Source organism: Motacilla alba, chromosome 9 (genome assembly GCF_015832195.1).
Source record: "Motacilla alba alba isolate MOTALB_02 chromosome 9, Motacilla_alba_V1.0_pri, whole genome shotgun sequence".
In the NCBI taxonomy this organism is placed as follows: Eukaryota; Metazoa; Chordata; class Aves; order Passeriformes; family Motacillidae; genus Motacilla; species Motacilla alba.
The window spans coordinates 21,342,011-21,624,394 of NC_052024.1; the positions used below are offsets into that span (position 1 = coordinate 21,342,011).

The window sequence follows — 282,384 nt, forward strand, 5'->3', positions numbered from 1 at the left end:
CAGTAATTGACTGGGTAGAATTTGCCTTTGAGGGATTATTTCAGTGTCTCACTCCGGAGAGGACTTCACACATTACTGAGTTAAAACACTTAATAAACACTGATGAGAGTGTCACAGTATGCAAATGGGGGTGGGCTGTATTTTGGTGAATATATGTGAGAAAAAAAAAACATTTGCTGACCCATCCAAGATGCCTGAATGGGATCCTCCCAATTAAATCTCTGCCTCTTTCACTCATAAAACCAAAACACAGGTCCAAACTTTCACTGTGAAGCCAGTTCTGTGCCAAGTGACCGAAAAATCACTCCAGTGCATCAGTTTCCTAATTATTTACAGGCAGACTGGTGCTACCTTTCCTGTTAGATAGGGTTCCCATAGCAACATAACTTTTATCACATAAGAGGATTTACCAGATTAAAACAGACGCCTTCAGGTAATTAAAATACATGAAATTTCTTTGTTATTCACATTTCTGCTAGTGAAGAACCACAATACTCAATTCAAACCAGGATGTTGAGGATCTTTGGGGCCGAACAAACAAGAAATAAAGCTGTCAGTGTTTGTCTAGTACAAAATGGGGCCATGCCAGCTGCAGGAGGCATTGCACACAAAAAGCCTCCCAGTCTGGAGCATGCAATGCCGAGAAGAGCAGGCTGTGCAACCTGGTATTTGCATTTGGAGACAGTGCCAGAAGGTTGGGATGAATGGCCTGGTTTATTTTCTGGAGTCAGTTTTCAAGAGAAGACATAATGCTTTGGGTGTGTAAGAGCTTTAACTCTGGTCTCCTGAGCTGAATGATGGTGAGGGGTGGATTTGAAGGTGGTCACCTGTCTCCCGGGTGATTTTTTTTCCACTTCTGCCTTGCAAGGTGTCAGACCTCCAGTTTATAAGAGACTGTGCAAAACTCATTCTTCCCAAAGCTGCAAAATTTGAGTTCCAGATAAAAAGGCTCAAGAGTCAAAACCAATGCATCCAATCATTTCCATCTTTCTCCAAAGGGTTTGCATTTTGGGTTTTGCTAAAGGGGCAGCCCTTTAGCACTTCCAGAGGCTCTCTCCCACCTTTACACCTCTGATGCTCCTAGATGCCCCAGCCTGTAGCAGGTGAAGGCAGAGACAGGGTTCAATGTCTCCTGTGAGGTGGTGGGGATTGGAGCAGCTCTGGGAGCTCTACCACTAGAGTTGGAGCAAAAAAAAAGAAAAAGAAAAGAGCAGGGAAAGTCAGATCTGGAAAAAAACAGCCTTTCTTTGGGACATGAAGGGCATTTTGCACAGAGGAGTTGTTTCTGCTGATGCTGGCCATCAGGTAAATGCTGGGAGGTTGGAAGCAGGTGTTTGTCCTGAGGAACTGAGACTCCAGCCAGTGAAAGCACTTTGGTTGGAGGGCTGGAAGAACCTGCACATCAGTAACAGTGAAGACAGGTCATCCAGAAAGCTGAATCTCAAGCTGCTTCACTGTGCAACTACATCCCACAGCACAATATATTTGCATGGCTTCCAGTAAACTGAACTGCAGAAACTCCCTCTTGAGTTAAATCTGTCATCAGTGTATTTTAAGATCTTTGTTTCTCATTAATGTACAACGTGAGTGACTGCTGTGGAAAGTTTTCTTGTTTGAAAGTATTGGGAGTATTAAATTCAATGTTGTCCTTCACTGTGTGCTGAGCTACACCACTTATTTACTCCACAGCTGAAGTCTGGAGGAGTGAGGACTTAAATCACTCCGTGTAGGAGGCAACTTCAACTTTAACAGCAGAGGCACTTCAGACTTCCAGCCTTCTTCATGCCTACTGTGAGAGCTTCAGCAGGAATTTAGTGCATGTTGTCTAACCCTTGGCAAGCCTTGACTCCTCCCAGCAGCAACCTTTGCACAGACCAGAGGTGGATGAAAGCAAAAAGTCATTTAAATGCAGACAAGGGTGTCCCATCCTTATCTCTGAGTCTCATTACAGCTTCTCATGGGGATGAACAGAGCAGCTCACCCTCTCAGAAGTGAGATTTGCAGTCCCCACAATCCACACAGACCCACCACACTGAGTCACATTTCAAGCTTCTTTGCCAGACATTATAACCAGGAACTTTTTTTCTTAAGTTACAAAAGAAGAGCTAAGTTCCATTATTTGGTGCTACACACCGTGTCCAGCTTTGCATGACACAGAGCTGCAATTCAAACCTGGCTGCTCTGATGACAGGCAGGAGAGAGTAACCTGTAGCTGGAACTACATCAGGCCCTGGAAATGCAGTTTAGCCCCTGGAAATCCAGTTTAGCCTCTGGAAATCCAATCTAAAGCTGTCTCAGATATTTCCATTGCAAATGGCTCACGAAGCCCATATGTGACATCATTGTGGCCTTGTAGTGTTCTTTTAATTGTCCTGGCATGCCTTCAAAAAAATAGATTTGTTTTCAGGAAGATGCAATGGAAATAATTTTTAATGGAAAATGAGTACAGAAGGGATTACACAGAAGGAAATTAAACCAATACTGTTGTGTCTGGCAAGTCTCCTCCCATCTTTGAATAATCTGGTTAATTCTTGATTAAAAAACCACAAAGAACTGGAAGACAGGACAGGGCCCATAAAGTAAAGATGTAAGCCCAGCCAACACCCTTCACTCATCTGGGGAAAATGTTGATTTGGGGTTATTTGGAGCAGATTTAGGTGCTACCATGGAGAATTAATGATGCCAACACTGCAGAGTAACCCAGTGGGCTGCTCAGCAGCTCCTTGCAAGAACCTTGGGTTTGCACTGAGTGGACTCTTTGTGGTGAATCACCTGTTCCTGAGTGCTGCAGAATAAACCAAGCACCAAAGCAAATGGCTCACATGGCAAGATGGCAGCCCATGGGCTCAGATGACCACCTGGACTCACAAAAGATTTCTAAATGAACAGAAAGGGACATGTTGCTGTTTTTGGAGGAAAAGGAAGATGCCGGGCATGTTCCTCACTGCCCTAAGACCTGAGGGTCATACATAAATCCTCTAAGGAGGAGGATCTCACAACTTTTCACTCTTACAACAGTGTTACACGATTGCCCAGGAGCTCCAACCTGACGTTATCACAAAAATAAGATGACACATTCCTACAGTCTGAGTGCAGGATGCTCACAGACCCACTCACAGAAGCGAAGGTCTCTGCTCTGGATGGTAAATTAAACAGCCTCTGAATCTTTTCTCGCTGTCCCTAAAGCTTTCATCTACCTGAGGGCTCAGCCTTACCAACCCTTACAGCGCAAACATTACCTGCTTGCACTTATTTGGATTAAAATTGCAAACCACTTATTTTCTAGACATTAAATTTTAGTATAAAGTTTCAAAGCCCATTGTGAGCACTCTCCATTCCCTGCTGTAGCCAAGCAGCAGCCACTAATGCTGCTGGCACACACTCTTGCCAGGCTACACCTAATCACTGCCCACTGAGCCATGGCACAGATACGAGAGCAGGAATAAACAGAGCTGTTGTAGGTCACAAGTGTGATCAGCTGGGAACTAACTGGGAACAGCAGCTGTAAAATGTACCATTGTCAGAGAATTTGGAAGGGCAGGTGCCTGTACTCTGGTGGTCGTTCAGCAGTGCTTCACCACTGCCTAGGTGGTCTCTGGACTTCAGTACAGTTTGCCCCAAGGGCTGGTCCTAGCCCCGTCCCCTTATTTATCTCTGCTTGGGCAAAGAGTGATGTAGACCCATAGAATCCCCTAGGCTGGAATTCTAGGATCCACTGGGTCCAACCATAAATCTAACACTGCCAATTCCAGCAGCTTCAGGGTGGCTTCACATCAGAACAAGACAAGATGTGGCTGCCTGAAGGGTTCCTGCCTGGTCTGAGGTCTCATCCAGGTCCTCCACAGCCAGCAAGGGATGGAAGCACTTCACGAGGACAACGCACCTCACCTGCCCCAGACATCTGTTCAGGAACCCCAGGGATCTTCACAGAAATATCTTGGATTAGACATGACTCATGGAGTGATTCAAGTACCTGTGAGTCAGCTTTCAATTGATTGTTGTGGTCATAGCCCAGCTGGTAAAATCTAATGTGAAGGTCATTTGAATGAAACAGGCATCTTCCTAAGGATCATTTACTGGCTTTGACTCTTCCCTATGGATTTTCTAATTTCAGAAAACAGAGTGACAACATACAATCTCTTCCATCCAAAGCCTGATTCATTTATCCACACAAGCACAACAGAGGCAGGAGGGTTAAAACAGTGATTTCTTACTCTGCCTTGGCTTTTCCCTTGGGCACAGCCAGTCTGTTCCTGTGATCCTGCTTCTCATGGCCCTGGTTTTCGTGTGTTCTGCTTTCCACCAGACTGCCTGGATAACAACTGTCTTGTTTAAATGCAATTTTTCAAATCATACACCTTCTCATCTTCCCTCATAGGGGAAGCCATTCCCTACCTGGAAAGAATCATCCATTGTAAGTTAAGCAACAGTGGAAAGGAAACCCTGGGATGACTTGGTGATATCTTTCAGCAAGCAACATCACTTACAACAAACATTACACCACACTGTGGTCCTGAACATATGACAATTATTTTCCTTTTTTTTTTTAATTAAATCTGAACCAAAGCAATGAATGCCCCCATTCTGAAAGAAACCCCTGTAAACAACAATTCAACTGGGCCTTCCCCAAGACACAACTAATTTTATGCTTCATCAGAAAGAACACATTTTACTTCCAAGAATATTTTAATCCTTTTCCTAATTCGCATACGTTAACACTCAGAGGTGATTAGAGTTGCAAGACATGAAGTAATCAAGTTTAAGCACCGTACATAACAGTCAGCAGTTTCTGCACAAGGCAGAACATACCCTCAACAAAATTATTAGCAGAGTTGCCTTTTCGAGACTATCTGAGGATTCTCTGTTGACAAAAATATTTCCTTTATTCCCACGGTATTTGCCTAAAGAATTCCCTGGAACACCAAAAGAACAGGAGAAATTGCCTTCATAAGTCTTCATACACAACTTTTGGGTTGTATGGGGCTCTCTGAGCCTTTTTTTGGGTTTTGCTTGGCTTTTTGACTCATCTGAACTAATTTACTTTGGGTCAAATCCAGAAACCTTTATTGAGGTAAAGATTCATCACCTTCAAATGACCAAATCTTGAAAGAAGCTTCAGTCCCAGAAATAAAAACCATCAATTTTATCAGGCTACCTCTCTGCTAATAAATTAAATAGCTTTGGGAGCATTCTCTCAGATATTGGCCAGCTGGCACAGCATGATCTGTGTCCATAATGCTTAACTCTCCCAATCTGCAGAACAAAAAGTTTTGTGAAAATTTCCTGTGGGGAGCATTGGCCCATCCTGATGTGCCATGATCCCATCTCATCCCATCTGCACCATGCCTGGGGAGTGCCATGGACATCTCTAAAAACTGAATGGCATCAAGGACTGACCTCCTGCACCAGGAAATGAGACCCCAGAGTCCTTGAACACGAGCACAAATGTAGCCTCAAACTCCAGCTTGGCTCAGCACTTGTTGCTGGGTTTGTACAGTCCTCTTTCGCAGAAACTATCAGTGAATCCAACTATAAAACTGAGCCAAGGCTCCTGAACTTGGCAAAACATGTCACCCTTTGGGTTAATCTTGGAAGCTTGAACTTGGGGTTTTCCAGTTAAAATGCCTTCCTGATACAGCTGATAGGAAAACCTGGATAATCCTTGTACAATCCACTCCATTACTGTATTTCTCCACTTAATCCCTCATGGATAAGAGTGAGAGGAATTATCAAGGGAACAGGATGAATTGACTCTATTGACAGACCAATGTTGTGAAATATGCTCAGTACTGAACATATTGCTGCCCCTGAGCAGCAGTGAGGGAGCTCTGGGCTTTGGCTGCCTTGGCACTGCACAGAAACCGTGGTGTGATGCCTGACTCTGCTTTTTCCTCCTCCTCAGGCAGGGCTCTTGCCTAGGGAATGACTAATGCCATATTCAATTTCCTTAATATGGCTTTGTATTGCTTATACTGCAATGGAAATTTATACTGGAGTCTGAACAGAGAGAACCTGCTCTGAAGGGAGGGGAAGGACAGCCAGAGCCAGAGTCAGGGGGACGCTTGGGCTCACCCCCAGCTTAGCGCTCGTGGCTCAGGAGTCACCCTCCCTCAAGGGCACCACTGTCCTCTCTTCAAGGCAGCACTCTTCATTTAAGGTAATTATTTCAAAAGTTTTGCTGCTTGTTCCAGTGTCTGCTTTCTCCAGAGGCCTCAGAACAAAGCCAAGGGAAACCCTAAACATGCACCCTGAGCTGTGTTTTGCACTGTAACCTCCATTTAGTACCAATCCTCTGGTGCTCATCCCCTCTGTCCAGCCCTTCCCTTCTTCAGGCCAAGCTTTAGGCTAAAGGATGTCTCAAAAGCTCTGGGGATGTTTTTTCTTCTCTACTGCTTGAAATACATTTTTAAAAAAAGTTAAATACCTTTTATTGTCTGTGTCATACAGGCAGTACTGCACCATCTGTGTCTCACGTTCAGGGAGAGAGGGGCAGGAAGCCCTTGCATACCCGAGGAAAGGCTATCAAATTAACTGGAACAATGGAAAGAAAAAAGCCATCCTGTAACCTAGTTTGTGTTCCTACACTGTTTATGGTGATACAAAAGTGCTGCTTGATCAAAGAACAATTTCCAGGCTATTGTACAGTCAATTGGATTTTTCTTGGATACTGAGCTGTTTCCCAGCTCCTGAAGATGTTTAACCTGGAAACGCTGCAGCAGCCAGAGCAGAGGAGTTGGAAATTGTGTGCAGATGCACTAAATGCTTATCCATGGCTCACATGTGTTCACTGCCCTCCCACACAGCCCGTGGGACGTGCCCTGTGCGTGGCACTGCGCTGCACATCCCACAGGGACCGGGAAGGCTGACAAAGGAAAAGGTAAAAGAGGCAAACAGCACAAAAGATGGAGGCAGGGAAACATCCCTGGTAGTCTGGGATAAGGAGGGACCCAATACCCCAATTTACCAAAGCCAACATGCTGTTTCCCCACCCTCTCAGCAGCAAAGGCAGCTCCGTGGCATGAAGAGAAGCAGTTCAAACCCTCACCCCCAGACACCACCACAGGATCACACAGGGTGTGCTGCAGCTTCAGCATTAAAATGAGAATCTCATCTACACCCAGCTCTTTTCAAACTCAAAGGGAAAGAAAAAATAGACATTATAGAAGAGTGGGCTGGGCAAACCATGAGTAATAATTCCTGACCCCATGCCAAGGTTGTTAGTTATGAGGAAAAGGTTCATTCTCTCCTCCTTTACCTATTTTAAGGGCTTTAGAGCTCTTCATTCCTCTCACGAATCTCAGAGTTACTTTACCAACCTCCAGAACACTCCTAGCACAGCATGGTGTTGTTACAAGCACTCAACAACAGCTCTGTGTGTGCACCAGGTGGGCCAGGGGCTGGTGCAGGCTGGTCCTCCCAGGCATCAGCAGAGCTTGCAAGGCCTGGGATATTCTGAATTGACATCAGTCAGGTCTTTTACAATGTAAAATAGGAGAAGAAAAATAAAGAAAATAAATTACTGCACTGTCAGGGAAAAAAAAAAAACAACATAACTGCAGGGGAAAACAGCAAGGCAGTCAAATATTCCATCCTAAAAATATTCAAATACTCCATTCCAGCTCAAAAAGAAAATATTGGCTATTTCTGACAACACTATTACTATCACTAAATTTCTGTAATTATTTCAGAATATTAAGCCCATGCCCCAAAGGTGTCTCTGACCAGAGTCCAGTAGACTGCAAAGAGAGTGATTAGGACAGCAAAGTGTTCTGTAAAATGCCTTCTGCCATCTGCCAGTCCTATCCAGCACTCAGAAATCACTGATAGTTTCCCGTCTGCAAACCCGTTACTCCATAAACAGCCACTCCATAAACATGTCTTGGTTTCCACTGCCCTACAGTCCTTCTGCATTCAGTAACTCCTATGAGGATTATGAGAAGCACACAGACATTTTACTCAAAGTCACCCTGGAAAAGCATCACCCAGCCCTCCTGTTCCAAACCTGTGCTTATAGATGAGACTTCACCTCCAGTGCTACCCAGCAGGGCCCCTTTACCTGCAAGAGGGGACTCTGAGCCCAGCCCTGAGAGCCTGAGGGATTCCTTGAGCACAGGACTGAACAGGGATGGGAAGTAAAGCAATTGCATTAGACAAGAAAGACAGAAATTTTTCTTCCTTTTTTTATGTGCACTCAATAGAAGAAAAATAACTGCAGGGAGAGACTGATGGGTTCTCAGCTTAGCAATATCTCCAGAAGAAATTCTGTGTATTATATTTTGCTCTTGAGAGCAGTGATGGACAAGCTCTTCTCCTTCACATCTTCCACAGTTAAAGAGAGCAGAGTCTCACCAAGCTGGCTTTCTCTTGCCTTGACCTTTTGGGAAGGAACAGGGTAAATCCTCTCGGGGATTCACAGCAGGCTGTGCAGACTGGGAAATGCCAGTGTCTCCCCAGCTCCTCCAGTCAACCTCTGCCAGGGCCTCACTCCCTCTGAATAAGGAATTTTTTTCCTAATATTTAATCTCAATCTCTCCTCTTTTATTTTAAAACCATTCCCCCTTGTCCTATCACTATCTGCCAGTGCAAAATGAGAAATGTGCAGCTGAAAAACACAGAAATGAGAAATGTTCAGGTGGCAAAAATCACAGGGGAAGGTGAAGGCTAAATACCCAGACAAGAAAAACCAACAAAGTTGTTCTCCATAGTACAGAATCTGAAAATGGGGACAGAGCACATCCCACTGCTCTGCTATTACACAATGCAAATAAATTGTTTCTGCAAGAGAAATAGATCTTTTCTGAGCAAAGAAAAAGACAAAGCAGAGTGGGGACTAATCAAATTCCATGTTCCTCAGCAGTGTGAGACTAATGCCTCCCACTCCAATGCCATTTCAATAATCTGAAAAGAGAATAAAACCTTTACTGCCTAATTTGCTTTTCTTGTAGCTGTTTTAAGGACCAGAGGACCTCAGTGTTTCAGTATCCCTCCACAAGCACTCCTGAGTCCATCTCCAAATCCCCCTAATTAAAAAGTTCATCATGAAGGTGGGTCATTATGGGATGGTGGCACAGACCTGAAGGTCTGGGGTCAGGTCCAGAAACCAGAAGTGTTCTGCCATCCCCAGGGCAAAGTTTTGGCCAAACTCTTGTTCCTAGCTCGTGTCGATGGAATGAAAGCTCTGATTTCTTTGGCTACTGGAAAAGGCCTGGAACTCCCTGGCAGCTGCAGGCAGGGAACAGATATGTTCAGTTTGGGGGGAAAAGCAAGCACAGATGTCAAAATTCCACTTTATCAGATTCATCAATCAATGTGATAACTAAATAAACAATCCCAAACCCAGGGGTTTGTTTGTTTTGGTTTGGTTTTTTTTTTTCATTTCAATCTGTGCTTATTGCTTCTCTTTCCTTCATTTCTGCCCACTGTATGGTTGAAGTTTAATCCATCTGAATCACAGGACTTCCATGGATCAGCCTCCCACGAGACAGTGGAAAACATGCATCCAGATCCAGGTATTGAGTTTGCATGCCCAAAAAGCATTTAGCATATACATTTTAGCACATGCTAAAAAACATTTTTATCATATACCTCACCCTCACTGTTTAGAGCTTCCTTTTAGCTCATCCTCTAGGTACTCAGTTGGGAGACCAGGAACAACATTAGTTTTAAGAAAATAAAAGAAACTGTTCAATATCCTGGAAATGTTGAAGCTGGGAGAATTAAAACCGAAACAACACCACCCTTCTATACAGAAGAAATTACCACTGTCTAGCCATCTTTTATTTTTTAAATTTTATAAATTTCCCCTCACTATTAAGGGTTATTTGCACTGCCAAAAACTGATTTCTCTTTGCCAGGTCCTTCTTGTAGTCTGTATTCTCCTTTTTCCTATGGAGACAAAGCCATAGCGAATAATAGCACTGCAGATTTACCAGATGAATAACAAAAGAAATGTTGCTATATATTCTAGACTTTGCCATGAAAACATCAAGCAGATGCGTATTTCCAGCATTAAAAAAACAAAGTGAAATAAATAAAATGCACTTCTTGGACTAGACATGACTTTTAATTTTAAAATACAAGTTAACTCTTGCTTGTGATGGTGCTGGACTGGCATGGAGGGGGCTCTGCTCAGTTTTTCTCCTACATTTACAAATGAACCAAAGCTTTCTTAAAAGAAAACCCCCATGTCTAGAAAAAATGATTTAAAAAGTTGGTAAATCTTTGTGAGGTTCCTGAGTGCCAACAAAAGAGCAAACCGGAGCCATTCCTTCAGATGGATTTGATGATGGCAATGTCTGCCCCGAGAGCACAGCCGAGCTGGATCCCTTCCCCAGCACATTTCACACCGACCACAAAAGCCAACATTTGCTTACAAAGCAATTGTTATGGAGCCAGCTCCTGACTTTTTAATTTATTGAATATTTGTTCCTCTTGACCGAAACTCCAGCAATCTCTCTGCCAGAACTAATATTTTAAATCGTGTATTTTAACATAATTTGAATAACTTTTTCAAAACAAGTTATTGCTGTCTGTGTCCTCCTTATTTTACATCCTGCTTAATCCCAAGGTCAAGGAACTCAAGAGAGGCTGCTTGATTTTTCTGAGCTTTGGACAAGAATTTCCAGACCCAATAAGAGCACTCTGCCAGCAAAGGGCTGCATTTGCCATAGGCTCTCTCTGGTGTGCAATGGGCACTCTACAGCAGGACCACTCTTGGTTTGTTTTTATTCACTCTCTGCCATGTATTTTAAACTTTTGTACTCACTCAAAAAGCCAACGGTTGTGCTTGCAACATTCTTTTGTAAGGTCTTCTGTGGCTACCACTAAACTCTTCAATCAAAACCAGAGTGACAGCTGAAATTCATCTTTTCTAAAACATTCTTTTCCATCTTTAGTATTGTTATTATGAAAAAGTTTGGGTTGGTGCACATCTACTGTCCACACAGCCAAACGGAAATGTTTATCACGATGACAAATTGACCTACTTTGGTTTTAAGGGGTGCCCTTTTGCAGTGTGTTCTGCAATAACACAGTTTCTATATAAAGTCCTTGGGGTAGATAGGTGACAAGAGTTACCACTACTAGCAGATATCTACAAAGCTATTTTGAATCCCACATTATACAACGACTGCAACCTGTTGTATCCACACTGATATTTTTCAATGGTTCTACTCTGTCCCTGTAGTTCCTTCATGCAAGAATCTCTTGTTTTTCAGTTCAGGAGGGCAACAGGACTGAGACTGTTTCCCTTCAGCACCAAACAGCACATTTGACAACCAACCCGACACAAAGGCAAAGGAAATTCTGCTTCTTAATACCAAAAATACCATATTAATACCAAAAAAAAGCATTTCTAATTGGTGATAACTCATCTGAGAGCTGCCTTCTGAGTCACACCCCATCCCCTGTACAGGGAGGTGCTGTGAGCCCAGAGGAAAACACACCACCCTGTCAGTGGTCTTTAGTTCAGTCAGGTCTCCAGCCTGCCAGAAGCAATTTCTCCAGGAGAGGATTATTGACTCTGAGCTGCATCATCCGTGGGATGCAGCAAACTGATGAGATTTAGAGGATGGGGAGGAAAACACAGAACCCAGCTGAAAGAGCAAGGAAAATTGAGAAGTGCATGGACTAAACACATTGAAGGCATTGGAAAGCAACAGTGACAAACGGATAAAATAAATAAAAGTAGGAATCTTCTGCAAAACAGTTGCTGGAAATATTAATTTTTACTTGGTTTTCTCTGCATTCTGACTGCCATCCTCACCCTTAATCCTTATAAAGAAAATAAATTTTATAGATAGCATTTTCTTCCTTTAATGCAAGACATTTTGAACAAAAGAACAGAAGAAGCTTGCTGCAAGCTCTCCCAAGCCCACACTTACCACACTGCTGGACAAGGAGGACACCATTCATCCTACTGGGCTATACTGAGAACTATTAACAGAAAATTGTTTTTCCCAAATCTTTAAATGGAACAGGAAGACTTTTTTTCTTTTTCCCCCTCATTTATCTCCATCACAATTGTCTTGATCCGTGTCTCAGATCAGCAGCCCCACAGGGATGGCGTTTACCCAGCGCTGCTGGAGGGTGTGGGATGGCTGTGGGTAGGACCCTCCACCAGGGTGAATCAGCCCAGCTGAGCCGGCTTGTGAGGCCATCAGCTGATTCCTGCCGGCTGAGCCTCTGCCTCTGTGGCTCATCCTCCTCCCGAACACGGAGCCCCCGAACGCCAGGCTGAGTCACAGCTGCTTTGAAGGTGGCAGTGGGGTGGCTCTCGTGTCCCTCCCTGCCCCGCGAGGGGATGCTGGGGAGGAGGTTGTCGCTGGGGCAGCGAACCTCGAGTCAGAGCTCTGAAAATGACAGCAGGGGGGACAAGAAAGGCCTCTGAGGAGAACAAGACCCCCCTTCCAGCCGCCTCCTGTGACAGCTCTTCAATCTGCTTCTGCCGGAGCAGGGGGGACAGGGAGGATGGCTGATGCAGGGATGACCGAGTTCCCCGGGACTGTAATTACATGGGATTAAAATGCAGAGCTCTGCAGTTACATTTTGACAGAAATTACAACCTCAACGGGGGGAAAAGTCAGGGAAGGGCAGCAATAAAGCAGAACAAGCAGGCAAATCCAGCTCTGATTTAAGCACGTTGCCACATTTGGCCACTTGGCACCCACTGACAGCTGTGTATCACCCAGTGATCCTTCCTACCAGAGGCAAAATCACAACTTTCCTTAGGGATTGCTAAAATGGCTCTAGATTTCTGCTTCAGTGTTGGGTAGCATTTCTTTCCTTCCCCCGCTGCTTTTCCTGCAGAGAGGAGCCAGTGATGTGTTCCTCTCTCCTCTCCCTGGCCAGCAGCACCCTGGGCTGCCTATCCCCTGCTCCCCGCTGCCTTCCAGAATCATTAATTATCATAAGGGAGAGCATTTCCTTTAACTGCACAATGTCAAACCACTCTTCAATTTAAGAGCTCATCTGTTTTCATCAGTCCAGGGCCGAGCTGCCGTGCTGCTCTGTGGTGAGACCCACTGGTGGTATTCCACTTGTGAGTGTGCCCTGGCTGGGAAATACTCAGACAATCCTACTGCCAGCAGGAAATAATATCTTGTAAGTCATTAGAAAGCCAGGAAAATATTTTTTTTTTAAAGGAGGATAGGTTTAGATAAGTGTTACAGATAGGGAATTGTGAGGGTGGATAAGGGCTGACATTGGTCACCTTTGAGCCATTAGGCTGAACATCTGCATTTCCAAGCAGGACTAAACTCCATCAAGAGACTGGGTTTGCTCCGATGCTGTTTTAATGTTTAATTTATTCAGAATAATTTAGCTTCATTTGGGGAGTTGCAAATGAACTGTTACTTGTTCTGTGTCAACAAATCACTGGGGTTTCTTGCTTAGAAAAATAAAAAGGAAAACAGACATATTGGCAAAGCCAGTGCTGCTTGTTCATCATCCACCAATCTCTCTCCAGCTGGTGGAGGGAGACAAGGGATAAGTCACCCAGCAGTGGCAGTGATGCTCCACAGCAGCTCTCTTGAAGCACAGCACACCTCCAGACCAATGGCCAGCAGGAAAATGGAAGTTACACTGCTATTTCCAGAGTGGGCATTGGAGAGAATGGGATATCCAGCAAACTGCATCTTCCTGAGCTCCCTCCTGTATGCTTGAACACCAGAAACACCATAAAAGCCCCAGGATAAATTGACTTTCTGATTTGGTGTGAGCACAAGAGGATAAAAATTGCCTGCAGGTGTGTCCATCTGTAATGTGTCTGAGGGACTGGTGTGGCACAGGGCATCAGGCAGCTCATGCTCCCCAGTGAGTGGGAAATTGGGAATTCAAGCAGGGTGAAGCCTGTTGATACATGCATTAGTGTGGGGTGGTGGTGGTTAAATAACTGTTTCACACTACAATCTTTTTTGCTGTCCTACAGCAAAATTTCATTATGCACAACTTTTTTTTTTATTCCTATTTGTGTAATAAAAGCACCTCAGGAAATTCTGTAATGTTAAAATCAGTGGCCAGGTCTCCATTCAGATCTGAAACTAGAAATAATGCTGTATCAGCACAATAAAATTGTTAACAGAAGACCAATTTAAATTTCTCCTTAAAACATAGATCCTGGGTTTAATCCCTTCCTCTGCCATCAGTGCTCCTGCTCCTCCTGCTGTGGGGCTGTTCCTGTGCAGGCAGGTCCCCACTGTCCCCTGGGGTGACCAGTGCCACCACACAGAGCAGCTGCTGGGTCAGCAGCCACTGGTCACCATTCCCAAGAAGCACAGAGCAGCTTTGTCCCTGGTCCCTCAGCTTGATCCTTCCTGGTGGGAAAGACCCAGAGCCATGCTTTGCTCTCAGTGCTGCACCCATCAGCCCAGCACCAGCACAAGTGGAATGGCAATAAGAGATGGGGATTAAAACCAATTTTTTTTTTTTATTAGGCTGGTGGGAAAACACTGAAGCATTAGCATTTTTTAATTAGTTGTTATGCTGTGAATGTAAAAGATGACAATGATGAACTCTGCACAGAGGGTTTCTCCTCCTTGCCTTTGTGATTCCTCTGCTGCTTAGGTTTGTTTGCTGGTTTTCTCATGCTTTTGCTTGGTTTGCAGCTACCTCTCCTTGGCTTTGCCCACCGTGCCAAGCCCCCAGCATGTCTGGAGCACCTGGGGTCCCTGCTGTCCCCAGGGAGGCCACGGAGCTGTGGCACATCCCCTTGCCCAGCAGCACGGCAGAGAGCCCGCAGCCCTGGCTCCTGGCTCCTTGCAGCTCAAATGCTGTGTTTTTCACAGAGCAAGTCAAACACAAGACCCACATGAGACAATGGCGGACCCAGGATTGGATCCTGGACAAATAAATGCCATCTCTAGCCCTGGGTGGAGAGCACCACTGAGGATTCACATCCCTCTCAAGGAGCTGGAGTGGGGGTGGAAGGAGGGGGTTTTCCCTCATGTCCTCCCCTGACTGCAACAGGCAGCCTTTCCTAACCAGGAGTTGTATAAACCAGGAGAAACATGAGTGAATCATTTGCTTCAGAGTCCCTGCTGGTCTCTGTTCTCATAAATGAAGAAGGCGAATATAGATCAGTCACTGCCTGGGTTTATCAGGGCGTGTTTGAGCAGAAGCCGGGCTGAGGACACTTTATGTGGGCAGTGAGGACACACCCTGAGCATTAATCTGGTTTCTCTAACTGATGTGGTTGTTTCTCTTTTGCTGACTGGATACATTAAGAAATTGTTCATTCACTCCTCCTGTTTTCTTTTTTTTTTGGTTTTTTTTTTTTTTAATTGAAATCTGCTTTACTGTACCCAAAAGCATGAAACAAAGCAAACCATTTCATTGTCCCTTGTGCCCTGCACAGAAGAGATGGCACCAACTCCTGCTTCAGCTCTCATTTCCAGCTCTGCTCACTGCTGGTTTCATGAGACTGAAAACATCACCTCACATTAGGTAAACCTTTTCATAAAAGCCATTAACTCCTTTGTGGAAAAGCCCAGTGGATTTTTCCATGAGATGTAATTTCTAAAAGCCTGTCTTTATAAATGCACTACATCAAAGGCCAGGAAAATAACAATAAATTTTAAAAAGAGAAAGCAGCAGAACGGGTCAATGCAAGCAGCATTTTATTTATGTACATTCCACCTGATTTCAAGAGCTACCTCATGTCTATACCTGGCCCACTCCAGAACCAATTCATCAAAACATGTACTTTTAGCATCAAATCTCATGGAACCAGAAAAGAAAACAGTATTTGTTTTGCACTGATCGACTGGGTTGGGTTTTTTTTCTGTGAAAATCTTTTTTTACCTCAATTTTCCAGTCCTTTTCCTGCACTATGAGTCTTTTGCATGCTAGCTGGCACATCAGTGATGAAAAACACACTGTCCTAATATCCTCCTCCAGCTCTACAGAAGCTTGCTTGAAACCTATTTACTGCTGGGATGTGCATATTAATGTCTTGTCTCGTTTGCCTCAACAAACAGAAAGGAGCTATTTTAAGTTAGTAGAAGATACACAAACTATTGGAAGTGCAATCTTTGTTTTCTAGAGAAGCCATCTGGCGCCCGTTCCCTCTTTTGCATTGGTTTTAGAGCTTCTTTGGGGTGTGGACAGCACCTCCCTGTGTATCAACAAAAGGTCAGTAAGGGATGGTTGGCCAGGTCATGGGACCTGTGCCAGGGACCTGACACAGGGCAAGGCATTGCACCAAAGCCAGGGGATGGGGCAGCCACACGCTGACACACAGCTCTTAATCCAGCCAGGACCCTGATCGCTGACAGTGATATAATGAATACCAAACTAAAACCTAAAACTGTGCTACCCCAGGCTGTGATCTTATCAGCCTCCCCAGAAAGCTGAGCTGCACCAGCCCCTGCAGGCCTTGAATAGGAGATTTCAGCTAATGTGCTGCAGGTAATTCAATCCCTGCCGCTCTGCTCTCCCAGGCAGCGCCCGGCCAAGGCTGCATTACGATATTAAATCCACAGTGACTTCAGAGGTGTGGGCTTTGGCTCCTCCTGTCCTTCAGCTGACATGCAAAATCAGGTTGAACAGACCTGGAATGGCCCAGCTGAAATATCTTGGCTGAGCTTCAACTGAGAAGCTGTGTTTAGTCTGAGGCAAACTGCACCATGGTGCACATCTGGATAAGGCTTTTGCCTTCGGTGCTGACCCTTCCCAGCACTGGCCTTTGGCTTTAGCAGTAAGGAATCATCAGGGAAAAGTAAATCAACAGAAATGTCAATGACAACAAACTATCAGATCAATACCTTGCTCTTTTGTTCTGCAGTGCTGTGGGTTTCAGAGCAGATGTGCTGTGCTCTCCTGCTGAACAGCTGATGCTACTGAGCTTCAAACCCTGGGATGTTTCTAAACCTTCCCTTTCCTGCAAGGCCTGCTCCTGGGACAGCAGCAGTTATTCTGAACACGCAAAAAGCTGCACTTTTGGTGAAAAACAAACAACAGACAATAAACCCTGTTATTTGCATGCAAAGCAAATGCACTCAGGCAAACAGCAGCCTCTCATCAAACCCTGCGATGGGCAAAGCCCTGTCCATTTTTATTAGCAAGATGGATTAATCACACAGCCAGCTATGATGCCCAGGAAGCATTCACATATCTTTCTTTTTTCCTTCCCCAGAAAAAGATGGTTTTTTATTTTTTATCCAAGCAGAAACAGTTCAGTCTCTGGGTCAAACTTGGCAAGCAAATGCTAAAATACTCTGCAGACCACTGATTTAACCTGGCGTTCTCAGCAGTGGAGAGCAACCTCTTGTGTATGAGCCCAAAACAAATACTGTGGGTGACACTGCTGGTACTGAGGGCACCACAAACAGCTTCTCCTGTGTGTGGACAGCCCAGCAGAGACTAAGCTGGACCCATCACCATAGTGTGTCACACTCAGGACAAGCAGCTCATGTGTGTTCCCCAGTCCTTGATGCAGCACTGCCCACCCAGAGCCTGGCTCTCCCAGCCATCTAAAACAGGGTACAGGTCATGGGGAACTGAAATGAGTCCTAGGTAGGTGCCGTGAGAGGCAGCAAGGGGAAACTGTGATCAAAAACAGTCTGGTGTGTGCAGAGCACACCATAGCAGAGCAAGCCAGCCCTCAGCAGCCTCCCAGAGCTCCCTTGAATTGCTCAAGGCCAAGCTGGATGGGGCTCTAGGCAACCTGGTCTGGTGGAAGGTGTTCCTGCCCATGCAGGGGGCTGGAAGGAGAAGCTGTTTAAGGTCTCTTCCAAGCCAAACTATTCTGTGATTCTATGAATAAGCCCTGTGGCAACAAGTCTTCCCTGCCCCCTGCTCGTTGCAGGTGAACCAGGCTGGGTGTCCCCCTGCCAAAGCCTTGTCCTCAAAGCATTCCCACACTGATAACAAAACCATTTACAGCACCTGATCCTACAGCAAATTAAAAATAAGGTTTCCAAGCTCTTTACTGATAAAAGTGGGTTTCTACCTGAAAGTAGCCCAGTGTGGCTGCTGCTAGAACCACAGCTTTACTGAGATGAGCAACCAGCTAAGCCAAGCAACCTCCTCAGATTCAGAGGCACCTCGTTACAGGGCACATGATGGGTGGCAAACACCAGGACCCACCACTCTGAACTGAGCACTGAGCCACCAGACAAGTCAGTGTCAGCAGGTGCAGGCTCCATGCGGCACACCCCATCAAACCCAGCATGGCTGGTGGGCTTTGGGGGACTGAAAGACATCAAACAAGTGCTGCTTTTCTGGGAGCATCCGAGGGGAACCACACTCATGCCTAACACAGAGGTGTTGCCCTGTGACAACTCTATATCCAGACTCACAGCCTGTGTGTGATCTCCAAACAGATCCACTAATGTCCCTGCACTGGCATCATCTTTGTACTGTTACTTTGTCTGTTAGTCTCAGAACAGACAAATAAGACCAAATCCTGCCATCAGCTTCACCCTGTGACTTTAATCAAAATCTAGATGAGCTAAACCCACCTGCAGGACAGCAGGAATTGATCAAGTATCACTTGATTAATCCATAATCATCACAGCATACATGGTGAGACCTGGATGGATGGGTCCCACTGAGCAGCTACACAGTGGCCCAAAACATTCATATTAACCCATGAGCTGAAGAAGCTGAGAAGGCAACAAAAATAAGACTTCTCTCTGGTTTGGTTGTTAAAAGCAGACTCCTGTGCAAAAGAAAAAAAAAATAGTGTGTGGTCCTTTAAATAAGGCAGCAGCCTCCAAACACTGAATCATTTAATCCCCTCTCCTGGCAGCTGCTTTATCCCAGCCTCCCCCCAGGACACGTCTGCAGCCCCAGGGCAGCCCTGCTGGGGACTGCAGCTCCCAAAAGTGGGGTGTCCCCAAGGTGTCCCCCTCCACCTGCCCCCAGCCCCATCACACAGTTCTTCCTGTGTCTGTGGCTGAGGTTAAGGCTGCTCTTCCCCTTTGGGGGTGGTGGTGGCACAACCAAAAGGCATCACTTCTTCTGCATGCTCCAGTGACAGCCTCCAGCCAGGGGAGAGGCCACAGCTCGTGCTGGAGCTGGGCTTGGACTGTGTGTTTGCATGGGGATTTGAAAGAGATTTATTTAATGCTCCATCACCCTGTGTGTCTCTGAACAGCGAATGTGTCTGATGGATGCTTTACCCATCTTCTCTGCTCAGCCTGGCATGGATGACACAGAGCAAGAAGGAAAGGGGCTGGGAGAAATTTTAGCTGGATAACATCAAATGGCAAAGCACTGCCAGGGCTTGCTGTGCTGGGATTTTACCCATTTCTGTTTATGCCCACTGATGCAGAGGGAAGCACCTGATATGGGTTTATGAGAAACATCATGTGGATGTTTCCTTTCAACCTGGCCAAGATGCCTCTTAGCAATGCAGAATAACCCCAGAATAATCCTTTCCATTGCTCTAAGCATAAATTAAACCCATGGGCAGTTCCACTACACACAAGTGTTTTAAATAATGAAGAGGGTGCACGGTGAGTGCTGGGCTCATCCCCTGCCCCAGGGTCAGGGCTGCAGTCCCTCAGGGTAAGAGCTCATGGGGTCAGGGAGGAGGCAGACCCAGCTCACCACTCCAGGCACTTTCTTTCACCTGCCCAGCTAATTGCAAGTGAATTCCCCCAGCTGAGCTGCCCCACTGAGGTCCTGTAAAGAAAGCAGAGACAATCCCTCACCGAAAGAAATTCCAGCCTGTGCAGCCAGCTCACTCCCTGAGACTGGGCAGCACTTCCAATGTAATTTCATATGACTGGGATACAGAGAGCTCCAAGACTCACCCAGCACTCCTACTGCAGAGCCAGTAACTCCAGTGAGGTTTTATAAGTCTCAAGTCAGGGCTTTAATTACAAGGCTGGTTCCTCACACTGGTATTCATCATGGCACAAGTCATCAGATGAGACAGCAAGATTAATCCTTCTTCTTATCCCCCTAGATGGATGCCTCCATCACTCTGACCCCTACAGGTACTCACTGAGGTTCCAGCTAATGCAAAAGGAAGAAAAAGAGAGGCCAAGCATCCCGGCAATGTTTCTAAAAATACCAGCACTTCTGCAGGGCTCCACTGGGTCTCTGCTCAGAGACACTGTCAGCTGAACTTTGCAGTGGATATCTGGGAGCTACTGCTGTTCTGGGAGATGGCTTGGGATGCTACAGACCAAATCCAAGGGAGAACACTTGTCAGAGCCATGGACATGAGCCATTGGGCATGCAGAGTGAGCAGGTGGAGGGGTAACCAGCTCCCATCACTACACCCCTGTGGCTGCTCTCTGTGATGTCCCTGTGCAGCCTGGTGCCTGCAGACAGAAGTGCTTTTCTATGAACTATCAGTGGCTCCTAACAGGCAGCTGACACTCTCCAACCACCTTCACCAAACGACAGGAGGGTGATGTGCTGTGCCTTCAGCCCTGCTCGTCTTACAGAGGCTGCTGGAGGGAGGGCAGCCAGCACACACAGACACACAAATGGCACAGGAAAGGTGCTGCAGCTTCCCCCTCCTAGTTTCCGATAGTTTTTTTCCTTTGGAAACATAACCCAAATCAGTATGCTCTTGTAAGACCAATAGAAATGTTTTGGGGTGACCAAGCACCCACATTGGGACCCCGATGTACACCCAAGGGGAACCCAAACTGCTTGTCCTGAACATTCCATTAGTCAGTTCTGATGATGTCAAAACATTCTGAGAAACAGCACTGAAGAAAACTCATCAAACCAATGGAATTGGAGATAAGCCTTTCCTCTCTGAGGAGTTTCATGGAGGGAAAGAGGGCCCATAAGGTGAGCATGCTGGAAGCCCTAGAAGAATCTAGGGGTCAGCAGGCCCCTAGAGATACTTACTGATTTAATATGAAGCTGTGCAGATAAAGAGATAACCCAGAAAAGCAGGAACTGTGGTATTTAAATGGCATGATTAATTAGTCACGGATGAGACAAGTATGAGGGGATTATGAGAGGTAAACAAACATTTTAATAACAGTAAGAAAGAAAGTCAACAGGGCAGCTTTTGCTGACTTCTCTCTCTGCATTTAGAGTCACAAAAAAAAGAAAATTATGTCCCATGAAATTGGAATGGCCAAATTTGATGGTGAGAAGAAAAATAGCCAAGATAATGAGACAGCAACTGGTGGAGATCCCTGCTATAAGGTGTTATTGAGGCCAAAGCCTTGGTCAAATTCAAAATAGGATTAAGTATTTAAATGACCAGTCTGATGGCCACTTACTACAGAAAAGTGGGCAGAAATTAGTTTGGTCTAGAAATTGGACAGTGCCTGGGGACAGAGGAAATTCTGTTGCAAATGTACCATCATGTGCTTGGCTGCTGTGGAAAATTTCACCTTAATCTGAGGGTGACCTCACTGATGGGACTCGTTGAGGAAGTAACTCGTCCTCATTCAGTTCTTCATCTACATTTAATCAACCTGAACATTAGAGGGGTAGCTGTAAAATTCAAGATTCAATTCCTGCAAGATTGGAAGTTACAAAACTCATGAGAACAGAGTAAAGATTAAAGAGAAAGAGCTTAAGTGATCCTCTGACAAAACGTTTGTGACATTTATTACTCTAGGGGGAGGCGGGTTGTTGGGCACAGCTAACAGCAGGTGCGACTGGGTAAAACAGAAGATATCTTATAAAAAGGAGATAAAGGCTGGGATAAAACAGGGTCTAGAAAGCTACTAAACAGCAAAGTCCTCTGAAGAAAGCTCTCTGAGCAGTAGAGGGAAGGTGGAAGATGGGAGTGGTGTCATGGTACTGCACAATGATTTTTAAGAGGACAAAAAAGCTGCTACCAAACAAACTGCCCGTGCTCTGGTACACCAGCCCCAATTAATAAATACAAATCAAATTATTTTGAACCTACACACGTAAATAAATCCCCCCAAAACTTGCCCATACTGCCAATCCTTTCAGAAACACACCAGCCCATGCCCTTTACTCACACTACAGCACCAAGGTGGTGCTGTCAGCTGGAGCTCACCACAGTCTTAAAAGTGATGCAAAACAAGAGGGAATAACAAATGGAGAAGGTTTTCTCTTTTGCACAGATGTAGTCCAGGGGAAGCTCCTGTTATCAGCCATCCACAGCTCCATCCAGTGTCCAGGGACTGAGTGAAGCCAGTGGATGTGAAGAGAAACAACAACCAAGTGGAAAGCAGGGGGCCCTAGATAAGGACAGGAGAGCAGCTGCAGCTCTGAGTGTTGCTTTCAGGCAATCAAAGAATAAGGAAAAGAATAAAAAACAGGGTTTCAAAACTGCTGGTTGTGAGGAAGGTAATCAGCTGACTGTGCTTTGTCTCTGTGCTGTGTGATGTGATGTGTGCTGGCCGGAGTGGCAGGAAGGGAGCAGAGCATCCTGTCATCCTGTGATGACACCTTCTGCTGGCCAGCAGTAACCTGGGAGAGGTCTTTTCTGGGCCTGTTGAAGAAGAGAGAGCCTGCAAGGAGACTTCCATGAGGGAGGGAAGAGAACAAGGTAAAGCTGGAGAGAGGAAGGAGTCTGGTAATAAATTGGGAAGATTATGGCACTCATTTGGAAAGACACAAAAACTGCCACAGAAGTCAGGGCTGGAAAGGACATTGGAGATGACATGTGGTCTGCTCTCCTGGCCAAAGACAAGATCATGGATATGGAATCATAGAATAATTTGTGTTGGAAGGGTAAAGGTCACCTAGACCCACCAACCCCCACCCTGTCTGTGTTTATCTGTGCAATGTCACTGTCTGTACATCCCCAGAAGGTCACTGCCATTGATGCAGCTCCTGTCAGGGTCACTCACGTTAGGGAAACATTGGCTCCTGAGCTGAACTGGTTGCACTGAAGGATCCCAACTTTAACTTTTATCAGAAGAGATTAATTTCAGTTTTTGGAGGATGAAAGGTCTCTCTCCACTGGAGACACAGCTCTCACAGGGAATATGTCCTGTTAGAAGCTATAGAATGAAACTGTAACAGATACTGAAACCAGATCCTCCCCAGGCATCACTGGAGATGAACCCAGTTTGGATTTGATGTCAAAATACAGATACAGACAGGGAGTATTTCTAGAGCAAACCCAGCAGCAGAAACTGAGAAACAAAACTGCAAAAAGGAATAATCTTGATCATAAATTTCAGCTATCCTCTAAAGTAGCTACGGGTATAAAATATTAAATGTATCCTGCACCTGATACCTAATTCCTCCCAGCTGGGCTGTGCAGAGGGCTGGACAGCACAGCATGCTGCAATGCATGAGGCATTATTTGAGTCCTAATTCTGCCTGTTCCGGGATTACAGCACTAACACCCGAATCTCACAGTGCAGCTCAAGGAGAAAACAAAAACGGATTCCCCACGCTCTGTCCGCGGGGCGAGGAAAGCCCTGCGCTGGAGGAGGCAGCCGGCAGAGTTATTTTTCACCAGCCAGACAGTTTGGCGGAGGCCACCCACAGCCCTCAGGACACTCGGACAGGCAGGGGGGACTCGCAGGGAGGGGAGGCGGCCATGGGGGTGGCAGCCCCGCGCAGGGAGCTCTCCCGGGGCCGGCACGGCCCGTGGCTATTGCCGGCGGTCACATGCGGCAGGCGGGGAGGGGAAGCGCTGAATAATTGAGGAGCTGCAGCGCCCTCCTCCCTTCCTCCATCCCTCCCTCCATCCCTCCTCCCTCCGTCCCTCTCTCCCCCTCCCTCCGCCCTGCGTGCGCGGCCGGGAGCCGGGGCCGGCGGTGCCGGCGCAGCCCCCCCGCAGCCCCGCCGGCCGCAGCAGCGCAGCCGCCCCCGCGGGGAGCGCGCCCGCGGCGGCCCCGCAGCACCGCCCGCCGCCCGGGGTGAGTGCCCGCTCCGCGGCCGGGGGAGGGAACGGCGTGCGGGGGGCGCCTCGGAGCCCCTCGGGGTGCGGGGGACGAGCGGAGAGCCCGGGGAGGGGCTGTCCGGAGCCCCGCCGGGGAGCGCGGCCGCGGCCCCCCCGCCTCGCAGACGGAGCCGGGTTCGTGCCCCGCTCGGCAGAGGCGGCGCGGCGGCTCCTCCGGCCCTGGGCACCGGCCCCGGGGGACCCCAGCCCGCCGCAGCATCCCCCTGCCCGGCCCCGTGGTGACGGAGTGTCGGGGCGCTCCGCGGCGGGGAGGAGGCGGGGGCGCCGGAGCTGACGGCGCGGGATTGATTGGAAACGGGGAAAAAACCGGAGTGACGGGAGGGACACCGGGTGGCCTGAGCGAAGCGACGGCTCTTGCTACAGGTGACCGCGCGGAACACGGCGCGGGAAGGTCGGGACGCTGCGGGAGGGGGGCAGTGAGGGGAACAGAAGCCGAGCAGAAGGGAACCGGCGAGGGAGGCGGGCGCGACCCGCGGCGCCGGCGATGCTCGGGGGTCGGTCTCGCGTGTGGCCGCGGCTCCGGGCGGGCGCTGTCCGCGGTGCTGAAGCCCCGACGGGGCGGCCCCGGCCCCGCCGCGACCCCGCAGAGGAGCCCCGGTTACAGCTCCGTGCTCCCCCCTTTTTTTGCGCCTGCAAAACTCCCTGCGACTCGGAGGCCGGTGGTGGAGTTGGCTTCCTCTTTACGTCACCCCGGCTCGGTGCTGTTTGTTGATTCCGCTCGGGTATTTCGGAGCTGCCGGGCACCGGCCGCGGGCCCGGCGAGGTGTGCTCCAGCAGCGCCGCTGGAGAGCCTGGTCTCTGCTCTCACAGCTGCTCCGCAGCCCGGCTGTTGGGGCCTGTTCGATGGCACTTTGTACAGATGGACTCGGTGCCCTCCTGGCACGGGCTGTGCCGAGTGCTCGGCTTCTGGAAGCAGCCCCGGCTCTGGGGAGGAGGGGGAAGCCCTGCCTGGCCGAACCCAGAGAAGATTTTTGTCTCAAAAGAGCCACGTCTGATTTAATCTAACGTATTAAGTGATTAATTCTCCCGGTGTCCCTGAGTAGCAGGCAAATAGATTTTTAGCATGCCAAGGCGTTTGTTTAACTGCCCAAAAACTGTCATGAGACTGAAAGTATGATTGCTAAAGATATTTACGTGTGTTTGTTTTCTTGGTACACATTGCTGAGGCATGTGACTTAGCAGGGTTGAAACACATATTGTAAATAAACAAAAACCCTCAAACAAGCCAAAAACAACACTAGAGAGAAAAGTTACCTGGATTAAACTCAGCATCTGTTCTTAAAATGTACTGCTCCATGGGGAATCTCTGTTGCACGAAAACAGAGAATTTGGGGGTCTTGCAGAGGTCCAAGGTCTGACTTCCCAATTTCATCTGCGAAAGGGGGTAAAATTTTCCAACAAAACAGTTACTGATGAGTAGTAAATAGTGTCAGCAAGGAATCTTGGGTCCTCTTGACATGAACTCAAATGTGCAGTACGTCTCTGAGAAGACAGCACAGATGAAATAGCTGTGATAAGACAAGTCATTGAACAAGAACAAGGGAAAAAAAGGCTTGTTTAGTTGATCTTCAGTAAGTGGAGATGTAGGAAGGAAATTTTACCTCAGCCCTTGAAAACAGACTGCTAGAGCACAGCAGACATCAACAAAAATGACAACAAAATTGGAAGTAAGGGGAAAAAAAAAGAAAGAAAAGCTAAAACCTGTCAAGGACTGGAGAAAAGCCCTTACAGAGGAGGAATTACAGCACCTGAGAATTCACTTCATTAAAAAGCAGGTAGGGAAGTGATGTGAATCCTTGAATCTAAGAGCTTCTACAGATAGAAATTACCAGGCACTGAGTTATTCCTCTGTCTGCCCAAGAGAGGCACAACAGAGCCAGTGCTCAGATGCTAAAGCCAAAATATTCCAATTTAAGGGAGGAATCACATTTTTGAACAGAGGAGTGCTGATGACCTGATGAAGGAGCGATCAGAAAATGTGCTGGCTGGGTTCTCCATCTGTTTGTGTCAAGGTTTGATGTGCTCCCAAAATATGCAACTTGGTCAAAGCAAAGCGTTGGGCTCCCTGCAGCAGCAATTGCCTGGAAACTAATGACCTGAGACTCAGACAGAATTAACTCCGAGGACTTTATGGTACCTTTGATCCTTAATTCCCCAAATTAGGCACAGAGATGTTACAACTTTAATTCCAGGTGCCCCAGCTACCCCTCTAGATGTACTACCCACCCCCCGCCGTGGGTGGGATTTTTAACCACATGCCAAGAGCAGAGCTAATAAGTGACCAAATTCCATTTTGAATCTTCCAATTTTCTAACTGGTTTCATTAATTAACTCTCCCCCAAAAGAATATCTTTCTTTGTGCATGTTGCAGTAAAGGGAAGCATTTTAAGACATAAATTCTCCTCAGGGAGTTATTCATGACTCTCAAGTCAAGACATATTTTATCCTTCTCTAATTTTTTTTGGATTATACAAAAATGTTGAAAATTTATTCTTTGTGTAACTTCAGAGTCTCAGATGGGATCATATCAGGAAGGATTCAAGCCAAAATCATTTTAAAGGATATATTTGTAGGCTGATTTGACACTACTTCCTTCTGAAGACAGTCTGTTTTCTCAGTTCTGAAATCACGCACATGTAATGAAATTTATTCCATGTTCCCTTAAAGGCAACAAGGAGATTTTCTAGAAAATTCAATGAGAACAGGAAAACCTCCTAATAGCTAAATTAATGTTTTTTCTCTGAAGCCCTGCAACATTCAAGCAAACAGGATGGCAAGAACTCACACAAACGTAAACACAGTCCTGGGCTCTTCATGAAGACAAGCAAAAAAAGGGGATAACAGAGTAGTCTGTAACTCATTTCTTAGTCCCCAAATAATCAAAACTTTGCTTTCAGAGCACCTGAGCTATTAAAATCATCATAATGTTTAAGCAACATATTGTTGTTTGGGTTATTTAGGCTTTTTAAAAACAAGAATGTAAAAACAAAGCAAATACTTCTTCAGCTGTGTGCAGCAGTGGGATCTGTATGTCACAAAAAAACAACACTAGCAGGGGGACAGCACATGTGACTCTCACGTTAATAAAAAAAAAATTAAACCCCCAAATCACTCCTAGGTTTTTGCTCTCTATAATACATAAAGCCGTGGTTGGGTCTGAGCTTGTCAGTCTGTCAGAGACAGATCTAGGCATGCAAAGTATCCAGAGCCCAGAAATACAGCAGGCATTTTTCAGCTATTTCCTACGGATGTGAAAACCTGGCCAGAGTCTCACCTCAGTCCAGGGTGAGTCTGCTGAACTCATTAAACCACCCACGTGTGAATGGGAGCAGACTCAGATCCACAGAGAGTCCTAAGACATTTTTCATTTACAGGGAATTAGACATAGCTAAGCTGTGGTTGTCAACGGGAAAATGCCAAAATTGAAAGAACTGGAAACTGTAATTTTTCTCTTGTATATTGAGCAAAATTCTCTTGAGTTTCCTTGGCTTATTGAATAGCAGCCCTGCTTCCAGACTATGCAGTCATCTCCAGGGCACTGGGTGCTCTGGCCAGCAATAATGCTCCCACCACAGCCCATCCCCTTCTGTCACCAGGCTGGAACATCTCTAAGAGAAAACTATTTTTTCCCACAATAAAACTGTCAGAGCAAAGCCCAGGCACTTATGAAACAAAGCCAGCGAGGTGGAGCCACACAGCACATGACTCCATTGTTTCTGTTCCTCTGCACAGTCACTGTATCCATAATTCATTGAAAGTCATGATACCATAAATTAAATCCACCTGGCAGGTGAACAGAAGAGGAGCTTTTGCAGCACGTGTGTTTCCAGCACCACATCCTCATTCTGAGAGGACAGGATCAAAGTGGCTTGCTGCCTACAGGGAAATGGGTTTGTGTTGCCATGCTACAACTGTCTATGAGTGCATCTGTGTCAAAACTTCAGTAAAAATCTATAAAACCACACATGGGCTCAGGGCAGCCCCTCTCAGCAGCCATTGGCTCCTGTTTATTGGTGACCATGACCTCAGTTAGTAGTTTGAGCCATTCCTCCTGCACATCCTCAGCTCCCTGAGTGTGGGCCAAGTCTTCCTCAGCAAAGTTTTTAAAGGTGAGGGTAGAAACACCCCAGCACAATTAAAACTTAGCTTTAAACGTGTGCCTGAGCATTACTGAACCAGGCTTTAATGATGGACCTGTTGAGCTGTGCTAGATGAGCCACTGCCCTGTGGTGCTCAGCAATGCCAGGGTGGCTCCAGGTAGGATTTGGGCACTCTGGTCTAGTGGGGAAGGAAACATCTGCCTCTCCTGGCTGTCCTTCCCTCCCAGGTGGGACCAGGCAGGAAGCACTGGGCACAGGTCTCACGCCACTCCAGCCCCGGAGTGACGCGCTCGGGAAGCATCTGGAATCTCCAGAGCCTTGTCTAAGACACCTGGGCACCAGCAGGTGTGTTCCACTCATTAAACAACTGGCTGGGAAGCAACAGGGACTGGGAGATGTGCAATTAATAACCAGCTCTGCTCGAAGGAAATTAAGACAGAAAGAAGCAATATGTCCTTTGGCTGGGAGCTCTGGCACAAATAGGAACTACAGCAAAGATATTCCAGCAGCTCTTCTCTCACTCGTGGGCAGGCACAGCAGTGGAATTGTGCTTGCCAGGCAGGGCAGCACACCGTGGGGACACTCTACTGACTGTAGCTGGGAGACAAAAGTCTCAGGGAAAGAGGTTGGGCTTTGGGATCTTGCTGCTAAGGGAGCTAAGAGCAAGGTGGCAATTAGCTACTTTAGGTTATGCTAATCATGTTGGCCCACACTGATTCCCTTGCTGCTAAAGGACATTTCCAGGCAGTGCGTGTGCATTGCTCAGGAGTATTATCATACTCTAACTTTTATGCTATTATCACTTTTAAGAACACATTCTTCTTCATTGAATTCTGTTTCTCTAGCACCATCCTAGAGACTGATTTAGTGTTAGTCTGCAGTAAGTTTGTAACTCACTGGGAAAAAAGCCCTCCTGCTACAGCACCAGGTATTACTCACATTATACATCACTTAGGTGGTGCAGTGCCTTTGCCTGACTGATGGTGATAAATGACTAAACACATGAACTCCATTCTAAACCATCATCTTTGATCCACTTGTGATCACATTACTCATATAATCGGTTGTGCTGAAATGGAGCAGAATTACTCATGTAAGGCAAGGGGTTTTTGTCCTAGTGAATAAGAAGAATAAGCAGCAAAATGTAATAAAATCAGCAGGAGCTGCTATTCACTTCCTTGGAAGTGCATTGAACCTACCTCAGGCTTCTGTGGAGGAATTTAGAGACACAGGTTACAACCAGCCAAATTCCCCCCAGCTCAAGGCTCCTATTTGCATATGCAAAAAGCTCCCGTTGATTTGCATATGCTACTACTGCTGCTTCTGGAACCTTTAGTAGGCTTGGGATTGAAGAATGCATTTTTCCAGCTTCTTCTGAGGAAAGCAGTTGTTCGAGATCCTCTCCTGCATTAATTAGCTGATAGCCAGAATAGTGGAAGTGGGGCAGTGAGGCATAATCAATTACATTTGTATAACTGCTGATGGAACACGATAAGTAATTAATGAGACCATGTGCACAAACAAAAGATAAATGCATTTGAAACTCGGCGAGAGCGAGTAATGGTGTTTGTAAGTTTGATGTGCTTACTGTGTAAAAGGCCAGTTCAGTCAGACTCCTACTGAATTATTACAGAAAGGTGGAAAGACTGCTGGTGAGTGAGAGTCAGCACTGAGAGGAAAAAGCCCAGCAGTTTCATAGTGGGGAATAAAGGAATCTCTACAAAACCAGCAATCTTCAAAATAAAACTAGAGGTTTAAAAACAGTGGATTTTCAGATCCTGTATTTGATATACAGGGGATTTTTTCCTTGTTTGGATGACAAAGCCTTAGTGTTAAATCAGTTCTTTACTGAAAGATTTGTGTTTTCGTCACTGGGTTCAAAATGCTACCCCAAAATGAAATAAGTTGTCATAATGATGTATCAGCCAGACTCTCGCAAGAGTAAAAATCCATTTTGTTTAGAGAGCCTCACACATTAATAAAAAACCCATTCTGTGAATCATGTCAAGTGAAAAAAGCTCTCCTGTCTGGCCTGCAGCAAACCATAATGACTTTCATTCTGAGATGTAAAAGTATGGATCCACTGAGGAAAGAAAAAGAAAACACAGCCCAGTAATTACAGAGTTTTCCTCTTGTGTGTTGTTAAAGCAAAGACAGTTTTTAAAGGAGTATAATTCTAGAAGAAACTGTCTAGCACAGGTCTGGAGTTTCAGTGATACGAAGGCAGCTGTCGTCCATTCTCACTGCAAGATTTGGTGCAGAAAATGTGTTATCTCATCAAAGAGGTAATTACTGGAAGCACAACCTACTACCTAAAACCTGAGAAAAGCTCAGAGTCACAAACCCCAGGCTGCAACCATCGCACTGATGCTGCTGGCAACCGTACTGTCAGAGCCCAGCATTGCAAATGGGCAACTCACTACCTTCCAGAAAATCAGATGATGCTTCTCCTCCTGTGACAGCTCAGGGTCTGGAACTGCTACTCCCAAAAAACGAGGTTGCAGAAGGATGTGCCAGCATATTTGCAGGGCCAGCCTGGATGGAGCCCTGGGCAATCTGGTCTAGTGGAAGGTGGCCCTGCACATGGCAGGTTGGGTTGGAATGAGGTGATCTTTAGGATTCTGTCCAACCCAAACCATTCTATGAATCTACGAGTCTGTGTGAGACAAATCTGCATTCCTGGGCACCCCTCCCGTGGTGTTTAAAATGCCTGAGCCTCAGTACATTGGTCGTTGAAACCCTGAGCACCCAGACCTGTGAACCCAAATTTCCTTTAGGAGTTTCATGTGTTTGACATCACTGCAGTTTGTGGCTGCAGAAAGGGGGAAGCTGTGCTCAAAGAATTGGTATCAATATCTGCACTTGGAATGCAAAATCACACAGCACCACAAATGAGCATTTGAAAGTGCACAGAGCCTCTAGGGTCCTTCTGCAGACGAGCACGTGCAGGTACAAAACCAATATTGACTTCAACAAGGCACGTCTAAGGGACCTTTAATAATTTTTAGCATTGTTTCTCATCTGCTTCTGTAGAAAACCCAGACAGATTAACCACCACACACTTCTTTGAGACAGTGAATTCCTCCATTTTACTGGTGGGGCAACAAATTTTACTCATTTCATGTGGTTTCACTACTCTCCTGGAGGGAACCTGTCAGAACAGCTCCAAGATGTTCCTGGTTCCCCACCTCCTGCTCAGCTCACCCATCTATTGATTTGCCATTTCCCTGCCTTGTTGCAGTTTTTAAGGTTTTTACCTTTTACCACCTCGAGACAACAGCAACAAACGAGACCTTTTTGCAAATGTGCAAATTGATTATACCTCTTTCTCTGTAGTTTTCCTTTTTTTTTTTTTTTTTTTTCCCCTTCGGGTGGTTAAATAGCCTTGTTGCAAACCCAGATAGAGCACTTCATGCATATTGCATTATTTTGGCTCGGCACGCACAGACTCCTGTATCTGTCATACCCTGCATCCATTCCTGCACTGTTCTGCACCATGGGAGTGATTGGTAGCCATGCAAAAAGGGCAGAAAACAAGTGGAAAACCAAAATGCCAGACATTGGACTGGGACAGGTGGATTTTCCAAGGGGAGGGATGTGCCTGCAAGGGTGTGCATGAGCCTCTCCAAAAGGAATATTTCAGTTTCCATCCCGTTCAGGCTGTAGGAACTGTAGGTGTTCCACATGCATCCAGCCCCTAGGAAGGAGGGAAATACTGCTCCTTTCAGTCCCAGAGCTGTTTCTCACTAGCCTGCTCCTTCAGAGGATCCCAAGGGAACCTGGACCAGCTGCTTGTGAAGTGGGCATGTAATTAATCCTGGCAAAGTTTAGAACAGCTCAATATCAAGGGATCTGCTGGCCTTCCCTGTGGCACGCTCCAATTTCACCTCTGAATGCATCACCTCATCTCCCACCTCATCCAGGCAGGAAGATGAGCCCTCAGCTACCAAAACCTTCTCATTGCTCACCTGCATGGGCGCAGACCAGTGCTCAAATATTGATTTGCTGTTTACTTAGGAAAAGGGAAACACCAGCTGCAACACAGAAAGAAGCTTTAACGTCATTCCGATCCTTCCCTCTGCCTTTTCCCTGATTATCCAGGCAGTCCAGTCTCTCCCCAGCAAGGACAGCAGCTAAACCATCACACTGTATCCCCCCTGAAGGCTGGAAAGAGGGAGAAAGGGTGATCTCTAGGTACATGCTAATTATATCACTGGATTACATATTTATGCACTTTTGATACTAGCACTATAGACTAGAATACAAAGTTTAGGAATTCCTGGGGGCTGCCTGTGGGTGCATGGCACTCTTGTCTTATATCTTTGGTCAAAAATAAACATTTTCTCATTTATTTTGCTTGTTTGTCAAAAGAAGATAATGATGTTTAGCAGTGCTAACACTGCCAAAACAATCAGTATAACCTTGATGGAAGCACCATAGAGAAGTGCTGTTCAACCTCTCCACTTCCATTTTGCCATGAAGACACACAGAAAATATCCCATTTTTTTCAGCTGATGCTCAGAGAAAGCTGGTCTTAAACCCGAAGTGTTATCAGTGGTTTAATTTAGCAACTACTGTAGTTTAAATTAACCACAGCTCCACTTGAACTGCTCGAGCAGATGTAAAAATGGAAAGATTAAAAATAAGAAAAGCCCAAAAATTACCAGCAAAGGCACAAGGCCAGATTACTGAAGCTGGACCCACGTGAGCGGCGCCGGGACCGGCAGGGACCAGCCCTCACTCTCGGCTCTGTGCCTGCCTTTTAAATCGCTTTTAGGAGGGCTGGTGATGGAGACAGAGCCAGCTTTTACAGTGGCAGCCCAGCTGGGGATCAACACTGTAAAAACAAGCACACGAAGCTCCAAATCAAGTCGTACTCGTAATGCAAACATTTCGGGGACGCGCAGCCCGGCAGAAAGCATCCCTGGCTGGGAGCTGCTCGCCTGACGTCAGCCTGTCCCTGCTGGAGGAGCTGGGATGAAATTCAGCCCCTGAGAAATCGCTCCAGACAAACCCTCCCCACCGTTACCGAGCTCACAATTAAAGGGAGAAGGGAAGAGGCAGCAGGGAGGTCAGCCTAGCACATTTATTCCTTTTTTTCTTGTTCTTTTTCTGGGATTGCAGCGGGGTTTGCTGCCAGGAGATGCCTTTTCCATCATCTTGAGCTACCTCGAGCATCCCTATGAGCCTTTGGGGCTCTGTTTGTCCGGGGGTGATGTTGGCACACAGTCCCTACTGGAGCACAGAGCAGGTCTGAGGGCTGATGCTCCTGCACCATAAACACCAGAATTAATATCCTGGGGTCCATAGCAGGCACTGCCTTGGGGGTTCACAGGAACCCACTTCGATCCCAGATTTCTGAAGCACAGCTCCCCTGGGCAAGGAGAAAGGGACTTTCCCCCTAAAAACCTCTGCAGCAAACAGGCACTGGTGTCCTTCATGGCAGGGCCAGATCCATGCTGATCCAGCTGCTGGAGGCATCAGCAATCTCTGCTCTGCAGTAATTACTCTGTGAGCCATGGAAAACCAGGGAAAACCCAACCTTTTTCTCTTAATGAGTGCCCCTGCCTGGCTTTCCATCGATACAACAACAGGAGCTCTCTTTGTTCCATTTACCACCATCGATATTCTGTTCCTTGGTGCATTCCCAGCAGATTTTAACAGAGATCTTTGCTCATGGATACCCCTACAGACTTGTGGACAGAGGGGAGTCGTTGACAGAAAATCAAAAGCCATCCCAAGGCACAGGTGTGGTTCAGGGACAATTTTCTAGAGAAGCTGGAGCTATGGGGGGTGATGAAGATAGGAGATGCTGGGGGGGGCACTGTGCTGCATCTCCCCAGCTGAACGAGTTTCATATGAGGAATAATTCAGCATCAACCCAGACACTAAGGAAGATCCATGCCTGTAAACACCTATGTCTCTCCTTCTGGCTTGACTGCAGTTTTAGTCAATTTACCCCGATGAAGAGGAGTGTTTTGGTACAAACAGTGGTGCTGACAAGCACATGGTGGCAGCAGCAAGTGCCAGCCAGTGAGGAAAACCAACCCCAACAGCCTGATGGTGGAAAGCTGAGCAGCTCCAAAACCCAGCTGCAGCTTGTCCCCTCTGAGCCACAGCTCCCTTCATCTTCCTGGGTTTATGGTGAGGACAGAAGATTAAAACAAAACAAGTAAAAATTCCTTTTGCTTCCCACTGTCTGCTTCTAGGCAGGCAGGGTTAGTGGAGCAGAGCAGAAGTGAGCTGCCCCTGCTCCATGGAGGTGGTTGCCATCCATGACATCCTTGTGGTTTCAAATGGAGAGAAAGGATGTTTTCCAAGCTACATAGCAGCAATATGCTGGTCTTGCTTAAACATCTGGAATAGTTTTGAATGACTGCTTTAATTGAGCATAGCAGCAATTATAGAGTTACTTAACTTCAGAGGTTTTGAAAGGCTTTTTTTTTTTCCTTGATGACTTATAGGAGAAGACTAAACTCCATGAATTGCAGGGCTCTGTTGGGCTGCCATGCAGGAGGACCTGGTCACAGCCCAGCCCCAGGCAGCTGGAACAGCTCAGCAGCCTAAATCTGGGTGCATCACTAATCCACCAGCCAGTTCCTGCTTTAAATTTAAACCATTTAAAATATTTAAGGGTTTTTTTCCCATCATTTTAGCAGTTAAGATTATTCCAGGACAAGACTGCCCTGTCTTCTCTTAGGGTTCTTTGCGATGCAGATGAAAAAGTAATTTCTGTACCATCACGTGGCTTGAGAGTGAACTGGGCTGTCCAAATCAGTCATCTCTCTTCAGGTTGAGGAATTCACTAATTTTTCCAGTGTGGATGTGAATTCCTCCATTAAGGAGCATATGCCACCCTTCCCAAAGCCTCCGTCAGACACCCAGAGACACGATGATGAAAAACTGGGCTCCCAATCCCCCTTAAAACACAGGACAGGTCTTCCCATGTCAGAGCACGGGGGATGGCACCAAGGACCATGCTGGAGCTTTGGTGCCTTCATCCCACACCATCCTACATCTCCTGAAGACCTAGCTACTTCACTAGTTTAAGTCAATTCAGTGCAAACCCTAGCACAGAAACCCAAGTATTTCAAACCCAACTAAGAGAAGCCACAAAGTTTAAGGAAAATAATTAAATAAAGGATGGAAAGTGGGAAGCACAATAAGACTTTTTCCAGCCCACCTCTTTTCCAGCCCACACTCCAGAGGTGCCATGCTTTGAATAAAAGGATGAATTTTGAGTGGTTTTCCTTAGAGTTGTTGTTTTCCACATGGCTAAAACACAATCCTGGCAAAGCAGAGCCACTGTGGAGAGGCCAGGACAGGAGCATGCTGCCCTGAGGAGAAAAGGAGGCTCAGAGGGGACCTTATTGATCTCTGCAACTGAAAGGATGCTGGAACCAGGTGGGAGTCAGTCTTTTCTCCCAAGTAACAAATGACAGGATGAGAGGAAATGACTCTCGGTTGTGCCAGGGGAGGTTTAGATGGGATATTATGAAAAATTTCTTCCTGGAAAGGGATGTCAAGCAGTGGAACACGCTGCCCAGGGAATTGGTGGAGTTGCCACCCTTGGGGGGATTTAGCAGATGCGGAGATTTGGCACTTGGGAACGTGGGTTAATGATGGGAGTTGATAATCTCAGAGTCCTTTTCAAAGCTAAACAATTCCATATTTATTCCATGAGAACAGGTCTGTCTCATCCTGGCTGGTACAGACCTGCTGAGCTCTGGCTCAGCTGCCCTCTCCCAACACAAACCTTCCTTTAAGCCAGAAAGTAAAACCTCACCTGTGAGCCAGCCCATCCCACAGCCTGACTCCCTGAGCAGCCCAAAAACCAAACCCAGGTTTTATTCTCAACCCAAAGATCCACACCTGCTCAGTAACAATTTCTCATTATTATTCCTAGCTAGAGCATGCAGCCTTTCAGCCCGTGGTTCCTTGAGGTAAAAAAAATCAGCTCAATTTGAACAGTGATCAACCAAAACATGGAATGAATGCTGTGTTTCATTTAATAAACTTCAGCAACACAAGGCTGCCTTGTGGACACAATGTAATTTGTTTTGGAGGTAAAGATGGAAAAAAAATAAGTGTTTTGTCTTCAAGGCAATTAAAATAAAAGAATGTTTCTGTATTGACAGGGAAGAAGCTGCCAGGTAAAAATTCATATTTAATAAACTATTTTTCCCGTTCCCTTGTATTAGCTTGCAGCTTGTCAATTCTTCTTGGTTTGCTCAAAGTCAGAAGTCATCACATATCACCTGGAAGTCGCTGCTGCTGGTACTATGAGAACCACACAGTTTGCTGAAGAACAGCAGAAAGAGAGGGAAGGAGGAAGGAGGGAATGGCAGTTGCTGAATTGTCCGTGAAAATATGACTGGGGATTAAAAAAGCACAGAGAAAAAGGAGACCAAGATAAGGCCATGATTTTTGAGACAATCCTGGGCCACATGGGTTCAGGCAAGATAATTTAAAAGTATTTAAAATGGCTGCAGCTGGCCATGCTGTCGGTCACTCACTCTCCAGGGGCCAGTGGAGCCCACACTGATCCTGCTGAGCTTCTCTCCCAGTTTGCCTTAACTACAGGCTTGGAGTCACACTCTGTCCCCACCAGGCCCCAGTGTGCCTCAGTGGCTACCAGCGCCTCGCAGTTACATGTAGCCATCATCACTTTGGTAGCAATTAAGCCATGGAATGAGAGTGTGGAGGAGATCAGGTTCCCGCTGTTTGTAGCGCTGCAGTAATGACTGATGCTGAACCCGTGTGAACACAAAGGAGGGCAGCGCATCACTGTTGTACAAAACAACTGAGGGTGGAGAAAGGAGATTTCTCCACATCAGCAGTCAAGGCAAAGCTCTGCCAGCACCAGAGCCCAGCAAAAACCAACTTAGGAGACCCTTTTGACTCTTTTTTTTTTTTTGCTGTTTCAGTCAAAAACTCTGTTCCTCTCTCTTGCAGGGCTGCCCGTGCGGGATGGAGACACGGCCACAGCCCTGAGTGGGTGCTGCTGACCCTGCCCGTGGCCCAGCTTTGCCCAGCCCAGCACCATGAGTGGCTTCCTCTCCCGGCTGGACCCACGGCGGGTGCCCTGGGGGGCGGCGGGCCATGCCCTGCGCACCCGCGTCCTGCGCACCAAGCCCGTGGAGTCCATGCTGGAGGGCACCGGCGCCGCGGCCACGCAGGGCGCCCGGCTGGCCAAGGTCCTCACCACCCTCGACCTCATCTCCCTGGGCGTGGGGAGCTGCGTGGGCACTGGAATGTACGTGGTGTCCGGCCTGGTGGCCAAGGAGATGGCGGGGCCCGGGGTCATCGTGTCCTTCATCATCGCTGCCGTCGCATCCATCTTGTCTGGTGAGTTTTTGGGAGTTGTGCCATGTCCTGCATCTTATCCCTTCGTGGGTGGACACCTACTCAGTGCCACCAGCTACAAGGAGGTAGCGCCCTCCCCATCAACTCAAAACCATTTCCCACAGCTCGCACACAGCTCATGGGGTGTGCTGTCCCTCATTGCCCAAAGGTCAGACCAAACCTTGTACTGGGAGCCAGCAGCCAAGCATGATTATCCTGATCAGCTGCCAGTGGCTTCTACAAGGAGGGAGCCTGTGGACAATAATTTTGAGATATTTGAGAATTTTGCAGAGTGTATCCTAAGCCAAGAGTGTGGCCAAGCCACAGGGCTGGAGTGAGAGCTCGTTGGAAACTCAGTTCCAACAGGAAGGATGTCAGTGGCTTGGGCACTACTATGGCCAGCTTCTTTTGTTGACATGGCTAACAGTTAAAAAATTCCTCAATTAGTTCTGGAGTTGATTTCATTGGCTCCCATTCATGCAGGGTCAGTCTTTGAATTTCCAAACAACAACAAAAAAACCCAACAAAAACCAACAAACAAAAGTGCAGGGAGAGAGAAATGATGTATTTTAGTGAAAACACGGTGAATTCTGTCTCCTCCGTAGGAACCCAGCTGAGCATATGGCTTGAGCTGCAGTTTCTCCATGAAGCCAGTACTGCTGGCATTTGTCCTTTCCAGATCAGTGCTAACACGATGATGTGATGTTTCTGCTCTCTCTGCTCAGAGGACTTTGCATGCTGTGTCAGTCTGGTATCCAGCTTTTGTCTGTGGGTTGGATAAAGAAACCTGAGCAAATGGCAAAGGGCTCTGATAGAAGACAGGAAGAGCCAGCATAGCAAAGTGACCCAGATCAGCTTTTCAAAACTCTGGATTTTTGTCATGAGAGGTGGAAGCTCATTATGGTCTTTCTCAGGAGTTTGCAGTGCTGCTCAGTGGAGACCCCACCAAAGTGAGCAGGAGTTTGAACCCCTGACATCCCTGCCAAGGCACAACCCTGGCGCAGCCCAGGGACAATCCTCAGGCTCTCTCCAAAGCCCACAACAAGAGCTGGGAGCTTGCAATGAGATCCAATGCTTATTTGGATGCCCAACACAACAAATGAACCAAAATGCTTGTTTTTTATCCAAGGCAGTAGATAGCATCAGTGTCTCTCCTTCCCCACTGCCTGCTTTCTCTCTCCTCTGCAAAGGTTTTGTTGGCAGTGATGCAAACCAAGAGCAAACGGAGTTTGGGTGGGTCTCTGCTAACAAAAACACACTGTTCTCCAAAAGGGTTTTTTTTCACCCCAGACATGAGCCTTGCCCCGCAGCAGGAGCTCCTCCCGCCTTCACCCACAGGAGCCTGCGCCGCTTCCCGCTCCGCTTTCATCTCCCCTTGCTTTTGTAGCCCTGGGAAAGTGTTTTGTGAGGGATGCAGTGTTTTGATAGTCTCCTTGGCTGCTTCCTCACTTCATCGTTAACGCTGCTGTTGTTTGTAACAGCAACACTTTTTTGGCAAGTGAAACCAAGCAAGAATTCAGGAGCTGGACGGGCTGTTAGACTCCTTGGGGATGTGATTTCAGCTCTCCCATCGCGGTCACGCCTGGTGTGCCAGGCACTGAGTTTGGGCAAGTGTGCATGAACAGATTTTAAGGAACTTTTGCTTTGTCCATCACAGATCACTAAGTCAAACCCCACTGCTTGCAAAAGTGAGCCCAGAAGGGGTTTGGATTTTAAAAAACTCAAAAAACAGACAAACCAAAACCATCTAGGTCATATGGCTTCTCAGGGAGACAGCCATAGGGAAGCCCTGCCATTGGGAAACCTCTTTGCACTACTAAGTCAGGTTTCAGAAAGGTACTTTTTCAATTTCATCTACTCAAAAAATTCCACTTATGCCTTCCATAGTTTTTAAGTAACACGTGCCCCATCAGGGTACTTACAAACACAAACTATATTTGATTAAACAGATAAATTAAATCAATCTCTTTTATTCTCTCCCTAGAAGGTCTTTCCTTCATCTCTCAAGTAGAAGTGCTTGCCAGCTTCCCTCCACAAAGCCTCCAGTGCACTTCAGGCTCCTGCCATCAGCTGTGACCGCCAGCATTCCTCACTTTCACCCCTGTTTATCCAAAATTCCTCCTTAGCAAAAATCAGCCATTGGCATCTCACCCAACCCCATCACCCTCTCCACAGCCTTTCCCACCAGTCATTTTTGTCCCTTTAGGGATCTTCTCTCCTAAAGCAATAACCTAATTTGGAGCACAGTGCCACACTCTTACCTGGTAGTGGTACAGGAACAGGATCAGCAGCAGGCAGGATGCACGATGGAACAGGGCAGAGCTGAGCCTGTGCCTCAGGTGCTGCTTGCTGCAGGATGAGGGCTGGGCTGAGGGGCTGCACCTGCAGCTGCCTGGGTGGAGCTGGAGAGATGGGAGTCCTTGCTCTGTGGAAGCTTTCCTTATGGAGCTTCCTTTTATGTATCAGCACATGGTGATCATGAAATGTAACGGACAGGCTCAGTGGCTTGATGAAAACAGTATGCCTTCCTTAATAAGTGGGCTGCTCTTGGTTGATAAAAGATGGTCCCTCTGGATTTCTTGTGTGGTAGCATTAATTATTTGGAGTTACCTCCAGAGCAGCTGAAAGGCCCCTCTCAGAAGTTATTTTTCCCCTGAATCATCACTGCCATCATGCCACTGCCCTGTGGTTCTCGTGGTTCCTGTGTAGCCTTGTGCCAAGTATCAGTGGCAGGGTCAGCACCCACATCACGGCCACCACCATGCCAGAGCACCAAAAGCACCAGTTCTCGTGCCACTGGTTGTGCTGGCCAGTGGCTGCTCTGTGTGTAGGATCTTGGAAGGACCAAGAGCATTCAGCTGTGTTTATGTCCTGCTGAACAATGTCAGTGACTGTATAATTATACAAGTGTAATGACTGTCACACCAATTGCACAAGGGTAGCAGATATTCAAGGAAATGATCCTCTGTAGAATGCTTGCTCTTTCAAAAAACCACTGTGTTGTCTTGCTTTATTCAGAAATTGCAAACATTCTTGATTGGGGGGAAGAAGATAAATCTGTCTCCAAATTAAACAGTTGTGATGGGGAGGATGTATCCAACCTCTCTCTGCAGTCCCAGAGCTGGCCTGGCTGTGCAGGAGCCCTGGGAGAGCTGCATTCCTCTGGATGAAAGGGAACAAGGTGCTGAATAGCTTGAACTGCCAAGGAGTAACTGAGTAGCACAGTTTTATTGTGCAGTTAGATTGTAAAAATAATAATGATAATAAAAATATTAATAACAACAACAACAATAGTAATAATACAGTGTGAATGCAGGAGATATTAATATATTATATATATATATATGTTTGTGTAATCCATGCTGACACCTAATGCTGATATTCTCAACCTATTGCTGTACCCAACCCATAGTGAAAAACTGCTCTTCTATTTTGGGATCCAAGTAGAATAATCAAAAACTCCAACATTTTATACATATTCATTTCTTTGCTTTAGCATCATCGTTGTGTATCGATAACCATCCTCTTTAATTATTATCTTGTTGGCTAAAATGAGAGCTGCCTACACAAAAGAGGGTATATATTGTTTTTTTTTTTTGAGGCCGTCAAAGAGAGAAACTAGATACTTGTCTTCGTCAGAGCACCAGTTTCATAAATCATTCAGGCCTGTAGTTATCTGTGAACGCCGTACCTTTGCCGAGTGCATGCATTTTTCATCAGCTTTGAATAATGACTGTCGGTAGGGCTGGATGGATGATGGAAACCTCTTGTGGCTCCTGTTGGGCTGCTTTACAGAAATCAAATTTTGAAGAGTCCCATTGCAAAGCAACGCACATTCAAGTTAAGCAGTGAATGGAATATAAAAATCCTCCAAAAGCAAGAAAACAAGCACCACCAAATTCAGCTTAAGAGATTCAACAACTCTGTGTTTGTACAGTGTAAAAACAGCACTTAAGGAAGAGCAGCCACCTCATAACATTTTTATAAATTATTCATTCCCCTCTCTGTACTAAACTGATTGCAAATTTGAAGCAATTATTATCTTCTAAATGGAGAATATTGGTTGATAGAGAGCTCAATAATTACTACATGTTTACTCAATGGTAGTAACAGCCTTAACCAATTCACCCATATGAACTTTACTGGGGTCTTTGGGGCAGGGGCTTACTCAGTGTTCAACATGCAGGACCCTTCCAGCATTTGTCCTGAATAATATTTGGGGAATTTGAGATTAAGTACATCCATTCATTTTTTTAAAAAAGCTAATGGTTGTTTTAATACATCAACGTGTCAGGGTCAGGTTTTTATTAAAAATTATCCTGACACAGTAAGTGCACAAGGAGTTCAAAAAGTATTGAAGTCTGATGAATTCTCCTCCCAAACATTTACAGTTAAATACTTCTTTTTGCTTTTCTTCTCTTCTTCTGCACAGTTAGTTTTGCAAATATTCTTTAGAAGACTTAAATATAATATTATTTAAGTGTTAAAATAAGTTATGTTCCCTATGTAAGACATGTTCAAGCTCCTCTTGCCTGGGTATGAACAAAAGCAGGGATGATCAGGACAGTGCTTGTGCCTGGATCTGCAGAGAAATAATGCAGGATGAGTGTTTGGAGATTGGAAGCTTGGGACAGAGAGAGGTGTAGCCTTCTGTGAGCCCTCCTGTGGCATCTTCTTCTGGGATGAGACTGTGCAGCACTGGTCCAGGATCCCATGTAAACATCTGGCTGGTTTGAAGTGTGTCTTCTCAAAAAGAAAAGCCCAGATGTATTTCCTAGTGGAAATATTTCCTAGTGGAAATATTTCTGGTTTTTAAGCCAAGGAACAGGGGAAGCAGGGTCACCATGCGATGTCTCTGTTCCTGATGTTGTCTGCAGTCCTGACACCTCCTAGCACCTCTGGGAAGGTGACAACCAGGCACTTTTACTTCCTTACACCTCTTCCTCTTTTTCCAAACAGGCGTTTGCTACGCTGAGTTCGGCGTGCGGGTCCCCAAGACCACGGGCTCTGCCTACACCTACAGCTACGTGACCGTGGGGGAGTTTGTGGCGTTCTTCATCGGCTGGAACCTCATCCTGGAGTACCTGATCGGGACAGCCGCGGGTGCCAGCGCCCTCAGCAGCATGTTTGACTCGCTGGCCAACCACACCATCAGCCGCTGGATGATCAACAGCGTCGGCACGCTCAACGGCCTGGGTGCGTCCTGCTGGGCACAGACACCTCCAGTAATTCGGGCCTGAGAAGTAATTGGAAGCTCGTCAGGAGTCAGACATGGATATTAGGCTTCATTCATTATTTACTGTCTGGCTGGGTCTGGTGTTTTTCCTCAGCAGCCTGGCACACAGGCGGGATTGAGGGGATGGGATACGGGATATTTTGGGCCCCTTTGGGATGAGCTGGCATTTAGAATACATGCACAGAAATAGTCGAATGTCAGAGGGTAGGGGCAGCACAGAAACCCTTCACCCAGTGCAAACACTTGGTCCCCTTGAGGCACACACAGAATTTTGTTAGAGAGCACAAGCTGGTGTCTGCTGTACTGCCAGGGACTGGGGGCTGTGGTGGTCCTGTATGACCAGCAGTTCCAGCAACAGTCCATGAATCCTGTCAGTAAGAAAACCAGCCAGCTGTCCTGTACCTGTGTCATGAAAACTTCATGGCTGATTGATTTTTAATGAGTACTTGGCAAATACAGGTTATGCAAATTGGGATACAGTCACTGGTTTGCTGCTCTCCCAAAAGTCTGAACAGTGTCTTGAGACATCAAGATTTATCACCTTAATTAAACAACTTTAGCTGGTGGAGACACGGGCCTCTGGAGACCACTTTTGCAATGAGACCAAAGAGTTCTGCAAAACTTCAAGGTCTGAAAAGTGTTTAAAACTCCCCCACAGAGTTCCTGGATATTCTGTGGATGGAGAGTAGCACATCTCTTTTCTCTCACCTAGGGAAAGGAGAGGAGTCGTACCCCGACCTTCTTGCTCTGGTCATTGCTGTCATTGTCACCATCATTGTGGCTATGGGGGTGAAGAACTCAGTGGGACTGAACAATGTGCTCAATGTCATCAACTTGGCAGTTTGGGTCTTCATCATGATTGCTGGTCTGTTCTACATCAAAAGTGACAACTGGGCTGAAGGGCAGTTCCTGCCGTTCGGATGGCCAGGGGTAAGTCCTGGGAGCATGGAGGGACACACAGCACCTAAGTGCTGCCCCACGCTCAGCCTTGCTCATGATTTACACACCCCAATGCTGCTGCACCCTCCAGATCCCAACCCTGCTAAATCTACCTGTGCTTTGGCCAGGGACCTCCAAATCCCAGGAGTGCAGGCTTGGATCCAGACCTGCTCTTTCCACCAAACCCAAAGAGTGTGGCGATGCTTTATCTCCTAACTCCTCTTAGCATAAACCCAGAACTTTTCCAAAATGTCCTTCTGCAGTGCCAAACTCCACACAGAGGTATCCCCAAGGAAATGCCACTAATTGCCAGGCAATGGAGCAAAATGCTGTGGCTGTCTGAGACAAGGTGGCTGGAGAGCTCTGGAGCTCTGGAGAGCTGGCTCAGCCTCTGCAGAGCGGGGAGATACTTTCGTTGGCTGGTTTTCAATAACAATGTTCTCAAGCATTTGTTTTGAGCACTTCATAATGCCACCTGCCAGCACTTATTTTATGGATGTTCCCTCAAAGCTTACTGAGAATTTGGACATATTTGGCTTTTTTAGCTTGCTTGCACTGGTTTTTATCCAAGGATGAACAGAGACTGAAAATATCTCAGCTGGCCTAAACCCAAGATAATTTCTCAGATTTACACTGCTCAACTCCATTGGGGTTTTGTGCAGAAAAATAAGCAAGAAAGTAAAGTAAACCACGAATCTTGATTATTGAAAGGGTCCCAAACTGCCATATAGTCCCTGCACCTTCATCCAGTAAATCAATGCCTCTTTGCCAGAGAACAACATTGAGGAGAAGAGCTCTGAGGCTCACTTGAAGATAGGAGTGAAAAAGAGAAAATAGAAAATATCTGTTTTGCTCCAATCCAATGCACCAAATATCTCATGGGAAAAAAAAGTTTTAAAAGGTAGATGCATACCCAAAACTCAGTAGGGTGGTCTCATCCTTTTCAGCTGGTGCATTGTCTCACAAGTTGTTTGTAAAAGTAAATCCACCACCAAGCACAAGTGTGAGATCCCCAGCAGCGTAGGGCATATTTTAAAAGGATAATTACAGACAGTCCCTGAAAGAGGTGAGTTTTACTGTGTGCAGTATCACTAGACAGCTGAGATGGCAGAGGTGTGATGGACAGGTGGTACCCAGCAAGCTGCAAGGGTTTCACAGCTCCAGAGCAGCCAGGCAGTCTTCCCCCTGCTCCAGCCTTCCTTTCCTATAAATGTCCTCACTAATATTGTATATTTTTAAAAATCACATTTAAAAAAATAATAACCAAACAGTACAAATAATTCCTCATCCAAGTGCTCCAGTGTGTGCTCCTAACCTGTCTGCAGCTTCCAAGCAAAACAGAGCTTGTTTGGGAAGCGGCTCACATCTGACGGCTGCTGCTCTCTCCTGCTTCCTCTGCAAGCGGATCCTGCTGCCACATGAGACATCTTGCTAAGGCAGAACATGTAAACATGTTCCAGATCCCGACTCATAAAAATGGATTTGGGGTGGAGGATTGTTAAAGCAAACCTGAAACTGGTTGATTGTCTCCTGTGACACTGGCAGGATCTCCCAGCGTATTCAGGCACTGCAGGTTTGTGGGGTGAGCTGCAGATACCTCCATGGCTCAGGGCACAGGTTGAAATCTTTTCCCCAGTTCAGATCAGTGGGTTAGAGGTGCTCCCAGGGTCAGTCCCCAGAGCTACATGTACACCCCCTCACCTGTGGCCACTCACCTTTAGCTCAGAAAAGGCACAATGGCTCTGCTCCATTTTTGCTCAGCTCCCTCTCCCTGGCTGGGTGCCAGCCTCCCTCCTGGCACCCAGATGTTTGATCCTCCCCACAGGTGCTCAAGGGGGCTGCAACCTGTTTCTATGCCTTCATTGGCTTCGACATCATTGCTACCACGGGAGAGGAGGCGAAGAACCCCAACACCTCCATCCCCTATGCCATCACGGCCTCGCTCGTCACATGCCTGACAGCTTATGTGTCTGTAAGTAGTCCCTGCTCAGGTGTGAATGTGCATAAATATGTATGTATGCATGTAAATATATATATATATATATATATATGTACCATATGAGTCCTTCTGGGCACCTGCACAGCGCCTGCCGAGGGCTCCTCTCCATTTGTCCCCAGGCTCCTGTCACCTGACCAGACCCCTCTGCCAGCTGCAGGGAAGTGGTGGCAGGCAGTTTTTTTCTTGTCCCCATCCACAGCTATTTTTGCACCCAGGAGAGAAGCAAAGAAGGAGCAGCAGCATTGCAGCATCCTTTCTCTGTGTTTCTGGGAAAAGCAGCACTGCCTCTGGTGGAGATACGGGAGAGGATCCAAGTGAGGGGAAGGATAGACAGGGATGGCTGTGTGAGATTGCACTGCTCTGCACCCCAATAAAAGCATGCCTGTGCTCAGAGGTTTTCCTTGCAAAAGAGCAAAAATTAGTTATGACGAAGAAAAAACACTGTTCTGATAATTTCAAAGAAACTCACCCACTACCTCTCCTGCATCAGAGTGGGCTTCTCATGAAAACAAATTCTTTGACTCAAATAGGGCCAGAGTGTTGCTCCAAGCAATGCAATCTGGACTGGCGGTCTCCCTCAGCATTATTTCCCACACAGCAATGCAGCCAAAGTGAGTGTTACTAACCCTGCCAGTCCCACCAGCCTCACCAGTCCCACTTGACTCCTGCATCACCCCTGAAGCAAGCTTCAAGCACCCCCTTCTTGCCTTTGGGTAGCAGAGACTAAGACCCCACAGTTTTCTGGATTAACCACCCTACAGCAAAGTGCAAACAGACCTAATTCCAGCATTTTACATCCCCTCCACTCTGAGGATCCCCAGCAGCGATGATGAATCCCCCCGGGCTTATTCTGACACCCCTGTCCTTCTCCTCTTGCCTTGCCCAGGTGAGCATGATCCTCACGCTGATGGTGCCCTACGATGCCATCGACACCGAGTCCCCACTGATGGAAATGTTCGTGGTCCATGGCTTCTATGCAGCCAAATTCATCGTTGCCATCGGGTCCGTGGCTGGCCTCACTGTCAGCTTGCTGGGCTCCCTCTTCCCAATGCCCAGAGTCATTTACGCCATGGCTGGTGATGGGCTGCTCTTCAGGTCAGTCATACCCTTGCTGGCATTTATTCCTGGCCTCTTGGGATCTGAGGGGAAATTGTTCTGGGGGGTTTGGGAGTCCCAACACCCCGACAGTGTTGTCACTGCAGGGAGCAATGGGCATGCACAGACACAGTGGGTGCAGAATGGGGCACAAGCCAAAGCAATATCCTGGGGGGAAAATACCAGGAGCAGTCTACCCTACAGTTTCTCATTTGGTGCTGTTACCGAGAGATTCTGATTATGTGGGGATGAGTGTTTAATTCAAGAGCTACTTGCAAAGGAGAGCAGTTTATATGGATATAATCTGGAAAGTTTCCGAGTGCTCATTGCAGAGCTGGTCAGACCCAGATCTAACTCCAAATTCAACTTTAGCACTGTTGCCAGTCCCCACCTGGAATCAAAGTTCCAAAAAGCAGCAAGACTTGAAGGGATCCCTGAGACCATCCCCTGCAACCAGGGAAGGGTTATTGCAACAGGGAACCTCTGTGATTTTAACTTTCTGTGACTGTTCTGTGCTCCAGGTTTTTGTCCCACGTCAGCTCTTACACAGAAACCCCTGTCGTGGCTTGTATCGTGTCTGGGTTCCTGGCAGCTCTGCTCTCCTTGCTGGTCAGCCTGAGGGACCTGATTGAGATGATGTCCATTGGCACCCTGCTGGCCTACACGCTGGTGTCCGTCTGCGTCCTGCTCCTCCGGTACCAGCCCGAGAGCGACATCGACGGCTTCGTCAAATTCCTCTCCGAGGAGCACACCAAGAAGAAGGAGGGCATCCTGGCCGACTGTGAGAAGGAAGCTTACTCCCCTGGGAGTGAAGGAGAGGAGTTCTCTGGCCCACCAACCAACACGTGCGGGGCAAAAAATCTGCCGTCGCTAGGAGATAACGAGATGCTAATTGGGAAATCCGATAAATCCGCCTACAACGTGAATCACCCCAATTATGGCACCGTCGACATGACCTCGGGGATAGAGGCAGACGAGTCTGAGAACATCTATCTCATCAAGCTGAAGAAGCTGATTGGCCCTCGGTACTACACCATGCGGATCCACCTCGGGCTGCCGGGTAAAATGGATCGCCCGACGGCGGCCACCGGCCACACGGTCACCACCTGTGTGCTCCTGCTCTTTGTCCTCATGTTCGTCTTCTGCTCCTTCATCATTTTTGGGTCAGACTACATCTCTGAGCAGAGCTGGTGGGCTGTCCTCCTGGTGGTGCTGATGATCCTGCTCATCGCTGTGCTGGTGTTCGTGATCTTGCAGCAGCCAGAAAACCCCAAGAAGCTGCCCTACATGGCCCCGTGTCTGCCCTTCGTCCCTGCCTTCGCCATGCTGGTGAATATCTATCTCATGCTGAAGCTCTCCACAGTCACGTGGATCCGATTTGCCGTCTGGTGTTTTGTGGGTGAGTCCCAGGTTCATTTATTTTAATTTTTTCACTGACACTCTTTTGGAAGGGTGTTAATAATAACAACTTCCCTAATTAGCGTGCACAGGCTGATGCCTGGGAAGTACCCAGTCCTTCTCATCTGCCCCTTGCCATCCTGAAGTATTTAGAAATCTCATTTTATCCAGCCTCTGAACCACAGCTAAATGGAAAATTACACTTCCAGAAAACATCAGTTTCATGGAAGAGAATGACTTCATGAAAAGGTGACTATTTTGATGGCTTTTTTGATGCAAAGTAGGCGGGTTCTGCAAATTGCCTCACAGGCAGGTTTTGTATAGAAATCAGCCTGATTTCTTGCTCTGTCACCCACTTGAGCTTTTCAGCAGCCCACACCAGTACTTCAGTACTGCTTTTCCAAAGTCCAGAGCTGCCCAATCCTAGAAAGGGGAAAGTCAGATCTGCAGACTGTATCTCCTTTTAGCCCAAGTTCTTAATTTCAGGGTAGGGGCATCTTAGGACTCACAGACTCTGCTGTGGATCCTTTTTTTCCCAAATTTAGGCTTTCTGACACATAACCAGGATATCCATCGTGCTTTACTTTGCAACCCACTTAGTCCACAAACCCAAGAGAATAAAGCAGATCTCAAAGCTCCTCCAAGCTGAGCCATTGGGCAGAGGCTGTCATCTGCATTTTTGGGCCAAAGACATACTCAGTGCTTTTTTGGCCCTTGAGGTCAACACAGGAAGCTGCAAATCCAGGAAAAACCCTTCTACCTGGAAGAAAAGATCACTCCAAAGCATCCATTTAATCTGCTGTGATTAAACACTTTCCTCCATGGGTACAACTAATACCTCTTGCGCTGCCAACAATGGCAACAAGTCAATTAAACTGCTGCATCAGGTGTGATGAGCTCCACCAGCCCATCCATGGCTGTTGTGGGTGGGAATTCCCATTGTTTTTTCTGGCAGAGATGTGAGGTCCTGATATGACCTCACATCAGTCCCCTGTGGCTAGTCCATAGCATGTGGAGTCTGGATTTCTCTGTGCAGATGTCTGAGGTAGGTTAATCCTATGATCCACTGGAAATCAGATCTCTGGATACATTTGAAAGCATTTGTGCAGGAAGGTGACATCAGGTGGGGCTAGTAGGACTAGCAGGTAATTCGGATCCAACCCTCTCCCTCTTGCCCACCCCAGGTCTGCTCATCTACTTTGGCTATGGGATGTGGAACAGCACGCTGGAGATCAGTGCCCGGGAGGAGGCCCTGCACCAGAGCACCTACCAGCGCTACGACGTGGACGTCGACCCCTTCTCCGTGGACGACGGCTTCTCCTTCGCCCCCGAGGGCGAGAGCTACCCGGCCTGGGGTCCTTCTGAGGACAAGAGCTTCTCGTACCAGCAAATGGCGGGCGCCAAGGAGAGCCATCGGACAAGTAGCAGGTCGAAAAGCAAAGGCCGGCACAAACCGCCGTCGGATGCTCTGATCGCCAACGACGAGTTGGACTACTCGCCCGAGTAGCGGGATGAGCAGCGAGGCGCCGCGCTGCCCAGGCGATGAGGAAGGGTCCCCATGGCTCCCCCATCCTGCCCCATCCTCCCCGGGTCCTCCACCACCGCCCTGCTCACCTCCGGTACTCGGGACACGCTCTGCGATTGCCGTTGACCCCGAACCAAAACCAAACGACCCGTGGCCCGTCCCAGCTCCACCAGTGGGGTCTCACTCTGGTGAATGCTGGCTGATCCCTGAGCACCGGCTGATCTCCCAGCACCAGCTGCACCAGTGAGGCAGCAGAGTGGGAGATGTGCCAAACCAGGAGGGTGTTGAGAGGTGGAAGGAGCCGCATGAGGGGACAAGTCAAATTGTCCCTGGGGAATGTCCACCCGATGGCCGCAGCGGTGGGATGCCAATCTAAAATTTTTGGCACTTTCTTGGCATGTGTGGTTTTTTCATTTGGTCCACCTAGAAATGATAGCTGAGCCAGAGGCATGGAGAGGTGGGTAGGTACAGAGTGGAGATGGACACACTCTTCCCTGGGAGTAGCTCAGAGGGGGATAGTTGGTGCCCTCACAGTTTTTCCATGGCCCGTTCTGGCGCGCTGCACAGAGCAGTGCTTCCCCCATGTCCATCCCCACACCCCAAACCCAAATAATGTTATTCGAAATTAGTACATGTCTCAGTCCAACCTTTAAGTCCCAGCACGGCCCAACATCCCAAATCTGTAGCTGGGAGCCTGATCCCATTCCTGGTCACAGTGAGGGCTGTGACCCACTCTTGGCTCAGCCCTCTTTGTACAAATGGTCAACGAGGACCACACATTCCTCTGAGCATCACCAGTCTGAGGCTGGGCACTGCTTCCACCACCTTGTGTCTTTTACAAAAATGACTGTGCTGTCATTCCCTCACCGTGCTGGGCGCCTTCCAGTGCTCAGTCTGCCCTTAGTGCTCCAGACACCCATCCATGCCCTCACAAAACAGCAGCATCCGTGGGTCAGCCACGTCTTGGCAGGGCTGGGCCACGGGTAGCAAGCAGAGAGGACTTGGCGACTGAAATCTGACTCCCTGCTGCCGTCTCCACCTTGTACAATATTCTCTGGTTTTGACCTTGGCTTGGTGGGTGCTCTATGAAAAACACTGAAATGCTGCTCATTCCGTAAGTGTTCATGTTTCAGTCTGAAACCAAACAGAGCTGGTGGCTCGCGGGGCAGAGGTGGTCAGAAGGTGGATGTTAAACCCCCTGAACATGGCCATGGCCCCCAGAAGTGCCATCAGACTCCCTGCTGCCAGTGTCCCCACTGAAACATTGGTCAGTAGTGATGGGGTTTGGTCAGTGATTATCATGAGGTCCACTTGTGGAGCCCGTCATGCTTCATGTTAAACACTGTGGTGGAGGAATATTTTTCAAATAAACAATAACCAAAACCCATCAGACAGCAACTCCCATCCTCCCCCCAGCTGCCAAAGGCTGCAGATGAATCCATCCCAGGGGCTCCAGTGCAGACCACACCAACCCCCACTACCATGGGCTGCTGCTGGCATCCCAGGGGACAATAGAACATCAACAGGGGCAGGATTTCCAATATGGAAATATCCTCGTGGATATTGAGAATCATTAATGCTTTGGTACAATGGATGAGGCTCAGGCTCCCAAAACTCCTGCCTTGCACCTTCTGTGGGCAAGCAGGTGCAAAGGGTGCCTGGACCTGTGCCTATCCCCATCACTGCCCATCTCACACACGTGAGATGCAAGAGCTTGATGGAGATGCTCTGCCTGAGGTTGCAAAAGTGTCTATCCAGCTCCTGTCCCAAACAGTGGCAAACTACAGTCCTTTTCCAAGTGGAGAAGAACATCCAATTCTGCAGATCTTAACCTGGAGTGCTCTGGGCAAGTCAAGGGAAGTTTGGCCTCTGCAGCAGCTTCAGGGTGGGAGTGAGGATTTGGCTAAAGGACCTGTAAGCTTTGCTCTGGCATTGACTCCTGCTGCCCACCCCTACCACGCTTCTACAAGGAGAAATCCTGAGTGTGTCCCACTGAAAAGCTGTTGCAATGTGCACCGCTCACGGGCCAGCTCGAAACCTCTGCAGCAGCACTGAGCTCCTTTTGTGATGGTCACCACCCACCCATGCTTGGCTGCTCTCATCCTTGATGCCTTAGAAGTACCCAGGAGAGATGGCACCTCGCAGGTCTGGCTGTGTTTTCAGGGAGAAAGATTGATGCTATTTTCCTACCAGCTCTTGTACTATACCGTATCCAAGGTAGTCGTTTTCGTCCTGCTTCCACACGGTATTTGGGCATCTGCCGAGCCACAAACTCATGCCCAAGCACCCTGTTGGGTCAAAGCCCTTTCTTCTTGCAGCCTTAATCTCTTGCTATGGAGCAGTTACCAGTACCAGTGTCTGTCGTCACGTCCGCTCTAGTCACGCCGTGTAATTTGACAAGGGCTTGACCCCTTGCTCTTTGGTGTCTGTAGGGACTTCTCCATTGGATCTGAGCGGCCTTTTGGCTGCCCCTATTCCCAGTCACCTGTCCTCCTTCTCCTTCCGGGGGAAGTGCTGGGGCAAGATGGCTGTGCCCCATCCTGGGACCCCCAGGGAGCAGCGTTTGATGCCACGGCACTGTCGGATGTGGACGGGCTGCTCTCAACCCTCACTGTGCTGGGTGTGGGAGCTGTACCACATCCCACCCCACAGAGGTGTTCAAGGAGAAGGTGACCAAGCCACAGATCTTAGGGGTTTGCCAGTGGCCTAAGGCTGGGTTTACAGGATCCCTGCTCCCTGTTCTGGGTGGCAGCTCCTGGGAGATATGAGGGTTCAGCCTGTGGGAACTCACCTGCTGTCTCTTGTAGCAGCATTGGGCTCTTCAGTGGGCACGAGCAAAGGCTGAGAAGGCAAAATGTCCAGGTGTGCCCATCACCTCTGGGCACTGCTGGCCAGGGGGCTGGGAAGAGGCACAGGTGCTTGTTTTGCTGTAACCCAAACTCCAGCCTTTCCCCGGGGTGCCCTGAGGGAGGTTCTCACATCCCTGAGCCGTCAGGAGGACGTGGCAGAGCGGGACGATCCTGCTCCCTCCTCTGGTGAGAGGCACAAAGCCCCTCCGTGCCTGCCTGTCCTCCACGGGGCCCATGCCCTGAGGGGCCAAATGCATGGTACAGATGGAGCATAAATACCTCAGACCTTCCAGGCCGACTCTGTGAGGTCTCAGCCCCTCCACAAATTCACTCCACGCGGTCACAGCCCCTTGGTCTGACGCCCAGCTCTCTGGCATCCTCCACATGGCAGCGAAATCACACCCCAGCAACATGGGATGTTGTAAATCCAGCTTGTAAATGACCTTCACTTTGTTTTGTTCAGTCGTTCTGATGTATATCTTGCCTTTTTTTTTTTTTTTTTTTTTTTCCAGGTGGTACTTTCTGGTGTAACAATTCTCTGCAGTTCTGGTATGAAGTTGGTGTATTTGTTAAAAACAGTTTGTTCTATCCATTTTTTTTTTGTGGTTTCCAGAAGCCCATTGGTGCATTGTACAATGGGGTCTTGTAGTGTGTCATGAGAAAGAAAAAAAATATGCAGATATGTTATGGAGTGATTTTTATTTTCAAATGACTGTGTTGTTGACAACTATACATATAATACATATATATAATCAAGATACTAAGGAAAAAAAATCTAAATTTACCAAAATCTGTATATTTTAATAAATGCATAAAGCTTTATTGTGTGCCTTTACATTTAAAAATCAAAGAGGAACTAAGGGATTTGTAAAGAAAGCCAGAGACATATGTGTCTTAGAATTAGTTTCCACAGTAATGTAAATTGTTTAAATGAAAGACTAAACCAAAAAGTAATAATAAAAAAAAATTTCCCATGTAAATTTTGTTTAGCCAGTCAGTACCTGAAATTCTGATATTTTTTCAGTGCTAAATTGAAGCCAGAAATTAACAAAATTCTTGCTTTAAGTGATTCAAAAAATCCATTTTACAAGATCCATTTCAGCCGGCTGACTTTGTTATTTACTTGCAGTGTTGTGAGAGAAAATGGTTATCTGTTTACACAATAAAAAAAGAAAAAAAAAAGAGAAGGAAAAACCTAAAGCAAATGACCACAGGTTGACTATTGCAATGCAAAGGCCTGGGGTGCACCAATGTCTTCCCAGCTGCTGGCACTCACCTTTCCTCGGGCAGCCAGGGTGTCACAGCACTGTCCCCTCCCCACATGGCCAGCAGGGCTGTGGAGAGGCAAACACAGCTGCCTGTCCCCTTTGGGGTGCTCAGGGCCACCAGTGTGCCACCCAAGGGCTCCTTCCTGCTGTCCCTGTTATTTGGGGAGTGGGGAGCCTGCCAGGTGCTCTCCCCATCATGGGCATGGGGTAAAGAGCTCCAGCTGGTCCTGGTGGAGCTGGGGAGAGCTCTGCTGGGCATCAGGGACCTCCACAACTGGGGTGACCACCACGGCTCGCGGCCACCACTCCACACTTGGTGTTAGGAATGGTGTGAAGCAGATTTTTGATTCAGGAGAATTGTATTTGATCCTATCCTGAGGCTTTGGGTCAGCAAAGAGCATTAAAGCCTTAATGAGCCAACAGTGCTGTGGCCAGTCCAGACCAAGAGAGCCCCACAGGGGAGCAGGGTGTTTTGGGGGGCACAAAGCAGGTGTTTCAGCTTTGATCCTTGAAAAACTGGAAAAGTTTAATGTCCTTTGTGCTTCCTCAGAACCTTTCCCCTCTGTGGTGCCAGCACTAATACCCCGACACATTCTTGGCTCCATCTCCTCGCACCCCATGGTTGCAGATGTGGGTTTTCCCTGCAGCTGCTGTGGGCTTGCTTTGCTTTGTTTGGTTTTTAATTATTTTCCCTGAAATAAAACTTCTTCCTTCCTCTGAGCAGCACTCCCTTTCGAGAGTTGGATTTGGGGTTGGATGCTGGTAATCTGTGGCTGTGGGCAGAGCACACAGAGCCCCGGCACCATCTCCTGCCAATGTTCCCTAGCACCACGAGCATGAGCAGCCCGGAATGGGTGAGATTGGAAGGGACCAGGTGTGGGGTTTCACCCCCGGATTGGGGTGACCCCAAAAGATGGAAAAGTCCTTCTTCCAACCCGTGCCTTCGAAGAAACACTCAGTAGTCTTCTGTTGTCTGTTCTCAAGATAGTTTATTGTAGGTTATCTAAAAGATTCTTCTCCTGAACTGCTGTGGCCTGTTCAGCAGCTCAGACAAAGGCACACTGCCCTCCCAGGGGCTGCTGCCATCTTTTATATCATATATTACGTACTACATGTTTATACCTTTTCCCCAATGCCTGCTATCTATACTGAATAGTGACTCTCTACTCTAAACCAATCTGTGAGTGCCAACATCACCAAAGACATGGAGGCTAGGAAGGAGAAAGAAAGAGGACAGGGCACACCCAAATCCCTCCATCTTAGAATCCCCTGACCCCCATGTACAAAACTTGGACCCCTGCGTACAAGGCTTAAAACCCCCCTGTACAGCACTCAGAAATCCTTCCTTTCACTTTGTGACTACTTCTACTACAATATCTAAACTTTTGTGACTTCTTGTTCTTCCTGCAAAGTTGGTAAACTGTTCCGTGGGTCAGATTCAAAGCCACAGGGGTCTCTGGCTGCATGCCAGGGTCTCAGATGCTTTTGACCTGGGTCTGGAACATCCGAGAATGTCTGAGGGACATTCTGAGTTCCGACAACCAGGTGCATCCTAACGGGGTGGGCAGGAAAAAAATTCCCCCGGCGCTGCCTGGCAGGCAATTCTCAATCACGTCCTGCACCTCCCTCAGCACCAAAACCCTCCCCCGGGCATCTGGCACAGGTGTCCCTGTGCTTTTCCCTCCCAGTTCGCTCCAGGGCTGTTAGCAGGCAGCATTCCATCGGATTTCTGCTCCGAGGTGCGGCACGCCGCAGCCGGTCCCGGGGCTAAGAGGGTGAACCCGCGGGCACAATCCACAATCCCCGGGCAGCCTGCACAAGCTGGCACGTCTGTGCCCCCCTCCGCCCGGGGCACCCGCACATCAATGGCAGCACTGACAGCGGCCTCGGGCTGTACAACAACCGCCTGTGCCCTGCCCGTGATGTCATGGGCACAAGTGTCCTGCCACCGCCCGCCGCCCGCCCTGGGGACATTGCACAGCGGTGCGCAGCTCGCACAGCAGAGCCGCGTTCGAGGCTGCTCGGTGGGAAAAGCAGATGCTCGGGCTGCCGCCCATCCCCGGGCCAGGCAGGCAAAGGGTCCTCGTGGAGCCTCTGGCTCCTTTTAAATGCCCCGGCTTCCCGCGTGGAGGAGGGGAGGTGGGAGCTGCAGCATCCTTGCCTGTGGCTGCCTTGCTCGGTTTGGTTTCTCCAGCTGAAGCAGACCAAGGACAGACCAGAATGCTCGAGACTTGACTGACAGCCCTGTTTTCCCATTATTCAGCATCCCAAAAAACTTGGTTGCTCAGACCCTTCTGCTCCTCCTGCTGCCTCCCCACTGGGGCTTCTCCTCTTGCCCATGTCTGAACAGCAGCTACTCCTCTTTTCTTTCTCTTTCTTTTCTCTCTTTGTTGGAACTAAGTTAACATCTCTGGGAACAGATGGGATTTTGTATCAGTGTAATTAAATTGCTGCAGCCTCTGATAAGGACAGAGTTAGATCTTGATCTTACACAGTTTTGATCAGAGCAATGACCCCAGATCAGACTCCTACTTTAGTTGAGAGCCCTTTCAGCAACATGAGGTCTCAACTTCATGGTGCTCGGGGTCACCTCCACCACTTCAGGGGCTTTCTAATTCTTCCCAATATAAAGAAACCCACTAGTGGGTACAACTGGTACAAGCAGCTACTGGGAGCATGAAAGAACCAAAGGGTAAGATAACAGACAGTCCCATGCAGGAAGATTACTCATATTTTAAATATTCTTAATTTAATGCCACAGCAGAGAGGGTTTTCATCCTAAACTGCTATTAAAAAAGAAAATCTTCAAAATCATTGGCAATCGCTGTCATGGGAAAACTGGCTATGGAAACACACAGGAAGGAAGGGAAAAAAAAGTAGTCGGGGGTTGCAGGTACTCTGTTATTTATTGTACAGTATTTCACTGAAAGTACAAAGGCATCATCAGTACTCACCAGAATTGTATTGTAACAGGTACATTATACTGCATGTTAAAATGTGCTGCTTTAACAAGGCAAGATGGAACACAAACTTAGAGGAAGAAAGAAAGGAGTTTAAAAAATGTAAAAATACATTTTTTAGTAACTGATCTGTACAAAAGAAAGAAAAAAAAATAAACTGAACCAGAGGGCAGGGATTAGAGCCCCCAAAGTCATTTATAACTATTTAAAAAGGCACTGTTATCTACCATGTCATTAGGACCTTTGGGTTCTGTTTCCTTCATACTGATGACTGTGGGGGTGAGGGAAACACTGTTACTAAAATGATCAGACTCATACAAAAGTATTTACAGAGAAAGGCAGAAAAATCCCCTCCTCTTGTTCCAAAAGAGAAACATTTGCCCGGTGGGAGAGGACAGCATTTTTCCCTATCCTCTCTCCCCAGCCGTGCCAGACCCGTGACCTTGAGTGGGGGAAATCAAACAGTGAGGATGGGGGAGAAGCTGTCAGAGTCCTCCTAACAATGGGAAAGTGTCTCTCTCATTTCTGTTTTATTGCTTTGAGCTCTCCTACAATCAGGGGAGCTAGAAGATAAACTAAAATCCCTAAACCCCAAACCATCCTGGCTACAAGAAGATGGGGCAGGTGGTCGGGACAAAAGGGTGAGGACCAAGAGGTAGGGCTGGCTGGAGCTGTCTTTCTAGAGAAAGGGGGGAAGAGACGGGGAGAATAATGCTTCAAACTACCAGACATTTGTGCTGCTTTTCTAAATCTCCCCCGGGAGCCTGACAACGTGTCAGCAGAAGCAAACCCAGGGCACAGGAACCCACCAGCCAAAGCATCCGACGGCAGCCGTGGGGCGTCCCCGGGGCGTCTACACGTGAGCGCTCTTGGCGTGGGTGGGCGAGCTGGATCCCGAGCCGTAGTAGAAGCGGTTCTCGCCGAAGGTCTGCGCGTCTCCCGAGCAGCACACGATGACACAGCCGCCGAAGAGGCAGAGGGCAGAGCCGATCCAGCCCGTGTACAGCGAGTAGCCGAAGCTCATGATGGTGGTCTCGCGGTGGGCGCACACCGGGAACCAGATGGTCGCCACCACGCCGCACATGGCTGGGGACAGGGGGGGAAGGACAGCGTTAGGGTTGTGAACTGGAGGGTGTGACAGCAGAGTGTCACGTGCATCTGGGGACAGAGTGGAAACCCATCCCTCGTCCCTTCCAGTCCCACGGTGGGATCCAGAAGCAGCGGCATCAGGGCTGGGTCCAGGAGATGTCCAAGCAGGAGGCAACATGGGAGCCTCAGGAGTGAGAGATGGAGAGAGAACAGCCATCGCTCTCAGGCACCAGCAAGAAGGAAAAACAACTGCTGCCTGACACAATATAATGTATTTATTAGAAGGGAAAGAGATTTGTTCCCTGGAAATATCTTTAAGAGGGAAAAATGAGAGTTATACCTGAAACGATGTGCTGGAGAACTGCAGAATTAGGAATAGATTAGATATGAAGAGGCCATGAAAACCATATGGACCAGCAAGAAAATAAAATCTGTGGACCAGTGTGAACTGGTTTAAATCCCTATTTCCACATGGACTCACGTGCTGTGTCCTCAGCCCATGTCCCTCCTCATCATTGCAGTGGCTCTACTGAGTGGTCACATAAACATCACCAAAATCTCCCAGCACCCTAACACAGAGTAGGGTTTATAAAATACGAGCAGAAAATGAGCAGGGACAAAATAAGCAGAAGTTAGGCATTGCTGGGGTTTTTTTCAGTGGAAAGGGAAATGCCTCACAGCTCTGGAAAACAGGTTCAACTTCCCTGTGGAAAATTTCTATCAAGCGATGGGGACAAACCCAGCAAGGCTCTCCAGACATTTGCGGAATTGAATAAAAATGGGACCTGAAGAGTTTGCAGAAGTGAAAATGGGATCCTACCTAGGGACGACAGTGGGTCAAAAAATGACTGCAGGCTTCACATTTCACTTGATATTCCATGGGGGGTTTTTCCACAAAAAGCCAGGAGGCAGCTGCAGTGGTGCTGAGAGGTGACATGTGAGGGAGACAGTGCCCACAGAGTCCCCACATGCACAAAGGGCAACGGGAGTTGATGGTGTTAATCACCTCCCAGGAGCAGATCCTAAAACAATACTCCTTGATGGCCTGTACATCTGAGAAGAATTAATCTGTCAATATTTACTTGCCTCCGGGACAAGCTGTGCAGGACTCCATCCTTGTGGCTATCAGAGAATCAGAGCAAAACAATAACAGGACCATGGCAGCGTTACAGATTTCCACCGACCGTGTTAAAAGGTATCTGGAGGCAGTGTCAGAAAGTTAAGGTTGCAAGAGGGAAAAAGAAAGGGGTGAGAGTAAAAATAAAATTGTTTAGTTAAAGCAGAGAACAAACCGTAGCTCCTGGCCGGTACAGCAAAAAACCCATCCCCAAAGCTGCAGTTATTGTGAGAGAAAATATTTTCTTATGGAAAAGAGAAGAACATTTGAAGGATGCTTATAAAGCCAGAAATAATTTGGGGCCTCCTCAAAGGAAGGGCCCCGCAGCTTTGGAAGGAATTTTGGAGAAGGCAGGGAGGGGAGAAGAGCGTTTCTCCTGCGTGTGGAGTGGTCCTGCAAACAGCTCATGAACCTCCAACGCTTTAAAACAAAAATGTATCAGTTGGGAATCCACAAAGCATTCTAATGGGCTCTGGGAACAAAGGCGCTTTGTTGTCCGAAAAAACACAATCATCTTTTCTTTCTCTGTCAGCAGTAAATATATATATATATTTGTCTATAGACTATAAGAGCCTTATCTCTCCAGACCCTCCCCCACAAGACAGGACCGAAGCAAACACTTGCACTGGGGTGAGGAGAGCTCTCAGGGATGCTCACACAATGGCATCTCTTGTGCGTGTGGCCCCACTACATGTAAAACCACCTTATTTTAATGCTGACAATACCAGAAAGCCGTGAAACACAAGCCAAGGACTTTGCATGGGTTCACTTGACCTCTCTGTCCTCAGAGGCCGCCAGCTGCTGTCAGTCACCAGTGACCCTGCTGCTGAGCAAGAGGAATGCCCTGGAACAGGACTGGCTTTCATCGCCCTGCATAGATTAGGTTGGGCTGTAAATCCTCCGAGGAGATGGGAAAAGGACAGTCAGCAATTGCAATGTCTCTCTGCGGGCTCAGATTGTATTCTGGTTGTACCACAGGGAAAGGCTGAGAAAAATAGGTGATTTGACAAGAAACCCAAAGAGACTGGAAAAGGAATTTTAGGGCAAGTTTCAAGTTCTAAAATGGCTGCCCACGTGGAAAAGACAGAAGATGTTATCCTTTCTCTTGTGCTAATGTTGGGACATCCTTTGCCTCTCTCCAAACAAGAAATCCCCAGACTATAGAGCTGCTGTAGCCAATATAGTCCAGCAGAAAAAAAAAAGAAGGTCTGAAAAGAGAAGGAGTATTTTCTATTAGAGCAACCAATTTAGTTGGAAAACAGGCCTGTTTTGGGACCCATGCGTGGAAATCCTGCCTGCTTTTTGCAGCTGCAGTAGGCAATCTTGTAAAAGCCACTGCCTCTCAGCGCTGCGTGGCATGAATGTCCTTGCTCCATCAGATTGCTGTGAATTCACAGGGATACATCCCAGCTCCCAGTGTTTCCAAGTCTTTTTAAACTGTGGATCTGCAGCAGCTCAGCCTGCTGAGCTGAAGCCCTCAGTACTCAACATTAGAGATGTGTTGGAGTCAGAAGGACGAGCTCAGAGACAAGAAGCACAGAAGGTGCTCAGGGAGCTGGGAGAGAGGGAACAGGATTGTTCTAACTCAAGGGACAGTGAGTCCCTGCCAAATTCTTAACAGTAAGTTAAAGGCTTTTTGCAGAAGAAAGAATACTTTTCTTTCACATCTAAATTTAACTATTCCAAATTGCTGACTCAAAGTCACAGTGGTTTCTCTTTCAAAGCATTTCGTTGAAAAAAAATAGATACTATATTTTTTTCTGTGTTCAAGGCAATCTTTTTATCTGTGGTTTTACAAGTAAACCTCATGCAGTCTTCAGAAAAACTCATTGACATCCTTTATTTAGTACACAATGGCTTGTTTTGTAGCAGCAATTCCCACTAACAAATATTTAATCTATTTTCCAGTGTCTGACTCCTTCTCCTCCATTGGGAAAATGCCCCCTTGGTTACCAGCAAGGGGTCCTCCAAATTAGTATCAACAACACGGGCTGGGCCAGGGTTTTTCCATCAACACCAAAGTGTGAAATGTTTTCATACCAGCTCAGAGCAAACCTCTGCTGACGGTTGTTTTCAGCCATAAATCAATTCTCTCGTCAGATAGGATCAAACAAAGCCATAAACACATCAGCAGCAGGATAGCAGGGCGTGCACACAGGTTGCACTCCGGCAGCCTGTGATTATCAGTGGACAGAAAAATCAATGGAATATCTGAGCCCATTGTTTTCCTGGCAACTTTTCAGCCCCTTATATATTTTTTTTTTTTTTTGGCTCTGAGCTGTGTTTCAGTCCCTGTTTTCCCTTATACCAAATCTTAGTGACAAACTGCCATCCCTTCCCTGAGCAGCAAGTGAAGTTTGCTTTGCAGCCAGCCCCTCTGTTTGCAGCCCCACTCCCTATTTCTGCTGCATTAGGGAGTGTTTTGGGGGCCATTTTCTTTTAATCAGAGCTCTGGGTGTTGCTGTGTTGCTCTCCCCTAAGAGGAAAAGTCTGGAGTCTGTGAGGTTGTGGAAACCATGAGTGAGAGCTCAGGGCTGGAGGGTGAATAAAAACAGTCTAGGGCATGTCACCTCTAGAATATAATGGATTTTAACTCAGCATTGTATCTTTCAGAGCCTGATCCATGCTTGTTAAATGCTCTGGAATGGTGACACCTCATCTTGCAGCTAACAGATCATTAATCAGCTTAAATAATGTCAAAGTCCTAAACTCTGTACATTATTCTTCTTCCAAAGGGACTGCCTTGCTGATGAGCCTGGAAAAAAAAGGGCTTTGTAGATATAAATGTGGGTTGGTTTGCTCTTTCTTTTTTAAAAAAAAGCAACCTAGGAGCAAAAGAAGTTTATTTATTCATTTGTGATCTGACAAAAAGAGCATTATTGTAATTGTGACTAAAACATTGTGACCAGGCTGCTGATCCCAGCCCAGACCATTCAGGGATACCAGTAAATCATTCACCTGTAGGTGCTTCAGAGCTCACAGGGGTGAAAATCAATAAGATGTGGTCCAAATCTGACCCAAAGATCATTTGTCTGCCAATGTCTCTGTGACACAAATGTGAGAGATGTGATCTCTCACACTTCCTTTCCTCACAGGATCTACCTAGTTGGAAAACAGTGCTCTGAGGCAAAGGGCAATCTGGTTTATGGAGCACCACAACTCTCCATCATCCCCTCACATCTGCTGTCCTCCTTGGTGTCCCACTGCAGCATGTCTGGGATGGGATAGTGGCACACCAGCCACCAAACCCTGGCGGGACACTGCAGCATAAAGGATTTCACTTGTTCTAACACAGTGATACCCAACACTGTCACTGCAGTTTGTCATCTGTGAGCTGGTCCTGTCATCCTCTTGCCCTTTGGGATTTTTAGGGACAGTCCTCCTGCCTCCACACCTGCAGCCATGCAAGCAGGGCTGACCTGCAGCATAGCTCTCCTTGACTGGAACCAAATTCTTGTGGGTTTTGTGGCAAAGTGCAGCTCTGCTGGGCAGGGCAAATCCACCAGAGCAGACTACTCCGGCACTAAAATTTCATTCACAGGCAGAAAACCTTCTCTTTCACTTCTCCAAGCCCAAATACATGACTCAAGGTTCCAGGGAAGGGATGAAGATCACATTCCAACATGGCTGTTCACGATTGGGATGTCCTAGACCAGCCCTATAAAGCTGATGTTAGGACTTCCAGCTGTGCTCTTAAACTCCACAGGCACCTATAGGGCCCCTTGGACCTAATCCCTCAGATTTGGGATGTATGGACTTGTGCTAACCCCAAGGTGATGGAGGAGGGCTGACTGGCATGGAAGGAGCATCCAGAGGACAGCCCTTCTAAGTGTGCAGCTATATTCAGTGCCCACTTGAAAAAAAAAGAAGAAGAAGAAAGAAGACGGGCATGATGTCAGTGCTGGCTGCCAGCGAGCAGCAGAGCCACACAAAGAGGTCACTTTGCCTCTCCCCTCCTCCTCTGCCACAGACGGGTGAAAACAAGGCCCCGCAGGCTGTTCTGAGATGACGAGGCCTCAAGAACATGCAGGTGTTGCATGGGGGACAATGAGCTCCACAGTCTGTGCTGCTCAAAACAATCTCCTCCACAAGCACCAAGGACGGGAAGAAATTCCCAGGGGAGTTTGGAGGCCAAGGGCGAGGCTGGCCAGAGGGGGTTGGGAGGCACAGAGGGCATGCCAGTCCTCTCCCCGTGCCAGTGCCATCCCTCTTCCCATGTCTGGGCCACCTCCACACTCCTTCCCTTGTGGATGCCACAGCACCTGCCCCACTCAGTCCGGTCTTCCCTTCCCACGTGCCTCAGCTTACTTTCCCTGGATGTCCAGGGAAGATTTGGAGGCTCTGCCTTCCCTTCTAAGTAGCTTGGAAGTTTAGACCCTTTCCCAGAATTCACTTCCACAGCGAAGCAGCATGATCCGTGCCTGCAGGCACTGCCCGTGTGCGATGGCCTTCCAAGAGAAGCGTGCCTGAGGACTCCACGAGGCAAAGACAGAGGGCTTCACAGCCCTCCCTCTAACCCTGCTTCATCCCTGCCTCCTGCCCTTGTCCTCCCACTCCTGTTTTTGCCTTTTGTCCAGCCACAGGCTGCAGCAATGCTGGAGAGCTCCAGGCCCGGCACAAACCCTAGGAGAACACACCCAGCCAGCCCGCAGGGTCCGGGAGCAGGGTCCGGGCTGCAGCCCCCAGCTGTGGCAGGGCCTTACCCAGGAGGATGATGAGGATCCCTCCGAGCTGGGAGCGCCGGTACTTGGCCGCCCCGGGCTCGTGGCCCATGCGGATGCAGGGCAGCACGGTGATCAGCAGGAAGATGGCGGGAAGGCCCAGGACGGAGGCGGCGATCATCAGCGCTCGACACGCTTGGACATACCCTGTGGCAAGGCAAGGGAGGAGGGCTTTGTTATTTGGCACAAGCAAAGGAGACTTCGAGAAAAGTTTGGTTAGAGCCCAAGACATGCACGGAGTATGGGAAATGGGTTCATAGCTGTGTGAACACTGAATCTGCAGCAGGCACGGGGCAGGCAGGCTGCACTGCAGTGGGGAGTGTATGAACAGGGGCTGGGCAGGCTCACAGTTCCCCAACAAACAAACAGCACTGCCTGGAAAACACGAGCTCTTCCCAGAGAGACACTGAGAAATCGTGGAGCTGGATAATACGGGAAAGGAAAGTAGGAGAAATTTTCTCTAGGAAGGAGTTTCCCTATACCTTTTCATAGGAAGAGTTTGATTAAGGAACAAGATTTTAAAATCTCCAAAATAAAATAACAGTAATGTAAAGCCTCAAAGATTCTCCCATCATTCAGAGGGCTGAATAGTTGTAGACCCACTAATGGCACTGCAGGTCCATGGGATTCTGCCAGCAGCCGGCCCGAGGCAATAAGCACTGTTGACCTGGGAAGAAGAGGAGGAGGAGGAGGAGGAAGAGGAGGGACACTCCTTATCCACAGCCACACCTCAGCACCCCAGGATCTCCTATTCCTCTCTTACCTGTCCCTGTGCACCAGGCAACAGGAAACAACAAAGACCAGGGGCTGTTGGGGTGCTGGGCAGGAACATGACATTTCTGCCACTCTGGGAGGGTCTTTGTATCACAAAATATGATTTAAAAAATATTTATATACAATATGTATATCTAAATTTTATAGTAAGTATTTTATATGTCATGTATATATACTATACAAAAGTGACATGTAAGTAAATTGTACCAGGTCATTACTAGCATGCAAAAGGAAAAGGACAAAGGTCAGATTTGCCCCAGTGCCTAGTGACCTCCCCCAGTTTTCAGGACAGTCTCAGCACAGTGAATGTGCTGGCTCTCTGTGCCCTCTTATTAAAAAAAAGAAGCTGTCAGATGCAGGCATGGAATTCCAAGATGCTTCAACCAACACCAGCAAAGAGGGGCCTTGAGCACATCCCACTGACACTCAGGTACAACGCCAGGAATGAGGATTTTACTGTTTCTGGAAATGCAGACACTGCGTGTATTGAATATTTCCTTGATTTTTTTTTTCAAGAGGAAACTTTAAAAAATTGTTACCTGAGGAGTTCAGGGAATAAAGAAGACCCTAAACAAAGGAGATGGCTGTGCTCAGTGTGGATTCTGTGCAACCAATCCCAAGTAAATGAGAATACAAACAATTCATTTTAAAGACTTGACTCAGACAAAGAAAGGCTCTAAATACATTTCAATTATTGGGCACACCAGGATAAATTTCCCTCTCATGCCAAGCTGTGGATATCAAATAGGCTACAAGGAGAAATGTCTTGGTTTGTGATTTGCTTCTGCTCAAGGGCAGCTTTGCTCTCTGCTACTGCAAGACCCATTCACTTATTTATTAAGTTGCATTCACTAAAATTTCTTTGGGGCAAAACCTTCCTCTGTCTTCTCTGCTGGATCAGATTTAACAACAGTAGCAGTAAGGAAGGCAAACTTACTAAAATGTAAGTAAGCACACACAGAGAAAGGAGAATGAGAGACTCAACATTGCTAAGTGCTCAGTGCCCCAGACCAAGCTCCGTAACAGAGAGAAATTCAGGAATGATCTTTTTCACCTCTTGTAAAATTATCTTCACAGCAATTTAAACCAGTAAATAAGGCAACATGAAAGAAAATTACAGGGAAGGGTCATTTCTGCCCTGTGAGCTTTGAGAGAGGCACCTTTGACATGGTAGAGGAGCAGCAATCCAAAACACAGCAGAATGAAGTACTACAGACTGAACAGTGGCTGAAACTGGCAAGTTCACAAACTAAACTTACAGGGACCAGACCTCACAAGACTTTGGCAGGTTTAATTAGCCCAAACGATGTATTAGTGCTGATTAAACACCTTGCTTAACTTTTGCTTTCTAATAAACTATATGAAAGTTACTATATCATTAAAAATACCAAGTTAAATGTAGTTACATCAGTTTGCTGTGTAAAAGTTCTGTCTTGCCTCAGAATCTGTGGGAGGCACAAGACCATCAAGACTAATGATGATCTTCTGAAAGATTAAAAGCCATAGCAGCATTAATAATAGATGCTGAAATATTCATTATGCTCCAAATCACTTTAAGGAATCAAACCTTAACATTTGCAATAGTTCACCATCCCCTTGAAGTGCTCTGTTACACCTCAGTGTGCTCTGTATGTTTTGCAGTGCAATCCAGAGACAAGATGTGAGAGGAGCAGTGAGATTTTACCAAGAGCAATGATTAAACAGTAACTGGGTTTCAGCAGCCGCAGAAAACAGGAGACCTGGGTACGATTAAAACCAGGTGTCAGTCAATGAGAATCGTATTAAGAGCTATCATTCACCTTCTTTAGCATTTAATGGACCATCTCCTGTGCTGATGAAGCTGAAGGAGCTTCCCCACCACCTCCTGCGGCAGCAGCACTTGTGCTGCTCTGGGCGAGGCTTCAGCCTTCACTTGGGGTGGGGAGGGGAGGATGGGACGCACTCACCCGGCAGTATGAGGATGTCCACGAGGGGCTTGCAGTGATAGAGACCTGTTGCCATGACACAGTCTGCCCACAGCCCCTTGGATCCCAGCTCATCCATTTTCCTGCAGGTGGTAATGGTGTAGCCGCAAGTCACCACCCAGTCGTTGGTGGCAGTGGCCACAACCACCCCGATCCAGCCTACAAAGCTGCAGACAAATCCAGCCAGGTGCAGGCAGGTGGCCACCATCTCCGTCCTTTGGTGGGGACAGCTGGACAGGACAGTGCCCGCGGGGTCAGCGGAGCCGCCCGGCGAGGTGGCGGCTGCTGGAGCGGGAGGATGGGGATGGGCAGGAGCGGGTCCCTGGTCAGGCTCTGCCGCAAACACTCGGCTGCCTCTGCCCAGCTCCCTCCCTGGGAGGGGTCAGAGCTGCCTCCAGCCCCAGAGCGCGGGGGAGGAGCGAGTGGGGAGCCCCAGCTCCTGCCGGAGCATCATCCCGAGCGTCCGAGGGGAAGGAGGCTGTGCGGAGGAGGAGATGCACGATCGCACCCAGCCGTGCTTGGAAAACAAGCCGGAGGGGTTTAGTCAAATGCAAGCAGCCCGACTATTCGAAATTTAGCAGAGAGGGAGGAAACTTAAGGCAGTGTTTGCCAGCTGAACTTTAATGGTGCATCCTCATGGAAAGGTGAGGGGAGAAATGCGGTGGACAGAGTCACTCAAGAGGTGGAATTGATCACCCCATCAAAGCCATCAGCACAGCTGCAGTAAAGGGACAAAATGAGTCTTGAGTCTTTCCTGATGTTTTCAGTAATTGTAAAAATATAAAAGACCCACCACTGCTTTCTCTGCTGTGCCTGGGCTTTCAGAACTACTAGCTAACACTCGCTGAGTCTTAAATACGTTAACAGCACCATAGTTCCACTTTTGAATCCTCAAATTAAAATGAGCGGCTTTTAACTCAGACTTTTAGTCTGAGTAAATTTACTGTATGAATTTGAGTACATTTGATAAAATAGGAGCAGCCCACTTCAAAATGCCAGAGGTGGAGAAACTTCACATCTCCCCGTTCTGCATCATGAGAAGCAGGCAGGCGGGACATTTTCCTAGCTTCGCTCTGTCTTTTCACAGCACATATGCATGTTCCCGCTGCCAACACATCCCTGAGGATATTCCATGGCCGTGTCCTCCTCCAGCGCTGCTGCTTTTGGGAAGGGAAGGCTGGAAGCAGGCGGATGCTGCATGCCTGGAGAGACCACTAGTGGAGAGCTGTCTGCGGTGCACGGGCAGGGAACGGGGACAAGAAAGTGACACAACAATGAATTTCATTCACTCCTAGAGCTGTCAGTGAGAAAGAAATACGGGAAACGCCACTCCGAGTTTAAAGTGCTAGGAATTAAATATATCCTGCTCCTCATCCAAGGGTGTTTTTTTGCCATTCTTTAGCAACTAAGAAGAAAAACACGAGCAAGAGCATCCTAACTATCATTTGCTCCTTAGATCCAAAATTCAAGGACATGAGGTCACAGTTATCTGTCAAAGCTTCATCTGAACACTGGAGCACTAGCAGTATAGTTGAAGGTTCTTTTTCAAGAGAAGCTTTTCTAATAAAATATAACTTTAATAGTTGTCTTCACATTTGTTTTATGTTGTTGGTTACTCCTTGGGTTTTTTCTATACCTGGTTTATGGTGTTTCTGTGAAGCCAAGCTGCCAGCTGGCCTTCCATGAAATTTCCTGATGTGAAAGGAAAGGCCTATAGAAGGAGAAGAAAAAGAATAGAAGAATAGAAGGCCTATCTGTCGTAATACGACACGAAAAGACGACACGGACACTGCTGCTCTCCAGGTGAACAAAAAGAGGGACCTTTATTTTCTGACTCCAACATTTATAGTTTTCCAAAAGTGACAGTGGATTGGAGGGTGACAGTGCCACCTCTCCAATGACACTGGACAGACCAAGAGTCCATCAATTCTCTCCTCCTCCATGAAAGAATGCAAAACATAAGTTGTTTACAGAACTGTGTGTGAGAAAGTTCGTTACAAGAATGAAAACATCAGAAGGCTTAGCAAAGTCTTAGAAAATCAGGGTGACACCTATCCTTCTACTGCTCCCACCTCAGGTGGAGTGTGCTGTTACTGATATCCAAACACAAATTCATGTTGTCTAGGGTTCAATTCTAGATGCATTTAATCTTCCCCTAAAAAACACTCCTTCTTATTTATTATTTGGGATATAAATTTGTCACCTCTTGGGTGAAAGTGGTGTTGTTCCACTTCTTGGACTGAGCAATTGCATTGGACAGACCACGTGTCACCTCCTGAACTCAAGAGAGGAGAGATTTCACCCCAAAGTTGAGGTTTGGAATAATTTTACACAGTGATAGTGCAGACACATCCTAATGCACAATAGAAGTATTTTTAAAATGCTGCAAGGTATTCATTGGCATATACATCCTTCTGTAATTCAGTCTCCTACGTTTTTGGTTTCCTTAACCACAAAAGCTTCTTAACTCCATGTCTTCTTCACAAATGTATTTATCAAGCAGTGTGCAGGAGCAAGGAGTAAATTTGACACTTTGGTAACCAGCACTGTTCAACAGAACTCAAGCTGGTGCCCACAGGGCACAGTGCGAATTATTTCATTAATGTCAATAGAGACAGGAGACATTTACCATTTTGTCTGTGTTATAAATCACAGCACCAACAGTTCAGTGAATATAAGTTCATACAAGGCAAGTGGACGATGATTTACAAGATCAATAAGAGAAGGAACAAGAATGACTTGCCAGCTATTTGCCAAATAAACTGATAAGCCTCGGGCAGTAGTCTCAAAAGCTGCCTTTTAAAAAGCAAGTGTTACACAGGCATTTATTCCAGCAACAGTATGAGCTCCTCAAAAATCAGTCTTTTTACCCTTCACTCCCAGAGTTTTTCCTTGATCTGCATTGTTCTCTCTGACAAAAGACAGGCGTTGCAATTAGTCACAGCTACCCAAGCTATCGACACCCAGGGCTTTCTCATCCAAATGACTCACCTTGAGCTTTTTCTTTATATTTTCAGCCTCACTGTTTCTTCCCTGATTGGAAATACAGCAGCATACAAAAGCAAGATGGGATGCCAAAATAAATAAGTTTAAGTGGTACAGTCAGTTCTTAATTTTGTTCTATACTGAAGGCTGAGCTCATCACTGTAATTTTCATCTTTATCCTGGTTCATACTGCTCCTTTCTCTCCTTATCTGTAAAATACATGTTTGCAATTATCTGAAACATCATCAGGATTTCCTATACAGGAGAGCAGTTCCTTAATACAAGGACAAAGTATTTTTCCACTGATTTGAGGGAAAAAAAATACCAAAAGGTGTGTGAATATGCTTTCTTATGCATCAAGAGAATCTTCTCAGTATGAATACAATCCCCCAGAAAAACTCCAAAACATAATTTGTAGCAAAAGTTAAGGTAATATAATTACATGGTTTACAAAAACTAAGAACTCCTGAGAGTCACTCACCATCAGCAGTAACTATTTTTCAGCAAATAGAGTAAAATTCTCATTTCTGATTTTAACTTTGGATAACCTCAGCATTTGATCTGGCAATGTGTGTTTTTAATCTCATTTATTATTGAGCTATGGAAGAGAGTTGTGAACAACTCACATATTGCTTGAGCAGCCAAGCAGCAACAAAGCTGGGCACCAGAGAACTTGCCAAGCATGCAAGGACTTCTATTTTCAGGTATAAACACCAAATTTATGCCAAGATACATAGAAAGCTTGGTGCCAATACCTTTACAGATCTTAAGAGCTTTATAAAGTGGAGCCACGGGGAGGGACAGCTTTGATCTTGTAGATTTTGCTGAAAATACCTTTTAGAGAACTGGGGACCTGCTGCAGGCTGTGGGAGCTCTGCTAACAAGTTTTGGTGTAATCAGATTTTAATTTACTGTAATCAAAGCAAGGAAGGCTGTGTCCTTAGAAAAGCACTGAGTTAAACACCTTCAAAGAGCCAAATTTAGAAGTCAGTGTTCAAAAATATGACAGAGACAGGTGTTCTGACGTTACAGTTCTTTATTTGTTTTTGAGTCCACGATCTATACAGGTATTTACAAGGCATGGAAATGGATAACAGCACAAAATACAATTGAGGTATAAGCTAAGAGCACAGTATGTCATGTTTCAATAAATATAATTCAAAATTTGTAAACTAAGTGACCAGATAGATGCATCTTGTCTACTAAAACCATATAAAATATCTGTTAAATCTCACGTGAGGTAGAGGACAGTTTTGTGTGTCATGTGATGCAACCACAGCAACGCTGACAATAAGACTGTACATCATTGGCAAAGTATTAAAAATTGTTGAATGCACTGATCATTTTTCACAGGCTTTTCTATGGTTTCAGAATTGTCACTCAACCTGTTGCCTCGAGCTAACACGGACTCAGCTGTTTTTGCAGCTACTTTCTGTCATTTGAGAGAATTATACTGGCATGTCAACAGCAATAAATACTTTAGAGAGTGAGGATGAAAACACAAAAATGTTCTGTCAATCACAGAAAGCAACGTGATGGCAACGAAATATTTCAGACCAACTTTTTATTATTTCCTAGAATTCGTTTAAATACAGTACAGCTGTGCTTTCCTTTAAGTGAGGTATCTCTTAGAAGAAAAAAAATTCAATTGATATCGTTACACTTAATTAATTTTCAAATAGCAAAATTTTATACCGTGTTTGCTGTGCTTGATGAAGTGCTTAAAACTCGTTTTTCAAGCATTTTCCAACTGAACCACTAACCCTGAAAAAACCAATTTGTTAAGAAATGGAGACACACTATAAAATCATCGTGCAATTCATAAGCAATACCTGCTTTCACAAAAGCTAAAAAATGACTGCATTGTTTAAATAGATATATGCAGCAAATAGAAAATTCTACAAGCTTTCTGTAAAGAAAACCAACGCACACTCACACTACAAATGTAATGAGCAAAAAGAAAATTGAAATTTGCAGCTTTCTGCTGCTTACTATCAATGGCTTAAATAAAATTACCGAAATATTGCAAGCACAGATTAATAGGTAGGAGAAATTACATCTTTTGTAGACTTCACCATGTCATAGAAAACTCTGTTGTGTGGATTAATTACATGAATTAAGTGCAGAAAAAATACAAAGTTGTTATCTTTACTGACAATCAAAATATATACTCTACAAACAAGTGAATTCTAGGAAGCTGACCACGACAGCATTTCGAGGCCAACCTCCCAACTAATGCTAGGAAAGGTTTCCAAAAATTTCATAACACATTCTAGCTATCCCCTCCCCCAATACAAAACAAGGATGTATGAATAAAACATTGTGACTTCTAAAATACAGGCCAAGACTTATTTCTTTTCAGGCCACCAGTAGCTTTATGCTCCCACCCAACTTTTCCTACATCACTAACTGCATTATGCCTTTACTATGTACAGATGGTTTTACATCTAAGCTATCAATATATTAAATATAGAATAAAATTAAGTTTAAGAATGTGAAACATAACTACATTCATCTAAATACTCCAACTGAACGATATGCTTTACAAAAACTAAAACACAGACTTAACTAAGTTTGGAGATTTAGATAAAAATCTCTTTCGTTGAGGGACACCTGGTTACACCGTGAGGTGTTTCCAGACTGCCAAAATTTCAAGAGTTTTACCCTCTAAGCTCTCATATTTTATTGATTAAAGTATACAAAGCATGTTAAATTTCTCTTTTATAAAAGTATAGGAGCAAATTAGGTATTCACCTCCAATCCTACTTATTCCAAAAGGTGCACTAGGCAACTTCCATCTTGGTGTAGGTATTTAAGAAAGCAACTTTCAAATTATAGACAATTTTAGGGCTTTGTTCTACAGGCTTCATGTCACAACTACCTGGGAAAATTACTTCTTGCCTGAAAAGACCAGCAAGCAATGACTGAAGGCAAACCAAATAATACACAAAATGAGCATGCTGTGACTAAAAGCAAAGACCTAATGACTGATTTAGTCTCTACCATTAAGTGTGCACCTAAGAGAGGGCCCTCAAGTGTGCATTCCAAGTTCCTATGTCAGGCTGTAAAATGAACCATTCAACAGAATTAGGATAAGGTAGCAAAAAAAGGTGAACATATATTTTTTTCTAAAACTTAAGAGCATTATTTACAATGTACTAAAAAACTATCTTTCAGAGACTGTGAGCACACAAAGGTCTATGGCACATTTATGTATACATTATTACTTAAAATCAGTATAAAATTAAGTCTACACATATGAAAATTGTTTATGTTATGTCAAGAGCCTGAAAGTAGCATTTAAGAATTTTAAAGAGGATTACAATAATTTAAAATGCATTCTAACCTTAGATTAACTAAATGGAATATTTACAAAGCTACTTTTAAGGTCATTTTAATAAATGTTCCATTGGCTTTACCAGCCAGATGTTCAAAAATAATTAGGAGACCTTATCTGCAATTGGAATTGGTAAAACTTCCTGTAGCTGCTGGAGCTCTTGCAACAGTGAAAATTTTGGTACAAAGGATAGCCACCTTTTTTTGGTACCAAGGATGGCCACAGCATTTCCAGAGCCTCCAGCAGTGGCCCAGGTGCTGGCTGAGGCACAGGAACCTGGGCTACACCAGCCCTCCACGGCCACTGCTGAGCAAGTGCTGGCCAAGGGGAACATCTGAGCAGGACAAGAACACAGACAAGACCTGAATGGAAATGGAATATTCACTATCCTACTAATAGAATAATCCCAGCAGGGTTCCAAACATCCAATAGCTAAGCTATAAATACTGTGCATCAGCCACTGCAGCTGTGAGAACGAGCTGAGGCTTTACCCACACCCACAGCCCGAGCCTGCCCCACAACCCCAAACAGCAGCACCAAGGAACTCTCCCCATCCTTCAGCAGCACCCAGGTGGAACTCCCCCAATTCCCAGCTCATCCAACACAGATCTGCCAATCCCACTGGACAGGCTCAAGCTCTGCTCCCCAGCCATCACACCTCCAGCAAAGCTCTGCCTGCTCTCCCCGTGCCCACGGGTCTGGTGGCTGGACAACAAAACATTCGTGGTGCTTTTAAAGCAAGTGGTGCACACACAACCAGAACCATCGAGTCAGCTCCTCTCCCTCCAAACCAAGCTGCAAAGACAGGCCTTTTCCTTTTTAGTTTGTTTTTTTATTTTCTTTCTTTTTTTTTTTTTTTTTTTTTTCGGTTGGTTTTCTTTCCAAAGGAAAAATTTGGAGATGGGAGCTCAAGAAGAGAAAAATATAATCCTGGTATTCTTTTCCAGCAGGGGGTGGAACTAGATGATCTTTAAGACCCCTTCCAACCCAAACCATTCTATGATGCTCAACACTGACAAAAAAATATTTTTTTTCATCTAACTTGCTTTACTTGTCAGTGTAAATATGACACAGAGCTCATAAACAAAATTGTACAGTTATTTAAAAAAATCATCCTAATACTCCGTGTCATTTAATTTACCACCTCATTTCTCATTCAATTTAAAGATATGTGCAATTTTATCTTTCTCTGTGATATTCAGTCTTGTTACATCACTAACAGAGAAACAAAAAAGAACAGGAGTTTTCAGTTTTACTAGTTGAGGGGAAAAAAAGAAAAATCAGTGTAGGCTTTTACTAGTGGTTTCATCCAAAATTAACTGAATTGTTAAGAGAATATTAAACTTAAGTACCTCAAACCAGAAACTAAAAGCACAAGTTAAAATTATGTCGTGAAGCACTAGAATTACTAAAATACTCCTATCACTGACATGATCAGCTGACATCTGCCAGCTGTATCTAATTTTTTGGAGAGAAGTGCAAAAAAGTTTTTCTTCATCCAACTTTAGCCATGCATTTAACCCACTAGGAACCAGACTTCAGAAGTACTCAGACATTATATATATATACACAAAACAGTAATTCTGTACAATTACACATTTCCCAATGTTATAGCTTAACAAACATGCTGTATTTTCTTAATTCATGGTAACCCTACCATGCCATTCAAATACAGAGACTATCAAAATGATTTTTCAAAGTGCCATACCTCAGAATTTCATATTTTAAGCTATGATCACAATGTCAGTTAAGGCCTGTTCTATGTGATGAAAGAAAAATCCACAAGTTGGCAAGAAGCTCAAAGTGTGGAGGCTTAGGGTACTGAAGAAATTAATACATATTCCTTAATAAATATTCTTTTTCTTGAAAGCATTAATATCTGAAAAACAGTTAAGTCAAGCTTTCTCAGTTTCTAAAAGGAAAAGCCCCACCTTTAAGCCTTTTAATAATGTTTCTTTCATATGTACTAGACAGAAAAAAACAGAAGAAAACTTGTGAATTTTTAACTTCCCAAGATTCTGCTGTAATTGCAATTTTTTAAATTCACAAAATCAAACCAAAACAAAAAAAACCAACCCCTAATGTTTTCCAGCAGAGCAAGCAAGTGCTGGCTCTAACACTCCTTAGATTGATAATGAGTTGTTAAATAGACAATACTGAAAAGATCAGCTGACTTCACACAATGAAATTATGGGATAAACTCATGCTGGCAAATCACTTTTGATACTCAATCATCAATCAGTTGTGGCAATTTTGAGCTCTGCCTTACAGACAAAAAGCTGCCTTTACTTTCCTCAGTTCAAGAATATTTAATTCTCACTGAAACCCAAACTATTTAAGACCTTGAAGAATTGAGGATATTTTTAATGTACTTTTATAACTGGATGTGCAATTGATAGCAAAATAAAGATACCCACATATGTTTTAACAGACAATGTTAAAAGGTGTGGAGTCCTTAAGACTGCATTAGAAATAGACAGAAACTGGTCACTCTAAATCAAGAGTTTCGTATTTTTCATGGTTTGAGAAAAACACCAGTACAAATCAATGCAGATTTTCATTGGCTAGGAAAATCTAAAAATGTCTATCTCTATTTATTTATATCTATGTATATCTTCATCTGGATCTGTCTGGGAAATAGAAATCCATAGAGAACACTTTTTCTCAGCACACAAAAATTGTTCACAATCATTAAAACCAAAACACCCTGTTTGAAGGACACAGTCATGCTTCCTCTTCCAATTTCTATTTTCCTTTCCCATTTTTTGAAGATTTCAGGATCTGTAGCTTCAATTCCTTTATCATCATCTCCAACTTTTCCCGGGCCTCTCGTTCCTGTCTCAGTTCATCCTGGAGCTCTTGTCTATCTGCCTCTGCATGATCCAACCTCTGCCTCAACTCTGCCAGCTGTGAAACACAAGAGACACAGAGGCAGAGTACATTTTAGCAAACATCAAAGGGTCACAGATGGCCACTCTATGATCCAAGTATTTCAGTCCACCAGAATTCTGCAGTTATCAAGAATTGTGACTTACCTGCTACACCATTAGCAAACAGTATCAATGTGCAAAGTTGCATAAACGTCATACTATAATTTAAAAAATAAGAAAATCTAATTTTTAAATGCATGTAAGTTGTGGCTATATGAACTGTCACACCAGACTGCCAATAATACACAGAATCTGTTGGGAAAAACTGTGATGATGTTTGCATTGGATGTGTCCCAAATCCCAGAACAAACTGCATTTTTTCATTTCCCAGGTCCATTTCCCTTACCTGACAAAATATTTATTTCCTTATTTCAAAGCCTGAATGTATTTCTAGAAGAAACAAAATCACCAACACTGTTTTCTGATATTTCTTAGTATAAATGAAATATTCAGAAAATCTTGAACATAACCATCTATGTGTGTGTTCAAATATACACCTGAGTCCACACAAATGCTTCTGTGTTTAAACACAGAAATTAAGTATTTTTTTCCTCTTTAGAATACAGCAAGGCTCAAACTTGCTAGAATGTCATAAAAATTATTTACAGGGACATCTGGAAACATCTTTTCAAGTGTGGGAAAGTTCCTTATTGCTTATAGTATAATACCAGCAGTTAAAACAGGGAGGATACTGGAAACCAGCTATTCTCTCTCCCATTGATTCATGGGGTAATTTCTCACTAAAGACCATCCAATTTATTTATAATTTATAATAATTTAATTCCATCTAAAAAAAAAACCATCTGCCTTTATAATGATAAGTATCTACCTGATGTACATCATCACTAAGCACCCCTCTCAGTGAGAATTAGAGAGACAACTCAATTGAAGGAAAGAGCAGGAACGTGCAGGGCATTACTGCTGTTCACCAAGAATGTACTGGGTGAAGGGATGGCTGTGCTGAAATGTGAACACCACATTTCATCCCCACTTCTTCAATCAGAAGTACTTTGGCAGTTCTTAGCCAACAGCAGGCTGTTAATGCAGGTTCTGACTGCACAAGTGATGCAGGGAAGTGCTGCAGTGCAACAGTGCCCACTGCCTGCATGCTGCAGCACGCCTCTGGCTTTGATTTCCAGCTCCAAGGAAAGGCTCCAGGACTGGTTATTCTGCCTTACTGTGACTGACAGGGTGAAGCAAGTATTTCAGTAAAGAAGTCAAAAAAAGGGCCAAGACAGTGCATATTCAGACAGGTCTAGAAAGGAGAAGAGACTTTTAAGCATGCTGCAAATACCAAATTCTTAATTCTGTTTAATGCACTAGGACTCCTCCCAGTCTACAGTTCTCAGACAGAAGACAGCCTGGGCAACTGTTTCAAGAACACAAACTGTTTCAAGAACACATCAGATTGAGGCTTTTTTGAAATGCTGTATACACAGCTTGGGGAAGTTCTCTGTTCCCAAGACCTCTGTTTAACTCTGGTGCTTCTTGGAACCAGAATCTACTGCAAGATGTGATAAATGGGAAAAAAAAAGGTTTAAACTATACGTTGTGAATAAATCTACCAGAGAGGTAATAACAGTAAATTTTACACAAGGAATGTATGTAGTTTTCAAAGTCTAACTTCAAAAGGAACACACAACCAATCTCCTTGGGGAACAATCCACAGTTTTCACCCTCCAAAGGGAGTAAGCTGCACAAGCCCTATGAAACATGCTGTACATGATGATCTCCATAAATTGGAACACGTTGTTACTTGCACTAACAGGGCTTGTACCAGATGTTTAGTAAATCAGGCCTTAGTCAGAGAGGATTATTTCTGGCAGCAAAGGCCAGGAATCAGTGGAGTGGGATGTCATGAAATTAAATTCATGAGAAGGATTTACGATGCGAGTCTCTGCCCTACTCACCAAAAACACCAAAACCTGTCTCTCAAGTAGTGCTTGTTTCTCAGTTTGAGTCAGTCAGAACAGGAAATATACACAGTTGTGAACAAAGGACCACAGAGCTTCACTGAGCTCAAGTTTTAGATTTTGTTCACTTCAAAAATGAGCCTGTTTAGTTTTCTGTGATATGGTGCAAAATAAAAAAAAAATTAATCATAACTACAGCTGATTTTTAAAAGGGGCATTCCAAGGTTCCCTTTGTCATTAACTGTATTTTTTCCCATTGGAATAACCTCTGACATAAAGAAGCAATAGTAAAAGCTAAAAGGAAAGTGAGAGGATAAAACAACTCCTTAGGTTTTGACATATGAATCCAAGAGGCTAGAATCAGAGACACCAATATGATTTTCATTTCCAAGAAAACTCTTGGCCAAATGTTTTGGTAGAGCCCAGAAGGGGCTCATCAGATAGTGCAGAAGGTTCTACCACCAAGGAACATGAGGAGCAGCAAGGTGTGCTGCTAATCTGACAAAAAGAAGGTTCAGAGGTTTGGAATACTTTTTACATAAAATAATAATAATAATAATAATGTTTAAGTCTGTATCACGGGCAAGCCCATATCCATTAAAAACAGAATTTGTTTTAAATGAGAATGCAACAGACCTCATGTTTAAGTTTAATATTTCATCACTAATGTCACATGTTTCTGTAAGTTACATTCCGCCTCAGTTTCAGTCAAGGAACAGGAAAATAAATATTGCTGTCACTGACCTATTTTGGTATCTGTCTGTGGTGTCAGAACACACAGAGAAAACAAAACCTTAAGGTGGCTGAACAACACCTTCACAATTTCCTGATACACTAACCATGTTTTGTTTGAAATAAACCCTCCCTTCTCACCTGTGCTGCATATTCAGCTTCTTTATCTTTTTCCAAATTGGAGTCACAGCTACATTTTTGTTTCATCACTTGGTCCAGTTTCTTCTCCAAGTCTCTCTGCTCAAAATAAAATTCCTCCATTCTTTGTGCATGCTCTGCTTGCAAACATTCGAGTTCTTTTTGTAAATTCTGCTGCTCTTCAGTCAGTTCCTTCATAGCTTTAGAGTTGCTTAACATTTCCACTTCCTGTAAAGAAAGATCAAGATCACATACTCCTTTCTTCTAACACCAGAAAAGTAAAAAACCCCTCAATTTAAAAGTGTTTCTGGAACCAATAAGGCCAAAAAGGCCATTTGTAACTACCAATAACAACAGCCTGATAATGGTATTTATCTACTTACCAATGACAGCATGGAATTCTGTCACATGCATCTAATTTTTAAGAAATTACTTTTACTTCCAAGTACATGGAGCTTTCAGAAACAAATCTGCATTTCCAGCAGTGAACCTCAGGAAGCAGCAGCACTGATTCACTAAAATATACTTCGAAGATGCAAGAAGTGTAGCACCAGAAAACAAAATGAAGTGTTTGATTTCTTTGTCCACTGACATTTTGATATTTTTAAACTTCCAGTTTTTTAAACTTATCCACAGGCTTTACCTCTAACAGCAGAACAAGTTCAAAGTAGCAGCTCTAGGGCCCTATCTGAGGTCCTAGATTCTGAGATTAACACTTAAATTAAAATAAAATAAATTAAAATATTAGGTCTGTTCCATGGATGCAAGAAGCAAAGACAATATTTCACTGAATTCAGAAAACAGAAATGTCACAAATGAACACCAGCTTCTAAAATAATCCATTATTAAAGAAAATACTAAAAATAAAATCCCCAAAAGCACGGCTTAGCAAATGGAAATAGGAAAGTGGTGTTCTTTCTGATACAGGGCAGTGATAAGGCCATTCCTAGAATACTGCTATCGGCATCTTTAAAAACCTGAAAACTGAGAAATTTTAGAGCATACAGCAAAAGCAGGAGCTCCTTGGACCCAGCAGCTGCAAACTGAAGAAACACCACTCATTAGTGGGCTCAAAACTCATGAGCACAAGGGATATTGAAGATTTGGTCTCTGGATTTAACTGAGACCAAGATCTGCGTGCTCTGGTGTTTCTAAATGATGCAATCTGTGATGCTGACTGAGGAGCCAGCAAGCCCACAGCAGCTCCCTGCTGCCCAGGGGGAAATGCCCTCCGACTGCCACGGTACCATTTGGAGCTGCTGCTTCCTCCGCAGAATCGTGTTCAGCTTCTCCTGCTGCTTGATGTAGGTTTTCATAACTTCTTCCATGATCCTTCCCTTGTCATCCTCACAGCTGATGTCCTTCATGAGGGTGGGGGACAAGGTTCGTGCATCAGCACCTCCCTCAGCACGGCCAGAGTCTCTGGGGATTTTGGAAGAAACGCGCTCAGACTTCGCCCCTCTCGCAGAACGAGTTGGCACGGGAGGATCTGCACAGGAGAAAACAAGAGAACAAGCATCACAGAAAGTTCAAATTCCAGTTTAAAAAAAATGCAAAGAAAACCAAGATTACAAAAAGGTGGAGGGAATTTTTGGAAACCTGAAGTGACACCAGAAAATTCTAGGTCAGGGTAAAGCTCTCCAAAATTTTGTGGTATAAAAATCAAAGCCTTCAATATAATTCTTACTACTCACCTAAACGTTTATTTGGCTGCTCCACCCCAGTTTTCAAGTCAATTTTTTCCTGTTCTTCAAGAGAAAGCTCTGGATAGGAGGCAGCTTTTTTGTGCTTTCCACTACTGAGCTTCTTCTCTGACTGCCCAGGTGAGGATTTATTAACTTCTGAAGCTTTTATTGTTGTTTTTGCAACATCCTTATATTGAGATGCAAGAGACACATTCGGGGCAACCACTTTATCACACATATAAAGGTAGTAACTGAAAAAAACAGCAGAAGAGTAAAATTCAGAGGTAAGACATAATAAATGATGGCTGGTTGAGAGCATTAGGTTTAATTTAACATCAGTTCAAACTGAGAAAGCATCAATGAAAAATAATCACGTCCTTTTAAAATTTTTCCTATGCAAATGGAAAGCCTAACAACCCACTTAATCTTTACTGAGTAGATTAATGATAAGGTTTTGAGGCTATCAAACAAGTAGATTTTTCAAACATGGCTGATTTAAAAAAAAATTACAGTAAATTGTATGAAGACTTCATTTAAATGCAAAGTGTGAAATTAGAATGCCACTGAATCCAGACTCTCTAGCATTTTCATAATCCTTATATTATGAGGATGGGAGGTGATCAATGAAGTGGGAATGAGCACCTCACACCTCACTGAAGTGACAAAGCTGTGTTCTGACAGTCCTGGGGCACATCTGAGACCAATGCTGGACCTTCCTTCCCAGGTACACTGAGCTGCCCATTTGGATTTTCACAGCTCCTGGACTCCTGGGAGCATCCCTGTGTGCCAGCTCCACCTCAGCCTAGTGCAGAGGGAACAGAGCCCCAGGTGTGTTCAGGTCAGTGCCAAGATCACCAGTGTCACTGGAGTTCCAACTGAAGTCTTCAACACTTCCCTTTCTCCTGGTTCTGAAGGAAGGCACTGGCAGAAACAGCACATGAGGGCCCATCACAGCAGCTCCTCCACTCCCTTCTGTGCGTGGGAACCAGTGTGATGTGTGTGCACCAGAAAGGGTCTGCTCTGACCCAAATTCAGGACCTGAGCAACCACAGGGGGTGAGGGCAAGAGGAGTACCAAGAAAAACCATTTCCCTCACTGCTGCAGGTGACAAAGTGGGTAAGGAGTCAAGGAAATGCACTTGGTTTCTAAAACCAGGAAACCAGCCCACAGACAATTCAGCTGCAGCCCTTGTTCCACTGTGGGAGAAAGCCTTCAAACATCTCTTGGAAGTCTTTTCTGGAAGGAAATCAGGCGGTCCTCATGGTAAATAGGCCCTGTGCAGCTTTCAACATGTATGCATTGTACTACAATATGACAGATCAAAAGTTACTTCTGTCATTTCTACTAAGAAAGGGGAAATTTTAATTACATTTCAATTGTATTGCCTGCTGAAGAACACCCACAGGTCACAGCTCGAGTCCTGTACCAAAAACCACTCATAAGTAGTTCATTAGTATTTACACTAAGAAATGCATAAAAATTTAGGGTTAAATCATTCCTGTGTGATACTTTAAGAGTTTTCCAAACAGTTCAGGTTAGGGTTAGGGAAAAAATACATTTTTTTCAGTTTGAATTATCCCTAAATAGCCGAAAGTATTTGAATACCTGACAGTGCTTATAGTTCTACATAGGAAACTCAGTTACCTGGGGTGGAAAAAGGAAGGTGGTTGAGGATCAGTTTCTGCTTCTTGCTTTATAACTGGATACCACTGTGACAATTCCAGGTTCTGCTGTGGCTCTGCCTAAAGGAAAGAAAATAAACTGGTAATTGAAACATGGATACAGGTTATTCACATTTTCATAAACACTCCTCAGAGAAATGGCATTTACACCATTACTACAGGTACACCAGAGGAACTGGGGCACTGGGAAATGGGGTGTCTTTGGCAAAGATGCAGGGAGATGCAAGCCACAGAATTCTCTGATCTCAAATTTACCACTGTGGGCAAAAGAGCAATGAAATAAAGAAAAATGTCTTTACAGACCAATCTAAAAGCTCTGCTGACTTTCCAAAACTCTTCTAAACAAGCTTGGGAGAAACAGAAAGCAGAAATTAGGATTCCCAAAAGGTTGTAGGAGCCTTTTATAATAATGTGTCTATACAAACTAAGCACTTGCCAGATACTTTATTTCAAAATAAAATGGAACAGTGTGCTGGTGTTCCAGGGACAGAACTTTCTTCAGTCATCACAAATTTTTACTACACAAGTAGGCAAAGCTGCTCCCAGTAGCATGAAAATGCCATTCCTTTTGCAGTAGCAAACAAAATTTACTCAGATGCACCAGAATATATAATCTTAAAAACGTCTGTGTATTTTGCATTTGGAAAGCAATTCTTATTCTGTGTGTCTCAAAAAATGGTGTTGGAACTACTCTTTACCTAAAATTCCTGGTGATGCTTTGTGCTCCCCTGCTAAGTTGCTCTTAATTTCAAGTGAAAGGTGTCTCACCATATATTTACAATATTCTCAGAGCTAAGAAACTGATTGATAATTTCACTGTATTAGAACAGCCTTGGGACATGGGGCTTTGAGTGGGGTGTGGTTGGCTGACCCCAGGCAGCTGCCAAGCTCCCACAGAGCTGCTCCCTCAGCACCATCCCCTGGGCATGGAAGGGAAAAAGAGCAAGAGAGCTCCTGGATCAAGAAAAAGTTGATTTGAGAGGTGAAGGAAAGAGAAAAACACAAGTGAAGCAAAGGGCATGGCTCAGTCCCTCCTCAGGCAACTGCCCAGCCACCTTCCAACAACCTCTACCTTGGATGCCAAACCCTCTTTCTTCTCCTTCTATCCCAGGTTTTAGTAGCCACTGGTGTGTCAGCCACAGCTGTAGCCACAAATCCAAACCCCAGCATCGTACAGGCTGCTACAAAGCAAGTCAACACCATTCCAGCCAGAACCAGTACCTTCCACAAGCTGCTCAATTAACAGCCCACAAATCTAAAAAACTTAAATAATCCTGTGTTGAAACCTTCATGTAGTGTTCTAATATCTCCACAACTTCTTATGTGCAATATTATCAGAAAAGTTTGTATTTACACACCCTGGAATAGACCTTTAGAGAACTTCATCCCTGGCAGTGACACCAAAGTGACATGAGCCATGGTCTGCACAATCCAACACCCCCAACCCTGGCAGGGACCAAACCCCACCTGCCCCATCCTGCCCAGAACTCCCACGCCAGGAAACTCAGCTCTCACAATGAAACTGAAATTCAACCCCACTCCTGCAGTTCCTCAAATCCTTTCCAACACAGACAGAAAGGGAGGGAGGGCACAAGGAAGAGAGGCTCTGGAGTTGTAAATTCATAAAAAGGCTTTAAATAAAAAAGATTTGAATAATCTCTAGAAAAACGGCCTTATCCTGACACTTGCCAAGTTTTTTCTACTTACTGAGATCATTCTAATAATTTAAATAATCACATATAATCTACTTATACTGCAGCTAGTATGCAGTGATCTGATTTTAGCTTCAGATCACAGTTGTCCATATTTCAGGAGTCACATTTTAACATGCTTATATATTTACATATGAAATTATCAGGTCATCTCTATTTTCAAATTACTAGGTCACATTTTTGCCTTTTTTTTTTTTTTTACCTATTTCAAGTGGAAACTGAATTTACTGTCTACCCGTTAGTGTGAATCTTGCAAATGAATTTCATAGCACGCAATCAAATTTCTACTTAGGAAAGAATATGAAATGTTACCATAAATAAATGAAGTCTTTTTCCAACAGGATTTGTCCCTAACCATTGAGGTAAATGAAATAAGGCATCTATTTATAAATATATTAAATATAAATATATAAATATGTCTATTTCGTTACCCAACAATTTTAGATGCTCTTAAATAATTCTGTAAACCTAACAAGTTGAATTGAATTACTTCCACTGAAACTGTTTGAAAGGGTTACATGAAAAATTACTTCTTTTTCTTTAAGATTAGTTGGACAAAGCTGTTCTTTATGGAAAAAAAATATATAGGCAAGTAATGGTTTCAGTGTAATCATTAAGCCAGTAGTTTTAGCAGAGCCTGGATTTATAAAACCCCCACCCTGTGACCAGCTCAAGGGATCAGCCTGAGAAGCAAGGCAAAGTTGTAGTGCAGAGATGATGAGAAACTGTCGCAAAGTCAAAGGGAACAAGGATCTGTCAGAGCAGGAATCAGCAGAGACTCGGTGACAGCTGTTCCATGAAGAGCAGGTGGATGTGCACTGCAGCCTGGAACTCCACAGAAAACTGTGACACAGCTTACAGCTTTCTTGTTAGCACAAAGAACAGAAAGGAATTAATCTCAAGAGTACTTTGCTCTTAAAATATTGAAACAAAAGTGTATTTGCACTGTGAGGTGAATAAACTCAAAATGCAAAGCATGGCATCTAGGATGCTCCAAAGACTATGGGATTTAATTAATTCATAATTACTCGATGGGGAAAGAGGTAGCCAAGGACAACTGCTCTTCCTGGGTCCTCCAAGACAACCAGAAAGGATGTGTCAGCACTTCTGAGGACTGACTCAGCAAAGGTGGTGAGGAGGTGACAAAACAGCAAACAGAACATCCTGCAATACATTCCCCAGGAGTGTAAGGAAAGGGAATGTCTACGTGTTGTACCTGATACCTCTCCCTCAACACAGAGATGAGGCTGCTCCATCCCTAGAGCTGTTCAAGGTCAGGCTGGATGGAGCTGTGAGCAATCTGCTCTAGTGGAAGGTGTCCCTGTCCAGGACAGGGGGGTGGAATGAGATTATCTTTAAGGTCCCTTCTAACCCAACCATTCTGTGATTCTCTGAAGCAGCTGAAGCTCCCTCAGGACAAGGAAAGGGAAACTGTCCTTCAGCACTGCCCTCTTAAACTTTTTTACTCTTTTCTGCTTCCCAGATGAATATCCACAGGATGAAAAAAAACCCAAAACCTCCCTCGCCATTATACTTTGCTCAGGTTTTCACAGCTTCTGACTCTGTTTTCACACGTTGCTTTGTAAGAAAGAACTACACAGATCTGCAACAGAAGACTGCAGAAAGTTTGTTACAATTTCATTAGTCCAGTCCAAATTACTGCCACTGCTCACTTCAGCTGGGTTTTTTTCATCTTTGCAGATGAAACTGAAAGATCTCATTGTCTGAAATCTGCTGCTGTGGGAAGAAAAGCAGCATTTATAGGTGTGAACATGGAAGAATATTTCCACTGATGCATCCACCATGCTGTAGTTCATTTCTTACACTGGCATTGCAAGAATAAAGACATGTCTTTATCAGTTGAAAAGCAAAGTCTCTTTGCTAGGAGACTGCATCTTCAAATAATTCCGCATGTGGAAGCATGCCATACTGCAGACTTCCATGGGAATGTGCTGGTAAAATCTCTTCCTGCAGACTGGCACCACTGTAACAATACCTGTTACTACAGTCAGCCTTCCTGCAACACCAACTTTTCAGAGATTTGTGCTGAAAGGTGTCAGCTCACAGCACCCCTTTTTGGGCTCAACCATCTGCACTGCTCTTGCTGCTATTTTGAAATCCACCACAAAACATCCAACAGGCAACATGGATTTATCACCAAAGCAGCAGCCATCAAACAGACATAGAAACACTGGATACACTGAAAAAAGCCTGTCATGGGGCAGAAACCATTAAAAGGCTATTAAAGTTTATACCCTGAATTTGTGTTTGCCATGAATGGGAACATCTATGATATTCATGTTTCTCTGCTGCTTGTCCTATTAGTTAAAGTAGAAACTCTCCAAGGGACAAATAAGCTCTGTATTTTGGAACCACAGCACAGACTTGCAGCAGTATTTTAGGAAAAAAATAAGATGTCTATTATTAACTATTGTCAAGATACCGGCCCACAGCTCATTACTTGGGCTGCTTAAAACCCCCTCTTTTTGGCATATTTCACTGCACAAGTGGTTTAAACAGAAAGCTCTTGCTGAACAAGCAGACTTTGGGCTTCTAAATAGCCATTTAGCAAAGCACCGTCACCCTGCACACAAGTCATGAGATGGGTGGCCAGCAAGCCAGGTTGCCATCCAGCCCACGTGTGCAAGCTGGAGTACAAATAACAAATGAAGAATTCATTTGTAATACTTGATTTTCAAGCTCCTTTCTGCTTTGCTCAGCTGCTGCAGCACACACTGCATAAAACCTACTCAAAGGTCAAATGGGAGAACGGAAATTTTCACAATAGACTGAATTTTCCAGAGTCTGTATACCTAAGGACAGAACAAGAACCAACAAAGTCAAACCAGCTCAAATGGTTACTTGCAGCCCAAAGAGGAAAGAAATTACCACCCCTCTTAATGAGAAATGTTATTTCCATGGTGAAGCTCTCACAAATTTAACTTAGGCTTCATGTGACAAGTATTCCCACTTAGAAAAGCCAAGTAATGCGCTTCTAAAACAAGTATTTACATGTGAGCAGAAAGAGATCTGGGAGTTTTACACCCGGTGAACTTACTTTGGACCGAGTTCTCTTCTGATTTTTCTCGCTGAATTTCTCCTTCATTTCCTCCAAGAGATGCTTCAGCTCTCTCTCCTCTGACGTGCCCAGGTATTTTTGGTTAATGTGCAGGTAGCAGTGCCACTTGGCTGACTCAAACCCCCAGTGGCAGGTCCTCTTGTCCGGGGATCTGTGCGAATGCATGACGAAGGTCTGGGGTGAGAACATCCCGTAGCATTCCAAGCACTGGATGCACGGGTCATCCGGGGCAAGGTAGAACTGAGGTGCAAACAACCCCTGGCACTTGCCCAGGCATTCGTGCTCTACTTCGAAGGCACTGCCAGTCTCTTTCAGCTGGGCCAAGGTGTTCTTACCAGGGAGGAAACTGCCACTTTGGGGGAAAGTGCGAGGGCGCAGTAAAGCATTGCATAGTCTCTGAGCGTCCGTCAGCGTGATGAGCCCACAGGACGGAGCGTTGAACGGAAGAATTCCCAAAACTTTCAGAATGTGAAGCTGGTCAGAAGTGCACCTTGAGCAATAGATATAGAGCTCATCACACACCGTGTTGATCTGCTGCAAGGAAAAGTCTCGGAGAACCGAATTCAACACTTGAGGCAGGCAAAGTCTTTTTTCTCCTCCGACTTTAAAACAAGAGATGGATTCCCCCTCCAGCAGGGTCTGCGTGAGTTCCGTGGAGCTGTCTGGAGGGATGAGCAGCGGACCAGAGAGGACTTGTGGTGATGGGAGAGGCAGGAAGACAGAGGGTGACATACTTTCCTGGGAATACCGAGCTGAAAAAGCTGCAGGTCCTCCCAGTGAACTCTGGCTGCTCAGGTGGAACTGTGCCAATGTGTGTTTCAAACCTGGATTTAAACTCAAAGGCTCAGATAGTGAAGCACTGTTTGGCTTGGTGGTTTCCCCATCAGCTTCCACCGGAGTTTCATCATAGTCGTCCAGGTTTTCCTTTTTTATTGTTGGCAGTTTATTTACTACTACCTGTACTTTGTTATTTACATGCATTTCTGTCATTGCTTTTTTCAGTGGAGGACTCCCATCCTCTTGGATCCTGCTCCTTTTTTGGTCTGAAACCAGACCTAGAGGGAAGTTTATCTGTGGGCTTTCCATTGCTAAACACAGAGCTTTAATTAAGCCAGTCCTGAATGTGCATTTTCTTGCTTTTTCATATAAAAAATAGTTTCATGTGATCTTGGATTACATTAGGTACACCAAGCTGCATGCTCCTTTCATTACAACATTACTTCTTCAGCATCCAACAGTAGCAACTGTAATCCATTTTGCATGTAATACCATAAAATTACTAATAGAGAAGTTACACTGTTTTCTTAGTTATTTGTTCAATTTTATAATATAAAAACCCCAATGCAATACATAAAAAGGTTTTCTTCATACCCTAGCCCCTACTTTACATAGTAGTCTTGTCCAGCAATTTAGTAAAAAACGACGTGCTGATGCGTCTTCATCCTCAATTGTTTTTTTCTTTAAAAATATACTGTCTTTTCAAATAAGTCTCTATTTAAATATTAAAATAGAAAAATGGGTTCAGTTAGAAGAATGTCAATCTTAACGAAACTGATCCAAAACGTAGTTTAAGTCGTGTGAAAATTTTATTCAGCACTTTCAGCTCCCAGAGATCAAACACAATCTTAAGGGCTTGCTTTATTGTGCTGCCAGCTTTATGATTTCACCACCTCCACCTTGACAGCTACTATGGCAATTCACAAATAAATCCTGAAATTAAAGGCTGATCCAGAGAGACAGCAAAAGCTAAACATCCCTAGAGAGTCACCTTTCGCCCAGATGTCACTGGCATGTGTCAGAATTTTCCCAGCCCAACTTATTAGTAATAGAGGTGAGATCCAGGCCATGGGCTGAATGCATGCCGTGTGCTAGCACAGAGGTCTGCCCGTCCTTCCTGATAACCTGTGAAAGAGAGAGAGGCCATCACAAGCAATCTCAGAGTCTGCTCTGTACCTAAAGGGGCTTCAAGAGAGCTGGAGAGGGACTTCTGACAAGGGCAGAAGTGTGACAGGAGTCACAGAACAAGAGGGAATGGCTTTAAACTGAGAGGGAAGGTTTTGATTTGATATAAGGAAGAATTCATTCTCTGTGACAGCAGGGAGGTCCTGGCACAGGTTGCCCAGAGAAGCTGTGGCTGCCCCATCCCTGGAAGTGTCCAAGGCCAGGTTAGACAGGGCTTGGAGCAGCCTGGGATAGTGGAAGGCGTTCCTACCCATGGCGGGGGGGTCGGAAGAAGAGCTTTAAGGCCCCCTGCAACCCAAACCATCGGGGATTCCCTGCCAGAGGCAGGGTGCGTTTCCCAGTCACTCGCGGAACACCGGGACAAGCCCCGGACAGACGGGCGATACCGGCGGGGGAGGGGGCGGTCCGGAGCGGCTCTCCCGGCGTGCACGCCCGAAAGGACGGCGCTCCGGCGAGCCTCGGGCCGGGCACCGGCCCCCCCATGCCGGGCACCGACCCCTCGCCCCGCAGCCCCTCCCGGGACGCCGCACGCCGCCGCTCCCTCCCGCGCCGTGACTCACCCCGGCCCCGCCGGCACCGCTCCGGGCACGGCTCAGCCCTTCCCCCTCCCGCCGCCGGGCTCGCCCCTCCGCCCTGCCCGGCTCCCCGCTGTCCCCAGCCGTACCGCGCCGCTCCGCCGCCCCCGTGTCCCTGCTCCCCCTCCCACTGCCGGTACCCCGCTCCCCTTCTCCCCGCCGCCCCCGCGCCGCCTCTCCGCAGCCGCTCCCTCCCATCCCCCGGCGGGGCGCTCCCGCCCTTCCCCCGCGGCCCCGCCGCCCCGCTCCCCGCCGTTCGCAGTAAGTTCCCCGGCTGCTCACCCGGCGCCGCGGGGGCTCCGGCGGCCGCGGGGAGCGGAACAGGCGCCGCGCTCGCGCCGCCCACCCGTGACCTCACTGCGGAGACCGAGACGGCGGCGGCGGCGGCGGCGCGCGGGCACGAACCCGCCGGCGGCGCGCGCCGGCCCCGCCCACTGTCTGGGGCAGCGGCGGGAGCGCCCGCCCGCCCCTCCCCCGCCCGCCGCCGCCGCCGCCGCCGCCTCAGCGCCGGGAAACCCGGCCCGGCCTCCCCGCCGCTGCCCGCGGGGAAAGCGCAGGAAGATAAATAAAAAATAAAATAAATAAATATATAGATATGTATAATATACATTCAAAAGTGAATATGCGTGGAAAAGTGTTGTGTCTGCCCGGCTTCCCCTCAGCCCGCCCGGTCAGAGCCTGCCCCGCGCCGCCCTGTCGCCGTTCCCCCGTCGGCGGCCGAGAGGGGCCGGCTGAGGGATGGGGACGGAGCGGCAGCTGGGGCGGGGGAGGGAGAGCGGCCATGGCAGAAGGGGAAAAGCCGGGCGGGCGGAGGGCCAGGAGCTGTCGGGCGTGTCGCTCGCCTGAGGCGCGACGGCGGCGGCGGGCAGAGGCCGCCAGCGAGGGGCTCTCCGTGACTGTCCCTCAGTGACTGTCCCGCAGCGAGGCTCCCGCAAAGAGCATCCCTCACTGACTGTCCCTCAAAGAAGGTCCCTCAGTGAGAGTCCTTGAGTGACTGTCCCTCAAAGAGCGTCCCTCGGCAAGGGTCTCACAGTGACTGTCCCCCAGCGAGGGTCCTCACGAGGGTGGGCTGCGCTCTGGCACCCCACTGCTGGGGACAGCGAGACGCGGGACAGTGTGATGGTGCCTGTCCCCGAAGCAGTGTCACAGATCGCTCCCTCCAGCCACGGGCTCGCAGGGATGCGAAATGATCAGACCGCGGAGAGGCGGGCAAGATGCTCTTCAGGGACAGCTTAGTCGCTGTACAACTCGTTCATGTATTACAAGTTTCTTCTGCCTGCAAGAAGCCTAAAGCTTTTTAGTTTACATCTTTGTGAAGACAGCGCTTCAGCTGGGATTAGGCGCAATCCAATTTGCCGTTTGCTTTCATCCCGCACAGTTACATGTTTTGATGCGAGTACAAAAGCACAGCACATGAAAATGGGGCGGTTGTACAACCACCAGGCACCGCTTAGCACCGGCCAGCGCTGCCCGCGGCCGGCGAGATCCCTAATGCCGCCCCAGGAGGATTATGGCACAGCCACAGAACCTGCCTCGCTGCTGATCTGCTGAGAGAGGCGTTTGCGGCTCTTTAATCCTTGACTTTGCACCTTTGATATGTTCAGATTTCTTACGGGCTTCCTCGCTGATGGAGAGGCCCTTGAGCATCACTGCAAAGCTGCTTCACCTCTTAACTCACCACATCAGTTGCACCATCTACAACAATATCTACAATTTCTTTGGATCTGAGTGATCTTTAAGGCCTCTTCCAACTCAAATCATCAGGGTTTTATAGTAAAGCAAACATTTTCGCAAAGAATACTAACACCCACTACTTATTTATTAAGCAGATATAAGGGCTGCTTAAAAGCCACAACAATATGGCAGGACTAAACAAGATTTCTGAATCCACCAGCTTTTGGAGCTGATTCTGAAAGATACAAACCTATGAGAGAATTGTCTAGACATTATAGACATTCCTGTCTGCTTCACCCTCTTGGACTTTATGTTCTGATTTTTAAAAAAGTCTCTTCAAATACCAATCAATGAAATGCATTATGTCATAATCCCTTTCAAATTTACAGAAGAAAATGTAACATCTAACATTGGAGCTGGACTGATCAATGTCTGTGAGGAAGGCAACATATGTAGGCAGATATTCCATCTTTTATTAGACCTCCTGATGTCATGGAAGCTTAGGATTCAGTGGCATTGTTTAATTTGTTGGGGTTTTTTTTTTTCAGGTTCTGCTGCAGAAATGTTCCATTTCAGGTTACAAATCTTGGTAACTATTGTGCTGTAATGATAGTGTTGCTATAGAGCCACAATAATCAGGCGATGGAAGACAAAAGTTTGTAGGTAGAGAATTGTCTAAAAAAAGGTGTTAGCTCTGCCTACAATTTCCACTGTGGACTGTGAAAAGCAGTTCTAAAGACACTGCGCAACTAAAACCTGAGTTACAGACCTTTGCAAGCAGCAATAAAGTGCCCTAATAGCACAGGAGGAATCTTGCTTTGATTAATAAAGTGTCTGAATTTTCAAGAAGTGCTGAGGCTCTGGGGAAGCTCACAAGCTTCCCTGATACACAGTCCCTGAAGGTACACAATTTAACTATAAACTATGCCCTGGAGAGCACAATTCAACTGTGAACAAAGATGTGCATTTTCTTCTCTGATGAGATTATATTGTGCTTTTTAAAGAAAAAAAAATAACTTTGATAGTCATGTTTAATAGTAAGTTTTAACAGTTCAGACTCTTAGCTAATCTGTCATAAGAGGTTTCACTCTTGTAAAATAGATACCCTATTACAGGTTGTGTTTTAAGCACAAAAAGTTGATAGATTTTGGCAGACACCACATCCTGCAGGACAAGTCACAGTGGGGACAGTGCACAAAACACTTCAGCTCCTGAAGGACTTGAACTCTTCCTCTGGTGTAAGAGGAGTATAAGCCCAGACACTTTACTCATCCTTAGAAGTCAAATGTGGACACAAGAGATTTCTGGTTCTATTTATGCCTGAAAAAGCCACCTCCCACAAAAGCTGCACAGACCTGGGATGTAGATGCTGCTCTGCCTTCAGTTATTGGTGATTAAATGATAAGAGTCCACCTTTCAAGTATTCAGTCCAGATCCCTTTATTATAAGAAAAAAAAAATTAAAATAAACCCATGGGGGATCTCTCTGTGAAAAAATGCAAGATATAATAAAAAAATCTGTTTTTTTCTCAAAGGGGCTCCAATCCCTACCTTCTCTTCCCAGGAAAACATCACTATTCTGTGGTCAGTTGCAGATACCTCTGTTGCTTCAACGCCTTACACCATCCATGCTGAAGTGAGGACGCTCACTTCAGTGTATGTATAGATTATCCAAGCTATTAGCTTCCTCCATAGAGTGCCTCAGCATAAACAATTGCTCAGACTGAGGCGAGAGCAGCTGGGCACCCAACTGAACAGAACCAGGGAGCGTGCGTGGGGGGAGGTTAAGCATGTAAGATATGCAGCCATCTGCAGCACTCGCCGGGACTGCCGACGCACAGCCGTGCTAACAGGCGAGACAAAAATCGCTTTTAAAAGATACTGAGATACAGAAATTAAACCACTGCATTTGTGGTAGGGCATGAGCTAAGTGCCATCACCCTCTGTGTCAGAAATCTGAGAATGCAGGGGAGGAGTTGAAGAAACAAAGAAATAAATCATGCAGAAGTAAGTGCAGCAGACGAGAGTGTTGCTCTGAACTCCAAATCCCAGCTCTGGCAGCTGAGATGACGTTGTACGAGTTCCAGCTGAAAGAGCCCTTGGATGAGCAGGCTAAAGTAGCATTTTGTATTTTCCTTTAAGATTTCTGTCTCTGGGCAGAGGACTGATGCCTCACTGCTTTTGTCTCATCACTGGTGTTGTAAGGAAAGACAGAACCTACAAGGATGGTATTTTCCAAAGGACAAGATGAGCATGAGGCTGGGGAATGATGCTGGAGCAGAACCTGCATTCTCAGACATGTTAAATGTAAATGCAGGGTGAGAAAGGCATTTCTTGGGTTGCTGTGGCCCATCCCAGTGCAATTTTCTACAAGAAATGAAAAGATTAGAACAAGGCTCCCATGGGATATGGATAGTTTAAAAGGGTCAGATGATGATCCCAAGAAAAGAGCAGCATTTCCCAGTATTTCTTTGATATTTTAACACACAGAGGTCTAATATAAATGTTTTATTTAAAGTAAAAAGTGTGCACAAATAAAGGGATTGATTACACAACAACCTTCAAGACCATAATCCACATGAAACAGGAAAACCGTAGTGACAATACTAACTAGCAGAGCACCCATAGGAATCCAACTCGTGTACAAAAAGGAGGTTACTCCACATAAATACATCATGCTTCTGATGCAGACACGTTCTCCAAAAAACAAAACTGGACTGTTTACACCCAATGTCCCTTCTGAATATTTGACAGTTGCTGTATGCTTAACAATGAAAAAAATAACAGTTAATATCATGGCACTTTGGAGAAAATTAAAGTTTAAAAGTGGATTTACTGTAATTTAAGATATTTGTCACTTCGCAACATTCTTAATGGTTAGATATGTAAATAGAAAAAGTATTTTTTCTGTGACATTACACAAAAAATTAACTTCTGCTTTACTCTTCTGTGACGAATGGCAGAAATGTCCTTCCTTACATGAAGCCATTTCCCTTAATACCTTGTAGGAAATTATGCCACTGTAGAGACAAGGCTTTTCCTGTTTGCCTTAAATGACTCCCAGGTTTAATATCAGTTACACCCCGATGTCTACAGTGATCATGTGGGTACAGGAGTCAGAGGCTAAACAATCAGCATTTTCAAACTGCACGTAGAGCAGTTCACTTGACCGCATTAAAAAGGAAGGTTCACTCTGATATTTTACATTTGAAAAGATGCAACTTGAATTTAAGGAAACCTGATTTTTAACAGTGAGGAGATTCAACGCTTCCCTGAAACTGAAGCCCCTCAAATCACTTCTCAGTTTTGGAAACTCAGTCCAATACTAAGGAGTTTCCTAGTCACATTGCAAAGAAAAACATGAACTAAATCTCATACCATGACACCAGTGTGGATTTGTGCAATCTCTCTGCTTGCAGCTGACATGGAAGTGAGCAGACATACACCAGAAAACTTGTGCTATGAAATTAGTGTTGCCATACAAGGATTTTCACAGAAAGACACTGGCCAAGCAAAAGTCTACTAAAAGCTTCAGGTAATGTTTGCCAACTTGTGCTTGCAGATTCTCAGATCTGCTTTCAGTGACGCTTATCTTCTCTTACAGCTCTCACATAACACAGATTCCTTTCCTCAGTGTCTCTTAATCCCTTTTCCCAAAAATAATAATAAAAAAGTGGTACATTTGGCATTTCTTCAGCCCAACACATTCATAACTATTGCTTTAGCATTAAAAATAAGAATTATCTGTGCTGTATATTACACTGCTTACTAACATGAAATGTTAAGAAACACACCTTTTAGTCCCAGTTCCACCCATTCTTTCAACTGCTCTCCTTGAGCCTGCTACCAACATTTCAGGTTTGATTGTGAGTACAGATCTCCATCTCTAAGGGCAGAAGTTAAGGGAGTCATTGTGGACAGCACCTATTTTATTCTAGATATGCTTTTTCCACTGGCAAAGTGGAACTGATTCTCAGCAGTGTGGCAGTAAGATAAAAAAGGAACCAATGCCCTTTTCCAGGCTGTGGCTGTACCGTGTGCACTTCCGATGCAGTTAAGACAGCAAGTATAAAAGCAATAAATAGGATGAGGTTCAGTATTAGCTGCCCATTACTGCTGAATTACTCTGTACAGATTTCAACTTCTCCAAGAGTTAACTGAATTCTTTCATTAAACTGACACTTGATGCCGTGTCCAACCCTTGCTGAAAGGGCCAGGCCAGGAAGGCACTCTCTGTATCAGTGTACAATTCCTAGTGTGAGTGCTGGAGCAAAGTCTACCAATTCTGATATGGAGTTAATAGTCTCCTTCAGGGTAGGATCAATATTCCCCATGAAAGCAGCCAGTCTTGACCTATTCAGTGTAAATATCTGCTCTCCTTGCTGTCATTTCAGTCTGAAGGGCACAAACAAAGCTCTAATTTCTATGTCTAGAACAAGGAAATCAGATGTTCCAAGAGAATAGATTTGGAACTACAGAAGTGATAAGTTCTTACTCATCTTGCTGAAAAATCTGAAATCCTTGAAGGATAATTTATTACAACACCTGATGCAATTTGTTTTCATTAAGCACTGAAAACCTTTCCTTGCTCAGAACACTGTACTGGCAAACTATAGGCAGACCCTTTGTTCAGTCAGGAGCCCCAGAGACCAACTCCTGTATTAAAATTCAAATTTGGCAAAATTGTTAGAAAGTTCTAACGTTTTAAATCTGGCAGCTGAAGGTTCAGCATAACAACTGTCCTGGACAACAATCAATACAAAAAGAAAATTCACACTAGGTGGTGGCAAGGGCAGGATGTTGAGTTACTCATTTTATGCAAGTGCATCCAAACGGAGAGATGTTTATCCATGCAGAAACAAATGGAGTAACAATTGGCACACTTCAGAAATGGAGAATTCAGACACATTCCTCAGCTGACATCAAAAGAGGATTTATGTATTCAAAGCCTTCAAATTCAGACTGGTCAATCTTCTTCACAATATCACTATTAGGATTAAAAAACAATCATTAGTTGAGCAAAATTAGAAAGATAACATTAACTGATAGTTTGACTTAAATTTAAAAGTGTTCAGTAGACTGCAATTGAGAAAATTTCCTTCTTTTGTTCCTCTCTACCTTTACAGTTACCACTGGATTTTAACCCCAATAATGGTACCAAAACACAAAACCCCTCGAAAGCAGTGACTGGGCTTCACTCACTAACTCACAAAGCAGTCTGCAAGGTTTGCAGTTTCAAAATTTGCCCTAAACAGTCAGTTTTGTAAGGACCTGAAAACATTAGGATGTGACAGATACTGCATCTGCATCAGCAACTTTTCTAAACATAATTTGTACAGTCTGCATTTAGAAAGGGATGAGGAAGGAAGCTGGATTGCATAGGTAACATTTAATACACACTGTTTATGTATTATGTGAATGTTATATAAAACCCTATAAAAAATTCTAAAATGTGAACAGGAGCAGCTCAATCAAACTAGAAAGGTCCTTCCCTCCTCATCCCAAATCAGGGCCTCTCAAGAGTAAGGAACCACAAATGCACTACCAAAAGCAAGCACATTATCATGCATTTTATGAAGCCAGGATAATCTCACCTGACTACTAACAATATAAAACACCCAAACAAGTTTAAAAAAAGCTTCTTCTCTTCTCTGAACTTCTTAAATTCTACATTACTTACTCATCATCTGGAGTGAGCTGCACAGGTTCATTGGTGAATTGGGAATCAAAGTTATCCAGACCAAACTCTCCAGATATATTTGGTTTAAATGGAGGCACCACTTGCTTTTGCTCCATCTAAAAATAAATGCACTTAGTCACACTGGGAATGAATTACAAACTATTGAATTGTTTTTAAACAAGGCTGGAAATTACTATTAAGTTCATTTTTTATACTTTCTACAATCATTCTAATAATCTACTGCATTTACTGTGTGTAAAAGGGAAAAAAATTGTGTATTGTGATTTTGGTACAGTATAAATAAAGAGCTTAATGTTTTTAAGAGCTTGAGGTCTTAAAAAAATATTTTAGGCTCAAAACAACTTTGTCAAGCTCAAAACAACTTTGTCATTGTATGCAAAGAGCCTCAGCCAAGGCAGGGGGCATTCACATACCAGATCCCAATCAACGTTGCGGAAGAAGGGATGGCCCTGGATATCTGCAAACCCTGTCTGAGGATGGCAGCCCAAGCGTTCCTTTGGATCCTGTGCAAGGAAGAAAATGTTTCTAAATGAATGCCACAGCCTACACATGAATAAAATGCCAATGTTACAAATCCCATGAGAAATGAAACACCAGAGTTACAAGGAATGCTGAAGAACTAAATTAGCATTATTTATTTTGGAAACTGTTCCAGTTTACCCTTTGAAATAGGGAGCAATATATGGAAGCCCTTAACTGAATTTTATATAACTGACTGTGCTGATTTTCTTCATTTTCATTCAGACCTGTTAAACATTCCATAGGTTTTAGAGCAGGCTTGGTTAGATTACTAATGAATTTCATTCTTTCCCCTCACCTTCCCTTGCTTTTCCCTGAAAAGATCACACTGGGGCAGTAACTGCAGCTCCTGGTAAATACTGTGGAGAGAAGCTTATTTTAACAAGTCAATTCCATCTCCAGGTACAAACATGCACACACTACCAGGGAGCTGTAACAGCATGCAGTGAATGGAATGACTTTCTTAGAATAATTTATCCAAATCTGGTTTCTCCTGTATCTCTTTCTTCCCACCCACGTAACACTCACTAAAAGCCAGCAAGTGCTTGGACTCATCATCCACTACCACACGTGCACCTTCTGGCTCTCAGGCTAGAGAGCCCCCAGCAAGAAGTGAGCACATCCTGCCTCTGCATCTCTCTCCAGGAAGTCATCAGAAGCTGTCCAAATGATTTGCTAAGCTGCTTCTCTCAGAACCAAACTAAATCTGGTAAATTTGTTCAATTCTCCAGGTTAAAGAAATCGCTTGGAGCATTTCTGTGCCTTTCACTTTGGAATTTACTCATAATCCCCACATGAGAACCAGGAGCTTCAGATTTTAAGAGAAGTATCTAGAATAGGGCCCCTAGCCCCATTGAAATTCTGCTTTAGGCTCTCACCTTTTCTACCCTGTTTCTGAACGTGACAGATGAAATATATCAGCTCTTACCTTGTTAAGGAAACTCTTTAGAACACCTGCTGCTTTCACTGAGAGGGATCGGGGAATTCGGATCTGTTTTTCCAAAATTACTGCAAGAAAACAAGGTTCATATCAGCCTTTGCATCTTTGAAGTTAGTTTAAAGGCTAAGTAGAAGCAAAGCACTGGAGTGTAGGAACACTGCTGGTACTTACCTTGGAAGAGATAATCCTCTGTGTTCTGATCAGGGTTGTCAGAACTCCCAACGATGTCGAACGGCGACCGGCCCGCCATCATCTCAAACATCAGCACACCAAGGGCCCACCAGTCCACGCTGAAGCCTGGAATTCAAGAGAGAAAACACCACTGGAGATATTGCACAACAAAATACCAACACCTCTGTGGCTAAAAACAGAGAAGAACAAGTTCAGAAATGTTAAGTATTGCCAGTCTTTCCAATGAGCTGAATAAAGGAGATAAGGACTATAGCAGACATTACGTGGATCAGTATGTACACAACAGGAGAGGATGCTGTGCACAGGAAATGCAAAGAGGTTGAAGGTTGGTCCTAAGCCCTTAACCAAGGTTTAGATAATATTTAAGCCTAGTTGTTACTAACCAACAGTGCATTATCCAGGGTGGGAGATAAGGCCAAGGAAGGATTGTGTAAGTCTTAATAGCAGCAAGTCAGTCATTCATGGAGCAAAGCATATCTCCCCTACTATTCACTGCTAAAGGAAATCCCAGTAGCCAGGCTGGGGCTGATACAGTCTGGCTGGCCTAGAAAGCTTCTGATAAGCAGGAGTATCTGAAGCCAGCATGAAGAAATATTTGATTGAAATAAGATGGTAAATTAAAAACAATATGTAAAGGGACATCTACTATCGAGGCCTTTTTGCAATGAATTCATATCTAATCTATCATTGCTGCCAAATGTAAAGCTCCAAAACCAAACACAATTCCAGACTGAAAGTATATCATTAGTAGCATCTAAAATAGTTATAAACAATAATAAATTTGGAAGACTCAAGCTATTCTTCAAGACTCTTCAAAAGAATTTAAAATGTGCAATGCAGAATATCTCATTTGCTTTGCGTGATGTTTTCTGCTCTTCCTTTGAAGGCTTTATTTACTTTTCCAGACAGGATGTGGAATCAAGACTGATCATGTGTCTAATGGAGATTTTTACTTTCTGCTGCTTTAACAACTCCAATAAGAAGAGATAAAGTGAAAGTTAGAAAGTAGCAACAAGAAATTCCATTTACCATAATCCTCTCCCCGGAGAATTTCAGGTGCAATATAGTTTGGAGTCCCACAGAATGTGCTGGTTGTGTCACCAGGCCTCAGACCCTCCTTTAGGAAAAGACACGGAGAAAATACTTCACAGTTAACTGAAGATCCCCCACTCCACTGCTAAGAGCTTCACTTTGAATTAAGTCTTGAATAACCATGGCAAAGTCAAAGCAGTGCTCCAGTGTCTTTGTAATGACAAAAGTTTTCCCAGGGGAAATGGGCAGTGCCACAGAATCCAAACAGGAGCAAGTGACTGATAATTTCAACCTCTTTTGAAATCACCTTATCCTGACTATTTCAGCCAACCCCTCCCAGACAAGTTGATCCAGCTGCTTTATGTAAGTGTAGTCTGTGCACTCTGGCATTTGCCTTTTCTCCACATGTGGAAGTGAAATGAATTGACAGCCTGTGTGCACTGTGTACAGAGACCTTGAAATTTCACTTTTAAAGGCTCTGCACCTTTTAATTTCTAACAATTTCTTAATTGTTGATTTTTCTGGCTAGCAAGAAACTAGATCTTACCTTGCACATGCCATAATCTGTGAGTTTAATATGCCCTTCAGAATCTAGGAGCACATTATCCAGTTTTAAATCTCTGTAGATTATCCCTCGCTCATGTAAATAGTTCAGTGCTAGACTGATTTCAGCAGAATAAAACCTAGTGTAGAAAAAAATACCCATTAAGTAATCAAAACCCAAAAGCACAATAACACAGTCTTGGTGGTATGATATTTTCTATACATAATCCCAAGTATTCTATTCTTTTTCCGCAGAGAAGTGGCAAATTGTTTATAATCATACAAATGTTTCTATTCACTTCAAAAGTTGTCTTTAGTTAATAGTAATGTCTCCTGCAATCATCCCTTTTATCTTACCATCTGAGATTAAGCATATGCACCAAGAACTCAGCATTTGCCTGGACAGCTGGTAGTGGTTGTGGTACAAGAAACACATTGGTATCATTAGATATGAAAAAAAAATACCACAAAACTGTTCTTCCAGAAAAAAATAGCAGACTGAAGTCATACAGAATAATGCCAATGCAAACAGCATCTAAATGCTTCCTATTACAGTTCCTTCTTGAAACAAAAACACGGTGGCTTGCAGCAGCAAAAGGAGGATGCAGTCTCACATTTCTTAAATCCTTAACATCTGGAGAGGATTTGCTGGCTCATCCCTTATAATCTCTGCACTGCTGCACTGTGTCAGAAAACCACTGTTTTGATGCAAGAAATCTGGAATGAGACACACCTGGCGTGTTCCTCTGGCAGCTTCCTCTGCCTCTGCATATGGAACATCAGATCTCCTCCATTGACATACTCTATAACAAAGAATAACCTGGAACACACAGGATTGTTACCAATGATTGTGTGCACAGCTGAAAGAGGTGTGAGATGTTACAGGTCTGGTACAGAACACTGCCCATTCCACTCCTCCCATCTCTGGCACCACAGCTGGTTTTACCATTTTCCCCTCCTTTGAATAAATTCCCAAAGTTAAAAATGAAGTATATAGAGTTCCTCTAGATAATTCCTTCCTTGCTAAAGGAATGTAATGTTCCCATATTCCTCATCCATTACGGGTACTGCTTGTCATTACTACACATGTGACTGTATGGAGCCACATCAGTTTCTATTACTGTACAGAATAGAAAAATAATATTTTTCATCTCTATTACTTGGTTTTCCTTTTGAAAACTCACAGTCTATTTTCTGAGTCTTGCTCACAGATTTGTCTTCAAAGAATCCAGGCAAGTTTGAGACAAGTAATCCGCAGTTTTTGTACTTTGGATTTTCATCTCCTCAAGCCTTTTTTTCCTTCCATTCTACATTCTCTTCTATCACATATTCTCAATTCCTTTTTTCCTACTAGCTGCACTTCTCTTCCTGTCCAGAATCCTTCCCACCACATCTACCAGTACATTTTGCCCATCTGAAAACCTTAGATGCACATAGCACTTGGATCACAAAATACTAAAAAGATCTACAAAACATTGACTTTGCTCCCTAACACTTTATGCTGTAAATTTAGGCCTTTGAGGTGCCTGATAGGATTAAATGTTTTTAATAAAACTATTTTATTATTAATTTATGACCTTTACCTGCTTTCTGTCTGGAAGCAAGAGTGCAGTCCAACCAGAAAGGGATGATTTGAGGCCTGTTCGAAGACGTGTTTCTCTGTCTGAACCCAGTCAATATCCTATTTTTTGAAGAAAAGTGACATTTAGGAAAGGATTGTTGCACTTCTTAGGTCAAGTATTAATGACAATTAGCAGAACGACATTCAAGGACTTTGCTGTCCTTGTTTTACTTGCTAGAAGTGAAATATTCTATAGTTCTGAAATGTAAAGCAATAGCTGATAGCATACTTTTTATTTCCTGGATGTCCTCTACTCTTAGCCTCACTGTGTAAGCACCTTGGGAATGAAAACACACTGATCTATAAAAGACAAACTGGTGCAGGGAAATGTAAAGTAGCACCAAGAAATGCAGAAGGAATCAATGCTAGACTGAGAAATAAATCCAAAAGCTCTTGGACAACAAGCCACAGTCACTCCGATGTTTTCAGAGTAGTCTAAAGAAACCCAAGGGAAATTCTCAGTAACAAGAGGTTTTTAGCAGTTTAACAGTGCAATTTCTGACACGTTTTCACTAATCACTGTGCAAAAATCACTAAGATGGTGGTCTGATTTAACAGGCAATTAAAATAACACGGTGAGATTTCTTTGTGACAAAAACCCAGACTTGAACATATGAAAATCAGACTCCACCTTGCTACCTGCCTTGTGAACCTCCTATAGAGCAGTACAAGAAGCCACATGTGGAATTCTCACTGAGCGCTGCAGCCCAGACTGGCTCCCACCTCCTGGGGGACACTGGAGCTGTGTGGAAGAGTTGCCCAATTGACTGAGAACACCTTGCCCACCTCATCATCGTTGACAAGCTCTTTCTTCACCACCTTCATGGCATAAATGCGCTCGGTTTTCTTCAGCCGAACCAGCAGCACTTTGGCATAGCTGCCCCTTCCAATGACCCGGAGCAAATCAAAATCCTGCAGGCCCAGACTGGAGGAAGCTTTGCCACTTTCCCTAATGCTCATTGCCTGTGGATAAAGATGCACTGAAATGAGGAAGCAGCCTTGCCAGTGTCAGCAACTGCAAAAGTCAGCATTTCAAACAACATTTCAAAATTAAAATAAACAAGTGATTCAATTAACGCTTGCTATCTTAAGACTGTACTGTCCAGGAAAGGAATGTGCTGGGAAACAAAGGAGGCAAAACCAAACTGGGAGAATTTAGAACACTTCCTCAATCAAAGCACATCTCAACTCAACCTTATTTTCTCTCAAAGCAGCACGCAAGCCACACATGCACACATCTCAGGAGCAACCCAAATGTGCCCTCTGTGCTAATTTTCAGTTTGTGGCAAATTAAACTACTAAAATCTTGAAACTGAGACACACAGACTTTATAATCTCTGCAGATCCTCATGGGTTCCTTCCAACTTCAGATACTCTGAGATTCTATGTAGAGTTAGCTTGGATAAGATATCTTACCTCTTTTTCTTCACCAACATGGTCCAGGCTCTCATGACTTGAGGGATTGTATGGTATCACTGGAGGTGCAAGAAAAATTTATTAGACTGATGCAACACATCAGGATTTTCTTCTGCCTTAAAATTTCCACAGTCAGAGAAACAGTTTAAATGCTTCCATTGCAAGTATTCAGAACTGATAGGCTGGCATTGGGACCATCACTCTGATTGCCACAAGAATAAACACAGTCACCACTCCAGCAGAAGCTCTGCTAATGCTGTTGAGGCTTTGGTTCTGGGTTTTTTTGCTTAATCACAGCATTTGAAGTACTAAATGTAACTGACAGCATAAATTCTTTGTTTAGTCAAGTTTCTGAAACTGGTAAGTGTGGAAAATTGGAATTTTTATATTTATATACCCCTTAGCATTAAGAAGCTGTCTTACTTTTCTTATTCTACGAAAAAGAAAAGAAGGGTTTTTAAAATAATTTTACTTCAAAGTTCACTTTTCAGCACCTTATAGAATTTAAAGAAAAACATTATTGATTTTACCTGTTTCTACATTATCTGAATGCACTGATGATGGATCCATAGGCATTATTGGCTCCTGCAAAAACATAAACAGGATTTTTGTAATAGACTGTCCAAGCGTCAAACACATTATTTTCGAATCAATCAATGAAATTATTGAGCCCTGAGGAATATAATCTAGCTACTTTTAAACTTGATTAGTCAACATAGTAACTAAAACATACACAACGAAATAAACAACTGCATTCTTTATTTTCCCTCTTGTCTAGAAGTCATGACACGTTTCCAGAAGCTGCAGAAGTGACAAAAGAGAAGGAAATACAGCAGATGAGAAGTGAGATAGAAAAGCTCAAGTCTTCCAGCACTATATATATATTAGTCAAAACAATTCCAAAAAGATAGACTTGAAGCTGTCTGCTTTATTAAACCAGGAGCAGTAATAATCTCAATTTTTCTCAGGACTTAAAAAAAAAAATCTGCTCTTCATATTCCTTTGCTGTAAATGGGAAATAGTCCAATAATCTATCAGATATTTAGAGAATTTACTCCACCTATCCATTCTGAAGGTGTAAAATAGTGTGTACATATATACATGCTATGCAACATCCCTGTGAAGGATGGGATAAATGTCCCTTACATGTGATAAGGGAAATAATGTCAGATGTGCAGACTAGACTCCTGTCTTGCTAGAAGTTGCAATTTTGCTCGGTGAACCCCAAACTTTCTTGCAAAAGTCATGATAACCATAAAAATTATGTTTCAACTACTGTGATTATTTGCAGGCAGGCTGCAGTTTGAAAACCAGCAGTATAAAATGAGGGGAGGGGGTCATTTGTTTGATTGGTTGGTTGCTGCTTTTTTGAGACAATTTATCAGGTCAGTTTTACTTACTGGCTGTAGTGTGTGTCGGCCACATTCAGTGTTGACAAGTTTGTGACACTTCTTGTGAACGAGGAGTTTGCAGTTGATGCACTTGTAGCCCTGGCGCCCCAGGCCCCATATCCGGTCAGTGCAGATGGCACAGTGAGCTCTCTGCAACCAGAAACCAACCACACTCATTAAAGAGCTGAACTGAAGGATAAAACTATCCAGCCACACGTGCATTAACCAAGCTCATCTCCTCATTTCTCTGTAGGTGAGTCCTTACAGAGGAAGGCAGGAGAGCAGAAGTTCAACTTCTTAAACAACCAGACAATGCGAATGGGAAGGTCATTCACAAAACAACTGCAAAGATCCATGAAAACAGGGCGCCTATGGAGGCAAGAGTGGATTGAACTGATTTAACTGTGGTGCCTTGACAGCCTTTAACCCAAATGAGGTCAAAAAACAACAACAAAAAAGCTGACGTTAGACATGAGGATGCTCAAGATGAAGTTTAGTAGAGACGATCTCAAGCATTAAGCACACAATACACTAAGCTTAGAGAAGAAGGAAAGATTATTGAAGCTGTCAAGGGACCTGACTTACTCAAATATTTTGGGTTTGGTTTTTGCTGTTGATGTTTTTAAACACAGCAGAGCCTTCTTGGTCCTTAGCTAATTATATTTGACCCTTGCTTCCTGAAAACATTCTGAATGGTTTGTTATTTTCAGTTGATTACATGGCACCAGAAACAGGGTGCCTGAAAAAACATCTCAGCCTTCTCCTTTAAAAGTCATGAAAGAAAAGTCTGTGCATCATAAGCAAGTTCAGACCATTTTACTCACAGAAGTTGAAAAATTGAGTATCTACTTTTAGCCACCTAATACATTCCAGTTTGCCCTCTGGGAAGATTTTAATGGAACACAGGAGCTTTGACATTGTTTTCAGAGTATATGTAAAGTGAATTGCAACCAATTAGTTTCATTTTTTTCTATTTCAATTTCCGGATGATTTAATATTGCTTAAGTTTCCTAAAGGTACAGGATTACCAGAAGTGTATAGACAAACAACAAAAATGAATAAAACTACCTGATAACTTTTCAAGGCAGTGGCATCATCATTATGAAAATAAGACATCCCTGTATCATGGCTTTAAGTACCCAACAAGAGTCTCACCCTGTTAAATCGTTTGGCTTGGAAAGTGTGACCATTTGCACAATAGAGCTTTCGCCACCGGCGGGCGCCTCGGCGATAAATGGACTCTAAGAGGAAAAACACAGGATTATACCCAGACAAATACAAACACAGAACTACAGCACCTTCTCCTGGAGGTTTCTGTGCAGAGTAACTCGCAGAGTAAAGTTTCACTCCTGCTCCTTACAGAAACAGAGGAATGCTGCAAGTATCTTTTTCTTTTTTACGTTTTGGAGAACATTTGAAGTAGAATACCCTGATCAACTCAAAGTTAATTCTGATTTTTCTGGACTTAAAAGGAACAGTGAGTCAAGAGAAGGTAATGTGTCCAAACAATACAAGCACTTGTGTGCAAAGTATACACATACCTCAGCTCAACTGGGGGAGAAGCTGTGGGGAAGGGAAAGGAGGAAGGAAGGCAAACTGGGAGCATGTCTTGATTTATAAGATTGCTTGACAAATCCTCCAGTGTCTTAAATCCACAGCTGCCAGTATTTTTTTTTCTTTTTTTTTTTTTTTAACTATTACTTTATTTTTCATTTCTTGAGGCACGTCAGAAACCAAAACTGAAAACTTAGATATGAAAAACTACACGGAGCTGTACATCTCTTTCTGATTTAGTCTGCAACCTCGTTTTTCAGGTAACAACCATCACCCATTCTGCCCAAGCTAACCTTTAAACGTGCACATGTAGATTGGATTGGTCAGAGATTTGGACACCAAGCTGACAGATGCTTGTGTGCATCACACAGACACACCCTTTTTAATAAAACTTTAAGACTGGGAGAAAATGACCTCTTTAATGTCTAGAACAGCTAACACATTAGAGGTTTTTGGAGAATCCTCCTGACAGCACCTAAACATCAATTTCAAATGAATTAACCACAGATCTGTAAATAGTGACATGACAAGTCATTATCATTGGTTACAAGCCTCTGCTCACAATTGTCAGCCAGCAATCTGGCAAATCCCCAAACGACAGGAATAGGATAAAAAACTGTCATGAATGAAGAGGCAAAAGCAAGGAAAGCAGAGTGACATGGATAGTTAACAGGAATGTGAAATGCTTATTAACAATGATTCAGAAGTGAAAAACATTAAATTTAACAAGATTTCCTATTCCTTTTAAAGATTTGATTTTTACAGATTTGCATTATTAATATTCATACGTGCGGGATGCCAAACCAAAGAACATCAAAGTCTGCTAAGACAGGAAATCTGAACTGAATTTCTGTATTTCTTAGCTGAAATGCCTACTTACTATCTTCTCCTGGACAAGGCATGCCAGGCCGCTCTGGGACACATGGAAACACTGCAAGAAAGACATTAATTTCTGATTAGCTTTCATTTCAGACAGAAAAGAAATCTTTGGGTTAAATACAACACTCCTGAAAGGCATTCAACCATCCAGAGAACAGCACTGACTGCACTTCAACAAAACCTTCTTTAAGAGCACGTGAGCTGCAAACCACCACAAACGCCTTTTGCTGGGCATAGCAGTGACATACATGAGAAATACACTCAAATAACAGAATAAATGAAGCTATTTCTTAAAGATAGTAACTAGAAAAAGCAATGATTTTGGTTTTTCATGAGGCCAATCTTCACAGTTAGTCAAGATTTCTAAATACTATAAATGTCCTATATGAGAGTGTCCTGTTACAGAGGATGTTGACTATGTATTTTTTTTTCACAATTTATTTAGCTTCAGTAACACTACTCATCTTTTACAATTTATTTGGTTTCAGTAACCATAAGAGAGATGTATAAATGTGGACACACAGCCCTGATGCCCGTTTAATCAGAAGCTTATCAAACACAAAAATTAATGGAGAAAGGGCAGATGAAAAATTCGATCTGCACAGAAGCAGTGAAATCTATCTACAAATGGATTATATTCTACCCCTTTTTAAAACTCTCTGTGGGAAGCTGGAAAGTTGTCTTTTCCTTTCAAAAGGGCTGATGATAAACTAGATATTTTGCATCTTTTTAAGAGAAGGAGCCTGTTGAGACTCTGTAGTGTAACACACCAACACTTCATAATGATGACTTTTCTGCTCTAATCTCTGATAAACCAAGATTGACCTTCTACTGATAAAAATATACAAATAGCTAGAAAAATATCCTGGAGAAGCTGCCAAAATAGGCATATAACCCTGAACAATAAAAATTGAGCAACTACACATTAAACAGGGGCATGATATTATTAAGTTTAAAACGGAAGTACTTAATTTTAGAAAAGTCAAACTTTTCATTAATCTGCCATCACAAATGGAGCTCATTAACTTTTTTCCCTAATGGAGATGCTGCTCTAAAGCCCTTGTTCATAATCAACTTCAGGATAATGTATAAATCTAATAAATAAATAAATTGTACTTTATCACTTCTACCATTCACTGCCAGCAAGTGTCTGAAGGCACTTGGGCTGAATGAATGAAGAAATAGAGGCTGGATTTCATGAATAACCTAATAACAAAATATTAATTTCTCCCTAATTTAAAAAAGAAGAGCTAAAAGTACAGAGAATGGTCATCAGCGATTACACGATGGCCACAGGCCTGAGGGGAGAAGGGTGTGAAAGGCACACGAATGGAAGGTAAGAATTCCACTCATTCACAGGTACAAACATGAGCAGCAGTAAATTCCAGTAAATTTCACCTACCATGGATCAGAAGCTCTGAATCCTTGTTTAGTTCATACAACCTGAAGGCCTCCTCTAACTCCAGCTGAGAGGAAACAGTACATGGATCTCCTGTGGAAAGAAAACAGCACAAAACTCAACCCAGTCAGTTCCATACCATTCAGTAGCTCCCTCACAGCTGCTTCCAGGATAATTATTGTAGAAAAAATCCAATATTCTCAAATGTGGTAGTATTTCTTTCTAACACTGTTCAAAGAGTATATTGAAAAATAGAGTCACGTTGAGTTCTTTCAGGGAAAATAAAAATACGGGATATTCCCAAGAGGCAAGCAGATCATAACAACAAAACATCATTGCTACAAGCATGGTTACACATTATTTCAGTACAGGAGGTGCAGGCTGTATTCCAGCACCTAAAAGCCTTCTAAGACTACCTTTTATTTAATGGATTTTTAATTAAAACTGAGTCAATTCTATTTTCACAGCTGCTTCAGCACTGCCAAGAGTTGCACCAGGAGCTGTGAAAGCAGTTAGAGCTCAAGTCTCTCCTCAAACCTCAATGGAAACTTCTGACAAATAACATAATCTAAGTGCAACACCCCGTTTTTCTGATTTGTAACTACTACTTTCACACTCACAGAACTATTTGAAATAAAATTCCTTAAAGAAAGGACACCAAGGCAAAAGAAAGGTGGGAGTTGGCTGGTTTTGTTTCTTATTTTTCGTTAATAAAACAACTGCAGTTTTGTTGACCATTTGTGATGGTGCAGTCTAAATTACTTACCAAATCCTTGATGATAAAGTTTCTCAAACTTTTATAATTTCTTTGGTGCCTGATGCAGATTAGTAACATTATTAAAAAATTAGGCCCCTAAGAGAATAAGCCTTTTTCAAAATAATACTGTAACTGAAACATTTTAAAAACAATGTTGTTAAAAACAATCACTGCCCCAAAGAAAGAAAATATTTCTAGTTATTAGCTCAGCTTTTCTCCCCCCTCTTCATCTACACAAGACATTCTGTGCGAGAACAAGGGATTTATCTCTGCCTCCTTGTCCTCCAGCATGAGCAGAAGTTCATTTTTAGCCCAAATCCTATACAGCAAGTCTGCCTTTTCATATTCCTAATTTTTAACAGAAATACTACTTTCCATGTCTTTAAGTGGCTAACTGGTTATGGGTAACCAAACCCGAGGAAGGCAGAATCATTTCCATCCCGGCTGAACTGGATCCAGTCTGGAAGTTTTACTGCTTTGAGTCCTCAGTCAATACCACAGTCAGAAAGCTCACAAGCAACAGACCATTAACTATTCTCTTTGTGTTTTATACTGCAAGGCATCTAAATTAATACAGCCACTGCTAAAGCTTTTCAGGGGAACCACACACCCAGCAGCAGGAGGTATTTCAACTCACCCCACAGAAGTTTTTCCAGAGAATTAGTTTTGTTTCTAATGTATCACAACGCATTTGTTCCAATGTATCTTCCCCCAGAACAGGAAGGACATGGACTTGTGGAGCCAGCCCAGAGGAGGTCACCGAGTTGATTACAGGGATGGAGGACTCAGCTATGAGGAAAGGCTGGGACAGCTGGGGCTGTTCAGCCTGAAGCAGCTTTGGGGTGACCTAATTGTGGCCTTCCAGGACCTGAAGGAGCCAACAAGGAATGTGAAGAGAGAGACTGTCTACAAGAGATGGAGTGACAGGACAGGGGGAACGGCTTCGCACTGACAGAGAGTGGGTTTAGATCAGATATTGGGAAAAAATTGTTCCCTGTGAGAGTGGGGAGGCCCTAGCACAGGGTGCCCACAGAAGCTCTGGCCATCCCATCTCTGAAGTCTCCAAGACCAGACACGATGGGGCTCTGGGCAACCTGGGATTGTGAAAGGTGTCTCTGCTCATGGCAGGGGGGTGGAATGAGATGATCTTTAAGGTCTTTCAAACCCAAACCATTCTGTGGTTCTATGCATTCTATGCTATTGCAAAAAAATATAAATAATAAATGTAAATGGTCCATTTTCAGAGTTCTGTCTTTATTGTTTCCTGCACATCAAAATCCTCCAGATGAGTCTTTGAAGCCACCAGTCATTTTCCACCAAACCACTTCCCCCTACAGCTGGACACCACGGTGCCCACCCACAGCACAAACTCACACTGTGCAGAGCAGGGTGGGAGGAGAAGGAACAATTGTATTTACTCAGACTCACTATGAGAATCAACAAACCAGTTTTTCTTCATTTGTTTCCGACACCTGTGCAAACAGTTCTGTGTTTCCTTTTGGCAGAAGCAAAAGAGGGTCTCAAGAACAAGCAAAATCAGAACAGAAGGTTTACAGACATCTCTCTGCACAAATTTTGCAGCTAAAGACAGCTGGGATACGTAGGAAAATATTTACTTTTGAGTTATATAGAGAGAAACAACAGACTGAAGACACACACAAGGCCAGTGTCCAACCCACAGGATGTTTCAGAAGGCAGAGTGAAGCTGAACTGACCATGTATGGAAAAAGTAGAAATTTGTCTAAAATCAAATCAAGCTCAGTCTATTTTCCAGTTGTATCTGAAGATTTTGGAAATGACTCCACTCAATTCAATTATATCTTTGTGTGCCATTACCTCTATGAAATCAGAGTAGCTACACGTGAAGCCCACATCTTGCAAAGGCATTTACTATATGACAAATCGAAACCTTAGTGTCCAGGTAAATCCAGTTTAGGCAGGAAGCAGTGATGCCCCAGACCCCTTATCTTCTCTCAGACTATAAAAACCATGAGTAACAGTGTAACAAGTACCAGCCTACAGCACACACATTTCCTCCTGCTACTGTTAAACAGTGAACCTCAGGTTGGTGGAGAGGATGTGGCACAGGCACAGGATTTTCCAGTAAAGCAAAACAGGTTTCTAGAAGGAATATAACTGAAAACACTAGAGAGTGGTGCTGAGAGAAGAGGCAGGGAGCTTGGCAAGAAGCCATGTATTGTACATGCAGGAATTATTCACAATAAAGACAGGAGGATTTGCTTTAAACACACTCCTCATTGGCAGATTAACTTTTTCTCCATTGACATTAAACTGTAAGTCAATGATTAAAGAAAACACGGATTGCTTGTGAAAATCAAATCCTTCACATGAAAATAGTTCAGGCAAACCACAACCTTCCTTTTTTTAAATAAGCCTATCTCTAATTAAAGAGCAGAAATTGAGACAGAACAAACTGTGGCTTCAAGTAAATTATTGAATCAGTACAAAATGTTTATTAAAATATATATATATCTATTTCCTGCTATGACTGACAGTGCAGACTCCTCCACTGCAGTGAGGAGTCCATTATCTTCCTGATGATAAAATAACACAACCAGCTTATTATGAAGTAAATGTTCAACTCCCAGTAGTTCTGCTGCACAGTTCAGTCATAAACACTGCTCATTTTACTGTTCTGCATCTGCCTGGTATAAATAACTTTGGAATGACGAGGAGAAGAAAAAACCCCACCTGCTCAGACTCCCAAGACCGCATAATCTTCAACACACCTGCCTATATGGCACTTCCAAAAATCAACTTTGCTCCACGTTTAGCTTTAGGCTGAATAAACTGGCAGCAGCCCAATTTGAAACGGGAGGAAACAGTTCCATAAGCACCATTTATGCTGATGGCTGCATGCAAACACCAACCACAGCCAACAAATCACTGCACACTGCAGCCTTTTATGAACTGCATCAGCTGAAATAACTCCACAGCAATCTCATCATTCAGAGGGCTCTTCCTTGTAGCTGTAGCTCAAAACCTATGTGTGGGATGAACTAATTCCACTGAGAAAACAGAACCTACAAATAACCTCAAAAAAATTACTACTGCACACACACAGCTCAATGGATGACATCTAATAAGAGCGAGAGCAGACTATGGACTTTTTTCATCCAAGGCAAATTTTAAGATGGATTATGTAAGCACTAGAGAGGAGTTCTCAGTCAAGGTTGTCACTGCACTTAGATGAAAATCATTAGTATTTGGAAGAAGTTTTACTATTAGCTATATGTTAATAGACTTTAGGTTGCTAAAGTAACAGCTGATAACAACACTTGAGATATAATGTTTTTGGTTACACATACAACTCAACTACACATCAAATTATATCAGTATTTTAGATAAAGACTGTAATTTGCATAACTTAATGTCTGTTTAACTTTTTCAAAAATACAAGATATAAAAGGAATCTTCAGCAGTATAAAGGAGTTTTTTCTGTTGCCTTCATAAGAAATGCTAACATTGAATTAACATTTTCGTAGTCACTGAGGTCTTGTTTGGTTTACAAAGACAGAGAGCAAGCTACACAATAAATAGTGTGAAACAAATACTTCTTCATTAAGCTCTACTTAAGAAGGCATTGGATAACTTATTTTTTAATTAGTCAGATTCTATGTTTTATAAGCTTATCTTAAGAAGGCAGAGGGAAAGGAAAAGATGAAAGGGACAAAAAAGCTGGGAAGCTGAGCAATGTATTGATGAGCATTGATTTACCTTCCTCATCAATCCACTTCATGGTGAAAAGCTGCTCGTTGTCAAAGGAGCACATGTCTCGAACTTCACTGCACAGTCCCTCGAAGGAGATGGAAGGCTCAAAATAGGTTATCATGATGTCCCTGGCAAAGAGAAAAATAAACTTCAGAAACTATTCCACAAAACACAACACCAATCGTCATCTCTGACACCCTCCATACACCACTAATATTAATCTCATCCCTGATGCAGCTCCCTCCAAAACGTTAAAGTTAAATAAGGTACCTAAGTTCCCTTCTTATAGCAAAGTCGGGCTCCAAGTGATTTTTATTACTTGGCATTTAATCCTCCAGGTATCTGCTTCAGAAAAACTCAGATTTTATGCCCATAAGTAACTATGAAGTGAGTTGCAGCAGACATTAACCACACAGAGAAATTAGATCTATTACACCTGTGGAAACTCAAGAATTAAATGCCGCAAATGTTTGAATAATGTTCAAAACATATTTCTGGTTTTACTTCCTCTTTAACAGTTATTTACTTATTAGTATCAAAATGTAAAAACACACTACTCCAACTAAATTTTGATTGTGTAGATGTTAGAAAAAATTAATGACAAATACTAAACAGATTTCCTAGCAGGTTTGGGGGCATGTGCAAATATTCAAAGTGCCTTTAAAAGAGTGGTGCTTCACACAACGAAGGGGAAGGCTGACAGAGAGCCATATCCTTAGAATTGAAATGTACTGCTTTAATGTTATGCAGAATGGGTATTCCTGTGATAACTAAAAGTGAGTTAACCTGGTTTTTATATGTTAGCAAAAAATGCTGGCCCACTGTACTGGCTGGGCCCTAAAGGGGTACAGGTGACAGGGCTTAGACCCTTAACCAAAGGAGCTGGGAGACACAGTTAGAGGAAGGAGGAAGGCTGTTTACAACACACTCCTCAAACAGAGCATAAAAGCTCCATGTTTGAGCTACCAGACTAATCTTCCCATAAAAACCTCACCCAGCTGGATTTGCTCTGGTGGGTGCCAGCACCCAGGACTGTTTGGGGGAGCTAAAAAAAATAATTGAAACAACAGAGTTTTCATCTGGTCAGAAATCACATCAAGGCTCCTACCAGACTGAAGCGTACATACGAAGCAAGTTAAATATCTTAAAACCATCATGTGCATGGGCAGATTGAGATCAGGAAGGTGACTTAACATAAAATGCTGTGGTTATGGAACCGGAACAGTGCTCAGGAGGGGCAGAGAGCACACAAAAACCAAACTGCTTGCCTGAGGCTCCTCTGAGAGCAGCAGCAGGAATAAAATCAACTGGCAATTTCTAAGCACTGTGGAAGAACAGTGAGCCAGCTTCTAGATTTATGAGCATCATCAGTTGGGTTAGGTTTAGTTAGGGGACAGACTCCAGGAAATACAGCAGATGTGTGCCCAGAATAACCACCACATCTCTTCAATAATCTGAGTAAAGCAGTCAAAAAGCTGCTACGTGATTTGGGAGAGGAATTGCTCCTGCTCTTTCCACGTGAGACAAAATGCAAAACAAACAACAACTGGACCCTGGTATTTAGACACAGCACAGTCACTTACAGCAAATGGGGCTTTATTGAAAGCCCCAGTCCCATCCATCCAACACAGCAAACTCTCAGACACAAAGATCTCCCTTTGCATCTTCTACCAAAACACCAGCTGGGAGCCCAATGCCAACAAGGTGGATCTGAGAGGATCTGACAGCGTGTCACTGTCACAGACACACAGCAGCCACCACACAGCAAGCCTGGATTAGCAGGCAAAGCCTTAACCTGTATTTCCTGTTTTCCCGGGAAGGAAATCGGGCACTGCTTAGTTAGCAGCTCCACTAAGTTTACCATCCCATCCTTGGTTCATATTTTAGCACAGATATATTCACTATGGAATATGTTCTTAAACAAACAAACAAAAAAAAGTTCTGCAGAGTGCTGAAAAGCCCAAGTATTTATATTCATATATATTTACATTGCAGGGGTTTCTGGGATTGAACTAGCCAGTAGAGAGTTTGTTAAATGATTACTACTGCCAGAAAAGCAGAAAGTTACAGACCACACTTTTTGAGAATAATCACTGATGCTTCAGCAAAAACTGAAGATGAAATTATATTATATATTAGGAAAATCTGTTCAGCACATTTCCAAATGTGATGATTCAAGCTCACTTAAAATAGACTTATCTGTACTGCAGCAAAAAGGAAAAATCACAATGCTAAGATGTACTGAACAGCCTTGGAATATCTTCATATCTCTAAAGTAAAAGCTAGAACCAAATGAAAAAAAAATCTCTTCCTACTTGTTGGCACATTTAAGTAGCACACCAGTTTTCCTTCAGAAAAAAAAAGAAGAGTTTAATTATTTCAGAATTGAAGTGTGTTCTCTAAATTACTACTCTAATACCTCCAGCAGGATATGTATCAAAGAGTTACCAAATAATTTGGAATATCTCTTCTGCTATAGCAGACAGCAATCAGTCGTTCAGAGAACTCTAGCCAACAGCAATATTAAAAGAGAAAGATGATGTCAAGCATAAACAAGGTTCCACAGGCAATATCTACATAACACAGGAACTGAAAGGTTACAGGTCTCCCTGCTGCTTTATTTTGCCATTTGAACTCCCCTGATGACCCTGACACTTCTGCTGACACAGGTCTCACTTTCACAATGGTTCTGCTGTCACACCTTCGTGTCTCCACACTTCTTGCCCCTAACACAGCACTGACGATGCCTTCCTTAGGAAAAAGCTGCATTCACTCAAGCCAAGAAGCAGCTAAACTGGATTGAGAAAATACTTTGTGTTTTCAATTAAAGTTAGTTGGCCAAATGAAAGGACAAAGGAAAGTGAATATGGACCACAGCCTGCTGACTTGCATTAAAGATACAAAATGTTTTCTTTTACTGAGATGTGGGGAAAATGTTCTGGACAATGGGCCTTTCCTTGTGATGAAGATAAGGTTATATGCTGCTTGGAATAAGCATGTTTGTCACAGAGCTATCCCAAGGTGAAAGAAATATCTTGGTTTGATCCCTCTTGGCACACACAGGAAATTAGAAGAGAATCTGATTCAAGCACACCTTTTGCACCACCACATCTGGAGGTGCCAATCAACTCCTACTATGGAAGCATCAGACTTTTACAATTTGTTTTAGCACTATTGTAGTTGGTCTTGATCAGGGACCTGAGAGTAGGAAACATGCAAATATACAAGACAGAACTTGTCCTGAATTACTTTCACTGAAAATGCTATCACTTCTATCTTTCATAAATATTAATAAAGATCATTTATTCATACTACTAGAAGGCCTGTCTGAGTCAATATCCTGCAAATATCAGAATCAGTAAAACAGAAATCTTAGGAAGACTGAGAAAAGGCAAATGGTAAATCTAAACACAGTAGAGAACATACTTTAAATACATATAGAAGACCATATTGTCCACCTTTCCTGAGATCAAACAGCTTTCCTCACTTTCTTTTACAAGTCATCCAAGAGTTGTACTGTCCTTCAACAAAAAAAAAAACCAAAAAACAAAAAACCAAAAAACCATCTAACACAAAACCCCCAAAAAAGTGGCAACAGTTAAACACAATTCAATATCTGTACCTCATTTTTCACTCTGATCTTAAACTCCCCTGAGAGCAGAACCCTGTAAGAATAGACACTCCTGCTTTAGACTTTTCCACCTGCAGCCTCATGTATCCCATATCATGTACAGGGAAATGTACAGACACATTATACGTGTTACCTACATATCCACACACCTGGGCCAGTCATTAAGGCTTTTGAAGAGGTCTAATTAGAGCTCTCCACAATGAACCCCCACAGGACTCCTGGGCTGTGTCAGGGTCATTTCTGTACCGTGAGCTGCAGCCACTGCCATTCACGACCATTTAAACTGCTGCTTTCCCCTGTGCAAGTCTGTTTTTCTGGAAAAAAATATATTGTCAGAAAGCTAAATAAACAGCAAGAAGGGGGGGGAAATGTATTTACAGGCTTAATTCAAAGTTTTCTTAAGCTGAACATTCTCCTACGAAGAACTTGATTGTCAACAGACAATAGAAGAAGATGCTGTACTGAAGAACTGATGAAAAAAAGTGCCCAAGATAAAGAAAAATAAAAAGAAATTCTGCAAGAATTCAAGAATCCTTAAGAAATTAATTCCCTGGAAATCTTTATGGAGATAAATTTTGATTTTACAATTAAAATTTATTTACTCCTCACATATTTTCCACTCACGTAACTAAAGAGATTAAGTAATTAAAATGAAGGAAAGAAGCAGGTTTACCATGTATCATGAGAGAACTGTCAAGTGTGTTCTTCATTTGACCCAAATCAAACTGAAGGCGAGCAAAGTATTGGTATCTAGGCCTTTTTATTAAAAATCTAACCTACATTACAGCCTACACAGCAATAACCAGCATAAAATCTATGTCAGGCACTGAAAGAATACATGCTAGCAGATCTAATCGTGACAGGAAAATGGTTATTACAGCTCTTTGGTTTTTTAAATCAGCATGAATTCTACAGGGTTCCTTGAGCACGAGCAGTGAATGATTCCTACCTGTTCCCTACTCCTACAAGAGAGGTATGAATGCTGCAACAACTTCTTGTACTGACCTGACAAAAAGCATCTCCAGCAAATGAGGTAAGACAAAAGGCAAACTTTGAATATCATCAGAGTGCTGAAATGGTTGTAATTACAGATGCTGATTAGTGCCATACACTCAGAGCTGCTATACTTTTTTATTGCACCAACAAAAATCTACCTTTGGAGTAACAGAGTGAATTCCTAAATACCCCCTCAGGAACCTCTGTTACACACACTGCACAGATCACAGTAACTCTCTAAAATATGTAACACTATTTTAAGAATTTTAAACAACCAATCCCATGTGGAAGATAAGCACAGTTTAACTGAGAGAAGGAAATACCTGGAAAAGCTCAGCTTAATGCCCTAATTCCCAAGTCTCTGGGAATTCCCCATCCCCTTATTCTCATGATCTCTGTTCATATTCAGGAAAATTTCCCGTCCTGTTTTAACATATTTCATGAATTTCAGATAAAGAATTACCACTGCACGGTTCAATGAAACAAAGACACTTCAAAGGGTCCTGTGTGAAGTCTTTGTCTTGGCTGAGAAAAGCAATTGGGCTCCCGGCCAGACCCAGCAGTTTTGGGGACTCAGGCTCGGCTCTTTGCCCCAGGCAAGAATCCCGACTATCAGATTCCCAAACGCTTCAAGAGCTTCAAGAACAAATCTGAGCTTCTAAGTGGCTTGGTGTTTTTCTAATTCTTTTTAACCAGAAAATCTTTTTGGAAGATGAAAAGATCTTCACAGCCAGACTTTCCCAATAACTTCTACAACCCACTTAAATGCTTCCATTAAAAGGAAATTAGGAGAGATTAACGCTTCCTGATTAACACTGTTTCCCATTAATTCCTCGACCCAGCTCTGAGACAGTTTATTTGAAGAACGGGGGAAAAGGTGCCTTTGGTATTAGCATTCAGCTCTCAGTCTCCGAGTCATTTCAGGGTAAGTGCAGGTAAAATGTTTGGCTTTGATATCCACTTGATAATGCAAGTCTGAGAAGGGGAGACTTTCTGTTGTAAGAAAATGGAGAGAATAATTTGCCTACATCTCAAAATAAATCATGACTAAGGCATTCAGCTTGTTAGTTTGTTGGTATTCACAATGGTTAACCAACACCCTCTATGACTCAATGCCATTATTAAACTGATAACTGCATGAACAGATAAAAAGTCAATGGACAGGACTTAAAAGAAACATTCCAGTGCCTGTGAAATTATTATCAGTGTCATGAGCCAGCATTCCTGCCCAATGTAGCAGATTTTTTTCCTCACTCCCACAACCCTGGGCTGCTTCCTCCCTGTGCTAAAGCAAGAATCCATGTGATTGCATGTGGAAATGATCAAGATTAAAACTGACCCAGCAGAAGAAAAATAAATGGTTTTCACCCAGTGGAGTTCCCATTTTAGTTCACTGTCTGACCAAATGAACAGCTCTACCAGCTGATAGCCAGAGGCATCTTTGCTTCCTTAAGAAAAAGTAGATTAAAAGGACAGTGAAACAAAGAGCTCAGAATGTCACATACTTTGACAATGTCTCACATGTCCTTTAAAGCCACAGATTGTGCCAGTCTCTACAGTAACCTCTACAGATTTCTGTCAAGAAGAGCCCCAAAGCAGACACAAGCCAGAAACCAAACACAGCACCAAATACCAAACACTCAGCATAGTTTCTATACCTCTCCTTAAAATTACACAGCTAGAGATAGCAGAGAGTAAATATTGAAAATGTAATACACCTCTTCTTGTGCTTAACACTATAACTGGAAGGAAGCTATCAAGAGCATCCTGTTCACACTTAATCCAAAAATGCAACCTACATTGTTTTCTGCTTAGATCACCTTCCCTCAAACTTAATGGCCCAATGAACTACTGGCAACCCTTGCACTGAAACTTATTAAGTCCTGTAACTGTTACTATTTAATAGCCGGCTGTGAATCCAAGCCAGAACGTTTCTTTTGCTCTGTGTGTTATTGCTGGAGAGCCACTGAATTAGGCCCATAAAATTCAGATCTCCATTTCTGCAGACACCGAGTATTTTGGGGGTTTTTTAACAGCAGAAGCATAATTGACAATAGATGCATCTGAGTTACCATTCACAGACTCCCCTGGAAATCGCTCGGTCCCTGGCAAACAGCCTAAAAACCCATGAAACAAATTTTCACGCAAACATCCTCTTCCTTTAGTCCTGAACATCACTTAACACAGAAAGACGAGGACTAAAGCTGAATCCCAAACATTCTGGCGTGTGTTATGAAGGAATATCTACTTATTACTGTCAGCCAAGGCCTGGGGGTGAAGGGAAGCAGGGAGAGCAGGGCAGAGGCTGCTCAGGCACATCCTTGTTCACCCGGACGGCCACCCCAGGAGAAGGCAGGATCCGGCTTCCCCCCGAACCCCGACACCAGCCCTGCACCTGACACTTATTTCAACACGGCCGGTTGGTCGCGGAGTCTTTTTCCTCCGCTCTTTCCCTCCTCCCCTACAAGTCAGGGCATACCCAGGGCTTAAGCCAGGAGTATCCCCGGGATCCCGAACACCCGCGGCGCCGCTTCGGACGCCGCTCTCCGCCCCGCCGTCCCCGAGGGCCCGGCGCCCGCACTCACCCCTTGTAGTAAGCTTTCACCCGGACCTGGTGGGCGCCGTCCCCGCCGAGGCTGCCCCCGAGGCCGCCCGGAGCCGACATGGTGCTCCCGGCGCCGCCGTCCCGCTGCGTCGGCATCGCCCCCGAGCCGGGCCGGGGCAGCCGCAGGCTCGGAGCGGGGGAGCCGCAGGCTCGGAGCGGGCCGGGGCGGCGGCTGCGCGACCCCCGCGCCTCCAGCGCGCCCCGCCCGCGCCGGGCGGCACCACGCGCGGGGGCGGGAGGGGACCGCGCAGAAGCGGCGGCGAGAGGGAGCGCGGAGCTGCGCGACGCGGAGCGGGAGAGCAGCGCAGGATTTCCCCCAGCGGGGAGGAGCAGGCGCCCCGAGAGCAGCCGAGCGGCAGCTCCGCCACACCGGGTTGCGGGTGTCTGTCCCGTGCGTGTCCCCCTGCGCTCTACATGGGCTCTCTCCGACAGGACTCCACACCTGTGGAGCGGGATGCTCCACGCCGCAGCGGAGGGGGGGCGGCGGCTGCGTCGGCACCCAGGTAACCGGCAGCCCCGTAGCGGAACCGCCGCAGCGGCCGCTCCGGGCCAGGCGGCTGCGGGAGCGCACGCAGGTCCCTCCGCTCCCGCCGCCGCGTCTGGAACGGGGGCGACACCGCGGTGTGTGTCACTCCCCTACCCAGAGTTGGTACGGCCCAGCGCGAAGCATGGCGGGGCGGCCGCGGCGCCGGCGCGGCGGGAGCGGAGCGGGATGCGGGCTGTGGGGTGCCTCAGCCGCGGGTGGCTGCCGTGATAAGGAACCAAGGAGGAAAAATTGTTCTGCCCAAGTACCGATGGGGCTGATGCCCAGCAGCGTGGGCAGCAGGGGATTCTCCACCTCATACTGAGCACCTGCAGTGCTGTGGTCCTGCCCTGCGGTCTGGTCCATCCACAGAAGAAGAACGTGTTGCTGCTGGAGCGAGTCCAGAGGAGGCAAAGGAGACGGCCCAAGAACCGGAGCTCCTCTGTTCTGGAGACAGGCTGAGAGGTTGTTCAGCCTAGAGACAACAAGGCTCCAGGGAAATCTTAAAGCCTCCTCCAGTGCCTAAAGTTGTCTCCAAGAGAGCCAATGAGGGACTTGGACAAGGGCATGGAGTGACAGAACAAGATTAATTTAAATTAAATTTAAAGACAGAACGGTTAGATTAGATATTAGGAAGAAATTCTTCCCTGTGATGGTGATGAGGCCCTGACACTCATAACCCAGAGAAGCTGTGGCTGCCCCATCCCTGGAAGCGCCAGACTCGCCACATTGGATGGGGCTTGGAGCAGCCTGGGAGAGTGGAAGGCGTCCCTGCCTATGGCGGGGGGTTGGAAGTGGATGGCATCTGGAGCCCTTCCAATGCCAACGTTCTGCAATTGCCCTTGTTCTAAGGCTGAAAGAACCAGAGATGCCCATAGTGGTAGTTCTTAGGAGGCAGGTGCTGTCCACCCATGGACCAGGCTCTGCATCTGAGCTGTTACATAAAACCAAACCCATCCCAGCATTAGGAAAACCAGCACCAGCCACATCTAACTATGCGCCTTGGCAATCTGTTCACACCATGACTCCTCCACTGTTGTGGTCGCTGCCAACCCAGTTTGGGAGGCGACAGAAAATTCAGGTTTTAACACAAATCCATGGCAAAAGCAGCACACTGCCCTTTAGCAGCCAGCACAGAGCTGAGGGGCAACAGGAGTTGTTCAGAGGCGATGGCAGGGTGTTCCTTACAAAGGCTGCTGACCAAAGTGTTTTCCGTGGGAATTCTGGAGACTCCTGCAATGTACACTGCCCACAAAGACAATGTGTTAATTTCAGGCAAAGTTTTAATTCCCTTTTATCGAATGGCTGAGATATTTTTAAAGAAAGTAACATGAAGGATGTTTCAACTAGGGGTGAAGCAGGGTGGTTAACAAAAGGTATTTTATTAAAGCTGTTAATCATAAACCACCTTATCACTGCAAGCAATCCTAGAGGATGTCTAAGAGTACTTCAAAATGGGTCACAATTTTCCCTACACCTTCATTTTTAAGCTATGAAAATTCTCATTTTCTCCTGCTGAATTATGTCATATTTTATAGAAATAAGGCATCCTCATTAGACCTGTGGAATTGTCACTACTTGTCACATCTCCCCTGTGCTCAGTGCAACTGTTTCACGTCAACAGTTTAAGCTGATCTCTAATGCCTTGGCAGGTATTTGAGTTTTGTTAGACACTTGCTGAGTCTCTTTTCTTTGCAAAGAACTTAGCTAACCCAACTGACTGTTAAATATCTGTCAGTGTCATCGTTGTCCCCCCCCCCCCCCCCCTCTTCTTGGAACCCAAGAATCATTTTGGCTGGAAAAGACCTCCAAGATCATTGAGTTCCAAGTTTTAACCAATCTCCACCTCAACCAGAACAGAGCACTGAATGTCATGTCCAGTTGTTCCTTAAACACCTCCAGGGATGGGGACTCCACCACCCCTCGTGTAGTCTCCATCAAATGGGCTTCCATTCCAAATGGAATTCCAAAAGTCCATTCTAGGATGCCCCAGTGTAGCCCCCACATCCCTGACCCTTCTATGGGGATCCCTCAGCCTGGCTTCTGTGGTGATGCTCTAAGAAATACCAGGATCATCAAGTCCAACTTTTAGCCCTCCACAGAACATCTCCAAGAGCCACACCATGTGCCTGAGTGCATTGTCCAGACACTTCTTGAACTCTCTCAGGCCTGGCAGTCACAGAGGATTTAGCCTGAAGGCATCTCTCATAGTCATCCAAATACAGGCTTCCTATACTTACTTTGTAGGTGTGTATTTGTAAGTGCTAAAAAAACGAGGCATGATGCAAGAGAGACCAGAGGTAATTACTCTAACTCATATTCACAAAGTGCTTTGAGCTGGTGAGTGGCAGGAAGGATGGAAGGAAGCAAGCAGAGCCTCAGAAAGAGATGCTCACACCATGATGAGGACGGAGGCACTGCTAACAGTGTCTGACCAACAGCTGCTAAGTGTAGGAGGCACTTGAAAGAGGTGCCCTGTTTTGTTACACAAGGAAGCCGATAGGTTCTTTGCGCTGAAAACACCGCATATTTCGATTCCCCGGCCCCGCCGCGAGTCTCCCGCAGCCCCGGCCCCTCACGGGCGCCGCCAACATGGCGGCGAGCCCCGTCACGTGCGCGGCGGCGGCCGCGCCCCGCGCGCGCGCGGCACCTCCCCCGTGAGGGAGGCGAGAAAATGGCGGCGGCGGCGGCGCCTTGAGCGGCGCGTCCCAGGCGAGTGTCCCGGCGGGGCGCGCGGAGCGCGGGCAGCGGCAGCCGCGGGGCCCCGGCCGGGCCGCGGGGGCGGGGAACCTGCGCCCTGACCGCGCCCCGGCGCCGGGCCGGGCCGGCCCCTCCCGCCCGCCTGCCTTTGGTCTCCTGAGGGGGCGGTGGCGGGGCCGGGCTGGGCGAGGCGGGGGCTGAGGGTGGGTCAGCCCGGCCTGGGTGAGGGGCGGCCGGCCAGGCGGCGCCGGGACCCCTCAGCGCGGGGCCGGTACCCCACATGCCGTGGGTGTATTCCCACAGAGCATACCTTCGTTACTATTATTATTTTATTATGATTTCGGAGCGCTCTGTCAAATGCCGGAATACCTATAGGAGTTAGGCTTGGTGGAAATTTTTATTTAATTTGGGTTTTTTTGTGGTTTGTTCTCTTGGAGTAGCAGGGAGAGATTGTGAATTGAGAAAAAAAAAATAAACCATGTGGTTGTGGATGGTTGTGGTTGTGGATGTGGGCTGTCAGCATGGTTTGTTATTGCCATGGCATTTACTGAAACTTTCCAAAACATGCATAATGACATTCGTGTGTCCACTGTGAGAGTAGTTTGTTAATTGGTATAGAACAGCAGGTATTTTTTTTTTTTACTTCAGGTGGTTGCTTTGACCAAGAAAAATACAAAGAAACAAAACTTTGGAATATTTACCTTATGCACAATGTAACTTGAACTTATGGGCTGTCTTGTACTGTTACTGCTTGAATAAATATATATTTTCAATAGAGTTTTCTGTTGTGCTTTGTATTTTGGGCTCACTTAAAGTGTAGTGGTTGTTTCAAGTCTGTGTTTTCTAAAACTTACTTTGCGTTATGGAGATTGTTTTGAGCTAACGTTGCTCAGGGAGCATCATTGCAAGGTCGTCATCATTAAACAAAATTAATTTTCTTACAAATTAGCATGTGATGCCTGTGCGAGGTGAGGTGTCAGAGGAGAGATGGAGATGCTGAGCAAAAATTTAGGAGCTCCTTATTGTACATCCTTTTTTCATTGTACATCCTTTGTGAGAACAACCTGAGCAATGACAATACTATTCTTGAAATAATTTTGAGCAAAAGGGTTAAGAGCTCTCATCGAGTAAACTTGTGATGGAATAGTTACTAAGTGGGATATGTTGCAGATCTTGCATTTAACACACCAAAAACGTGGCGGAGAATGAAGGAAATGAGACATCTAATGTTGTTTTAAGCTAATTTAACTGGTTGTATAACTCTGCAAAAACTAGCTAGACAAGTTGTAGGTGTAGGTATTTTGAGGTGCTTTTAATGTCCACTGAAGGAGACAGGATTTTTTAAAGATACTTTTCATTATGTGAAATTAATATAAAGTGGTTTTGTAAAGGATGCTGGGTTTATTGCAGTCGGAGGGCGAACCCAATTGTGTTACCTTGTGCCCTGATGTAGGTACACAAGTGACATCAATAATGCACAACAAACCTGCATTTTTAGCAGCAAAACATACTTTTTCTTCAGTTCTAGCAGCAGGCATCTCTGCGTTCAAAGCATCTTTGATTTCCACAAATTTTCTTTCATGGCAAACTCCACGCAAGTGTCCGATACCAGAGTAGGCAAGAGGTGACCATGTGTGTGTTACACTTTAGTTGTTGCAGGTCCCCAGGAGCTGCAGCTTCATGTGCAGCCCTCTGCTTGCAGAGCAGTTGTGTTTTGGGAGGTGAGGGTGGCAGCCCTGCAGTGTCCTGTTCTGCTTCCAGCTGTGTGAGTTGAAACTCCTGATTATATTCCCGTTTGATGCAGCGTCCAATGGGCGGTTTGTTAAGAACTTGGCAAAGCTGCTTTTTTTTTCTAGTACATTGCAGCTTTCTCTGATTATTTCTCTGAGCCCTTCTTTATGGTAAGAAGGAAACATCTTCTCAACCCTCCCTTTTTTGGCATCCTTTGGAAAGCAATAAACAGCTATTATGTGATTTCCTGTTAATCGTAATACAAAGACTGAAAAAGAAACTGCAGTAAACACCCCCGTAACATATATTGAGGATTGTGATTCATTTCAGTTATAAAGATGGCATTTTGTGCTCTGCAACAGAGGGAAGCCACATAAGACTGGGGAGGATCATTTGAGGTGCTTAAATAGCTATTTTCTTCCTCGGTTCTTGCTGTATGGTGTGAGGTATTGCTGTTAAAAGGATTTTTTCCTCTATCCTTTCCCTGTCTCCCCAAACAGAGCATTTCAGTGGTGATTTTTGCCAAGAGCAGGTTTTGCTCAGTGTCCAGGGTCAGCCAGCATGTTCATTGCGGGGCTGTGGGGGTGAGGGAGGTGCTACTGGTACTGTGCAGCTGGCTGGAAATCTTGGATGTATTCCTAAATTGCTTCTTTATTGCTACTTTTGATGGATCTTAGAAGATTATAGCTACATTTCTCAAGAGATTGCATCAAGTAATAGCAATTGCTACAAACTAAGATTAGTTATTAAGAAGCAATTCTTTACTATAGGGTTGGTGAGGCCCTATGGAGGATGCCCATAGATGTTGTGGCTGCCCCATCTCTGCAAGTGTTCAAGGCCAGGTTGGATGGGGCTTGAAGCAATGTGGTGTATTTAAAGGAGCCCCTGCCATGGCAGGGGTTGGGATGAGATGGTTTTCCTTCATTCTTTAAGATCCCTCCAACCCAAACCATTCCATGATACTGTGAAACTTACCTTTTGAAAATAGTCCATTTTTCTGTCTTAGCGAAACATTTTGCATTAAAATCAGCACGTTCTGGCCTTGCTTGTGAACCTCTTCTGTGTCACTCCTGCCAGGCTGGACAAACGCTGCACAGCTATGGAGAATGAACCCAACACGACGACATGTTCTGCATCCACCACGACCGTCACCACCACCTCCACTTCCCGCACGCCGCTGCCGCAGATCTCCGTCTACAGCGGCTCTGACAGACATGCTGTCCAGGTACTGGGCCCTGGGGGCTTCCTCCCTGTCCTGTACAGAGCACTGAGCACTTCACAGGATTCACTTGCCATTCTTTATTGCTGTTGTCTTTCTCGATAGCTGGCTTGCTGATTTTCAGGAGATGTTTACTGGAGGGTCTCAGACCACTTAGGGTTGGTTCAGGGTAGGCCTGTCTCCCAGATAAGGGAGGGGGAGATGCTGTGATAGAAAGTTTGGTTTGTTCACCATTTGCTGAGGGTTGCAGATTATTAACATAAACCTTTGCGAAGTAAAGCTTTTTGTTTGACCAACTTTGACTAGAGGGATCCAAGGTATTTGTGTGGGTAAGTCCTGCTTGCGATCCCGCCCCTCTTGCTGTTTTTAAATTAAGTCTCCTTGAACTCTGTACAGTCCACTCTGTTGTGTTTGATAATTGGGTTTCTCACACGCTCTGATCTCTCAAAAAGCAGAACGTGATGTAGGATGTGTTGACAAGCAGCTGAGAGGCTGGGATGATGTGTTGGGGTGATGCTGTATTGTCAGGCTGTCCTTGAGAATGTGAATGTGTTGATGTTGACAATACTCTGTGACTTGGTCAGAACAGTGCGGGAGCAAGTTCAGTATGACATAATGGGTGTGAAAAAATTTATTTGGCTTTATTTCCTTGTAAGGGTAAACTTAAATATCCTGTCAGCATGGTGAGTGCTTTGTAATTGTAATTAATTACCTACTGATTCATCACAGGTTATTCAGCAGGCCTTGCATCGTCCTCCTAGCTCAGCTGCTCAGTACCTCCAGCAGATGTATGCAGCTCAACAGCAGCATCTAATGCTGCAGACTGCTGCTCTGCAGCAGCAGCACTTAAGCAGTACCCAATTTCAGAGTCTGGCAACTGTTCCACAGGTGAGAGTGAAGATTGCTGAAAAAGAATCATGAATTGTCTAGAGCAGGACTACAGTCATTGCCAAATGTAATAACAGCTTAAGTGCCTGAGCTTAATGCCTCATGATAATTCACTGTTATATTTTAATGATGTTGTTATTTTAAATTGTATCATCCTCCAAACTGTTTGGAGGATTTGTCCGGTGGTGTAGATGCTCCAGTAGGCGACCATTCCATGCTTTATTGCATACATTATAATGCATCATGTAAATCATCAAGCAGTAATAAAATAAATATTAAAAATAGACTACTTCAATCTTCATCCCATGATTTTCTCTAAAAGTTGGTGGGGGAAGCAATGAATGGCATTGTATCTTAGTGAAATAAAAAGTAATGAACATCTGGCATCTTAGTGTGTTTTGCCTCACATCTGGCTGCATTATAAGTAATGACAAAATTAAATTTTAACCCTGAGTGTGAAAATGTAGGAGGTAAATGACATTTCATATCCGAAACACAGCTTTTAACATCAGTGATCACTGGAGGAGACCCATTTTTGAATTAAAGCAGTGGCAAGATTTCCTTTGACCTCAGTTTGCCTTGGATTGAGAGGATGATCTTGCAGAGAGAGGTGGTTGTTAATGATTTTACACAGGGAAATGCTAAATGCAGTTATGCACCTCAGGGATATGGCTGTTTGGTGTCAGAGCTGGACTGACTCATTTTTGCTGCTGGCTTTTTCTTCTCTACCTTTTTCATCAGATTGTGGTAATATGTTGATTTGTCTTTTTTTGTTGTGGTGGATATCTGTGTGGCTATACAGTAACTGAGTCAGAGTAAAGAAAATCAGGTTGGGAAAGGCTGAGAAGTTTTGGTTCTGTTCATACAGAAACCTAAATCACTGTCCCTGTTACTCATCTGAAGGGCTGGAATAGCATCCTGTGGCAGATGCTTGATGTGCATACATAAGTTATCATTCCAGAATATGAGGCTGTTCTGTACAGCATTTATATATTTTTAGAAGATTCTAATCACAATAAAATGACGTGAGTTTTAATAATGACAGTTTTTTATGGTATTTTAAGTTCTGAGCATCAGAGGTAGTGAGGTGATCACTTAGTTCCATCATCAGCAGTCTGGCAGACTTTACCTCTGATCATTTTTCTTCAAGTCTTGATCTGAAAGAATTGTATGTCTGAAATTTGGTAGGACTTCATGGAACTTAACACCTTGCAGGTAGCAAGTGCAGAGTGCACTTTGCTGAAAACTATTTCCACTGAGTAAAGCATCTTACTGTTAACTCAGAGAATGGTAAAGGTAGAGAGGGCTGTTTCTGATGGTTTATGCAATAAAATGAACATCACTTAAGCACTTTCTGATTTCACTATTTGACACATATTCTTGCTATTTAGGCAAGCCTGTCAGGTGGGAGGCAATGTACTTCCCCCACTGGGAGTGTCACTCAGCAGTCAAGCATGTCGCAGACCTCGGTACGTAACTGCACCAAGCCCTCCCTCCATTCCCAACCCTGCTTGGTTGTTGTATGGCTACAGGGAAAACCAGAAAATATTAACAGCATTTCAGTTTGTAGTGTTAAAATTAATCCTACAGACACAGTGAGCAGTATGATGACTCTGCAGTAAGTGCTGTGTGCTGTGTGTGATTGTTGGCTTCCTGACCCCTCTTGATGCTCTGAGGGGCAGCTGCTCACTCCACAAGCACCGGTGGCTGTTCAGACTCCTGCAGAAATCACTCCCTGAGCTCTCATCTCTTACATGATTTCTTACTGGATTTTCTACATTAGTTTCTTTATTCAGGGCACTGCTGTAGGTGAAAATCATAACTGTATCAGGGATTAAATAGCACCAAATCTGAAGAATCCAAGTCAAAGCTCACATATATTTATGATACTGATTGAATGTTTATAGTATTCATTCTTTTATTGATTATCATCTTCTATCATTCATCTTTTTTGCAGTTTCACTTCCCATATTCTAGGCATGTGCTCAGGTTTCAGTTGCAAGCAGGTCTGTGTTCAGTTCACGCTGTATTTCTTTAAGTGCCATTGTCAGACATGCACAGTATCTTCTGTACAGTTTTACAGCTGTCTGAAGTAGGATTTGTTAGTCCTACAGACATCCTGCTTATTAATCACACCCTCAAGCTGTTCATGACTCCAGTGCATAGCTTCAGTGATTTAACTGTGTATTTTTTTAAGCTCTCATAGCTTGGCTTGGCTTACAGTTGTTAAAAGTAAAACCATTTATTCATTAAATTTCGGAGGTAAATTCTATTAAGATGTCTGATGTTAAACTAACAAAATAATTGGGCTGGGGTTTTTCAAGGAAATCTTTTAAGTAAGTGATGAAAAAGAGCTGGGCACTTAACTCTGTTAGACTGGTTAGAGAAAAAAAGAAAAAACAAAACACAACAGTTTTTTTTTTTAAGATGCTAAGGAGTGGTTCTTGAGCATTTAATATGAAATTGGAGAAGGTTTTAGTCTTCAGTCATTTTTCAGTGTGCATATGTGAAATGAGGATTGAAAGTCCATAGGTGGTGGCACAAAGAAGTGTCTTGATCAGGTTACATAATAGAAGATACTAGTTCAGGCAGTTAATATAAACATTTAAAGATCTTAAATATTAAAGTTCAGGTGTTTTTCTTAAAATATTGAAATCTGATTCTACGTATTCAGTAAATGTGTATTTCTATGAGACAATATTTTCCAGACTTCGTATCATTGTTTATGCTCGTAACTGCTTATTATTAGTTACTGCAAAGTGGTTGCTTGCAGTTTAAGAATAAAAGCCTACAATCTTGCCAGAATCCAATTTTGTGATGATTGGCTCAATATATTTTTGATATCTTCACAGTTCAGAGATTCCAACTGCCCCTGCCATTTTTGTCCAGGGCTTTCTGCCTTTAGACCCTAGGGTGATGGAATTTCCATGACAGAAGCAATATTTTTGTTTCCTTAGATTAACCTCTCCACCTCTCCTACACCTGCACAGATAATAAGCCGCTCTCAGACCTCCAACACCACCAGCAGCAGCATCACCCAGCAGACGATGTTGCTGGGCAGCACCTCTCCCACCCTGAGTGCGAGCCAGGCTCAAATGTATCTACGAGCTCAGATGGTAAGTTTTGATTGCAGTCCTTGCAAAGTTTGCCTTTGGTCTGTCCCTATTGGAAGATCTAAGCTCTCTTTCTTAAATGTAGTAGATATTGGGCTGCTCTTTTGTCTTTTTTTTTCCCACTAATTTGTAGTATTGAAGGGAAAGTCCTCTTATGTGCTTGTATGAAAGTTCATAGGTGTGTTTATTTATCTCAAAGATTTTTCTCAACATGCAGAACAAATACATTATATTTGATTTACATTATTCTCTTTTATTTTCTTTGTTTCTATTCTCTATTATTTTCTTTGTTTACTAAAATTACCATGATAAATAGTTCTTTAAATAAATTAATCTAAATGTGAAAAAGTAAATCTTCGAAGCTGTACATCAGTATGTGGAAGTATGGTATCTCTTTAAGATACTGCATTTCTTTCACAGATTTTTAAAATTTCAGTCTGTTACCATGTATTTTTTTCTTGCTTAACAGCTTATTTTTACTCCTGCGACCACTGTGGCTGCTGTCCAGTCTGACATTCCTGTTGTCTCCTCATCCTCCTCATCTTCCTGTCAGTCTGCAGCTACTCAGGTGAGCTTGTCTAAACTTATTAGAGGTCTGCCCCGTCGAGTGGGACAAAACTGAAAAGTAAGGAAATGTGCTTTAGTTTTTCTTGCTTTACTTTCACCCCAGACCAGAGAGCAGATGAGCTGCTGGGGTGGCCCTGCCAAACTCCAGCTGAGTCATCTTACCTGTGAAGGTGTGCTGAAGGATTTGTCCTCACTGGGGCAGGATGGCAGTAGATGCTCCTGAGGGGCAGTGAGGAAGCAGGCATGGTCTGTCTTGTGTTTGAATGTGCCCTGTGGTGACACACAGAACACTGAGAAGTGAAATGTAAACTGGCTGTTCATTACACAGCTACCAACTGTTGAGTGAGGAAGGGATTATGTAATCAAAATAGGGAATGGTGATAATAATTAATCCTCTTTTTTCATGTAAAAAATGATGTAAATTAGTGCTACAAGGGTAGGCATTACCTTTGAAAATGAAATTTTAGCTCAGCACATAGGATTGGAGATCTGGGATCGTTATGTGCACAATCTGGGTGTGGTAACAAACTTCAGTGAAAATGATCCCTGACTGATTTAAATTCCAGAAAGCAAACCTTTTGTTTCATGTTACATTGGAGGTGTCATGATGACAAGGGAGGTTAATATTGGTTAATTTGGAGGTTAGTATAGAAACAAAGGTCTCAGTTTTGTTAGCACACAGATAACAGGGAAGACTCTGGTCCCACTGACCACCCAAGGCTCTGTTTTATGGTGGTGTCTGGAAGCTCACTCACAAACCACTGCACTTCTGCAGTGTCTGTAAAAATGAAATTGCCTTTGCTTAAGATGCCTCGTGTCACTTACTTTGAAGGCACAATAAAAGAGAAAAATGAAAGTTTTAATTCAAATTAATTAATAATTTCCATTTCTTTTAAAAATTCAAAAAGGGAAAAAAGACTTCTGTATTTATCACTAAAGTAGTAAAGATCCCTATCCTCTAAATTTTATGGCTTTAAAGATTCTTTGATATGCAGATTTTTAGCTTCTTGTGATCACATGGGATGAGAAGCATTACAAAATGTAACTTTTTCTTTGCTGTTTTTGCCTGATATTTATCGCAGCTATTTACAGAGTTTGGGTCTTTTCATGTTTTGCTCGTTTCCCAGGTTCAGAACTTGACGCTGCGCAGTCAGAAGCTGGGTGTGTTGTCAAGTTCACAGAATGGCCCACCAAAGAGCAGCAGTCAAACTCAGTCGCTGTGCCCCAGTAAGGCTGTCAGCAGCTCCAAGGGCAGCCAGGCAGATCCCTCCGAAAGCAATAGGAAAGGCGAGAGCCCCGCTCCAGAGTGCCGGAGCACGCCGGTCACACGGACATCCAGCATCCACCACTTAATTACACCAGGTGGGATCAATGTGCAGCTAGAGGAAACTATAGTTCTGTCAGGGTTCAGTGGTCTCTGACCGTGTTGTTATAGATATTCCATCCGAACGGAGTTCAAATTTTGTTAGTAAATTCACTTCTTTGTTGGTATTGGATGTTGCACGGGATTTTGATTAAGCAGAAGTAGGAACGTTCTTGAATCACAATGCAAGCACAATATAGCAACTGCAATACCCTATTGAGTCACAGCACAAACATGATTCTCATTCCTGGTCTCTCTGTATGTTCATTGTCAGGACATGCCATTCCATCTCTGGGCAGGAAAATGTGGGCTGAAACCACCTCAAGCCTCTTGCTCCCATCTAAATCCATTTTATTAGGGGTTTGTTTCTTTTTTCTATGTTGCCTGTGTCGTGAGAATGTTCTTATATCAAGTATTTTTATAAACCCATAGGTAACAATGCTAAAATGTTAGTGTTTTGTATCAAGATAAATCAGAATAACCTGTACTTGGTTAGAGAGGCACTTGCACTGCATGCAGCATATTTGCATCTTAGCTTTCCTATTTTGAAAAAGTGATGGTAGTCTAGACAATTGGTCTGAATTCTGTGGAATGTCGCTTGGCTTAATGACAGCTTTTAGAGAAAGAGTGGGACTTGGAGGCAGACATTCTGGAGGTATTGAATTCTAATGCTCTCAGAACTCAGGTTGGTAAGAAAAAAACCCATACTTAGTAGCAGAACAAATCAAAAAACCTGCATAAATGAGTTGTTTCTCAAGTGGACAAGACAAAGCAAGAAGAGGTTTGCATGTGGAGGAAAATGTGTGTGTGCTGTAAGAAATGGCTGGTGAGTCACTGGTTCACTTAAAGGTGATGATTTCTCTGGAAGCTGCACTATTTTTAGGTTTGTGCCTCTCAGTTGCTATGTTCAAGTTCAGGCAAATGCTTTCAATGGTTTAAATTTATATTAAACTCTTGGAATTTTATTTAGTCTCTTAGCATAGTATTATCTGAAGTTTAACTTAACAGTTACCAGCAAATCCTGTGGTGCTTATCATTTCTCTTCCAGTCTGTTCCAAAGGAAAGATTAAATCCATTTAGAGTTGTGTGAAATTCTTAAATAAGGCTGGATCAGCAATCATCTTAGACCTAGCAGCAAAAAGATACCTTTAGATACTTCTTTATAAAAAGTACCTGTATGTAAAAAGCATGGTCATATTAATTTATTCTTTGCTGCATTTTGCTTTGGAAATTGATATACTCCCCTAATAAATTGTTCTTGTGTTCTGTGTGCTGTCAAAGAAGATATTTTTAAACAAATATTGGAAGTGTTAAAAATATTGTGCTGATCTTTAAAGTGAGAATTTTGAGGTATTTTACAATATTTTCAGAACTTGAAGATATAAATCCTAATTTTAATAAATACTTTTTTTTTCCTCTTCCCTCTCAGCTTCATATTCTCCATTGCAACCTCATTCTCTAGTAAAACATCAGCAGATCCCGCTTCATTCACCACCTCCAAAGATTTCCCATCATCAGCTGATCCTGCAGCAGCAGCAGCAAGTCCAGCCGATTGCACTTCAGACTCCTCCGGGCCAGGAGCCGCCTCCATCCCAGCACTGTCTGCCCCTCCCCAGCCATGCGCTGCCTCCGGCCCCCAGCAGCGTCCCGTCCCACTGCTCCCCTATCCACATCCATCCTCCGCCTCTCCCGCTCTCTCCTACCCCGTCCCAGTCGGCTCAGCAGTCAGTGGTGGTGTCTCCTCCGCCGTCCCACTCCCCGAGTCAGTCACCCACCATAATTATTCACCCTCAAGCCCTTATCCAGTCCCAGGCCAGCTCCCTGGTGCCGGCGGCTCTGCAGCCCGAGCCGGCCGCTCCCCAGGCGGCTGCCGCCAACCCCGTGCGGCCATCGCAGCCGCTCAGCCTCCCGCAGCACCTGCCGCTCCCGCCCTCGCCCGCCGTGCACATCGGGGCCGTGGAGCCGCCCAGCTTGGTTTCCCCGGGCCAGCAGCTCGTGTCCTCCACGCCGCACCAGCAGTATCCGGCCCTGCAATCCGCTCCCATCCCTCTGGCAGCTCCGCCTCAGCTCTCGGCATCCTCAACCCAGATTCAACCGCTGCCCCTGCAGTCTGTGCAGTCTTTACAAGTGCAGCCTGAAATTCTGTCCCAGGGCCAGGTTTTGGTTCAAAACACTTTGGTTTCTGAGGAGGAACTTCCTGCTGCAGAGGCTTTGGTCCAGCTGCCATTTCAAACTCTTCCACCGCCACAGACCGTCGCAGTAAACCTGCAGGTGCAGCCCTCTGTGCCGATTGAAACTCCAGTGGTGAGTGATAACATTGCATCCTTTATTATTTCCCTGAGTCAGGTCCATTGACTTCAAAGTGACCTCAATCAGGTGCTAGACAAGAAACCTATTGATTGCAGAACTGAGTTTTAAGAAAATCATAGACATTTCATGTTTTGGTTTAGGGTTGTTTTGTTCGCTTTTTGTAATGTATCATCAATCAAGAGTATCAACCAGGACTCATAAAAGTATAAATTTAAGATCTAAAATCTTGTTTCTTAACGAAATTACAATGTATTTGAAGCTTAAAAAAGTAAGTAGACATACGACAATGCTTACATAAAGAATTTTGGTAAATGTGACATGAGGACTGTCAACTTTTACCTCAGTACAAATAGATTTTGATTAGGAGAACAATCTATACTAGGTGGAAGGTGCATATCAGGTTATTAAGATGATAGATTTCTGGATTATTTATTTTGTACTAACATTAAAAATATCCTCTTCATAAAAGAATAGGGGAATTTTGATGCTGTTTTGGCAGTTCCCATCACCACCATTTAATTTGGTCCAGTGTTTGTCTCAGATGTCTGCAATTTATAATTGAAGGTCTTACCTTCAATCACTGGATTAAAATCGTGTACAGGAAAATAAAATGTTATGCAAATAAGTCTGACATTTAAGATGGCATTGCTGAGCTTTAATGGAAAAATGCTAATGAGATTAAGATGAGCAAAAGAATCAGCAGCACTTGTAGGCTTTTTTGAGGCTGTCAACAGGTTAAGGAAGGAGGTGTGCCCTTCATTTTCAATTTATTTTAAGAGGGTAATAATCTCAACTCTGGTATTTCATGGAGAAATTGGACAAAAGACTAGGAGCCAGGTTTGCTTTTGACAGGGTGGTGTTTTACATTTTAATCTGCTGTCAGGAATTTATGTAAATTTATTTCAATACTTTTGAGGGAAAGACCTTAAAACCTCTTATAACCACTAATGCTTGATAGTCTTGGTGTACTCTTCTGAAATACTCAGCTTGATTACACTGCTGTATAAGATACAATAAGAACAATTTGCAGACTTCTCATTAAACTTGCATTTTGCAGATGTATTTAAATACCATCAAATGTATGTGTAAATAAAAAGAACAGTAAACTATACACAGAAGATATTGAAACAGTCAAGTTCTCTGCTCTGTTTGATTGGAGAAATGGGCTTCTTTATGTATTGCTGTTTGTAACAAAATGCTTTAATTTTACTGTCATAGACATTGTGATGTCCTCAAAGTTCATTGTTTGGCATGCATTTTGGGAACTAGTATTTTATTAGAAGATTAACATATTTGACTGGGTAATTCATTTTTAAAACTGTATTTATGCAACTCTTTTAAGGTGTTAAGATAGAATGGAAATCTCTCTAAAGCAATAGTTTGTTGGATGCAGATTTACCAAGTGGAGAATGTGTGTGAAGAGGAGATGCCCGAGGACTCAGATTGTGTCCACATGGCAAGAACACCTACACCACCCACCTTGTCCCCACCAGCCATAACCTTGGGCAATGGAGAGGCTCTTAATTCAGAAGATCCTTTGTCAGGTGAGGACAAATGCCAAACTAAGATAGCTTTTGGTTTTGTGATTTGTGTGAGTAATTAATGGCCAACTATGTTTGTAGCTAGCAGGTACTGAGTAAAGGAAAATGTTTGCATGAGGAGGGTGTGTTTGTGCAGTAGTCTGTTGAGATAAACCATCTTGTTTTAAAAGTGGAATCTATAAAGCCTGGGGAAGAGCCTGTGTTAGGGGTTGATGGGTGCAGAGATGGGTCTTGGGGATTCATCACCCCCTTACTTCCTGATTCTGAGCCAATGGTTGGACATAAGTGATAAAACATTACATATTTTGTTGTTTTTTTGCAGAACATGGGGGACTGCCTTCAGTGACATCATCAGTCAGTGCCTCAGTAATTAAATCTCCATCTGATCCTTCCCATGCCTCTATTCCACCACCCCCTCTTTTGCTTCCAGCAGCAACGACAAGGAGCAACAGCACATCCATGCCCAATAGCATTCCCAGCCTAGAAAACAAACCTCCACAGGCTATTGTTAAACCCCAGATCCTGACCCACGTCATCGAAGGATTTGTGATTCAGGAGGGGTTGGAGCCATTCCCTGTAAGTCTAAATTTGCTAGGAATTTTTTACTACTAATCTTTGAAATTAACTCTTTGAATGATGTTATTTGTGGCTAGTTGATATTTAGATCTGGAATTTTGTTTCAGACAGTGTTTTTAACCTTTTCTCCACTGATTGGAGACTTGAGTAGTAGGCTATATCTGGAGATAACTACAGAGAGTGGGTTTAGGTTACCATTTGGAATAACGTTTTTACATTTGTCTGCCTCTCAGATCGCTCTATTTAAGTGATACTTTAATTTGAACCTCAGAGCTGAGTCTGTTAAAATTTTAAAATGCTACAATTTGTTGTTTCAAGCACTGGCAAGCTCTTAACTGGGCTAGGTGTAATTAGTGTGGTGTCTGGTAAGAAGTACTGTTGAAAATTTTAAATCACAAACTGACAATTTAAAGCCTGTCTTTCTAATTTAATGTGTGTCTCGTTTTCCCATTCCTTCATTTCTGTAGCTATAATGTGTTTCTCCCTTTGTTAAATATAATTGCAAACTGCAGAGCAGGAGTGGGTCTTAATTTGTTTGAGAAATGAACACTGGCACGATATAATTACACTTCATTGATATGAGGTAGAAACTGATGATCTTTTTTTGAGAAGATTGAAAACAAATATTGTTTTTAATAATTCACTGTTGTGAATTATGTTAATTACTCACTGTTGCTTTGCTTTTATTGCACTAGGTCAGTCGTTCATCTTTGCTGGTGGAACAGCCTGCAGAGAAGAGATTGCTGGTGGAGGGTCAGATCATGAGTGTGGTGTGTGTTGAATCAGACTTGCAGAACACAAAACATGCAGACAACTCATCAGACACAGAGATAGAGGATATGATTGCAGAAGGTTTGTAGTTTTTTGTTTAAATGCCCATCTCCCCCCTCCAGTTTGGTGTGCTATGAAATGGGAATCAAACTCTGGCCTGGCCCAGAAAAACCAAGTTATTCTGTGAACACGCATTTTTGTATAAATTCATCTAAGATTTGAAAGTTTAGAATTTTTAGCCACCCCCTGGGTTTTCTTTCCCACAGCCTGTATCCTTATTGCACCAGAGCTGTTTTTGGTGATCTGCTTAAATTTAGTCTTAATGCAACTCTTTCTTTCATTCTCTTGAAATATTTCTAATCCTTCTTCCCTATCAGAACTCTTTGCAACAGTTCTTTTGTCCATAATTTGTTTCATTAGATGCTAATTCAATTTTCTTTTCAGTATGAACACTGTGCTGTGTCTTAGATTTCAGACAGCTTGTCTGTTTTGTGGAATTATCCAAACACTCATGATTTTGGGTTTAGTTATTGTTCTGACAGCTGGTGTTAGGTGTATGTGGAGAATTTGTAACTATTCATTAGATGAGTAGGGTGAGCTGTAGGTAACATCCAACATCGAGACACATCCACGTACACATCATGTGAGTAGAGGAGATTTTCTGATAGTAAATCAGAGTATGATTGTGTGTGTGTGATAGAAACACCCTTCAAATACCCTTCTCAGTATTTCCAGCTCTTTGCTGTGCTGGTGCTTTTTGCAGAGCAGGAAAAGGGCCATCTCACCTCATAAATAAGAGAAAAATTCTCTGTAACAATAAGCTGTAAATTAGCAGATGCTGTAATCCTTGTCTTTGTTGCATGCAGCTTATCTTTTTTCATAAAATGAATGTTACATATGTACAAGATTCAGTGTTTTCTTTGCTTTCACAAGTCCCTTTGGTTGTAGCAGCTGCTTCTTCAAAGAAAGTACTTTAAAAGGTTAATTCATTATGTCATTACAGAGAGTTTGCATTTATACTGTGGAAGGCCTGATTCTCTTAATGAACTCTTTATGAAGCAATTCATGAGGAATGTTACCCTTCTCTTTTAATTGCTTGCTATGTTTGAGGGCAGACCTGCTCATGGGTGGCTTGAAATTCAACAAAAAACTGATTAAGTTCATTGAATAACTTAATTGAAGGTTCATTAAGGTTCAGTTTGTTCAAGATCTTTTCTAGACAGAATGAAATCTATGACTTGCTTAGCTTTGCATAATTGTCTGTTAATCAAAGTATTTAATTGAATGTGTTAAATATTTGAAGATCTTTTGCCTGCTTGAGGTGAGAGATGTGAACGTAATTTTGTGTCATTGAAACTGACTTTATTCCTCATTGCTTCTTTAGAGGGACTGGATGAAATTGAAAATGATCTTCTGAAGTGTGAATTTTGTGGAAAAATGGGATATCCCAATAAGTTTCTGCGGTCAAAAAGGTTCTGCTCCACATCCTGTGCCAAAAGGTAACTTTATGTAGTTATTGCTTATCATTATCTGGCTAATGGATTAATCTCTCCTGGTTAAGAGAGCAAGAATTCACAATCAACATCTGAATGCAAAATCTTCTATTATAACAACTGGGAAGTTGATGTTTAATACCATAAGTTTTAGAAATGGGGAATAGTTTCCCCTTTCTAGTCACCATTTAGCTCTTTTTTGGCATCGACGTGTCTGAACATGACTTTTCTTATATGTCTGCTACATTCCCATTTAGATAGTGGGAATATATATTTTTGATTTGGTACTTCTTGGGACACCACCAGCAAAATAATCTTGAAGAGATTTAGTCCTTTAATCTTAGCATGGGATTTTTGCCTCTATCCTCCTTTGACTGGGTATCATCTAGGTAGAGAAAATGGAACCCGAAAATACAATGTGATTTTAGGTTTTTAGTGGACATTTCAGAGCAGAACTGTACTATGCAATAAAATGCAAAGGTATTTCTAAGAATGGGAAGGACAGACATCTTCCAGGGGTAATCTGGATGTACTTGATCCCACAACAAGATGAGTATTTTGATGAAATGGCCTTTGAGATACCTTTCTCTTGTATTTCTGTGACAGCTGTTGTTGCAATTAAGCAGCATTTCTACAACACTGTGATTTTATGGTTACTTGATTGAATTCAGTCCAAAAAACTACTAGTGCATTATTGAATATATCTTACTTCTTTAGGCACAGCCTTAGTTGCACTAAGAAATTTGGGCTGTTTCCATCAGACAAGACCAGTCGTTGGAATCGGAAGTCAGATAGCCAAAGTCTTGGGCGACGCGGGCGTCGGCCGAGCGGCCCTGAGGGGGCGTCACGAGATCATTTTCTTAGACAGGTCTGTGGAATATTTGCTTAAAACTATGGCACCGCTTTTGGGAATTGCAAATAAAGCCTAATACTGTAGTTGCTACGTTTTCCAGCTTCCAATTACTTATCCATCTGCAGAAGAAGATCTGGCTCCTCACGAAGACGCTGTTCCAACGGCCATGACCACGCGTCTGCGGAGGCAGAGTGAGAGGGAGAGGGAGCGGGAGCTGCGGGAGCTGAGGATGAGGAAAATGCCAGAGAGCATCGACCTCTTACCAGTGGTGCAAACTGACCCCTCAGTATGGACTGTCGATGAAGTTTGGGCCTTTATACATTCTCTGCCTGGTATGGAATGGGCAATAACTTGTTCTGTTGGTTTTAACAGTGAAGTTCCTTGCTTTATAGCAGCACTGTGATGAGGAGGTGGTGTGGTAACAGCAGCAGTGTTAGCTGGTGATAGAGACTGGAATGTGATTTGTTTCCTCTTGCTTGTTCCTTCAGCACAAATCCCATGTTGATAGAACTAGTCCCACTTCTGCTGTTGCATCCCAGCTGATGGAGATTAGAGCTGTTCCTTCCTTCAGTCTGACTTCTCTCAAGAGGTCAGTAGAGAGACCAGACACACTTCCTCCCTGTTACACTGCTTACTTCTCTTCCTTTCTCACTTCCTTTTTCTCTTTCTTCCTTGCTGCTTATTCAGTAAATAAGCAAGAGCAGTGTTCCTTCCCTTGATACAACCAAAAAGTTTGGAAGACCTGTAATGATACAAGTCATTAAAAAAGAATAAGCAAGTTTCTGCTATAAAGTTAAAATTTGTTTTGCAGCTTTGCTCAGAGGTCTTCTGCCTAAACTCAGCATAGTGCTAGTCTCAGTTTATTCTCAGAAAAAATAATATGTTTTTTTCCTTGTTCACAGAACTTTCCTTTAGATCGATATTCACCTTTACCTTTATGTCATCTTCAGGTTATTTGGCATTTATCATTTCCTAACTATCATAACCTTTAGAGCTTCACTCCCCACCTTTTCCCAAGGATGCCATTTTATCTGATCAGACACTGCAACCCCTACAGATAACAAGGCAGATCTCCACAGTAACAGTCATACCAGAATTTTTGTTCCTAGTTTTCTCCTTTTTCTGGAATGCTATACCATTTTTTTAAATCCCATTAGACTATTAACCTGTAAAGAATCTATCTTCACTGCTAAGTCATACACATGCATTATGACAGACAGTCTTTTGTAGTAGGTCAGGCAAAGAATTGCATAAGAGATGTTTAAAATTGGCAAAAGTCATCCTTGAAGTACCTTTCTTCTGATAGTTCATTGCATTTCAGTAACACTGTCTGCTTCTGGGCACCTGCAGTGACGGATGTAGAAACAAGGAAAGCTCCTTAGGTTTGGGATGTGGTCATTCCTGTTTCTGTGTTATGGAGTGTAGCTCTGTCACTGCTGTTTTCAGTTACTGTTTTTATGGATTCAAGACTCTAGTTAATTCAATAACTAATCCTAGGCTCTCAATAAATGGTAGTTCCTGTGCTAGAATAACTGAAGTGCCACATAAACACAATTCACTAGCAAGTATGAAACCAAAAATTTTATTCTTAAAATGTGGTTTCTGTTTTGAAACCATTACCTTTACAATGTTTCACCAGCTGCTGGATCTGGTTTAGTTTTTTGTATTCTATAAACAAGGTGATCTTTGATTTTAAACAAACTTATATTTATTTGTGTGTAATTAAAGTTTATTATAATTACTCATTCCTCTCCATATGAAGGCCTAGTTTCTCAAATACTTTTTTATAAATAAGTTTAATAGATATTTAAAGTTACATTCACAGCCTGCCAGAATTTTTATTGCTATGTCACTGCATTTGGGGTTTTGGGTAATTTTGGGGTTTATTCTTTTCAGTATATTCTCAAGTCACTCTCTTGAAAAAAATATTTTATCATATACTTCCAAGATTGATTAATGTAGGAAATAATAGAGATTATTTTCTTTATGGCATTTTGTATCATATATCTACTTGGTGCAGTCTGTGCAAACCATCTGCCATGCTGTAGGAGATGGTGATTTGTCACTTTTCCATGAACATTAGGAACATCTGTTTTCATTTACAGCTTTCTGCACAGTCTGTAGCTGAAATGGACTTGTGTCCTTGTCAGGCTTTTCCTGAGTTCCTCTGGGGCCTTTTGGAGAAGCCAGTGTCCAGGACACTTGCACTGTTAGCTGCTGCTTCTGAGGGAAGAGACAGATCAGCTAAAGTTGAGCAGAATTGTTCTCCTTTCCGTCTTCAGTTGCAAGATAAATGACCTTTCACATGCTCTCCACCCTTTCGTTTTGGCCAAGTTATTGCACAACAAGCAATTGCAAAAGTGCTTAAGAATATACCCAGATGTGCTTGGATGTGGGAACTGCAATACCTTCAGCTTCCATGCTCTGCTTTTCCACAAATGACTTTGATAAAAAAGTATTTAAGAAGTTGCACGGAAATTGCTGGAAGGAAAAAAGCTGGCAACAACAAACATCCGGTTTCCTGTTTCTGTAGGAGCAGTTTTGTTCTTAAATGTAAGAACTTCTCCTGATCTCTCAGATTCTTTGTAAATGGCGTGGTCTGACAATCACAATGTTCAGGTCTCAAATCAGACATGCCATGATGCCTTTCCCAGAAATACTCAATACTTGACTTACGGATGTTTTATCTGTTGTCAGCTCTTCAGTAAGAAAACCTTTATGATGCTGTCAGAGCTGATTGTTGCACGAGGTCTCTTAAACAAATCATTAAGGAAAAAATTGTGCTTTATTCTTTGTGAAAAGCTAACTTTTTCCAATCTTGAATGTTACAGCCTTGACACAGTAATAATCCAAATGAATTCATTTTTGGATGTTGATACTTCCTTCCACGTTTCCTTTCCATTTGCCTTGTACACATTTGTAAATCCATCAGGAAATTAGGCTATCTATTCTTTATGGAATTTAGATCTGAACACACAAGAGAATATTAAATTAGTTGCTGTCACGTAGGTAGAAAAGTTCATCACAGTAATTTCATATCTCTATAATAGTGTACTTTTAAAAAGGGAAAATGTAAAAATGCCAAAAAATAAGCTTCCTTGAGGAATAATTGACATCGGGGATGGAAGGTGGAGCACAAATTCAAGTGTGTTTGAAAGGCTCTGAGACAGATGGAGAGACTGCTGGGTTGAGAACACAAATGTATTGAAAAACCCCATTAAAAACATGTTTGGGGGAAGGAAGCTTCAAATAAACAACTGACAATGAGTGCTGTCATGGACGTTGTTAGAAGACATTTATCCATCTAACAGAGCTGCCACAGAGCCAGGCATAACTGGTTGATTCTGCTCAGCACATATCCAGAACATCTTTGGAGGAACCTTTATTTCCACACTGTTCTTCAGTGGAAAGGGGCTCTCAGTTACTTGGGACAGTCCAACCCATGTAGAGTCTTTTTTTTTAATGTTTTGATCTTCAGTAACCTGAGACTTGTTAGTTCATGTAGAGAAAATGATTTTAACTTGGGGAAAAAAAGATCCAACCAGTTTAAAGTTGCACTTGTGAAGTGAGTTACTGCTGTGTGTAGAATATTCACTCTGATAACTAATGATAAATGTCTTCATGAGATGGTTGTGCCAAAGTCCATACATCAAAATTTTGTTTCTTTAGCTCAGTGGTGTAACACACAGATGGAATTAACTCCTTTTGGAAATTGTAGCTATTTGGATGTTCTCACTGCACAGAGCAGTATAATATATTTATAATTTATAGGATTAGATAGTCGTATCTTTTTATTGTTGGAAAGAACCCACTTGAATTATGTTCCTGATTGCTATTTCAGTGTTGTTTTCCCAATCTCTTTCAATGATGAGAGGTTGTTCCTCTTAATGAAATGAAAATTCTGTCTTTGCTGGGACTTGCAATTCCCAATGAGTAGTTCTCCAGTAAATACAGTGTAATTAGAGGCTGCAGTAAAAATTATTTTCATGTTATTTCAGAATTCCCATCGTAATACTGAACTCTTGCATGTAATTTAGGTTCAACAGGCTAAAGGGATGAGCACTGGAAAATGTGTTGCTGAAAAGCTCTGGAGTGGACAAAATCTGATGTGGACATTGGATCTAAAAATGGACATTTCTAAACCAGTAATAATGTTTTTTATTGCCTTTAGGTTGTCAAGATATTGCAGATGAATTTAGAGCACAAGAAATTGATGGACAAGCTCTCCTTTTGTTGAAGGAGGATCACCTTATGAGTGCAATGAATATTAAGCTTGGACCTGCATTGAAAATCTGTGCACGTATCAATTCCTTGAAAGAATCCTAGGAGGTGAACATGAAGGTTTAAACAACAGTTTCTCAGTGACAGAACCAACAGTAATGTGCCAACATCTTCACTGTGGCATGAGTGTTACTGTGGTGTTTTGTTAAGTAGGGGGGCTCTCCTCACATAAAGACTTTAAAATGTTCCTTTGATGATACCAGGAGTCCTCTGTAGTTTTCAACAACTAATAAGTTTATAGTAAAGCCTGAGTAATGCTTTGAGTTGAACTTTTTCATGGAAAAACATGAAGTGAAATATGCTGTGATAGGTTAGATATTCCCCAACATGTACTTCATTTTATGAGTTATGATTAACACCCCAGTCCCCACCCCAATCTAGACACCATTTAAATTGTGTTGCTGTATTCTGAAAGATTTTTCCCACATACAGCAGTGTTTGGACTGAACTAACAGAAGTGTCCACAGGCCCTGTGGAAGCACTAGTACCAGTAAAATGCTATGCATTTAGTTGTGCTCTCTGAGTTTGTTTTAGTCTTGAGCAAATTGTTTGTAAGGGGTAGGTTGGCAGCTGGTTTTCCTCATGTAGGCTTACCCTCATCTCTGCCACTATATTATTTTCTTGAAGTCTGTAAAATACTATAAACCATGTAGATGTCTCATCAAAATCCTCATGATCAGGCTACTGACACTCCTGCCAGAGGTAACTGAAGCACATGTTACTTTACTCTTTGAATGCTGCTATGCACTAAGGGGGCATTAAGTGTTAGGTTTGTAGTTTCACATGCTGCTAGTTAAGCTAGACCAGCAGTTCTCAAATGGGGGTTCCGAGTGGACCCTGAGGAAGAGTGTGAGCTTTTGGGGTTCAGGTTCCCAAATGCCTGGGTGTGAGAGGCTGAAAACTGCAGCCAGGACCAGCTCGTGTTGAGACAAGTTGCTTTAGAGACTGGGGGTAGAGAAGGGACAGCATAACTCAGATGTTCTTTTTCTTGATACCTCTTCTAACATGTCTTTCCCTGTAGTGCATTCCCGTTGCCTCACTGGAAGCTTCCAAGCACCTTTTCCTTGTCCAGTGGCCAGTGTGAGCTGTGCTTGCAGTGCTCTGAGGAAGGAGCAGTAAGGCCCCCTCAGAGCTTGTTCAGGAGCAGCTGCTGCTGCCATGAGGGAGCCTGGAGCTGCAGGTCAGCAGGAGGAATGCCAGCACTGGCAACTCTGAGAGAATGTCCTGGTTTAGGGCAAATTTGGGAGGACCAGGACAGAGAAATACCCAGGGGCCCTGCTTTGTCCCTCTTGGATGCTGCAGACCCAGGTGGAGGGATTTTAGTGTCCCCCTCTGTCTTCCCTCTCTCACACTCTGTGGAACAAATACATTTCCCCAGTTACTGATGCTCTTAGAAGCTGCCTGGGCTCTGAGGCAGCAGCACCTTCTTGGCCTTTGCTTCCCCACCACATGAGCACAGATGTTCAGGGACATATTTTGTCCTTCTGTTCCCTCCCTTTTGCAGCTCCACTCTCCTTATGTACAGACCTGGATCCTTAAGCTCTGGTTTAGGGAAAGAAGGGTACGTGTGCTGATAGTCATTGTGTATATTTGAACTAAATATGTGTATGTGTCTGCAAATAATGTATTTTTTTTGTATTTTATGCAAATTAATGCATAATATATGATTGTGTAGGGAGGTATTCGGGGGGCTGTACAGTATTCCTGAAGAGGAACTGACCTAAAGTTTGAGAACTGCTGCCCTAGATCAAAAGGAGTCAATGCACATACACTGGCTAAAAGGCAGGTTTGTGACAGACAGATTAATATGTCTATTATTTAACTGATGACCTTAAAGAGTAAATTTGAATGACAGAAAAATCTGTGCTTCATGTTCCTTTAATTAGACTATTGCTTTGTTTCCACTAACAGATTTTCTACCATTAACTTCTGGAGATCAACATTAGAATCATTGCTCTTAATTACAACTGTTTGAGCTTGCTAATAGCAGATGTTATTAATGTTTTTATTAACCACTGAAGCTGCAAGTTAGGACAACACATTGCAGTTGCACGCTGGTATGTGTTGAGAACCCTTACCCAAACGGCACCAAAGCTTTAGAGGATTAATTGATGCCTGGGTTTATTTTGGAGGGAAGTTGCTAAGCACTTTCTAATTTGGTTTTTTTTTTTTTTCTATTTTCGGTTACTGTTGTAAAATAAACTTCTTAGTTGAAGTTCCAGTGTTTGCTAATGTTCATTTGAAAGACATTCAAATGATGGAGACAGTGGGTTCCCATTTGTAGCATTTCTGTAAGATACACAGTGTAGCATATCTGTAACATATGTTCTAAAGGATATGTTCTGTTTTGATGAGCTAACTGAAGACTAAAGATATCTTAGATATTTATCCTTTGGCTTTTGTCTTAAAGTTTTATTATTTTTATACAGAAATCTCACTGGCTAATTTTTAACCTGTCTTCTGATTGTACTGTTCTTAGGCAATGTAAAAAGTAGGGATACATAAATGTGGTTTGATAATGGCTTAAGGTGTACTAGAAAATGTGGACTTAGGGGTCTTACTTAGACCTGTAGTTAATCAGTGTTACATGCATGAGAATTTCATGGCTGCTTTAATTTTGCTTTATTAGACAGCTTTCAGGAGAGCTTCTCCAGCTAGTGTTTGTGTCCAGCTCAGCCAGAATCACTGCCAGGTGCCAGGAGCTCAGAGCAGACCCCAGTAAGGCACATCTGGTCCTGTTCATCTGGTATGTAACATTCCCTGTGGGTCTGGGAGAGCCACAGATAATGAGTTATGCTTTAAATATTCATAAGTGCAACAGCTTAGAATGTGGGCCTTATGCATATTGAAAGTTTTTTTTTTCTTCTTCAGTGATTTTGGCAATTAACTGGAACTTAAAATCAGACATAGCTATACCATCCTCTACTGATAGAAGTGCACTTGTACAGGAGTGTTTGCCAGTGTAGCTGTGTCAAGAAATAATTTTGGTTTTTTTTTTTAAATCATACTTGTATGTGAAAGTAGGCTGGAAAATTTCCAAGTGCAACTGAAGTCTACTTGGGAAGCTTATGAATTGACTCCAAAAAGCAATACAGTAACAGTCCTCCAGGACCATTTTATGTTCTGGCCACTTGCTGTTCAGACAGGTGAGATTTTCCCAGGCTTATACTGCCATTTCCCATGTTAGGCTGTACCCTCTTGCAAAAGAAGAAGTATTAAAGATTTGAATTGTATTTTAATACTTGTTCCCACAGGATGTCTACAGGAAATCTTTTTTATTCTCTTTATTTCCTGGGATTTTGTTTTCTATTTTTCTGGTGTTGCAGGCTACCCCTCACAGTAATGTTTGCAGTATTTCAGCTTCTGTAGGAATAGGTCAGAAGGGAGATACATTCCATGGCTTTTTCCCTTCTTTTTTCTGCACCACTCCCCGTCCTACCCTACCCTGCTCCTTAATGCAAACTGCAGCATGAGCTCAGGGCAAGGCCCTTTTGCAGAGCACTGGGCTGAATGTGTCTGTCAAGATTTCATCCAATAGAACAGAACTGTGACACTTTCTCAGCTTCAGGGTTTGTTTGGGCTTTTAAAGGATTGCACATGAAAGATCAAAAGGGGTGTGCAGTCTCCCCTGATCCATGGGGCTCATACCAGCATCCCTGCTTTGCAGCAGGAGCAGGGCACTCCCCTGAGGAAGCTTGGCTACCTCCAGTGACTTAAAGTGCCAGTTGTTTGGGCTCACTAGAAAGTGTCTGAAGGGGTTTTAAACAGGCTGCATTTAAATCCATTCTTTACCCATTAACCCATCCCTTTATTTCTAGAAATGAAGTTCTTGATGGAGGGTAAAGCCTTTGCTAGATTTTTGTCAATGAGACATTTCAAATAGAAGCTTTTTGTCCTGCAAGCATCCGTTTCCTCATTCTTTTCCTGTGAAAGCAGGTATTTACCCCCTGACTTCCACCTGTGCTTTGTCCTTAAAGGAATCCAGACTTTTGGATAGAACAGATGGAGTCCTTTGTAACTGCAGATATGGCAGGAAGAGGAAAGTATGGGATAAAATCAACTGTTTAGGCAGATCTGCAATAGCTTTTGCATCATTTCACCATCTTGAAGTGGAAGGAAATATTCAGGTACAAAACTATTGAAGTGTAATTTGAATGGGAGTTTGGTGTGAGACTGGGCTGGGTGTGGTGTGTCACTGCCTGGCATGGCAGCCACAACTAATGCCAGTTTCAGATGGATGTTCTCATTCCAATATCACAATATCCATGCAGAAACTTCCACTTCAAGAGCCCAACAGATTTCTTACACAGTGACAAATCTACAGCTCTGAGTGATCAAAGAATTCAGTGACAGCTGTGTTGAGTCCTGGTTTTGCAAATAATTAGACATCCCCATAATTCATAACATGAGTAGTTCTGATTGTACTGAGACTGCTCATATTAAAACCCAGCATGTAGAAAAGCTTGCAGTGTTATTTTCTCACCAGTATTGTATAGAGATGTCCTTTCAGCATAGAAATATATTTGTCATCATTAACCAGGTATTTCCTTATTGATTGTTTTAGGCTGCAGATAATGACTGTGCAAAACAGTCAGTCTTGGGTAGTTTTTTAATACACACCTGAATTAGTTTATTAGAGATGGAGAGAAGCTAATATTTTAGAGTATTTTGTTTTAAATACCCTGTTCCTGTTAAATGCTGAGTGGAACAGGTATGAGCAGAGCTGTCAGTGAATAATTTCAGTGTAAAGTGTTAATTGCTCATAGTGAATTAATTTTCAAGTCACTGTTGCATAGTGAGCTGTAGTTTCAGACAGGAAATGCTGTGAGGAGAAAGAAATTTTTAATTCATTTAATGCTTAGTTCATTTAAGATGAGCCTAAATTAAATTAATTTTAAAAGAATTTGCCTTTAGTCATGAGAGTTTATTTAGACCTGAAAGGTTCTATGTAGTTACATACCTGGATGGCTTTACGTTTGAAAAAGGGACAGTAATGATGCTCCAGTGCCAGCTGTGTGGGATTTTCAGGAAGCTGTCCCTGGTGTGAGCTGCTGGAGTCAGGGCCTGGGACACAGACTGAGCACCAAGGCAGTGAGCACACGGTACCCTAATCCATGAGAACCAGCCTGGTTTGGTTTTGCCATCTTCATCTCTTTGGAAATTTGACATTTCCTTCCCCACTCAATTTCTGAAAGTGGCATTTTTCTCTCTTGGATGTCAGCTCTGGGGGCTGGGGAGTTTTGTGTCCTGCCTTATCCCCTGCTCTCAAGGTCAGCACTTCCACATGTACTCCAGGCCCCATCCTGCTGCTGTGTAGGTTTGTGTAACCTCTGCTCCAGAGCACACCTGCTCATTCACCTGAAGGTTGCATAGTATTTCCTGATCTCTTACAGCAAAGAGGAATCGAAAAAGCAAAGGTCAGAGATAAGAATGTGCTGGTAATTACAGTAAGCTCACGGTCCAGCTTTTGTAGCCATGGATTTAACTTTTCTGAAGCACAGTTCTGGGAGCCAGTGTAATGAACAGATTTCAAGTTTAAGTTTTTTACATTTCCAGCAAGTATTCCTGTTGAATTATCCAAATAACTCTGTAGAGTAAGGAGCTAGAAAAAAAAAAGATTTTAGAAAGATTTTTTTTCCATCTAGAAGTAACTTGAGCACAATTGTGCATTCGTAGAATTGTGATCATAAACACTTGTTTAAGTGCAATACATAACACTGAAGGAGCATTCTAATTGTGTTTATGAAGCACTGCTTGGGTACATAGGGTTGTTGACAGGCTTGTGGTGTTGTTGCTAGGTAATAATCAGGGTATCTATGCTGATTATGGGATTAGGCTTGAAGCACAAATGTCTTGGATTCATGAGGTAGATCTGCTTTGTGAGTGAAGCCTGGGCAGCCTATGGAAGGCTTGCGGTGTCCTTCACTACCCAGCCAGGATGCTTCCATCCTCTGGCAGCTTTTTGCAATTCAGTTTTGGAAAGAACAATGAGGGATTCTGCACACCCAGCTTCCTTTCCAAGTAGTCTTTGTGTTACAGAATAAACAAGCCAGTACTGACCAGGAAAGATGTGTGTAAAGATGAAGGGTTTTATCCTTGAGTGCCAAATACTCTGTTTAGAGTTGAAAACACGTAGAATATCTCATTAAAATCAATGTTGATTTGTAATAGATCCTTTAAATGAGAAAAGTACAGAAGTCTCCCATAAAGGGTCAACACTTTAGCTGCTGTTAGCATTAATATCAATACTGTAAGGTATTTGAATGGTGTAATGGTGCCATTAGTTGCTGGCACAGCACAAGTGATGTACAGAGGAGATGTAGCAGTGGTAATCTGTAGCTCTTTTATTTCAGATATTCCCACCTTCCTGGCACAGCTTCTGTCCTCTCTGGTAGTGAAACTGTCACCTTGTTCTAGAGAGGGATGGTCCAGGCACCAGTGTTGGGACTGCCCAGAAGCACCAGGTTAAAAAAAATGCAGAGGAAAAGACACAGCAGTTAGGAAGGCAGTAGGATGGAAATCACTGCACAGCTGGTGTCTCCCTCCATGCATGCCAAGGATAAAAGTGGGCTTGCAAAGAGGGTTGCCATTAATTTGTTTTAAAACAGCCCCTTGGCGGGCTCAGGCACCATGGTTGGATGTTGGTGGAGACCTGCAGTGCCACTGTTGCCTCTTCCATGGAGGTGACAGCCTGAAACTTGATGCTCTTTGGCACATTTCCACAAAAATTAAGAAAGAATAAATTTGACAAGTAATACAGTGGTGTAACATCAATCCATTAATATTTGCTTTGGCTGCATTGTGGATTCCCTGTAAAAAATGTTAAAAACTTCAAGTGGCTTTAGGAGCACTGCAGCAGCTACAGGAATTCTGGCACGTTAGGGCAGATGGGGTTGTGTAAACTTTAATTAAGGCTTGGGAAGCTGAACCACACTGATAAATAAAACATGTCAGCAGCCTCACCCAACTGGTTGCAGTTCCAGTTCTGTGCATGTTAGTGATTCAGAAGGGTGAGACTTATCATGCAAAACACACCTGAAATGAACTTGAAAATAGCTTTTCCTTCATCTGGTGTTGAACAAACTTCAGAAGAGGAATTTCCCCCTGCCTGCCGAGGCTGTAGGAATTAGTTATTTCACAATTGAAATGCCTGGTGCATTCCTATATTTGATGTCTTTGCTGATTTTTAAATGGAATTAGGTTTTGTAAATATTTTGTCAGCCCCATTTCAGTGGGTGTCCTGTTTCTATAAAACCTGAAGAAATGCTGTGTCAAACCCCTGTGTTTAGCCATGGTTTATCCTATAGCATCTCCAGCACTAACTAACAGCAATTACAGTTTGAGGGAGCAGGGAGAGACTGCTTAGGGTTGTTTTTCCAGTTAACATTGCATGTGTTTTCCTACTTTTAACATAGAAATAGAATTTCCTCCAAGTACATTTTCCAGCATAAAAAAATGAAATAATTTGTGGTGCCAAACACTTCAAACTATATTGCTAAACCTTGCCTCCTCTTATTGCACTAGTTTTAAAATTCAGTTTTTGATTATTTACTGTCCTTTTGATGGCCTTTTAACCAGGTTTTCCCCCCAAACCATGAAAAATGCTTGTCCCCTTTTGATTACATCACAGAAACCTCAAAGGAATTTACCACAGACTGTGGGTGAAAGAAGCACTATGTGGGGTGAAGTAATCAAAAAAATCGAATTTTGGTATGTTTCAGAAATCAAAGATTAATTTATGATTGAGATGTGATTGTGTATTCTTATGGAGTGAAATACTGGAATATTCTTTTATAAGAAAATTTAACCCATGTAGTATTAAATTCTGCAATTAAATCTATCTCTATAATTGATATATAATAAATTAAATTATTACCCAAAATTTAAATTTTACAGTTGAAGAGCACACAATGAGCTATGTAAAAGTATGATCTTCACTTAGTGAATCATTTTTTAAGAAGCACTTTCCTATTACCAACTAGCATGTGACTGAATTTTAGACTCTCTGATTTATGATCTGTAAAAGTGACATTTCTTCAATCTGTCTGTTAATGGGTAAATCCATCCTACAAATGCTGAAACAAAGCACCTTATACTATGCTGCTTAAACTTGCTTGTAATTGCACCTTTTGTTATCTGCAGAGCTTTCTTAATGAGTATTCTTGTGTGAAATCATTGTTCCCTGTGGGTCTGGGGAACAGTTAACCAACCTACAGCATCATTTACTTAGGTTCTCTTTCAATACAGCATTGTATTGTGAGTTTAGTGCTTCTGAAATAAATGCTAATTTCATTTGTCTGCTTTGGTTGTGTATCATTTATTTATCTTCTACAAAATCAAATCAAGTCTGTTATAAAACTCTAAGAATTTGAAAATTGAGAGTATTTTTGCTAGAAGCCTGACTGATTCTTTCCCTGCTGAAGTAGTCCCACTTCATATTTAACTATTTTAAAGTAATTTTGGCTTCACAATAAGCTGTATTTTAATTTGAAACATTCTTTAACCTTGGGCATGCATTTATGAATAGCAGCTAACCTTGATGCTTGTTGCTTTAATTATTTAATTGTTAATATGTTAATGTACCTTAGAGAAACAGCAGCAAAGAGAGGTGCTAAAACAGCACCTCTCCTGTGGTTGTTGAAGTTGCACATCTTGCACTGGTTTTGCACTATAAAAATTTTCTATTCCTCTAGGAGTTGTAACTTTAACTAAAACAAGTTATTTCTTGTTAAACAGACAGCAACCATTACCTTCCATCAAGCTGACAAAAATCCATATTTTAACAACAAAATACACTTCAAAAAACATTTAAACCTTAGGTCAGCATCTGTATGTAACTCCAGCCTTCCAGGCTTTATTGCATTTTGTACTGTAAAACCTGAGATAATTCCATTTTAAGGAAGTATAGAATTCTAGTCAGAAAAATAACTGAAAACTTGTCCTATAAAAGCAGTGTTTTTTTAAACACGTAATTTGAAGTTGAATTCCCTGGCCTGGCAGTGCTTGCAGTGCAATATTCACTGAAGTATTGCTGGACACTGGACTTGTTTCTATGGAGGGAAGCTCTGCAGATGTTTTCTTGTGTTGTCTGTAAGGACCTGGCCTCCCAGCGTCAGAGTTCTGCTTCTTTGCAGCCCTTCCAGTCGGCAGCTCATTAACAGATGACAATTACTGTGCCTGGCTTATCAGCTGGCTTTGTGCTTTCATTGTTGAACGGCATAAAGCAGAATTTCCAGCTGACAAAGGGGTCTGTGCACCACCCCTCCTCTGTCAGCTCCACAGCGTGGTACCGGCACCAATAGGCTGCTGCCAGGAGAAAGCTGTTGATGAAGCAGAGCCAGGGCACGTTCATCTCCACATAGGCTGGGATCTGCACGCCCAGGAGCACGACCACCACCTGGAGAACCACAAACGGTGCCCAAGTGCCAAGGAAGCACAGGAGGAGCCTGCTCAGGAGCTGCCACTTACAGCAAGCGGTGGTGGTGGCGTTAGGCGCGTAGGGGAACATCAGCACCGGCTGGCTGCTAAAGGAGAGGAGCCGGGCAGACAGCAGCATGGTTGTCACCTCCTTCCAGCGAGCCAGGAGCGCCGTGCCCAGCAGCAGCACCATGGCCCACGACACCGAGGAGCTCTGCCAGCTGCCAGAGAGAGGGCACTGGGAAGGGGAAACGCTGTTCTGCATTTCCAGCTCTTCAGACACAGCGGGAACTTGGAGAGTGCAAAAAAACCCAGAAATCCATATAACGACCACGGCGAATCCATAAAGTAACTTCCGACCTCTTGTAGGGAACTGGGATGTGTGGGCGACGATGGTGTAATAGTCCAGAGCGGCCACCAGATACACTGGGTAAGGCAAAATGCCGTAGGTCAGAGAGGTGATCTGGGTGAAGAGGCAGATGTGGTACGCCGTGAATCGCACGCCCCAGAGCGCAAAGTCCTCCAAACAGAAAATGAAACACATGCTCAGCAGCAGTGTGAAATCGAGAAGTGCCACTGAAACGCAGAAGTATCCCATAAAACTGACTTTCACAGACCTTGGCTTAATTTGCAACATGAAGAAATCAAGGAAGACTTTTCCAAGCATAATCAGGACCAGCATGTAGCTGATTTCAAGATGTTGGCTGGTGTGGGTGCAGTGGTACTGACCAGAACCGTTTTCACAGCGTCTGGCAGCCATCCTCCAGTGGTCAAAGCAGCAAAAATAAATGTCACAGGGCACAGTGCTTCATCTCTGAAAAGAAAAAAAAAACCAAACATTTGTAGAAATTTATTTCTGTGTAGCTCTACAAATTAGTTCCATCATAGCAGCTACCCAGTTTGCCTGAATTTTTCAGGCCCCTTAATGAAGAGTAAAGAGCCTCACGAACTCATCATTAAACTATCAACAACTGCCTGAATTTTGAGAATTAACATTTGAGTTTCAACATTCTTGAGAGTTTAAAGGTCAACATAATTTACTTTTCTAGCTAATGACACAAGGAAAGATTTACGAAAAAAGGTTGACTATGCTCCTTTCCTTTAGAAGGCATGGAGAGGCCTTTCTGTCCATCTGGCCAGTGGGATGGAGGTTTCAGAGCTCCTGCATATTCTGAAAAAATTACAGGACAGAAATCGTACAAGACGCTACAGGAGATGCTGCAGCACAGCCTCACAGTTCTTTATGCTCATAGAATCTCTAGGAAATCAAGACTGCAGAAATATCTTGAAAAGCATCAAGAATCACCTCCTTTTTTGGTGGAAAAATCCTGGAACTCCAAGGCAATCCAAAGCACAAGGGCTTCATTAGTGAATTGGCTTTTTTGTTCATCCCTAAGTACCACAATGACAGAGACCCCAGAACAGCTGGTTTTCCCTTCAGACTTCCACGAGTTTCTTTCTGTTAACTCTTTTCCAAATATTAATTCCTAAGGAAAATGAACATAGGGTGGCTCTGTGTTTGTCAGTAAGACAGCATTATCTGATTTCTCTCTTTCCTTAAAGAAGCAGGATGGTGTCCATGATCCCAGTGAGAACAAAGAAGAGTTGAGGAGCCAAGGCGGCTGTAAAAAGGAACTGACTCTTGGGCTCTGCGTTAACAGCAGATTGTTTCCATTGAAGCAGACACCTTGTGCTGGTGCACATTGGAGTTCGTGTGTCCTGAGAGCAGAGTTAGAGCAACTACAAGTCCTTGGCAGCACAACCCGAGAAGCATCCATGGAGTTTGTTTACAAGCCTACCTGGGCTGGCCGCTTCACTCTTCATCTGCACAAGTGCATCCTCTGGAACCTGATCTGGCTTTACAGTGCGGCTCAATTCCGGTGTGTTCTGTATTCATGTGCTGGATGCTGCACTCCGGCACGCAGAGAGGAGGGAGCCTGCACGCAAACAAGGTCCCCGTTCAGTAAGATAATAATTAATAACAACAACAATAATAACAGTAGTGGCAGTAAGGCGGAATCACCTGTCCCGGGCCGTGCGGGCGCAGCCCCATCGTGCGCACAGAGAACCCCGCGGCTGCCGCTCCTCCCGCTCCTCGTCCCGGCCGCTCTCGGCGGGGCTCCGCCGCTGCCCCCGGCTCTCCCGGCGGGTTCCTGCTCCTCTCCAGAGCCGGAGGGAGAGAGGCGGCCCGGGCTGTCCCCGCCCGGCCCCGGCACCCACCTGCGGCCGCCGCTCCGCGCTCCCGCCCGCGGGGCCGCCACCTCCGCCCGCCCCTGCGCGGAGAGCGGGCGGGACCGGGCGGGACCGGGCAGCGGCGGTGCGGGCTCGTGTGGAGGACAACAGATAACACATAACGTACATAACATACAGCACACGTAACACAGCATACATGACATGTAACAGCTATTAAGAAAACATATAACACACATGACACAACTTATAGCGCACAGAAACATGTAACACACAGCACATATAACACATAATATTTAGCACACATAAGCATAAATAACACATATAATGCACAGAGCACATGTAACACACAGTACATATAACACAAAATAACTGCCCTGGGGAGCAGGCTCTGTGTTGTGTTTGATCCCCTAGCAATGGGAGGTGAAGCAGCCTCATGGTGCCCCAGTGCTGAGAGCAGCACGGTGGGATGCCCAGATCCTTATAAAAGTGGCAGATAAATATTTTGGGTTCTAAATGTGCGACGTGTGTGGGAGAAAAGGTGATGGTGGGGCATGAGAGTCCATCAGCAGGAGCCCTTGTGTCCCCCAGGACTTGGCTGCATGGCAGGGAACACAGGATGCTCCCTCTGGGAAGCCCTGTGCCCACACGGTGGGTATTGTTTGATGTAGCTGTGTGTAGAAAAGAATCAAGTGGCTGCAGGACTTCTGAAATCAACTAACTCTCTGAAATTAAATTCAGATGTAAGCTGTGATTTTTTTCCCCCCTATATTTTTTCTTGCCCCTCTCCTCTCCCCTTCCATGGTTCATCTTAAGGATTAACAAACTTGAGGGGGAAAAAAGTTCTGCAGTTTGCTAGGTTTGGGTTTTTTAATAGAAAAACAAGATGATCAGTACTCTCTAAAACCTGACAGCTTAAAGTAATCTTCAGCAGCTTTCATGCTGATCATAGTTATTTATCCACACAGTGTTTATTAGGACTGTTGCACAAATTGGAGTATAATAAGAAAATGTTTACACCTGACAGAGGTATTGCAACTTCTGAGCGCCCAGTCCACCCACAAGTGTCTGGATACTGATGCTCTCATAGTTGTTTTCTATTAGTTCTAACCCAGGGCAAAGCAATGAAAGTGATTTTCCCAGTGGGAGCAAATGAACTGTTTGGATGTCTGGGTTTGTTTCTGTTCATGTCTCTCTTTCTGACTGCAGAAGCTGCTGCATGGACCTGTGTGAGGAGATGCCTGGGTGTTGGGAAGGAAGAACCAGGAGGGGACAGGGACAGTTTAGACATTTTTTCTGCTGATAAAAATTCCAATGAGTGTGTGACCTCCAGCTTGTGTCAGCTCTGTGCTCAGTGAGCCTTCTGTGGGAGTTCATCAGTGGGGCCCACAGAGCACAGTTCTACCCACATTACATCCCCTTTTCATGTTGTGTCTACTTCTCAGCCTCCCTTTCCCTCCACCACCTTGTGCTTTTTAGAAAGTTTGCTTTTAACTCACTGATTACTCTTGTTTTCTGCTCCTGAGTGCTGTATCTCATCTTCCATCCCAGAGAAATGATGGTACAAGATGGAAATCAAACGCAGGGATTGGTGCTGGCAGGTCCTTGCTAAGTCAGGAGCTGCTCACTCCATGTTGGATAAGGGCTGTCTCTTCCTTCCCAGGAAAACTTGCAGGTACTTGACAAGCACCATGTGCTAAATAATGCCTTGAGCTTGGCTAAAGAGGCTGCATTTATCTCTATGAGCAGCCATAGAAAGCTTTAAGGAATTAGTTTATATTTGCATGGAGGCAGCTGTGTGTAAAAACAAGATAGGAGATTCCTCCTCGAGGAGAGGGGTACGTGAAATAATGCAGAGAATCTTCTAAAAGCTGTTTGTGTGTTCAAAGCTCATGCAATGGTTCTGTGTTGTCTGTTCAAGATATTTGCATAGAGACTTCCTTCCTTCTTCAGGGCTGTTTCCTGCTGCTGGTTGCTCATATTTTGTGTTCTGTTGTTCAACTCAATGGAAAGGAGCTTTCCTGTTTCCTGCTAGTCCTTTCCTTAGGGAAAAGGAACAAGAAAAGACCACCTCTAATTTCAAATCTAGCAATAATTTTCTGAAAGAAGCAGTGATTGAGCAAACTGTCCTCACTGAGCAGGTGTTGGGCTGTCCTCCCTGCTGTGCTGGAGCTCAGCACTGCAGCCCATGGGTCACTGCAGCCTCTGGAGTCTCTGAGGAAGAGCAGTGGGGACCAGCAGAGTCCCTGCATGTTGCTGCTGCCTGAATCAGGGCAGGTTTCCTTCAGAGAAGGGCAAATAACGAATACAACTCCTTTCCGAGGAGGTGTGAGCTGTGCTTCCTGTGCTGCTAGAGCTCAGTCTCAGCTTTCCCCCTGCTCTTCCTGTTTGAGATGTGCTGTGCTTCAGAAGTTCATTGCCAGCCGTCCCTTTATGTTGAGCAGAGGAGTAAATTCAACCTCACCTCTGTCAATTTATGTTGGCATCTTGGACGCCTCAAGCCCCGTGGGCAGACAGGGGGATGAATGCATCTTCATGCATTTTGGTGTCACGTGTGGGGACAGCTGCACACTGCGAGCTCCTGCACAGATGATGATGATGATGATGATGATGAAGAACATTCCCACTCCCAGCGTGGGGCTGGGCTGGGGGTGACTCACACTGGAGGAGGATGGCCCCACAGCCAGGGGCCACTGGGATGTCCCTGTGGAATGTTCTCTGGAGGACATTTGTCTGTGGGGTGAGTGCCAGCCTTGCCTGCATGCTCCCCTTTTCCCTGGCTGTGCCTTTAACTGGGTGTAGCCCAGCTGAGCCTGTTTAATGCCCTGGTAGGGCTTGTGCTTTGTCAGCACTGGATTAGCAGCCCGAGTTTTGCAATGGCCAGTGGTTGTGGAGCAGCTGGTCCTGAAAGGCTGCATGGCTCAGAGAGACAGAGTTTATGAAGAGTTTATATCATTTTAATAGAATATTTAACCAATAGAATATGTAACCAGTAAACTATTTACCCAACTTTATTTTTAACAAACTTTACTTTTAAAGAAAAAAATGCTTGACTGATGTCCCATTTGCAAGATGTTTTATATTTCAAGAACCTTTTAAAAGAACAGACAGTACGTGGTGGATCTTCATTTCAATCACTTGAGGTGCTCATCTTAAAAGCAACAAGTTTGTTCTTAGGAAGATCTTGCTGAGGAACAAGAAACACATTTCCATAGTAATTTTAATTTGAAGGCTTTTTAAAAATAGAATTCTAATTCTGCTTATTCAGAGAAAATCCAGAAAATGCAGTACAGAGCTTGTGTCAGCCCTGCTGGATTTTCAGGAGTGGTGTTTCCGTGGTTTGTGTCCCTGCTGCGTGCTGTCACTGCACAAGATGTCATCTTTCCTGCTACTCATGATGTCACTGCAGTGTTGGTGGGTTTTTGTCTTTGACACAAATGTTTTTTCAAGGAACTGGGAAAAAGATGTTAAAAGCAAGGCCCTAAAAACTGCATTACATGGACCAGTAATTAAAAAAACCCAGTTCGTGGTTTGCTGGTCACTGTAACACAAAACTAAAATTAAGACTGAAGCAAACATGGAGTGCTTCAAACTCTCTTCGTGTTGCTCACAAACACCAAAGCAGAGCTAAAAATCTTTTTCAACCTTTTAGTGTATTAGTACTTCTTGGTAGACTTCAATTTTAAGCAAATTCTGTTGTGGCACTTCCATTTAAAAGGAAGCTAAAAAGGGGGGAGCTGTAATTTCAATCTCACCTTCAGTGTGAAGAATTCAAAACTCCATCTTCGGACTCCCTTCAAACAGCCTCATTACTGGTTGAACACTCCCATGTCAGAAAGAGAAAATAAGGATTTACTGTGAAGGCCAGTGAGAGTCACCTGGGGCTCTGTTGTGTTTTTATTGATTAGCAAAGATAAACTGCCACTTTCTCCCTCCTAAGCACCTCCATCCCTCACTGGATCCAGGCTCCAGGGGACTTCCAGGGATCACAAGCTGAGCCTTTTCTGTGTTTGCATGTTGTACATGATGAGGATTAATGGTTGTTACCACCTGCAGAAAAATCTTTGATCTTTATCTAAAGCAGGATCAGTGTTTACCCAGGACTGTTCCCTCCTTACTTCATCTTGCACTGAAACCGTTTGCACAGTGCTGTTGCTAACTCTAAAGTGATTCATCTCTCAGAAGTCTTTTATCACAAAACATTTTTTTTTCTGTGATCATTATTTTCCCATACAAAAAATAAAAAAAAATAAAAATACACATGGCAAAGCAAATGCCTCTGTGTCAGCCAGGCAGCAATGGACTCTTTGTGGACACTATCAGGAAATGTGCCTTTTGTTTTCCTGCACCTGTTGCTGAATTACAAATAAAATAATCCAATGCTTTATTAAATAAAATGAGAAGCCCTAATGAAATTGTACCAGCCATTACCAGGAAGTCTATTGAAAACATTCAGCAGCTGCTTCAGTCTCAGTTCACTTACACTGACAGGATTGTTCCCCCCTTCTCCTTGAGCTTGAGTGAGAAGGGCGCGGTGCCTTGGACCACCTCACACCACCCTGCTCGCTCCCTGCAGAGGATTTGGGCAGTCACTAATAAATGATGCTCAACAATTAAACACCTCGGACTTGTAGAAGCTTGTTAGAAACCAGAGTCCCAGGCCTTGCATCTGAGTCTTTTGCAAACATCAGCTTGTCCTGAAAGTAATAAAACAGCTAAAAATCTCTTGGTTTATTCTGATTCTACAGGGTGAGTTGATCAGAAAGGTTGAGATCAAATCAGTGAGTCCTCATTAGACAAAATACCTCAGCAGCCTGAGGAACGCCCTGCAGTGAGCTGGGGTCAGCCTGGCTGCAGAGTTAAATGTCACCAACTCCTGCACCAAAGGTCTCCAAGAGAATTGATCTATCTGCGCTGGATTTAAAAGTCAACACATCTATCACAGCCGTGCTGGCGAGTAGGTGGAGACTCTTTCCCAGGACAGACTGTAATTCCTAACAAGAGCTAAAAGGTGAGTCCAGCACTATTGTCTGTGCTAAGCCTTGCATGAAAACCACCGCAAAGTTGCATCTCAGCTGCTTTGGATCTTGGGAAATGTTTGATACAGACGTTCTTGTACAAAGAGTGTAACAAAGAATGGTGTTCAAACATGCACGATTCAAGGTTTGGCTTTAAAAATGTTTCAGGAGTAGCTGGATGAAATGTCAGCCAAGGAGTAAGAGATAATACAGCCCTCCCTTTTCACAGCAGCTGGGAAAGGAATAGCTGGGAAGAGGCAGAAGGAGCAGAGGGAGGACATGCAGGTCCTGAGCACTGAGTGTGAGCAGGAAATGATCTCCAGAATCTGTCTCCTGCTCTGGTTATGTGGTGGCTCAGATTCGTGGATCTACCCTGAATTTATCCCAGTACAACTCCTTGAAGAGTCTAGACTCAAATATAAGTAAGGCAAACACAACCTCTCTAGAACTCAAGGAAATACTACAGAGAGAACTTCCCTGTCGGAAGATTTGAGCTGAGTCAGGAGAAGGCAAATTTTGGGGATGTGAGGGAGGGGAAGGATTGGTCCCTGTTACAAACAGCTGGGCTGAGTCCTCTGCAGTCTGCCCCATCAGGACCAGGAGCTCATTTAGGTGTCCCAGAGCCTGGAAGGTGTCTTTGTCCTCGCCATGGCCTCTCCTGGGAGGAAAACAGGTCTGCACATCCTGACACGTTTTCCACAGTTCTGTTTTTTCCAGGTGTTTTTTAGGTGTATTTTATTTTGTGAATTGTTTATGTTTGGAGTGGGATGTAGGAATTTTGGCATGGAGACTGCAAGGGGTGCCCAGCTTAGCAGCTGCCTGAGGGAGCACAGGAGAGGAAATGGGATTGTTCTTTAAACTGAGCTGACTTGAACTGATTCTGCCAACAGGTCCAGGAGGGATTCTGGCAGCACTTCCAACTGCTGCCAGTCAGTCACCTGCCGCTGGAAGAGGATGTTTCTCTTGCCCAGAGCTTTTTATGCCAGCTGTGAGGCTGGAACATTGCTTTGCTCATTGCTTTGCTGTCCCTGTGACCCCGTTAGGAAAGAATTACATCCTCAGAGGAGCTGCAGTGAGCCCTGGCAAGGCTCTGAGGGCTCAGTGCCACAGTGAGGACTGCCGGGGGTAGCAGGAAGGAACATAAAAGCTGAGCCTGGCAGGTGTTTTCCATTTCTACAGTTCATTTTACATTGTCTACATTTAGTGTTTACATGGGGCAGATGCTTCTGCCACCCCTCCTGAGTCCTGGGAAAGTGGAATGAGAGGGAACTGGGGAACTGAGGCATTCTCCAGTTCTCTATCTGCCCTTCTTCCTGCAGTACAATGCTCAGAGCATCAGCCAGGGTTATTTCAAACAGAAAAAGGCCTAAATATACTACCATCCCCATCATCTATCTATCTATCTATCTATCTATCTATCTATCTATCTACCTCCTATTTTTTATATAAAACACCAGAAAAATCTGCTGCATGATCCACAGTAGGAGAACATAAATGCTTCCCCTGATCTGCTGCTGTGAACAAACTTTACTGTTTGAGAATTGCTCATCATCTCCCCACTACTGTAACTTTTCCACAGAAAGAGAAATAAGCAAGTTCATCAAGTAGTAATTTTTACTTGTTAATCACTAGAGAAAGATCTGCTGTTTGAGGACCCCGGAACCCAACAGGTGAGCTGAGGTTACTGTATCTGTACCAGAGCAGAGCACAGTGTAACATCTCTACTAAATGCTGATCTGCATTAATACTCATTTTTGTTTTACCAGTAATTATTTAGTTTAAAAGAATATATAGGAGTAATCATATCCTCTTGCAAAGAAAAAAACCCAGAAAATTATACTGGGAGTAATATCAGTAAGACCATTATAAAATTTTATTGCAGGAAGGACATTTTAGAGGTGTAGTTATTTGAATAATTCTTCAGTAAATATATGTTAATTTGTTCTCATGAGGTCACCATAGACTCTCAAAGTTAAAAATCAAAATTATTGAGAACAACTTTGAAATGCCTGATACAAAAATATAAAGGTGGCCAAGTCCTTTTGTGATTTGCTCTTTGGACTGGAAGTGTTTGTCGTGGTATTTTGAGTCCACTCATAATTTTACTATTACTGGCATGTTGTAACCACTTCTTTCATCAAGTTATTCCAAAATGCTTCAGAAGAACTTGGGCAATATTTCTAGGAAAACAAGCTTACAGTAATGAGTCATAAAGTTCTTTCCTTAACCACTGAGCAGATCTTTCTTGCCCCAGCTCAGAGATCAGAGCTGTTCATAGCAGATCAAGTGAGGAGTTAATTTCTAGGCTGCAGGAGCCTGGAACTCCGTCAAGGTGACAGCACAAGTGTCTGATGGTTAATTCTGAGACCCAGACACCTCTCTCCAGGTGGGCAGAGCTGGCACGTGGCACACACCACCTGAACAGGGAGCAAATGGCAACATTAGTTTTTGATTTCCACTTGATTTGCTCAGCACAGCCCTGTTATTTCACTTGGAGGAGTAAACCTACTTGAAATAACTGAAAACCACTCAACTTCCTAAAATCCTGCTGAGGGCTTGGCTGCCCTGTGATGCCCCAGTGCTGTCCCCATGACACTGTGCACACCCCACTCAGGTACAACAGGACTTCGTCAGCTCTTCAATCAGTGATAACACACAAGTGGCCAGGAGTCAATCTGTTTAGTTAATGGGTCCTTTAATTTTTTTTTGCTATATTAATAAAAAAGTAATCCAATTTATCTGTTTCCTTATGGAGTAACTATTCAGGATTTAAGAAGCAAATACACCATATCCATGAATTGTTCATCAATGCAACCATGATGATGTATATATTTGCACAATCTGAAAAATTGCTATCTTCATCCAAAATGTCGACGCTGGAAGGATGGGAAGCAATTTAGGATAGGAAAAAAATTCTCTTACCCTCATCTTCTGTGAGTGGGCTGGGAAGACAATCAAATCTATAAAGTCCTTGGGAGGCAAGAGGCTGAGTCGTAACTTCTTCCATGCTCAGTCAGCCAAGACCTGCAGTCCATCCTGCCCAGAGGCAGCGGGAGGGGATTCACAGACAGCATTCATGGTCATTTCACAGCGGCTCTGGGCCAGCAGCTCTGCGAGCAGACCAACGCTCTCCTGCCTCTTCTGCTTAGAACGACTCCAGTTCCAGAGTACAGAGAGGTTTAACATTAAGGCATCCATACAGCTCTGGTGTTTGCTTTCATTTAATAAAGATCAATTTACTCAAATACATGGAATGTTGGCACAAAACTAAAGCTTCTGTGGAACAGCTACCAATCATACACAAATACTCCGTGAGGTCCTCTCGACTTGCATTTCTCTGATAGATACACCACAACATGGCTTCAATAATACAAACTGAATGCTGGATCAAATCTCTAAATAATAAGTAGCAGTTAAAGTAAATGGTTTGCTTTATTTGTAAATTATGTACAGAATACATTTGTTTTTAAATTATGATGGAGCAGGAGAAAGAAAACAGCCATCATTTCCAAACCATGCTGCTCCCTTCACCTGCTGGAGATGACATCTCTCTCTGCACCGGATGCACAAAACCAGTTTGGATTTCCTCAGTTGCTGGCACATAGGCTGGAGAAACAGAGAACACTGCAGCCAAATTCAGCACTACCAGCTCCTCTACGGTCAGCAAAATACTTCTGCTAAAACTAGTTTTCTCAGGAAAGTTCTCACAATCTTTTGAAAACAAAATCAAGGAAAATATCAAGAAGGCTGTGGGCTAAGAAGGGCTTTACCTAACTATCAGATGAGGATAACTAGGAATAATCTGAGATTTGGTCATTCAACTTTTACCTGGTTTACAAAAGCGAGTTTGAGAAGCTAGACTAATTGACCAGTTATGCAAGTACCAGAAAATGATGTTTTTCAGTATGTTTGAGGACAATCTGGGCAACCTGTCAATCAATAAAAAAACCTGTCAAATTGATAAAACTTCCGTAAATGGATATTAATGATTAACATAGTACCGAGTAATCAAGTTAATGGTTAAAAAAAATGAAGGAACTAGATATAAAACTGTTTGGTAACACAGATATTTCAGCAAACAAAGATGCTACTGTATGGTCTATGTTTTGGTGATCAGCCAACAAAGAAAATCCAACCATTTGCACATACTTAGTCCCAAACCACAGTGAGTTATGATTTTCCATGTGAAGGCCCACTTTCGGTATCTTCCTCCTCTTCCTCCTCACAATCCCCTTCATCTGTTTGCTGTTCCAGTTCCTCTTTTGTGATCATTTCAAAGTCGTTTCCATTGCCACTACTGTGCTGGGACCTGTCATCTTCGCGCCTGTCACTGTCAGTGTCTGAATGTCGCTCTCCTCCTGAGCCGTCTGTTCCCGAGTTCCTTGTGCCTTCTGTTTTTCCATCCTCCTCTTCCTTCTTCTCACTGTCTGATTTCTCCTCGCTGTCGTATTTTTGCTGCTTTTTGGATTCTGCTTTCTCCTCTTTCTTTAAGTCTGCTTTTGGTCCTTTGTATTCGTGCGTGTACAGGGGCCTGAAGGAGTCAATGAATCCCACATCTGCTGTAAGGTTTGGCAGGAACCAGAAGTGATGCCTTCCTCCAGTGATGAGCCAGATGATAAGGAAAAGGATACAGCGAGCTGTGTGAAAACAAGGGAGAGTTTGGATTTTGTTACGGACACACACAGTGCACAACCACGCTGTGAGAGATGTTCACTGCTAATGCCCACCCCCAGCCAGGGACTGCGGGATATTGGGGGGAACCCCCCATTCCACAATAGCTCTGTGGAGTAGTTTGTTCTTCCCATGTCTCCTCCAGCCCACTAAGCATGGATCTTATCTCTCATTTAGCTCTTAACCCCTGTGCCACAGAAAGCTTTAAAATCCTGGTGACACCATTCTCTCCTCTTAATACGTTTCTGTGCGCAGCTCTGGGTTCGTTCCGCGCTTTTTGTTTAAACGCAGGCAGTAAACGAATCTGCACTACACAGGGAACACCGACAGGTGACACGAGCCTGGGCTCTCTCTCTTCCCGCGGCACAACTGTGACACCCGCTGGCCGCAGGGAAGCGCACACAGGACCCGCCCGGCTGCGGCCGAACGTCCCGGGAGGCGGCACCGCGCAGCCCGAGCTCGGGAAGAGCCGGGCTGCGCCTCTCACACCCCGCGGGCCGACACTCACCGACGGCCAGCAGCAGAATACTGGCGACAAAGCAGCCGGCGCCCACGCTGAGGTAATAAACACCGACGCGCATCTCGGCTGGCCAGAGCGGGAACAGGGTCGCGGCTATAACGGCAATCACTGAGCACGGAGGCAGGACAGAGGCACGAGAAGAAGAAGAATCATTAGTTTTTTCTGGTACATGTACAGAGGTTCCAGGCTTACTGCTCGTTCAAAGTAGTGCCTTAGATTCAGTTAACATCTATACTATTTTAGACTTTAAAGAATAAAATGAGCTGATTTGTCTTATTCTACACAAGTTCTAGGGTCTGAAATGTGTAACTCATGACATGTTTCATATTTTTACATAACCCACATTTGCCCATTGGACAACTCACTGGTTAGCTTAAGGCAGCAGAAATAAACGACTTGTGTGCACTCTGACTTACCAAGTACAAGTCCCATGGCAAAAGTTTTAAAGTGAACAGGGTCATAGATCCACACGTAGACCTACAAGAGAAATGAGGTGGTTTACGCTCAGAACAAGCTCTCTGATAAACATCTCGTGTACTCCCTCCACACTCACTGCCAGGCTGCTGAACAAAAAGCCTTCTGCTCAGCACCTGGGCAGGGCAAGGGGACGTGATTCCTAGGAAGGGTAACTGACAGGTGATGTAATCCTGAGGAAAACAGACAGCAGAACCGCTGGGAAAATGAAAGATTCTGAAACATCACTGAATCGAGGTTTTGGTTTCTTTATTCATTAATGTTGTTCAGCACGAAGCAAAAAAAAAAAGCAAAAAAATAAAAAGTTTCCCAAGTCCACCAAGTGGAAACAGAAAGTCCTGTGAGCTTTGAAAAGAAAACACCGAGCCTGCACACCTGGAACAAAGGAGGCAGCTGGAATGCTCACAGCAGTGGCCCTGTACCCTCTGTCCCACAGCACTGTTAGCTCTCTGTCTGCAGTTGCAACTCCCAGAGCCAAATGTTGTGTGAGAACTGATTCCATTTGAATCTGAGCTGCTCAGCCACAAATGAAAAACTTCTTGGTAAAGTACAGGATTTTCTGAACTAGAAAAATCTGTGATTTTTTTCTTAGCAAACTAAGGAGTTTGAATCTGAGCTTCTAACTATGCAAAGAAGCTGCTGGTTATAGAAACCAGCAACCCTCACTGCAGATGTGTCAATACCAACTACCAGAAGGGCACCTGGGAGGCAGCGGTGATTCCGTGTGATGCAATAAATATTTCACATTCTGCTTCCCACAGGGTGCCAAAGTTAACTGTATTCAGGTGCAGCTGCTGCCAGTCAGCTGTTCTGGGAGCCCAAGCAAGCTGAAGATGGTGACTGGCAGTAAGTGTGTGATATCCAGTATTTCTAAGTGCAAAATAATGAAGGAAAGGGAAAAACCCAGCTCTAATGCAAACACACAAGAACTGGCTCTAATAGCTACTACTTAAAAAAAGCTTTTGTGAATTACAGTTGTTAAAAAATGTCAGCTCATTAATAAACAGAGAAGTAACTGATGTTAAGATAAGCAGTAAATCCTGTGGTATTGCAGATACTGTGATGCAGCCTCATTTGGAATGGGCACTTCATGTAGAGACAACAGGGAGGATCAGAGCTGGGATTCCACATGAGATGGGATGAAACAGAGCAAAGCAAGTGCAGAACTGGGAAAGGTAAAATCAAGATACAAAGGGGAAACACATTTTCTGCACAAGTGATTTATTTACAGAATTTGCTGCCATGTATGTTTTATAACCAAAGGAACACAAGAATCCTGGGGGAGATTCCAGTACAGCCACACACAGCATCAACACAGCGCAGTAAAACTTACCACTTCTCCCAAACTTGAGAAGCACAAATGTGACTCTGTACATTACAGAGCTGGTAAATAATTAAAGTGTTTGTCTTCCAGAACAGCAAAGCACACAGAAGTATTTAAGGCCACAATTTCAGTGTTAAAGTTAGGATGAGCACTCAGGAATGACCAAGGGTTGTCTATCTGCTCCAATCACAAAGCCAGGCGGGTATTTTTTATTTCCCCTCCTGTGACTGAACACGGTGTCCTGGAAGGCTGGTTTGGCTTAGAACAATTTTGGCATGGCAGTCAGTGGCTGTGGGATAAGCTGGGCTGGAGGGACTTCAGGAGAATTTGTCCCACCCTCCTGTCCCAGGCAGGGTCAGCTCCACCAGCCCCTGAATCCACCCTGACGACAAACACTTCACCTCATGGCCACCAACACCTCACCTACTGGTAAGGAAGTTTTCTTTGGGATTTTTTTTAAAGTTACTATCCTCTATTCACCTGTCTTTAACCTGTCCTTGAAGTATCTGAAAATCTGCTTCCAAGATCAGCCATCACATTGCTATTAATTTTTCTTTCAACGTGTCAAGAAGGAGTTTGCAGAAATCCAGTAAAGGACAGTATTTTCTGACACTAGCATGGTGACACCCAAAGCTGAAAAGCACCCAGAAATCTTACCTCATTTCCATCCAAGAAAACTTGGTCTTCATGTGGCTCAAGTTTAAATTTCCTCTTAGTTTCCTTTTTCTTGGGTGTTCCTGGGCTATCATCCTGAGGACAAACATAAATATTTTATCTATAGCTAATATATATAAAAATATTATATAATTAAAATACATATACAAACTATTAAAAATAAAAATTACCAAAAATCAATGTTTTAATTTTTATATTTAATATTGTACATTATCTTTACGATATATTTTTATTTAATTTACAGTATCTGTTAGTATATTTAATCTGGTAACTTTTCACAAACTTATGATCATGTTCACACTTTTTTGTTTTTTTTTTTAAAGTAAAGACACTTTATTTCCTCCTGTTCTTATTGATTATCAACTGGGTACCTCAAAAATCAAGGAAAATTGTAAGTAGAGAGAAATTGCATTTTTAATGTCTAAGGACTAGACTATGACTTCAGGAGTACACTGTGGCATCAATGCCTAGCAAAGCTGGGTGATACTAACAGGAAGTCTGTACAGAGATCAAGAACAGAGAACAACACTTCACCATCACTGACTTTGTTAGAATGATTTGCTATTTTAGTGCCATATTTACCAAATGGATATCCTGGCAGAATCAGTTTCTGCCCATTTATTCTTTGTCCTCCTCAGTCTCTTTTTGGATCTTGTGCTTCCTCTTCCCTGTCTCCTGTTTGCTTCTCTTTGCTTACTTCGTTGTGAGAAACTAACTTGGTGGTTTTTGTCCTGTGTTTCATTCAAGTTCCTACCCACTGGCTTATATAATCCACTAAATATCTGTTCAATAAATAATGATTAGTTTAAAAATTAACATTCATTTAATAATGTACCTCCCCTCATAACAGAGGAATGGAGCAGTTTGTGACTTTGATAATCAGCACCTTGCAGTACCTCAGGGGCTGGGTAATCTTACACTGGGCTGGGACTGCAGTGGGATTGTCCTGTTTGTAATTCTTTTATTCACCATTTAGGTTTCTCTGGACAGTCAAACCTTTGGAGACAGACTGCAACTCTCACTAGATGTGCCATTATTTCACTCATGAATGTCTGAATGGGACTAACTTTGGACCACTATCCTACTATCACTGATTCAGAGCACTGAATGTAGAAGAAACACCATATTCACCCATCAAGGTTCTCCTGCAGCTTCCCAACATGTTAGAAATTCTGTTCTGCTAATAATAAATAAGTAATAAAACCAATCAGGAGTGAAAACAAACCCGAACCACAGTACAGCAGTGGTAGTTTAAACTTGGAAGCTCAAGTGCAAGGAAGCAGGATGCAGGCAGTCATGGAAGCTGTTACACAGGCCCCACATACCAAATGTGACATTCCAAACATTCCCGTTACCAAACACTGCAAAACTGCTTTGTTTCACTGGTGCAGCTGCAGGCTTTGGATGTTTGGTCACATGCACACGTGTCACTCTATGGTAACTGATGTACACAGCCCCCCTGCCTGCTGCCACTGCAGGGAAACAGCTTTTGATGAACTCAGCCCACATTAAAAGATGACAAGGTACACAAAGGCCAACTGAAGCCCCTCTTTTGATCCAGACCAAAATAAGACAAATTCAAAAGGTAACAAAAAAAAAAAAAGCAGCATAATTTAAAGTTGAAAACAGGAAAATAAAGCATAGTGTATTTTAGAATAATCAACACCTGAGCCAGTGCAATGTTAACAATCTGTGTATGTATTCGTTACAGGTTTGTCTCTTCCCTTACACAGTACTTACCTTCTTACACTCATCTTTTTCACCATCCTTTTTCTTTTCCTTTTCTTTCTCCTTCTTCGTTTTTTCATCTTTGCCACTTTCCTTCTTGCTCTTTTTCTCCTCTTCTTTCCCACTCTCAGCCTTTCCTTTTTCCTTTTCTTTCTTTGTATCCTTGTCAGGTTTCATTTTCATCACTTTCAACGCTCGATGAAAGAACTGTTTTTTCAGGAGTCTTAAAATGAAATAAGTTAGATGATTCATTTAAGTGCAGCTGCAAGAACAACATTTACACTCAATTACGTTATCAGACACCATTCTAGATTCTCTCTCTAACATAATAACGACCAGCATGACTGAAAGGCAAGGTCACAATCATCTGCTCTATTTACAGCTACACACACCAGACCTACTTATCCCATGTCCTGCCCGTTGCTTTGCTTTTTTTGGTTCATCTGTTCAAAACTGGGTAACAACTGTACTTTTCTGAGGTAGCATTTTGCAGATTTAAATGAACACACAAGATGTAGGATACAGCAACCCACCAGATCCATTTAATTATCTTTCCTGTTAATGCAATTCCTGCAAAAATATTTATTTTCAAGTTCATGTCAAAAAAAAAAATTATTTTCAAGTTCATGTCAATGTATTTCATAGCAAAAATAAGGAAGTGGACATACAGCTCATCAAGATCTCTGGTAACTGATGCACAATGAACAGAACTGCTCTGCTGAAACTGTGGTACCTGTGCCAAGTCTGGCCTTCCTGTCAGCCACAAACAGACCTTATTGCAAGTGTATATATTATCTGTTTATGTAGGAGATATAAAGATATAAAGATATGGCAAGCAGGGCACCAGGATGCAGTATTTGGTATTCTTAAGGTGGTCACCAACTAGACACATCCTTGAAAGGAGCACAGCCGAATTCCCAACAGGAAGAGCAGCAGAGAATCCTGCTCCTCAGACAGCAGGGACAGAGAGATTTGAGAGCTCTGACCCTGCTGACTTCAAATATTGGCAGAACTCAGGAAACTCCTTTGGTGCACCTTGCTGCCCCAAGCAGTGCAGTGAAAGCCTGGCAGAGTTCTGGGAACAAAAATTATGAGACTACATCATTTCCACCCTCCAACACAGCAGTGTAAATCATTACAATCATTATTTTTGCATACATCCTGAACTTTTAGCATGCACAAAGCCCAAGTTACAGTGGTTCCTAAATAACTGTGACATCGGGACAACCACAGCCATTAATGACACTGAAGAAGTAGCCTGGGTCATACCTGTTGCAGTAATCAACTACAGACTCTCGGGTTGTAAAGAGAGCCTCCTCTCCTTTCTTTGCCTTTGCCCATTTAGAATCCAGGAGGCAATCCACAGCTTTTGAAGCTAGAGAAAAAAAATGAATTAAAATGCATTCAAATTAACATTATTTTTAACATTTAGTCTACATTCCTTGAACCACAATGACCAGTCTGTTCTGGTGATGTTCCATATAATTTTAATCTTTCAAGTAAGAGTAGTCACTATTCTGAAATATATTCCTCTTGACATCACACAACTTTAAACCACAGAGTGAAAAGTTTATTGCATTTACTCCAGGCTAGTGAGATTAATTTTATGGCGTCCTAATACCTAGATAAGTCTTCAAAACCAAACTACTTATTAGATAAAGTACTATTAATAAAAATAAAACAGCCTCTCCCACCCTCCAAGTGCAATGTTAGAAGAAACCAGAATTCTCCAGTTAAAAGCAACCCTACCAATAAAATAATCAACTCGGTGGCCCATCATGTTGGTGGATTTGGTTGGACAGTTGAAGCGCAAGTATTTAGCAACAGCCTTCTCCTCCTTGAATGGCTCACCAACTTCCTGCAGTGGGAAAAGTCAAAAGTTACTAATACAGTTTTAAACACATAAGAAAATCACCCTTTTGGGCTTAAAAAATCAGATGTTGCAAAGTCTTCGTTATTTCACGGGAATATATAAATAACAAATAAAATATAAAGGATGGGGAAATAGGTCAAGTCATTTTTCTGGAGAACTTTCTGTCTACAGGAAGCAAAAAAGCAGCAAATCTGAAGTGAGATGAACTGAAGGTAAGGAGGACAAACTCCTTTAGCAGATCTGTAGAAAGAGCAAACTAAAGGAAGGCCTAAGAGGAAAGCAGCACGTGGGAAGCTGCTTAAGGTACACAGCTGGGATGGAAACAGGTGTGAAGCGGGGAACAAGAAAAAGCAGAGTGAGGAAAGAGTGTGTATGAAATGACAGCCATGTAGGCACTCTGACAGAGCAGCTCAGATTTCACATGACAAGGAGAAAACCATGTTGAAAAGAAGCTGAAAGATTTGGCTAGAAAGTTTCTTTGCCCACTTTGACTACAGAATGAGTACCCTTGAGGAGATTCTTCCAATCTGCAGAGCAGAACATCAGGATGAAAGCACAGCAGGATGAAATTGAACCATCAAAACCAGTGTTTTATGAGAAGGGAGCCCTTAGTTGGCACACATTCACAAATTCTGTGCTTTACCACCTTGCAGAGAGGTAACAACTCCGAGCTGTATAAGGCAGAAGGATGGAGATGGGCATTTGCAGTTACGTAAAATTAAGATCTAATACCTGCAAGCAGGGAATGGAAGAACTTTCTAATGGTCCTGCTTCACAAAAACATATCTGAAAAAACCCATAGGTTGGGATATTAAACTGACTTATGCTAACTTCCTCAAAATTCTTTTCCATAAATTCTTTTAATCCCTAAGGTTTAATTCTCCAAGCCCGCTGCTACTTGTGGATCAGTAACACAGAAACACGGGACAGCTTTCCACACTGCAGTGCCTCTGCTGTACCTGTTCCTCTCGTGCTGCCTGAAGAAATAGATTGTATCAGTCACAAACCAGATTGGACCTTTACAGGAATAAAAGTTTCAGAGTCTCTTTAAAGACCCGATATTCCTAAAGGTCAATAAACATATACAACCTCCATTACTGCTTTTAAGATGTATAATCATAATATCACAAGCTGCATGTTAAATGGAAATGCAAGGTGAAATAGCTGTGTTTACACCAGAATAAAAGCTTCAGATGGTAAGAGTTGTTAATTTTCAACAGCTAACTTTCAAAACCAACTGGTTAATGAGTATCCTTCTAGAGGAGACTGTTGCTTTTCCTGCCTGAGGAGAATTTTAAGAGAATAATACAGACACAAGGTATGCAAATAACCACGAGACTCCATAGCCCTTAGTTCTCAGACTTTTCAAAAAATCCTCCATATGAAAAAGAAATATGCTCACTCACCAGGTAGTTTCAAAAATGTGCCCAAATTAGGCCAGATGATCCTAACAGTCCTCAAATGGATATTACCTCCTGCTGCAGGTTCAATCCATTTTCCTAATTTTTAAATTTTAAAAATCTGTATTGAACATTAGATAAGAAAACGATTCCCTGACAGTGCCATGTATGCACATAATTTATGTTTTGTGGTTTCAGGTCCTCTTACATGGTACAGTTATACAGTAACTGTAAATCAAACCGAGCCACCAAATTTGGTACCAGAGTAATTGAACAGCAACAAAAGGGGTTCCAATGCACTGAAATAAAAAAGTGACTGTGTCCCATCATTGCCAATGGGATAAGACACCAGGAGACTGGGAAATGCAGGCAGCAACTGTGTGTGAAATGCAGCTTTTCTAGTAATTCCTGTCAGCAAATGAAATTTGGAACAATCCACATGGCAAACGTTCTTCACAAGACGGGCAGTAAAACAGACAAACTGCAGATATTCTCATCAGTGTTAATTCCTCTGCTAAGGTGGTTTTTCTCCTTCTTCCTAAAATATTTATGATCCTGCTGGGTCATGTGATGCACTACACAGGCAGGGGTTGGCACCAGGAGATTTTTTTTTATTGCTCCTTTCTCTCTATTGCTTTGTCTGTGAGGCACAGTTTCATACCAGCCCAAACAAAAAAAGCTGCCCAGTGAGAGAGACTGCCACAGTTCAACTGAGCTCATTCTGAGAAAGTGTCCCCTGAAATTCAATCCCTATTTTTCATCCTATTTTCATCCTTTTGTTTGCAGAGCAGGGCTTCTGTTAAAATGTGAAAATAAATGACTGACAGAAAATAATATATTCCATCAATAAATGAAATCAACCAAAGCAATGGTAAGTTCATTACCCTAGGCACAACTTTCAAAAGTTGCAGTTCAACTAAATTTTGTGTTCATTTTTAAAAGTAGCCCAGGCTGTCACTAGACAGCATGTAAAATGTAGAGATTTACAATCCCTGGTGACTTACAAACTCTGGCCATTAAAAACAAAATCAAACCAAATTTCTTACTTGTCTAGACAGTACTCCACCTACTGACAGGAAAAGCAGTCCTCAGCCTAGTGACTTGCTAGAAATGCAAAGACATTTTAAATTTTTAAGAATAATTCTCCATCACAATTCTGTCCTATATGAATTCATAAAAGGACAATCAAACCCATGGACCTTCCCGACTCACTGAAGTGAAGGGAAAGTCCTAATCAAACTTACCATCATCTCCCAGATCAAAGCACAGCACAGTCCCTTCTGCACTTCAATGCACGGATGCAGCTCCCAGTTAATGCAACCCCCAGCTGGGACTGCAGCACCAGAGAGGCCTGAACACACCACAATAACACCTGAACTGAGCCACTGAATTCTCCCCCTCAGCTCTACCCAAGCATGGCTTATTCAGGTTTTCCTACTCCTGGGACACTCAGTGGATGACAAAAGGGCAGAGCACATTTCTGCTTTGAAATCTGCACTCATTTTATTCCCTCTTCGCGTCACAGTTGCAAGAAGACAGGTATGACCCAAGACAGGCCAATTTCCTTCCACAACCCGGTAACACAAACAGGGTTTCTGGAAAATCAGAAGGGAGTAAAGGATGGGTGTCACTAGCAAGACAAGTTATTCCATGTGCAGCCAAATGCATTACAAGGATTTATGCTCCTCTGCTTCCAAAGGGTCATCAAAATTATTTCAATGAAACAATATCCAGTTGATTTCTTTGCTCTTTGATTTTCAGAACACCATCCCTCAAAGCAGACTGCTGAAGCCTAATAGCTGACACAGTTTTCAGATAAGAAAAAGAAGAAATTTAAGCACATTTATCATGTGGTGCCTGCTTTTCAGGCTGAGAGGCTACATCAAAAATGACACTGTGTCAGCCCAGATTCCATTCCACACACCTCATTATCAAGACTCTACAACTGCACCAGCCTACTCTTCTCTTCTCTTCTCTTCTCTTCTCTTCTCTTCTCTTCTCTTCTCTTCTCTTCTCTTCTCTTCTCTTCTCTTCTCTTCTCTTCTCTTCTCTTCTCTTCTCTTCTCTTCTCTCCTCTCCTCTCCTCTCCTCTCCTCTCCTCTCCTCTCCTCTCCTCTCCTCTCCTCTCCTCTCCTCTCCTCTCCTCTCCTCTCCTCTCCTCTCCTCTCCTCTCCTCTCCTCTCCTCTCCTCTCCTCTCCTCTCCTCTCCCTCTCCTCTCCTCTCCTCTCCTCTCCTCTCCTCTCCTCTCCTCTCCTCTCCTCTCCTCTCCTCTCCTCTCCTCTCCTCTCCTCTCCTCTCCTCGTGATGTGCACATCACAGCTTGGGCTGAGCTGCAGGATTCTCTTTTTCCCTTCCCAGTTGACTGTCAGGATCCCAGAGTGGATGTTCTGGGGCAGGGTACTGGTGCTGCTGCTATTTGTACTTTGCCTAAAATAAACCAACGTGCCATAGACCAAGGGAAAGCACAGAAATTGGCATGACTGGAGTGGGGAGGGGGAAACAAACACACCAGGGTGTTCGAACTTGCTCTTAGGACACCCCAATTTCCTCAGTGACTAACAAACACAAACTTGCCCGACTCCTGCACTGATGACCAGCACAAGGACTGCCCCAGGTCTCTTAAAAGAAACTGTGGCAGAGCCATGTGGAGAAACCAGTTCTTCTGGATTAACGTGGCCATGTGCTGGCCACAAAACATTAACTTTTCTTTACAGAAAAAGATTAGCAGATGTTTTGCAGTCCGTATCCTATGAAAACAGAAGTATCTGTTTTCTTCCCTCTTTCTTTTTAACCACTGCTAATTTTTTAGAGCAAAACATACAGAACTCTGTAAACATACAGAGTTCTAAAACAGATCCAAGGAGCAATGTACAGTGTTTTGAAGCCAAAACACACCAGCTTCAGTCCCCTTCCAACCCCAGGCCAGCTGTTCTGACTTTTTCCCTTCCCACCTCCAAAAATGTAACTCAAGATTTCCAAAAGACTGATTCTTGTTTCAATGACAACTCAGGCTGCTACTTTTCATTCCTATTTTTCAACCTTTTTTTGCCCCCTTGATCTTTGTTTCTTCCTCCTCTATCAGCTGATACCACTCAGCTTTCAAAGACATAATTTAACCAGTCTCCTTCGTTATCATCCCACTCATCTCTACTAGAATTTATGAAGAAAATAAAGCCAAATGACCAAGCTGGAGTAAAATATATGTTACTGGAAAACCATTGCATTGTCCTTTCTGCAGATCCTTTTCAGAGTCATTCACACAAAACTGCAGCACGGGAGCAGCAGTGCAGCTGTGCATTTTCTTTCCAGCAGAACCCAAACCATAACCGGACCCAGCTGTAGGCTACAACAGTTAATGATTAGTAGATGTCCTTCATCAGGAGAATCTCAGAACTTGAATCAAAGGAAAAAAGTCAACAAGGAAAGTACCTGTCATTAATGGCACTGATGCCACCTCAGCCATCAATTTGCAGTGAGACATTGACCCATGAAGTGCCCAGGAGCTGTTTTCTCTCTTTTCAGGAGCAGTATTTATGTGCATTAACATTTCTGGAGTGCAGGACATAGCAACAAGGTGCGGCGTGAAGCGCTGGTAATCCCAACGCAAAGATCAGCCCAAAACCTGACAGGGCCAGACTAAAACTGTGCACGTGGAATGCAGCCAAGGTAATGAAAACTTAATGCCTGTTGAACAGTCACACTGCAGAGCTGCCAGCACAGTGCCACGTGTTACCCGGCCCAGAGGAAACAACACTGAACATTTTGTGGTTAAGTGAATATTTCAGGACACATATGGAAAAAAATATAGTTCCAAGACATGAGGTAGCTTTGATCAGGTTGCTGGAGTAACAGGCATTCAAAGGCATCACCCATCTTTTGAGATGTATTTTGTCTAAAACAAAAAGATTAAACTAGCCATTAGACAACATATGTTGTTTTTCTGTCAGTAAGTCCTTTATGCACAGCGAGCATTCTTGATTTCAGACATGTGAATCACGTGGGAGCCACTGGGTAAGCAATCTGCATCCTACAGAGCAGCCTCCCGTCACTACTGCATGTCTGAATTAATCTCCGTGTTGATTACAGCTCAATTACCACCAGGAATGACACTTCGAGAATTTTACCTCTGAAACACCCTTGTTCAAACTTCTGAAGTTAAAATTCTTGCAACTTTTGGAACTTTCAGAGGAAGAGTCCAAGCTATGCAGCACACACTGGGCAATGTGTCTTTTGATGAAAGTGCATTCCATGAAACACATCCTTCCTGGGACTGCTTCCGATGGAAACACGGAGCAGGCTAGACAGAGCTTTGAACTATTTCTGAGCCTTTTTTCATGTCCAGCTGACATGACTACCATGATTTTAATCTTGATGGCAAGCATAAAATCCTACAAAAATTCATTCCAAACCCAGGTTCTGCACCCGTGGTTTTGCTAATTGAGCTTCATTGCATCAGCCTCATCCACAGCTAAAAACACCAACTTTTCCCAAGAACCTCACTCCTGTCAAGAAATACAGCATATTCTGATGTCAGATTTGTGTGCAGTACAATAAATAATCACCTTAAATTAAGTACACACTGCTAAAACACTTGAAGCACCTACGAATAAAAATCCCACACTTGATTTTAAAAGAAGACACTTGCAGCATGAGCCTGAAAAACGTGATAATCATACTGCAAATATGCCAGTAAAGTTCAAAAAGCTTAAGAAAAATGAAATCCAAAACCCACTACCAAGAAAAAGATGAGTTGTTTTATTCACTGACCAATTAAGAACACCCCTTGGGCATCCACCAGTACTCTTTGTCCACTGTCTTGTCTTCCCATTGCTGTTGACCTACACTAGGAACCTATGATCATACACATTTATTTGCATAATTATATCACAAATTTAGGCAATGACCTTAAGTTTTAAAACCCAGCCACCGATTTAATTACTAACAATCTGGGAAATACTTTTACTGCTAACAGGCTGGAAATTAAGTATGTGCTTAACTGCCTGCAAGACCACAGCCTTGGGTGTTATAGAAACATTAAATTATGTTTGGATTTGATTTGATGGGTGCTTTATTGAGCTGTTGTCATCCTTGGAAAGGGCCAGCCTATAAAAATCTTAAAAAGAGAACAATTCTGTGATGTTTTGCAATAATTCATGGAATGCTGTGATGGATAAGGCTCGTTCAACAAGATTTTGATTAATGACTCCTTGCATTTCTCCCCCTGCCTCGCTAATTGGAACTAAAGGGAAAAAAGGATCCTTTTCAGGTATAGGCAGATCTCCATCTTCCTGGGGGAAGGGAAAGTGGGCTGGGAAAGGGAAGGCTGAGAAAGGAGAGGGCAGCCAAGCAGAAGGGTGACTTATGAAGCATGCATTGTTGAATGGCTCTGTGATCTCTCCCGTGAATATTATCTGTTCTTACAGCAATAAACCCCATACAAACACTATTTAGGCCGAGTGTTGATAACACATAACAGTAACGAGTGTTGTGGTCACTGATACTGTAAGTACGCCCAAAACGTGCATTAAAAACCCTGCAAAACTCCCTGTAAAAATTACACCTCGACATACCAGGCTCCCAGGTAAGTGAAAACAACAAAGGAGCCCTCAGTTTGCCTCTCAGTGCCACCACACAATTATCACTACATTTTAACACGATCTCAAAGCTGATTAGGTCTATTTATAGGCGTGCCTGTTTGTTTATGTTTTCCAGACACAAATTTCCTTTCCTTCCCGCATCATTTCCTGGCTGGGGCACGTTTGCTTTTCAGATGCTTTTACCATCTGTCCCACATCTTCTGCTTACGATCCCGGGCCGGACACGCTGGGTGAAGGTGCAGCTCCCGGGTGTTTTGGTGTTACCCGCACTAAGCTATTGTTCGACACTGATAACCGGGGAGATTCTGAGTATAACACGGCGATTAAAAATGGGGAACAGCTCCAAATGTCATTTTTAGGACACGGAGAGACGAAGAACTTCTGAGGGCGCAGAGCCCACGGGGATGAAGCGGGGGCGCCTCTGATGCGCCGGGGGGCCCCGCTGGCTGCCCCTCAGCCCTGAAACGCTCCTACTTGAGCTCCACCATTCTGTTTTCACAGCGTTTACCAATCTGCTAGAAAATTCTGAGGAGAGCCTGCCAGCCCGGGCTCCGGCCCCGACCTGAGGGGCTCCCGGTGCCCCGAGACTGGGGCGCTCTCAACGCGGGCCGCCCGCAGCCGCCACCTCGCAACAGCGTCGGGCGGGAAGGCCGCGGGGGAAGCCGCTCTAAGCACGGAGAGGGGGAGCCACCGGGCGAGGAGGGAGGGATAGAGAGGAGGGGGAGTCTCGGGTACCTGGACGCGCTTCCTGTGCCTCCGCCGCTCCGCCATGTTGTCCCCGTCCGCTCCGCCGGTGACGCGCGGGGGGGGGGGGGGGCGGCGGCCTCGCGAGAGGTGGCGGGAGCGAGCGGAGGGGCGGGAAGGGGGCGCGCCCGCAGCGCCTCCGCCCATCACCGTCCCTCAGCGCCTCAGCGACCCGCCTGGGTCCCTCATGGTGCCCTCTCCATCCCTCAGCGCCTCAGCGACACGACTCGGTCCCTCCTAGTGCCCTCTCCGTCCCTCAGCGACCCGCCTCGGTCCCTCATGGCGCCCTCTCCATCCCTTCGCCCCTCAGCCACTCGCCTGGGTCCCTCACCATGCCCTCCGTCCCTCAGCACCTCAGCGACTCGCCTGGGTCCCTCATAGTGCCCTCTCCATCCCTCAGCGCCTCAGCGACCCGGCTCCGTCCCTCACCTTGCCCTCTCCATCCCTTCGCCCCTCAGCCACTCGCCTGGGTCCCTCACCATGCCCTCCGTCCCTCAGCACCTCAGCGACTCGCCTGGGTCCCTCATAGTGCCCTCTCCATCCCTCAGCGCCTCAGCGACCCGGCTCCGTCCCTCACCTTGCCCTCTCCATCCCTTCGCCCCTCAGCGACCCGCCTCGGTCCCTCATAGTGCCCTCTCCGCCCCTCAGCGCCTCGCCTCGGTCCCTCATAGTGCCCTCTCCATCCCTCCGCCCCTCAGCGACCCGCCTGGGTCCCTCACATTGCCCTCTCCATCCCTCAGTGCCTCAGCGACACGACTCGGTCCCTCGTAGTGCCCTCTCCATCCCTTCGCCCCTCAGCGACCCTCCTCGGTCCCTCCCCGACCCGTCATGGTTCACCCCTCTCCCCTCAACGCTTCATCGCACCTCGGTACCTCAGTCCCCTCCATCCCGCCTCGGTCCCTCATTCTCTTCATGCCGCCTCAGCGCCTCCCCCAGCCCTGATCCCGCCTCAGCCCCTCAGCCCTCACCACCTCGCCTCGGTTCCTCAGCCCCTCACCGACCCCCCCTCAGCGCCCTCCCTCCTCAGAATCACAGGATTGTTAGAGCCGAAAGGGACTCTGGAGATCATCCAGTCCAAATCCCCTGCCAAGGCACGGTCACCCAGAGCAGGTGACACAGGAACGTGTCCAGGTGAGTTTGAAATGTCTCTACAGAGGGAGACTCCACAAACTACCCGGACAGCCTGTTCGAGTGCTCTTCCACCTTCATGTTGGGGTGGAACTTCTTGTGTTTTACTTTATGGCCATTGCTCCTTGTCCTGTCACAGGGCACCACTGAGAGCCCCTCAGCCCCTCTTCCCGCTCAGCCCTTGACCTTGCTCCAGCTCTGGCTGTAAAAGTCTGTTTTAAGTTTTGATACACTGAAATAGGATGTAAGGCCTTAAAGATGCTCAATACAGCACCTTTGTTAACTGGTACTTATTTAAACAAACTCATTACTGAGACCCTATGTACTTACAGAATTAGATTCAGAAAGCAACCTATATAAAGCAGAAGGGCCTTTTGCCAGAGGTTGTCCCACATACTTGTGCTATGAGGTCACTGGAGTTAGCAAAGCGTAAAATCATTTATCCTGGCTCTGTGTTTCCAAACCACACCCTGGCACTTTGGGATGGAAAAGTATGTGCAAGGCTGCATTGTCTTGTCCAGTCCCCTCAAATCTTGTTGCCCCTTTCTGTTCCTATGATTTGGAACTCTCAGATTGAAAACTGAGCAACTAAGAACCTTAAAAAGCTTCCAGCAGCATATTTGCCCCTCAGTTTCAGTGCCAGGTTTTGTGCTCTTTCTGGTACGACATCTTTTTCTGTTGAATGTTTTCCTTTTGCTGTTGCTGGGCAGAAAATCTATACAAGTTACAAATTAAGCTGACTGACTGCAGAGTAAGTGAACTAGAAAAGTGTAATTCAAAAGATGAACTTCTAGGTAGAGGGAATTGAAGTTTTTATGGTTACAATAAAACAATGCCTCGTAAAAAGCAGGCAGACTGCATTTATTAAAAAATACATGCTTTAAGTTGGCAATAATTTTAACAGTGATTTCATGTGCTTGACTTACAGTAACATAAGAGCACATCTGACATGGAGGCTTTCTTGCAGAAGAAGTTCCAGCCATCTGTAACTTACAGATGCTAATAATACTGCACCATGGCTGCAGTAAGGGCTTTGCCATGGTGCAGCTCTGACCCCTCTGCTCTCCCTGCACAGGCACTAGCAGAGCCTTAGCTGTGAAACTCTCCATGCTCCTGAAGGGTGCGATCACCTGATGGGTCATCATCTCTCATACTCTTGGGCTCTTTTAAGGTCTTAGGTCTTACTCCCCTATGCCCTCTGTCTATTTGAATCTGTTGCTGATTCACAAACCCACCTTTAATGCTCAGCTCTTCATTTTGCAGGATTTTTTTTTTGGCATGGTATGTTATCTGCAGTACATCAAACTGCTTGCTGCCAGAAAAACACCTTGGATATCTGGTTAATGCATTTTTTTTCTTTTTCCTACAGAAATATTAATTCATCTTTGTGAAGCACTAAATTGCAGGAGCTCTTCCCAGGACAGTTGGGCATGGAGCAGCACAGGGAGCAAAACCACCACTTCAAGCAGATCTCTAAGAAAGGACTGAGGGATGAAAAATGGGCAAGGGAACGAGTAAGGCTCTGGATGGTGAATTCTGGAGTACAGAGCAGATCACAACTGAGTCACACATGGAACAAGTTTATTCTCAGTCATCAGAATGGCAGAGCAGGAGAGAAGCAGGTGGCTGAATTCCAAGAAAGCTATGGAGTGGAAGTGAAGGTTCATACAGCTTGTTTTTAAGGTTAGTGTCTGTCAGCTGTGGGGCAGGCTGCAAAAAGAAGCATTGCAGAACCAGGCAGTGAACACTCAGCCCATGAAAAGCCAACTGCCATTGTGATGATTGTAGATTCAGAATTACTGTTGAGAAGGATGTTGCATACAAGTGGAGTGGTTTCCTCTTTCAACTGAAGCCAAACCAACAGCATTTCATTAACTTCTTTTCCCTCTTCTTTACCCCAGCTGTGTGATCTAATACAGCAGCATGGATGCTGGAAGCTTGGCTCAAAAACCAGCTGGATACATTGATGGAACAGAAATACTTAATGAGCTACCATTAAATATAGAAATCACCTCTGTTTGTCTGAGGTTAGGTGGTGTTTTACTCTTTGTGGTACACATTTTCTTATACCCTTATATTTGCTTCTGTCAATTTTTTGGCCTTTGTGCTATATTTGATTGCTTCGGGTTCAATCATCCTGGATCCAGAACCACAGCTACAGCTACACCAGAAAGACAAGGCCATGTGCTGGCAATGGAATTACTGGCAAGCATGTCACTAATTACAGGGCCTTCTGCAAAGCAGGCTGGAGAGACATTCAAAGTCAAAGCAAGTGTCAGTTCTGAACAAATAAACTTGCAAGAAACGTCTCCTCTGGACACATAGATAATCCTTAAGGATTTGAGGGACAGAGGGGAGAATGCACATGGGAAGGGAAGGGAAGGGAAGGGAAGGGAAGGGAAGGGAAGGGAAGGGAAGGGAAGGGAAGGGAAGGGAAGGGAAGGGAAGGGAAGGGAAGGGAAGGGAAGGGAGGAAATTCCCTAGCAATCTGTTAGGAGCCATTTCTCTGATTATCTACAGATGGTAGCATGCTGCAGGCTCTGGAGTGACCCTCCTTTTCATCCAGTCAGCTTCAACACTGAATGGGCTCAGAATATAAAGAATATGAGCCTTGTACTGCACAGCATCACATACTGTCAAGAAAGGTTCAGATAAAATCCACCCACAAATACATGAGTCATAACTCAGAAACATATTCCAATGTAGACATATCCTGAGTCACTTTCATCTCAAAAGCTTATAAATATTTAGTTAGCCACTTAGTTTTTAATTTAGCAGAACAACAAAGGTTTATTAGACAAATCTCCATAATTATCTTTCACTAAGAAAGTTCTTAAATACTTCCACTCTCGCAAGTTCCTTTCTATACAACCCAGAATTATTAGGTACATATAACTGACAAAAATTTTAATTGAACTAAAAAGTAATTTCTCTGGTTCTGTAATTTGCACCTATTTCTAATATCAGCTTTGTTCACTGTAAGAATATAATTTCTTCAAAAAAGTAACTGGTGAGTAACTGGATATGTCTCTCCTGATATGGGCTGGCACATCAGCTCTTTCTAAAGACCACTGTCAATCATGCTGGAGTCAGTGAGGATGTACATGGACACATAAATGAAAAATACATCAATACATTTTCTGGAAGAACCAGCTGAGGTTTTGCTTATGTCTCTGGTTTTGCCAGTGGGCAGGAGGAGAGGATAAGAATTACAATATTTAAGGTATAGCCTAAAAAAAACTACCTGTTATTGTTTTATAAAATCATACATTTGTTGTTATGATTGCAAGTGTTTGAGTTAAAAATATTTTTAATGTAAGGATGCAAGTCTTGAGTTTACATCCCTCCATTTAACAGGTTGAACTAGAGGCCAGGGAGTGCTTTACTGACCATTTTCCACTGCAGAGTGTTCTGGGACTGCTGGAGTCCCACAAATCCCAGCTGCACAGTGCTGCTCCAGCAAAGCTGTTGGAACCTTGGAACAGAAAGATAATCAGCAAAGACTGGCTGATGAGCCAAGGCTGCAGCAAAGAACCAGGTTGGTTTGGTGCTTTCTTTTTTTTTCCATGGTCAGTGGTGCTTTTTCTGTTTTGCCATTCTGGTTGGTTGAGCTGTATGTCAGTAATTGACACACACAGGTGCTATATTTGGTTTTTAAATTTTGATAAATCAAAATGTCTATTCAAGCCTTTGGTGTGCTGTAGGGAAAAATACTGCATCATTCTCCATACAACATAGACAACAGGTTCTTCTTTACTCTGGGCTGAATTGAAGATTTGCATCCTTACCCACAGGGAAATGAATGGTTCAAGAAGAGTGTGGGGATAGTAGCAGAACTAATGTCTGTCTGGAAAAAAACAGACTTGGGAATGGGACAAAGGAAAGGACAGCATGAGGGCCAAATCAACAGAGCAGTTCCTGTGGCCCCAGTACAGGTGATAGGAGGAGCAAAGCCTTCCCAAAGAAAGAAAGGAGCCTGGCATCTGCAATAACCCCCCAAAGCCCAAACAAATGAGAAAGGAGAGGTGAGCTTTTCTCTCAATATAACATATATTATTATGCTGAAATTGCCATAGCAATAAAGCTACAGCTATTTATTATAGCATGAAGAGCTAATCAAAACCAACCATCAGAGGCAGCTGAACCCTGATGAACACAGGGGTTTGGAACTGGATGATTTTAAGGTCCCTTCCAACTCAAACCATTCTGAAATTCTATGAACACTCAGCCTCATAAAGTAGACTTGTTATTTTCCAGTGAATAATAAAGGGCTTAGGTAGAACATTACCATGGCAAGATAGCAAAACAAGAGCTGTATCTAGTTTTGGATGATTTAATGTAAAATTTCTGATGTTGAAGGTGACTCAAAACACTGCACAACAAATCAACATTGTATGAGGGTAATTGGAAAGTTGAAAATACAATAAATTCCTAGAGAGTTTAAAAACTAGAGGGATTTTAAAAACCAGAGCGGGTTATTTTTTCTGTTTCATACTCAAAGGATAATTTAACATCCTGAAAACTGTTCTGTGGCAGAATCACAATTGTATAAAGCCTTGTAATGTAATGTTTTGTAAAGTAGCTGGTGGCATGGGTATGGGTCAGTTTGAAATACCATCACCTTGTGAACCTATGTGCCTGTTCTTTTGTTTGTATGCCGAATTAAAATGACTGCCTGACTTGGACCTGGTGAGAATTTTGCGTGACTTTTGTAATATTATAGAATTTTTCAGAGATTCTTCACCTGGGAAATTGACCAGAGAATTATCTATTTAGCTCCATGTGAGTTTTGTGAGTTTGTATTCTACATCATCATCATCTGCAACCTAAATGAGACCAGAAACCCAGGTTGTTGTAGGAAAGACAAACCATTTCTTCCTCTTCAGGACTTTCCTAAATCTGTTATTTAGGATATAGCACCATTTTGCCATATGTTTGTTATATCTTTTTATTAATATTTTCTTTAACATTGGCACTATTAAAAAAAATTAAAAATTGAAATCTCTGCCCCTAGGAGCCCACTCATTTACTGTGGATACAGACAAAATCAGGAACTTCTACAACACCTCATAAAAACATTCTCTTCTTTGTTAACTGCATCACTGCTAAGGACTCATACAGCAATAGATGTTAAATGAAACATTTCTAATGATGCAGCGTGTGTTAAAACACTTCATCTGCATCCCATTGTGATTTTAGTTGCATTGCAGAAAAAATTAATGCAGTGGTGGCACAGGCACCAGAAAGTTATTAGGAAGCAGAGTTCTACTATCTTTTTTAGGTACTTGTGATTGCTACCTGAACCCTCTTGCAGCTGGAATAAACAATAAATGTCCAAAAAGAACACGAGAATCAGTAAGGCCTCAATGTTTGCATATAAACACAATTCCTGAAAACACATCAACCTCTGGAAATATTGGTCTCTCTACTGATTCTGTGCACTTTTTAATTATTTTTACCTGTTATTTTCATTTCTCAGAAGTGTTTGTAGGAAAGGAAACATTTATTACTAGTGGTATTTCCTCCATTAGAAATAGAATCTATTATGTCTGTGTAGGTAAATCCCTTTCCTTCCTCTTCCACTTCACAGCTGTTTACCGTTCAGCGTTTATTGCGTTTTGGCTCTGCAGCACGTCTCCCCGGTACAGGAAGCTGTGAAGCAATTCCTTTTGTCATTTTGGGCAGTATGTGCAAAGGATTGTATGTTTGGTGTTTTTAATTTCAGAAGTACTGCAAGGCTGCAAATGTTGCATCCCAGCTTGCTCAGCTTTTGGCATTGTTCATGTCTGACCCATTTACAAAACCAATCACACCCTTCAGAACCACATTTCAATCCTTCCTCCCTGGCATATGGGACTTCAAGTCAAGCTTCTCTGCTGTTACTTTAGAAAAACAAATAAAGTTTCTCGATATCGTTGCCCTTAACATGTCCCCGGTGTTTCAGGTGTGCTGCGTTTCCCTTCCGAGGGACAGCAGGTGACCGAATGGCTTCGCAGCGACATCTCCTGGCCTGACTCCCCTGAACAGTGTCAGAGATTCCCCTTCCTGGGCGGAGAAGGTTTCATGAGGATTGAATCGAATATTTCACACAGAGAGGAGGTAGGATGCCTTTAGAAAACCAAGTCATTAACTCTGTTTAATCAGATAAGTGACACTGTCAACATGATTGTCAACTGTAGAAAAGATAAGTTAGAAATTGTTTTCATATGCTAAAAAGAATATAGATATTTGTCATTTCTCCGAAGGCTGCAAAGTTTGGACAGCATGGTAACATGGACATCGAAGGTTGCTGTTGAAATAATCTAACCACACATTATCTAGTGCACAAATATAACAAAACCATGAAACAATTTATCTCTGGCTAAAGTAAAAAAAATAGAATATGGAAATATTTCCCCTCCTCGTGTTTAGCCACTCACCATCTAAACAGCTTCATATCTCTTGGGCTTTCAGTACCTGAGGCCACACAAACTTAACTAAGGGGAGAGAATCTAAAGTAGCAATATACAGCAGGTCTACAATCTATCAACCTTCAATTTCAGAACTAGATTTTGTCAAAGATATTTGTGTGTCCTCTGGAGTAAAGAGTTCTTGAGGGAGGAGAGTGGAAGTGTACTGACTTCCAAAATCTGCATGGAAAACCAGTGTAGGACCAAACCCCTAAAAAGGGGAAGGGATAAGTCACACAGGAGTCACGATCAATGCTGGGGATTTGTCCTTAGCTAAAAGCTCTCTTTCATGTCCTTGTTTGCTGTGAGGTAATGACTCATCAGTAGCAGAAGTGAGGGGAAACCATATCCTTCCAGAGAACAGGGAGCTTTCAGGCTAAACTGATGGCCTCTTCCAAAGTGAAGAACACTGCCCTTGCTGCTGAGGGAAGGGCTTTCCATGGCTTGCCCAGGTGAGCCGATGGGAAGGGTGCTCTGGCAGAGGCTGGAAGGAACCAGGTGGCTTTGAGCCTGCTGCCTGCAGGGAATGTCACTGTCCAAGTGGCTGGCCTTAGTGGCAGAGGCTGGTGACTCATCTCAGCTTGCAGTCACGAAAAGCAAATTCCAGCCCTGGTGATAAGAGTGCTTTGGAATCATTAGAATTGCTGTCACACGTGGTGTTTTCATGTTCAATCTGTGTATCTTTATAAGCTGTATACCCTTGCCAGGCACTTAGAAAGGCTTAGTTCTGGAGCAGCAATGGATTAACTCAAACTGCTGAGTCTGGGGTCTATTTGTCTGTATTCTGTAGGCAGTTCTGTACTGTCCCAATGAATTCCATATGAATGTTCTGTATAAATTTTGTTCAACAGAAGCAGAAGTCAGCTCTGTTTGGAAGCTGTGACCTTTCCATGTAGTTTCTCATTGCCCACTGGAACACACATACAGTGCACTCTGAGTCTCTGACAGCTTTCAGTGATAACCCTGGACTTCAATGAAAAATTCAATTTACCTGTTAACTCTACTGGTATTCTTTTCAATGAATTGCACTTGAAAGTAATTGCACTGACCTGTAGCTGCACTTCTGAATGCCTTTCATATACAACACTTCCCCATGCTGCATTGGCAACTTACTTCCTTCAGCCCCAGCCTTACAGAGGTTTCAGGCTGTAGCTTCTTCTCAAACACTTTGTAACTAGAGGTTCCTGGATTATTAAAAACATGTTATGTCCAGGACTTAGCTCAACTTTTCTGGAAAGCAATCATCTGGAAGTCAGCCTGGGATCCAGCTGTGTCACATGGATTTTCCCTGCTTTCTGAAACCATCTGTTCCACTGCTTGGGAAGTTTCTGGGTCCTGGGAGCAGGGACTGTCCAGGGTGTCACCGCTGCTGTTGCAGTGCAGAGGGGAGGCCATGTCAGAGGGCTGCTCTGCGGGTTTCCCTGCAGCAGGAGGCAGGGGCACGGGCAGAGGGACATTCATCATGTAGAACACATTGCCCAGACGTCTGGACACCTTTAAAGACAAAGGCACAATTGCAGCAATTACTTCTTGCTATTAAAGCCATTAAACATCCAGCCTGACTCTGGTGCACCAGCACCAGGGCATCCCAGGCATCCCAAAGGGTTATCAAATTCTTGTGAAAAAAATCTTTTCCATTTTCACTCTCTTATATTTTTCTAGGCCCAGGTTGTGGAAGGAGCTTGTCAATACCCAGCATAGGGCTGTTGGGCCTGACAGCAGGATCCTCCTGCTCCCAGGGTGCTGCAGCACCCAGGGACAGAGGGGAGGCAAACTGCCAGCCAGGAGTGGGGCAGGTGGTTGGAATGAGAGAAGAGGGAGAGAGTACAAGGGGTTAAAGAAAAGGAAAAGAACCAGCAACAGCAGAAACACAGAGAGAGTTGATATTAGTGGATGAAATTAAGGGCAGAAAACTGCAAACAGAGAGGGAGAGTCTGTTACTGAAAAACGTCATATTCCTCGGTGTCTCTTTGTGTGCAGTGGTAACATGCAGGGAAGCAAAAGAAAACTTTGCTGGAGTAATTTATTTTCTCCCAATATTGCAGCAGTTAGCAGTGAAAAGAAAGTGCTTTCGTTTGGAAAAAATTCCCTCCTGTCATCTTCTGGCACTTTCATGTCTCTGTGACTCACCATCTTGGCATACATTTAATGATCATACCTGAGAGCGGATTTTTAGTGCTGGTCCGAGTTTTAATCCCATTGTGTCCAGGAGATGTTCCTCTGTTAGCAGTGGAAGGGTTTCTCCATCAATAGCATGGTCTTTAAATATCTGATGAAATGATAAAACACATCGTAGTGTGCTAAAATAGACTTTGGTTGTTATTTTACATGCTTAACCCTGAGGCATAAACAATAAAAAGAAGAAATAATAATTTTACTGCTTTATCTTTGTATTTGTCTTCTAACTGCACAAAGAATACTACTACTATACTTGTAATTTTGGGACAATCAATTACCCTCCTACATTTACATTTGCTTGCTAACATTTAAATCTAGATGGTCCTAAAGACCTGAAAGTGTGGTGAATGTTTATAATCACCTGGGCATAATCTGAGCAGCCTGGGAGGCTGACAATGAAGTTGTGCACATCATCAACTGTCCACTTGCGAATGTCTTCAACAGAAGAAATATCTTCTCCATTCAGGATCAGGCCATGGGCTCCTTTGAGGAGGAAACACAGAAGTTATCTTGGTAGAATTTTGCTGGCAAATCAGGAGGAAATGATTGTTGTAATGAGAATTTTTACATCTTTTACAACTTAATGTATTAACAGCAGGGTGTAGTCACTTGCAGATACAGGAGTCCTAGACACAAAATCACCAGGTAATGAGCAGAACCTGGTTCTGAAGGTTTTTGGTTTTTTTGGGTTTTTTTTTTTTTTTTTTGGTGGCTTCTTTTGTTTACTGCTGGCGCTGTGCCTACCAGTCACTACACATACAAATCATGCTGCAGGACTTCCTCTAATGAGTGCATTATCCAGTGCTTTTGCTTCTTTAGACTTTACTGTTACTTTAATTTGACTAATATTTCAGTAGAAAAGATCCAAGCCTTTGCTAGTCCATGGCACCTACTGTAAGTTAGGACATAGAGAAAAGTTGTGGGCTGAAAAGAGAGGCTAACTCACAACTTCAGCAATTTTGTTTGGTTTTTGTTTTTTTTTTTCAATTGAAATTCCTTTTTAAAACATGAGCTGAATACAGATATTACTGTTTGCAGCATTAGAATTCTACTTTTAGTTGCAAAGACTCTACAATACCAAAAATTCACTTAAAACAGAGGGAAGAATTGAGAGACCAAATCAATAAAGCCAGATTATATCAACGTGCCGCTCTAATCTGGAGATTTGACAAACCTGAAGGTAGCAATGGGTTGTTGGGCACTGGAAATCCATATGGTAGTGCTGAGAATGGGATTGCAGAAGGGTACAGGTACTTGTCATCAAAAGCAGCGCAGGAGCTGTTGGCTTCTTTCTCATTTGTGTTGCTGCAGCTGGTGGTTTCAGTAGGAATTTCATGAGTAGCACAGTTTTTTCTCAAGCCTTGCTCAAACTCTTTGCAGTTCTTGGCAACTACAGCTGGCTCAGTCTGGTTTTTGCTCAGCTCATGTTTGTTTGGTACCTCCACCTCTACTTCCTTCTTGTCTTCTTTCTCCTCATCCACCGCAGCTGAGGCAGAGTCCGTGGCTTTGTCATCTGCCTGGCTCTTTGTGCCGTTGGCACTGCCCTCGGCAGATTTGTGATTTCCAGCTCTCCTCCCTGGGCGGCGCCCCCTCTCCCTTTGCAGGGTGGCGACTGGCGGGTACGGGCTGCTTGCCATCAGCATGGTGTTGCCGTGGATCTCATCCAGGGTGGTACGATGGACATACAGGTCGTTGGCAAGGTGCCCTTCAGGGAGTCTGTGCCTGCCACGGAAAGCAATGGGACTCGCTGGCATCCCGTGGTAAAGGAAAGGGGCTTCCAGGCCCAGGAGTCCTTTCCTGTGGGCTTTCTCCATTTCCTTTTGCTGAAAAATAGCACTCATCTCCATTTCCATTCTAAGAGACACACAGAGCACAAACAGTTAGGGCAGCTCGATTCCTTCATCACCTTTTTTATTTCAGCAGCAGAAGAAAACTCAGATAAACGAATAGGCAAGGCTACTGCTTGTTTTGTCTGTTCCATATATTGCTGTGTGTGAGAGGGTGCAAACTGCAGATGGAATGGCAAACCTGGCTGTATTTAATACGCTGTCAGATATAGACAGTAAGCTAAAAGAAAGGGAAAACACATCTTCCATGTCATGGCTCTGGAAAATACTTCAGACAAAAAAGTGTTATTTGCATGTTGGCAATCCAGACATGAGGATTATGTTCACATTTGTAAAATATGAATCTAGGGGTTGAAGACTAAAGAAAATAATTGATTTATATTATCACTCAGAAATTTGTACCAAAAACTGCAGAATTCCAGTGATATTGTAAATTGTAAAGAACAAGAATGACATTATCTATGGAACCTGTGCAACTATTCAGAGCAAGCTAATGCTAAGTCTCTTGAGTAACCCTCCACAGTGCCTGGCACCTGAGCATGGTGCCTGAGAGTGTGAAAGGGTGAGACCCTGGTGGGAAGTGTTCAACTGCTCTCCTTCCTTCTGGATGAATGCTCCAGAGTCTGTGCTGGCCTTCTGCTCCTGGGAGGGGAGGGCTTGCCAGTGCAATACAGAGAATACAAGTATTTATATTGTATTTGAAATAGTAGTATTTGTCTCTGCTGTAACCTTTGCATCAGCTTTCTCTGGAGCCAGGGCAGTGATCAAACAGAAAGGTAAAGCTCCTAGAGGAGCTTTGAGGAGCTTTCAGTGGGATTTCTCCATCTTTGGAAAAGAGCCTGTGAAGTAAAGCACTTTAAAGTGCATCAAGATAGCTTTCTTAATACTGCAATGAGTATAACAGGTCACAGAGAGTTTGATCTTCCAGAGAGTGTAAAACTGTCAGGAAAACAGTTTGGGCAAAAGCTATCTATACAGATTTTTGGTATGAGGAGGAATTATTTTATCACACCATTCAAGGCTTTTTCTCTGCCTTCTTTTAATCTTTGAAACAACCTCCAACTTATTGATTTTCTGCTTTCAGAGATACAAAGGAAGTGTTTTGGCTATGTACTGCGTCCTTGTACATTTTGCCTGGTTGCAATTACTCCCACCCAGCTCTTGAGGTGGCAATAGACAGTAGAAAGCATTATATTCCTGCCTCCTCCTCCAGCTGAGATAGTCTGTTCCTGTCAGGACCAGCAAACAGAGCTTTGGGATGAGGCGGAGTCCCTTGAAGAACAAGGATTTGAATGCAGATGCTCAGCAGCACAGTTGCACCAAGTGCAGGAGATTGTCAACACCGGGTTTCTGGAATAGCTGAAAGGAGCGAGTGCAGCCCTAAAGGGGATCTGTGCTGCAGAAAGCTGTGTGAACACGGTGAAAATTGTCAGGTTGGCCAAAAACTGGGGTAGAAGGTTTTTAAGGTGTAGGTGAGCTGTTTCATGTTGGAGTTTTGGTGTTTGGTGGGCTGAGGGAAGAACCTGAACAGGTAGCACCAGCTCTGATGTGGCTGTGGGTGCATGAAATGGTCATGTTTGCTGCTTGTTATTTCACTTGTTTTTCTCAGGGTTTTTGCCATGTGGCAAGAGCTATAGGAAATGCATAGCTGATGCAAATCTTGTGCTTAGAGGAGTTCAGTAATCAAGCTTTGCTGACTTAAGAGCTCAAAACACTTCCGTCATAATTCTTTTCTAATGAATGCACAGCACTTGGCTGTTCTTTGCTCTTCCTCTCACTGTGTGAGGGGCACTCCCAGTAGTGCAGCCCAGTGCAGGAGTGGCTGAGGTTAGAGTTCCTCTGTGGCCATGAAGGAGCGCACTGCTGGTCTCTTAACCAGCTACTGGCTACACTGAAACTGCCACAAAGAACTGGACTTCCTGCAGTCACTCTGCTAGTCCAACTCCTTGGTCAAACCAGGAAAGCTGCCCACCCTGCTTGGGTGGAGACACAGCTGCTCGTCCCAAGGGCCCAGCTATGGGCCTGAAGTGTTGTGTGTGATACACACAGCTGCAAAGTTTGAATTTGTTTCTGAACTTTTGTAACTTCAGGGTGTTTGGATGCACAATTCAAGGGCTGTGGCTGTAGCTTGTTCTTTTCCCTAACCAAGCTAAGAGGTTTGATTGTTTTTGTTACATCATTTTAAGAATAAAAGCAAAATGGGGCAAACAGAAAGTAGTAGCTTCAGGCCTTAATTGATACTCAAGGGCCCTCTGCTTCTTTGGGTGACTTGAAAAACAGTCTCAGTCACTTTGCTGCTTTAATCCTGGAGAGCACCTCAGAGCCAAGCTTGCTATTGATTACCTGGCAATATTTTGCTTTTGAACCAGTTCTTGTCTTCTGGCCACAGCTTCCATGGATTCTGGTTGCAGAAAGCTGTATCCTTAGGGGGAAGGGGAATAAAAAAAATCTTTAAAATTCACTGGTTTCCTCATGCAAATGCACAACCCCCAAAGCAATGCAGAGACACTTTTAAATCTTTGTAAGTCTTCAACTGTGGGCTTCACCAGGAAAGTGATAGGATTTCAAGTTAAATTCCATTTGTTGTCATTGTTTTGGTGGCAATATTTAGAAAGAACATGAAATCCATCATCAAGTGTTTTCAGGATCAGATCTGTAGTTAGGAATACCTGCCATTAACCACAAAGGGTGGTTTTATTTGGTGATGTATGCCTTTGAAGTACATATAACTGCTCAGAAAATAATAGCCCTCAGTTGAGCAAAGCAAACCTACTCCTTCAAGACTGCTTTCAGCCTGGATGCTGTCTAATTTTGAATTACATTTCCTCTTGAGATCCATGTTCAGGTGCGGAAAGATGCTGAAATCAGAAATTTTTCTTGGTGTATTGATGTGACATTGAAAATACATTCACTCATCTCAAAGAAAAACTCTTAAGCTCACTCTGTATAAAGTAACATGTAAATTTTTGTGCAGCATGACATGAATGCCATAGTTGTCATGTCCAGCCTTCCCCTTGGAGCTGTGCCCTCTAATTTTGAGCCTTTATTAGAAAGGACTTGTATTTGCCCTACATGAATTAAGTGGCATGTGGTATTATCATTAGAGAATATGATCTGTATAAAGTAGCCAATACTCATATAAGAGGAAAATGTAGAGTAAAAGTGTTGATGAGGAGCTATTTTTAAGCAATAGCCTTTTGTTTGGGTGTTAAAATGCTTGGAAAAATACAAAAAGAAAAGGAGGGAACAAAAACATGCAAAAGACTGAGAACTGTATTTAACAAAGGATAAAATGGACATGCTTAGACCTAAACTGGCACAGGCTGCCTCCTTTTAGTGAGACTATTTTTCTAAATAAAATAAAATAAACTGTTATTGACACTAGCAATAAACCTATGGAAAGCTAGCAGGTGCAGTTGGCTTTCTGATCCACATGGTCCCACTTTTCAGGATGCAGAGGGTGCTTTGTTACCTGGGCCTGGGTAGACACGGTTGGACAACAGGTTTGGCATGTTGGGGTGCTGTGGGACTGTGGGTCCCAGGTGGGATGCTATGTGGATTTGTCTGGGGTCAGCTGAGGCCATCATTTCAGTTGGAGGTAGCAGATCTCTGAGAGGAAAAAAAAACCCATTCAGATATGCAGAGGATATAGTTTAGTTAAGAATAACCAAAAGTCTCAGGGACAGCACACACAGAGCGATTAACTGCAGTGCTGGAACAGAAATTGGTGCCCGGTACCTGTCCACCAGCCGCGGCTCAAACTGGGCGGGGATCGCCTGCATCCTCTGCTGGCCCGGCCCCATCAGCTGCGGGTTTACTGCCATCAGCTGGTTCCTCATCAGCATCTCCTGCCGCTGCCGCAGTTCTGCAAAGCACACACAGTTCTGCTCTCAGTGGGGTAAGTTAGCAAGTGATTCTGGCTGCGGTATAACCTTAGCAGAAAAAATGTTTTGTTTTGTTTCCTCTAGTGCAATTCACACCTTTTTTTTTAAATAGCAGCAACTGAAAACATGTTTTCACTGACACCTGAGCTACTTCGTTTAAATAATGTAGATTTATTCAATCAAACTGCAGTAAAAATAAATAGGTTGTGCTCAGTCAAGTGTATCAAAGGACAAATTGCAATGAATAATAATTTACATAATGCTGTGAAACAAAAGATAGCCATGGATGCTAAGTTCTCTGCCTGAGAGGGTTTTCATTTCTAATACAGGTTCATTTTAAGAAAAATCATACTGGGTGAAACCTGCATTGCCATGAGAAACCAGCTCTAGAAAAAAAAGCCCACCATGATGAACCAGAACATAATAATGTCCAGCTGTGACTTTTGTTCTGAGTTCTTGTGTGCCTTTTTCTTGTTTTCCAGATGCTCAGCATCTCCTAATCAAATACTGAATTCCAAGAGCCCTCTGTGTTAATTTTTAATTACTTTAAGCAAAATATTTCTGTAGTTACTCCTAAGAAAAATTTGAAAGAACCTTTTAAAGACATCAAACCTGCTGCTGGCTGTTTCTGGTAGGTTGTAGATGCCAGCAGTGCTATGAGCACGTGTGCAGTGGGGTTCCTTGCTGCTCACCTCCTGCTGCCATGCCTCCTGCCAGCCGGTACAGGTGCTTTTCCTCCAGTGATCCCTGCTCCCCCAGGATGGACATCTTCCTCATGTGCTCCCGGGGAGTCATGCTGCAGGGAGACAGCAACAACTCTGCTGCTGTAAAGAACCAAAACAGCAGCACCAAAGAGAGAACAAGACATTCAACAATGAGAAACAGAGAAGGTTATGCAGGTTGTTTCCCAGCTAAACAGATCACAGCTGGATCCTTCCATGCCCGTGGGTTGTAGTGTTTTCCATGTAGAAATTTCCAGTTTTCAGGACAATGCAAATATTGCCCTTGCTTACACTGACTTGTTGGATCCTACAATGCAATTGTAGGCAATGCAATTATTATCCACCAGATGATCAAGATTCTCAGACCACCATTTCAGACAATGAGCCTCAGATAAAAAACTTATCCTTGCAAAGGTAGGCAGTGTGGTCTTTTGGTTTCACATGGAAAAGATATAGTATTGAAAAACTCATGGAATAATATGATTTAAAAGTTCTTTGGTATCTTCTTCCACTGAAGCTGTGGCTTACTGCTTGCACTGACCCAGTTTTTGGGTCATCATAAGCCAAAAGGAAGGTTTGATTCCTTACTGAGGTTTTCACTGGAGTTGCTTCATGAAATCATTCTGGTTTTTTTCATTAGTGTGCCAATCAATCCTATCTAACTTATCTTGAATTTCTTCTCAGGTACATAAAAATAACTGTGGTATTTGTGATATAAAGTTGAGATGTTATTTCCACCAGAATTCTAATCTCTTTCTGCAAGTTGAACGGCAAAATATCCATATGGTTCAAACTTAGTTTAAAGGACATGTTTTGTGTGTGTGTGTGTGTTATCTGAATTAAATTTCTTCTTTATTTCCCTGAATTTCCTGTTAGTGAAGTATTGAAATGATCAGGTGCGATAAATAGCTTAATAACCTAATGTAAAGATTTGTATGTAACTCTGTGTCAGGAGGAAGTACTGAACCTGACTAATCCATGTTATTCCATTTGGGAAAACACCTTTTTCAGTTACTTAGCTGGGGTTCTGACCTGCAGGTCAAATTTAGGGTGGTTTAGGTTCATACTATTTTCGTAACAACTTACATGTTAGAAACCACACCAGCTGAGGAGGATCTGTGAGGGAACAGGGAAAGTACACTTCTGATACATTTATTAGCTGGGATTTGAGGGGAGCTCAAAATCTGGCATCAGTGTTGATATAAATTCATACACACCAGCTGTCCAGCGTTAGATTCATATATGGCTCTGCTCTGATCCTATTGTCCAAATCCTGGCTGTACAGCACATTACAGGGATGAAGACAAGTTAATCTCTGCCTTTAGAGTCTTACCCTTAGCAAACCCTTCTTGGCAGCAGGCAGAACCACTCACCCAGGACTAATTCTGTCTCAATTTATTAGATAAGAAGTGGCAAGACACGAACTTCATGAACCAGGAGCATTTGCAAATATAATCATGCAACAGTTTCAAAATGTCTATAGCAGTCTACGTGTTGATGTTATCAATTGCATTGGCAAAATATGGTTTAGTCATATATAATATAGACTTGTTGGAAGACTTGTTCTTTTAGTTAAATGCATTGAGATTTCATTTACAAATACTGCTTTTATTTACAAAAAACACATGGAATTAGCATTCTTTAAAGTCCATGTTTAGTGAACCACAGCAGTATCTCCACAGGTTGGAAGAAGCTGAGTATTTTTTAAAATGCTCAGGTAAATTTGTGTCAGCTAAATCAGTCACACACACAATATGAACATGTATTCATGCTTATGAGAGAAACCTATGAATGAAGATATTCATAATCTCATTTGCATTTCCATTGGCTTCCCTTTTAGAAAAAGCTGACCTGATTGCTTGAGAAATCAGGTACTGTTTTAAAAAATAGATAAATATTCCAATATTATTAATAGTCTTCATGTTATTAGTTATTGGATCAAGGGTTCTTGCTCTGAATCTATGCTGAGGGTCATAAAACTAGATATTGTAGTTGTTCCAGAATCCACAATCAGCAAAATAAACAACTTTTGGAAAGGAAAAAAGCAATTATGCTAGCATTACGTCATACAGGAGCATGAAATATGTCTTCTTAATTGGAGTAAGGTGCCATTGGAGAGGCTGTGGGGCTAAATTCTAATCCTAGATATGTGGGCCCAGACTGTTCAGAGACTGAGATTAGAGTGTAATCCTAAAACTGGATTGAGAACGATACATTCCCTAAAGAAAGGAAAATAACTCTATTTATACTGAATGTGTCAGCCAGCAGAGTTTGTGTTGCATGCCTTCACACTGGCTGGGAGACATGGACCTGCCCGTTCTTGAGCCACTGATTGTAAAATTGTGAGCAGCAAGTCACTCTTTTTTTTTAAACATGCTGTTCTCAGCCAGTAGTCAAGGCTTAGTGCTGGCAAACTCAATCCTTCAGGAACTAAGCTGGGCTCACAACCAAAGCTCATCTTGTTCCCCTTGGAACGGCTGCGGGCAAGGGGAGTCTGTGCCACTAAGGCAGCACCCAGGCTGAGGCATGGGCTAAACCCAGAGGTGGAGATGCTGTGTGCTGAGCACAAACACACACAGAGGGCCTGCAAAGCCTGTGAGGGGCCAGAGACAGACGGTGGAGGAAAAGGGAGCTGAATTCCTGCTGTTTGATGTGGCACTGGAGGCACAGAGGTCCAGGACACTCCCCAGCTGAGGTGGGAACTGCGCCGGGCACTTCTCCCTCTCAGCTCGGCGCTGTGACCACGGGACTGGTCTCTGCACAGCACAGGGCTGAGGTTTATTTGTGTTTGTGACAGCACTCCGAGGATTCTCTGGGATCACTCTGAGGGCTTTAACAACTCCTGTTAAAAAACTAAGTACAATAGCTAAGCAAGAACTAATGAAAATAGTGGAGAAAGTGTGTGCATGCACTCAGAACGCTGTGCACCCACCCTGGATCCTGGCAAACTGGCACAGGGAGATGTTTACAAGGGATGGGCCTTCCTATTACATCAGTTATATACACAGAGATAAAAGCATGATGTCATTTGTTTTCCTTGTGGATTTATTTCATAATTAGGGATGACACTTGAAACATTATCCTCTTTCTTAGACTCTTGCAGAAGCCTAGAGATTGCAAAATATTGGCAAAAGCAGGGTCAGTTAAAAGGAAACTAAACTGTATTTTTTTACTTTTTGATAATTATTACTTTTAAAGCATTAAAAATAAATGTGTTGCTTTTTAATTTTATTTTTGAATACTGGAAATGAAAATTGTGGGACAGGAAGCTTTCTGATCATTGGAGGGCCAGGCTGGTATTTCCAAATGAAATGCAGTTGAATTTTAGTGGGATTTGTGTCTCACTTTTACATGAAATGTCAGTGCAAATGACAACTCTCTCAGTGCCAAAAGTAACCAGGTAGTGGGAAGAGGAATGAGTTTTAGTTAGACTATTTAAAACTATTTTAATTTAGCAATTCTTTAACTTAACTGGCTAACTGAGAGTTTGAATCTAGAAAATTTTTCCTGAATCGTTGGTACCTGCCCTTTTCAGTTAGGATATTAAATACTGCAGCAGTATCTCTTGAATTTTCCAAAATCCTACATTTGATGAGTCTTCCACCACTAAAGCAAATCAAGATGATGTGGGTTTCCATCATTAATCATTTCAGGTCAGGTTTCTTTTTTACAAAGCAAAATACCGCACATACACATCTTAAAAATATTTGTGGATATGTTAGAATATACATATGTCACAGATGTCAGATACTAAACCCACTGTTATTATTCAAATTCATGTATGAAGTCACAGGTTTTAATACAAACTTCTTCCCCATGTGAGATTAGCATGTAAAATTGCACACCTGACCCTGTGAACAGGCTCAGAATTCAGCATCTCAAACACACTGAACATCTTCAGCTCCAGTCTGAAGTATCAGACCACGAGAGAATTACTTGAGTTAGGATTGCCTCCCTCTCTTACTCTTACTCTTACTTTCCATGTTCTGCTGTGGAGGTCTGGACATTCACATGTTCTCTAACTAAGGAGCTTGAATTTTTCACTCCATACACAATGCAATAGTGCCCAAGCCTTTCACAGTCTACAGCTGATTCTGCCCACATAGTCAGATAATGACAAAATGTAAGGAACCCTCATTACCTTAAGATATTTTTTAAAAATCTGTCCCACTGTGTCCATTGGTGTTCCACAAAGCTGCCAGCACTGGGGCTTGTTATGATGTTTACACACATATAGCCAAATTTTTCACTGGCTAAATCTAATGTGGTTACGTCAGACTAACGCAGCCAAATATATCTTGTGATGATGGCCTTGATTACTTCTGATTGCATACTAATTTGGAAAATCCACTGCACCAGGAAATAACTATGAAATATTGAGATTTTTCTGTTTCACTTTATAAGATAAGTTAGCACAAAGATTAGGATAAATATATTTACAACCACTTAGCTTTTAAGAATATTTTGTTCTGGACAGACAAGACAGGGAAATATTTGTATATATATAACAAGCAATGCAATCTGAATCCAAAGTCTTCTAGAAAAATACTGAGTATGCAAGGACAAACCTTCCAAAGTAAAAGCCTCTGTTTGCAAAACAGATCTTAAAATATTTCTAAAATGATCAAGTTATGTCGTAAGAAATATGGTATTTGCACCTGAATATGCAGAATTATTTACCCATAAAAGTACCTATAGCAGATTGCTGAGAAATCAGAATTGAGTTAATCACATTCTTTACTTCTTCTATACCACCCTGCCTCTTCCTAACTTCACTCTGTGCACTCAAGTGCTGCTCTTAAATTAAGTCACCACAAACAAGTTTGCTTTGATCTGCTCCATTTCTGCTTTGAGACAAATCTTTCCTATTTAATCTGAAAAATCATGCACCTTTTGGTATTACTTAACAGGTGTTCCATCACCATTTACATTAAAAACCCAGCACTTTTTATTTCATGTATACTTACATCTATCGTGCAGACGTTAGTTTTGGGTACAGTGAAGCCACCATGAACATCCAAGTGTGTCCCCTCTCTGTGAGCCTTCCTTCCAGGCTGCCTCACTAATGTGTTTGGCAGCTTTTAAAACACATCAAGATTAACATGTCAAAAACTGCCTTAACTAACGCTGACTTTACTTTAAATACAAACTGAACTTGTCTTGATTAGCTCTCATCCCTGCTCCTAAGCCCTCCCCACTCTGACATCACAAGCTCTTCTCCAATACCATCCCCTAGCCAGGCTGTAAAAACATAATTACACGAAGAGCACTACACTGAGCTGATAAACCTATTTCACATTTAACCTGCTAAGCCGTTGTTAGCTTTTAAGATGCTTGATGCATTCACTTAAAATCTTCCTGTTCCAACAAGAAATACAAGACAAGGTTTGGAATTGCTTTGCTCTCCCCTGTTGTGTTACCTATTTAGACTGATTTTTAGAAAGGGGGCACTTCTGACTTAGCAAGGAGTCATCCCAGAAGTGTGATACCCCAGAGCTGTGTACCTGATGGGATTGGGGGGAGCTGCAAGGTGGAAATCCTGTTAAGCATATTGTGAGGCTAACACAGGGATCAGTTGGTTATACTGCTCAAGCCGGCAATTTACTCTTTAATTCTCACTGGCCATGAGTTGGCTCCCAGAACCAATGCCTAGAAATGGCAAGTTTGGAAATGTCAGGGAGTGCTTAGTTTCTTCCAATATCTATGTCAATTGGTGGGCTGTTTGTTAATTCTTAATCACCTGCCTAAAATTCATCAGGTGCTCACTGCAACAACAAAATATTGCCCCTTGTTCTCTCTAAAACACTAACAGTGCCTGAACCTGGGGCAAATGGGGCATTCCTGTTGAAAATCACTCTCAGGGAAGTGTTATCATTAGCAAAGGGGTGTAATTCTGCTCTACCTCTGCACAACCTTACAGAAAACAAATTCTTTTTTATTACACGATATATTGGTTTTAATGTGAGATTATTTAAATTTTTTGAAGGGACTGTCACTCTAAATATTTTTGTTTTAAATCCCATTGTGGCTGTTTTGTTGCTGCCTGGACTTTCTTTATACAGAAAAAAAATCACACTCAGAAATATTGCTTTTAAAATCCACTACTGGGTTTTAAAAAAGACTTTTAGATCTTCCTTTAAAAAAAAAATTAATTATTAGATACCAGTTAAAATAAACTGAGAACAGCTTTCATGTGGTTGTCCAAACCTTTGCATGTGCAGGCAGACAAGGAAGCAAAGGAGCATTCTAGGTTTAAAGACCATTTTCACCTTGTGTTCAGTCCACTCACTGCCTGTGACTTGAAATGTAATGAGTAGATAGTCTTGGAAAATGTTTTTTTAACTGGGATTTTTTCAAGATTGTCTGGGTGAGGCTGGAGCAAATGCTGTGTAGGATGTGGGGTTGGCCAAATAAATAAAAGTAAAAACTTGCATCATCATCCATTTTTCATCAGATGTTTTAGTCCATGTGAATCCCTTTCCAGGAAAACCACAAGTTCATTGTCAGAAAAAAATTACTTCCTGAAGTAGTATCAAACCCAGCAATATAATAAGGTTGTATATTTATTTTTTTTCTTGGTTTACCTAGTGAGGGAGTTTGGAGAGAGAGACACTGCTTCACAAGGTCTCTGGCATGTAGCCTTGGATTCTGGCACAGAAGCAGGATTGCTGTGTGCTGTAGGGAACTGTGACAAACACAGCTCATAAAGATGCTTCAGTGGTTCCTCTCCAGAGAAGAGCAACTTGTTCTTGCCTGGATGTTGCAGGCATCAGGCAGGAGAGCATTTCTGTATCACACAGTGGTCTGTGTGTCCCTCAGCGTTCCTGTTCCTGCTGGATGTCTTCACCTGAGGAAAAATGGCACTGCACCAAAGGAGGGACAGGGAGACATGTAGGAAATTAGTTACGAATAGAAATTAATGAGTTTTGGGCAGTTTGGGTACTACTCTAAAGCTGAATTAAGAACAAGGAGATTCTCTCAAATAATTTCCTAAGAAATGTCAACTACCATCTTTCTCAAGAAGTGTCAGCTACCCATCTTTCTCAATTCCTGAAGTACCAGGATGTGCCCTTTTTTTCCCTTTTGACAAAATCTGTGGCAGACATAGCTCAGCTGATGGGATTTATGGCCTTCAAAATGGAAGGTAAAAATTGTATTAGACAATTTTATTGTCTAATAATAATTGTCTAATAATTAATAGTTCAAGAATTGTGGTGGGAAGGGTTGGAAGGGTTACCAAAATGCAGTGCTGGAATGGATATGTAGGAGTAGAGAACCTGCTAAACTAGAGCCTAAGCAGGTTTTAATCCATTCTTTCTAAATGCTGTCTCTCCTAAGTGAGGAATCTGTGAAAGAGTGATAATCCCTGTTTCTTCTTATCAAGTTTACTGGAGCAAGATAAAAATCTACTTATCTCCACTTTAGTGGGGATATATCATGAAATGAACAGAGACAGAACTTGATAAATGGCTTATTTATAACAGGTCAGCCTGTCTTTTTCCAACATGAAATCTGTGTTCAGACATATCAGATTCTTTAGCTAAACCTTGCTTCCTTCCACGTTCCCCCAGAAAGGTCTAATCTACAAGAGCACAATTCACAAGCAAAGAGGGGGGTGGTCTGATGGATGGGTTAGAAAGCCTGGGACCAGTTCAAGAATGAACTTGAACAGAAGCTGTGTCCTAGGATTAGAAACAAGCACCAGACTTCACACAGCCTTAGAAATGGGGTCTTGGTCCACAAGAAACTGAAAAACAACCAGAAAGGGAACAGGCAAACCTGTGTGAGTGTCACTGTAATGGACTGGCTGTGCAGAATGTCCTTCAAGCTGGAACACTCCTTAGGAGTTAATTTTTTTCCCCAACCCCTTGGTTGCAGGGTAGATGATTTTGCTCCTTCCTGAGCTGCAGGACACTGAAAAGTGCCCACCTTTGGTGCTGTGCTGTACTAAATTCACACTGACAGGGTCAGCAGACGCTGCAAAGGGAACAGGTTGCAACGTGATTGGTTGTTTAGTGGAAAAGCATTACATTTACTGCTGTTCTTGAGAGAATTTGGAGAGACTAGGTGGATTAAATAGCTCTCTCATTCCCAAGGGAAGTCTGGGAATGAATCAAGGAGAACTGGAGCCAAACTTTGGGCAAAACTGAAGCTACTCAATTTTATTTAGTGTGGCTGATTTCAATTCCAAAAGCCAATGAGTGAACCTCGGAGGTGAAATACAGCTAACTTTTGAAAATTCCTTTGAATTCTTTTGAAAAGTCAATTGACCAAACATTGTTTGTGGAAAAAATACTGGATTTTAAGCGACCTTGGATCCAAATGGTTTTGAAGGGCTGGATGTATAACCATACAAGTTGAGATTTCAAAGACCTGAATTTTGTTTGGCTAACATGGTATAAAATGAGACTGATAGGTTTTGGTCAAAACTTTCAAACTGACCATTTGCTGAAATAGAAAACGTATTGGTAAAATTAAATTTTAATGGAAGCTGCACTGTACCATGTTCCTGTCATTTATGGAATTTCTGGACATAGCTTTTAAATTGGAGTAATAATTAGTGAAGCAAATCACAGTACACATAATACCTTTAATGAAAGCATTTTATGGTAGACATGTTTTCATATTTGCTTGTTTTGTGTTTTTTTTTCCTTACTTTTTGTATGGATTTAGGGTATTTTTGGATGTGGAAAGGCAAGTTGTGACAGCATTGGGATCACATTCAAAAAGAAAAGTGTTGACCAAATACTTTTTTGGAAGTAACTTTAGAAACAGCACCATTGTACCAGATGGTACCGTATGGAGGTAACACTGATCCTGTGACTCTGTTGATTTGTAATTAGGTTTCTAGTAATTAATATAGTTTACAGGCCTTGCATGAACTCTGCAGATTGCCCATTCATGTAAATGATTAACTGAGAGGGGATTAATCCTGGCAGAAGTTCAACCAACAAGAATTTTCCAGACTGAAAATCTTCTCTATCAGTCTAGTATCTTGTAATAGAGATTGAAAATCAGGTTTGCATTTGTGTAGCTCCATTTTAAAAGGAGTAACTTGATACCTGAGTGATAAAAGTATCTGTACTGTGTGTATAAATGTACATCTTGTGCAATAGATCTATAAGTCTTGCTTTATATGGAATTCAAAATGCATATTCAATATGACTTAGTAGTTGGAAAAATCTACTTGTTGTCACAACTATTTAATAGGATGTAATGTAAATTCTGGCTTTGAAAAAAAAGAATATGGTTTAGAATTCTACAGTTTGTGTTTAGTTGCTCATGCTGGAATATGCAAAGGTTGGAATTCTTACAGTTATAATAAATCGGTGCCAACAGGGGCTGTCACACAGCTCTGCACACAACCAGCTCATCCTGCCCTAGCCCCTGCAGGACTATCACAGAATCCCAGAGTGATTCGGGTTCAAAGGGACTTTAAAGCTCATCCAGTTCCAACCCCCTGCCATGCACAGGGACACCTTCCCATCTCCCAGGTTGCTCCAAGCCCTGTCCAACCTGGCCTTGTCCTGCCAAGTGTGCAGCCCCTTCAGGTCAGGCAGGTATTCCCTGGGGAATGGTCCTTCCAGCTCATTGTGTGTGCAGTGTATTCTGGAGAAGGATTTTGTCTGGCCCTAAAGCCAGTCCCTGCGGCTCTGTGGATCACCTGGCTAGAAAGAAAGTCAATATCAAATTGGTGGGTGACACAGATATTTGGCACAAGCAGCACAGCATCAGTGCCAGCTGAGGGATTCCCAGCTCTGTGGGCAAGGCTGAATTCCCCTGCCTCAGTTATGAGGGGTCAAAGTCAGAGGATGAATGGAAGGGACAGAGCAGGAGGGAGAGGATGGAGAGCATGGTTTGATGCATGTGGCTGGGAAAGATGAGGGCAGCAAACCTGGTGCTGGACCAGGCCACTCTTCCCTTACCTTCCCTTGGCAGCAGCTCCTGGCACGTGTGTTCTGAGTCAGCCCAGCCCAAGAGTGTGACACCTGGAACTGCCAAAGTCAGCCATGGGGCAATGAACGTTTTTCCGGCCCAAACAATTCCTTGCTCCATGCTCCCCAAAAAATCAGGCCAAGCAAGAGAATCCTGCAGAGGCAAAGCTGGGGAAGGGAACTGCTGTGGAAGCAAACAAGGGTCACAGTGTTGTTAGGTGCTGCAGCACTCAGACTATCAAAAATCTCTACAGATAGATATCCCAAATCATTACATTCTATATAAATATTGGGCTGAGTGCCTCCCTGCCGTAACTGTGGTTGTATGACAGCAAGGATGGGTTTAGTCCAGTGTGTTTAGACTCTATTGTTTTAACCAGGTGCTTGGGGGTTTGTTTTCCTTTAGTGGATAATAAGGTCCATCCAAAACAGAGTTGCTGATTTGCTTGGGTTTCATTGAAAGACACACTACTAAAGGGAGAGGAAATCCCCAAAATGATACTCAGTGATTAAGCACATAGAATATAGGATTTCAGTGTTTGCAAATCCTTTTTTTCAAATGAACTTGTGGCACTAATCCTCTAATGGCATTATTTCTTTGGAATATATGCCGGATTAAGGAGTCACAATGAGGCAAAGTACAAAAATCCACATTAATCTCTCCCCAGTGGATGCTGTGTGGGATGCAACTTAAACTATTTTGTTCCAAAATTGGTTCTGTTCCTAACCTTGCCCCAGGTCTAGACAGAGGGAAGAGCAGATATAAACAAGTGTGACACTGAGCACTTGGCAGATGGTCACAGGCCATTTAACTGGATAGAAAGGGGAAGGCGTCTATTATTTTTGAACTCTAAAAGCTAAGCCTGCCCTGTGCTGTCCATGACATGCTGCAGGAAGCAGACACAGGGCTCTGACAGGAGCAGGACACCTGTTCAGAAGTGTGACAGGGAGGAGATGCACAGAGCAGCAAACAGAGCATGGCTGGGCCTGGCTGTTGTGATGTATCACATGTTCACAGCACAGCCTGGGCCTGTTGCAAAGTGCTGCTCATGTTTGCAGCCTAGTGCAGCCACCTTGCTCTTGTTAGTCTGCTTTTGTGGGGGGATAATCCTGTTGGCACCTCTTCCCTCATAGCTGATGTAAAAAAATGTAAGGATTTGCTTCTTAGGAAGAGGAGACCAAGTCACTGTGTTTCCTCTCTGACTGAATTACAGGGATGCTGTCAGAGTGCCCTGGGGTATTGTCACTGTCACCCAACAGCCTCGAGTGGTGAAAGAACTTCTGAATTGGCAGCACATCACCTGAAATACTGGTGTTAGAGCATGTGAGTTAGCCCAGCCTAACCACTGTAATTGGTGCTTAACATGCTTAAAGATTTCCCCAGTTTCACAGGACAGAGATTATCAAATATTCCCATTCCTTGTTCTCATTGAGCTGCAGTGGGCACTGAGAAGTCTTGGGCCAGGAGAGTCCAGGACATGTTCACAAACACAGGTTGCTCGGTCTCTGCTTCATTCCCAGTCATTCTGCTGTTAAGCACAAGCAAAGAACTGTCAAATTCAGTTCTTCACCAACAGAAATGCTGGAATTTCCCATTGTCTGCATAGCTGAGATGCCCGGACACCTGATTTAGCACAAATTCCTGATGTGGATACAGCTCTGTAGTGAGATGCTGATTTCGGAAAAAGAGACAGGACAGCCACTCCTGGTGTCAGAAAACCCTGACGTCAACTTGGAGACCCTTTCTCTTTGGGAATAGAAGTGTGCCCTCCTTTTCTACAGAGAAAGATGGTTGATCACAGTGATTTTGTGCATTTCTAGCTGCTGTAAATGTTTCCCAGCATGGTACCTCTCATGGGCAAGAGGATTTTCCTGACGTTCACTTTTTCTTCTCATCTTACACTGTTGACTTCTCAGAGCACCCTGTGCCTCATTCCACCCTGTCTGAATCCTTTGTCTAGTTTCACCCTGAGTCAAGTTCTTCCTCAGGCTGATGTCTGCTCAGCTGCTTGCAAAGGAATTGTTGGTTTTGTTTACCAGCTTTATCATTCCCCACCAAAATCCCTCCAGTTTGCATATGTCTTTAGGGTATACAGACTGTATACAGACAGTGGATGGTCCCTCGTGTTTAAGGAAGTATAAGTTATATTGCACCAGGTGACAAAGACAAAGGTGAGCAGGAAATGATAAGGGAAATGGAGAGTTTGCCACAGGAGGGGAGAAGGGTTTGGCAGGTTTAGCCTGCAAAAATCAAGACCACATAGACTGAAAAAGATTATCAATGCTAAAGAGATTCAGCATAAGTGGCCATGAGTATGGTTAAGACAGAAATTTTTATGTTCACCATTGAGGAAATCAGACTTTAGGACAGACAGGCAGACAAAAAAAATGGTGTACTGGAGTTTGAGGTGTACATAAGGTGTGTTGATTGCATTGTAATGTTGTATCATAGTGCTGCCCAGAAGATGATTGTGACATTTCTTGTGTCTCCTAAAATGATCAGGAGTATCCGTCTTCCCTTTTTCTTACTGAGCTGCGCCTTCAGCACTATTGCTGACCAGTATGGACAAAAGGGGTGGGAAAACAAAGAGCTTTTCTGCAGGTACTCTTGTAATCTGATCTCTGCGGTGACTCAGCCTCTTCTATCAACAGCTGTCTCGGGGCATGCAGTGGTTTGTGAACAGAAGCGAAGATTTTGCTGCCACTTCCTGATTTCTGCCTTGAGAGCGGTCTGAGCTGGGACATGATCGGAGCATTTAAATGGACTTCTCAGCCCCAGGAACGGCAGACTTTGGGATACAGTACAAAGGAATAGAGATATCAGGAAAGAGCCCACAAACCACTTCTGCAAAGCTGCTGCTGTCAATCTGATGAAAACAGAAACTTGTGAGAGAAAACTACACGGAAAGTTCCCATTAAGGAAAGGAGTGAGGTTTTGTTAGCATGTCATGGCTCACCTGTCCCACAAAGCCTGCAAGTGCTGTAAAAACTGAAAACTGTGAAAGGGAACCTCAGGTGTACCCATGGAAAAGACAGGTATGTTCTTTGTTTAAAATAATGCCTCTCTACAGCAGGAAATCACAGCCAGGGAAAGCAGGACTGCTCTGCAGCTCAGTAACTGTGCATGTACATAGAGATACATTGGTTTGTACCATTTTTGTATTTCTAAGGAATACAGCTGTGACGACACATTAATGCCAGATTTTAAACATTGCCTCAGCTTTTTGTGATTGTAAGTGCTTTGCTCTTGAACACTTGTATCATGGCTATGATATATGGTTGGATGGTGGCAAATTCTCAGTGCACCTGCCATAATGAAAAGAGGTAAGCAAGAGTAAACATTACTAAATTCTAATTCTAATTTGCACTAATTCTGTCTGCTGATCCCCTGGAAGATGACCAGAACTGCCAGGATAGACATGAAGAAGACAACCCAAAGAGTTCCCCATTTGACTTTGTTATAAAACAGTTCCAAGGAAAGAAGTGTGCTCCTGAAAAAAGGAAAGAGCAGCCTTCAGCCATCAAGGAGTTCTTCAAAGGCTTTGACTTTGGTAAATCTGAAGGCAAGGGCAGAAAGGAAATTGAAGAAACAGAAATAAGCAATGATGGAACTGATGATCAGAGTGAAAAGCAAGATCTCACTGTAGAAGGTAATGCTGGTATAATAATGAAGCACATGTGTATGTGTATATATTTTAATTTCATAGAAAATCAGCTGTTTTCTTGCTAGCCAAAATCCTGTATTTGCTGCCTACAGTTTATTGTCTAGCCAGGATTTACTTCTGATTGGAGCATTATCAGGGATGTACCTTCTGATTTCATAGGTGCTAAGCAAGGAGCTAGATCCACATTGCTGAGGAAGGGTAAAGCTTTTGGGTGACTTCTCTCTTGGTCTGCAATGTGAGAGTCAGTGCTGAAGTCAGCTCATTAGTTCCAGATCTTATTTGGTTTCAGAGCCAAGCTTTCCTGGCCTGTTGTATTTAAGATGGATCTCTGCCCTGCTGTCCTGCTAAAGCAGTCTGAAGACAACAGGAGCAGATGTTTCCTATCACTTGGCACTGGGCAGGGGAAGGGGAAGGGAGTCCCTCATGGATGTTATTTTGCACACACAAGAATACTCTTTGCATCCACTCCAGAGAAAATGGAACTGTTTTTCAAAAGGAGATGGAAGGTGACTCTTAGAACCCCATCCTTTGTCCTAAGGGGTCTGGGTCAGTTTGCTGAAATGACAAGAAGGCAGCTACTGAGAGTAGACTGGTATTTTCTCTATTTTTTTTTTCTTTGCAAAGCCCAGAAAAGCAGGAACATCCTTACACAGATGTTGTATGAAAATGCAGAAGGGCTTTTGTATTGATTTGATCTATAGTGATCTTATCAGTCAGGTTGGTGGTCCACATTGATGAAAAATAGAGCCTGCTTCATTGTCAGATTTAATTCATTTCCTAAAGTCTTCACCTGGCAGCCTCAGGCAGGTTTTACACCTTGTGTTTATTAGCAGAGGTAACCAGGGCCCTATTTCTTTGTTGCTCAGATGGACTTTCACATCTCACTTCTGAAGCAGAGTCACCATCTGGTGAGCAGAGATTTAACCAGTTCATGGAGAAACTGGGAAAGAAACCCAGCAGCAAGAATCTGGATCTAAATAATTGTGCACTAAGTGCAGCAGATATAACAGAGTTGGGTAAATACACATTTTATTCAACTAATCACTTCATATATCTCTTTAATTTTTATTTGCCTGTTCTATTATTCCCTCTCCTCTTTTCCCTTCCCTTTCTTTTATACAGGCCATATTAACATTTCATCTAATGGTCCCAGATCCCTGAGAAATATTAATTAATAAATTATGTCAATTATGTAATATATAAATATAGAAATCATCCAGGTCTATGAAGAAAATGAATGTCCTTACACTCGAGCTACAGATAAGAAAAGTGAGGTACAAATTGTCATGGCTTTATAATTCCGTACTGGTTGTAGAAAACATCTCAATATTAACATGTAGTGATATCCAGGGTGTGCAGAAACATGCAGACAGAACAGCTTTTTCTTTTCTTTCCTTACAGCTTCTTTACTGCCACTTCTCCCAGAGCTGGAAGAGATCAGCCTGTCCTGGAATGGTTGTGTTGGAGGGACTTTGAAAGCTCTCACTGTCCATCTTCATCACATGAACCTGTTAAAAGTCCTCCGACTTAACAACTGCAGGCTGACAGCTGAGGATGTCATCTCCTTAGGTACAGGATTTCATTTACATTTACTTCCAGACAGCTTGGGGCTAATGTAATCCATCTCATCTCTTCCTACATCCTACTCCTGCTGCTTCCACACCGGGCAAAGTAAACTCCTGCTGTGAAACAGTAGAAACTTGGGCTTATGGGTGACCTTACACCTTTAGGTAGCTCTGCAGAGTTCATTCCTCAGGGTGTGAAGCTTTCAATCTCAGAAGGGAAGAGAATCCAGTCCTATTTGCAGGAAAGAATATTTTTAATTTGGATTGCATTTTTTTGCCTTGAAGCAGAGTCAATCACAATGGGGTCAGCTTAGGTCTTGGAGCTGCAGGACAGGTGAGTGTTCATTATGAAAACCCCAAAGGTCTTTTGGGAGAAGGCTTAAAACCAGAAGAGCTGCCTCAGAACTTTATGACTTGGTCTTTTTTCAAGTCTGGGAGAAATTTATTCCTCTGCTTACTTCTATACTTGGAGTGCCTGTGCCCTGCTTTCTGCAAAGCATGAGATGGAAAGGTTCTTGAGGTGGTATTGCACAGTCAGGTTCTGGCACAGTCACCTCTGGGCCTGGAGTTTGCAGTGGATCTGTGGTTTGTATTTAAAAGAAGGGCAAACACAATCAATTAGAAATTTAAAAAGTTATTGCTTATTTTGTAAGTTCTAAAATGGATCTGAGTTATAAAGCTGGGCTTTGTTTATGTCATTCATATCCAAGCCTTTTCCAGGACAGGTTCAGAAATAAAATTACATATATGGTGGTAGATTAAAAGTGAGTCATGCAATCTCTTGGGGAGGAAATAAGCACGTCTGCAAAAGCTGGTGAAAATAACTGCTCTGTTTCTGATAAGTGTGAAATCTGTATTTAATTTTCTATTATTTTTTCAATTTTATTTCATTCTTTTCCAAACCTTTCTCATATATTTGGGGTTGGTTTGTTGGGGTTTTTTTTCCTTCTGAGTTTTATTGGTTATTTTTCCAATTGATTCTTTCTGCCAGGTTCTTCAGTGCTGTTTCCTTCCCAGTTCAGTTTAGCTTCTGCTGGGACAGACAGAAAATTGATCACAGAACTTGAATTTCCAGACAAAATGTGATGCCCTTGACACGTGGAATAGCAACAGCCAGTTTGCATTGATTTTGCCTGTGATTTTGAAAACAACTTGTGTATTTAGGCCAATCCTGGCTGTGTGACCTTGTCCACGTCTCTCTGCAGAAATGTGGCCTCTTGTGGACTCAGCACATCCTGCTTAGAAATCAATGTCTGAAAAATAACCATAATATCAACCTATTCTATGTAGTTGCTCAGAGCTTGGCCGTGAAAGGCGATAGGAAACAATTCCTGGAGTTATATTCCTTTATTTATCTTCTGGGAGGAAAATGTGTCTGGAAATCTATGGTGCTCATGTCAAACAAAAACAGGCTATGCTGCACTTCTCAACCGAAGAGCATTGCTCAGTATTCAACACTGAGGCAATAATTTAAAATAAATGCAAAAATAAGAATTAAGATGTGGCCTTTCCTCTCAAACCCGGATATTCACTTATGGAAGTAATTATATTTCTATTATAAATCTTTTGTGAAAAATTAATTATGAAAACCACACAGACATGAAAGGATATTACTGTTAAAATATAATTCTTAATTATTAGACTTTGGATCAAAAAATTGTGTATGACACTTTGAAATTGCATTTGCATATGGTCTGATTAATTGATCTTTCTTGGGAATGAGTTTATGCAAATATGCTCTGCCTCCCTCCTCTACAAAGGAAGCTGGATTTTACAGCAGGATGTTAGTATTTCAAATAAGCACCAACACAGTTCACAGTTGGCAGGTGTGTCAAGCCTTGAAAAGGCTGATTTTTCCAAATGTAGTAAAAGTCAGTTCTGTCTGCCTTGAAATCATGGGAAAGTTAGTTAGTTTGAGTCAAAACAATGCTCATCTTGGTTTCTTATGAAGTGAGTCAGAAATTCCTGTCAGAAATTAAACTTTCATGCTTCAGAACTACTTGTGAGAGGAATTCTTTCATTCCCTCCAAAATGACCTGTGGATGCAGTACAGAGGATGTTGGAAGTTTGCCAAATAAAACAGAGCAGAACTCTACAGGACAGTAAATTCAGCCTTGTCACTTGTGTTGATTTCCCTCTAGGCTGGTCTTTCTGGTCCCAGCACAGGCCAAACAGCCTGATGGGGGTTTGGGAACCTGAATAAATTTCAGGTTTGTGTGCACTGTGACAATGACTGGTGATCTATGTTGCTCCTTAGACAATGTGAGATTTTATACAGCATTGCTGCAGAAGCAATAATTCATTTATTTAACAATTTTCCTGGGAAGACATTAGTCATAAAGTAATTTGAGCATTAAGTAGCTAACCTTCCTCTTTAATATATTCCAAACCTGTATTTTTGTTTGCACTGAAATTGATACAAGGAATGACTCATTCTAAACTTCTGTTGCAGGAGAGGCATTTGAAATTGTTTCTCAGCTTGAAGAACTGGATTTATCATGGAACAGTAACATAGGTGGAAAACTATCACTGCTGACAAAAAAACTTCAGGAAGGTTGCAAATTAAAATGTCTGAAAATGACGGACTGTAACCTGACAGCAAAGGATGGAGAATCCCTAGGTATGGTGTCCATGGTGCATGACTGAGGCTGGCTTCATGAAAATGGAACTTATTTGACTTAGATAATGGCTGGATTGAGCTCAATATCAGTGAAAAGATAATTTATTTCAAGTTCTGCATTATAACAGTATTTATGATGTGGGGATTTAGTGCACTTCCTTCCAAAGAAGAAAGTTGTGCTCTCTAATCATATGAGGGAGGGTTGAGAAGACCTAACCCACAGTCTGGCTGCCTCAGTGGTCCAGGTGGATCTTTTGAGATCTTCAGCAAAAAATATGTGCCAGAATTTCCAACACTATTTGCTCAAAATTAAGCAGCTGAATGTGTAATTAGCCATGGGATTGGAAAGAAGGTCTGAGGATTGGGAATTGAGGCTGAGTTGGCAACCACTGACCATCCTTCCCTTCTGTCCTCTCACCATAGCAGCTTAATCCTGTGTGGTCTTTTTATCTCATTGTGTGTTTTAAGAGGTGTTTGCTCAGTAAAGAGAAGCCCCATGGCTCTCATCTCCACTGCAGGAGAAGCCCCATATGTAACAGACATTCCTATGTATTTTCATTAGAAAAATTTATTTCTGATTGTATTTCTGCTTTTTATTCCTCTGCATTTTTTTAACAGTCCCTGTATTTTTTTCCACTTTTATTTTTATAAATGTTTTTCACAGATTTTCATGATTCCTATCCAGTCTTTATTTTACTGTGTTGTTTAGGTAGAACAGGAACTTAGCAAGTCTAAACCACACTGACAGGCAAACCCTGGCCACGTCTTCCTGTTTATCACGGCGCTGTGTTTTTCTAAGGTTCATCTTGTATGTATTCTAGACAATTACCAATTTTGGTTTTCTTTTCTTTTTTTCTTCCCAGCTGAACTTCTAAATGTGATCCCAAACCTCGAAGTGTTAGATATCTCTATCAACAAAAACATTGGCTGCAGCATGAAGGTTATTGCTCAGGATCTGAAAAATGTGCCAGACTTGAAAGAGTTAAACTTGCACATGTGTGGATTAAAGCAAGACAGCCTCCAGGGCTTAGGTTAGACTTTATGTTCAGAAAACTTTCATTCTGAATATATTGTACATCTGAAAACCATTTGAGAAAGGCAATGAGGTGGGATTTTGCTGATGGTTTGGCAGTATTAATGGGCAATCATGATTTGCTGTTTGAGGATTGGTAAAAGACTACAGGGCCTTTCAGCAGGAGCTGAATTTATCTCCCCTGAGCTCAAGCCTGTGAAAGTCAGTGGGGAGTCACCCTCCACACCATTTATCTGACACACATCTCAGAGATGTGGCTCCCTGGACATGCTTCCTCTTTTCCCAGACTGAACATAGACAAGGACACAGACAGGCCAGCTAGCTTTTAACAAGCTAGTCCTGCTTTCCAAAGGAAATCCAAATTCACCATTACCACTTAAAGTGTCCAGTGAAGCCACATGAAATGGTCTTGTTATCTGTGCCTCTCTCTAGTGGATGTGACAAAACAACTGGCATTAATGAGCACATCCAGCAGTAATTTCTGCAAAAGGCTGAGGATTGACTGGGTGTGGGGGATGAGCTGGCCTCACCTTCACCTGCTCTCCCAGAGAAGAATGGAGCTGCATGGACAGGGAGGCTTTGCTGCATTACAGAATGTCTGCTGTGATTATACACCGGAGCTTAGCCCAGGAGCTTTGCCTGCAATACCTCGTGCAAACTTTGACGTTGAAGTAAATAGATGCCAAAGCCCTGACCTGGGCTGTTGTGGCAGCCAGTGACCAGTGTGTTCCCTTTTGCATTTCAGACACTGCTTTACAGCACCTTGCAGAGCTAAGGAAATTAGACATCTCATGTAACAGAGAGATTGGTGGTGGCTTTAAAGCATCAACGGCTCATTTGGCCAGCTTGAAAAATCTGGAAGTCCTTGATCTTCACCAGTGCTGTGTCACAGAAGAGGACATGACTGTTTTGTGTAAGGACATGTTGAGGAAATTCATTAAGGACCTCAGTTTTGCTTTCTGAAAATATCTCAAAGACATAGAAGATTCTGCCTGGCAGAAGAGCTGAGCTTAGTACTTTTTTCCATTAGGCTGCTCTGAAAAAGCGTTGTGGGGGAGAGCTTTCTTGATCAATATGGAATGGTTTTTTTGCTAAACAAAAGGAAATCTCAGAGCATCTGATCCCATGTGGAACTAAGGACCTGAATCTGCTGTGATTCAGACCCACAATGGGAATGTGGGAACTGCCACCAAACACTACTTTCTTTTGATAATCAGTAATTTAGGAAATATCCAGGGGCAGATCCCCCAGGGGTTTAAGTTGGGTGGATCCATGGGGGGTATATGCATGGAAATATAACTGCCTGAAACCCTGTTGGTGAGCTGCACACCAAGAAGAAGGTGATTTTAGGAGATCTTGCATTGCTGCTGTTGTATGCTTTTTCCAGGTTGAATTGATGCAACTATAAACACTACTATGAAGAAAAAGGCATTTCCCAATCAATTTGTGAGACAGTTTATTTCTCTCTCCCTGTTATCATAACTTTGTTTTTACTCTTAACAACAAAAAATCCCATGACTCAAAGCCTATATTGCCCACATCCTATTTCCCATGACAAAGAAGATAACTTGAAGATTTGATGATGATGATGAAGCTTTAGGAAATAATCTGTATTATTAATATCAATCATGATTTATTTTAATTTATTTTATAAGAGAGAATAATAACATTAAGACAAAGAAGCTTCAGTTAGCAATGAAGGCATTTGGAAATTCCCTACTTCACCCAGAAAATTTCCAGGAAGCCATGTTGTGACAACCTTCCACATAGTATGGAATACTTAACTTCTGAAACAGTTTTACTGAAAATGACAAGGCTATTTATGGTCTAAAACATTACTCACCATGAGCTTGGGTGTAAAAACTTGGCTGGCCTTGACTTTTGGATTGATTTGTAAAGAAAAGAAATTATGTCAGGCTACACAACAATTATGTCAGGCTATACAACTACACATTTGTTATGGATCAGTGACTGTCTAATAAATATTTCATGTTTTTGTAGCCCAGGTGATACCTTTACTCTCCAATCTTCAAGAGCTGAATTTATCCTCGAATAAAAATGTGGGACTCTCATCAGATCCTCTTCTGGGCAGGCTCAGGTTTTTACCAAAGCTGAGATCTGTCACCATCAGCAATTGTGGCTTAGATGAAGAGTCCCTTTCATCACTAGGTAGGAATGTTTCTTTAAAGTGTGCCCATTCTCTGTGTATCCCTGTAGGACAAAGCATTCCCTTCTCCTTTGGCTGAACTCCAAGGGTCATGGTTACCTTATACCTCAGGTCCTGAGTGAAAAATCCTGTGATGAAACCAGTGCTTTGTGAGACCAGGTTGCAAAGGAAGAGAATTGTATGACTTCCTCTGAGGGAGGGATTGAAGTTCTCTTAGTCCTTTGTCTGATAGTGAGCTTTTAGATACTCCTTAATTTTGGGGGAAAAAGAAAAACATGATTTTATCTTATGCTGTAATCATAGTCTGGATGTAACACTTCACTCAGTGGGGTAAAGTTTTGACTGAGGGTATTTAACCTCACTGCAGGTGAAAATTTCAGTAGAAACTTTCTGGGGTAGAGTTCAGCATGGGGCAGTGGAGGAAATGACTGCAGAGGTGGAAAAGATATTGCACAGCCGTGAAGAAAAGTCCAGTCTAACACAGGATATGTAAATTCAGCCTCTTTTGCCTACTTATTGCAAATCTCTGTGGATTAATGGCCTTTGATAGGTGTTCCATATGGCACATGAAATCTTGGTACAGAGGGATCTCTCAGTTACTCTGTCTTGTGCACTTGTATTTTGTGCTGTTTACTTGTGACATGAAACCTGGAGTAAGACTTGACTGCCTCCAGCAGAAGCAGCAGCAAGCTAAGCTGGTCAGAGGTCCTTGCAGGAAGAGTATTATGTTTATATCACTACAGTTATGTAAGAGTGACACCATGGAAATCAGAGCTGTCAAAAGATGCAAAGCATCTCACCTTAAATAGTGAGTTCACAGCAAAAACCCCCCACTGTCTTAAAATTGATATAAAATGGTTTAAAAGCAAGCTGTTAAATTGAATTAATTCAGTGCAACAAGGCCAAGGCAATAATGTGAATAGAGAGACAAAAAACCCTCTCCATAGAGTCCTGGTAGATTCTATAGGCAGAGTCTTCTTACTTTCTTTTGTCTGACTTTTATTGGGATAAAAGAATTCATTTGAAGCACAAACAATCAGGCTGTTAGGATCTTACTTACAGGTGAATTGCAGGTGAGGTGTCTGTTGAGGGCATGTTGTTTTCTCTTAGTAAGCAGAAGTTGCTGGTCTTAATCTTTTCAGCTGAGGCTGCCCTTCACCTTCCTGAACTGGAGATATTAGACCTTTCTTGGAATAAGTGCGTTGGTGGGAACCTAAAGCTGCTTTTGGGAGCACTAAAGCTTGCAACAGAGATTCAAGTGTTAAGACTGAGCAGCTGTAACCTGGTGGCTGAAGATTTGGCACTTCTAAGTAAGTATAACATGGTATTTACTAGCACTAAAGGAACTAGGGCATTTAGACCACAATTCAGAAGGGGCTTGTTCCATGGGCTGAGCACATTTTTGCATAAATCAAAGGAAAACATGGAAAATACAGGAGTATTTTTCCCACAAAGGACTTTCATTTTTCTGTTGTGTGTCCTGGACATGCTCAGTGGAAGAGCTGACAAGGCTAAAATGCAAAGAATCTTTAAGCACTTTTATCTATTAATACCAAAAAAAAAAAAAAAAAAAAGCATCATTTAGAAAATGTAGGGTTTGCATCTGTTTTTTATATCAAATATTTAAAGCTGCAACTGAGGAGTTTTATTTTGCTCGGATGCTGTTTCATGGCTCAGTAATTCAGAGAAAATGTCTGTTCTGACAGCCAGAAATACAGGCACTACCAGCTCCCAGGCATTAGGTGAGTTTCTGGAGTGAGACTGTGAGGGAGAATTAAACCAGAAATGTTTTCACCCACCTCCACCTCTTAGCAGCTGCTAAGAAATACTGGAAAACGGGAACCTGATAAAGGAATACATTCTAGGATCCTTTCAAAAACTTGCTAATTTTATACTCATCCTTATGATTCTGTGGGCCTGACTCAGGGGTTTGAGTGTCTGACATTTGCACTAGGTGTGTGACAACTGTAAGGCCCTGGAATGTGATATCTGATGAAGTGAAGCCCAAATACTTTTGACTTCAAAAACCATCACCCTTGATGGGTGTCTCCTTTGCCAATCATATGTTAAGGACCCCTTTAGGGTGTATCTGGCCTTCCCACAGTGAGAGGTGGCTGTTGTAGTCAGTCATGCAGCCTCACCTAGTTTTGCTTTCCTCCTTCTAAATCTCCCTGTAAAGCCTGTCTGCCTCTTACAACTGGCCCTTGATGTAACCTCCTTCCAACTGACTCCAAGGTTTTCGGGTTGCCACAAACTTTTAACTCAGTACTTTGCTCCTTTTGAACTGTCTGTGCTTTAAGTGTTGTAAACTCCTTCAGCTGTTATAAAACTGTCTTTCTGAGATCAGCAGCAAGTGGTTTTATGTTGCTGAGGAGTTAAATCTTGCTGTTTGACTGCTGAAATGAGGTATTAAAATACCATTCCCTTTTCTGAGAAGCTTTTAAAGCAGTTACCAGGATTTATTAATTGTATTTGTGTCTGTCATCTCTTGCAGCATCCCTGAGGCAAGAGGGCCATTTGGCCAGATTGCAGAAGCTGGATTTGAGTTATAACAACACCATCTCTGACAAAGGCTGGGCTGTTTTCTGCCGAGCTTTAGGAGCATTCAAGGAACTCTCAGAGCTGGATGTGAGCCTCCGGCCGTCGTCCTGCCGGGACTGCGGGCCATGGTTCGGGGAGTTGTTGGCAGCACTGACACAGCTGCCAGCCTTGGCAGAGCTGGCCATGCAGAGATGGGCCCTTTCAGAGTCCCAGAGGAAGCAAATGGAAGGCTTTAATCAAGACAACAAGAGAAACATTCATTTTGATTGCTGATGAAGGTTGGAGGTGTTTGAAGGCCTTTTGGGAGCAGCACGTGAACCAAGCATTATGTGTCTCAGAAGACTGCAGTTTTTAATAATCTCTTGAAATAGTTTCACAGTTATAGAAGACTGTTACTTGACCTTCTGCAACATAGATCATTCTATTTCATAATTTCCTTTCAGATTCTCTGGGCCGTGCTTACACTACTCAGTCTTTATGTTGTGAATATTGCCAAGGCCGCTGCCCACAGAGCAGTGCTGGGTCAGAGGGACCTGCTGCAGGTTTGGCCGTGGAGGGAAGGGCTGAGGTTTGTGTCAATGCAGGCGGGTGGGCAGTGTGAATGTGGCCTCAGAAAATACCTCTAATGTGAAAATACTTGAAACCTCCATGTTTTAGATGTTAGTTTCTTCTCCCCTCAAACTTTTGCCTCTTTGTGAATTACTTAAATCGTAAGTGGGAGATTTGGCATCCATCCCAACAACTCAACATTATAGATTAGTCCGGGAAGGAGAATACAGAAGGAGCTGGTCTGCCTCTGCTCTGGCCCTTGATGCCATCTCATAGTGTAGATGAGTCCTGTGTAGAGAATCAGCATAAAATCAAGGTAAGAAACACTTATTTGGTGTCTTTGCAAGTCTCAGGGGCAAGGAAAAAGCTATGGTACATTAAATCAGAGATATGTCCTGCTACTTGAACAAGAATTTTGGTTACATAGCAATCAATAAGTGCCAAATTCTGTCACAGTCACTTGTGTCATGGAGCATGTTAACCCACACGTGAGCTCCAGGACTGCAGTGGGATTATTCATTGGTAAGGTATTTTAGGAAGTAAAGATATTAGATCTGCCCACTGAGTGAGGAGTCTTAGAGAAATCCTGAGGCAGCTTGAGGGATAAAGTACTGCTCAATTAGCTCTGAGCATCTCTACATGCTGCAGCAATCTCCTGGAGGAGAAGCACAACAGGATCATTCAGTGGCAGCTTCCTAACTTGCTAAGGCCCCCCATCAGCAAGTTCTCCCCCGTAGATGATGATCAATATTCAGCTTTCAGTCCATGCAACCCTTCCAACATCAGCTTTTTCCTGTTCAGGGCTATAACCAGCACCTGACTGTGCTGATACCTATTGATCATTTAATTCATAATTTCATGTAAAAGTTACCCTGGACTTCCTGGTTCCACTTTCAGTTCCATTTGAAAAGTGCACTTGGCTCCCCCAGCTTTGAGAAACGTGAGTTGGAGTCTCTTGGTCAGGGGCAGCAGGGAATTGCTGTGTGGGATCCTAAACCTCTGAAATAAAGCAAAGAGCCCCTGTTTCATTTAGGGCTAACAAGAGAGATTTTCAAGCTATGAGTTAAGCTAGGACACTTGTTCTAATGAGGAAAAACCATCGTGTCTGTTTAACAGCATCTCACCAACCTATTCTATTTATCACTTGTCTTCATGTGACTTTCCTCCTCAAATCCCCCTTTGAACTGGGAAATTGATTTTTTATCTGTTCTGTGAGAATTCCTGTGAATTAATCCTTTCCCTCTTGAACCTCTCTCTCCAGTTAACCTTTAATGTCCACTTTCTGTTGAAATCTTCCTAACTGAACTCAAGTTCAGTGTTAGGGTTTCTTGTTCTTTCATAGCTGGATTCCTCATTCTCAGCTCCAGAGCCCAGGACAGACTCACTGCTGGCAAACTCTTCCCTGCCCCTGATCCCCCTGCTCAGTCCTTTGCCCTCTTATTATTCTGTCATGCCAATTGTGCCACTAAAAAGCTTTTGTTCCTTTTATCACCTCTACTAAAAATCTCGTAATCTGCCAATCTGCCCAGAAATTTCTCTTCCAATGATTTCCTGCTTGGCAGTTTCTGATTCATCCTCCTCTCTGTTCCCCTTTGCCTTCACTTAGGGTGAAAAAATTTTCATTAGACATTTCCAAACAATCAAAACAGCCTCAGTTACCCAGTGAAATGGAAAATCAGAACAGAGCCGTCCCACTTTGCTGCAGTCCCAGCTCTCTCCTGCCAGTGAGCATATTAATGAGATTTCAGTATCAATCAAGAGCCAAGCAGAAATGAGTCCCATGCCCTGGATGCAGATTCAGAGAGCACTACGGAGAGACGGAACTCTGGTTCCTCATCACCTCCCTCAGGATGCACCACCTTCCCTGAGGCAAGAGGAGGGAGAGCAGGACTGCAGTTCTGACCAGCCAGTGGGACTGAACAAAGGGTTCTGCTCCCACCCCCTCTGCATTTTGAACCTGCACAGCGGCTGGCCTCAGTCCAGCTTGGTTCTCTGTGCAAATGAAACTCAGGGGCTTAAAGGGCAGCTGAGCAGTACAGAATAAAAACTAGACAAGGACATCTTGTGTCTAGGACAAACAGCTGTCTCCCTGTCAAGTGCTGTGGAAAGACATGGTTGCACATAAATTTGACATGCAAGAATTATAGCAATATTATGTTTGTCAAGGTTCTTTTTAATAACAAAGGTGTTTGATGTGTCAGAACCAGAATCATGGCAGAAATTGCATCCTGCAGACCCACTGCTTTCAAATAAGCCTGCCATACACAGACACATCCCAAACTGTCACCAAGCCATGTCACAGATGAGCAGTACCACTAAGGCAGTGACAGCTTGCAGTCATTCAAAGTGCCGTAACTGCAGATTGTTGAAACATCAGTGAACAGTTTTGCCTAAGTGTGGAGATACTTTCAAACAGCTTTTTACACCTCTGCAAGACAGGATGGTAATGCAGGTCCTGGTAGAAGTGTGTGGCCTGTCTAGAATCCTAGTCCATATTTCCAAACATGTTTCCAAGGTACTGATCGTTTCTGGAGGTAAAGTGCATAAGTAAAGTTTATAAACTGTGATGTTGTTGGGATCATTGCTAAACACAGAGACAACATGAGTTTTAAATGCTGAGCTTTGATATTATTCCTGTTCTGACAGTTCTGGCCTGATGCTGCACCAAGTACCTAAAGAGATTAAGAGTCCCTTCAGTCCTGAATTTGGGAGCAGCTGAAGACCATGGAATTTCCCTACAGCAGCAGAACAAGATCTTGCCCCTTCTATTGTTCCTGCCTGCAATTTGCTTTAGTCTTCTGGCAGACATTTAATTCCTTTATCTTGTCCCAGCTATAATCTTTCTAATGACTCCAGGAGAAAGATCTCCTTTGGAAAGATACTGAATTTATTTTCAGAAAGACTAAGGCATTTAAAATTTTCAGTTCCTTCACCTCCACAGGTATCTAGACACAGTCATTAAAAAGATATATTATGTCAATTAAATGGTAATCTTTGGAATTTCGTTTTTAGGGAAGAAATCTCCTAAGAAAATTCTGTGGAGCTGCATTACTGTTGATAAATGAACACAGAATATTCTGCTCATTAATGTCACATTATACCTCACAGTATGGTGGAAATTTTGGCAGAGACATCTATGTTGTTTCCTGTGCTGGAAAGATTTCTTATGGGTTTAATTTTGTTTCTTAGCAGAAACATTAGTCTGCTTCTTCATTTCCTTTGCATGCACAGTGCAGCGGAGAGCAATTTAAATTAATGAAATCTGAAAGTGAGTCTTTTGCATAAATTACTACTTCTGTAAATGTAACCTTCCAGAAGAAAACTGCACCAGTGGAAAAAAAATCATTGGAAAAAAAGCATTGCATTAAATAAAAAAGGAAAGTGTATTCTGAGCCCTAAAATAAAGATGTCTATGAATACTCTTACACTTACCATAGCCCAAGGGTGCATAATTGTTCATTAGCAAATGAACAGCAAATGTTCATGGAGTTAAAGACATTAACAATATCACTCCATTTTTAAATTGCCCTTTGCTCACTTTGTGATGTACTGATTCTGTGCAAATGCAGCTCTTATTTTCCCAGCGTACACAGAAAAAAAAGATGCGAAAAACTGCAGCAGTCCCTCCAGTCAGGATTCCATCTTTATGATTAAACACAAAGGTCGGTGTTTCCACATCCTTGCTTTTTTCTCCCTGAATACTGAGATGCCAGCAATAAGGAGGAACCCAGGTTTGGGTGTGTACCAGTGCAATGTCCTTTCTCACTGTGGCAGGTAAAAATGACACTTGGTTATAGTGGAGAACTCGGATCGTACAAAAGGGAGGTATCAATAAAATATAAAACAAAACAAAGGAACAAATACATTTTTCATAGTGCACATTCCTTTAGGAATAGCATCAAAGCATTTTTCACTCAGATTTGGCGTCCTGACACTGATTAACCTGGTGGAGGATGCAGGTGCAGTGTGTATCTTGGTGCTCCTCACATAAACACGGGAAAGGGGAGGCCAGCAGCAGAGCTGGTGTGGGATCTCCTCCAGCCTGTCCAGACAGTCTGAGCGCCCTCGTGGCAGGGAGAGTCTTTAAACCTGGGGGAAGTTTGTGCAGGAGATTAGGAGACAGGCCCAGCACAGACAGCTCCTGGCAGTGCTGCAGGCAGGGAAATGGAGCCCAGCCCCCCCTGCCCAGGAGAGCAGCGGTGAAATCACCAGAGGGATTTATTTGCTGGACAGGGCCAGCACAGGAATCTTTGAAGGAGCACTGATCCGTGTAACCATGGACAGCTTTGCAAAGGCTCCTCGGAGACCAACTCCGCGCCCAGGGTCTGGGCAGCACCGGGGGCTCAGCCCCGCACAGGGGAGGGACCCCGGGGGGCTCCTGGCAACCCCCGCTCGCTCCCTCCTGCTGCCAGCCCGGGACACCCTCCCTGGGAACGGGCTCAGGACACCCTCCCTGGGAACGGGCTCCGGGACACCCTGCCTGGGAACGGGCTCAGGATACCCTCCCTGGGAACGGGCTCAGGACACCCTCTCTGGGAACGGGCTCGGGACACCTTCCCTAGGAACGGGCTCCGGGATACCCTGCCTGGGAACGGGCTCAGGACACCCTCTCTGGGAACGGGCTCAGGACACCCTCCCTGGGAACGGGCTCAGGACACCCTCCCTAGGAACGGGCTCCGGACACCCTCCCTGGGAACGGGCTCAGGACACCCTCCCTGGGAACGGGCTCAGGACACCCTCCCTGGGAACGGGCTCCGGGACACTCTCCCTGGGAACGGGCTCCGGACACCCTCCCTGGGAACGGGCTCCGTTACCGAGCTCAGCTCGGAGCAGCCCGGTTACCGAACTCACCGCGGGCCGGTCACCGCAGGCTGAGCTGGGGACAGGGCAGAGGCGGGCATTGCTCAGGTAAGGCCTGCGGGGCTCAGCTGCCACAGGGGTCGCTTCTTTGTTGTTACAGAATATGCTGAGCTGCGAGAAGAGTAATCAAGTTAAACTCTGAAGCGAATGGCCCCTCCTTGGTATAACTAGCGCGGTGCTCTAACCAACTACAGCACATCAAAAACACACCCACCGTTTCCCTCCTGCTTTCCTGTATCTGTTACTCCAAACCATGAGCTGTAACCCTTTCCAGAGCCCATTTGTATTGCTATGCAGATCCCTTCTGGTTTCTAGGCTGCCAAAACGATACAATAACACTTGGTTTTGTTTTCCAGCAGGTCATGTCGGTTCTTCCGGATCTTCACCTGCATTATGTGCAGGCCTGTCAAAATTTGAGCCAGCCTGAAAACCCCTTCATTGCTCGTGTGCTTCAAGAAGCTGATAAAAATGATGAAATGTAAGAAAAAAACAAATGGGGTGTTTCAGATGCTTCTGAAACCCTTAAACGGGGTAGAAGGATGAGGAATTGAAAAATGACAAAGTTCATACAGTTTCAGGCTTAAACACAAATCAAGTTTAACATTTACTGCTGAAGTTCTGGTTTGACTCATTTTGACACCATCTTGGCAGAAGTTTGTAACTATATATCCTTTATGGGCAGCTTTACAAGCAGTGAAATCAAAAAAAGTGAAAAATGTACAGGACGGTGCCTTTTTGTCCCTTAAAGAAGCCAAACCCAGTGTTTAGTCATCCTAACTCCCTTCTTTGTGTTTCACTCCTGTTTAAAAAGCCTCAGCTGCATTCAGTTACTTTCCAGCTGGTCATGCTTCCCTGAGCTGTCTCTGAATCCTGCCAAGTTATTAACCACCTAAATTCTATTTCATTAAGGGTCTGGGTACTGCTCCTTCTCATGGACGGTGCTGGGATCAAAGTTAATTGTCTTTTGGGGGAAAAAAACTGAGACAATTAAATAGTTTGTGTCAGGTTTTGATCCTGAGGGCAGGATAAAGTAAATAAAGGAAAGAGAGCAAGTAAAAAGAAGATGATGAGGTAACCTCTGAGATAATCTTTATTTCCATTTGCCTTCCCCTCATCTTGGTTATTCCTGCTTTCAGTGCTGAGCAATGCCTTCAGAAAGGGCAGTGCTGAGGTGCTGCCTGGATCACATCACCTGTGGTGGTGTTACCAAAGCAGTGGCAGCAGATAACCCTGCGCAACAGCTCCAGGGAGGGCAGGCACGAGCACACCTCTGGTCTAGAGAGAGAACTCGTTTCTCTCTATCATTTTACTTCTCCCCATGTGCTTATATTTTTATGTTACTGCAGAAGTACAAAAGGAATCACATTAAAATTAGCTGGAAATAATCATCTGGTGCCTGTGCCGAGAGTTACAGATGATGACCTTGGAGTTCTTGTCTCTGTCTTAGGCCAAGCTGCCTTTGTCACAGGTAAGGTGTTTGACATTGCTGTGCTAATACAAGAAAATATAATGGGTCTTGATTTCAGCCTTAGTCCATCTTTGTTTCTTTTTGTTCAGAGATCAGTTCAATGTAGATATGCATCTGTCATTTCCTTATTCTTCATCTTTTTCAGGTTTGGATCTTGCCTATAATTTATTGACTGATGCTGGAGCAAAGACCATGGCAACATTCCTCCAGGTGCCAAGAGATGTTTATCTTTCAGCAACTTGTAATTTATTTGTCTACAGTAATGTTTATAATGGGGACAAGAATGAGCTGGTTTGGCAAAATTCCAATAATTCTGACCATCACATCCCAATCCATCCTACTAGAACCTCAGATTGTATCCTCTGTGGAGATTTTTAATTTCTGGTAGAAGGCATTTGGATATTTGGCTGTGGTGTCCTGAGAAAAGAATGATGGAATAAACTATGAGGCTTTTAGGCTCACAGAAAAGAGGGTAATGGTTGTGTCAAGTGTGGCAGGGCCTTTGTTTCAGCTATTTTATAATCTCTGTCAGCTTTTTTATAGACCTAAACATAGGGAACTCTAATGCAGACTTTTTGTCATTGTAAGCACTGGGATACAGGTGGTAAATAGCGAGTTATCACCCTGTGCCTGTGTTCCTAGAATTTGAGGGGCACTGTTAGGTTCACAAAATGCCTGAATTTGTGCATCTGACTTTGGCCACCTGCCTCATGCACAGGGCTCCTGGGTGGCTCCTCAGGCCCCATGAGGGGGCCCTACCCATGACAGGTTTTATGCCTTGCCCTCATCGCCTGACATAATTTGGCATTCTTTAACTACTTCTCCAACTCATGAACTCCAGTGAGGGCAGGCACGAGCACACCTCTGGTCTAGAGAGAGAACTCATTTCTCTCTATCATTTTACTTCTCCCCATGTGCTTATATTTTTATGTTACTGCAGAGGTACAAAAGGAATCACATTAAAATTAGCAGCCTGAAGTGCTGCGAAGGCCAGAGTTTTGTATGTGTATTTCCTTTTTGGAAAGTACAGCTGTGTTTTGGGAAAAAAAAAAAAACAAAAAAAACACCTCTTATTGCTTCCTGCTTTGTTTGCTCCCAAGGAAAACTCCACTCTGCAGTATCTGAACCTGATGTTCAATGACATTGGCACAAGTGGGGCAGAGCTGATAGCAGGAGCACTCTGTGTGAGTATTTGCCCGAGAGATTTAGGCAATGGCATCTCCTTTGATCTTTTTGCTTTTGATGACCAGCACTGGCTGTGCTGCCAACATCAGAGGTGGCTGAAAGGAGCCTCTGTCTTTGCTGCATTCAGCATTTGCTGTGTCACAGGGATTGCCTGGTTTCCCAAGGCACACTTCAGAAATCAGATTTCACACAAGAGAAAGTTGCACTGTGCTGCCATTAACACTTCATTATCTATAAAAAGACATAATTGTGTATAAAAAGCCCAACTATTGCAGCTGGGTTTTTCTGTGTGAAAAAATGCAATGCTACAGGATATATAATGCCATCATTTTTTTCTTTTTTCTTTCCCCCAAAAGATTAAATTAAATTTGCCTGTACTTTGACATCAATATTTGTCTTGATTCGAGATGTCTGAGGTATGTTTTCAAAACTTTGCCTTACAGCAGCACCACAAACCCAAGTTTGTTATTTTTAATGTGGTTTCCCAAGGAAATGAGGCTTGTGTGTAAGATTTGTTGTGTTTGTGAAAGGAGACTCACATGAGCTCTTTCTTCCTCCTTCACAGTCTTTGAACCCTGAACTGATTTCAACTAAATTTGACAGGCTTCCAAAACACTAAGGCTGTGCAGCAAATGTACAGTGCTGGGCTCATGCAAGGCTTACCAGATTAAATTAGCATTAAGGCAATTTGCATCTCAGATGCCAATTTAGGCAGAAATATTTGCCTGGTTTATTTTCATGAGTGTGATGAAATTCATGAACTTGGGAGAAACAGAAGTTTTCAAATAGAGGAGTTTTGCTTGCAGACTCTTATATTTGATGCCACTGAGGGGAGCCTGAGCCAAGAGCTGAGCCAGTGCTATCACTTGGACACAATTCTTCTGGAAGGTTGTTTTGTCTCTGTGTGATAACCAGCAGAATTTGCATGAAAAAAACATGATAGTGTTGTTTTCCAGGCCATCTTAAAGGAATATTTTTTTTTTAAATTTTGTCTAGAGCAATCAAAGCCTTGTGCACCTGAGAATGACTGGAAACAAAATAGGAAACCAAGGTGGGATGTTTTTTGCTTCAATGCTAAAAATTAACTCAGCCTTAAAGAAGTTGGATCTTGGAGACTGTGATGTGGTGAGTAACCCAGTAAAATTATCAGCAATAGGACATAAGTCTTTCAAGGGTATTACAAGGGTCCTGCAGTGCTTAATTAGGGGGAAATGCCATCTGTTGTCATTGATTTTGTGACAGCCAGAGGTAACAGAATATATAATATTGCAATGTGTGCTTGGAAAGGCACATTGGATAAAGCACCTGTGAAGTCAGAACTGGGGATATTTTAGAGCCACCGTGTGTCTCTAGGAATTCAAGTGCTTGGCTTGCACATTTTCTGAGGTTTTTTTCCTGCTGCTCATTTCTGTTGAGCTAAATCCCGTGTAATTCATTTTGAAGAATGGACTTCTCATTCCCTGGAGAATCTTTTCCTTCAAAAGTGAGCAGTGCTGCAACCCCTGAAAGTCACTCATCCCATAGCTCTGCTGCTCCTCTCAGAGCTTGACCCATAAAGGACATAAGCACAGCAGTGCTGGACTGAGTAGAAAACCACCCGATTTATTCTTGCACAATGTGATTCCTCCTAGAGCTGGGCACTGAGACTTCCTGCACTGTGCACAGGGAGACTCAGGAAGCTTTTAAAAGCCTGCATTTTTTTCCTGGAAATTCAGAATTTGCTTTTGAGCCAGAAGGGGGAATAGCCCTCAGAAAGTGTGAAGGTGTCATGAATACACGAACGAGGGAAGTGTAGGCAGTGTAGGATTTATTCAAAGGCTTGGTATGTGTGTGCTTGGTAGGGAATTGACAGAGTTGGTTTAAAATGAGATGGCTTTGGGTACAGCCCAGCCTACTTGGAATAGCATAAGTATAAAATAGAGGGCAAATTAGAAAGATATTTTAAAAAATCTAAATGTGCCTGATTCGTACTAAATATGAATTTACCTGGTGGATAAATATTAGGGGAACACACATAAGCTGATTTTGCTTCATAAATCAGGGAAATAAAAATACAGGATAAATTGAATGGACAAGTATTTTTCAAATCCATTATTCCTGCTTTTTATTTTCTGAGTTGCCAAGTCATTTGTACTACTTAGTCTAATTTCACTCTGCTATTCCATAGGCAGTTGGCATTGGTATTTTCAGAAAATCTGTAATGTGTCTGTAAGCAATTGCCTGCTGTAGTCCCATCTCTCTACCTCCAGAGTAGATGAAGGCAGAAATAATAGTAATATCAATTTGGTACCTTGATCTATACCCTGAACAGGTTTCTCTAAAGAGTTTATTTTAATTTCCAGGGTCTGAAGTGTCTGATATCAACAGCCATAGCCCTGACTCAGAACAAATCACTCAAAGCCATAAACCTCAATCGTCCTTTGCTATCCAGCCAACAGGTATGTCAGTGACTGTGGAGTCAGCTCAGAGAGAGGGGCATAAGTCAAGTCAGTACTGATGTATTTATGGACACCTGAACTACACAGCTCTCTGGACTTCCTTACAAACTGGAGGAGATGGTTGCAGTAATATTGTTTTTCTCCTTCTGTGCCAAGTTTTGTGCGGTCACCTTCTGCACCCGTTTAACTAGAAGGTTAAACTTTAAAAAAATTCTTTGTTGGTACATTTATTAAAAAATAGGCTAATGGAGAGGGGTTGGTGTTGGAGAAGCAAGTATTCCTTCTGCTGGTAGAACATGGAGTTTCCTGCACTGTTCAGCAAATTGAGGGAGCCATGCTGTGTAGCAGGAAACGAGGGGGAGCACAGAGGATGTTGTTTCCCTGACCCTAAGGAAGAAAGACACTGCAGCAATTCCCACATTCTGTGGGCTGAGTGGTTTTGCTGTCTCTCTGCATGGCTGGTGCTGCTCAGGTCTTGGCTGCAGAGCTGGGTAGAGGTGGAGTCACCTGCCTGGCAGCAGTTCTCAGGTGTCTGCGACAGGATCAGTGTTTTCCTGATGACAGGATAACAAAATTAAACTGTTATGAAAGCTGGATCCTCCTCAATCCCCAAAGGTAAGTTTAAAGTTTAACAGTTTGAACAGATTTTAGTTGTTTCTTTTCTTGATCTGCCTAACCCCAGCTCTGGAAGTTAATTTAAACTACTGCTATTGGTAACAGTAAGGACCTAGTCTGGACCTGTCAGAGACTCTCATTGTTTCTGCCTTCAGGTCTATCATTTTCTGTGGCTTCTGTGTTTTCCCTTTATTTTTGACTCACAGTATTCACTCGGTCAATTTCTTAACTAAACAGGACAACTTTGAACAAACTTCCTTTGCCTTTGAGTGGCAGGACATATTTTTTCCCATAGAAGTCCTGTTTCTTTTGCATACAATTAACAGAACCTTTAAGGCTGGAAAAGATCTCCAAGATCAATAAAAACTTTGACCAATTCATTCTTGTGTGAAATAATTAGCATCATTACAAAATACTTTCAAATGTTAGCAAAGACTGACTCAGTTTTTTAAGAGCAATAGCAGGGAGGGAAACTGATTAGACATAATTAAATGTTGATGCTTCACTGATATTTACAGGGATGTAGACAGTACTGTAAAACTGCAAATATCTCTATAGTATTTTTCTTTTTTTTTTCATTTTTAGTTTCATCATAACATGTTGTTTTGTGGCTATTTTTATACAATATACAGAATAGAATGATCAACACTACTGGTGACCAGATCTTGCAGATAGTTGCATAACTCCCTTTTAGTGAGGCACAACTATACCTTATCCTAAAGTCCGGATTAATAAAATTGAGTGTTTGTTTCTAGGAAGAGACCACAGTTCATATAGCTCGGATGCTGAGGAGTAATTCTTCTCTTGTGGAACTACACTTGGGCAAGCATGGAATGAAAAACTTTGGTGTAGAGCGACTGTGTGATGCCCTGTATGAAAACTCCAGCCTGAGATACCTTGACCTTAGCTGGTGAGAGTGATTAAATGTGGCACATTAGAAACTCATTTTCTTAGCAACTTAAAACAAAAAAAAATTTAAATGTGCATCTCTCTTTCAGTAATAACATAACCTGTGATGGTGTTAAATTTTTGGGAGAGCTACTAAAAAAGAACCAAACCCTGGAGATCCTGGATCTCGAAGCAAACCGAATAGAGGATGTTGGAGCCATTTACCTGAGCGAGGCCTTGGCAACACGGAACAGGAGTCTGAAGGCGTGAGTATTGGCACAGCTGCCCCAGAGACTGCAGGGAAGAAACCTGCAGGTTGCACTGGCTGAAATGCATCACAGCTCTGCGTCTTCGTGTTGATCAAAACAGGAAAGTCAGGAAGTTCCAATATTTTAGACAATTTTTCCTTCTTGGGGGAAAAAAAGCCCGTGAGTGATTGGGTGGGATTTCTTTACTAAGCATCGGTGTCTGCTGCCGTGTGAGCTGCTCCAAGACCTGTGAGACACCCTGGGGTGCTGGAGGTGAGCCCCAGGTGTGCTCAGAGCTCTCACACCTTCCACAGACACTCGGAGAGGGTGAGGCGATTGATCTGCTCATTCTTTCTGCGCCTTTGAAGCGCAGGTCCCTGTGGTACGAAAACAAGAGCTGCAGGCCTTCAGAATTTTGAGATAATCAGATTCCACGCTGGGATAAGGCACTATATTTGTTGGTTCTGATCTTCCAACACTTAAGAAAATCCTCTGTTTAAGTTCGCTTCCGGGTGAACCCAGAAGAGCTGTAATCTCTCCACCAGGGTGTCTTCTGCAGCCGCGTTAAACCCCCACCGGCAGGACATGAAAGCTGATCAAAGGTGTTACCTGAAGCCATTAGTTTTAAGTAGCAGACTGAGGAGGTGGCGGCTGTGAGGTGCCTCTGAAAGCCTCGCAGGTTCACTAATATAAAAATAACTGCCACTCCACAAAGATCAAAGCTTAGCCTGGATAAATGCCAAGGCTCGGGCTTCAAAGCAGACTAGAGATGAGACCTGGCCACCACGCAGCAAAGTCATTGACACTGAAGAACTCAGTAGTGAACAACCTGGCTGCAAGAGTCAGGAAAGTGCTTTGAGAAATAGAGTAAGTCCAGAGGCAAACTGCCTTTGGCAACCTGAAAAGGATATTACAGTAGGACTGGCTTTTATACAAATAAATTTTTATATTGTAAACAAAAAAGTTCTATATATGTATGAAATATAAAATCATAGTTAAATTCTTATTTTGAACTAAGAGATGGGAATTCTATGCTTTGGCACACATTTTCTCTGTTTTCTAGGCTGTCTGTTGTAAGCAACAATATCACTGGCAAAGGACTTGTAGCTCTTGCACAGGCAATGCATTCCAACATGACACTTTCCCATATTTACATCTGGGGGAACAAACTTGATAGAAGCACCTGTGAGGTAAGTGTTGCCTCTGAACTCATCTGACAAGGCTGGGGTTCGATTGCTCTAATTTGTCTTTCTGTTGTTGGGAAGACTACAGCAATTAGTAAACAAGACACTTGATTTATCTGGGCTTTTTAATGTGGTTATTATATGGTGGTGCTGGGATGAGACTCCCTGTGAAGGGACGAAGAATGTGAATGTGTTGCCTCGCAGAGCCTTCACCGCAGTCCAAAGGAAGCACCGCGTGTTAAATCCTCCTTTTCCTTCGTTCCAGGCATTCTCGGAGCTGCTGGCGGTGGAGCGCCTGCAGCTGGGCTGCACGGACGTGGCTCCCTACAAGGTGGACGGGCAGGTTCTCCTGGCAGAGCTGTCCCACGGGCTGGCCAAGCACCGCTACTGGAGCCCGCGCTGCGCTGCCGCGGCCCCCGGCGCCGCCAACGCCAGCCTGCAAATCCTCGCTGTCTCGGAGTATTTGTGAGCAAACCTGAGCTTTCCCTACCTGCTTTCTAGTAAAATAGGTTATAATCAGTATCACGCTTGCTGCGTGTTGCTTCTTTGGGTTTTGAGTCTAGGAGGAATCTACACCTGCTTGAAATGGCAACAGAGAGAAAGTATCAAACAAATGACCTCAAAATTTGTTGCTAAATCATGCTCTGTCTATTAAAAGTCTGTAACTATGAAAAGGTTTGTACCCAGGCAGAGCACAGTGACAAAAGCAACACCCAGGACTGCTGCTGGGCAGCAGATCAGGTATCCTGAAGAGTCAGATTGCTGCTGAAGCTGAGAGCTTTGGGTAAATCCATCTGTTGGCACTGTTCTCCATGAACTCTTTACTTTTCCTTAGCAATTGCATCCTTTTGATCTTCCAGTAGTGACTTTTTTAAAACCAAGGTAAGTGAACTTAAGCATTAAGCCACAGCCATGCTAGAATTAAAGCTGGTGAACCCAGTTTGCTGGGATATACATGGAATTTTGATTAAATTGTAGCACATACTTGTTTCTTATACTACAAGTAGAAACCACCACCAAATCTGATGCCATCATTTCTTGTCATCTAATGAAAACTGCCTAAAAACATTTGTATCATTGTGGCCCTGTGGCAATTCCTGCACATGAGTAAGACAACATATGTTTAATGATTGTGTAAGTTTGGGAATCATTCTGCTGGTTTCCTTTTTCCATTCACTCTTCTCATTCCTGCAGAAGTGACTTAAATGATGTTCTTGAATAGAAAAAGTCAACAAACAGGACAGCAGGGGTTTGCTCCAAGCCTTTCCCTTAATGCAATCCTCTGCCCCTCTAAATGTACCTGCTAAATATTAGCATAAAGTACCAGAATGATCTGTGAGTGTATGTACAATATCAAAGCATGAGGGGAAAATTGTAAGAAAGTAATTTCAGTAAAAATAGCTGGGAAGCAGCAGTGTAACTGCTGCTGCTCTGACTCTGTGATAGTGTAGGAACATTATCACATTATCACTGTGATAGTGTAGGAACAGGAAGACATTTGGACACCCCTTCCCCAGCTGAAATGACCAGGGCAGCTGTGAGAGCTGGTGTAGGTGGTTTGTTGTTGTTTGGTTGGTTTGTTGGTTTGTTTTTTTTTTCATTGCCCCCACCCCCAAACACAAATTACTCAGGCTCTTGCTGCAAGAGCCCCTGGTATCCTCAGGGATAAGCCCAGAGCAGGAATGTTTGTTCTGCACACCTGCACAGGGCCCTCCCAGCCTGCAGTCACCATGTTGAGCACAAAGTCCATCCATCACCCTGAGAACACCCAGCTCTAGAGAGGAGCTTGTATTTTAACTCTTGTTCAGCAGGAAGGCTGCAGCAACAAGAACTAAAGTTGGGAATACACCAAACATGGTGGATTGAGAAGAATCTGCTATGAGCATATTTTTCCTAAATTCCTAAAATAATTCCAAATTCCTAAACTTTGAAATAATTAGATAAGCCTGTGTTGGTACTTTTCTGAGTGCTGCTGCTCTGGATCATTGCAGGACACTCTGATAGTGTCAGTACTGACACAGTGGTGACAGAACTTGCTAAACACACCACAAGACTCAGACAGGTATTTTTTCCACCTATCTTTCTTTCCCTTGTCAGGTATATGAAGTTCAGTCTAATTTCACTGCTCAGATTAAGTTTTCATTTACTTGTATGAATGACACCTGTTAATCTGAGGTGGTAACAGGCACCCAACTCTACCAACAGCAGTATTTTGGTTTTAGTGATGTGGTAAGATGGTAACAATATCACAGTCAAAATATATCAGGTAAAATGACATCTAAAGTTGCTGGTGTATGTGTTTGAAGTATTTGCACTCTGTCTGAACCCTTGTTTAACAACAGCTTGTTCAGTCCATAAAGCCGTCTTCGTTACTGACAATATCCATAAAAACAGCTCATGTGTAGTTTTCTTTGATATTCTTTTGTAAGAAAGGCATGCAGAATAATTCCTACCAAATTCTGTATAAACAGCTTCCTGCAAACTAAAACATTTATTTGTGCAAAACCCTGTATTTGTTAAAGAAGCCTGTGCCAGGGACTTTAATTTCTTCCTTCCTCTGTCCTTGAAATTCTTAGAAGATGTATCTTGTGTTCTTTGGAATGAGAGAAATTACACGGGGTAGATTCTTTTTGCCATGTTCTTCTGAGTTATTCAGGAGCTAAAGCAAGCATAATCCTGCTCTGAAAACCATTTTTTCAGCTTTTAGGCCTCACTGTACCTTGCTGAAAGGCAGCATTTCCCCCCCAGTTTTAGAGGGGAGGCAAATGAAGGCAAGCGACTGATCCAACAGGGCAGGGGTGCAGCAGAGGTCCCCCAAATCCTACTGTGTGCTCCAGGGGCCCCCATGGTCCTGGTGCCAGGGTGGTGACAGGGGTTGTGTCTGACTGGTTCCCTCCTGCTTTTGTTGCTACCCCTTGCAGTTATAAACAGGAGACACAAGGTGAGGGAAAATTATAAAACAAGTTTATTAAAGTCTAACATAAAACACTTCAGGCTAAATATGTACAAGTCCCTCCCTTCCCAGGGGATTATAAAATTGAGAGTTGAGGTATATACAAATAACAGAGGAAAAATTGTATATACATGGCAGATACTTTAAAAATAATTTAACCAAAAAAAAATCAGTTACTAGTCCTTATCTGAACTTAGTTCTGCAAGGCTTATTGAGCCTCTCCGGGATCACAGCCCTGAAATCCTTCATGTGGGACTTGTCTGTACTTGAAAATTGTTTTGTAGCACATGATTTCAGAAAGGTTGTCATGCTTTGTGCCCACTTAGAGGCATTAATTTAGAAGTAAATGTGATACAAGGAGCTATTTCACCTAAGTTCTTCCAAACAGTCAATTCAGAGATTTAGAGATGCAGATAAGCTATTCAGGCAAAACTTGCACCAACTTCAGTGCAAAACTGACTGAAACAGCAGTGTGACAAAACATGTCATATTCTTTGTATTACTCTTCATAGAATTATTGAAATTCCTTCTTTTCTTTTGCAAGGACACAAGCCTAAAAAGATTTCATGCTCTCCCATATTAATCCCTTACAGAAATTACCAATATTGTTATAAGCCTTGTACTTCAAAATGAACCCAGAATCCTTAAGCCTAGGACTTACATGTGCAGCTGATTTCCATGCATCTGTTGGCAAAAGGTACAGGTGTAGGTTCAGACCTACAGCCTGAACACACCTACAAATATATATATATATATATATTTATATATATTTATTTATTTAAAATCTATATTCTAGTAAATGAATACAGTTGGTAGAGATCATACCTCAGCAGCTGAGATATCTTCACAAAGATGAGGATAAAAATCAAGATTCTCAGATGGGGACTCAAGAGTGCAGGTCACTAAATTATTGCTCCAAGACAAAACTACAAGCCTGTGTATTCTATTAAGAAAGGTTAAAATTGTTGTCTTGTAAAAAATAATGAATATCTTCTTGTCTATAAAGAAAACTAAATGACTAATAAAGCAACTGTTACTGTTATAAGTATCTAAACAAATCCTGTATAAATCTAAGCACTGTATTTTTTAAAAAAGTCTGAAATCTAAGAATACAGTAATAAGCTATAATTTTAGAAATATAAAACCAGTCCAAACAAACACTGTCATGGAATGCACTTTCTATGTAGGAATGTAGTTATTGTTTAGGTTTCTCTCCAGAGCTATTCTCTCTCCTGGTCATTCATCCTGGATGTTTATCCTGAGCTGCTTTTCCTCAGGTACCAGCAGCATATCACTAATTTGTCTTCCAAAGCTGTTTAAATATGCAAGCTATCAGTTGTACAGAGTTTTCTTTCTCAGTATTCATGACTAAACCTATGTCTATGCCAAGATTTCTATTTTCAGAGAGAGACAGCAAAGAGGAAGCTTAGTACAAACTACACACAGTCAAGATCCCGATTTTGTGGTTCTTCAGTCTTAAAAGGCTGAGGAATCCCTTAGGGGCTACACCAACAACAGAAGCTGAAAGAGACAAGAGGGTAGACAAAGGGAAATGCCAAAAATAAAATACCAGAGAACTTTATCCTTTGTCTTTTGCCAGCATTATGAACATCAGCTGTTCAAAAGCACTGTGGGCCAGACAAGCAGGGAAATTAAAGGCCCTGCAATAACTCTCTCCAGTGGGGACAGCGTGAGAGATTCCAGCATTAGGGATGCTCCTGTTGAACATGGCTGTACTCCTGCTGGCCATGGTAGGCTTCATCAGCAATCTACCATATATTAAAGCATAAAATGTGACCAAGCAGCAGGTTATAGACATGCCCCATACTAAAATGATCAACACAAAGCAGCAAAAGGTCTATTACTTTACAAATACAAACATGGAGGAAGAGAAAAAAAAATTAGTCACACTCAGGAGTCAAGGGACAATTTTCAGACTCTTTAAATGAAATCCTTCAAGAAATTTTTCACAAGTCTGTTTAACTAAGGTGCAGATTAATTATTACTCCACAGAGAACGGAATCAGTTAAGAGGTATCTTCTACGCTCTTCTATTTATCAGCGTCTGGACAAAGGCATCGGTGGAAATAAATGCTAGCACCAAGTAAATAACCAACAAAGGACAGCTTTAAATGCATTGTTGGTCCAGTATCATGACTGTTTCATTACTGTTTGATGATTACATAAATAATGCTTACAACTGTTACTGGCACAAACTGGCAAAATGGAGTAGAAAAGTACTTCTATTGTCACCTAGTCTTTTATGATCCTACCAAGACATGAAAATGTTGCTTTTTAAATATGTCTGTTGCTAGTAACAAAGCCTGTCTTTACCTGGGCCTTGCTAGGTACCAGTTTTGTGCAGTTACTGTGGACAAGTGACATGAGAGGTAAAGCAATACAAAAAACTTTAAAACCAATCAGTCAAACTCTAACAAAACCTTGCCTGGAAGAATATCAATCTGCTCTGTTGTATTATTCTTTAGTGCCTCCTCATGTAGTGTTCACTTACTATTTTCACAGTGAAGGGCGGGATTTATCTCTTTTGTACCTCCTGTCTAGCACAAGAAGAACTACAGCAAAACAAAAAGGATTATCAAGCTCTGATTCATGCCTCACTAATTAACTCACTGCATCTTTTCGCCTCATCTACAACATGCATGTCCCAGTTCTCCTTTAGTTGCTGTTTGTGCCAAACCCACGGGGTTTTAAGGATGTGAAAAATAAATCTAGGACAAGATACAACAATGGTGGATTCACTTCAAACAAACAAACAAAGGCAAGTTGTTGGAAAGAAGACCCAGGAGTATCTATGCCATTAGGACCCTCCCACTTGCCACACTTCAGACAAAAATTAACCCTCCTTTACTTTTCTTGTCAGGAAAATACACCCAAACCTTTCCCTCTGGTCAGGCTCCACCTGAAGATGGCACTTCTGGCAGCCAGCAGCAAATCTATGCAAGCACCTCAGCAGAGCACTGACCTGCCTTCACCATGGACCATTCCAGCACCTTGCAGTGCAGGTTTACTAACTCATCCAAATTATGACTTCTCCCTACGCCTCTGGGTTAATCTTCCTAAACTATCAACTATGGCTTAAAATATCTGTTCTCAAATGACACTGTGACACATCAAATCAGCAGGAACATGGGAAGAGAACTCCAAAGTACATTAACATATGTAACAGAGAATTCTTAAGGCAGGTGTGTTGCCAGAATCATCTCCTGGAAATCAGTGTTAATCACAAATAGAAATCTGATTGTAGATTAGCACAATCCAGCACTACACAATGGAAATGCCTTACAGGTGTCTTTACACAGAGGAAAACAAAGAACACATCCAATTCAGAGAGCATGACTGGTTGTTTGATTATGTTCATCTTACCAAACATTTCCAAGTTCACTACCAGACTACCTGGATGGCTCTGCACTGCTCTGTCAGTACAACTGCTGCAGGAAAATAAACTGAGGTTCTGAATATCCTGTCACAGCAGATCTCAGTAATGTTTCTGATGAAGGGGACTGGCTCCCTGTCACAGGGAGCAGCATCTGATGGTCTTCAGTCCCAATGGGGAGAGGAAGTGCTAAAGACATCTCAGAGGGTTTCACATCTATGGACTCTGATAAAGGACTTTTCTGGCTCTGAATGGATTCTTGTTCGTTGAAAGAATTATCAAGTGCAGTAGCATCAGGGGAAGTTTCAGGTCCTGTGGAAACAACAACAAAAAAACCCCAGAAAGAAATGTTCAAAAGCTCATCATGCACAGATTCTGTGAATTTCCTTTCCAGTGGCAGTCAGAGCAAACACCTGGTGTGTCACAGACTGCTGGGCAGCTGGGATATTGCTGCTTCCATGTGCTGCAAAGCCAGGCCAGCTGTAAGTACAGTGTAAGCACTGGGAATCACATCTGCTGCTGCTTCTAGTGTGACAACTGGAAGGATGATGCATTCCAACCCGATCTCTACTCAGCATGATACAGAAGATAGAATACCCTTAACATCACAGTAAACAAAGTATCTTTGGAAAAAATGTAATCATGGAAGTTTCCTTGAGATTTTCCACCCCACAAAGTCTCAGGACCAGAGCCACATCCAAGCATCCTGGTTTAACTGAAAGAGCAGTGTACAAAGTATCATTTGTCTGTAAACTTCTTTAGAAGACAACATTTCTTAACTCCATTCCAGATGGATACATTACAGATTTTATCCAGTCACTTGAAAAATTACCTTCTATTCCTAATTGAAACTCTGTTAGTGGGTTCCTTGCTGCCTTCCTGCTGGAATGCAGCCAGCCACTGCTCCTGGATGGCTCGGTGACTAAGCCACATCAGATATCTGACCCTTCCTCTACCAAAGCATGCTCCAAAATATCTTATTCCAGGGCTGAGGCACTCCTGGCTGCCTGCTGTCTCTCCACGAGAGCTGGCCTGCCTTGGCTGCTGTCCCAGATCACCCCTCAGCTCTGCCAGGCCCTCTCCACACTCAGTGCTGCCTTGCCCTCAGCACTGGCTTCCTGCTGCACTGGGGCTTTCCTAAACTCCCCGCTGTCTCTGCACATGGATCCTTTTCCCACCCTCTCCCTCCCAGTCCAGATGTACACAGACACCATTTATTCCCTCTTCCGTATGACACAGGCAAGGCATTTATGGTCAATATACAAGGATGGACAGAGAACAAGGAGTATGGAGCCAGTGCTGAACAAGGCTGGATATAGATGCTTTTGGCCCTAAAAACAACTGCTATCCAAAATTCCTTTGTTTTCTAACTTCATGCTTGAATGTGCAAAAATATTTATTCAGCATGGAAGGAAAAAGAGCTGATGTGGTTTCTTAACCTTTCTTTGCACAAGGAACTTACCTGTGTGAACTTTTGTTTTGTGCTTCTTAAGATTTTTTATATCTGTGTAGGAATTTCCACACATTTCACAGATAAATGGTCTTTCACCTGAAAAAAATTGGTTTGGCAGTGAGAACAATCTTGATGTTGAAAAAAAAATACAGTTAGAGATAGGATAACAGATTTCAATGTTCTACTTTGAAATACAACTTCGTAACCCTGATTTTGTCTGTGTCTCCATTAAAATAAAATTATTTCCAGAATAATAGCTTAAAACAAAGCAAGAGGACACAAAGTAAAGCCTCGACCATGCATCAACACCTATGCTGTGGCACAGGTACTACTCTGAAGGCAATTAAAAAAATTAATGAATACTTTCTTTACATTATGTTAACCCAGAGATACATAAATTAAGAAACTGTTCTACTTTCAAGTACAGACCAATACAGTGTATTTTAAAGGCAAAAGTGTAAAAGTGGATTATAATTTATGGTGCAGGAAGCAGCTTGTCTGAAAACTGACCTGTATGGGACCGAAAATGTTTATTGAGCTCTCCAGAGGAAATAAAACTCTTTTCACAAATGCCACAGATATATGGCTTCTCTCCTAAAAGAAACACAAGCACGTTGTTATTTCAATACATAAACCAGAATACACATCAAGAACAAATCAAAACGAAACAGAGATAATGTCCAATGGGACAAAGTGCTCCCAAAACTGGAAACAGAGGAAAAACCACACGAGGGAGGAGCTGGATGACAATCCCAAGGTGGATTTCTGGGTCGTGCCCCTATCCAGGAGACCCCGTACCTGTGTGTTTGCGGGAGTGGGTGATGAGCGAGCTGGACACGGCGAAGGCTTTGCCACAGCTGTCACAGACGTAGGGCTTCTCGCCGGTGTGCCGCCGCACGTGGTACGTCAGCGTGCTGGCCTGGGCGAAGCGCTGCCCGCAGCGGTCACACACGTACGGCTTCTCCCCGCTGTGCTTCCTGCAAGGACACAGCCCGTCAGCAGCAGCCAGGCTCAGGGAGGGCCGCAGGGAGGGCTCTGTCCCCCGCTCCTCCTGCCACTGCTCCGGGGTGTGGGGTTTCACCCCCGCATTGGGGTGATCCCAAAAGATGGAAAAGTCCCTCCTCCAACCCGTGCCTTCGAAGAAAGACTCAGTAGTCTTCTGTTGTCTGTTCTCAAGGTAGTTTATTGTTGGTTATCTAAAAGATTCTTCTCCTGAACTGCTGTGGCCCGTTCAGCAGCTCAGACAAAGGCACACTGCCCTCCCAGGGGGCTGGTGCCATCTTTTATATCATATATTACGTACTACATGTTTATACCTTTTCCCCAATGCCTACTATCTCTATTGAATGGTGACTTTCTACTCTAAACCAATCTGTGAGTGCCAGCATCACCAAAGACATGGAGGTTAGGAAGGAGAAAGAAAGAGGACAGGGCACACCCAAGTCCCTCCATCTTAGAATCCCCTGACCCCCATGTACAAAACTTGGACCCCTGCGTACAAGGCTTAAAACCCCCCTGTACAGCACTCAGAAATCCTTCCTTTCACTTCGTGACTACTTCTACTATGCTATCTAACTTGTGTGTTTGGCTTGTAATTCTTCATACAGAGTTAGTAACTTGCTCCACGGGCTAAGATCAAAACCCCACGTGTGTCTTTGGCTGCATGCCAGGGTCTCAGAGCCCCCTGCCAGCGGCTCTGGCCATCCAGGGCACCCAGAGGGATGTTCTGGATTCCGACACCGGGGAACGGCAAACAGGCGACAGCTGAGCGCAGGTCCTGGGGGCAGAACTCACGGCACATCCGTGGTTCCCACGGCAGCTGAACTGAACCAAGGCCCTGCTCAGGTGACATGCACCACAGGAGCTCAGCATGCTCTGCACTTCAGGGTACTGAAATACAAGATGATGATTCCTAACATGGGAATATCATTCCTGCTCCTGCTAAAATTGCCGAAAGCCCCACGCAGACGGCAGTGAGAACTTCTCTCACTTCCCACCACAGAACTCTCTCCTCTCTGGTGCTACAAGTAGTTTAAAAGAAGGATACCAGGCTCAGGCTGTACATTCATCCAGCACAAATCTCCTCCTTAATGAGCAAGTACACCCATACAATTATTCTGTTAGGCATTGTGAGAGAAGTCTCATGAGAAAAGAAGCAGAAATCACGTTCATTTGTAACTCTTACTCACACTGGAGTCAATGTTTCTGTTTAAACAAACCCAAGGATAAGCACTTGCAGGATCTCACTTGTGCCTACCTGGCGTGGATCTTCAGGTTGCTCGAGGTTGCGAACTGCAGGTTGCAGACATCACATTTGTAAGGCTTCTCCTCTCCATGGTGCATCCGGCTGTGGAACACCAGCTGGCACTTCTGGGCAAAGCCTTTGTCACACAGTTCACACTTGTACGGCTTCTCCCCTGGTGAAAAACAACACCTTCGTGCTCTCTGTATTTACATAAGAAAGCTTTGCAATCCATGACCTGACCAAAGCTCAGGTGTCTGTTCTAATACTTCTTACAAATAACATCTTGGAAAATCCTGTAATCAGTCCACTGAAGTGGAACGTGCTGGAACACAGAGGATAACAGGACTATTTTTTAACACATTATGTGTGGGGGAAAAACAACCCCAAGTAATAATGTTTTTAATAGTGCCAGCTTCTCCACATTTTAAGAATGCTGCCACTTCAGTTTCAGACTCTTTGCTGGTTATGTCCATTCATCATTCTGAATATTTAAAATGAACAAATAATCTGTTTTTTCGTGCATGTCCATCAGCAACAGATCTTCAACATACAGTCTAGTGCTCCCTAATTTCTCATTAATGTCTGCTGCAGAATGGTACAGGTACTTCTCTGACTATTTATGTCCTCTTAGTGGTGAATTGTCTCCTGTAAGGGCTTGTGCAACTCTGCAGTCCCAGAAAGTATAAAAATGCCTTTCTCTGCAACTCTGTGCTGTGCCCAATCAAATCTCATGAGTAAATAGGGTACATAGAAACTCCAAAAGTAAAAGACATCTAGCACGCCATTGAGCAACCAACACCATGGAATTCTCTCCCCACTCTTGCAAAAGTTCCCAGGAAAATACTCTCAGAGGTACAAAGTACAGCCAGCATTCCTACCAGCACTGTCCCTGCATCCTGCAATCAAGCTCCACCTCGTGTGTGAATCTCTGCTTAGACCCTGGCTGACAGAATTTGAAACTCTCTCCGTAGATCACAGGAAGAGCAAGGATTTCTCTTCAAACATCTCCTACATTTTCACAGCTTCCTGGAAAAACTGTGACCTCTGCTCAGAACTTTCCAACATACAGAGCATATGGAAAGACAAGCACAGGACTTCTCCCCTGCATGCTCCCAAATAGTTGTTCATCACCTTTTAAAGTCAGACGTGCTGGATTAAAATGTTTAAGTGCTCCTAAGTGATTTCTCTTGGATGCTTGATATGACACAAGAACCTGGTAATGTTACTGAATGCAGAGATTGTAACACCATCGCACATTTCAGCTGCACGTCTATGAAATAAAATCCCAAACGCTGTAGTAATTCAGCCAACCTCCTACCTTTTTTGAGGACCCTATGGGACAAGTTCATCATAAGAATGATTTTTTCCCCCTTCTTGTTCTCTAACATATATTAAGTTTTGAAGTTTAAAAAAAAGCAACAGAAATTCTTGTATCAAGAGCAACTTGCTATTCATGCTCTACTGACAGTGGTTTTTGGTGACTCCACCACTCTACAGAGCTAAAGAACAGCCACATCTCCTAAGTCTTTCCAGAAATCAAGAAGCTCATACTAACAAAGTCCTCTCTAGCTATTGAAACTATGATTTAGTACTGAAAAATGCTGAAACATTTAATGTTATTTGGGTCTACCCCTGCATGCACAGTGACAACAGACAAAATTTCAAGAGGAAGAAGTCAGAATCTTTCTAGTCCTGCATTCCCAGGCTGTGTGTGATCCCAGGCCTCCACAGCCCACGAGACACAGCCAGTGGCTTACCTGTGTGAGTTCTTACATGTGTTTTCAACTGATTGCACTGGGTGAAGGCCTTCCCACAGAGCTGGCACACGTAGGGCTTCACCCCTTTGTGTATCCTCATGTGCCGACGGAGGCTGCTGGCTTCGGAGAACACCTTCCCACACGTGTTGCACACCGGCTTGGCTTTGGAGAACTTCTGGTCCAGCTCTTCCCCCGAGCTCTCCAGCTGGTAAGTGCTCTTGTCACTGGCTATGTTGGACATGCAGTGCTCCTTCAGGGCACAGCTCTGCTGAGGCTTTGCCCGTTTCTGTTTGGCTGCCATGGTCTGGGCCAGGATATCCTGCGCCGCCAGCGTTTCGCTCTCCACCACCGCTGCCAGCTGCAGCTCCGAGTTATCGCTGCCCTGGGCAGCCTGCTCTGTTATGTGGGTGGCCAGCTTATTTGCATCTAAAAACATCTCAAAGGATGTGTTCTCAGCCACCTCGTTCTGATAGTGTAGGGATTTATTCTCCGTGCTTTTGGGGGGGCTGAAATTCTTCTTTCGTTTTTTGGCTTGAGGAGATTTCTTTTCTAAAGCTGCTTTCTTTGCCTGTGGTGGAACCAGCTCTGCAGCAGCAGCATCTTCCTTCTCCTCCCGACTGTTGTAATCTCGGAGAGTCAGGAGGCAGGTCTGCTGGTTCATTTCAACATTCCCAGTGATACTGGATGTCTCTGTGGAAGAGGGATTAGCAATAAAAGCAAAGTCCTCCATCTTGATCTTGCATTTAGTGACCACTTCTTCTACTTTGAGATAGTCGGCAGCCTGGTGAATCTCTTTAACATTCCAGCTGCAAGGAAACAAGACTAGGGTGAAACATTCTGGACAAAGTAAACATTTGCTCTGCACCAGCTGTATCACAAGCAGACAGAGAGCTGCAGAAGAGTAATACTGTCAGAAAATGTAACTTTGAGAACACACAGCAACGTTTAATTTCTCGGTGCTGTAGAGCCACAAGGCTCTAAAATGTCAGTTACTCCTGAACTGCAGGTCCGTGTCTAGTGGGGTCTGCAGACCCTCAGACTGGGGATTTTATTGTAGTTACATGCCTCTGGTAGAATTTTAAGTTAAAAGTCAACTTGTAAGATGGTGAGGCCAGCCATGGGCTTATTGGTCCAAACAGCTCAGAAATAACAGCACGAAGGGATAAAATACTGGAAAATAAAATACATAAAACACCATTTCATAAACCTTCTGGCCAAGGTCTCAGGTAATTCTCTGGCAGTGCATTCACCTCAGCACTTCCATGGCAGGTATTAATCTTGTTTTATAAAACGATTTGCAAACAGCCTTAATTCTGTATCAGCTGCACACAGAAACCAGTAATACCAAGGAAATCCTCATTTAAACCACCACACTCTATTTTTCAGTTCCTGCCACACATGCCTTGATGATTTAGGAAAAAATTATCTGGAAAAGGTGGCAACGCATGCCATGAGTGCATTTATGGATTTACAGCACATTAAAGAGAGATTTGTGGTAAACAACCTCATTCTAACAATAAACAACTTGCCACAATTACTCTCCATATGAGTAGAGCTGTTTCAGTATCTTGTGCTATGTGAGAGCTGGGTTCAAAGTACCCTCCTGGTGTCACTCATGCACCCACCACCTCTGAGGACAACAGACTTTGCAGGCAGCTCCATCAGCCCCTGAAGGGTCACAGCACAACATGACAGGTGTCACCTATAGCCAAAAGCTCTCTCTAGGCAAGAGTGGTACTTTCACCTTCCTCCTCCTTCAGAGATCCACCTGCTCAGAAAATCCAGAAACTCTCCTGCTGCAGTCCCAGATGGACATCAAGAACCCTGCACAGCTCTGCTCATATGTAACTGGCAAAGCACCAATCACTAACTTCAGCTCTGCTGCTGTTAATGCCTGTAGCTAATTAAAAACACCACCCTGCATCTGCGCACTTAAATTATTGAGTGCGAGTTTCCACACTTCAGAAATGAAAAGTTTTTAAGCCTGCATTTGACATCAGACGTTGAGAAAGAAGTAAAAATCCTGGACTTGGTACTTCTAAGCAGCCACACCTCCCTCATGAGAGATAAATCTCTTCTGCTGAGATAAAGGCACTGCAAAGAAAAAAGCATCCTCACTGTATGTGAAGCAGCACAACAGGCACAAAGTCAGGGCGGTAATGAGGGGACACACTTTTTCTGTGACTCCTTTTGGGCAATGCAATGTAAAATTTTAAGTAACAGATCATGCAAATTCTAACAAATGTGACTTTTAAAACTGTGCCTATCCTCATCCATCCCTCAGACTTAGGTCTCTACCACACTCACAGTTCCTGTGTGTTTTTGGAAAAAAGGACTACTGTAATTCACCCCAAGACACACATTTGTCCTTCCCTCTCCTGGCAATCATGCAGGATGTTTAACCTCTCCCAAAGCAGACAGAAACAGCAGGAGACTGAAACTATCAGTCAGTGAAATATCAGACAACACACCTTTATTTTGGCACTCACATATCAGGGTGTACTTTAAAGCAAACAATCAGATGAAATTCAAGTTATTAATGTTCATCACATCCACTGCTATTTGTTTCTCCAGACCTTATTACAAAAAATCCAGTTCTGCCTTACCACAAAGTTTATTCCCCTATTCCTCTTTAATAGCATGTTACCTGTCAAGGTTTAAGTTTCCTGTGTAAATAAATTCCAGAAGCTTTTGGAATCCATCAGCTTTCACTTGAGTCTGATCCAAGACAACGTTGTTGTCAGATGCGTCTCTGTAAAAGGCCCCGAAATACTCGCTGAAGGAGGCAAGCACATTCCTGTGTGCTTTGAACTGGAATTCCCCGATGACCACGGTGCAGTCGCAGAGGAATCCGGCCTCCCGCTGCTTGTTCAGCCTCTCCAGGAGGTGCTCACAGTGATGGGAATACTGCATCTTGAGATCGCGCTGCAGACGCTTTCTGATCTGCGAAAGCAAAAGAAAAAAAATCAATTTACACGCAAGATTTCACCTTTTTTACCCTTTAACAGAGTCAGTGTCCGGACCTGCCCGTGCTCACTCAGGACAGCCCGGCAGCAGCAAGGGACAGCGAGATGATGGCTGCTGCTGGACACGGGGCGCTGCGGTTCCAGCGGCGGAGCGCGGGCACAGCCCGTGTGCTCCCGGCCCCCCCGGGATTAGCCCGGCTAAGCCCGGTTCTTGTCACACCGTGTCACACCCGGGCCCCGGGGAGCGGCCCGCGGCTCGGACCGGCCAGCGCTCGGTCCGCGGGGCGGCTGCTCCCGGGCAGCGGCACCGGGGTTCCGGAGCGGTCTCCGTTCGGTGCCGGCGCGGCCCCCGGGCCCGGCGTTTGGGCCGCCTCGGCAGCGGACGGGGCGCGGGACCCGCAACCCCGCGGCGCCCCCGGCCCGGCCCCGCCGCCGGACGGGACGGAGCCCGCAGCGCCCGCAGCGCCCTCCCCGCCTCGCCCGACCCGGCCCGGCCCGGCCCCGCTTCCCTCCGGCCCCGCTTCTCCCCGGCCCGGCCCGAGCGCCGCGGCCGCCGCGCACCTGCGGAGCGGAGAGAGGGCTGAGCGCCGCGCTCAGGCCGCCATGTCCCGCTGACGCCGCCGCCGCTTCCGGGACGCGAGTTCCGGCCTCCGCGCCGGGGGCGGCTGGCGAAAGTGCGGAATAAAACCGGTTTAATATTCCTGCCAGGCCGCGCCGCGGCTCTAAATAAAATAACTCTGGCACGGAGGATGAGAAGCCGAGAGCAGGACTGCGGTCCGGTAGGAAGAAAATAAAAAGCCACCTCGGCTGGTGTTTCCGCCCGGTTTCGAACCGGGGACCTTTCGCGTGTTAGGCGAACGTGATAACCACTACACTACGGAAACGCCGCTGTGCGGGGATCTTCCGGTTACCGCCCAATGCTGTTCTGCGTGTCCCCGCTCCCCCACCCTGTCTGTCCCCGGTTATAACTCCAATGCTATCGTGCCCTGTCCCTGCTCTCCCACCCTGTCTGTCCCCGGTTATAACTCCAATGCTATCGTGCCCTGTCCCTGCTCTCCCACCCTGTCTGTCCCCGGTTATAACTCCAATGCTATCGTGCCCTGGCCCCGCTCTCCCACCCTGTCTGTCCCCGGTTATAACTCCAATGCTATCGTGCCCTGGCCCCGCTCTCCCACCCTGTCTGTCCCCGGTTATAACTCCAATGCTATCGTGCCCTGTCCCTGCTCTCCCACCCTGTCTGTCCCCGGTTATAACTCCAATGCAATCATGCCCTGGCCCCGCTCTCCCACCCTGTCTGTCCCCGGTTATAACTCCAATGCTATCGTGCCCTGTCCCTGCTCTCCCACCCTGTCTGTCCCCGGTTATAACTCCAATGCAATCGTGCCCTGTTCCTGCTGTCCCACCCTGTCTGTCCCCGCTGTCCCCTCCCTTCCTGCCCCGCCCCGCACCCAGCCGGGACCTGCACCCCACGGACCCCGCCAAGCGCCGCCGGGACCCGCAGCCTCCCCCGGCCTCCTGTCCCCCCGCAGCCTCCCCCGGCCTCCTGTCCCCCCGCAGCCTCCCCGGGCCTCCTGTCCCCCCGCAGCCTCCCCCGGCCCCTGTCCCCCCGCAGCGCTGGCAGGTCACCCCCAGTGCGGGGCCCTGCAGCTGTGCCAGGCGCTCTCCACGCACCCCAGGAGTGACAGCATCGGTGGGAATCAGCCATTTCAAGGAGAAGGGGAGTGTTTGGCACTGCTGGCAGGGCAGGGCAGTGATGGACCAGCGGAGGGGAGAGCTGGGAGCTCTCCCAGGGCATGGAGTGTGTGACATGGGCATGGAGTGTGTGACACCCGGCAATGTCTCTGCTCTGCCGACCTCTCGCCAGAGCTGGATCTGAAGAATGGGGAAGTGACTAATCCTCCTGGATTTTCTAGTGCACCAGGAACTGAAATTACAGCAGAAGCTACAGAAGGGAATGTGGATTTGTCACTTTTTGCAGAGGTTAACATGAGCCAAACTCCAACTGGTGGAAAAATGCATCCTATAACTTTCTCAGAGGAGCTGAAGTTGCCTGGATTGTGAACAGGTCAAATGCATTCCCAGCGTTTCTTTCAAAAGAAAACACATAATTGAAGTGTACAAACTCCCAATGTCATTTACCTGGGACATCCCCAATATAACTTTACCAAAGACGTTGGTGAGATGCCAGAGATGCTGCTGTTGCCATGGAGATTGGGGTGGAAAAGTGCTTGTCCAATACCTCTGTATTTTGTTTGATTCCTGTATTTATTCAGAAAAGCATGGAATTATCATGCCTTGGGGAAATAGGAGGCTGTGGGGAAGAAATGGCAGCGCTGTCCCCTGAGCAGGCTGCAGTGCCAGCTCTGTGTCAGCCCAGCTGTGCCCCCACTCTGCCTGCGGGTCTCAGCACAGGCTGTGTGACAGACTCCAGTCACGGTGTCACCCACAGCGACAATCAGTGACACCAGTCCCTGAAGGCTGCTGCTTTCCCCCTGGTGTCTTCCAGTTTTTGGACAGCTGTGAGCTCTCAGATCACGTAACATGGATTCTGAAAGTGACACTTCACAAGTCACAGGAGCTGAGGAGCTGCTTGTACAAGGCATTAAAGAAAAATTATATTATGTGTGCCTCAGGCTCAAGGAAGGAATGACTAAGAATCCCAGCAATGTGGAAAAAGCTTTCCACCTTCCATGACATTATGGCTCAGAATCAAGGGTTTAATTGTCTTGAAAGCCTCTTCCAACCTCCTGATTTTGGCACAGAGTTGCCAGGGATTGGCAAGGTCTGCTCCAAATCTATCATGAATGAATCATCATCATGTTGGCATAAGGACTTCCATTCCAGTCCTTTCTTGTATTTTCTGGCAGCATCTCCCCTGGAATTAAGCTGAATACATGGTCCCAGGTGTTGAGGTGAAGCTCAGAGTTTCTCCTAGGAAGATTTCAGTTTGGACTTCAGAAGGATTGGATTTCAGTTTGGATTTCAGAAGGCTCCTTGCTTCCCTCGGTGATGTCCAGCCCATGCAGATTACTGTGTCAGAGTACAGGGAGGCTGAGCCTAACACAGTGCAGAGAAGATGTTTCTAAAATAGATGTATTTTTATAACAAATTTTCCTTAACACTTCCTGGAAAAGAATCCAAGATTACAGCTACCTGGGAGCAAGCAGGGAGAAGCCTGTGCCTGTAGCACATTAGTAAAAATCATAACGTCCAGCACAATTTATTCTTTCTTAGTCTGTGAACACTAAGACTGAATAGATGTCTGAATAGATTTTTATTTATAAAATACATAAAATATTTTAAGAGGCTCTTTACCAGGCCAATCCTGCACAGCATATGTACAACCAAAGCTGGGAAAACCAAGAGCTCTGCACTATTATTTCCCACTCCTTTGCACTTGCAAAAATCCTTGCTTTTCCACGGAAATCTCAGGGTGGAAAAGCAAACACACAAAAGCCTCTCTGAGGAACAGGAGGCAGCAGAGGGGTGCGAGGTGAATGGTCCAGGGAGCACTGCAGGGAGCATCCGCCCTGCACAAAGAGAGGTCAGGCAGGGATGAATGAGAAACATCACCCAACACAGCACGGGAGGGGAGGAGGGGGGTGCTGGGGTTGGCACAGCCCTGCTTTGGGGGAGTAGTGGCAGAGGACTAGCCTGGTTCCTCATTCAGGGGTGCTCATGTGGGACGGGGTGGAACAGAACGCAGGCTCAGGCCCCTAAATTCAGCTCCTAAGCACCAGGCATCAGTCTCCAAATCCCGATACCAGCCCCCAAATCCTGGCAGCAGCCTCCAAATCCTGGCACCAGCTCACAAGCATCAGGCACCAGTCTTCAAATCCCGATACCAGCCCCCAAATCCCGGCAGCAGGGTCCAAATCCTGGCACCCACCCCCTAAATGCTGGCACCCGGCCCCAAACGGCCAGAACCGGTTTCCAAACCCCAGGCGCCAGCCCCCAAATCCTGCTGCGAGCCCTGGCCCGGGTCGCCGGTCCTGTCCCAGACCCAGCCCGCGTCTCCCGGGTGCCGACCCGCGGCAGGGAATGCGCGCTCCCTTCCCGGCGCGCTCCCTTCCCGGCGCGCTCCCTTCCCGGCGCGCTCCCTTCCAGGCGCGCTCCCTTCCCGGCGCGCTCCCGCGAGCACGCGGCGCGTTCCAAACTCCCGCCACCCGCCGCGCCCCGCCCCTTAGCCGCACCGTAGCCAATGGCAGCGGAGGAGGATGCCCCTCTAACCAATGGGGACGCGGAGGGCGTGGCCGCGGGGTATAAGAAGCAGAGCGCGGCGCTTTGCGGCCCGTGCCGGGGTGGACAGGCCCTACGGCCGACTAACCCTAATGGCGGCCGCGCCCCTCACGCTCCCCCGCTGTTTTACTCGCTGACTTTCAGCGGGCGAAGGAAGCGGCCTAGGGGAAGGGGGTGGGGGAAAAGAGTTCCGGCCTCAAAAAAAGCCAGCGAGGGGGATCCACACCCCGGCCCACCCTGGGGTCCCTGTCCCTTCTCCGAAACCGGGGATGCTCCCGCCCTCGCCCCTCGTGGAGGCCGCGGTCGGCGGGCTCAGCGCCACTGCCGCCGCGAAGAGTTCGGCTCTGTCAGCCTCGGCGGCGGCCGGGAGCACGGGGGCCGGCGCGCCCGCCCTGGGCAGCCGGGGGACCCCAGCAGAACAAAACGGGCGCGGCGCCGCTGGGCGCTGAGCAGCCGCCGCCCCCTGAGACGTGGGGTGCGCGGTGGGCGCCGCCCCGACACCCCCAAAGCCCTCCGTCCCCCCCGGGAGGGTTCCGGCCCGCCCCCCCGGTATCCGGGCGGCTCCCGGCTCTGCTGGGCCGGCCGGGCAGCCCGCAGGGAGCCCCCGAAGCGTCGGTCCCCGCCGAGATTTGCCGTGCGGGCGGCGGGAGGGATGCGCTCACCGCCGCCCAGATCTTATCTAGGAGAGCCCTGCGGTGATGGAAGCTCAGCAATGCTGAATTTTATTCATCGAGTTCAAGAAATGTTGGGTTTTACTCATCGATCTCGGCGGCAAGGAGCTGAATTTGTGAAAACGTGAAAGACAGAGAGCGAGGAACTGGGGACAAATTCTTCGCTGCGGTGTGGAGCAAGGATTGTGAGGGGAAGGTGCTGTGGCTTGTCCTCCCACAGCAATTCCTCTCCCTGCGCTCGGGATTTGGCACTGCTGTGAAGAAACACTCTGGAATGTGTGCCAGGGGCACAGCACCAAACTTGCCTTTGTAGTGCCAGGGGCACAGGACCAAACCTGCCTGCAGAGTGCAGAGCCCCAGCGCTGTCTGCCTGATGCAGTAATGCCCCGAGTGTGCCATCACTGTCACAGGAATTGGCTGCTCAGTTACCTCTGCTGTTGGTTTGGACATAGCTAAACCTTTTTGGTATTTCTGGCAACAAGCACTTACAGAAGGTTCACCAGACCTGCGGGCACGTGTGGGACGCAGACACAGCCCTACAAAACTGGGCTTGGGCATCATCAGTGCTCATTCACCGATGCTCCGTTAATAACCTGAGCGTTTGACCAGTGCCATCTTGTGGCCTTCTGTTCCTTTTCTTTGCACAGGGGATGGAAGTGAACTTGGGTACTTAATTTTTTGATTCTGTTTGAAAGAAACCTTCCGAGGCCAGAATAAACAGAAACAGGAGAGGCCGACCCCACGCACTTGAAGATATGTAGGGCCTTTCTGGTACTGGAATCTGAATTTGCTTAATAAATCTGACCCAGCTAAAGCTAGTGTTGGCTCTGCTGATGGTAATGTTCTTTCTTAGTTCAAACAATTGTGTTTTCACTGTTTTATCTTGTTTCCAAGCAACAGCTTTCACTCAGCATCAAATACTTCATTTCAGACTCTCAACTCAACATGCAGAGCCAAGATACTTGGTGTGCTTACTACAGGGTTTTTCAAATGAAACTCTACTTGGCTTACAATTGTCTCTCTGAAAAAAAAAAAGTCTTGTCTTCTAAGTATACCTGGTTTAGTGGCATTTTAAAATGATTTTTTTCTAGCCGCCCCTTCTGAAAGGGGTGGAAAGCTGAAACGGCCAAATTTCTGTCATAATTTTCTGCCAAATTTTAGTCATAAAAAAGGATGTGCTCTGCAGATCCACATGTGGGTGAGAAAACACTAAGAAACTCAGTTCGTGGTATACTTTTGTTTCTATTTTTTATGGAAACAAGGAACACTTCAACGCAACATTGTTGCAGAGAGGATAACAAATAGAGCTGTAGGTGCGGCTTGCTAACGCTTCGGAGCCGCCTGCCCCAGCGAAACCGGCCAAAAAAGCGCTAATGTGGCATTCCAGGAATGCAAACAGAAGCTCTCAGCTCTTTCACTGCTGAAGTGTTTTAAAGTGTGTCAAAGGAATTGTATTCAATGTCTCTCCTCGGACCAGATAGGAAAAAAAGTCCCCTGGCAGCTAGCAGTAATTACCAGCCCCAGCAGCAGCTCCGTCTTCCATCATCTGGCATTAAGTCCATTTTCTTCCCCCAGGATGCCAGTGCTCATCTTAATATTTAACAATTTAAATTGTTAAATTTCAAAATATTTTTAAAACCCTGCTTATGTTTGGGAGAAGAGGCGCTTTTATGCTCAGCAGAGTTCTGAAAGGGCATTATTGAGGTTCACATCCTGACACTAGGGCTGCACATCCTGGGTGACTTGTGGAGTGCCCAGGAGTTAGCACCGAGTGTTCAGGAGGTTCTGTAGCAGATGTTTAGGCTGAGCTTAGAAGGACAGCGGGCCCGGGTGTGTTTAAGGTGGCACTGTTGCCGTTCGAGGTCAGGCACACGACATTTGCTCTGTCAGGCTGGGTACAGGGACCGTGCTCTGGCCAAAGATGACCGGCCCCGTGTGTCCTCCAGCAGGATGAAGCGGCCTCGCTGCACTCCCGTGTGCCGAGGGCTGCCTTCCTTTTGCATGGTCATCTTCTGGTGCGCTGTTTCTGAACAGCCCAGAGCTTTCTGCCCCTGTGGGAAAACTGATCCTCTTCTGTGGAGAGCCTAGGAAAAAAAAAAAATCAGCCGAGCACGGATGAAATCCTTTAGGGGATCCCAGAGGACTGGTGGGATAGCAGGAGGGGTAGCGTTACGGGGCTGTGCAAACAGCTCTGAGGGCGCTTTGGGAGCTGACAGACCTGGGGTCCCCGAGGGGACGAGCACAGCTCCCCCATGGGTGCATTTGCAAGGCTCATTTCTCAGGAGGAGCTCTCGGCCGGGCCGTTCCAGCTGCGGGGCTGGTGGCAGGCGCGGTCCTGAGCTGTGCTCCACTCCTGCCTCCACCTTGACCTCTGCTTCCAGCCACCGCTCAATGCCTTGCCCTTTTTCACTCCCCGTCCATGATTTTATCTTACACTGCTCTCATTAATCAGCTCCCAGTGCAGGTCTTAGCTTTCCTGCATTAGTTTAAAGAACAATCATGGTTGTTTGGGCTGGATTAGATGTGTCAGTGTACAACAAGCAAAGCAAGGAGGATTTAAATCAGTGCAAGAGGATTGTAAAGATGAACGAGTATAGATTCACAAGCTGGTGTGACTTTGTGTGCAAATTTAAAGCACGCTTTGCCGTGTATTTGAAATGACCAGCAGAAAAGCTGGAGTTTCTTCGCTTACTGAGAATTCTGCTAAACACTTCCCAAAGTTGTTGGCAGAGGTGGCAGCACACACAGAGTTTGTAAGAACAGCATGAGCAGACTTAACGTTGTACTGAGATATTGAGTCTAACAAAACAGTTCAAGCTGACCTTGCTTATGGGGCAACAAAAAGTGTCTTAAGGAAAAATAATAATAATTATCAAAGAGCAAAGAATGGTTTAATTCAAAGGCTGTTTAACCTCCGACAGGTCTGGCAAACATTAATAGAACCCTACCCTAATTCTGTTTTCAGATTGCCTCAACAAGGGGTACCTTCAAAATGTGCTTGGATGTGGTATCTAAGGAAATTTATCAGGAAAAGGAATGGAAGAAGCATATGTCTCAATTATTTCTACATAAGTAATTTAATGCTAAAGTGAAGACATGCAATCAAATCTTTGTAAATACTAAAAACCACGGACTAAAGATTGTGTAAGAATATAACAGCTTTTTGTGCCTTTCTTTGCACAGTTCTCTGCATTCAGCTCAACACACCCAAGCCGGGAAGTTTTGTCCAACAGAAGTTTGGAAAATCCAGCCCCAGGAAGTGCTAAACCCCTGCACGAGAGCCTGGCAGAGCCGCTCTGGCTCCCGGGGCTGTGCTGGGTGCCTCTGCCCTGCCCGTGGGTCAGGTCAGGTCCATTTTCCAGGCACAGCTCTGTGTTGCATGGCTGTGCTCGGGCATCTGGGGCACGGCTTTTACCTCCTGCATTTACAGTTTGCAGGCTGCAGACGCATGCTCGTCACTTGGGCCAATGGTATTTTAAAATTAAGCTTTTTTAAAGTTAATTTAAAAACATTTGCGTGCACTCAACTCTGGCTGCAGTGCTGGGTGAAGCCTCCCAAACCCTCAGGTCCGTCCATACACAATGAAGTTGTCAAAGTTTGGGTTCGTGTTTACTTCCCAGCTGGATCAGAGCTGAAAATGACAGCGGCTTAGGAGTAAAAAGGACTTTTTTCTACCTCCCTTCGCTCACTTGAGTTTTGTATTTCAAAGATTTCAGTCGGAAGAGCTGATCCTCTGTGGCTGCTGGAGCCTTTGCTCCGCATGTCTTATCTGTGCTGTTATCTCCTGCTGCTGATCCTATTTTTCCAACGGTAGATGGCAACAGCCATTCGTCTGTGAAACACTGGAGTGGAACCCGGTGCGGTTCCACAGAGTTCAGTGTGCAAGGAGGGGAATTTAAGTGAAACTATGTGCAAATAGTTGGTTGTTTTGAGGGGTTTTTTTTGTGGGTTTTCCCCCCTCCCTTTTTTAAAAGTACAGACAAACTGCTATTAAATGGAAACGTTTGCAATTTAAATAAATTCTTGTTATGGAATCCAATTCAAAGGAAAAAAAAATAAAATGTTATTTAAGCCTCACGGGAAGGCACTAAAATGAATTGTCATCCCCATGTAAAAAGTATTTTAAAATGCATTTTTCAATGTATATTCTATAAACTGAAGTGATTAAGAAATGTTGGTTAACACTAGATTTTTATTCCATTTCAAGTTTGCTCAAAACATTACTAATTTCCAGTTTATGTTTGGTTGAGAAAAATAATTAAAACATATCTTTGCACAAATTAAAGAATTTTATTTCCTGTCTCTCCTGTTTAGGACTCACCTTGGCAAAGTGTTTTGACAGTTTGACCCCGCTGAAAACAGTGTCAGAGATCAGCATTTGCAGATATAAAATTTTACTTTTGCCTCTAAAAATGCATTATATGATTTGAAACTAGATGTGCAAACATCAGGCTTTCCAGTGCTCAGCAATGTGTTGTAGGATAAATTGCTTTCCATATTTCTCATTTATTTAAATAAATTTTCTGCTTGCTTTTGTGGAATATACTCTTTGTTTCCCAAAAGCGAACGTGGGAGCTGTGTGAGTGAGAAAGGTAATCATCTAAAACAAAGTTATAACCAAGTCACAGGACTTTTGGGAATTTTACAGCTGCAAACCGAAGTTCTCGTGCATTATCGCAGCGTTCTGCTTTGCCACGATAACGAGTTTAAAGGCTGGAATTCCTCTGTTTTTATTGAAAAGATAATCAGACTTTTGTACACTAATGATGGGATATTGGCAGCTCTGATAATTTCATAGGAAACATTTTAGCGTGGCAATTAGTATTTTAATAAGGTTTTTTTCCTACTCCTGTATGTGGCATTATCTGAATTGTACAGTTGGGCGCTTCACCGCGCTCCGTGGGGGACGAAACGAGGGAGGAAGGATGAGAATGGACTGAAATGAAGTGGTGAGAGGGGTTTGGTCCCAGGGCTGCTGCTGACTCCAGATGTGCCCCTCTGAGCAGGGCGGTGGGAAGGATCCCGGTGCCCTTTGGAGGCTGAGGATGGGAAATGCTGAGCAGAGCTCTCCTGCTCTCCCTGCCCGGGCCATCGAGCCCTATTGCTTCCGGAGAGTCCGGCCATAAAACTGTCCTCCAGCTCGCAAACTTCCAGCATCAGCAACATTTACCAAACCACCGTGCTTAAACTTTTTCCTCGCCGGGTCTGAGCCTCCTAAAGAGCAGAATTCCATCACTTCTTTCATCACTCTAATATTCCTTTAAACAACTGTATCGTGGGATCTATTGTACTTAGCTGTAGTATGTCTACCGTACAGCCCATGTTTTTCATCACAGGAAGCAGCTTGAACTGCTTATAACACATGGAGTAGATATTTGTCTTGTTTTAGAACAGCTTTATATCGTTCAGCTGCCTTCACAGCCTCTTCTGTGTCTGAAGATAAGTATGTTTAAGGATAATCCTGAAGTTTTTATCTTCTGCATCGCCAGCCCACACTTTCGTTACCATTCCATATTGCTCTGCTCCAGGCAGCTTTGAACAGCCTTAGCTTGACAATTAAGGGAGTGAACTGGCTAAACTGCTAATTTCTCCCCCTTTCCTTTCACTCTTATCTCGTATTCTCTAAGGTACACGTCTTTATCTACGTGTTTCCAAGAAGGTGTTCAATTAATAACTCAGACAAGTCAGAGCTGATAGGATCTTTTCATGTATTAATTTAACTCTTCCTTTCAAAGGGAGAGCCAGAAAAATCACTGTTTTCATGTTTTCTCTATTTATTCTGGCTGGATGTTTTTAATTGAAGTTGCATGCTGTAGTCCTTTGATTCTGCTCCCAAGAAATTATCAGGGATTACAGCAGTGGCCTCGCAGGTAACGGGGTTTCTCACTGATGTCTTGAATAGTGGCTTTCATCTCTATTAATGTTGATTTTAAATTGTTTTTATTTACAGCAAAAAGATAAACCCACAGATGTAGCCAGGCAGGATATAGAAGTGTTAGCTGGTTTATTACTCAGTTTGTTGTGTTTGGGTTTTTCTCTGATAATAAGAATGCAACTTAGCTGATGGGTATATACAAAATTAATTTTCAGTGGACAATCACAAGACTTGTGGCAGAGGTTTAGGTGTGTATATGTGAATGATTTAGCAGTTTAGAGAATGATGTTTAAAATTCCCTGTTCTTTCATTAGGCATGAAGGACAGTATGTTTATTTTCCACCTGTGTTGCTCTTGCAGCAGGTTTAAACTTGCAATAAGAGCTAAGCTGATTTGATATTATGAAAAGAAATCCTATTGACCTTTATCTACAGTTTAAATTGATCTTGTCCTGAGAAGAAACTCCTGTCCTGTGAGCTGTAAGATGCAGAAAAACCACAGTCCCTGTTGGCTAGAACTGGAGATGAGGATGCCCCTCTCCACAGAGCTGCAGGTTGTTTAGTGAACATGAAATGAATAAATTTACCTGAGAAAACAGTGAACATGAAATGAATAAATTTACCTGAGAAAACAGGCAACCAACCCACTAAAACATGATGTTCTATACTGAAAAAATGCTTTTAAACCCCTCTTAGGGAGCCTTTTCTTTTTTATTATTATTTTTATTTTTTAGTTGGAAGTGAAGGTAATGGTTCTTTATTGGTGTTTTTAATAAAAATATTATTTATTAAGTATTTTATAGCTTTCTGTTCCTATGGCTTACAAGTCCATGTTCTAATTGCTTTCAAGGAGAGCAGCCACTGTGAATTTGAAACTAAATTTTTGGCAAATTCTGATAAATGGCAGTTGACTCTCCTGATTTTCCTTGTGAAATCACAGGAACCTTTCAGTGAACAAATTCCCAGGTAGAATCTATAAATAATGTTAGGCAGTACAGAAATGGTTATGCAATACAGAAAAAAAATATTTACACATTAATAAGCTTTTTGTTATAATTCATTTTTCTACCAAGTTGATTTTTCATTCTCCCATCACGAGGACTTTCCATAAGGATTTTTTTTCCTCAGAAATGCCATTTTGAATGTAACAAACTTACAGCACCAGGACAAAAAGGTGCTTTACATCCAGTGAGGATCATAAACACAAATTGCTGACTCTGTGATTAATACAGTGGCTTAGTTGTCAATCAAAATATTGTGAGTAGAAAGCTCAAGCTGAAAAGGCTCAGGGATACAGCAGTTCTGGAATATTTCCAGCATTTTGCTTCTATTCCCAGGTTTATCTTGGTAGTACCACCAAAGCAGGTGACACATGAAGCCACAGGTGACTTACTGGCTTGGCAATGTTACACTTCAAAATTCAGCTCAGTCTTGTAATAAAGCCTGTTCACACCATGTTTTAAGTGTGTTTCTCACCTGCAAGTTCTGCCCAACTGTTTCAGATAGTTCAGGATTTTTCAGCTTAAAGTAAAAAAATAAACAGGCAAGAAGGAGCAGTATTTTAAAAGGTGGAAGTCTACTTTATCAAAGACAAGCCCTGCAACATTTTATTTCCCTTTAAAAAATATTATAGTGAGGGCTTTGAGTGTTTTCCATCTTAAAGTTTGTGCAAGGTGAATTGTGCATTTTAATTGAGCCCAAATGAAGAGATTTGTACATCATTGGTTGAAGATTTGGGAACCAAATGTGAAATCCAAAGGAGATTTCATTGAGAGCTCGTTGGTGGAAAGGCAGATCGTGGGCTGTCCCCAGGCTGCTGCTCGACAAGGAGGGATGTGTACAGAGCTCCTTAAAGGAATGCTTCAAGGGCAAAATGCAAACATTTCCATAGGGTGCAGCCATCAATCAGCAGAGGGATTCTTGTACACCAAGCACAACCCAGCAGAGCTTTCCAGCGACCTTAAAGCACTGGCCAGCAGAGGAGCTGCTCCAGAAATTACAGATTACATTAAGCAGCCAGTAAAAGCCAACAGCCAACTACCAGGCAAACCTTTTATACATTATTAAAATCATATCCTTCCCAGAAGATTCAAGCTAATAAAATTGAGCTTGATAATGCAATCAGTAAAAAGCAGGTTTGAAAAAAAAATATTCTCCTTTGTTGATAGCGTCCCAAGAAATCCTATGTTTTATATGGTGCCTAATATATGTAAGTGAGGAAATAATCCCTCAGGTATATTAACAGTTTCAGTTGCACATGCCCTGAGACTGCTTTGAATTTTTTATAATTACATTTTATTAAGATATAATTGTTATGTATCAAGTGTGGCTTGCACTTAGATTCAAGGCTGCGGTTACATAATATTTCAGCAATTAAAATATAGAAAAATTTTAAAAGTTTGAAAGTGGAAGGATTTTTCTCATGTATCAAGAAGCTAGTTCACCTTCCTGAGCAACTGCCTGGGGCAGGCATGTTACAGGCCATGAAAAATCAGAAATATTAGAGGTTTGACATCAAAAAAAGGAAGAGGGAAGAAACACTTTGTAGGTAAGGAGATCAATATTTCCTGCTAACAATTTTAATAAATCACTTATGAGTGGGTATGTTCCATGGACTCCTTAAAGGAGTCCAGGTGTTCCTGACTCTCAGACCAAAAGTTTCTGAAAACTTGCCATTTTTTGACTGAATAAGAAATTTTCTTTTTGTTGACCAAGACAGTATATTTCATTATATAATAGAACCAGGGTCACCTGTGTTTAAGAATTGACACTACACAGCAGCTGCTTCTGTGAGGTTATTGGTCAGACTTTGATTTCATATGACTCTTAGAATGGCAAAACAAGCTATATACTATTCCCTTATATCTTATACAAAGTTTAAGAAAAAGGTTAATATTGAAGAATATTCTATGACTGGATTAATTCTCTGTTTCTGTGAGCCTAAAGGGTCTGAGACCCAGCCGTAAAACTGTCAGCAAATGAGTTGAGTGTGCACTGAACATCTAGAAGAGAGCTTGAAGCTGAATGTGGGCAGATTTTCTGAGTGATCAAAAATAAATATGGCCAGGATAAATCAGTTTCATGATACGTTTCACACACAGAGCACTATAGTTGCAAAAATCTCTCCCTTCAGTCATTAGCTGGCATGGTAAAACAAGATCCAGCCATGCCAAGTGAGGACCTACGTGTTTACTGTTTCTTCAGGTCTCCCAAAATGATTAGAAATGTTTCAAATTTGTGAATTAGACCATAGCTATTACCTAAAGCAAGAGGTATTGCCTGGTCTGTTCCTGGGAAAGGAAATACTGCTTCCAGCAGGAGTTAACTGTGAGTTTGGCATTCTTAATTGAGGCAGTTTGGTACTCCAGGTTTGGATATAGTCTTAGCTACAGCTAAAAATTGCCCCAATAAAGTCAATTTTTGATTTTTAAAATCAGATGGCTTATTTCAAAATCAAAGTGTAAGTTCCTATTTTTGCAAAAAAAAACCACAAAGCAAACCCTCCTGCCCCTGGCCTGAAGAAGTCTCAAGGAATCTCAGAAAACTTTTCTGAAGCTGCAAATAGATCAAGGAGCAGCAGCACAGAAGACCCAAGTCAGCCCAAGTGCAGAACCAGTGCAGTCCTTGGAACAGTGCCTGCTCAACCTGGGGCTGAATTTCTTCTCTATCTTCACCGTGTGAGTAGAGATTCTGTTTCAGTTCTTCAGAGGTGCCCAAGAAAACTTCGTAATTGATGTTTTCCACTCATTTTCTTTCTCTGCTGGTTCTGTATTTTGGTAGAGTCGTGTTTCCCCGGCTTTCAGACGTGTGCTAGGATGCTGGAAAAACTCACTCTCATGCATAATGAAAGAGGAAAAGTTACAGAGGAGAAATTTCTTGGCTGGAGTCTCCATTCCTGCTCTGTATCTTGCTCTACAAGCTCCCACAGCAAGTGAGCGGGAGAGCCAAGAATAGAACACCACTTCTCTGACACCCAGTCCAGGGCCTTAACCCCTGTCTCCCGTGAGAAATTTTGTTTCGCTTTTCTGTGCACTGCAAAGATAAGATCATATTTTATTTTGGTGCCTGAATTGATCTCTGGGGTGAGTGAATAAAGTTGGGAAATAGCCAGAGAATAACACAATGTAAATAGTGAAACGTAAGGAGGTTATACATATAACACTGCAGCTTCTCAGACTGCTGTCTGTCTAGATAGAATTAATTAAAAACTCTATGAAGCATTTGAGTCCTTTCAGGGTTGTTTTGAGCACATGAGGACTTCTTCAGTGAGAAAACAGGATTTATTTTGCTCAGCTGGATTTTGTTTGAGAGCAGCCAGTGGAGAAGCTCTTTGCTCTGTAACATAAAGTGCTTTTCCTCCCTGGTAGCACTTGCTTTGTTGGGATAACAGCAGGTGTTGTGTTGCCTGTTTGGGGATAGCAAAGGAAATTTGGGAAGAAGATGGAGTCAGTGTGGGCTGATCAGTTTGTCCTCCAGAAAGAGTTTGAGTTCTGACAGATCAGGGAGGTGTCGCCTTGCACTCAATTTCAGGCAAAGTGAGAGCTTCTCTTTCCCAGCCTTTCCCAACATGTGAGCACGAGGCAAGTGCTAAGTGCCAGAGGTGAAACCTGGATCCCACCTCTCTTTTAAAAGCATATGGGTTTGAAAAGCAAATATTTTGGAAAGATTGATTTCCAAAGTCTCTTCATACATCATGCAGGCGTGTGTATGTGTAGATGCAGGGAAGAGAGACTGTTGTAAAAGGATAGAAAAGAGGTCACTGTAGCTTTCTGCCTGTGTTCTTTAGCCATGTTTGTTGTTTTTACACAGGCATTTACAACACAAACTGCTGAAATGTGTTAGAAAATGGCCCTGCATTATTGCAGGTACCTGGAATTGTGGGTGCACACACAAATTGCTGGGGACAAGATGAAGCGTGACCTTACGGCACCACTGGGACAGGGGCTTCCTTCTCCACTGATGGCAAAATAACACATTTCCTCGCTCACTGGCTAGAAATGATTGGGAATTCTTTGGCAGTGCTTTACACTTGGGAACTCTTTATTTCTCACCACTGAAACATTTTGTGGGAACACGCCAGTTTCAGTGAAACTTCTGTAATAAAATGTTTCTTTTCAGGCTAGGATTTAGAGGGGGGTGGGCTCTCGCCCTGATCTGCTTCTCTGAGAAGAAGGATTTAACCCCCAAAGTCTTCACATTCCAAGAGAGCCCAAATTCTTGGTTATGATGATGTTGGAGTGCTTTTTTTTTTCCTCTGAGCTTCTGTAAAAACAAACAAAACCCCCAAACAACAAACAAATCCCACTTCTAAGGTCATCTTGTTGTGATTGAGAGTGCTTCTGAAATTCTGAAAGGATTTCTGGGATGGGAAAAATTATTTTCCTTCTCTTTCAACTTTGCACCTCACCACTCTGTCATGAACTTTGCATGTGAGATTTTGCTCTTGATGAATGAGCTCTCAGCCATAAAGGCTGCTGTGAACTAGGCTTAAGGACTTCCCTGAAAAATGAAAACCAAAAGGCTAAACCACATTTACCTTAGGAAATGTGAAGGAGAAAAATGAAATCTTTGCTCTCCTGCTTTTCCATAGGGTTTTGTCACTTGTTCTTCACGGGTTCTCCTGTGCAGAACTGGCTGCTCCTGCTGAAATATGAAATGAGGATGGAGCACTGCTGGGTGATCAGGAGGGTCTGCTGGGATCTCAAGGGACTGGCAGGCAGTGGATGGCTCTGCTGGAGCTGACTCCCTCATCAACACCAGCCTGATGCTCCATCTGAAGGAAACCACAAATCGGTTCTTCACCTTCATGAGCTTTTTTGTTTCCTGTAGTTAGGAATGCCAGCTGCAGTGTGAAATAAACGTAAATTCCATCACTGTTCTTGCTGGAATCTGATACCTATTGTTATTTACTGCTTGCTGAGGTTGTGGCTATAGATTTTTTTTTGGTCATTATCTGTGTGACAATTGAAAGAAAAGAGCTGAATTTTGACCTCAGATAAGTGTGGATGACCAGTGCTTATACTCTGCCTTCTTCCAGGCAGCAGATACCGAGAGGCTGCAGAGCTGTCAGAGTGGTCATATCTTTACACAGAGTTGCATCAAAGTGAAAAGTTTAAATCTTACAAATCACTTCACATATACTCATCCTCTGGGGAAAAAAAATTTCTAAGATCTGTGTGTGCTCTTATTATGGTGATGAGCGCAGAATGAAAGAAACAAATGGAAATATTTGAGCAAAACTTGTGAGGATATTTTTAAAAAGAATTACTCTGTAGTCAAAGTATTGTGGCAGTGCACTTGATGGGTTTTTAACATGCATTGGGTTTAGGTGCCATGGATTTCTCTGGGGATTCCCTATCTAGCAGAAAATTCCGAGCAGTGCTGTCTGTACTGATGTCCTAAGCAGAAGCAGCAGCACAAAACATAGAAGGGAGCAATTCTGATCTGATGAGGGGGGAGCTGAACAGCCTGGGCTGCTGTCAGCTGCAGGCTCTGGCTGTGTGCTTTGATAGAAGGTGTGGGTCCTCGTGTGCTCTCATAAAAGCCTCCACAAACTGAAGCAGCAGTGCTCTGAGGACGCCTTCCTTCTTCATGTCTCTCAGAAATTGCTTCCAAATCAACTCGGAATGTAGCTGAATAAAGTCTGGCGGTGAATTTGTGCTTTAATAGCCATGATTCCTATGCACAAAGTGATTTGGAAACACTTTCCAAAGAGGACAAGCATGGTTTGTCTCAGCCAGTGTGGAAGTGCTGCGAAATTCCTAGTGAAGGATTGCAACAGAATGGAATATTTGCTGGGTGCTGGAGGGTGAAGGAAGTAAAAAAAAATTACAATTTTTCTAAGTGATTCTTGGGAGTACCTCAAATTTGCTTCTGACAAACTATTATATTCAGTATTAATTTTAATAAATTGAAAGCATTTTTCATTTCTAGGTAGTTTCTGCTCAGTCTTTGAACCTTGAGGCTGATTGTTTTAATTCCACAGGGCCTGGAGGATGGGGGTTCTTTGTTTTGGTACAATAACTACACTATAACCAGCCATGGTTTTCTGTTCCTTGCTCTCTTAACTTTCATCCTTTATGTGACACTATTTGCATTTTAGCTCCAGCAGGCATCAAATGAGATGTTTAATTAAAAATGTTATTGGAGGTCCAATTTAAGATCAAAGATCACAAGCTATCAGAGATCCAGTACTTTGATATCACAATAATGGGTACCTTAGAAGTCGTCAGATGGGTTAGATTAGATAGTAATTTATTTTAGCTTGTTTCCTTTTCCTCAGTACTCATTCCAGATACCATAACCTGCTAGAAGTTTTAAGAAGCAGCAGTAATTTTTAAAGTGAAAAGTAAAAGGCTCCCAGTTTAAACAAAACTGATCAAAAAATTATGGAAGTAGGAAATTGAGACCTTTAGAATATATAGGACCAAAAGCATAATAAACATTGACTGGGAGCATAATCCTGAATGCTAACAGAAGTCTGTTTGTTGTATCAAACATTTTGTCTAATTTAATCTTCAAATGTATTACTGCCAGAAAGAATAGAAATTTCAGGCTTTAATGTGTTGGTTACTCTTGAACTTCTGCTTCAACCACTGGTGCTGGTAGTGTGTCCCACTGAAAAGACCATTTTAATTACCCTTGTCATCCATCTCAGTGAAGCCCGTGCATGAGTGTTATTTACAGATCCTTCTTTAAACTGCTGAATAAGTTGTGTACCCGGATGGGAACAAGAGATAAAATTAGGCTCTGTTGCCATCAGAGCACAACAACGGTGAGTGGATTTGACCTCCTTGCAGAGCTCCTGACACAAAACTCCAAAGAAAGCAGAGGCCAGGTTAGTTCATTCCTTGGCCGTGCATCTGCACAGCGAGTGCTCAGCTCTCACAGGACATCAATCACCTCCGCAGAGATGCAGGAACCCTCCACTTCTAACACAGCCCACAGCGGTTAATGGAGCTGGCAACGTGCTTTTACCTTTTGTTCTACCTCTGGATTACTTTGATTTGAGATTAAGTAATCTCAATGTCCGTTTGGTGGAGAACAGCACTTTTGTGTTTTGTTTTGTTTTATTCTTTCACATTTATAAATTATTCTAACAGCTCTTCCGGCTAATAAATCATAACCAGCCTGGTTCTAATGCATTTGAACTGTCAGCCAGTATGTGCAGAATGTTATCAGTTTTCACGTGTTACAGATAGCGGAGGTGGAAAAGTGCTTTTCCAATGGTGTTGAGCTACTGCAAAGATTTTCCATTTGCTTCTCAGCCCTTGCCTTTGTGCCGTCTAGGGACTGGGTTGGAAGGCAGGGGCCACAATCTGCCAGGAGGGACTCTCCACAAAGCTTCCTCTGGCACCGGTGGAATCCAAAAATCCCTGAGCCGGGCAAGGCTCTGCGATTCCCCCAGCCCGAGAGCGGAGCAGAGCTGCTGCTCCTGCTTCCCAGCCCCCAAAAAAGACTTTAAACGACTTTCCTTTTTATTTTTATTTTTTTTTCTTACCCCGAAGTGGCTTTGGAAACACGGCAGGAATGCAAATAAACGTGTAAAAGAGTCAGTCTAATCGGGCATAGGGTTCTCAGAACTTCATTACTCTTGGTTATCTGAAAAACTGCAAATAACAAGGGAAATGCCAGCAGGGCAGAAATGCATTGTCACACTGCAGACTTGGTGTTGGGAGGGATAGTTGGGAATGCTAACACAAAGCCCAACAACCAAAATTCGGTTCAGCCTTGTGAATGGACACTATTTTTAGAAATTAATTCAATTGAAAAAAATCCTTATTCTCCATGTAAATGGACAACTTGTTTAAATTCAGAGGCAAAAAAAAAACCACCCGGGGTTAAGTGTAAGACCCACAATTCGATTTGCATGTTGAGTAATTCAGACTGTAATAGAAGCTTTGTCATGTTAAGGTTAGGTCTTTCCTGTGGCTGTTCAAGTGGGCTCTAAAGACTTTTTAACGTGTTGCAGGATATTAAGGGGGGAAGGTTTGACCTACATCCATTTTTTTCAGACCCACTTCTGCGGGTTTCATCACACTCCCCGTGTCTCACACGTGGGACGTTGCTGAGGGCAGGATAGGTGCCCAATTGCCTACATACAATTTCATCAGGAAAGGTATATGATTTATTGCCCTGTAAAGGGTTTTGACATGAAGCCTGTGAAAAGCACTATATAAATGCCAATACAATATAAAACGTCACACAAATACTTTGCTCATTAATTCTGACCCTGTGCTTTTGTACTGGAGAGAAATGAGAGTGAAATATGAATGTGTTCCTTATGCTTTGAGGGGAAAAATGGGGCTGTGGATTTTATAAAGGCTGATGTGTTAACCTGCCTTTGTGGTTCCTTTACAGGCAAGCAGCAAGAAGCCCACTCCTGCCTGGAAGCTACACCCTGAGTGAAAGCAGATAAAGCCCTAGAAAAGGGGAGCCCACGTTTGTGATGGCAGTCCCTGGTCATGACACAGCTTTCACCACACAAAGAGAGGATTTCATTTTTTCATTTCAAAATTCCATTTATTTCAGCACTACCCGCTCTGAAAGCCTGTCTGCCATCATCCCATTACAATTTTACTCCTTACATTTTGTCATATTTTTAAAACAGCTTTAAATATTTTTAAACATATCTTTAAACAGTTTAATATCCAAATCTTCCCAAGCCTCCATGGCCTGTTTCAGAACGTCACTTCAGCCAAAGAAGCTGTGCTTCACCAGAGTGTTTTAGTGACAGGCTAGAGCTGAGCAGCCCCTGCTGTTCATCTCCTTTGCTTTGGCCAAAGGGGACAACAGCTCCTCAAAGCCCAGATCTCAGCAGTGCCCAGCTCCTTCCTTCTGGAAAATCACCCAGGAGGCCAAGGAGGAGGGGGAAGGTTATGGGACATGCTGGAAAATCCCCTTTCATCCTCTGCAGGGATTTTCCAGCCTTGCCCAGTTCTCTTTGCAGAATGGGAGCCAGCCTGGCCCAGTGGGTATCACTGAACTCTTGTGTCTGATCAGCTGAGGTTTTCTCTCACGTGCTGACACACCTTCGTGGTGGGACTTCAGTTTTCTAAAATACTCATGCATCAGCTTTACCTGTCACTGTGTACTGAGCAAAATGCGTTCCATTCCTTTATTTTGATTTCAGGTCGCTTTTCAAATTCCTTCCCCCGTCTGTGTTTCCTTGTGATTTCGATTGTTTCTATTTTTGCTTTAAATAGGATGTTCGCTTTCTGTTGATCTTTCCTGACATTTTTCCCTTTTGATTTGTAGTACTATTAATTCCCCTCTGTTCAATGTTTTGTCTACATTCAGAACATGTTTGTTTTTCTCTAGTGGCCTGTAATTATTTTCCCCCTCCTACTCTTTAATTTTTCCAATTACGTTCTCCACTGACACTCCTTTAAGAAGTGCTGGGGGTAACCTCCTGAGGATATTAGGATATGACATTTTTGGCCAGAAAATGCTTTTACTCTTGGAAAAGAGCTTGAGTTTGGGATATTGATTGCACCTCTCTTTGGCACAGGGGTAAATGACTTTTGGTTGCAGTTGGATAATATGTGAGTCCTGTTTCCTGTTCAGGGATGGTTCTGCATCGCCATCTTCTAGTGGGACTGAGGACAGAGGCAAACAACCCTGCTGTGCGCCTTAAAACAGAGACCTCCAGCTTTTGGGTTTGGAGGTGCCTCTGTCCATTTCAGGTGAGGGACGACAGAATGCAGCCAAACACCGAAGTAACACAGGAAATCTGCCAGGAAGCAGAAAATCAGGTTCAGTTCTCCAGTGTCCCCATTTACCACAGTGGCCTCCACGCTTTCAATCTTGCCTCTGGCCTGTTCATTTTCCTCTGTTTTTCTTTCAGTCTCAATGTTGCGGGAATCCAGGTCCTTCCTACAGGCAGAAACAAGATCTGCTTCCCAGCTGGCACCCTGCACCATCTCCAGTGGGCAGCATTTTTCGGGGAGCGTTGCTCAGGGCTGGCCGCTGAATGCATTTCACTCTCGCGTGTCCCCAGCGGCGCTTCCACCAGGGACAGCCTCGCTCCGGGCCTGCTGCAAGCCCCGAGCCAGCTCCGCTTCCCGGCAGGCACCGGTACCGGGCGCTAAGCCCGTGTTCCCTCCAAACCCGTTTTTTTGGGGTTTTTGGGGGTTTTTTGGGGGGTTTTGGGGGGGTTTTTCTCGCCTCTCCGCAGCGCGGGGTGCGCTCCCGCCTGCCCGCGCCCTGCAGCGCGGCGCCGCGGCCGCGAGGGGGCGCCGCAGACCGCGGTGCCCGCGGCGCGCAGGGGCTGCGGGAGCGCGCGGGGGTTGCGGGAGCGCGCAGAGGCCGCGCAAGGGCCGCGCAAGGGCCGCGCAAGGGCCGCGCAAAGGCCGCGCAAGGGCCGCGCAAAGGCCGCGCAAGGGTCGGGCGAGCCCCCGCGGCCCCGGCGGCTGCTCCGCGCTCAGCCGCCGGCCCCGCGGGCGCGCAGCCGCTCCCCGCGGATCTCTCCGCAAGCGCGGCTGGAGCGGCGCTCCCGAGGGGCGGCGGGGGCTCCGCGGGCGCTTCCGCGCCTCTGAAGTCGTTGGGAGGCAGCAGCGCAGGGCGCAGACAGCCAGGCTTTGTGCCGGCGTGCGCGTGGAGCACAGCGCGAAGCAGGAAAAAAATAAAGAAAAGGGGGAGAGAAAAGAAAGAAAGAAAAAAAAATGGTCAGAGTAGGTTTGTTAAGGAATCCGGTAAGTTATAGGAAGCAAAATTAAATGTCTGGTGCTTACACGACGGCATGTTTTACAAGGGAGAAGGAAACTGTGCAGAAAATGCATGGGCTTTTATTGTTGGATTTCATTGCCTGTATTGTGGTGGATGCTTTATGCTACGGAGAGCAAGTTTAATTGAACCAGATCGCTGATTTCATATAGTAGGGGGCATGGGGTGGGTTGGTTTTTTTTTTGTTTTGTTTTGTTTTCGGCGTTAACCCTTTCGGGGACTAGAGGCAGGCAGGGCTGAGCTCCACAGCTCCGAGTTTCAAGCCAGCAAATAAAAACACATTACATAAAAACAAACACCGAGCCCAGTTATCAAAGCCTCAATCTCTAGCTATTATTTTCCCTTGTATTTGGAGCCTTTTTTTTTTTTTTTTTTTTAAATCACATCTGTCGTTCCCAGCCTTTCCCAGGACTGCAAAGCAAAGCGGACAGCTTCCATGTGACCACCTAGTACAGGAGGCGTTTTCTGCTGGGAAACTTTGCGGTGGTTTTCTCCTTCCCTTTCCTTCTGAGAGCTCAGAAAAGAAAATGTGCAATCTTCCCAGTGATTAAAGTCTCCGAATTTGTCTTCGGACTTATCGGGTTTATCCAAACTTTTGTGTGTGCGTGTGTGTATCCCCCCGCCCCCCCTCCTGTGCATTTGTAAAGTAGCCCCATCTAGCAATGATAAATATCCCTGTTGATCACTTGATTGATTACCTCTCGGAAAGGTCACGCGGGCTTGCAGTAATTTCCTTTTGCCTAAGGCTCCCTTTTCACTTTTACTCCCGCACGACAGCTCCAAGTATACAGGATCTTTATTTTTGATTTTTAACCCCTAAATAGCTCCCCGAAAACAATGCGTTGGTGAAAAGAAGGAGGGAAATCAGCCGGCGGCTCCGCGCTGCCCCAGCCCCGCCGCGCTCTCCCGGGGCGGGTTTGGGGAGGGAGAGCCTCCCGCCCCTGCTCTCCTGTGGACTGAGAATTCGGATTTAAACAACCAGACAAGCTATTAATTTACCCATGCTACCCAGGGTCCTGAACCCAATTAATTTCTAATAATTACAGCCCAAGGGGGCTGGAGAGATCCCTCTGCCTCTTTCTAGCCTTGCCACTTCGCGGCACCGAGGTCAGCATATAATAATAAAGTGTATATTTTGAAAGTGATCAGCAGAACAGTGAGTTATTGCAATGAATGAAAATTGTTTCCATTTTGGCTAATTGAGCCCGTGGCTGAAAGCTGGAGTTCTGAGACTAAATAAAGAGGACTCTTTTATTTCGACGTGGGCTGGAAATCCCTGCATAGCTTTTCGGTCACCCAGCAAGAAGCTTAATTCCTTACCAGCAAACCTGAAATCAAGCGTTGGGTAAACAGTATTAATAATTGCATTACAATGATTAAATTAATCTTACTGGTAGCCGGGAGAATATAGATTGAGATTGAATAACACGATGTAAAGTTCACTGCACAAAGACAATAGCACAACGAATACCTCGATAAAGAATTCCCAACTTTTCTCCAAGTAGACCGCGGGGCTCGCTCAATTATAATGTAAGGAAGAGAAAATTTCCTGTTACGGGGAAAGCCCTGAAACCTGTGCATGAGGGGGTGCCTGTGGTCTCCCAGCCCGTATTAGAAATAGATTTAATTCCACCCGTCCGTCCGGAAAAATATTTCCCCGAATTTTAATCTCTGTTTCTAATTCTGTGGATCCGCTGACAGCGGCCCCGCATCCCCGCCGCCGCTCGCCTCCCAGCCGGGAGGGAGCAGGGGCTGCCGGCGCGGGGCAGCTTCCCCGCACGAACGAAACGGAATTCCCGGGGCGCTGCCCGGCCCTTTTCGGGGAAGGGGCCGAAGCCGGCGGGGCCGAGCGGGCGATGCCGGGGCCGCCGGGCGGGCTGCGGGGGCGGCCGGGGCGGCCCGGGACGGCGGCCGGAGCCCCGGGCGGGCGGCGCGGCACCTGCCGGGCTCCCGGGGCCGCTGGGACGGCGGGCAGGTGGCGGTGACAGGCGGGCACGGCCGGGGCCAGGGCCGCCCGCCCGGGAAACCCGCATCCGCGCCCCCGGCCCCGCACGGGGCTCGGCCGCCCGGCTGCGAGCGGGTGCCCGGGCACGGGAAGGACGCGCATCTCCGCCCGGGCGGCGGCTGTGCGGGGTCTCCGCTTGAACCGGGGGCGCGGTGGAACTTTGCAAGTTCACGGGCGTTTGCGTTCTTCCCGAGTGACCCGGCAGGTCTGGGGGTGTGTGAGGGGTGATCCGGGGACAGCTCGGGGCGGCCCCGCAGGGAAAGGCGCTGTTTGCCGGCGAGGTCGGGGGTCGGGCAGTGCCGGGACCCCGAGAGCAACCCCGGCCCCCCGCGCATCCCCCGCGCAGCCCCCGCGCAGCCCCTGGCCGCTCCCCGGCTGTCCCGGCCCTGCCTCCGCCGGGACGGAGTGGTCCAGCTGCTCCCGGGACAGTCCGGACAGGGCACCCCGATGGGTGCAGGGGCTTGGGAGGCCCCTGCCCTCCTGCCCCTCCTGCTCCGGGGGCGTTGGGTGCGCCCCTGCCCGGCTGAGGGGGGATGTGGAGTGGGCAGACAGCAGCTGCATGCCCTTAAAAAAAAAATAAAAAATCCAAGTTACAAATTAAAACGAACGATTGGCATCACAGACGGCTCCGCAGTGCGGGTTCAAGCGCTTGCGCCTGTCTGCCGGGCGCTCGGGGCAGCAGCGTGGGACCCGCGGTGCCCCCGCCCCACGCGCGGCGCTGTCCCCGGTGGGGCGCGGAGGGGGCTCCACGGGCGGCCCCGACCCGCAGCCGGGGGGCGGGAGGTGGGATCGAAGGGGGAAGGGGCGATGCTGAGGATTTTATTAAAACAAAAAGTTGAGCAGCGTGTATGTACTGGCGCAGCCCCGAGTCTGAAAGATTGTAATTTTCTTTTATGGTGTCTGGCAGGATTTGCAACAGATATTAATGGGAACATAAATAGCGCATGGAAGGTATTGAACAAAACTGTTTAATGCAAGGAGGTTGTACCGGGGGAAAATCTATACGTAGTTTGGATTGATTCATACCTCGGACACAGCCATCCCCTAAAGGAGTTCCCAATTTCTGCGCGCTCCCTCTTTGATTGGCAAACCCTGTAATTAAAACAGATTAGAGCGGTCGGTGTTACTGTTTTTAAAACGTTTTGTTTTTTTTTTTTCCTGCCCAACTGGTGGTGGCTGAGCCGAGTTCAAGGTGGCGAAAAAGTGTGCGCGCCGGGAAAGTGTACGATTTCATGGTACGCATACATAACAAAACTTGTAACCAAATTATACCTCTCTGCCTGTATACGCGGAAAGATCTACGGCAATTGCTGCCGGGTGAGAATAAACTATTTAAACGTTGCGAAGACTCCAGAACTGTATTAATATCCCGTTAAATTTTTTTTTAAAAGGCAGAAAAAAAGGTGTCACTTCTCCCCCCAGCCCTAGCCCCGCGGGAGCGGGGTCTCCCCCGCTGGAACCCCTCCCGGGTGCGCAGGCGGCGGAGCGGCTGCCCCGCGGCCGCGGTGGCGCAGCCCGGCGGCGGCTGCGCGCCTCGTCCCGGCCCGTCCCGGCCCCGGTGCCGGCTGTCAGGGTCCCCACCGGCGGTGATGGATCGCTGCAAACTTTTTTTTGGCGGCGCTGAAATGTTGAAGAGCGGGGGGGAGCCGCCCGTGCGCATGTGCGAAGGTGTCCAAACTGACAATGCTGGAGAGATAGCGAGCCGGGATTGAGAGAAAGGGAGAGTGTGTGTGCGGGAGAGGGAGAGGAGAGAGGGAGAGGGGGAGCGAAAAAGGAGGAAAAGCTCCGGGAGGAAAAAAAAAAAAAAGCCCCCCCCTACCCCAAGCCCACGCCAGCATCGGCCGCGGGACTGGCAGCATGCGATCCAAGGGCAGGGCGAGGAAGCTGGCCGCAAGTAGGTGCAATACCCCTTTCTCTTGGCTTTTCACCCTCCCTCTCTGCCATGTTGCATAGACATGTCTGGTGCGGCGCGGAGCTCGCAGGCAACCTGCAGCATCCCCTCCCAGCCTCCCGGCCCGGCCCGGCTCGGCTCGGCTCGGCTCGGCTCGGCTCGGCGGGGACCGGGGCGGGGGGTGCGGCGGCCGGAGCCGGGCCGGGGGCTGCGGGCGGCCGGCGGGAGGTGGGGAAGGAGTTGAGGAAAAGTTCAGTGGCGAGCGCTGGAAGTTGCTGCCGCCGCCGGGGGCTGGAGTGGGGGGGGGGTCGGGGGAGGGGGTGCGGGAGGCTCCGGGCCCTATAGTGGGCGCTGTGGGCCGCGGCAGGGCCGGGGGCGCGGGGGGGCGGCTCCGCGGGGGCGCGGAGGGGCAGCGGCGGCTCCGCGGGGCGGGCGGCGAGCCGCGGGCGCAGGTAGCGGGCGCGGAGCTACCGGGCAGCCCCGGGCCCTGCCGCGCTCGCCCGCGGGCCGTGCCCGAGAGCGGCTCCCGGCGGGCACGGAACCGGAGCGCGCGTGGGGCGGGCGGGGCCGCTCGGCGGGGCCGGGATGCCCCGCGCGGTTCCGCGGGGGACGGCGGGGCCGCCGGGCAGCGCGGAGCGCCTCCCAGCCCGCTGGAGTCACCCGCTAAAAGTTGATGTAAATGTTGTAATTTCAGGCGCTTTTCCAGCACTTTTTTATACAGTTTGGCCGCCCGAAGGTCTGTGTTCCGCGAGGCGAGGGCTCGGCCGTCCACACGCAAAGCCCGACTTACTTAATTACTTGTCTTACGCTCACCCCATCTGTTTCTCCTTTATGATAGGGATCTCTGCTCTTAACTGCTGCAGTGTTTGGGCTCCTTTTTTTCTTTCTTTTTCAAAAAAAAATTAATTCTTTTTTTAAAAACTGAGGGATTCGACAACAAAACTTCGCCAGCTTTCGCGTCCTATTTTAAAAGCAGCTGATGTCTTTATTTTCTCTGACACATCTGGGCAAGTTTCATTTGATATCCATGGCGATGGCAACTCACATTCCCGAGTGAAAAAAAAAAAAATGGGCAGGAGGAAAAAAAGTCAGATGAAATGTTGCATAAGTTGCGTGACGTAAAAAGCAGATGCTTATTTACTCTTTATTTGTGAAGGGGGAAAAAATAGAGAAGCGTGGAAAAGGGGAAGTGAAAGATGTCTCTGGATCATCATCAGCTTTTCTCTGAACCTGAACAACAGCAGCAACCTGCGTTTGATTAGGTGATCTCAAAGTGGATAGTCCAGCGCCCTCAATTTGAAAACAAATGCGTTTTTAAATCTCAAGGTTGCCATCCGCGCTTTGGAGCTAATTACGGGGGAAAAAAATCTCCCATCCCCGACAGAATCCGTCAGGTTTCCTCGCCTCTCCCTTGCTTTGCTCGCTGCGCAGCGATGCAGGGCTCCTGCTGCTGCTCCTGCTCCGGCTCCAGCTCCGCGGGCGAGATCCGATCGACTGCAAACTTTGCGCGTCTTGCAGCAGCAGCAGCAGCAGCAGCAGCAGCAGCGCTTTCCCCTCCTAGACAGATGTGTTGCATTAAATAATCCTTCGGTTACAATCGACTCATAAAGGAAATCATATTTAAAAAGCCGGGATTTATTTCTTTTTTTGTGTTCCGAAGAGCTGCTTCTTTCCCCCCCGAAGAGCGTCTCAGTTTCATGGCAAGTGGAAGGAGGGCTGGAGGCGACCTCTTGAATTTAGTCGTTCGACAGAAAAAGGTTTTAGCTTTTCAGTTCTTTCTGTCCGAGTTTAGAATAGGAAAATACTTTGCAGCCTTCACCCTTTTACGTGGAAAAAGATACAGATCGGGATAAAGCGCATTTCTTGTATTATTTCACTTTTATTGCTTTATGCGTGAAACAAAAAATTCGCCCCGACTGCGTGACTGTCGCCAATACCCAGGCAAGCTTTTCCCTCCTAATTAAGGGAGAATACCTGTAGGGTATTTTCTTGACCTCGGTGTAAAATTGCTAAAAAATAATTTTGAGGCTTTGCCCCCTCCCTTAAAAAAAACCCCAAAAAACAAATAGAAAAATAATTCAGAAGAAACAAAAAGAGCCACGCGGGGAATAGCCAGTGAATTTTTTAAAAATGTCCAGCTGTAAAAATAAGGGAAAACACACGCTGAAGTCGGTCTGCCCGCCGCGCTCTCGGGAGGCAGGCGGGGAGCGGCGGGGCGCGGGGAGCGGGCCCGGGGGGCGCGGGCCCGGCCGCTGCACCTGCGCGGGCACGGCGCTGCGGCCCCCGGGGCAGCTGCTTTTCCACTCGGGTGCATTTGTGCCCTCCCGGCGAAACCGTATCCCCGAATAACCCCCGCCCCAGCACGGGCCGCCGCAGCCCTGCAGCCGGCCCGGGGTAGCCCCAGCCACCCAGTAGCCTCATAAAGAGACAGAAGGTGATCAGATTAGGGGAACACACGTGAATAAGGAGGCACTTGTTACTTTTACACTTTATCACCACTTTTTTACAGGCAATTTAGTGCAGTCAAGGTAGATCCAGATCCCTCTAACCATCTGAGATAGTAAAATAGCACTTTCCTAAGTTTCAGCAGGTTTTCCTGCGCCTGTAATTTGCCTCAGTCTAGTACTTAAAAGGCTTGATTGAAAAACAGAGCCGGCAAGTTTATTTGCCTGTTTAAGACTGTCCGGGAATTTGTTTTCGAGCAGGGAGATGTTAGCCGTGTCCCGGCCGCCGGCTCTCTCGGCGAGGCTGTTTATTTGCCATCGCTTTTCCATCGCCTCGGCCCCGGGCGCCTGCCCCGCCGCGGGCACCGGCCGCCGATGCCCCGGGCCCCGGCGGTCCCTCGGTCCCTCTGTCCGTCTGTCCCTCGCACCCCGCCCCACCCGGCCCGGCACCGCCCCGGCACCGGGCTCGGCTCGGCTCGGCTCGGCTCGGCTCGGCCCGGCCCGGCCCGGCGGCATCCCCGGCGCGCTCTGTCCCCGGGCGGCTCCTGCGCGGCGGGCACGGGGGCGCGGGGACGGGCCAGACAATCCCATTATGTGCCGGGCATATTTGCACCAGGCGCTTCATTAACCCTTTTCAGGGCGGAGAGCGCGCGTGCGGCTTTTCGCTCCCTCTTTCCGCCCTTCCTTCATTCCTTCTCTCTTCCTCTGCTCTCTGTTACTTTCTTTTCTTTTCTTTTCTTTTCTTTTCTTTTCTTTTCTTTTCTTTTCTTTTCTTTTCTTTTCTTTTCTTTTCTTTTCTTTTCTTTTCTTTTCTTTTCTTTTCTTTTCTTTTCTTTTCTTTTCTTTTCTTTTCTTTTCTTTTCTTTTCTTTTCTTTTCTTTTCTTTTCTTTTCTTTTCTTTTCTTTTCTTTTCTTTTCTTTTCTTCTTTTCTTTTCTTTTTTCCCCCCCTTCCTTCCTTTTTTCCCTCTCCCCACTTTCTTCCCTTCTCTCTTACCCAGGGCCATCAGCCACCCCTGAATTTGGGACCAGCTTTGCCGGCGGGGCTGAGCCCTGCGGTGCCTCCTGGCTGCTCTCGGGCCACCCCGGGCCGGCCGCGGGGCTGGGCAGGGAAAGGACACAAAGGAAAAGGACGGTCCGAAAGGCGAGCCCGTTATTAATACAGCCCTGCTTGTAAATGAAAAATGTAACCCTTGTTAATTAACGCTGTTTACATGGGGTACAAGAAACTTAAGAAATGTTTCTACAAAGGGGAAGGAACTGTTTACAAAACTCTTTCAAAAGTGTGACATATTGCTGCAGTTCCAGCACTAAAAAGCCAAACACACTTACACGCCTTTGAAGTTGGCTGGCTGAGGCAACATTATTTGACTGGGATTCAGATATTGCTTGTGGGTATAACTAATGGCTTTTACCTAGTTAGTGGGCTGGGAGGGGCGAGGGCCTGGGCGCCGTGGCCATTGGGTCCCTCTGGAGAGCTGGGGCTGGCTCCCCGCCAGCTCTGTACAATGTCAACATTGAATATTTGAATTCCCAGACTCTATTTAACAACTTTCTAAATAAATAAACTCATTGTGTGTCTGTGTTTAAAATTATTTCACCTCTTTCATGAAAGCTACAGCATCTTATTACACCGGCCTCTCGGGCTGCTTTTCCCCCTTTTCTTTCCAAACAAACACAAATGGAGCTGAGCACTTTTGGGTTGGTTTTTTTTTTTTTTTTTTTGTTTTTCACTGTCTCCTATCTCTTCCCTTCTCACTTTCTGTCTGTCTTCTCACAAAGCACGACTGGCAGCTGCTCGAACATCCCACCACGTCCTCAGAGGGACAGCTCTGTGCACGCTGTTATCTAATCATAACTAAAACCAAAGCCAGGTTCACCAAGTCGGTTAAATATTAATCATTTCTAAAAGGAGGCCCAAGTGAGTGCCATTGCTGCAGCAGTGCCCTGTACATACTCAATCATTTTGGCTGCCCTACCCTAGGCGGGCTCCAGGGACAGCTTTCATTGTTGTTTGCCATAAATGGCTATTAGTGTTCATATTCACCTATTCACCTACTTATTTCAGTGAGTGTGGATGTGGCTGTGCTTATGGAGATGTGTGCACACACGCGTGCTCAGAACAGACTTTTCTGCTTATGCCACGGAGATATATTTATTTGTGTGCATAATAGCTGTGTCTGTGCGTGCACATCCAGAGAAAAGCAGGTAAATCCATTTGATATTTGTAATTGCAATTAATCTATGTACAGTGTATAGTTTAGAGAGAGACTGCGCTGTGCACAGGCTGCTGAGGTGCTTGTAGTCCTGCCACCAGTATCTGCACACCCACAAAGGCTCTGAAACGTTGTGGATGCATGTAGGGAACACAGTCCTGATACGCAGGAGCCTGGGTGTTGTTCCCTGGGATGCTTCCCAAATACACTAATTGTGTGCTTCCGTGGCAGGAATATCCATTGTAAAATATTTATTGCCTTCCCATGGAAGTAAAGGTGACTGGACAGAGAAGGCATTTCTGCCTGCCCTGGGGAGCACAGCTCCCTGATAAAGCTGTCTGAGTTGCTGAAGAAGAAATGGGAATGAATTTTCTGCCAGGACAGGTATGTGGTGGAAGAAAGAAAGTGTTGGTGGTTGCTCCCGCCCCAGGTGGATGAGTAAAGGGCAGTGGGGAAGCAGATGGAGTTTTATAAATCTCAGCTAATGAAACCTTGTCCACAGAAATTGCCTTGCTTTGCAGTAAACCACTTTTTAAACAAATGTACTTTAGCTTTGGAAGGGCTTGTTCAGACACTTAGGTTTCCAACCAAGAATTCATAATATTTGTTTATTTAAAATTTAACTAGGTTTGCTGTCATTTTTGGAGCAAGTCGGTGTTCTTTTGCTGTAATTTAATACAATCAGTTTTACATCATTTCAGTTTAGCTAGGCAAGAAGAGGCTTAGGAAGAGCAGAAAGAGGTTTAATCACACATGGTTTTCAAACTAGCAGATGCAAGTGTCATGTTATTCAGTAGACAGAGCTAGAACTGGACAAATGCAGATTAGAAATGAGGTTTAGATTCTAAGTAGTGAAGGTGTTTAACCAGTGAAACTATTTACTGAGAGCTGGGTGGGTTTCAACATCAGTGGAATTCCTTTGTCTTAATTAAGGTTGGCTGTTTTTCTAAAAAGATATGAGCTAATCCAAACAGGAATTAATTTAGGGAATTCCTGTAGCCTGTGCTGTACAGGGATAGCAAACCAGACCACTCTTCCTGGTTTTATAATCTGTGCACCCAGTTAAAGCAGTGCAGTTTCATATGGAGACATAAGCTCAAGGCTGGGATCACAGGAATGCACTTAAAAACGAAATGGTCATTAAAAAACCCAGGTTCAGCTCCCACAACGCAGAACCAACATCTGGCACAAAGTGTTTTCCATCCTCAGCACTGCTTACCTGGATCACAGGCACCCTCACAAGTGCCCAGCTCTGAGGGCAAAGGCAATGATGGGTTTTTCAAGGATTGGAAGGAGGAACAGGGTGTAGGAGCTGGGGTTTGGGTACAGAGAGCAGGGTCTGGGCTCAGTGGTTTGATCACTACTCTGGCATGGATTTCCAGTGGGTTTCTGCCATGTTCCTGTGCCACAGGTTGCTGCTGCTGTTCTTAACACCCAGCCAAGACCAGTAGAGATCATGATATAGATCAGTAAGCATCAGGAAGCACCTCCAGGACCCCTTTGCTGCAGGATCTGCTGGAGGGAGGTGTTTGCTGGCAGAGAAGCAGCAAGGTGGGGAAGGGGATGGAGAAGCTAAGGAGAAGTGGGTGTTGTTGTCCCCAGGACTCTGTCTCTTTGCAGTGCCATTTTAAATAAAAAAAATCAAAATTCTCAGGGTATAAAGAAACCCTGTCTGATCACTCATTGACTTTCTGCTCCCTCCCTTTTGTTTGCATTTCCAGGCTGTGCCGAGGCATTGCCTTCTCCAGTGCTGCTGGAAGAAAGGGCAGCCACGGATACGTGTGGGAGGAGGGAAGCTAGCCTGCAATGAATATTGTATTTGGTGCTAAATATGTAACAAAGAGAAAGAAATGTGAGTTAATCCAGCAATAAGAGTTGGGAAGTGAAATACAATTCGTTTTATTTCAGGGTTTAATGCTGTGGTCTGTTTCAGTGAAGCATTATCTTTTAAACTGGGATATACACAACGACATAACCCCCACTACCTTGAGGGAATGTCAGAGTTTGATCTCCGAATAAAGGAAATTCAGAGTTAAGGCTGAAATGTACCACATGGCCTCCAAGTCCCAGGAACAACAGGAGGCAAGGAAGTAGCTAAAGCTATGGGCTGCACTTTAAAATGAATCCAGCAACTACCAAGCCGCCAGCGCTCGTTGCAGATCCACAGCACGGCTTGAGCTGGGATTTGTATTGGCTAGAGAGAGATCCGGGATGATCTTGAGTCTTTTTGGAAATCTTGCTGGTCTGTGATGAGCATGAGAGTTTTATGGTGGAAGGATTACAGTTCTGGGCTTAATTTATGCAACAGAAGCACTCTTGTCTCCTTTGACACCGATAGCTTTTGTTTAGAAAATCTTATTATTGGAGCAAAATTTTGGTTCAGAAAAGAAATACACCCAAGTTACAGCTTTGTTTCTTTTTTGAAGAATGGCTTTTATGTCTGAATGGGTGCACTACATTTTTGCCCTGTTTAAACTCCAAACTAAATTTAAATTGCCTGTAAAATAATCCACAGAATGGAAACTGCCACACAATCGTAGCCCTTGCTCCCTGACCCAAACCCATATTCCATTGCAAAGCAGTGCGCTGCTCCGTTCCGTGATTACAGTAAGTTAGAAACCAGAAGAGCAAGACTTCTATGAATAGGTTATTTTTGGCAATTGCATCACCAATTATGTATAAAATTTCAAAAAATATGGGTTCTGCCAGTTTGATCTCTGAGAAGGATACAGAAAATGAAAGCTTTGAGACTGCTGTAACATCATACTATTTTGTCTATTAGATATCATTAGATTACCAGAATACTGAGACCTTCATATCAACCAGCCTAACAAAAATTTCCCAGGTGGTTTAAATTAAAAAATTAGCCATAAATATATTTTGTATAATGTAATTTATTATGGATGTTTATTGTGTGCAGTGGGAAAATGTTTGGTTTCGGATGATCTTACCGTATAACATGTGCCTTACTGAAAATGTTTATACTGAGGCAGCCTGGAAAAGCCCCAGTTTAATTCTGAGACTGGCCGGGCTACATGCTCTGAAAGCCACAGGAAGGCAGAGCCCTTCCCCTGGAAAGCCAAAGGGGCAACAGCATCTTGTGTGGGACACGTGCAACATAAAACTCGGTAGCGGGGAGAGTGCTGAGTGGCAGAGAGAGCAGAGGGATGGCTTAGGGCAGTGTTGTTTTATAGGGAAAATGGAATAAAAATGATACCAGCTTGCAGCAGGTCCTGTTATACTGGGGTTGGAGGCTGGTGGTGTCCAAGGGATACTTTTCTCCCACATCCCATATTTATCAGCCCTCCTTTTGTTTCAGCTGGGTGCGGTGAGCAGGGCTCTGTGCTGATGCCCACCTATGACTCCTGATTTGTCCTTCTGCAGCACAGCGAGGGGGATTAAGCTGGCCTCAGGGACCCAGGGGTTCCTGTGATGGACACATCCACCCTCTGCTGGGATGCTGCGGCAGGGAGCTGATGGCTTCAGGAAAAAGATCTCCCACCTCCTCTCCCGCTCTTTTGCACAAAGTCCACATGCTGGCAAGGGTGAAATCATTCCTCAGTTAAAAAAAAAACAAACCCTCAAAAACTTCCTCCCCTGCCCCAAGCTCCTTCACACATGTATTAACACCAAACTGGCAAAGCCAATGGAAAAGGATTTTGCGTTTTGGCAGCAGAGCTGGCCCAGAGCTCACTGCGGGCCTGATCCCAAACCCACTGGAGCTGAAGGGGCTTGTACCGACTTCAACGGGCCTTGGGCTGGCTCTGGCTGGGAGGAATCTGCTTCCCTTCATCCTTGGGGGAGGGGGGTTATCAGCAGCTTTTGCTCTGCGGTGAGCCCCAACATGTGATGCTGTAACAGATACCTGGATTTACATCAGTCTAAGTGAATTAGGTTGGCCCTATAATCTGGCCTCATTTAAGAGTCATTTCAGCCATTAGGATGAAATATGAACACTGCTGATGGGGGGACTGTGGTGACTCTGAATCCATGTTTCCCACCGTGCTCCATCTCTCCCATGGGCTGAGCACCTCTGAGGGCTGTGGTGGTCACCTGGGGGGTGTGGGAGGGGTCCAGCACCCCTGGCTTGCACTGCAGGGCTCTCCATTCCAAGAGCTGTGGTTCTCCAAATAGCCTGAATTTGTACCTTCTGAACAAATAGCTCTGCTGCTGAAGGTACCTGGTTCCTCCAGTAAGTGCTCCATTTATTGCCTCCCAATTTCATCTCAGACAAACAGAAGGTGTGCGAGAGACAAGCACCGACTGCTGGAAAAAAATCACCCCAAACATGTCTAAAGCACAGCTTGAGTCACTGGT

General features: G+C 44.2%; 13 protein-coding genes and 1 non-coding gene across 35 annotated transcripts in view; 5 read left to right on the forward strand and 9 right to left on the reverse strand.

Annotated features, from left to right (window-relative positions):
* The first annotated feature begins 23,358 nt into the window (after window positions 1–23,358).
* On the forward strand, window positions 23,359–54,418 carry SLC7A14 (solute carrier family 7 member 14). Of its 2 annotated transcripts, none has more exons than XM_038146261.1 (8): window positions 23,359–23,774; window positions 36,874–37,266; window positions 42,223–42,459; window positions 43,212–43,429; window positions 45,264–45,410; window positions 46,324–46,532; window positions 47,054–47,931; window positions 49,115–54,418. In XM_038146261.1, the coding sequence occupies exons 2-8, from the start codon at window positions 36,963–36,965 to the stop codon at window positions 49,435–49,437; spliced, it is 2,316 nt and encodes a 771-aa protein (XP_038002189.1). In that variant the 5' UTR covers window positions 23,359–23,774; window positions 36,874–36,962; the 3' UTR covers window positions 49,438–54,418. The 2 variants fall into 2 exon arrangements, with proteins under 2 accessions (XP_038002189.1, XP_038002188.1); XM_038146260.1 differs by lacking the exon at window positions 23,359–23,774 and adding an exon at window positions 23,792–24,181.
* Window positions 54,419–56,459: 2,041 nt separating this feature from the next.
* On the reverse strand, window positions 56,460–66,580 carry CLDN11 (claudin 11). The gene is made up of 3 exons (XM_038146537.1): window positions 66,180–66,580; window positions 63,442–63,606; window positions 56,460–57,618 (listed from the first exon to the last, which is right to left on the reverse strand). The coding sequence occupies exons 1-3, from the start codon at window positions 66,403–66,405 to the stop codon at window positions 57,386–57,388; spliced, it is 624 nt and encodes a 207-aa protein (XP_038002465.1). The 5' UTR covers window positions 66,406–66,580; the 3' UTR covers window positions 56,460–57,385.
* A 3,620-nt stretch (window positions 66,581–70,200) lies between these two features.
* On the reverse strand, window positions 70,201–89,350 carry SKIL (SKI like proto-oncogene). Its single transcript, XM_038146118.1, has 7 exons — window positions 89,210–89,350; window positions 86,370–88,292; window positions 81,562–81,659; window positions 79,927–80,168; window positions 79,480–79,721; window positions 78,236–78,460; window positions 70,201–75,426 (listed from the first exon to the last, which is right to left on the reverse strand). Exons 2-7 carry the CDS (start codon window positions 87,474–87,476, stop codon window positions 75,265–75,267), a joined length of 2,076 nt encoding a protein of 691 aa, XP_038002046.1. The 5' UTR covers window positions 87,477–88,292; window positions 89,210–89,350; the 3' UTR covers window positions 70,201–75,264.
* Window positions 89,351–93,093: 3,743 nt separating this feature from the next.
* On the reverse strand, window positions 93,094–119,733 carry PRKCI (protein kinase C iota). Of its 2 annotated transcripts, XM_038145530.1 has the most exons (18): window positions 119,489–119,733; window positions 112,283–112,404; window positions 107,791–107,880; window positions 106,390–106,440; window positions 105,111–105,196; window positions 103,965–104,105; window positions 103,095–103,149; window positions 102,565–102,623; window positions 101,935–102,111; window positions 101,111–101,208; window positions 100,261–100,347; window positions 99,532–99,667; window positions 98,982–99,069; window positions 97,932–98,057; window positions 97,749–97,828; window positions 96,715–96,804; window positions 96,281–96,396; window positions 93,094–95,587 (listed from the first exon to the last, which is right to left on the reverse strand). In XM_038145530.1, the coding sequence occupies exons 1-18, from the start codon at window positions 119,602–119,604 to the stop codon at window positions 95,500–95,502; spliced, it is 1,806 nt and encodes a 601-aa protein (XP_038001458.1). In that variant the 5' UTR covers window positions 119,605–119,733; the 3' UTR covers window positions 93,094–95,499. The 2 variants fall into 2 exon arrangements, with proteins under 2 accessions (XP_038001458.1, XP_038001459.1); XM_038145531.1 differs by lacking the exons at window positions 105,111–105,196; window positions 119,489–119,733 and having other exon boundaries at window positions 95,500–95,587; window positions 112,283–112,334.
* Window positions 119,734–122,661: 2,928 nt separating this feature from the next.
* PHC3 (polyhomeotic homolog 3) lies at window positions 122,662–149,041 on the forward strand. 9 transcript variants are annotated; one of them, XR_005257958.1, is made up of 16 exons: window positions 122,662–122,743; window positions 125,540–125,687; window positions 126,411–126,569; window positions 127,961–128,038; window positions 129,527–129,685; window positions 130,152–130,250; window positions 131,377–131,611; window positions 133,042–133,916; window positions 135,316–135,466; window positions 135,786–136,039; window positions 136,735–136,891; window positions 138,195–138,309; window positions 139,021–139,171; window positions 139,257–139,488; window positions 139,645–139,745; window positions 143,328–143,464. XR_005257958.1 is itself a non-coding variant. In XM_038145523.1 (15 exons), the coding sequence occupies exons 2-15, from the start codon at window positions 125,562–125,564 to the stop codon at window positions 143,480–143,482; spliced, it is 2,946 nt and encodes a 981-aa protein (XP_038001451.1). In that variant the 5' UTR covers window positions 122,663–122,743; window positions 125,540–125,561; the 3' UTR covers window positions 143,483–149,041. The 9 variants fall into 9 exon arrangements, 6 of the variants coding, with proteins under 6 accessions (XP_038001455.1, XP_038001457.1, XP_038001451.1 ...); XM_038145523.1 differs by lacking the exon at window positions 139,645–139,745 and having other exon boundaries at window positions 122,663–122,743; window positions 143,328–149,041; XM_038145524.1 differs by lacking the exon at window positions 139,645–139,745 and having other exon boundaries at window positions 122,663–122,743; window positions 129,560–129,685; window positions 143,328–149,041.
* A 2,154-nt stretch (window positions 149,042–151,195) lies between these two features.
* GPR160 (G protein-coupled receptor 160) lies at window positions 151,196–155,169 on the reverse strand. The gene is made up of 3 exons (XM_038145532.1): window positions 154,878–155,169; window positions 154,654–154,791; window positions 151,196–153,668 (listed from the first exon to the last, which is right to left on the reverse strand). Exon 3 carries the CDS (start codon window positions 153,612–153,614, stop codon window positions 152,592–152,594), a length of 1,023 nt encoding a protein of 340 aa, XP_038001460.1. The 5' UTR covers window positions 153,615–153,668; window positions 154,654–154,791; window positions 154,878–155,169; the 3' UTR covers window positions 151,196–152,591.
* Window positions 155,170–162,740: 7,571 nt separating this feature from the next.
* Window positions 162,741–179,179, reverse strand: SEC62 (SEC62 homolog, preprotein translocation factor). Its single transcript, XM_038146117.1, has 8 exons — window positions 179,061–179,179; window positions 171,204–171,312; window positions 170,724–170,829; window positions 169,467–169,677; window positions 167,709–167,801; window positions 165,670–165,730; window positions 165,242–165,361; window positions 162,741–164,699 (listed from the first exon to the last, which is right to left on the reverse strand). The coding sequence occupies exons 1-8, from the start codon at window positions 179,094–179,096 to the stop codon at window positions 164,233–164,235; spliced, it is 1,203 nt and encodes a 400-aa protein (XP_038002045.1). The 5' UTR covers window positions 179,097–179,179; the 3' UTR covers window positions 162,741–164,232.
* A 5,930-nt stretch (window positions 179,180–185,109) lies between these two features.
* Window positions 185,110–200,451, reverse strand: SAMD7 (sterile alpha motif domain containing 7). Of its 2 annotated transcripts, none has more exons than XM_038145885.1 (9): window positions 200,245–200,451; window positions 195,248–195,351; window positions 194,410–194,536; window positions 194,144–194,280; window positions 193,015–193,093; window positions 189,999–190,678; window positions 189,186–189,307; window positions 188,805–188,915; window positions 185,110–188,140 (listed from the first exon to the last, which is right to left on the reverse strand). In XM_038145885.1, the coding sequence occupies exons 2-9, from the start codon at window positions 195,348–195,350 to the stop codon at window positions 187,868–187,870; spliced, it is 1,632 nt and encodes a 543-aa protein (XP_038001813.1). In that variant the 5' UTR covers window position 195,351; window positions 200,245–200,451; the 3' UTR covers window positions 185,110–187,867. The 2 variants fall into 2 exon arrangements, with proteins under 2 accessions (XP_038001813.1, XP_038001814.1); XM_038145886.1 differs by having other exon boundaries at window positions 195,248–195,379.
* LRRC31 (leucine rich repeat containing 31) lies at window positions 194,530–222,958 on the forward strand. 2 transcript variants are annotated; one of them, XM_038145883.1, is made up of 11 exons: window positions 194,530–194,569; window positions 207,865–208,248; window positions 208,682–208,862; window positions 209,744–209,893; window positions 210,279–210,446; window positions 212,895–213,062; window positions 213,926–214,093; window positions 214,841–215,008; window positions 216,097–216,264; window positions 217,405–217,572; window positions 218,757–222,958. In XM_038145883.1, the coding sequence occupies exons 2-11, from the start codon at window positions 208,156–208,158 to the stop codon at window positions 219,074–219,076; spliced, it is 1,752 nt and encodes a 583-aa protein (XP_038001811.1). In that variant the 5' UTR covers window positions 194,530–194,569; window positions 207,865–208,155; the 3' UTR covers window positions 219,077–222,958. The 2 variants fall into 2 exon arrangements, with proteins under 2 accessions (XP_038001811.1, XP_038001812.1); XM_038145884.1 differs by lacking the exon at window positions 194,530–194,569 and adding an exon at window positions 195,416–197,972 and having other exon boundaries at window positions 208,608–208,862.
* Window positions 222,959–224,030: 1,072 nt separating this feature from the next.
* Window positions 224,031–232,760, forward strand: LRRC34 (leucine rich repeat containing 34). 4 transcript variants are annotated; one of them, XM_038145888.1, is made up of 11 exons: window positions 224,031–224,260; window positions 224,572–224,690; window positions 225,559–225,680; window positions 225,826–225,890; window positions 226,781–226,864; window positions 227,862–227,990; window positions 229,208–229,303; window positions 230,674–230,828; window positions 230,917–231,072; window positions 232,118–232,244; window positions 232,504–232,707. In XM_038145888.1, exons 2-11 carry the CDS (start codon window positions 224,575–224,577, stop codon window positions 232,705–232,707), a joined length of 1,254 nt encoding a protein of 417 aa, XP_038001816.1. In that variant the 5' UTR covers window positions 224,031–224,260; window positions 224,572–224,574. The 4 variants fall into 4 exon arrangements, with proteins under 4 accessions (XP_038001816.1, XP_038001815.1, XP_038001818.1 ...); XM_038145887.1 differs by having other exon boundaries at window positions 224,032–224,260; window positions 224,569–224,690; XM_038145890.1 differs by lacking the exon at window positions 226,781–226,864 and having other exon boundaries at window positions 224,036–224,260; window positions 224,569–224,690; window positions 232,504–232,760.
* Window positions 232,761–235,180: 2,420 nt separating this feature from the next.
* Window positions 235,181–247,833, reverse strand: MYNN (myoneurin). 2 transcript variants are annotated; one of them, XM_038145881.1, is made up of 8 exons: window positions 247,567–247,833; window positions 246,687–246,982; window positions 244,040–244,845; window positions 242,295–242,454; window positions 240,836–241,014; window positions 240,548–240,631; window positions 240,047–240,133; window positions 235,181–238,896 (listed from the first exon to the last, which is right to left on the reverse strand). In XM_038145881.1, exons 2-8 carry the CDS (start codon window positions 246,950–246,952, stop codon window positions 238,628–238,630), a joined length of 1,851 nt encoding a protein of 616 aa, XP_038001809.1. In that variant the 5' UTR covers window positions 246,953–246,982; window positions 247,567–247,833; the 3' UTR covers window positions 235,181–238,627. The 2 variants fall into 2 exon arrangements, with proteins under 2 accessions (XP_038001809.1, XP_038001810.1); XM_038145882.1 differs by lacking the exon at window positions 247,567–247,833 and adding an exon at window positions 247,063–247,450.
* Window positions 247,817–247,889, reverse strand: TRNAV-AAC. The gene has a single exon. It is a non-coding gene; the product is annotated as a tRNA-Val (tRNA).
* A 22,294-nt stretch (window positions 247,890–270,183) lies between these two features.
* LOC119704436 (translation initiation factor IF-2-like) lies at window positions 270,184–273,691 on the reverse strand. The gene is made up of 3 exons (XM_038145713.1): window positions 273,426–273,691; window positions 272,545–272,610; window positions 270,184–272,082 (listed from the first exon to the last, which is right to left on the reverse strand). Exons 1-3 carry the CDS (start codon window positions 273,460–273,462, stop codon window positions 271,178–271,180), a joined length of 1,008 nt encoding a protein of 335 aa, XP_038001641.1. The 5' UTR covers window positions 273,463–273,691; the 3' UTR covers window positions 270,184–271,177.
* Window positions 273,211–282,384, forward strand: part of MECOM (MDS1 and EVI1 complex locus) — a 326,163-nt gene continuing 316,989 nt past the window's right edge. For all 6 annotated transcript variants that reach the window (XM_038145705.1, XM_038145707.1, XM_038145711.1 and 3 more), the window contains exon 1: window positions 273,211–273,412. In XM_038145705.1, the coding sequence (XP_038001633.1) occupies window positions 273,376–273,412 (37 nt within the window). In that variant the 5' untranslated portion in view covers window positions 273,211–273,375. The remainder of the gene's footprint in view (window positions 273,413–282,384) is intronic.

What these genes read in the sequence shown, in the direction of transcription:
- SLC7A14 (XM_038146261.1), top strand. Translation starts at nt 36,963, where the DNA reads ATGAGTGGCTTCCTCTCCCGGCTGGACCCACGGCGGGTGCCCTGGGGG. An exon ending in GCCTGACAGCTTATGTGTCT is followed by an intron (nt 45,411 to 46,323) that starts GTAAGTAGTCCC and finishes TGCCTTGCCCAG; the next exon opens with GTGAGCATGATCCTCACGCT. An exon ending in GGTGATGGGCTGCTCTTCAG is followed by an intron (nt 46,533 to 47,053) that starts GTCAGTCATACC and finishes TCTGTGCTCCAG; the next exon opens with GTTTTTGTCCCACGTCAGCT.
- CLDN11 (XM_038146537.1), bottom strand. Translation starts at nt 66,405, where the DNA reads ATGGTGGCCACCTGCCTGCACCTGGCTGGATTTGTCTGCAGCTTTGTA. An exon ending in GGACATCCTCATACTGCCGG is followed by an intron (nt 63,607 to 66,179) that starts GTGAGTGCGTCC and finishes GCCTTGCCACAG; the next exon opens with GGTATGTCCAAGCGTGTCGA. An exon ending in GATCCTCATCATCCTCCTGG is followed by an intron (nt 57,619 to 63,441) that starts GTAAGGCCCTGC and finishes CCCTGTCCCCAG; the next exon opens with CCATGTGCGGCGTGGTGGCG.
- SKIL (XM_038146118.1), bottom strand. Translation starts at nt 87,476, where the DNA reads ATGGAAAGCCCACAGATAAACTTCCCTCTAGGTCTGGTTTCAGACCAA. An exon ending in GGAAGCAGCAGCTCCAAATG is followed by an intron (nt 78,461 to 79,479) that starts GTACCGTGGCAG and finishes CTTTCTTTACAG; the next exon opens with GAAGTGGAAATGTTAAGCAA. An exon ending in AAGCTGAATATGCAGCACAG is followed by an intron (nt 75,427 to 78,235) that starts GTGAGAAGGGAG and finishes TGTGTTTCACAG; the next exon opens with CTGGCAGAGTTGAGGCAGAG.
- PRKCI (XM_038145530.1), bottom strand. Translation starts at nt 119,604, where the DNA reads ATGCCGACGCAGCGGGACGGCGGCGCCGGGAGCACCATGTCGGCTCCG. An exon ending in AAGCCAAACGATTTAACAGG is followed by an intron (nt 104,106 to 105,110) that starts GTGAGACTCTTG and finishes TTCTGGTTGCAG; the next exon opens with AGAGCTCACTGTGCCATCTG. An exon ending in TTCAGATAATGTAGAAACAG is followed by an intron (nt 102,624 to 103,094) that starts GTAAAATCAATA and finishes TTGCACCTCCAG; the next exon opens with TGATACCATACAATCCCTCA.
- PHC3 (XM_038145523.1), top strand. Translation starts at nt 125,562, where the DNA reads ATGGAGAATGAACCCAACACGACGACATGTTCTGCATCCACCACGACC. An exon ending in CAAGCATGTCGCAGACCTCG is followed by an intron (nt 128,039 to 129,526) that starts GTACGTAACTGC and finishes TTGTTTCCTTAG; the next exon opens with ATTAACCTCTCCACCTCTCC. An exon ending in GTCAGTCTGCAGCTACTCAG is followed by an intron (nt 130,251 to 131,376) that starts GTGAGCTTGTCT and finishes CTCGTTTCCCAG; the next exon opens with GTTCAGAACTTGACGCTGCG.
- GPR160 (XM_038145532.1), bottom strand. Translation starts at nt 153,614, where the DNA reads ATGGCTGCCAGACGCTGTGAAAACGGTTCTGGTCAGTACCACTGCACC.
- SEC62 (XM_038146117.1), bottom strand. Translation starts at nt 179,096, where the DNA reads ATGGCGGAGCGGCGGAGGCACAGGAAGCGCGTCCAG. An exon ending in AAAAAGATGAGTGTAAGAAG is followed by an intron (nt 167,802 to 169,466) that starts GTAAGTACTGTG and finishes GTTTGTCCTCAG; the next exon opens with GATGATAGCCCAGGAACACC. An exon ending in TTTTCTTGGATGGAAATGAG is followed by an intron (nt 165,731 to 167,708) that starts GTAAGATTTCTG and finishes TTTCTCTTGTAG; the next exon opens with GTCTACGTGTGGATCTATGA.
- SAMD7 (XM_038145885.1), bottom strand. Translation starts at nt 195,350, where the DNA reads ATGACTCCCCGGGAGCACATGAGGAAGATGTCCATCCTGGGGGAGCAG. An exon ending in GAGCCGCGGCTGGTGGACAG is followed by an intron (nt 194,281 to 194,409) that starts GTACCGGGCACC and finishes TTTTCCTCTCAG; the next exon opens with AGATCTGCTACCTCCAACTG. An exon ending in CACTAAAAATCCGCTCTCAG is followed by an intron (nt 188,141 to 188,804) that starts GTATGATCATTA and finishes TTGTCTTTAAAG; the next exon opens with GTGTCCAGACGTCTGGGCAA.
- LRRC31 (XM_038145883.1), top strand. Translation starts at nt 208,156, where the DNA reads ATGTCATGGCTCACCTGTCCCACAAAGCCTGCAAGTGCTGTAAAAACT. An exon ending in AGACAGCCTCCAGGGCTTAG is followed by an intron (nt 214,094 to 214,840) that starts GTTAGACTTTAT and finishes TTTGCATTTCAG; the next exon opens with ACACTGCTTTACAGCACCTT. An exon ending in AGAGTCCCTTTCATCACTAG is followed by an intron (nt 216,265 to 217,404) that starts GTAGGAATGTTT and finishes TAATCTTTTCAG; the next exon opens with CTGAGGCTGCCCTTCACCTT.
- LRRC34 (XM_038145888.1), top strand. Translation starts at nt 224,575, where the DNA reads ATGTCGGTTCTTCCGGATCTTCACCTGCATTATGTGCAGGCCTGTCAA. An exon ending in AGATACCTTGACCTTAGCTG is followed by an intron (nt 230,829 to 230,916) that starts GTGAGAGTGATT and finishes TCTCTCTTTCAG; the next exon opens with TAATAACATAACCTGTGATG. An exon ending in TTGATAGAAGCACCTGTGAG is followed by an intron (nt 232,245 to 232,503) that starts GTAAGTGTTGCC and finishes CCTTCGTTCCAG; the next exon opens with GCATTCTCGGAGCTGCTGGC.
- MYNN (XM_038145881.1), bottom strand. Translation starts at nt 246,952, where the DNA reads ATGCAGTATTCCCATCACTGTGAGCACCTCCTGGAGAGGCTGAACAAG. An exon ending in GGAAACTTAAACCTTGACAG is followed by an intron (nt 244,846 to 246,686) that starts GTAACATGCTAT and finishes GTTTCCTTGCAG; the next exon opens with CTGGAATGTTAAAGAGATTC. An exon ending in CCACTCCCGCAAACACACAG is followed by an intron (nt 240,632 to 240,835) that starts GTACGGGGTCTC and finishes TGTTTCTTTTAG; the next exon opens with GAGAGAAGCCATATATCTGT.
- LOC119704436 (XM_038145713.1), bottom strand. Translation starts at nt 273,462, where the DNA reads ATGGCAGAGAGGGAGGGTGAAAAGCCAAGAGAAAGGG. An exon ending in TGAAAAGCCAAGAGAAAGGG is followed by an intron (nt 272,611 to 273,425) that starts GTATTGCACCTA and finishes TTTTAATTACAG; the next exon opens with GGTTTGCCAATCAAAGAGGG. An exon ending in AGGGGATGGCTGTGTCCGAG is followed by an intron (nt 272,083 to 272,544) that starts GTATGAATCAAT and finishes TTTTTTTTTAAG; the next exon opens with GGCATGCAGCTGCTGTCTGC.